At 38.7% G+C, this 241,457-nt stretch overlaps 1 protein-coding gene across 6 annotated transcripts; it reads left to right on the top strand.

The window, feature by feature from the left end:
* The first annotated feature begins 25,931 nt into the window (after window positions 1-25,931).
* On the top strand, window positions 25,932-215,513 carry TBC1D4 (TBC1 domain family member 4). 6 transcript variants are annotated; one of them, XM_030311991.1, is made up of 20 exons: window positions 26,103-26,744; window positions 148,335-148,913; window positions 150,373-150,462; window positions 154,536-154,640; window positions 160,169-160,301; window positions 165,493-165,584; window positions 165,876-165,986; window positions 169,949-170,068; window positions 176,732-176,806; window positions 178,370-178,596; window positions 180,125-180,289; window positions 190,703-190,860; window positions 192,836-193,048; window positions 195,773-195,931; window positions 198,663-198,821; window positions 201,520-201,764; window positions 206,103-206,262; window positions 209,018-209,187; window positions 211,598-211,774; window positions 214,311-215,513. In XM_030311991.1, exons 1-20 carry the CDS (start codon window positions 26,247-26,249, stop codon window positions 214,542-214,544), a joined length of 3,870 nt encoding a protein of 1,289 aa, XP_030167851.1. In that variant the 5' UTR covers window positions 26,103-26,246; the 3' UTR covers window positions 214,545-215,513. The 6 variants fall into 6 exon arrangements, with proteins under 6 accessions (XP_030167889.1, XP_030167862.1, XP_030167851.1 ...); XM_030312018.1 differs by lacking the exon at window positions 26,103-26,744 and adding an exon at window positions 143,017-143,032; XM_030312002.1 differs by lacking the exon at window positions 198,663-198,821 and having other exon boundaries at window positions 25,935-26,744.
* The last annotated feature ends 25,944 nt before the right edge of the window (window positions 215,514-241,457 follow it).

Here is a 241,457-nt window from a genome sequence, read left to right as displayed (position 1 = left end):
TGAGTTAACCTGGTAGCACAAATTACTGTGTTAGATGATTTCTGTTGAATTTAAATTTATAAAGCAGTTGTGAAAATATTTCATAAAGCCAAAGCAATCAGCACTATATGGCATTGCTTAGGAATAAACAACTACACCACTAGAATATACTAGGTGGCCTAGAAATCGATCAAGGCATTTGGGACATGGATGGTATTTCAGTTGGATGGGAAAATGTGATTTATTTAATAAATTATACTAGCTGTCACAATGTAGACAAAAGTAAATTCCAGATAGATTAAATGACTTTAAATTATAAAATTTAGAAGTTTTACAAAATATTTATGTTAACTAAGGTAAACAACTCCACAACTATAATGTACAACATAGATACATTTAAAATACAAGAAGTAAAAAATTATATGTGGAAAAAAGGTCATTAAAGACAAAAGACATGCTGGGTTGATGTAGAAGTTACTTCTTGGTCTGGAAAACAAATTACTTTAAATATTTCAAGTAGGAAGAGATTTTATATAAGAAATGATATGCTCCCTAAACCGTCAGACTAAGGAAACAAGTCAGTAGAAGTTCCTCCTGGCTTCTAGAAATCCAGTGGTGCAGGAATTTCAGGCCAAACCGTTGCCAATAAACTGCACAATGCAGAACATTACTTGGAAGCCGGTGCATGTGCCATTTCTGCTGTCCACGTGTGCAATGAAATAAAAGCTGCTTGCTTTCTTTGCCCTTCCTAATGTCACAGCAAGAATGCCTCTCATTGGTGGAAGGTAAACCAGGACCCTGTTGACGTAAGAATCTAGTCAATTCAGTTTCTAGTCTTTTAGCACTTCAAGAGGGGAGATTTAGAACAGCAAGAATGGTGCTGAGCATTTTTAATCCGCTGACAGAAATAGGAGTTATTATGGTCTTTTGCAAAGTGATCACGCACACGATGTAGCAATTTCATAGTCCAGAAATGTCAGTCCAGAAATAAACCGTTTGAAATAAAGTTACGAGTATGTAAAGGGGTATTTGGCAAAAGTGGTTGAATGCTCATCCATTTCCGCTGTTTGCCCTCACAGGCAGACTGCATTTTCCAGCCTCCCTTTGCAATTAGGTAAGGATTTCATGATTGGGTTGTAGCCAATGGAATCTGGGCAGAAGCATCCTAAGCCACAGCCAGTTTTCCTCATAAATCCTCATCTTCTGGCCAACAGACATATGAAAAATGCTCAAAATCAGTAATCATCAGGGAAATGCAAATCAAAATCACAACGAGATATCACACCTGTCAGAAAGACTAACATCAAAAAGACAATAACAAGTGATGAAGATGTGAAGAAGGAACTCCCACTCACCACTGGTAGGAATATAAACTGGGATGACCACTGTGGAAAACGGTATGGAAATTCCTCAAAAAATTTAAGATAGGAACACCATATGATGCAATAATTCTACTACTGGGTATTTACCCACAGAAAATGAAAACATTAATTTGAAAAGATATACGCACCCCTATGTTTATTGCAGCATGATTTACAATAGTTAAAATATGGAAGCAACCCAAGTGTCTGTCAGTAGACAAATGGATAAGGTGTGTGTGTGTGTGTGTGTGTGTGTGTGTGTGTGTGTGTGTGTGAATATTATGCAGCCATAAAATAGGAGATTGTGCCATTTGTGACAACATGGATGGTCCTAGAGGGTATTCTGCTAAGTGAAATAAGACTGAAAAAGACAAATATATGATTTCATTCAGATGTGGAACCTAAAAAGCATAACAGATGAATAAACAGCAGAATCAGACCTGTAAATACAGGGAACTCTCTGATGGCTGCTAGAGGAGAGGGAAGGTGGTGATGGGCAAAATGGGGGAAGGGGAGTGGAAGATACAGGCTTCTCGTTACAGAATGATTAAGTCACAGGAATAAAAGGCACAACATAAGGAATAGTCAATGAGATCGTATGGTGACAGATGGTAGCTACACTTGTGAAAATGGCGTAGCATACAGACTTGTCAAGTCACTGTGTTCGACGCCTGAAACTAATGTAACATTATGTCAATACACTGAAATAAAGAATTTTAGTTAAAAAAATCCTTCTCATCTTCCAAGTTCTCTCACATCCTTCCTGCTGGAAATGAAGGACTCTAAGATAGCAAAACCGTAAGATGGATCCCTGAATCACTACTGGAGGCAAATGCCTCGTAATAATAGCCCACCTTGAGTTAGGCAGTGGTGGGAACCAGAAGCCAACTTTTATTGTCATAAGCTGGTGAGATATTTGGGGTGAGTGAGCATAAACTTGAATAACAGAAAATACATGTATAAAGAGTTTTATTGTAGTATTTCCAGTGGCAAAAATGCAAAACAAAGGAAAAAAGTGAATACCTGTCAATAAATGAATGGTTAAATAAATTTGGCCTCTCTATGCTATATAGCATATCATATATCTACTAAGATTTGCTTTTGAGATATTATTAGTACATATTTTTATGTCATAAAAATGAATTATTCAAATTCCATATGTATTTGAATACTTAGTGGAAAATTACAAATGTACAGAAGGATGTCTACCAGCTTGTAAGCATTAGTGGAGAGGGTGTCTGGAGAGGGGGAAGAAGAGCAAGTTAAAAAATTTATTTTGTTTAAGTTTATGGTTCATGATAAATAAGTATGGTTTAAAAAAAAAATACTGGAGGGGCACCTGGGTGGTTCAGTCAGTTAAGTGTCCGACTTGGGCTCAGGTCATGATATCGCGGTTCGTGAGTTTGAGCCCCACGTGGGGCTCTGTGCTGACAGCTCAGGGCCTGGAGCCTGCTTCCAATTCTGTGTCTCCCTCTCTCTGCCCCTTCTCCACTCATGCTGTCTCTCTCAAAAATAAACATTAAAAAGTTTTTTTTAAATACTTGAAAACATAAGATTTTTAAAAAAATGTTTATTTTTGAGAGAGGTGGCGGGGCGGGGCGGGGCAGAGAGACAAAGAATCCCAAGCAGCCTCCATGCTGTCTGCACAGAGCCTAACGCAGGGCTTGAACTCATGAACTATGAGATTATGACCTGAGCCAAAATCAAGAGTCAGATGCTTAACCTACTGTGCCACCCAGGTGCCCCAAAAATACAGGAGTTTTAAAAATATTTGTTTTAAATATGCTTTTGAAAAATTCTTATAATTCTTTTTATGGTATAATATTTTCTTATTTTAATTTAACAAATGTGTAGTGTTTAGAATGAGGATTACTTGTGAAGTGCCTCCCCAAACCAGGATAGACAAACCTGAGATACATCAAACACAGGCCTAGCCATGTTTTAGAGACGGTGAGCCCAGTTGGGGCTAACGTCGGCTGGCGCCACGCAGGAAACACCTCTTAACTTTTGTCTCCTCTTCTGATCTTCCATGTTGGTTATTTATGTCTTCTTCACACCATCAGCATTTTCACAGGTCTCCTGTGTGAATCCACGCTGCTTCTCTGCTAGAGATGCCCAGATCCACAGCCTGCGGCTACCCACCTGGGTACTTAGGTCCCCCCTGCTTGAAGAGTTAGCCAACTGGTCATTCATGCTTACCAGCAGCCCAGAGATACACCCTGTGACCCCGGCTCTAGATAGTAGCACGTTAATGATTCTAGGATTTTGAGAAGCCAAAATCCCCTTTCCATCCCTTTTACTCTCCTATGGTGTACCAACATCATTGTACTCCCAGAAATCAGAGTAGAAACCACCCCCACCCCAGTCTGGGTAAATACAACGTACTTTCCTTCCCAGACTGTGCATAGGGTCTCTCCAAGTCCCACCCACCTGAGTTCAAAATCTTCCACTTCTCCCTCCCCATTTGCAATGTTTAAGGATATGCAGAGGCCCAAAGTGAGGCCCTGCTCACTGTGTAACATTGGTTATGCTATTTTCAATTTAAATTGCATGTGTAATTTTAACTTTTGAATTTAAAAGGCAAGGTTTTTTTCATAGTAGGGTTTTACACTATTTTTTAACGTTTATTTTTTAAGTGTTCATTTATTTTTTTATATATAATTTATTGTCAAATTGGTTTCCATACAACACCCAGTGCTCATCCCAACAGGTGCCCTCAATGCCCATCACCCACTTTCCCCTCTCCCCCATCCTCCATCAACCCTCAGTTTGTTCTCAGTATTTAAGAGTCCCTTATGGTTTGCCTCCTTCCCTCTCTGTAACTTCCCCCCCCCTTCACTCCCCCCCGGTCTTCTGTGAAGTTTCTCAGGATCCACATATAAGTGAAAAAATATGGTATCTTTCTCTGCCTGACTTATTTCACTTAACATTAATACTCTCCAGTTCCATCCACGTTGCTACAAATGGCCAGATTTCATTCTTTCTCATTGCCCAGTAGTATTCCATTGTATATATAAACCACATCTTTATCCGTTCATCAGTAGATGGACATTTAGGCTTTTTCCATAATTTGGCTATTGTTGAGAGTGCTGCTATCAACATTGGGGTACAATGCCCCTATGCATCAGCACTGCTGTAACCCTTGGGTAAATTCCTAGTGGTGCCATTGCTGGGTCATAGAGTAGATCTATTTTTAATTTTTTGAGGAACCTCCACACTGTTTTCCAGAGTGGCTGCACCAGTTTGCATTCCCACCAACAGTGCAAGATGGTTCCCATTTTTCCACATCCTCTCCAGCATCTATAGTCTCCTGATTTGTTCATTTTGGCCACTCTGACTGGGGTGAGGTGGTATCTCAGTGTGGTTTTGATTTGTATTTCCCTGATGAGGAGTGACGTTGAGCATCTTTTCATGTTTATACCATTTTCATTACAAATGTCTACATTTGTTCTTTATGAGTTTATTGAGTTTACTGGGATGCCTGGGAATTAACCACTGTTTGTAATAACATTTCTGTGGAAAAATGTGTTCCAAGTTTCAAACACTTGCTCTTAAATGTATGTAAACTTTTGAGAAAAAGAAAATGTATTCTTAAGTTGGAATATGTATTAATGAACTTTTAGTTTCCAAAAGGGAATTGCCTTGAGTTCAAGCATAAACCCAAGTGTCTTCATATATTCTGCTGTTGACAAGTTAACATAAGTATCAGATTTATGAGGAAAAAAGGTAAAATAGTCATATTTATTTAAAGGAAATGAAACTTCCAACATGCTGCCTTGATTTTAAAAGTGTTTAATCACTTAGAATTTTCAGTCTTTGGTTCCCATTTTCCAGTGTTAACTGCTTGCCTTTTTTTTCCCACTAATCTTTCTTTGGATGTTTTACAGATTCAGTACTTCTTTTCTCCCTTCCTGTACAGCTTATCTGAAAAGTTCCTTCCTGCATGCCTCATCTGAAAAGTTTTGAAATGTCTGGCAGTAATATAAACAGTAAAAGAGTTAGAAAAATACTGAGGAATTTAGGTCATGTTAAAAATACGAGTCAGAAAACAGGGGCGCCTGGGTGGCTCAGTTGGTTAAGCATCTGACTCTTGGTTTCGGCTCAGGTCATGATGTCATGATTTATGGGTTCGAGTCCCACGTCAGGCTCTGTGCAGGCAGTGTAGAGTCTGCTTGGGATTATCTCTACCTCTCTCTCTCTCTGCCCTTCCCCCACTTGCACTGTCTCTCTCTCTTTCTCAAAATAAATAAACTTAAAAAAAATATGAGTCAGAAAATAGTATAGCTGAGTTTAGTGCAGAGAAATATGTATAAGATACTATCTTGTACAGTGGTTTAGACTGGATTGTAATTTGACTATTAGTTTTCTAGTTAAAAAAAAAAAACAAAAAACCCTCAACCGCTCATTAGAGTCACTATATAATAAAAGCAAAACATACAGTTCAAGATAAGCATAATTTAGTCAAAAGAGATCAGAATTTTGCCCAGGGCTCCCACCTAATAGAGGGTACTCTAGAATGTCAGGATGTCGTCTTAGATAACATCCTGACAACAGCTGAAAGAGAATTTCTTACCAATGGTTCATAACATTGGTTACACCACTGTAACCAAACTCTTAAGTTACAATTAAAATCAATTGTGTAGATTTCTTGATTTGTAGTGCTTAGGGAATCCCTACATTTTCATTAGTAATGCCTGTAGAAGTCATTTCCTATATTGAGGTATACACAACTAATCATCAAATTGAATGATTCTTGTAAAAGTAGATTAGGGGATTGTGTTGGGAGTCCTCAAGACCATTCTGAGTTTTGGTAATTCCTTAGGAGAACTCCCAGGACTCAGCATGTAGTTATACTCATGGTTATGATTTATTATAGTGAAAGGATACAGAGCATAACCAGCAAAGAGAAAAGGGACATGGGGCTAAGTAAACCAGATGTAAACTTTGAAGATTCCTTTTCCAGTGGAGTCACACAGGATGAGCTTAATTCTTCAAACAACAAGGTGGGACAAATTGTGGGAAATGTTGCCAATCAGGGAAACTCATTAGAGATTGAACACCCAGGGTTTCTATTGGGGTCTGATCATATTACTCCCTGTCTTGCACATACCTAAATTTCAATCTCTTAGAAGAAAAGCAGAAGACGATCTTGTTTGTACAAACAGTTTAGACACTGAACCACTCATACCAGTTAGTGGTAGGAAGCTTCTTGAAATCCATGTGCCCAGATGCCAACTAAGGGCCAACACTATAAGGAGGATTTTTAATTTTTTAAATGTTTTTATTCTTTATTTTTGGGAGAGAGAAACAGAGCGTGAGTGGGGAAGGGGCAAAGAGAGAGGGAGACACAGAATCTGAAGCAGGCTCCAGGCTCTGTGCTCTCAGCAGAGAGCCTCATGCAGGGCTCAAACTCACAGACAGTGAGATCATGACCTGAGCCAAAGTCGGACACTTAACTGACTATGTGACCCAGGTGTCCCCAAGAAGGATTTTTAAAGTATAAGCAGTTAGGACTGCTATGTTAACTTTTTTTCCACACCCAGATAATTAAACTTATCTAAACACTCTGGAAATAACTTATTATATAGTTCCTTATATATTTGCCTAAAGAAATAATCTACCTGCTTTAGTGCTAGTTCATTAATTTTATTAGTTCTCAAGTAATGAATGATGCTAGTGTAAATTTAGCCAATATACTCTACTATACTGATTAAGAATTCACTGATCAAGAACTTCGGAACTTAAATATTACGTTTTCGAATTTGAATAAGAAACTTCTTACGTGTGAAATAGGTTAAATGGAATTTTATAATTTCATGTGTCATTCTCAAACAAGTACGCTGATTTTACTAGGGTCTTTATTTGATAAGGGGGTATTCCAGCTGTGGATTTAACCACTATTTCATAGCACAAAGAAATACTAAATATAATGGATTGCATAGCTTGATTAACTTGATTTTGATTTATGTTCTTTTGAATTACAAGTGCCCCTAGAAGAAAGTAGCTATTCATCTTTGGCTAGTTACTATTTCAGCACATGAGGAACACTGATGAAAGAAAAGCACTTACATGTCTTATTGTATTTCACATTCCTATGCCACGGGAAAGGGCAAAGGAATATTTAAGATGTGCCATTTTAAAAAACTGTTACTATCAAGAAAAGAACTGCAGAAGCTTACCATCTATGTTTTCTTCTAGGGGTGTTAGGTTTATGGTTATGGGTCTTAGGTTCAAATCTTTAATCCATTATGAGTTCATTTTTGTGTATGGTGTAAGATTCTGGTCCAGCTTTATTCTTTGTTCATGTGACTGTCCAGTTTTCCCAGTACCATGTATTGAAGAGGTTGTCCCTTTCCCATTTTATATTCTTGCCTCCTTTGTTAATTGACCATATAGAATGGGTTTATTTCTGGTGTCCCTATTCTGTTCCATTGATCTACATATCTGTTTTTATGCCAATACCATGCTGTTTTGATTACTATAGCTTTGTAGTAGTTTGAAATCAAGGGGCATGATGTGTTCTTTCTCAAGATTGTTTTGACTGTTCAGGGTCTTTTGTCGTTCCATATCAAATTTTAGGATTGTTTGTTGTATTTCTGTGAAAAATGCTGTTGGAATTTCAATAAAAATTGCACTGAATCTGTAGATTGCTTTGGTCAGTATTACATTTTAACAATATTAATTATTCTAATCCCTGAGCATGGAATATCTTCCCATTTATTTATGCTTTCTTCAACTTCTTTCATTAATGTCTTACAGTTTTCAATGTATAAGTTTATCACCTCCTTGGTTAGATTTATCCCTAGGTATTTGATTCTTTTTTGAAGAAACTGCAAATGAGATTGTTTTCTTAATTTCTTTTTCTGATAGTTCATTATTAGTGCATAAAAATGCAACAGAGTTTTGTATATTACTTTTGTATCCTGCAATGTTACTGAATTCTTTTATTAGTTAAAATAGTTTTTTGATGGAGTCTTTAGGATTTTCTATGTATAATATCATTTAATCTGCAAATAACAGTTTTACTTCTTTCCTTCTAATTTTTGATGGCTTTCATTTCGATTTCTTGCCTAATTGCTCTGGCAAGGGCTCTCATACTGCCATATTATCTTTATATTATATTAATAGATACATATTAAGCGCTCTATACAAATAATCTTTGTTTCCTCTCCCCTTCCATTCCCCCCCCCCCCCCAGCTTTTCTTTTACTGGTAAAATTTTTGGTTTTGCTTGGATGGCTGCTTGTATACTAATACCATTATGTTGTACCCTTAGTAATTTTCTATTATCTACTATGAGAAATAATCAAAATTGGCTGACCACCTTTTCTTCCTTCCTCCTCTTACTCTCTCCCAGCATCTGATGTGAAGTAATATCTTCTTATTTTCAGGTAATAACTATAAGGCAGTCAGCTTGCCTGTTCTACTTTTCTTATGTTCTCCCCATTTCAAACCCCCTCCTCCTATGTTTGATAATTGTACTCTCCACCTCATTAGAGCATGTGACCAATAACATATTATACCCTGTCCTTTGTATCCATTATTTTGTCTTAGTTCCATAAGTCAATATATATGTAATGGTTCCCACCAGTCCTGATGTTGATGTCTGTCTAGTCATTTTGGTTGTTGGAAGCTTATTTTCCAGTAGATATCTTAGGAAGGGGCATGGAAACAATATTTCTTTAGTTCACGAATGTTCATAACAATTTGTCTATGGTCTTTATACTTGAATATAAGTTTGCATGGTACAGAACCCTTAGGTCACATTTTCTTGCCTTGAGTGTGTTAAATATGTCACCCTACTATCTTTAACCCATAAAGGGTTGAGGTAGAAAGATCTGGCAATTGATATCATTTCTCTTATAAGTGATTGCATTTTTGTTTTTGGGTTTTTTTCCTTGATATAAGAAAATATTTAAAGTTATTCTTTAAAATTCATTAGTGGGGTGTGTAAGTCGTTCAGTCAGTTAAGCATCTGACTTGATTTTGGCTCAGGTAATGATCTCATGGTTCATGGGATTGAGCCCCGTGTCAGGCTCTTTGCTGACAGTACAGAGCCTGCTTGGGATTCTCTCTCTCTACCTCTCTGTCTCTGCTCCTCCCCTGCTGGCTCTCTCTCTCTCTCTCTCTCAAAATAAATAAATAAGCATTTAAAATTCATTCATCTTACTAGAATAATTCTTGATGTCGGCCATTTTGGGGTCAGTTTTTTCAGGCACATGATTTGCTTTTCAATAGATTTTCCAGGTTTCTTTTTGTTTTTTTTTTTGTGTGGTTTTGTGTGTGTGTGTGTGTGTGTGTGGTTTTTTTTGGTCAGGAAAAGTTTCTTAGATTATTTTCACATTTGTTCTGTTCTATTGCTCTGGTTCTCTTCTTTGGGTATTTCTGGATATACATATGTAGGAACTTTCTTTGTCTTCTTTATCTGTTACTTTCAAATCCTTTTCACCCTTTCCTTCATTTCTGTTTGATTTTTAGCATTTTTCTTCTCTTATAGTTCTATTTCTGTTAAGACACTATTTGTTGCTTTTATATGCTCTATGTTCCTTCTTGTTTATGCTTTGTTAAGAAATATTTAGTTATGTCCTGAGTTTTTTCATTTTTCTCCTCACATAAACCTGTTTCACATTTACTTATGAGGAAAACTACTAGGCCCAAGTAACAGTGAAGCTACTACTGCAATAATGAATGCTTGCCACATGCATTTTAAATCAAAAGAGCAGAGACTTAAAGGTACTTATGTCACCCACTCAGGACCTTGGGCTCTCCAAGCAACAGAAATTTACTAGAGGCCAAGCTGGAGTTTCCAGGCAAGGCTTTTATTGGGGCTTGGGCTCCCCTGCAAGGGACATAGCACAAACAAAAGGGTCCTTCATGCTGGCTCTCCAAACAAAGGCTGAGGCAAGGTTTTAAAGAAACTGACGTGGGAAAGGAGTGACATCTAAGCATGTAGGGGCGGGGAAATACAAGAAGTTCGGCATGCAGGTACAGCGGACAAAACATGCTTCATCATGTACCACATGTCTCATTAGCGCGTTAAATCCCCACCTCTGGGCGTGATTTTTAGTATTGTAATGAGGGAACAAATAGGTGAAAGGGCAGCACTGGAGTCCACCTTCGTGCAGACCGGTTTGCTTGGGTCTTTGCCAGTCTTCCTAGTAGAATCCCTTCTTTGGGAAGCATCCTGCTTCTGCATATCTGCAAACATGCTACGCAACAGGCATAGGGTTTCAGCTGTCCAAGAACACCGGATTTTGTGGTCAGGACTGAGGGGACTCAAGTCTAGTCCCTGGTCTGTCTCACGTAAAATTCTCTGAATTAGAAAAAGGGCAGAAAACTGGATGAAAGTCATACAACCATTGTCTGATCTCCTCTACCTCATGCTCAGAACCCCTGAAAGTTACATTACTTCTAGAATTGGTGGCATGTTCCTGTATTTCGAGGACATCTTTCTCCCCATGTTAATGATTAGAACAAAGGCAATAGCTATGGAAGAGGTATTCCACTAATGAATAGAGAACTATATCAGAACATCAAAAAGGAAGTGACCTAGAAAATCCTGTTTTTTTCAAATATCAGATGCTTTATTATTATAGTTACATGCAGTGGAGAAAGCTCCACCTCCCAAAGGCTTAATCCAAAACCTTTCTGTTGCTATTCATGCCAAACAAGGCTCACCGTATTTCTGGCATCATTCCTGAACCTAAGAGATCCAGCTGGCTTTTTAGGGTATTGTAAACCTTTATTTTGTGACCTCATCATGGATTTCAACACTGCCAGATATTTAGTCAGACAAGTAGGCCTCTGATCAATTTAGACCTCAGCATCTTTTTCGTGGGATTTTGTCTACAGGGATAAGTTTTTGCACTTCAGCCGCCTTTAATGGAAGGAGATCCTGATTCCTGCAGCAAACAGTCATTAGAAGCTATAGCAACTGGTATAAACCCTTGACGACCAGTGTTTCCAGCACTCAGTGCCTGGCTGTATCTTTTACCACCTTACTGAGCATCTATTTTGCTTTTCTTGGTCAGTAAGAAGGTCACTTCTGGCTCAGAGGACTTTTAAATTTTCTTGATTCAAGTTGGACATTTAAATTTCCTTCTGCTACACAATCTGCATTTTCCCTTTCATAATATTCTGTAACGTTCAGTCTTTTTGTTTGCACAAAATTGCACCTTTCTAATGTTTTACATTGCCTTTGCCTCTTTTCCTTTCTCATTGTCTTCATGTTCAATGAAGGCTATCATGTGCTTAATCTGCTATGACATATCTATATCGCTGAGGGCCATGGCAAAGGCCAAGCTAGCCCAGAGATGAATGGGTTCCAGTTGGTCTTTGAAGGGACAGATGAAAGAAGATTAGCAGAAATCTTGGTTTCCCGCTTTAGAACCCCAGGTTCTTGTTTTGCAGTTTTTGAGTTTTTCTGATGCTAATTTATGTGGGTCTTTTTTATTTTTTTTATTTTTTATTTTTAAAAAAAAAATTTTTTTTTTCAACGTTTATTTATTTTTGGGACAGAGAGAGACAGAGCATGAACGGGGGAGGGGCAGAGAGAGAGGGAGACACAGAATCGGAAACAGGCTCCAGGCTCTGAGCCATCAGCCCAGAGCCCGACGCGGGGCTCGAACTCACGGACCGCGGGATCGTGACCTGGCTGAAGTCGGACGCTTAACCGACTGCGCCACCCAGGCGCCCCTATGTGGGTCTTTTTTAAATGGCTGCTATATTTTCTTAAAAATTTTTAACTTATTTGGAAATATTAGATTTTACAGTTTCACAATGTGTTTGCATATCTTTCCGAAGAGTTTTCATCATTGTGTGTGTGGGTTTTAGTCTCCTTATTTCTTCTTTTCTCATAATATTTTTTTGCATGAAATTTGGCCACAATTCTTTTCTACTGCTTGTTTGGAAAATGAAATCAGTTTTCCCACACTTTTATAATGGGGAACTCCAAAAAGATAGATTTTCTAGCATCCCTTATTCCAGGAATCCTTCTGTTATTGCAAAGTAACAAGAAGAAGAAGGAAAAAGAGAAGAGGAAAAAGGAAGATCTCTTTTGGAGATCTGCCTCTCACTGCCTTTTTTTTTTTTTTTTTTTTTTTTTTTTTTTTTTGAGGAAAGCAATGGATCACTTAACAAAGGAGAATTACTTTATTTTATTTTAATCTTTATTTTTGAGAAAGAGAAAGAAACAGAGCGTGAGCAGGGGAGGGGCAGAGAGAGAGAGAGAGAGAGAGGGAGGGAGACACAGAATCTGAAGCAGGCTCCAGGCTCTGAGCTATAAGCACAGAGCCCAACGTGGGGCTCGAGCTCATGAACTGGGAGATGGTGACCTGAGCCAAAGTCAGAAGCTTAACTGACTGGACATCTCCAGATGTCCCAAGGAGAATTACTTTAAAATGGAATATCATAATGGGTAGCTGAGAAGGGAGTGGAATTTTAATAAAAGGTACGTACAGAGTTTAATGATCCAAAACAGATTAATAATTCTACTCTAGAGCTGTAGCCATAACCATAAAAAATATTGCCTCATCTACATAACCTATTCCACACATATTAGAGCAAATTGATGAGGAAAGTTAGTAACTAATCCAGAAGAAATCCCACTGCTTCCCTGGAGTGTTTTGTTTTTAACTCCTCAGCCATCAGTTTTTATTTCTTTCATCCTGTCCTTCAACCCATATGCTTAAAAATGAATTTTCTAGGCCACCTTTTTCAGTATTTTCTCTTCAGTAATCTCACTGCTAGTTAATCAGCTATTTTGGCCAAGTTTTCTATGAAGCTAAATTTTGAGAACTGATTTAAGATTCCCTAAAATTTGTAAGCAAATGCATTATACACATGTTGTTTATTGGTTAGATAAGGACTGCAAATTAACATATAGTTTACTGAATCTTCTGTTCCATTTTCATGCTGGGTTATAATATTTATCCTTCTATAGATTTGGCAGTTCCTCTGATTGTGTAACAAAACCACTCATCTTATGACTATGTTCTCTTTCAGGGGGCTGTTAGGTTTTCTGTGAATATCCTGATCGGGTTTCCTTTGACACCATGGGCTAAGGTCATAGTGCTGTAGCTTTTGAGCAGGATCTCTTCTTAGAGAAGTCCTTTCCACCATCAGCCACAGGAAACAGTAGAGGGTTTAAGCCCTTGGGAGGCTAGAGCAGGGGCTTATGGGGAGGTTTCTACGGCCCTTGTAACTCTGCCCAAAGACGACTCAAGTTCTGTGGGAAGGGACTATGTGGACAATGAAGTGGGTCTACCCTACTTCTTATACATTATGCTCAGTTTGCTCCTTTGAAGGCTGGTGGGTGCCCCGATGATTGGGTGGGTATCTGGGTAGGCAGGTCTCAGTACCATAATGAACTGTAAGAAATGCCCTCAAGGTGGAACGATGTAACACTTCCAGAACTGTGGAAGGCCATGGACTCCCAGGAGCCATCATGTTTCAAATCTGGTGGAGCACTATCAGGAAAATAAAGGAGAGAGCAAATATTGAAGTTTGTGGTCTAGAGTTTCAAGTGAGTGAGGAAAAGGTAAAGGTGCCAGATGACCGGATTCGATACCGAGGCCCAGTACCGGGAGTATATGCAGGGCAACCCTTTTCATGAGCCACTATATACTGCAGAGGCTGGCAGGCGCTTAAAGGGGCATTCCTCTGAAGCATCTCTCCAGAACATGAAAGTATTTCACAGACCTTTTTCATTATTCTCAGTGGTTCCAATTACTTTTATTTCCCTCGGATGATCCCATCTTTCATTTAATAGAGAAAATAGAAGTCATCTGAGGGAAATGTTTTTAGTTTATTTTCCAGAGAGAGAATGCACGAGTAGGGGAGAGGGGCCGAGGGAGAGAGAGAAAATCTTAAGCAGGTTCCACATTCAGTGTGGAGCCCAACACAGGGCTTGATGCCATGACCCTGGGATCATGATCTGAGCCGAAATCAAGAGACACTCAAGAAACTGATGGAAATTTCTCTAGTTCTTCATACCACATCTACCAAAGGACCTGCATCTCCACTTACTTCCTCTTGTTTGCTTTTCTGATAGAAGAGATATCTTACCTCTTGTCTACAGATAAGCCTTTCACCTGGTTTCTGGATTGAATGCCTCCCTGCTTCTCAAGGGATTTGCTCCTTTATTTAATAAACACTGAGCACCCACTCTGTAACAGACATGATGCTCCATCCATTGATCAGCTCCTCTCTCTGTTGTGGATTCAACTTCTCTCAATAGCATTTAACCATGCTCAACGCTCTCTCCCATCGAAAAACCAACTAAACCAAACCAACCGAAAAAGAAAAAAATCCCTCCTTTCACCATGCCCCCTTCTTCAGCGACTACCCTATCTTCTCTTCAAAGCCAAACATCCCTAAAACACCATCCATACTCAGTGTTTTCATGTCTGCATGTCACATTCATTCTGCAATCTACAGCATTTTAGCTTCTGCTGTTATGGCTCTAGTAAGAGGGCTTTTGCTGTGGTCATCAAAAACCAGCCTGTGGCTACACTGAATGGAACCACTTCAGTTCTCACTTGGTCTGATCTGGATGCCGCATTTAAAAATGTGGACCACTTCTTAAACAGGGTGTCCCTGATACCACATTCCCCCTATGTCTCTGGTGCATCCTTCCCAGGCTTTTTGCACACTACATTTTGGTCTGTATTTCCTTTAAGTGTTGACGTTCCTCAGGGTTTCCTTGGCAATCTTGCCTTCTCTTTGTCAGCACACTATGGTTGATGTCATCAGCTCCTGAGACTGTTATTATCATCCAAGTCAAGTAAGAAAGATACTTGACATTGTCTTGACATGAAGCTGCTGGAATCTCAAAGACTGTTTTGTTTAAATAATTCTATAAGGGGAAGGAAAAAATAAATCTGTTAACGAACCCTGATGAACAATCTATTTCATGCCAATTAAATACCAGTGGAGTGACAGAAGAAAGTTACTAGGTTTATAGTAGTATCTTAGTCATCACAATGCTGGGGATATTTTACAACGTAGCTGTGTGGAGTCAACTGTTACAACAATGAAGTTTCAGGCAACATTGATGCGGTGCATTAACACATTATCATAACAAAATGAAAAACAAACTTTGCAGTATTTATTGTCTTGAGTTAATGCTGCATTCCAAAGAAGATGATGATAATCCTTTTGTAATGAAAAAGTAGACTATCACACAAAAAAGGTTCTTTTTGTTGTTCTCAGCAAACTGTCCAGTGATTCATATTTAAATTTTTTTAATGTTCATCCATTTTTTAGAGAGAGAGAGAGAGAGAGAGAGAGAGAGAGAGAGAGAGAAACGGAGCACAAGCGGGGAAGGGGCAGAGAGAAAGGGAGACATAGAATCTGAAGTAGGCTCCAGGCTCCAACCTGTCCGCACCTGACGTGAGGCTTGAACTCATGGACCATGAGATCATGACCTGAGCCAAAGTCTGACACCCAACCGGCTGAGCCACCCAGGTGCCTTCAGTAATTCATATTTATAAGGGACAGAACCTGTATACATACATTGAACATAGCTGCCTTCCCTCCTGGCTAGTGCTACATATCCTTAGCGGGTTTGTGATATGTGATTTATAAGTATTATTAAATCTTCACCTTTACCCTAAATCCTGTGCTTATTATTCTGCATTTGTGTATTGGATACATTGCCCTTCTCTTCCTTGCCTTATGCCCTGGAATGTTGTCCTTTATATCACCTGTGCTCCTTGGGCTTGTCCCATGGGAGGTATATCAGCAGGAGATGCAAACCAGGAGGCCAGCAAGGTCAGAGTATTTCTCCTCTGCCCCTTCCCTGCTCAGTGTCATATCTCTAGCAGTAGCTGTGTGGCTCCCCAACTAAAGGCTCCTCTGGGCTGTGCCTCCTGTGAGGTTCCATTGACATTTTTTACTATTGACTTTTTGGTTCTAGGTGTAATAATGGTTTCCCATTGTTGCAAGTCTCTCCATGCCTTGATATTCTGTTTTTTTCCATCATATCTGCCCACACCTTTGTTACTCCTTTCATTCACGTCTTAATTTGAACTCACTTTGGGTGATTTTTTTTTCTTTCCAAACACCTGCCTGATAGGATAGTGTTGTATAACTAAACCAGTGCCATGCATTCTCACTTGTGTCAGCCATTTTCTGCTTCTATTAGGATTCTCATTGAATAATGTGATATGGGGTCCCAAGATTTCACCTATACTTCAACCAAGGCTGAAAGCTTGGATTTGTACTTTTGTATTTTTACTATGTGCTAATGACTCTCAAATTTATATATGTAGGCCAGATCTGTCTCTCAGGGTTCAGAACTGTATAATTTCTCTGCTCGAGTATCTTCTGATTTCTCTGCTCTAAAATCCCACAGTTACTTAAAATCCAAATGCCCAATTCCATTGCATCCCCCCAAATGCCCTTTGAACAACTTTCCTGCTGTTCCTGTCTGTGTAAAGTTAGGGGCCCAGAAACCTCTTCACAATCTGAATAGTCATGGTCTCTATGAGTGTAGGCTGGCAGTACTTTTGCTAATACAATTCCCTAAAGAACTTTGGGGGCTTTCTATATATCAGATCAAATCCCACTCCATGCTTTAGAAGCCAAAGCCACAATTGTTTTCAACACAGTTTTCTCCTTTTAGACTGATTTACTGCTACTTTGGGATCAGGCTTCTGTGGGACTACATCTTTAAGCTTTCAAGAAACCATTTTATTTAGCTGATAAAGTACCAATTTAAATTCCCTAGAAGCCTTGGGGCGCCTGGGTGGCTCAGTTGGTTAAGCGCCCCACTTCAGCCAGGTCATGATCTCACAGTTTGTGAGTTCAAGCCCCACATGAGGCTCTGTGCTGACAGCTCAGAGCCTGGAGCCTGCTTCAGATTCTGTGTCTCCCTCTCTCTCTGCCCCTCCCCACCTCAGGCTCACTCTCTCAAAAAATGAGTAAACATTAAAAAAATTTTTTTTTTAATTCCTTAGAAGCCTTTAAAAAGTGTCTTACATCCATACTTTTGATTTGACCTTTATCCTTGGGCCGTGTCTTAATTTGAGAATCTTACTTGCTTGAGAAGCTGTAAATAAGAGATAATTTATATTCCAGACTGGCAGGTTCTAGCCTCTCTGAATCTCTAGATTCTGCTTACAAATTGGCCAGTTCTTTTCTAAGTCCATTTTTTTCTTGAAGCTCCTTATACTTCAGCTAGTATAAACTGGCTGATACTCTCAGTTTTCTGCTTAGAAATCTCTGCTCAAACCCCAAAGTCCATCAAGACACTATCTTTCAAGTTACAGCAGGGAATGCCTGCTACATAACATGAGTCACTATTTTTTAAGCTTCTATAACGGTTTTCTCACCATTTCTCCAGTCTCCAGAAATAATTATTTTGGTATTTTTCCAACCTCCACTAACAGTTTCCTTCCTATGTGCCACCTGGTCCTGGAATCAAAGTCACATATTTTAGAGTTTTGTTATGGCATCTTCCCATGGCCCCATTTTGCTCATCTGCAACCTTCACTGGACAGACACCATGGAGCTGGCAAGTATGTTTCCAATGCCTGGACCACAGTAGGTATCCAATAAATATCACCTATAAGTAAAAAAGTAACTCTTAATAGCTAAAGAGGCTTTTAGGGCATCATTGTAAGTTTTATCAAATCTCTATTAGCATAGAAACTGTTACTCTAGTTCAGCTACTTTCTTCTTTTCTTTTTTTAATGTTTATTTATGTATTTATTTTTGAGAGAAAGAGAGAGAGACAGAGAGAGAAGGAGGGGCAGAGAGAGAGGGAGAGAGAGAGAATCCAAGCAGGCTCCGTGCTGTCAGTGCAGAGCCTGATGCAGGGCTCGAACTCACAACCCATGAGATCACGACCTGTCAGCTAGTTTCTTCTTAACTGTTGTCTTTATTATACTACCTATTTGATACAATCTGTACAAATATGTGCAGTGGCCCTTGTTTGAACCAAATCCTACGTACAAAGTGTGACCCTTAAAATGATTCTTAATGCCTGTATGACTATTTTCTCACCTATAAAATGAGAATAGTAGTACTACTTATCTGGGGCTTCTAGATAACATGGCAGAAGAGGAGGGTTTTAAGATCACCTCATTCCACAGATACACTTAGATAACATCCATATCAGTGTAAATAGCCCAGAAAATGACCCAAAGACTCGCAGAATAGACTCTCCACAGCCAATCATAGAGAAGAGGCCACATCAAAAATGGCATACATCTCCTTAGTAAAAAAGGAAAAAAAAAATAGTACTGCTTATCCCAGATGATTGTTGTGAAAATCCTTCATGCAGAGTAGGTAAGTATTCAACAAATAGGGGCCATTATTATTATCTTATTTTCAGATCCATGCATAGTAACCTGTAAAAATGGCTGCTTCCAGAAAGAAAATGGGTTGCTGGGCAAAGGAGTGGAAGGTAAGCTTGTATTTAGCTGTATTTATATTTCTTGTAACTTTTGAATTTTCTACCATCTACATATATTGCCTATTCCAAAGAATTATAGGTTTTAAAAATACTACTTATATATTTGTTCATTTTAATCTCTATTGTATTAGAAGCTTGAATGATCCATTTTAAAATCAGCAAGGAAATGGGGACACCTGGGTGGCTCAGTCAGTTAAGCATCTGAGTCTTGGTTTTGGCTCAGGTCATGATCTCACAGTTTGTGGGTTCGAGCCCCACATCAGGCTCTGTGCTTGGGGTTCTCTCTTTCCCTCTCTCTCTGCCCCTCCTCTGCTTATGCTGTCTCTATCTCTCTCAAAATAAATAAACATTAAAAAGTAAAATCTGCAAGGAAAATACGAACTAGTTCATTCATGACAGACTTAAAATAGATTTCTTTTTAATCTTGTTAGAGCCCATTAGAAATAGTAATTAAATAAGACGATTTTTACAGGTGGACAGTTTTTTTCAGTATTAATATGCTTTTGGTTGCAAAAAAAATTCACAAAGTCCAAGAGGAAATAGTCAATTAAATCAATGTAAATCTACATAATTCTGAAGAGCATAAATGTGAAATTTCATTCAGTAATAAAGGAGTGTCTAGTGGGGAAAATGTTTAATCTCACTATACTAATATCGTCACTCAAATATATAGTACTTCAAAACCTGTGGTTGATTTCATACCCTTGGTTGAGGTGTAGCTGACCTGAAAGCATGCACTAAATAAATGTTCTTTTTTAAAAATTTTTTAAATGTTTATTTATTTTTGAGAGAGAGAGAGAGAGAGAGAGAGAGACAGACTATGAGTAGGGGAGGGGTAGAGAGAGAGGGAGACACAGAATGTGAAGAAGGCTTCAGGCTGTGAGTTGTCAGCACAGAGCCCGACGAGGGGCTTCAACTCACAAACTGCAAGATCATGACCTGAACCAAAGTTGGACGCTCAACCGACTGAGCCACCCAGGTGCCCCAATAAATGTTCTTTTTAACTGTTTCCTTTTACCCCTCAAGCAGGTTTTATGACAACAGAATTTTTCAGACCACTTGAGGCACTTCTGAATTACACAGTATAAGACAAAAATAGCTATTGTAAAATTATCCCAGCCTTATGGTAGAAGAAAAATCTGTTTCCGTTGTAAAAATTTTTAACTTCTGGAACTAACTGATTCTGTTCTTTGGTATTTGAGAGAGCTGTAAATCCATTCATCCACTAGACATTTATTGATCACCTTCTGTGTGCAAAAGGACTGTGCATTTGATTAGCCATCAGTCGCCATGCGTTCCATTCGTCTTCTACCACGTTCCTCTCATTACCTACTTAGCTTGTGCTTCAGTTTCCTAACTTAAAAAAAATGGCACTTCTCTATTCTTACCACTCATTTATCTGTCAAGAGTGTTAATAAGTAATGCCTGTATTTGAGGTGTGGGCTGACGTAAATGAATAATTACCTACATTTTTGTCAAGACATCTTAATGTCAAAAGGTAAGGTGTGGTTAATGTCTTTGAATATTCCATGAATGTTTGAAACAAAAAATCTGTATTCTTTCTTTTTGTTATGTTCAAAAGAGATAAATGATAAACTGGGAAAAACATACGAAATATATTTTGGACAAAATGTTATTATCCTTAATGCCCACATACAGGATAATTTTGTAATTTGACCCAGACTTAACCAAAAGTGGTGGGCGGGGTGCCAGGGTGGCTCAGTTGGTTAAGTGTTCAACTTCAGGACATGATCTCATGGTTTGCGGGTTCTTTTGTGAGTTCGAGCCCCACATTGGGCTCTGTGCTGACAGTGTGGAGTCTGCTTTAGATTCTCTCTCTCCCTCTCAATAAATAAATAAATAAATAAATAAATAAATAAATAAAACATTAAGAAAAAAAAATGCAAAGATATGAGCACCAAATACTTCAAGGAGAAATACAGATGATTTATAGACATGAAGAGATTGTTATTTGCTATTAATTTCTATTATTTTCCTAGTATCTAAATTGATCTCTATTACTTTCTCCTTAATTATTTCTTTGGGCTTCCCCATGACAGTTTTTCTACTTTTTTAAGTTGAATTTTTAGTTAATTTACTTTCATTCATTCTTTTTTTTAAATTTTAGTTTTATTATTATTTTATTTATTATTATTTATTTTAGTTTTATTATTACTTATTATTATTTATTAATATTTATTATTTATTTATTATTATTATTTATTTTATTAATCAATACATTTACCTATATTTGACAAGTTTTGGCATAAAATCATTTTATCACTTAATTCCATATAATAGAATTTTCTTTCATAATTTTCTTTTTGATCAGGATTATCCAACATTATGTTTTTACTCTTCAGACATAATGATTTTTAAAACCTATGTTTTTGTTTTTGATTTGCCTTGAATAATAGTCAGAAAACATGATCTATATGATTGCAATTCTTTGGAATTTATGGGTTTCTTGTGTGACACGGTGCACTGCCAATTTTTGTTTCTTTCACAGGTACTCTATAAAAATTTTGCATTCTCTACTCATCAAACTTATAAATTTGATTGTTCTTAGTTTATTTAATTTTACTGTATCTGAGAATGATTTGTTAAAGTCATCAACTAAAAGTGTTGATGTATTTATGTTTCCTGTCAGTCTTTTATTTGTTTTATGTATTTGGAATCAATTTCCTTAGTGTTTCCTTTCTATGTGTTAAAAAATAGTATCTTCTTAGTACTTTCACTGGCAAAATTTTCTTTGTGACCCCCTTCATTAGTTTACTTTCTATTTAATTTGATATTGAAACCACTACCCTGGCTTTATTTTCACTTATCTATGCCTGATATACTTTCTTCCATTTGTTTATTGCACTGTTTCTATATGAGTGTTAATTATTTTTAATGTTTATTTATTATTTATTTTGAGAGAGAGAAAGAAAAGGGGAGAGAAAACCAAGCAGACTCCCAGCAGTCAGCACAGAGTCCCGTAGAGGGGCTTGATCCTTCAGATCACAACCTGAGCCATAATCAAGAATCCCATGCTTAACCAACTGAGTCCCCCAGGTGCCCCTCTGTATGATTGCATTTTAAGAGTGATTTTGTGGGAATGCAAGCTGGTGCGGCCACTCTGGAAAACAGTATGGAGGTTCCTCAAAAAACTAAAAATAGAACTACCCTATGACACAGCAATTGCACTACTAGGCATTTATCCAAGGGATACAGGTGTGGTGTTTCGAAGGGACACATGCACCCCCATGTTTATGGCAGCACTATCAACAACAGCCAAAGTATGGAAACAGCCCAAATGTCCATCAGTGGATGAATGGATAAAAAACATGTGGTATATATATATACAATTGAGTATTACTCAGCAATCAAAAAGAATGAAATCTTGCCATTTGCAACTACATGGATGGAACTGGAGGGTATTATGCTAAGTGAAATTAGTCAGAGAAAGACAAAAATCATATGACTTCACTCATATGAGGACTTTAAGAGACAAAACAGATGAACATAAGGGAAGGGAAACAAAAATAGTATAAAAACAGGGAGGGGGACAAAACAGAAGAGACTCATAAATATGGAGAACAAACTGAGGGTTATGGAGATGGTGGGAGGGGGGATGGGCTAAATGGGTAAGGGGACTAAGGAATCTACTCCTGAAATCACTGTTGCACTATATGCTACCTAATTTGGATGTAAATTAAAAAAAAAAAAAATTCAAAGAACGTTTATAAATAAATAAACAAATAAAATAAAAAATATCCTTTAAAACAGATAAAAGTGATTTTGTAGGGGTGCCTGGGTGGCTCAGTCAGTTAAGGCTCCAACTCTTGATTTCAGCTCAGGTCATGATCTCATGGTTCCTGAATTTGAGCCCAGGTAGGGCTCTAGGCTGACAGTGTGGAGCCTGCTTGGGATTCTCTCTCCCTTTCTCGCCTCTCCCCTCGCTCTCTCTCTCAAAATAAATAAATAAACAAAAATAAGTAAAACTGATTCTGTAAACAACAGATTCCTGGATAACTACATTGTTACCTTTTTGTGGGTTAGGTGAACTAATTTACATTATAGTTGCTATTTGGAGTTACTGCAGCCATACTGTTTTCAGTTTTCTACTTATCACACTTTATTTTTGTTTCATTGTTGTTTTTTTTTCTTTTTTTTCTCTTCCCTTTTCCACCAAATGGATAAATATTCTACTGGTTTGAAAGTCATACATTGTATTTTGGTTTCCTAGTAGTTACCTCTTATTTATTCCTTCTTCATCTCCATCTTCCAAGTTTGGGGAAACTTTTCTAAGTATCTAGAGCAAGAGAAACTGACTCTGAGCACATACTCTAAATCTTTTGCCTTTGCCAAGTCTTTAGTTTTTGAAACCTGAAGGCTAAGAATGGACGCTTTTGTTATCTGTATTCTGCTGTGTCATCCTTCCACTGGAGCAGAGGAGATGCAGTGCCCTGGCTGCCCGGGCTGAGGGAAGGTCACAGGGAACAAAGGAACAATAGAGGGAAAACCCTGTTATTATCTCAAAATTTTATTCAGTCACGAATGCTTGCGCTCTATTTGCCACTCCATTCGGAGCTCCATTACAACTGTTGGGAGGCATCCTATTGTTTTCTAGTACTTGATAATTAGCTGGTAGATACATTTAGTATGTTTATGAAATTAGCTAACTAAATCACTGGTACATCACCTCTATGATATTAAAACTCTCATTTGAATCTTCGGGTTCTTAAATTCTAATTTGCTATTCATTTGTTCATTCATTCAACATTTATTAAGAACCTATTACATATCGGCTACCTTGCTGGAGGAAAATATGGGCCAAAAAAATAATCCCTCTCAAGATGCCCTCTTTGTGGTGGGGGACACAGACAAATCACTTGAGAATTACAAAGAATGCGTTAAGAGCTATTATAGAGGAATGCATTAAAAAAGAGCAAAGAGAGGCCTGCTAACTCTGGATTGGTGAGAAACATCTTCACAGAAGAGTGACTTTTGAGTTGCGCCTTAATGAATGGACACTAAAGTAGCGAAGGATGAGGGAAGTTCAAGCTGTGGAGTGACAGGAAGAGCAATAGGGAGAGGAAGGCACCTGTGAAGCCCCATGGAGAGCGAGCCCGGTATGCGGTTGGGGATGGAGGTGACGTCTGGTGTCTGGATGTGTGAGTAGGGGAAAAAGTAGATGTTGGGTTGGATGGAAGGTGGATGTCATAGGTGGTGATGCCTATAAGACTATTCAGGAGATATTTCTTGCAGGACAGCTCTCCTCTTTGTGCTGGCTCAGCATTCTGGGCTGCATTGATTACAAGCAGCCTCCATATGCACATGTTTCCATGATGATCCCTGGAGCTGAAAGGGGGCTGGAGTGGAGACTACTGGCAATTAAATCCTTCTGCTTAAGATGCAGCCCAAGTCATCACTGCCAAAACAAGTCTTAAGACCGTGCCCAACTTTAAGGGGCAGAGAAGAGCTGCCTTCTCTTGTATCGGTATGCAGAGAGGATCAGATATTGGTAAGCAGTAATAATACTCAATGCATACTAAGACAAGCATGACAAAAAAGTTACAAAGAAAAGGCTAAAGGCTTTCAGAGCAGGAGGCAATGATAAAAGACAATTCTTCTGTTTTTCTATCAATGAGTGCAAGTTTATTGCTTCACTTTCTTTGACCAGTAGGAAATGGTCTGCTGGGACTTCAAACTCAATCCCAGCTCCCAAGCTGTTTGACTTGATGGAACGATGCTCTCCCCAGATCTTTGTTCTTTTTTCCCTCTCTTTTATGGATCCCACATATGTAGCCTAGGAAAATGGGATCTGAATAAGAGAGTTACTGGTAAGGTTCTAGAAGGTTTCAATCTACATTCCAAGAACTTTTCACTGCTTCTTGAGGACATGGGTCTATTTTGCACAAAGTGGTAGAATGGTTAAATCAAGTGACTAAACCTAAACAATTAATAAGGTCTCCATCTTGGAGCTCGGATGTTTATTTCCAATAAAATCACCAGGATGTACCCAGAAATTGAACACAGGAAAAGTGACAATTGACCATAGCCATCTTACATAAATAGGATAAAAAATAGTTCCAAGGCTTTACAGAAAGTGAGAATATCATTAAACTGAAAACACTGAGAAACCTTTGGGTTTCGGATTTTCATTCTTCCTGTAAGTACTTTGGAGAGAGGTGGGAACATTCAGAGTCTTTCCCTTTTATTTTGTTTACCTCTTATCGAATTCATTACAATTCAGTAAGAGTAAAAAGAACGAGAATCTAATTTGCTCAAATGAAAAAAATAATACTTTTCTTTCTGGTTTAAAGTTAGAATGATCAAATTATCCCTTAAATGTCTTTCGAGTTCCGTGGAACTACAGATTACTGCACATTAAAGAGTGAGAAATCTCTACACCTCTGAGCTGGGTATGTAGAATGAATAAAATAGGATTCTTTTGGATATTGTTTGGAATAAGATTCAGAACTTATTACGCAGGCTTGAGAAGGAATTGAAGCCACGCAAATAAATGCTGTTCAAAAAAACAGAAATCCCAACGCCCTCTTGAGAGGGGGCCCCCTCTCCAGGGGGCAGCAGAGACGCGCGGGAGGACCGAGACGTCGGGGACCAAGGAGAGGGCCAGTCGATCCCGGCAGTGGCCGGGCCTGCAGCGGGGTCGCTGCCCCAGGGGCGGATTGGAAGGGCGGGCTGGCACAGGGGCCGGAGGAAGAGGCGGAGAGGTGACTTCACCGAAAAGCTTTTAGGGGCCAGGCTCTCTCCGCCCGCTGGACGGGAGGCGGGGTAGCAGCTCGGTTAAAGTAGCAGCCTGGAAGGAAGGAAGGAGCGAGGGAGGGACGGGAGCAGCCGGGAGGAGGAGCAGCGAGCTGGGCCGCGGCGACGGCTGGGGGAGCGGCCCAGCGTGGCCACGTTTGGGTCTGGTTATTTTCCAGTGAACAGTTCTCGCACGCCCTTCCTGAGGCACGGCTGATCGCGCCGAAGCCCAGCGGCCCCGACCTTCCAGGTGACAGCCGGTCACCCTGGTAGGAGTCAGCTCCGCCCCAAGTCACCCCGCCCTCCCAGAGCCCATTCCCCGCCCAGCCAGCCTCCCTCCGCCTGCCCGAGGCGAGCGCGGCGGCCGCAGCGGCTCTGCAGCGCTGGAGCAGGCGGCGGCCGGCGGCGGCGCGGGGCCCTCGGCGGAGGAAGGGGGAAGTTCGGCCCCTCGGCGCTAGCCCGAGGAAGGAGGATGACGATTTAACCCGCCCTCTCCTGCCAGTCCGGCCGCGGGGCGCTCCCGCCGTGCCCGCCGCCCGAGTCTCCGAGCCTCGCCCGGGGAAGTGCCGCATGGGGCAGGGCCGCTGAAGCGCGGAGTTCGGTGTCTCGCCGTGCCAAAAGCGGGCGCGGGCGCCGGTGCGGCAGTTGGCACAGTTTCGGCGGCGCCTTCGGCGCGAGAGTTGGGGGCGCGGCGCGCCTACCCGGCCATCTCGGTGCCTTCGAGAGGCGCGAGTTATGGAGTCCCCCAGCTGCGTTCAGGATGAGCCGTTCCCGCACCCCCTGGAGCCTGAACCGGGCGCCCCTGCACAGCCGGGCCCCGGGAAGCCGGGCGACAAGCGGTTCCGTCTGTGGTACGTGGGGGGGTCGTGCCTGGACCACAGGACCACGCTGCCCATGCTGCCCTGGCTCATGGCCGAGATCCGGCGGCGCAGCCAGAAGCCCGACGCGGGCGGCTGCGGGGCGCCGGCCGCCCGCGAGGTGCTTCTGGTGCTCAGCGCGCCCTTTCTGCGCTGTGTCCCCGCACCCGCCGCCGGGGCCGCGGGGGGCGTCGGCCCCGCGGCCGCGCAGCCCAACCCGGCCGTGTTCATCTTCGAGCACAAGGCACAGCACGTCTCGCGCTTCATTCACAACAGCCACGATCTCACCTACTTTGCCTACCTGATCAAGGCGCAGCCAGACGACCCCGAGTCGCAGATGGCCTGCCACGTTTTCCGCGCTACAGACCCCAACCAGGCAAGACGGCGTCTGGAGGCGCGGGGGCGGGTCTGGCACACCCGGGGGGAGGAGCAGGGCTGGAGGCTTTGGGACCCCTCGGGAAGGACCTGTGGTCAGGGCTCCTGGCGCGCGCCTTCCACGTGGCACGCTCCAGCGTTCACTCCTCCTGCCCCAAGGACCAGGAGTCGGGAGCTTGGGTGCGGGGCTAGCGGGCCGGCTGGACGGCGGGAATGAAACCCTTGCAGGAGCAGGGGAGAGGGGAGGAGGCGGAGAGTGGTCCCGGGATGGTGGAGAGTGCGCGCCACAGGAGGACGCAGCGAGCTGCGCGCGTCTGGGGAGGACCGTGGTGTCTGGGGTGTGACTGGAGATGGCAAACCCGGCCGTGTGTGTGTGTGTGTGTGTGTGTGTGTGTGTAAAACAAGGAAGAGTGTCGGGTTCCCACAGGCCCTGTACTCGCTCTCGGTCTTGGTCGAGTTCTGCACCTTAACCCACTTGGACCATGGAGTCCTAGTTACTACAGCACCTGCTGGTCTGGGAGCTGGGAGGCTATTTCGGAGCGGAGAAGTTAGCGGACTCTGTCAGATTATCAGCGAGCAGAATAGGAATCTGCGCTTAGATTCGTTGAGTGGAAAGAAAACTTTTTCCTTTTGCAATTTTTTATGCACTCATTGGAGACAGAATCAGTATCAACTTGGGTGATTTAAACAGCAGTGTCGTAAAAGAGGTCAAAATCTGTTTTCTAAGATTTCCCCAAAGTCTACTAAATCGAGGTCCCTGTTACCAAACAGTGCATTTTTTACTTCCTTAAAAACAGGCGCGCTTTTCTATTGAATGGCGACAAGAATCTAAACAAAACCTTATGACAGTGATTATGTCTTTGAAAACTGGTTTTAAAGTAAGTGTAAAGCGTTTTTACTATATGATAAACCCCAAAGTGCTATTCTAAAAATAGTTGTTTGATGTTTGCAAAGTACTTTAGATTCTTTAGAAAAGTCATGTTATCTAGATCTAAATATAGTCTCAGTTGCAACACGTGGCAGTTCCTTTGGTAGCTGGGAAATTAACAACAAAGGAGAAAAACATCCTATAAATAAGGCTTTTTCCGCCCTTAATTCGTTATTTTTTTCCACGTTTATTTATTTGAGAGAGAGAAAGTGGGCAGGAGCATGGTAGGGGAGAGGCAGAGAGAGGAGAGAGAATCCCAAGCCAACTCTACACTGTCATGGTGGAGCCTGATGCAGGGCTCCATGCAGGGCTGGATCTCACAAACCCCGGAGGTCATGACCTGAATCGAAATCCAGAGTTGGACTCCCCTTAGTTCATTATTTTAGTGACTGCAATTGAAAGACCAGTAATTTTTCACCAAAGGCCTGTAGCCTTTGAATTGAAGAAAATGAAAGTTTATTGTCTTAGATTTAATCAGTTATTTTATAAACTAGGTTAATATCCCCATCCAGAGCTCCCATTATGAAGTGAGCAGTTTTAACATATATGACACTGTTAGATGTATGTTGAGATACCTTTTTACAGATAATCTAAACATCCCAACCATGATTAAAGTGAACATCACTTTGTGCTTATGTGTTCCAAGATTATTTTTAGCTTTCACCCCTGTCAAAATGGGAGTGCAGCAGTTCTTTGTGTCTGAAAGTTCTCACCATTTTTATTAAGATTTTTTTGGTTCTGTCAGTAAGGAGGAAGAAGTTGCATTTTCCAGGACTTTGAGGAATGTTTTATGATTTTTGGTACTTTATGTTGAAGTCATTTTGTTCAGATGTGATACATGATACATCATTGCTAATTTCACTGATAGTAGAGATTTATTTATGTTGGGGGGGTTGGGTCATGGCAATTTGAATTCTTCACTGTGGCTTTTGAGTCCCTCCCAGATTCATTGTTAGGGGATCAATTAAAAACATGCCCTTTAATTTACCTTAATTATGTATTTAGGTGTTTAAGGCTGAATGTGCTATTATTTTACAAATAATAACATGCTTAGCCTCATTTCTCCCTTTTGATCCTGTAGGAGCAGTGGAAACCATATGTCCTTTTGATAAAAGAAAAAAAAAAAACTTTTCCTGTTTATTGCCATTTCCCAGTTAAGTCTTTGATCTAAAGATATGGATTCCAGTTTACTCTGAACATAGAGAATCCTGGCAGAGGATCCTTAATTTGAAAGGCCAGATGTTGTTCCTTTAAGGATTATCTCCAGCAGTATGTAAGTGGTTGCGAACTCAAATGCCTGGGAATGGTTGAGTGAGGACTGTGGAGGCCTAGACAGTGGCCATCATTTCTTAAGGACTTACTTACACAGCACCAGTTGCAAACTGTATTAAAAAGATACAGGCCTGGTGTTGTCAGAGCTTCTGATTTCGTAAGAGTGGAAGTCTGGATTTTTATATATGACTTTATGTTTTAAAGGATTAGCGACTATTTTAAACGTTTAAGATTTCTATCTGGACCAAACAAAACACATCTGAGGTTTGGCCTCAGAGATTTAAGGGCTGCCACTTTCTATCTTTTTCATAAACATTTGTCAAATGGACAAGTGCAGTCATCAGACACTGTGCGCTTTTTGCCACATTTCCGTGTGAGCATCTGAATCCATTTGGTATGGCTCTCATAGTAGGGAGAGTTAGGGCCATTTGGGGGGAAGAATTTAGAAGTAAAATTCTCAGAAGTGATGATTCTACAGCTGAACTGGTTAAAGGGATGGATTCCTCACATTATTATCATCTAGTGGTATGCCTCACATAGAGTAGGCTTTGGATGGTTCTGGACACCTTTGAGATCAGAAGGAAAGAGACCTACTGTTTGTTTTGCATCTGAGTTCTACATTTGTAATAATTTTTTTATGTTTATTCATTTTTGAGAGATACAGAGAGACAGAGAATGAGTGGGGGAGGGGAAGAGAGCAAGGAAGACACAGAATCTGAAGCAGGCTCCAGGCTCTGAGCTGTTAGCACAGAGCCTAATGTGGGGCTCGAACTCACAGATCGGGAGATCATGACCTGAGCTGAAGTCGGATGCTTAACCGACTGAGCCACCCATGCACCCCCTCTGAGTTCTACATTTGTAGTGGAGAATTATTTAGTTGGGCTTTAAGATCATTGTTAAAAGGTGTCCAGTCACTGAACAAAGTATGGAAAGTAGCCTAGAGCGGTAGGCCTACAAACATCCATGAATAAACTTGCCTCTCATTTGTCTCTCATGCCTGTCCCTTTCCTGAAATAGGCCTGTCTGGAGGAGGCCATAAAATTCATTGTTTAATCTAGAGTGTTTTTTATTGAGAAAGGAGGAACCACTAATAATTACACAGACATAACAAGTATAAACCTGGACTGTGTAGGGAAGACCAGGATATATGGTGACCACAGCTAAATGGCGGTTTGTGTTCAAGCCCAGCCACTGAGATGGAAGATTGTGGTTTCCGTATATAAAATGATAAGGTTTTGCCGAGTATCTGCTCACATATCTTTTGGGGGATGGATCAACATGTGACTTCTGAGATGGGAGTCCTATGCTAGCAGCTTGGGTCTGTTGTGGGGAGTTGCCATAGTGATGTGCCCTCTGTCTCCACACCTTCTTGGTGGGTCAGAGTCAATTTAAGGACGTGGGGTCTGAAGGAGCACTCAGCCAGAATGGCCTAGTGAACTGTTTCTCCCAGGTGCAGAGAGAGGAGGAGGTCAGGAGCAAATGAACCAGTTCTAGATCAAATATATGCCTGTGCAGATTGGTTCCCATTTATTCAAGCCTGTGTGGTCTTGCACAGGAGGAATGTCAGCCTTATTTCGGCCAAATTTCGATATTTCAACTAGTAAAAGTACTTAACTATATGTTAGTTTAAAACTCCCATTGGAATAAATTGAGCTATAGACTTAAAACTGGTTGAAGAACTAAGAATATGTGATTCTCTAAGACCTAGGGTAGGTCCCTAATATTCTTCAAATTTTTATCTTAATCTACTTTCAGAAAGAGACTATATAGCATTATCTTAACTTTCCAATTAAAAAGCAGAAATTGTATCATGTTATACCTATTTTACCATATAAAAAGATCAACAGTTGTTAGTGTTTATATAAATATTGTCAGAGATTAAAGAGGTGAATTATCATTAGCATGAGACTCTGCATGAAAATTATATTCCCTAAGTATAGACTGAGCAACCATTTAAAAACAAAAACCTTATTACTTTAATTTTTGTTGATTTTTTAATGTACATATTTATTGAAGCTTGAAAGAATGTAATTTCAAAGAGGTTTTATAAATTGTGTTCTTAAAATTCTTAAAAATGAACTTGCCAGCAAGGTGCCTGGGTGGCTCAGTCGGTTAAGCCTCTGACTTGAGCTCAGGTCATGATCTCACAGTCTGTGAGTTTGAGCCCCACGTCAGGCTCTGTGCTGACAGCTCAGAGCCTGGAACCTGCTTCAGATTCTGTGTCTCCCTTTCCCTCTGCCTCTTCCCTGCTTGTGCTCTGTCTCTGTCTCTCTCTCTCAAGAATAAATAAACATTAAAAAAAAGAAAGAACTTGCCACCAGTTTTTTCCAGCTCTAAGTCCTTTAAATTTATACTTTTGTTGTTGTTGTTCTTAAACACTTAGCATTTTCTGAGCTTTATTCAGGTAACCGATTTTCAATTTACTTTTGTTGGTATTTTTCAAAAGGTCATTTCTCAGAAATTCTTACTCATAGTTGAGGGATGGGAATATACTAGTCAGGAAACTGGAGGAATAGAAATCTGGAAGTTTTCATATTTTTCTCCTTGCCTCCTGAGTAGACTGTGCCATTCTAGACAGGTAGCTCTCTCTCCTTTTGTGTTTGCTATAGTTTGTGTGTGTGTGTGTGTGTGTGTGTGTGTGTGTGTGTGTGTGCCTTCTCCTCCTCCTGATCTGAGTTGGAGGTTAATTTGCCCTGGCTCCATGGTAGAGTCTTGACTTTGATATCTGGGGGAAAGGTAAAAATGTGTGCCCAGAACCTCCCAGTTGTGAGGGAGTGTTAGTTATAATGAATATTGAGACTGTTCAGTATCAGAACTTGTTTATCATAAGCCGGAGCTCTGGTTCCCAAACGTGACTATGCATCAGAATTACCTGGAAGGCTTGTTAAAGCACTGCATTCACTTTCTTTCTTTTTTTTTCAATTTTAATTTTTTTTTTAATGTTTATTTATTTTTGAGGCAGAGAGAACAGAGCATGAACGGGGGAGGGTCAGAGAGGGAGACACAGAATCTGAAGCAGGCTCCAGGCTCTGAGCTGTCAGCACGGAGCCCGAACTTGAACTCACAGAGCGGGGCTCGAACTCATGGACTGTGAGATCATGACCTGAGGCGAAGTCACATGCTTAACCAACTGAGCCACCTAGGCACCCCTGCACTCACTTTCTGATGCTAACGAGTTCCCACGTGATGCTCAGTCTACTGGCCTGGGGACCACAGTTTGAGGATCCACTGCCCTCAAAGATTTTATCCATTTGTTGGGTTATATGACCACTTCTGTTTCCTTGGTTATTTTTGCAGTTGTACTCAGACTTGAAAGTTCAAGATGAGTGTGAGGAGGGATAAAATCTGACTAGAGCAGATTTTTAAGGAACTCTTCAATGTCTAGCTTAAAGCTTTGCATATCTGCCCAAGATAAACATTATTCTGCCAGGTATCCTCAGACTATCCATATGTTGAATGAAAACTTTACCTTTCAAGCCAAAGTTTTAAGTTCTGCAGATGGAATAAACAATTAAAAAAGTTTTTTTATATTTATTTAGTTTTTGAGAGAGAGAGGCAGAGCACAAGTGGGGGAGGGGCAGAGAGAGAATGAGACACAGAATCCGAAGCAGGCTCGCGACTCTGAGCTGTCAGCATAGAGCCTGACACGGGCTCCAATCCATGAATCACAAGATCAAGACCTGAGCTGAAGTCGGACACTTAACCAACTGAGCCACCCAGGTGCTCCTGGAATAGACAGTTTTTTAGGAGTACATCCCAATGTTATATTATGATAAGATTTTGCAAAAACTAAAGTTTTATTTGTTTGCATCCAGAGAAGTAACAGCATTCAGCATGTTTGATATATTGGCTGTTAAGAAAACCAGGCAAAAAGAAATAGAGTTGACTGTTTGGTGAATAAGATGATGGCTACGCTGAATAATTATTGCAAACATTGTTTACTCAGTTTTGGTTTTCAATCCCAGGGACTTTGTTAAAATCATCAGGGTGATTGTTTTAGAGTCCCATCTCATTTGGGCCATGTTGACATGTCTGAACCAAGTCAACATGCACTTACTTAGACGTAGCCCCTTGTAAGATGAGGGACAGATCGATTATAACTTAATTTAATAGTATATTAAGAATTATTGAGCAAGAAAAAGATTTTGCTGGAAATATGGTCTATATAACATTAACTCATTAGGGGGCATCAACTAAGGATGTCATTGGCTTGTTACTTTAAGGTTATAACGTGATACTACATATATCATTCCATGTCTATCTGAGTAGCTTTTCAATGCATTTCCTTAAAAGCTAACGTTTATTGAGCTCTTGCTCGGTGATGGTAGCTACCTTAGTGCTTTTCCCAGGTTATCATATTTTATCTTTTTTATTTTTTTAAGTTAATTTGTTTCAACAGAGAGAGAGAGTGAGCGAGAGCGAGAGAGAGAGAGAGAGAGAGAGAGAGAGAACACGTGTGGAAGAGCTTTAGCAGGGGAGGGGCAGAGAAAGAGGGTGAGAGAATCCCAAGCAGCCTGTACACGGTCAGCGTGGAGCCTAATGCAGGTCTGGAACCCATGAACTGTGAGATCATGACCTGAGCTGAAATGAAGAGTCAGGTGCTTAATGGACTGAGCCACCCAGGCACCCCTCACATTTTATCTTTACAGTAACTGTGCCAAGTAGGTACCAGTATTCCTCCTGTTTTACAGATGAGAAAACTGAGGTACAGAAAGGTTACATTGTTACCCCAAGGACACAAGGTTTGTCCAGGCAGATTCTAAAGCCTGTTTCCTTTTACTGTAGAATTCAGTTGTTGAAAAATGAGTTTTTAGTTGTTAGTATTATAAACTTTTACACTGTCACTTTTTAAAAATATAGTAGTTTTATTTTATTTTGTTCTTCAGCTTTATTGAGGTATAATTAACAAATAAAAATTGTGTATATTTAAAGGGACAATGTGATGTTTTTATATCAAATGAAATGGGTTACCATAATCAAGCTGATTAGTATATCTTTCACCTCACATGTTAATATAAATGTTACTGGCTTTATACGTGTGTTTATGGGGATTTTGAAAATTGATTTTGAACAACGCTTAAGTTTGGAAAACTCTAGGTTAAAGCTTTTGGATGTTATTTAATGTATTCCTGATAATCCATAATCACAAGATAGAAAGGGAAAAAATATGGGATTAAAATTTTGGTAGGTTTAATTTCAGATAATCTAACACAGGTTTTGGCAGCCCTGCCAAAAGGATATGGGGGTTACTATTTTTTAAGTTACTGATCTCTTCCAAGTTTAATTTCTTGTAAGAGGTTGGGTTGGAAAGAGGATCTCCAAGTAATGGGATTTTCCCGGCTAAATATAGAAGCCTAAATTTGCTGCTTCGGTTCTTTTATTTTAGTTAACTAGTTCAATAGTTTCCACTTTGAAACTGTTGTGAATTTTTACATGCATTTCTAAAGTTCTCAAAGTTAAAACCATGGAACTTTGTACTATCAATTTTATGTAACTTTTGAGTAGTTTATTATCAATTTTAGCTTCTAAGTCAAACTGTACTTCTGATTGAGCAAATGGGGCATTCTTTTGCCTCTCACAGTTGTATCTTCATAGACATTTTCAGTAATAGGTTATATAATTTGGAAAACTACATTTATGACCGAGACCTTTTATAAACCTATAAGCTAATTTGTTTTCAGGCCCTAAACGGCTCCCAGCTTTTTCAATTAACCTCTTGCCCTGGTTTCAGCCATTTAATTCTCAGTAGCTGGGCACCCCGAGAGATTTTCCTGAGTATACCTAAAATTAAACTGATGGCCTTCTTGCTTGGTTTCTAAATATTTCTTCCTCTCAGGTCTATAGTAGCATGCTCTGTGCCTGTTGGGGTACCTCGTTACTCTGTGCTGGACCTCCCCAGTCCTGCTGCTCGCTCTGAACACCAGCCAGTGCCTGTTGCCCAACTCTTTAAATATTGTGCACTGGCTGCTTGATTGAATTGTTTTTCAATTGTGGAATTTAGTTTTCCCTCTTCTGAGAGATGATCTGGTGTCTGGTCCTTGCCCTTCCCTGTTGGCTTCTTCCAAGGCAGTTAACCATTATGTACTAATTTTATTTTAGTTTTCACTTGGGAGTTTGAAAAGCCTGGTGACATGAACATAGCCTAGTGGTGGTAGTGGGCATGGCCCTTCTATGTTCACCAATACTTATATTTTTTTAAGTTTATTTATTATTTTTTTAAGTAATCTTTACCTGGCATGAAGCTCAAACTCATGACCCTAAGATCAAAAGTTGCATGCTCTACTGACTGAGCCAGATGGGCACCCCTCATCCATAATTCTTTTATCTAATTTGAGGCATGTTCAGTATGCCTCAATATAAGCATATCTCTGGTTATAATGGAAATATTAAAAGCGATAGGAAAATGGATGGTGTCATATTCTTCTTTCTTTCTTTCTTTCTTTCTTTCTTTCTTTCTTTCTTTCTTTCTTTCTTTCAGAGAGAGGGAGAGTGCTTGAACCGTAGAGAGGGGCAGGGAGAGTGAGAGTCTTTTTTTTTTTTTTTTTTTTAAATTTTTTTTTTTTTCAACGTTTATTTATTTTTTGGGACAGAGAGAGACAGAGCATGAACGGGGGAGGGGCAGAGAGAGAGGGAGACACAGAATCGGAAACATGCTCCAGGCTCTGAGCCATCAGCCCACAGCCCGACGCGGGGCTCGAACTCACGGACCGCGAGATCGTGACCTGGCTGAAGTCGGACGCTTAACCGACTGCGCCACCCAGGCACCCCAAGAGTGAGAGTCTTAAGCGGGCTCCACACTCAGCATGGAGCCTGACACTGGGCTGGATCCCACAACTCTGGGATCATGACCTGAGGCTAAATCATGACCTGAGCTGAAATCAAGAGTCAGATGCTCAACCGACTGAGCCACCCAGGCGCCCCGTATTCTATTTTTTGACACAGCCCTTTATATTTAACTTCCCCATTGATCCTAAACCTTTTTCAAAGGTCAGATTATTCTGTTAAAATAATAAATGGCATTTGATAAATTTTTTATTCTATGTTCATGTAAGTACAGTGTGTTAGTTATAGCAATAAAAACTAATAGCTAGTAATATGCCACTAAGGATCTTGGAGTTAATTAGCATTAAACCCTTTTTTTTCCTATTGGAAGTTAGGTTGGAGATATATATTTGCAATTGTATTACTTATTTTGATAAGTGGATTGTGAGCAAGACTAAATTATATGTGCCCTAATTAATATATGAGAAAATATAGGAGTTCTTTGGAATGAAGAATATATAAAAAGTCTTTGATTTCCCAAGTATTCTTACCTAAGCCAAACTTATATCTTTTAAAAATTTTTTTTTTTTTTAAATTTTTTTTTTTTTCAATGTTTATTTATTTTTGGGACAGAGAGAGACAGAGCATGAACGGGGGAGGGGCAGAGAGAGAGGGAGACACAGAACCGGAAACAGGCTCCAGGCTCTGAGCTATCAGCCCAGAGCCCCACGCGGGGCTCGAACTCACGGACCGCGAGATCGTGACCTGGCTGAAGTCGGACGCTTAACCGACTGCGCCACCCAGGCGCCCCTAAAAAATTTTTTTTAAAAATGTTTATTTATTTTTGAGAGACAGAGAGAGAGAGAGAGAGAGAGAGAGAACAGGAGAGGGGCAGAGAAAGAAAGAGACACAGAATCTGAAGTAGGCTCCAGGCTCTGGGCTGTCAGCACAGAGCCCAATGTGGGGCTTGAACCCGTGAACCACGAGATCGTGATGTGAGCTGAATGTGGATGCTTAACCAACTGAGCCACCCAGGTGTCCCAAGCCTACCTTATACCTTAACAGTTTGTTGTCTCTCTTTTGCTTGATCTACCACAATTATCCAGCATTTGGTTCTGTGTCAGGAATTATACTCTAAGCTTCTAGGAGCCAGGTTAATAATAATAATTGATATATATTATCAATAATAATAATAGTGCTAACCAATATATATTTATCTATTTCTTGACCATGGGGTCTCAAACCTTAGCATGTATCACCTGGAAGGTTTGTGAAAATGACAGGTTGCTGGATCCCCACCCCCAGAGTTCTGAGTTGTGAGCCTTGGGTGAGGTCCAGAATTTGTGTTTCTGACAAGTTCCCAGGTGATGTTGATATTGCTGGTACAGGATTACCTTTGACAACTGTTCTAGACCAAGGGTTGGTAAACTTTGGCCTTAGTTTTGTAAATACAGTTTTATTTTAACACATCTCCACTCATCTGTTTACATATGGTGTGTGGGTGCTTTTGTGCTACTGTGGCAGTATTGAGTATTTTGGACAGAGACTCTATGGCCACCAAACTTAAAATCTTTATTACTTAGCCCTTTGCAAATGAAGTTTGCTGACATCTGCTCTAGGCAATCCTTCTAAACTAGTTTTTTTTTTTTTTAAATCCCCACTTTATAGGTGAGAAAACTAAGTCTGTAATCTTCCTAAGGACACAAGCTAGCAAGTAGCAGGTCTAGGATTCCAAACTTCATGCATTTTCTAAAACCTACTTCATAAATTTTTATGGATGGCCCCCACATTTATCGATATAGCCCAGCTCTTGCTCTGAGCTCCAGCTTTTTTCAGTATCTAAATTATTACTTGACATCCACACTTGAATATGTAGATGCTGATGCTGGTAAACCAGGGAATCATATTTGAGTCCTTCTTTTTCACTCCCCAGTTACAGTACTGGAAGGACGTCATGTTGATTCTGCCTCTAAAACTTAGTTTTAGTATGTCACCTCTCTCCATCACTACTGCCACCACACAGGTGGCAGAGACCCCCGTGATCTCTGGGGTGTCCCCCTGGGACTTTTCTCCTCTCAGCTGTTCTCCCTGCTCTGCTCTTTTTCTCTGGTTAGAGGCTTCTTCCATGGAGCCGCAGGAATGGTGCATGTAAAATGCAAACCTGATCAGGTTCCCTTTGCACTCAGAATAATATGCAAATTCCTCCTTAGGTTCAGTTAGTCTTTCCAGCTCAGACTGCTGCTCTCCAGCTCCTGTTCCACACTTTAGCTGTCCTTAAACAAGCCTAACTCCTGGCTCACTTTAAAAGCCTTTGCATGTGTGGTCCCTATTCTTGCTAGATTAGCTTTTTCTCGGGTCTCAGTTCTTTGCCTAAATCACAAATGTCACTAAGTCAGATTGGCCTCTAATGACCCTCTCTCTATCTAAAGTAGATAGGCATCCCAGTTTATCACTTCTGTCGCAGCCCTTTATTTGTTTTCCTTTTGGCACTAACACATTACATGTTTTTTTAAATAAGCTTCACACCCAATGTGGGGCTTGAACTCATGACCCTGAGATCAAGAGTCACATGCTCTACCAACTGAGCTGGCCAGGCTCCCCTAAATTAATTTAAAAAAAAACACTTTCTGGAGGTATGTCTCCATCTCTAGAATGTAAGCTTCATAGGGAGATAGCTTTTGTCTGCTCATGGTTGCGTGCCCGGGACCTAGTTCTATAATAGAGACTCATTTCAACAGATTGAAATTAGGAAATCAGTACCTGCCCTCAAGGAATTCAGATCTGCCACGGAGAGTCTAAAGTCTGTTTGCAAGGATGTGCGTGCGTTCCCATATATGTTGCCTTTAGTTGTTAACTTTAACAAGTATTGATTGTATTGTTTGCACAGTTTTATTTTTTGTTATGATTGTTTATAATTTTAGAGACTTCATACTGCTTATAATATTAAATGGAATTATAAAGAAGGCATTTAAAAAAAATAAGAAAGTTGTGTAGTTTTTGAAAAAAAATTGGAGACTAGTTTCAGATGGACTTTTTTTCCCCGTATCAAAACAGGGGAAGTTTACTAAAGCTTCCATCATGAGAACAGGTGTATCCATGACCTTTTCTTTGAATGACATGAGACAAACTTTTGGGAAGCTGGAAGATGATTAGCATGAGTGGTATTGTGAATACATCCTTGCAATAATCGGATTATTCTTCAGTTTTGGTTCAGTTCAGTTATTTAGGCTTCTCAGTGGAAGTATGATCTCATTTGGAAAGCTATTTGGTTATACAATACTTTGGATGGCTTCTGTAAGTTTTTACTTCCAAATCTAAAATTAGCCAATTTTGAAGGCCCTGATTTTTAAGCCTTCTCCTAGAAAGGACCGCGAAGGCCTAAAAGGTGTTCAAAAAAAATTTTTTTTTTTTAATTCAGAAAGGGAAATGAGGAACTGGAGAGGGGATCCACCAGGGTGAAGCCAGGGATGAGAATGAAAAAACCATGGCCAATGTCCATAGTGAATTATTGACCGATAATAAGATGTAGGATTGTATTCTGGATTTCTTTGCTTAAACAGCATGCCCTTGTGACAGAGTAATTACTTACCTGTATTCATTTTATGTAATGTTTATAATAAGAGCAACTGATAGGTTGATTATAGTTTTCAGTGGCCACTGGGGCATGAAACAAGCCACCAGTAAGATAGTATTCATGTTCTGCAGTGTTCCCATGGGTTGGCCTTCTAGTTTAAACAACACAAGGAGGGGTGCCTGGGTGGCTTAGTCGGTTAAGCCTCCAACTTTGGCTCAGGTCATAATTTCGCAGTCTGTGAGGTCGAGCCCCGCATCAGGCTCTGTGCTGAAAGCTTGGAGCCTGGAGCCTGCTTCAGATTCTGTGCCTCCTTCTTTCTCTCTGCCCCTCCCCCCGCTTGTTCTCTCTCTCTCTCTCTCTCTCTCTCTCTCTCTCTCTCTCTTTCTCAAAAATAAATTAACATTAAAAAAATTAAAGAAAACAACAAAAGGAAAGATGGCTTTATTTTTCCAGGAAGAATTAAAAGTGCCAGTTATTTGCCTTTATAAGTATCGGCCCTCTGCCTCTTCCTCAAATCGGGTATTTTCTTCTCACTCTTTCATTACCTTTAGGCATAATCTGCCTTTCTTTGAACTTTATTTATCTCCAGATTTTTCTTAAACTTTTGGTCCCTTGCATGGGGTAAGAGATTCCATTTTGCTCCAGTGATGAGCCAGCCTGTGTTTTTTAAATGAGCATCTCTGTTTTATCGTTGTCTTTTATGAAAAATTATCTTTGAAAACCTGCTTTCCATCAGTATGTCCATTGAAGATGTGGATGTTGCTAAGTGCACATTATCTGAAACAGTAGTCATAGCTGCTTATTAGGCAAAAGGTAAACATGTTTGCCCACTTAGGAAGGTGGTTTTCTTTTCTTCTGGAATGGAGGATGAACTGGCAAGTCACTTCTGTAGAGGGGGAAGCTGAACTGTACGTGTTGAGTATGGGAACTGATATTTGTTAGTGCTGGATTTGAGTCACAATACATTACCCCATTTACCTAGGAACCAGTCAGTGTAACAGCTTTTGTATGCATCTGATTGTACCAATTAATAGTTTCTCTGGAAACCTTGTTTACTATGATTTTGCTATGATTTCTTTTCTGAGAGCAGAATTAATTCCGGACAGTGGGAACTGACATACATATGCCCTGTAATTTTTTCTTAGCTGCTTATATTTTCCAGATGATTTGTTTTCAAATGTCATGCTGCCATCATGAAAGAGAATCACAGCAACGCTTTACATATCTTTAGATCTCCATTTATCAAGTGATAAGTTATCAAACTGAGGAGTTTACTAAAAATTGTTGATTTGAAAAATATTTGTTACATTTCCTCAGTACCTGATGATGTACTGTAAAGGGCTTTGTGCATGTTTTCAGGTTTTGATTCTTATCCTCAGTGAACAAAATGTTTGTCTACTGCAGATAAGGTAAATGCAGGAAAATCCCATTGTTATATGATTCTCTGTTTTGAACATGTTCATGTGTAATCTGTCTCAAAAGAAGTGAGTGGTTCCTGCTTGAGTTTTCATTGCCAAGGAGAAAAGACCATTTATTATTGGCTGTGCAGGTGTGACCAGGTGGAAGAGAGATAAGAGGCATTCAGCTAGAGAAGCCACACTTGACACAGGAAATTGAAGGTCTGGACCCCACTCTTCTGTAATTAATCATACAATATGAACAAGCTGTTAGTCTGGGTCATGGTTTTTCTAGTTGTTCCTTTGTTCATTACCTCAGTCATTCATTCATTCACTCACTCATTCCTTCAACTGCCTATTTATTCATTTGTTCAGTTATTAGATGAATCGAATGTTCCCTGTGCACCTGGTATTGCACTGGACACCGATACGGAGTAGTGTGTAAAACAGATTCATTTCCTGCTTTAGGTATCTCACAGTTTTGTGGAGGAGTGAGACAAAACTAAGTAAAAAGAACTGCACGGCGTCATTTCTGAGTGCCTGGGTTCTAGAATCTCACTTCTGGGACCCAAAGCTGTACCACGGGTGGGCTCCACGGTCCAGGGCAAGTTCTTGTACCCCTCTGTACCTTGAACTCCTCATGTGTAATATGGGCCTGATAGCATTGTTGTGAGGATTAAGTGAATCCATTCAAATAAAGCATTTAGAACAGTGCCATAAAATAAGTACTCTGTAAATATTGCCTGGAATTGTAATAAGGGCTATGATGAAAAAGAATGTGGTCATATGAGAGAATAAGAGGAGAAAACTTAACTCTAGATTGGGTTGTGTAATAGATTCTCCAGCTCTCTTTACTTAATAAAATCTTGTATTTTCTTCAGTTATCTCTCCCTCTGCCAGTCAGCCCGTATGCCACAGGAAAGCTGGTCCCAGCCCCAAGGTGGGAAATGCTTCTGATTTGTCCAAGAATCCAGTCTCAAGCCAGTTGATAAGTTTGAACCTGGAGATCTAGTGGTCCCAGGGAACGTGTCAGTTTGTGACAGTGCAAGAGGAGAGAAAGTTGCCTGGGACTCCTAAGAAAGCTTTCTCCTTGGTTGTTGTGTGTAGAGTTAAAGCCTGAAACTGTTACAGTTATTTCACTACCAGAGTGATAAAGAAACTGAGGAGGGCAGTCTGGAGACGCCTGGAAAACTGCATCTGAACTCTGGTATGAACAACCTGATTAGCACCTGCCTGCACACTTTTTCAGTTTATGTGAGTTGAGTTGAGCTTTTTGCTTCTTACAGCCAAAAGTAAGAGATGAGTCAGAGAAGGCTTCTTGTGGACATGACTATTAAGGATGATTCCTAAGTTTGCTGATTTCCTTCCTTCCTTCCTTCTTTCCTTCCTTCCTTCCTTCCTTCCTTCCTTCCTTCCTTCCTTCCTTCCTTCCTTTCTTTTACAGATGGGTGGGTTTGATAACATTTGTAGATATGAGGAAGGCTGGTTGGAAGACTGGGGGAGAAGTAGGTTTCAGGGGTAAAAATCAGGAGTTCTCATTTGAGAATGCCGGATGTTAGCAGTGATTTACACACTTTTTCTGACTGAATATACTCAGAGAAATGACTTCCTTCCATCAGTAATTATGATTTCTAAACCATTGCCAACCAGTTTTACAAGCAACAGGGCCATTGAAACCACAGCTTCAGCAGGGGTGCAGACGGTGCTCTGTGGGTGTTTTCCAACCCAATTGCACATCAGAGCGTCGTGCAGAGTTTAAGAGAAGTGTACATGTTTATCAGATATGTTGACTCAGAGTCTCTAGGGTGAGATGGGGGGATCTGTTGAAGAACTGGGAACCAGCCTGGCATTTACATGCAGCTAATTTGGGAAATCACTGCAATCAGGGATGCAACGCCCCTTCCTGTACCTGACTTTTAATTAGCAACTCCAGGAACCAGTGTCCGTTAACTTAAGCTCAGGACACCGCGCAAACCATAGAAGTAGCCACAGCATGGTGTTGTTAAAATGCCCCAGCTGCCATGGGGATACCACGGCTTCTTATACTACCTCTGGTCACGTCGTTACATGTTTTCTTTCTACAGTGAGAGCCAAACGCTGCCTGTGACTGGAGGCATATTGGCAATATTGAGAGTGTCTTAACAGTTACACAATGTTTAGGTGTTTGGTGGTTATTAGAACATCTGTTACTTAAACAGCTGTTAAAATATCACTTTACATGTCAGGAGCTGGGTAAATTCCATGAGCAATCAAGTGGTAGATCAGCCTGGAATCATAGGTCATGTTCTCGAGTTACTGCATGGACATTACTACCCATGCTCTGTCAAAGCTAGGTAATAGCCGCAGATGACATCTGTTGTCAGATAGTGAGAAGAAATGGGCCAAGGACATACCGAAGCATAATTAGGAGCAGTGTTGTAAGCAGTGCGGAAGTGAGATGTCTGTGTTGGGGCGAGCCAAGGAGGGAGGGGACTGGCTCCAAGGCTGAGACAGGGCCCCCAAATAATGAGATGCTCAGCAGGAAGCAATTGCTCCAATTAATATAATTAAGGCTTTATTTATGGTCATTTGGGGTTGCATTGGCAGCCAGGCAATTTGCCCTAGGTGGTAATGATGCTCTCAGCTTTGGAAAATGATGCTTTAGGCATTTTGAGGGAAACTGAGTTCTGCTTTGCCTCATGTTCCCTCCCTTCCCCAGCCCTGGACCTTCATAGGTTTATGAATGAGGGAAGGAGAACATTAAGTTCTGGAAGGAGGCAACAAATTAACTCTTTTACCTGGGGAGAGATGGGTTTCTGAGTTGACTTCCCCAGAAAGAAAGGAAGGTGTAAATATAGCATTCTTCTCTTTGCATATTTATTTTGGAGGCATCATATTAAACTTTAGAACACTGGACACATTTGCGTTTGTTCCTTTGATTCAGTTTGCTGTCCACAATTGAAGTGGCTTTTCTATTGAAAAATTTGTTCATCTGAGAAAAAAAATAAAATGGTGTCAGAGAGGATTTTTAGAAGACGATTTTTGGTTGTGTGTTAGGCAGTGGAGGCCATGACTATCTTGCAGTTGTCAGTGTTTGAATTTCCTTCTCACCACCTTTGTTATCAGCTCCACCACGGCCATTAACAAATATTGTCTGAGGCCAACCAAGTGTAAAATTCTCAAGTTAGCAGCTGGGGAAAAAGAGGTTTAAGTGATTTCTACAAAAAGGGTTAAATAGTGGAGTAGCAGAAGTTTGCGTTAATTATGAGGGGAAGCTGTTGAGAGAATATACATTTCTGGGGCACTTCATATTACCTGACATGAGATCTGGACTTAGTCTCCAGGAATGTGGAAGCTTCAGGGCCTGGTTCTAGAGTTTAGAGGAAAATAATAGATAGTTAATGGTTTTTGTAGGTTTTTGTTCTTTAATGAAGTGTTGCTCAATCTGTTGACTTTTTAAAATCAATACACCTACTTGTATGTAGGAGATAAAGAACTTAGTGATTAGGAGATTTTAATGGTTTTTCTGTCACTCTTAAATTCCTGTAAAGGATATGGCATTTATGGATTTAGCCAAGTTAATTTAAAAAAAAATGGTTCCATGGTGATTTCCGAGTTGCTCAGAAACATAATGCCACTTTGAAGAAACATCTTCGTAGAGCTGGCAGGTTTACAACACCTAGTAATTTTGGAAGGTGTAGTATTAGAGACATTTACAGCTCCACTATATGTGGAAATGGGAGTTTGAGAACATATAGTAATTGAAATCCACAGATATTCCTTCAGTTGGAGTCCTTTCTGGGATATGGTGAAGAACAAATAAACATGGTCTTTAAACCTTTTATTCTTTTTAGCCATTATTTGCATTTCTTTATGCCATTGTGTATCATAGATTCTAACAGGTGTGGGGAAAAATAGTTTTAAAAAGTGGTAAAATGAGGGGTGCCTGGGTAGCTCAGTCAGTAGAGAGTCTGACTCTTGATCTCAGCTCAGGTCTTGATCTTGGGATTGTGAGTTCAAGCCCAGCATTGGGCTCCACTCTGGGCATGGAGCCTACTAAAAAAAAAAAAAAAAAAAAAAAAAAAAAAGTGGTAAACTGGATATGAGCTCCTGATCACTTTACTGCTTACTTCCTGTGGTACAGACACACACTTGCCCCCAAATATATAGTACGGTATTAGATGCACGCTTGTAAGCTGGTGGCTTAAGTAATCATGGTGGTATTGAAGATGATGATGAAAAATCATATTGGCTATTCATGGGAACATGAATCATTGCAACTTAATATTGCATAATGCTGGTGTCCAGTCTATAAGACGATAGTCACTGAAGGTGTGAATTTGGCTCTACCCCAAACTTTGTAACATGCAGTTCTATCCCTCCTTCCTCCATGCCAGCTCTGTCTTCCAGCCTTCTCTGAACTTCTCAGCATTTCTCATGCCCAGTTGGCCTTTCACATCTTTGTGTTCACACTGGTCTTTTTGTTGGGAATATCCTTTTATCCAGTATCCTGCCAGTGTGGTCTCCTAATCTTTACAAACACCCCTTAAAAGTCACTTCTTTTCCTATAAAATCTTCTCTGTCAGTCCCCATGCCCTATTTGAAAGTTGCTTCTGCTCTCCCATGTTCCTTATTTATAACTTTATTACAGTGGTTCTCTAGTATGCTTATTGTTTATTTGCAAGCCTCTCTCCACTCCTAGTTTGTAAGCTCATGGAAAGTAGAGATGTTGTCATTTTTATATCTTTAGCATCTATCACAATGACTAATATGTATGGGGCATTCATTATGGGCTTTGTTGAAATATTTTCAGCCAAATATATATTTATTTATTTGCTGTTGCTGTTGTTACTTTTGAGTATTTTCTTCCTGAGTGGGTCTGTGCTATGTGGCCAGACATATAAGAAGTGTGACATTTGACCTGGACCTTGAGAGGTTTATATTGCAGTTGTAAGAGAAAAGACACGCAGGGAAAATGTTAAATAATTAAAAACAGGGAATGGTTCTACCACTGTTTTAAGAAAAAGAACACAGAGAAAGGATATAGGTCGTCAATAGAGAATTGGATGAAATATGCTAGATTTATACAGAAGAGAAGAGATATAGGGAAGTGAGATAGAGTGTATGCATGTGTTTCAGAGGAGGAAAAGCAAGAAAAAAAAGAAGCAGGGCCAGACTGTAAAGACTAGATAGAATTGGAAGCATTTGCAAATAACTTACTCTAAGTTTCTCCCCCTCTTCTATAAAGTAGGAATAATGTTAGTACCTATCTCACAGGATTATGAAAAAAGAAGTGAGATAATTCAAAAAAAGCTGAATGCATGCAACAAAGGAAGCACAAGATAATAATTTGTTGCTCTTACTGTTATTATTATTAAGTTGTTATCACTCCATTGTGGTGGGCAGGCATAAACACACACCTTCATGAGGGAACTGGTAGAGAGTGAAACCAAACAATCAGAAATGCATTTGGAGAAGATAAAGGTAAGGAATCGGACATCAGATTAGTGAAAAGGAAACTGGGAATGAACTGGGATCAGATCAGTGTTGGGGGATGGGAAAGAAAGGCAGAAACATTTACAGTTGAGAACTGGACACAGAGAACTAGCGCAATGAAGATGGCCTTGAAGCTAAGGCAATGCTTACCCTAGGCCGGCGAAAAACTGAAGGCATGAATTTGGCTCTACCCCAAACTTTGTAACATGGCTGCAGTTCTATCCCTCCTTCCCTGCTTCCTGCTGGGCCTGGGGGGAATCACTGAGTGTGACAAACCCAGGGCCTGCTGGTGAGAGCAGGTGTGCTGAATGGGTAAGCTGGTAATTAGGGGGAGGTGTGGAAAGTGAGGAATTGCAGCAGGGGCAGATTGTGACAGGAGATAGGGTAGCGTGGAGGTCAGTAGGGAGATTGTTGAGGTAAAAGAATGGCAGAAAGTTCATGGGAAACAGGATCACAGTTTAAATTGACATAGTGCTTTCTCTTTGTACTTGTAGGTTTGAAAAGCAAGGTCATGCAATCCAGAGATGGTGTCAAACTCAGAGGCCTTTAGAGGAGTCCACAGCCACTGGCTTGGCCCTTCTTTCTCGAAATATTAGACAGTTCCTATGTCCAGTGTCTCCACTTCAGTAGATTTTTATCTTACTGTATTATTTTGTAAGCATGAGATAAAAAAAGAAAGCCTTATTTGTTATGCTTATGAAAACACTGAGGGTTTTTGTCATTAATATAGCCAAAAGATTCTTTTATTAAAAATTTTTTTTAATGTTTTTAATTTATTTTTGAGAGAGAGAGAGACAGAGCACGAGTGGGGTAGGGGCAGAGAGAGAGAGAGACAGACAGACAGACAGACAGAATCTGAAGCAGGCTCCAGGCTCTGAGCTGTTAGCACAGAGCCCGACATGGGGTTCAAGCCCACAAGCCATGAGATCATGACCTGATCCGAAGTCAGAGTCTTAACTGACTGAGCCACCCAGGTGTCCCAAAAGATTTTTTTTTTAAGTTTCTTTATTCTGAGAGAGAGAGAGAGAGGGCTCGAGGGAGCACAGGAGTGGGGGAGAGACAGAGGGAGAGAGGGAAAGAGAATCCCAAGCAGGCTCCACACCGTCACCACAGAGCCCAGTGTGGGGCTCAAACTGAGGAGACGTGAGATCATGATCTGAGACGAAGTCAGACCCAACCAACTGAGCCACCCAGGCACCCCTAGTCAAAAGATTTGCTACCTGTGTTGTAGACGTTAAATATAGTTGTCTTAGAGTGCTGTTCTCAGACTAACATGTTTATAAAAATTCCCTCAGGTGCTTGTTAGACAATAGATTTCTAGACCTCACCCACACTTACTGAATTTCTATGGAAGGCACCTGGCAATTCATGTTTATAAACATCCTAGGTACTTCTTATGATCAGGCAACTTGGTTAAATATTGCTTTTGTCAAATGAAAGACTTCTAAATCTTTCTATCCTTGTAGATCAAGGATTCTAGTATTTAATTTGTAAGTTATGGTCTGATTGTATTTTGATTCAGACTTTGAGATGTCATCAGCAATGTTTACAGTATTCTCCTAGTTAATCCAGGAGTTTAACCCTTGGTTCTCAAGTGGTGAGGGCCATGGATTTTTATCTCCAGGGGACATTTGGTGTTATTTGGAGAGCTTTTTGGCTGCCATAATGGCACTGTGGGTATTACAAGCATCTAGGGGATAGAGATGCCAGAATGCTTAATATTCTATAGTGCATAGGACAACTTCACACAAACAGAATTATTCTGGCCCCAATAATCAATAGTGTCAAGGTTTAGAAACCCTGATTAGCCCTTAAGGTATGTCTGTCTGTATTAATTGATAAATAGCTTATTAAGTCTAAATTGAGATATAATATCTATCCCATGTGACCACCTTCCATATTAAGATGTAGAACATTTTTTTAAGTTTATTTTTTGTAGTAATCTCTACACCCGATGTGGGGCTTGAACTCACAACCCCAAAATCAAGAATCACATTCTCTTCTGACTAAGCCAGCCAGGCACCCCAAGATGTAGAACATTTCTAACACTATACAGAATGGTATTTTGTACCCTCTTCCAATAGATACCCATTTCCCCTTTAGAAATCATTCTGATTTCTGTCTCCATTGAAGAGTTTTGTTTGTGGCTAAACTTTATATAAATAGAATCATACAGTATGTATTCCTGTGTCTGGCTTCTTTTGTTCAACGTTATTCCTGGGAGATAGGTTCTTGTTGCATAAAGCAGAAGTTTGTCCTTTTTTATGCTGTAGTATGTATGCCACAATTTAGTTATCCATTTTACTGCTGACAGCCACGTGTTGCTTCCAGTTTGGGGCTATTGTGATTAAAGCTTCTGTGGATATGCTTGTATATGTCTTTTGGTGGATATAGGCAATCATTTCTCTCGTGTATATTTCTAGGAATGAATTGTTGGATCTTCCATAGGGTTTGTTTGGCCTTAGTAGATGCTGCCAAACCGGTTTCCAGAGAGTCAGATTCCACCAGCAGTGGGTGTCCTTTCTAGTATTTCTGCTTCCTCCCTAGTGTCTGAGATTGTCATTTTTACATTTTAGCCATTTTTGTGGGAGTGTAGTATTATCTCATGGAGGTTTGAATTTGCATTTCCTTTTTATTTAAAAAAAAATTAATGTTTATTCAATTTTGAGAGACAGAGCCTGAGCAAGGGAGGGGCAGAGAGAGAGGGAGACACAGAATCTGAAGCAGCGTCCAGGCTCTGAGCTGTCAGCACTGAGCCTGACACAGAGCTCCAACTCACAAACCGTGAGATCATGACCTGAGCCAAAGTTGAACACTTAACTGACTGAGTTAAGGGCACCCGAGTGCCCTTGAATTTGCATTTCTAAGATGACTAATGATGTGCACCTTTTTGTGTAACTCAACTGGCTATTTGGATATTCTGTTTCTAAGTGCATGATATATAATCCAGTTGGTTTAAATTGGAAACTCTGTGGAAAGCCTATATGAGTAGCAGGCTAATAATATATATTACATTAATATCAATAAGTATAATAATATTAACAATATAATATTGATTAATACAATATTATGTAATATTAACACATACACACAGATATATATATATATATATTTTACTTGACTAGTTGGGATGGGTAGTTAGGGGGCTAAAATTTTGCTTAAAGCAGATTATCAAAGAGGACCCATTTTGTAAACATTTTAAGTCAACCATTTACCAGTCTTTTGAGGTAGGTTCATGTCAGATGGTATGTTAGAGAGAGTGGAGTCTCTCCACTAAAATCACACTTTAAACTTTTTAAAAATTTTATTAAAAAAGGTTTTTTTTACTGTTTATTTATTTTTGAGAGAGAGGGAGACAGAGCACCAGCAGGGGAGGGCCAGAGAGAGGGAGACACAGAATCCAAAGCAGGCTCCAGGCTCTGAGCTGTCAGCGCAGGGCCTGATGCGGGGCTCGAACTCACGAACTACGAGATAGTGACCTGAACTGAAGTTGGACGGTTAACAGATTGAGCCACCCAGGTGCCCCTAAAATCATACTCTTTAAAGGTTTCTTTAATGTGGAGTCGTATGAAAAGATACTTGCAAATTGGTCTGAGTACCAAGGCATTTTCACAGTTTTTTTTTTCTAACTTTCCAGTATGGCTGTTTCAAATGTACTTGATTTGACAAGCTTTTTGTTGTAGTGCCTCACCTTAGTCTTGTAAGACACATTTTGTTTTTCATTTGGAACTCATATTTTATTGGTTTACATTATATTCAGTTACATGAATATAATTACAATAGCTGTAAAGAGGACTGGGGACAAAACACAATAGACTAATAAGCATAAGATTCAAATAGGGAGACAGATAAGCCTTCCTGTATGGAGGGTGGGCCCCTAACTACTAGCAGCCAATGGGCTGTGGCATGTGGGACATGCATGTTTTACAGAAGCAGTGGAGAGCAAGGGTTCATTCATTAACTCAATTAGAGGAAGGTTGATTAAGAAAGCTTCTCTAGTTCTTACTGAGCCATGTAGTTTGAAAGACGGGATGGGAAGGAGGGAAAACTAGGTTATTTTGATCTTTTTACTTAGTTACATAGAAATGGTCTCTTTTTTCTTCAATTTCTCTAAATCACACAATTAAAACTTAAATTTGGATTTTTCACCAATTCATATATTCTGGAAATAATCAGAAGTAGATAAAAGACTAGCCATAAAGGGGCGCCTGGGTGGCGCAGTCGGTTAAGCGTCCGACTTCAGCCAGGTCACGATCTCGCGGTCCGTGAGTTCGAGCCCCGCGTCGGGCTCTGGGCTGATGGCTCAGAGCCTGGAGCCTGTTTCCGATTCTGTGTCTCCCTCTCTCTCTGCCCCTCCCCCGTTCATGCTCTGTCTCTCTCTGTCCCAAAAATAAAATAAACGTTGAAAAAAAAAAAAAAAGACTAGCCATATGTTGGGGCACCTGGGTGGCTCAGTTGGTTAAGGATCCAACTTCAGCTCAGGTCGTGATCTCACGGCTCATGAGTTCGAGCCCACGTCAGGCTCTTGCTGACAGCTCTGAGCCTGAAGCCTGCTTCAGATTCTGTGTCTCCCTCCCTCTCTGCCCTGCCCCTACTTGTGCTCTGTCTCTCCAAAATGAATAAATGTTAAAATAATAATAATATAAAAAGAATAGGCATATATTCAATTAAGGAGAACATTTATATGTTCATGTTTGCATTTTTCCTAGAGTACTTGACTTTCAAATTTGAAATAATAGTTCAGGATTAGAGAGAGGAAGCTGACAGCTATATATACCATTTTTCCAATGGGTATATACCTTTGATCAGATCATTATAAACGCTGAGAACAGAGACTGGGGCTTACAGGCTCTTGTCAGGTCTTGCTTGTCTGTATTGGGTGTTAGCCTTGTCCTAACATGCCAAATTCCACCCCAGAAATCCTTTTCTAAAGCAGTCTGCCAGTTTGAAGTTACCTAGTGCTTAATAAAGTATAGCGGCTCCTATATGTTTTCTGTAGAAGCTGAACATAGATTCTGTGTTTAATTTTGGAAATGATACTATCTTTTACTTAAAGTCTTTGAGTTAAATTGGAAGCAATTTTTGCATGCAGCTTTTAATGCCACATGAACAATAGTTTTATATACTTTAGGAGAAGTGAGAAAATAGAATATCTATGCTTACATTTGTATCAATCTTTTTTTTTTTTTTTAAGCCTGGAAAGACCCTATTAAATAATTAAAAGTAGATACAAGTAGATAGTTTCAGGTACATTGTGGAATGGTAGACTATACTTCTTAAAAAATCACAGTTGAGGGCGCCTGGGTGGCGCAGTCGGTTAAGCGTCCGACTTCAGCCAGGTCACGATCTCCCGGTCCGGGAGTTCGAGCCCCGCATCAGGCTCTGGGCTGATGGCTCAGAGCCTGGAGCCTGTTTCTGATTCTGTGTCTCCCTCTCTCTCTGCCCCTCCCCCATTCATGCTCTGTCTCTCTCTGTCCCAAAAATAAATAAACGTTGAAAAAAAAATTAAAAAAAAAAATCACAGTTGAGATTTATTATATGATACATTGTTAGAAATTATGGTATTTCATAAAATAGTACTTTATTAATTTTTTTACTGTTTATTTTTGAGAGAGAGAAACACATACCAAGAGTAAGGGGGGAGGGGCAGAGAGAGGGAGACACAGAACCTGAAGCAGGCTCCAGGCTCTGAGCTGTCAGCACAGAGCCTGATGCAGGGCTTGAACTCCTGAACCGCGAGAGCATGACCTGAGCTGAAGTTGGAAGTTGAACTGACTGAGCCACCCAGACACCCCAATAGTTCTTTATTTTTATATTTGCTTTATTTGTTGCTGACAGTTTTAGGTACCAGGATCCATGTGTGATTTTTCTTGTTCAACATTATTAAATAAGAATATTTTAAAATAGAAAATATTTTTTCTCCCTGGTGGGAGCGTATGCATTACTGTACTTATAATTTTGTTTTAAAATAATTGAATAACTTGCTTTAAATATGTCTGAATGGAACCCAATTATTTGGCAATACTTGGGGAGGAAAATATGAATTGGTGAAAAATCCAAATTTAATTTTGAATTGTATAATTTAATTCTTGCACTAAAAATAAAGGCTATTATATATGAAATGTAGTGCTTGTTAGAGATCCTTAGAGAATTTGTATTTGAATAGTTAAGAAGACCTTACAATCAGCTTAACTTTTACGTATGCTTCTGAATGCTTGAAGATACTTGTAAGCAAAAACGTTCTACCTAAAAATCTTATTTACACTATTTATAAAGCAGTATAATACTAGATTTACTTAATTCAGATGTTGTTTACTATGACTGATTTGTGCCAGCTACATCGGACATAAGAATAAAACTTGTGCAAGTTGGTAAGCATTTGGAAATAATGTTCTTGAAATTTTGCTTATTTTTTGGTAGAGAAGAGTGAAATTTACCATGCTAATACTTTCATAATTGTCATTTTATGGGCTTATTACACCTGTATTTATTGAGCCCCTACTTTACATCATTGTGGTCAGAGACGCCATTCATTTCTTTTGCATCGTTTTCTTTGTTTTTCTTCATTATTATGTACTGTCAGAATTTTCATCTTTCCTCTAGAGGTATACTTCATTTAATGTAATAGTTGGGGCGCCTGGGTGGCGCAGTCGGTTAAGCGTCCGACTTCAGCCAGGTCACGATCTCGCGGTCCGTGAGTTCGAGCCCCGCGTCGGGCTCTGGGCTGATGGCTCAGAGCCTGGAGCCTGTTTCCGATTCTGTGTCTCCCTCTCTCTCTGCCCCTCCCCCGTTCATGCTCTGTCTCTCTCTGTCCCAAAAATAAATAAACGTTGAAAAAAAAAAATTAAAAAAAAAATGTAATAGCAAAATTCCTGGAAATATATGTGCATCAAATTTTAGTATTGCCTATTTATTTACTTTCTAATTTCAGAAAGGAGTGCCAAGCCCTCTAAGGGTTAAGCCTTTGACAGCATCTTTGATACTTAAAATTTTTTAGCAGACACATATGTTACAAGGTCTCTCCACCCACCCTGCCCCCAAGAAATTACAAATGGGAAGGATGATAAATTTGTAATATTGGTTGGTAAAACTGAATTAAAACATCAACTAAAAAACAGGAGAAACAGAATTTGAAGTATGTACTAACTGTTGTAGTAAAAACTATAAAAATTAGCATGTGGTTTATAAAAAAATCATTTTTATTTCATAGTTTTCTAAGAACGTGTCAATTTTTTATGATGAAATATTAACCCGCATTTTATTGCATAGCTATTCCATAAAAGTTGTTACAAACAGCCACAAGTAATTTTCACCAGAGAAACTGGTGGAAGTTAAATTATATCTTAAAACACTTTAAATCCTCATATGTGAGTGTAATGGAGGAGGGAAGTAATTATCTGGATCACAGGAGATAAGATAACATTTTAATTGTGGTTGTCTAGTAATGGCATATAAAAAAGTCTTTTCTCTCTTTGTAAAGGGTCTGTTTCCAGGTTTCTAGGTGGCCCGTTGGTGTGCTGGGGAGATCTGAGGGGAATGGGAACCCCAGGGCAATAGTGTCTGCAGGTCTTAGATTTCTCACTCAAGGTCTGCAAGCAGAGCAGCTGGTTTTATCTGATTTATATACTGGGATTCTATGAAAGATGTCTTTTGAAAAAAATAATTCTTTTGAGTCCAAAAATCAGGCTTGTTTAGAAACTGCTGGCCTAAGAGAATATTTAGGATTTTTAACATGAAGCAAACGGTTGAAAATTTTACTAGAACATACAGAAGCAAGGAAGAAACAATACAGATGGTAGAGAACAGATTAGTTCTCTGTCCACACACCACATTGAAAATGGGGAAAATGTAATAGGATTATTTGACTGCTAAACATATGATACTTGCTGGGATTATACTGTACTTTTTTTATTGTTGAGGAAAAATTATAGAACATGAAATTAACTATTTTAAATAAAATGTACAGTTCAGTAGCATTTAGTGTATTCATAATGTTGTGCAACCATCACCTCTGTCCAGTTCAAAAATTTCATCACGTGTTGTACTTTAAAATTGTAGTTTCTAAATGTATTTATACTGACTTCTTTCTAAAAAGAGCTTGAAAATGTCTTCTAATAAAGGCTATTAATAAAATAGAAAGGGAAGATCAGAATCAGGGAAAGGAGAAGGAAACGAATATGTAATATACAAGTGTTAATGTCATTTTTAGTTAAGCTCAGGATTGACTCTGGCTTCCCAGCAACCAGAGCATGAAAAAGTGCATCTGATAAGTAATCTAAAAGCAGAGAAGAATACCAGCTCCTCAGAGGAAACGGTTTTTCTTAAGACTCAGTTCTAAATGAAATATCTCATTTGGGACTTGACATAACATTGAGTGACCACAGTTTTACACTGCAGGGTGTTGGAACATTTTTAATATGGCTGTTTCTGTAGTAACCTTGAATAAAAGCTCAAGGCACAATATTATTCTGTGAGGCAATGATAAGAATTTTAGATATAGCAAAACCACAAATATTTGACTCCTACTTGCTTGATCTCAAATTAGTCCAGATAATTTTTTTCTTTTAACTAGAAAGAGAAAGAGTGTGAGGTTGGCAGGAAGTCCTTAAGAAGACCTTTGTCAGCTGGTCCCAAGGGGATGGGAGCCAGTTGGTTAGGCCAGGAGTATATTTTGCAGTTAATAGTGAAATATAGTTTCAAGGCTAAAATCTTTCTATGTGTTTATGAAATGAGTTATAGGTGATACAAAGGATAAGCTTCACTATGCACAAAGATACACAACTATTGTACACGATTCCAGAAATTGCTTGGTTTAGTCAATGGATTTGGTGGGTGGCAAACTTAGAAATTGGAGGATATTCGTAGGCAAACCTTTTGTTACTTAGATTTGGTAAATTTATCATCAATGATGAAGGTATGGAAGGATTAAAGTAGACTTTATTGGTTCTATTACTTACTCTCAAGTTGATTTTCCTAAAGTTTTTGGTAATTTATAGTGAAACTAGCAGTTTAAGAGAGTTCCAGTTTCATTGCATATTTGTAAGCTCTGGATATAATCGTTTATGCTTGTTTTCCTAATACAATACAAAACAAAGGGATTCTTATTGTTACTTTATTTTTATAGAAGAGGGAACCAAAGGTCATGATGACATGGTGACATCAGACTATAAGCTAATGGGCGTGGTCCATATATTTTTTACCTCAAACTTTATTTCAGAGATTTTTTTCAAATAATTTTAAGACTATAAAAAGTGGAAAATAATACTATGGACGTGGTATTCCCTTCATGTAGATTCACTGGTTGTTAACATTTGGGGAATTTGTATTATCTCTTTTGTTAAAGCTGAAATATTTGAAAGTGAGTTGTAGATATGGTATTTCAGAACTGTGTCTTTTACAAATAAGGACATTTTCATTCATTCCACAACCACCCAGTCATTATTACAGGCGAGATATTTAACATTGATATAGTGAAGTTATCAGATAAAATCTACATTCAGGTTTTTCCTGTTGTCCCAGAGATGTCCTTTGTAACTGTTTTTCTTTTTTTCCCACTCTAGAATTCAGTCAGGGAACATGCCTTTTATCAGTCAAGGAACATTTGGTTGGCATGCCTTTTATCTTTCATAATACTGATAGCTCTAAAGAATACAGACCATTTTCTTATACAGTACCCCACAGTCTCGTTTTGTTTAATCATATTTCCAGTTAGATTCAAGTTAAACATCATGGCAAGGATGTTCTGTAGGTGAGATTGTGTTCTCCCATTTCATTGTAATGTACCAAGAGGCCTGTTTGTCATTTGTTCTGTTTTTGGTGACGTTGTAGGTTAAGGTGGTATTGCCAGATCTTTCCATCTGTAGATAACTTTTCACCTTTGTAATTAATAAAGAGCTTTGGGAAGATACTTTGAGAGTATGTGAATATCCTCTTCAGGGACTATTTTAATCGTTGTTTATTCCCATTACTGTTACAGGGCCTGGCATGCAGTAACTGCATAAGAAAAGTTGACTGAATAAGTGAATGAGTGATCTGGGACACAGGTTTCATTCTTTCAAGTCAGATACAATGTTAGATTTAATTTATGTGAAAATTTATTTCCTATCTTTTATTTTTTTCCAGCTTTATTGAGGTAAAATTGATAAATAAAATTGTATATATTTGAAGTACACAATGTGATGATTTAATAAATGTATGCATGCATTGTGGAATGAATACCTCAATCAAGTTAATTAATACACTAATCACCTTACACAATTAATCTGTGTGTGTGTGATGAGAATGCTTAAGATCTACTCTTGCCAAGTTCAAGTATTTAGTACAACATTATTAACTATAGTTACCATTCTATACATTAGATCCTCAGAACTTATTAATCAACATTTTCCCATTTCCCCCACCCCCTGGCAACCACCATTCTGTGCTCTTTTTCTATGAATTCAACCTTTTTTTTTAGATCTACATATAAGTGATACCATAAAGTATTTGTCTTTCTCTGCCTGGCTTATTTCACTTTGCATAATGCCCCCCAGATTCACCCATGTTGTGGCAAAGGACAGGATTTCTTTCTGTTTTGTGACTGGATAGCATTTCATTGTGTATGTATATGCCACATTTTCTTTATCTATCTATCTGTTGATGAACACTTAAGTTCTTCCATATCTTGGCTACTGTGAATAATGCCGCAGTGAACACGGGAGTGCAGCTATTTCTTTGAGACCCTGAATTCATTTCCTTTGGACATATACCAAGAAATGGGATTGCTGGATCATATGGTAGCTCAATTTTTAATTTTTGAGGAACCTCCATACTGTTTTCCATAATAGCTGTACCAAGTTATATTCCTACACCTAACAGTGGAAAAGCTTTCCGTTTTCTCCATATTTTTGTCAATATTTGTTATCGCTTGTCTTTTTGATAATAGCCATTCTAACACATATGAGGTGATCTCTCACTGTGGTTTTGATTTGCATTCCCTGATGATTAGTAATATTGAATACCTTACCTGTTGACCATTTTTATGTCTTCTTTGGAAAAATGTCTGTTCATGTTCTCTGCCCATTTTTAAATAAGATGTATTTCTTTTTTTTTTCTGTTAGGTTGTCTGAGTTCCTTATGTACTTTAAATATTAACCCCATGTCAAATATATAAATTTTCTCCCATCGTATAGGTTTCCTTTTTATTTTGCTGATGGTTTCCATTGCTGTGCAGAAGCTTTTTTGTTTGACATAGTCTCACTTGTTTATGTTTGCTTCTGTTGCCTATGCTTTTGGTGCTATATCCAAAAAATTGTCACGACCAATGTCAAGGAACTTTACCCCTATGTTTTATTGTAGGAATTTTATAGCTTCAGGTCTTACATTTAAGTCTTTAATCCATTTTGAATTAATTTTTGTGAGTGGTGTAAGATAGGACTCCAGTTTCATTCTTTTGCAGGTGGATATTCAGTTTTCCCAACACCATTTTTTTTAATATTTATATTTTGTTTATTTCATTTTTTTCTTATTTTCTTTTTTTTAAGTAGGCACCATGACCCCAAGATCAAGAGTCATGTAGTCTATTTTTTTATTTTATTTTTTTTTAATTTTTCATAATTTTTTTAAATTTTAATTTTACTTTTTAAATTTATATCTAAGTTAGTTAGCATACAGTGCAACAATGACTTCAAGAGTAGATTCCTTAATGCCTCTTACCCATTTAGCCCATCCTCCCTCCCACAACCCCTCCAGTAACCCTCTGTTTGTTAAGAGTCATATAGTCTATTGACTGAGCCAGCCAGGTGCCTTTTCCCAACATCATTTATTGAAGAAACTGTCCTTTTCCCATTGTGTATTTTTTACCCTCTTGTCAAAGATTACTTGACTGTATATGTGTGAATTTACTTCTGGGCTCACTCTTCTGTTCCATTGGTCTGTGTGTCTGTTTTTATACCAGTACTGTGCTATTTACTATAACTTTGTAAAATAGTTTTAAGTTGGAAAGTGTGATGCCTCCAGCTTTGTTTCCTCTTTCTCAGGATTGCTTTGGCTATTTGGGGCCTTCTGTCATTTCATACAAAGTTTCAGATTTTTTTTCTATTTCCATGAAAAATGCCACTGTAAGTTTGATAGGGTTTGCAATCTGTGGATTGCTTTGGGTGGCATGTACATTATAATAATATTAATTCTTCCAATCTATGATGTTGCTATATTTTCCCATTTGTTTATGTCTTCAATTTATGTCATCAGTGTCTTACAGTTTTCATTGTACAAGTTTTTTTCCTCCTTGGTTAAATTTATTTTGAAGTATTTTATTTTATATTTTTTATGTTACTGTAAGTAGGATTTCTTTTGTAGTTTCTTTTTCAGATAGTTCATTGCCAGTGTATAGAAATGTAACTGATTTTGTTTCCTGTGACTTTACTGAATTCATTTATTAGTCCTCTTTCTCATCTTAAAAAATACTTTAAGCTCTATATTGAACATAATTAAAATAAGTATTTTATTTATGGCTTTGGCTGAATAGACAAAGTGCTAAAATGTAAGCCATAAGGCATTTGAAATAAGTAGGATTTCTGAAGAAGAAACAAAACATTTTGGTAATGACAAAATAAGGTAATATACACAGGCATTTTTCTCTAGTGACTCTAAAACTCTTCTCCAGGTCATGTTTAGTAAATAATAAACCTTAGCAAACTATCCCTTTAAAAGCAAACTAAGACAGTCTTTGAATGTAACTGATTATGTGAACTTTTTTGTACGAGGTTCTTCAGTTATGATTTTTTTTAAGCTTATTTATTTATTTTGAGAGAGGGAGAGACAGAGTCCCAAGCAGGCTCTGTACTGTCAGCTTGATGTAGGGCTCGAAGTCATAAACTGAGATTGTGACCTGAGCCAAGATCAGGAGTTAGATGCTTAACTGATTGAGCCACCCATGCACCCCATGACTTCTGAAATGTGAAAATGACACTCACATAAGAGTTTGTGAAATTCCTATCTTTGATTAGGAATTATGTATATGCATTCACACACTTGAACTACATATATACTTAAAAATAATATCTGATTATTATATGTCAGTGACATTGATAATTATAATAGTAACACAATACAATATTAACACACATATTTATATCATAAGTAATTTGTAGTTTTAACCTTACACAGTCCTTGAAGACTAAATGGGCAGTCATATAGTGGTGTCCTGTCATTTTGATGGTTCCAAGTAAACCAACTCTGATATATTATGCATTGTTTTGTTTGCATACTTAAACAATGTAAATTGAAGATTGCATTCATTAGCTGTCAGTGCAAGGAGCAGATACCACTTTGGGTGTTTTTTTTTTCAATCAGAATAATAAATAAAGGAAATGTACTATAAAAAATTACAGAACTGTCGAAAGACCTAGAAGAGTAGAAATCGGGCCAGCACAGGATGTTTGTATTTGTTATCTCACCGCTGTGACTGTGATCAAGAGTTCTGGAGGGGTGCCTGGTGGCTCAGTCGGTTACATATCCAACGTTTGTGTTGGATGTTGATTTCAGCTCAGGTCATGATCTTGCAGTTTGTGAGATCAAGCCCCACGTCGGGTTCTGTGCTAACAGTGCAGAGTCTGCTTGGGATTCTTTCCCTCTCTCTTGCCCCTTCCTCTCTCCCTGATCATTCTCTCTCTCTCTCTGTCTCTCTATCTGTCTCTCAATAAACAAATAAATAAGCTTAAAAAAATATTTCTAAGAGTTCTGGAAAACTCTGGGTGGGCAAGGAAGGGGCATACGCACTTCTTTGTCCCAAGAGGTCAAGATCCCTGGTGGCAGAGCTGGTAGTATGAGAAGAAAAGGTGAGTGTTGGGGGGCCTGGGTGGCTCAGTCAGTTGGGTGTCTGACTTCAGCTCAGGTCATGATCTCCCACTCTGTGAGTTCCAGCCCCTCGTTGGGCTCTGTGCTGACAGCTCAGAGCCTGGAGCCTGCTTCAGATTCTGTGTCTTCCTCTCTCTCCGGCCCTCCCCCATTCATGCTCTGTCTCTCTCTGTCTCAAAAATAAATAAACGTTAAAAAAATAAATAAAAAAAAGGTGAGTGCCTCCCAGTCAGGGATGCAGCCCAGGATTATAGTAGGAGTGTGTGTGTGTGTGTGTGTGTGTGTGTGTGTGTGTGTGTGTTTGGAGGCATAAAGATTCCATGTGACAAACAATGTAGAACAATGACATAGAAACAGAATTTTAAATCTAGAAGGAATTTTTGAAATAATCCACCCCAATCCTTTCTCTTCACAAATGGAACAACAATCACTTAAGTGTGATGACTTCTCTCCAGGTTATATAATGAGGCCTGGGCCAAGAACAATTGGAGTATAGAAAAAATCTTCCAAAGCCCGACCAACTGGTTCTGATATTACAAAGGATTATTTATTTTGGTAACAATTACTATCAGTGCAATCAATGTAATGTAGTGTGTTTTTGCAAAAATAGTTACAGCAGCTTCATCTGACTATAAAAATAAAAACAAGATTTACTTCTGATTTTTTAAACTGTGGACTGTTCAGAGGTATATAGTTGCACAGGAATAGCCATAATGCTGCTAAATTTGGTGCCGTCTAGTGTTTGAGTTATCCTAAAATAAAGGCATAGGTTTTCAATTTATATTTCATTAATTCTAAATTACATATTTTTCCCTTTGTAATATCTCTGCAATCTGGATGTGTCTCACAATGTACAACATCTTAGATTTGATGATGACAATAACGATATGAAGGAGAGACTATAGAAGTGGTTCTCAAACCAACGGAGTCAATTAGTTGAAATAATATTTTAAAAACAGAAGTTTTTAAGCTTTGAATGAGGCCTATCCAACTAGATTATAAATATGGTAGTAAAACGGCTGCAGTCTTTTACAACTTTCTACGTGTTCACACTTTCTGGGAAGTAGTGGTAAATTCCATTTAGGCTTAAAATTTTTTGAATCATGAGTCAATGTGCTATTGTGTGGTGCGTGTTCATAAACTATAAGTGTATTAATTCACATTTTTTCTTTCTTTTGTACCAGTCATCGGTCACAAATGAGATGAAATGTATATTACCACTATGAAATGTTACTCTAGGTGCTGACTATGTGAGCAGCTGATTTCAGTATTCATGTTTCAAATTTTTATTTATTTATTTTGAGAGAGAGATAAAGAGCGGGGGGGGGGGGGGTCGGGGCAGAGGGAGTGAGGCAGAATCCCAAGCAGGCTCCGCAATGTCAGTGTAGAACCCCACGCAGGGTGTGAACCCACCAACTGTGAGATCATGACCAAAGTCTAAACCAAGAGTTGGTTGTTTCACTGACTGAGCCACCCAGGCACCCCTTTAGTATTTATGTTTACAGAGGATTTTATGAAAATTACAAAGCAGTCCCTTAAAATTTTTTTTGTAATGTTTATTTATTTATTTTTGAGAGTGCGAGTGGGGGAGGGATAGAGAGAGAGGAAGATAGAATTCCAAGCAGGCTAGGCACTGTCAGCAGGAAACCCTACGCGGGCTGTACCCACTAACTGTGAGATCATGGCTGGGCTGAAGCCAGACACTTAACCAACTGAGCCAACCAGGCACCCCTCTTTTTAATTTTTTTTTAAGATTTTAATTTTTTTTACATTTAAGTAGTCCCTACACCCAATGTGGGGCTTGAGCTTACAACCCTGAGATCAAGAGTCACAGGGAAAGCAGTTTCTAATATTTTAGTTGAGAAAGCATTTTGCATATTTGTTCTCATTGGATCCTCATAGCGGTTTCTGAGGAAAATGGAACAATAGACATTATTATGCCTTTTGGTACAAAAGAGGAAATAATATGCTCAGGGTCCGTGGCCAGTTCATATTCACGTCTTGACAAGAAGTCCCATGGGTCATATAGACAAAGAAGTGTTCTGTTCTACACATTTGCAGATATTAATTATTCAAGAACAAGTTGAGCATTTTCAAGAACAGTGCCGTGCCTTGTTCTGTATGCTGTATGAAATAGATGTACAATATCCACCTGTAGATTCTTTCAAATCCTGAAAAGATGTAAAATTGAGAAATGACAATTATCTTTGTGATTATATTCCTAGGTGTCGGTATAACATTGTTAGAAAATACTAGTTTCAGTATAGCATCAGGAAAAAGCATGGATTTTGAGGTTCACACAGTCCTGCTGCCAACACTCAGCTCTTGTGCTGGTTGAGTGTCTGTGACCTTGGGTTGTTTGGAGATAGAGATGATTGTATCTATTCAGAGAGATTTTATGAGGGTACAATGAGATCAAGCCTAGAAAATTGCCTGGCTCATAGTAAGTAATCACTAAATTGTAGTCAGTGATATAATATCCTTCCAATATTGAACATCTAGAGAAGTGAAAACCTGTAAATCATAATTAATTCACATTACAAATTAATGTATTGATACAACCCCCAAGACAAAAGTTGAAATTAGATTTGTAAACAAATATCCAGATTGCAGGGATAAATGATCAACCCTAGAGCCAGAGGTATTTTATTTTATTTATTCTTTCTCTTTTGAGTTGTTTTATAAGTCTTAAGGTGGCTTATAGAAAAGTTCAGGAATGCACCATACTTGATTTAAACCCACATTACAAGTTTCATCAAGGTGTTCAATAAAGAAAACACATAAAACATGAACAAAAATTGATTTCTTATTTACAGTGTGAAATTATTCAAGTGTTGACCCATTTTTTTTCTTTTCGCTTCCACATTATTATTCTCTTTTCTAAAGTGATGATCACGTTTTTGTTTTTGTTTGTTTGCTTTTTACTGAAGAGCATCATTTGATTTAAACAAATACATTCTTCCACCTTATTCCCAACAACTAAATACGTTTTCTTGAGCACTTGGGAATGTCTGCTATCAATGGTTACTCTGCTTTTGTTCTCAGATACTCCAGCAGACACTGCCTTTCTCAGGTCTTTGTGTTTTTCCCAGTTTATCTGCTTATAAAATGTTTGAAGCAAACTTAAAAAGTTACCTCGGTTGTCATGTCTCTGTGTTCTAATTTCCATTGCCTGGATTTCAGAGTTGTTGGTAGTCTGAAGTGCTTGGCGAGGCAGGTGAAGACATGTCATACCTCCATTCTTATTTTTCCTGGTCTCTGTAATTGCTGATGGCTGTGATTCCAGGTAGGGACAGGGCCCCCTGACAAATGCAAATGGTGCTGTTAGGTGTAGAATAGAGGAGGGAATATCTGGTTTTTGCAGGGTGGAGGAAAAAGTCTCCTTGGGGATTCTGATGGACATTCTTTCTTTCCCTTTATGGAGAATCACTGATGTAGAAAAAGGGAAGGTGGAATGAATCCTCCTGCTGCTTTGATTCATACATAATTTGTTTTTGTTTTATGTAATGCTATATTTAAAACTGTCCCATAATTATAATCAAGATATGGAAACACTTCATAGATTCATATGGAACGCTTAAACATTGTCTGGTTAGAAACCAGATATCTGGCAGATCTAGCTGCCTTTGTGTGGATAATTTTAATTTTTGTGTTCTTTTAGTAAACTTTAGAAACTCTATGACAAATCTTGCCTTTTAATTTCTTTGTGGTTAAATTAATTCAATAGGGAAAAAAGCAGTTACACAGTTATTTGTCAGTGACAGACCTTGGCTTCTTTGCATTCACTTTTCCATCTGCCCACAATCAACTAGGGGCCTCTAAACTCCAGTTACTAATTACCTACATAAGCCCGGAGGAGCTATGATAAACTTCGTAAAATAAACAGAGCAATGATACATGGAGCAGTTTATTGGCAATGATGCTTTTTATCAGGTTGAATGGTGATGCTATTTTTAGCATAGACCAGGACCCAGAGAAGGGCTCTTAGCCTGTGCAGAGTAGGGAACCTATACTGGTTTCTGGTTTTGGTTTTCTTGTTTTCTTACTTTTCAGTATCTTTTCATCATTTTTCCTCCAAATCAGTCACATTCAAATTTAAATGTTAGTTTTAGATTATATTCTAGAATCAAATGTAAGTGATTTTACACTTGTGTTTTATTTTGGAATATTCTAGCATTGCTGTATTTATCACCTCTGATCATTAGGATCTTAATAATAACTGTTGCAACAACTACAATGACTAACATTTGTTGAACACTGATTATGTGCTAGATTCTCTACTGAACGTTTCATTTCATGGAGCTCTAAGATGATTCTGTGGATGAGTTTTATTATCAGCCCTGTTTCACAGATGAAGAAACTGAGATTTTTAAGAGGTTAAATGTAAAATGGCATTTGCTAAAAACTAAATACCACTTCCTCCTTTCTGAGACCTGATATTTTTGTTTTGAGGTTACCCGTTATATAATTGAGGAATTAGGAAAAAGTACATAAATATGATACATTATGATGTTTATAAGTTATCCAGGTATTTTCTGAAATCATTTTTTGAATAGACTAAAACAGAATTTATGGTCAGTCATTATTAATCAAGTACATTTAGCTCAGTTCTCTTCAACACATTGATCGAGCTTAAATATTGAGTATAACTACACCATACCATTAAATACAAAGATATGTAGGAGAGGCTAGTTTTCTTATGGGTGAAACAGACATATGCAGTTAAATCCTACTATATCAGGTAGTGATGTCTGCCATAATTCGGTGGGGAAAGAGCACTGGGAGCAGAAGGAATTCATGATTGGTTTTTACTAGAGGGTTTGGGGAAGGCTACAGAGTTGTCATTCTGTTTCTGGATTTAACTGATCATGTTAAAACTTGCAATTTTAAATTAGTTCAAATTGTCATGACTATATACTTTTCTAAAAAAGTTGGTGTTGTATGCCTTCCTAGGCCATGGCAAATTAATTATATTTTTAATCTTCTTACAGATATTAAAAATATAATGCTTTTAAGGTACTTGTGGGAGGGGAGGCTGTTCAGTTTTTTTTTTGTAAGAACGTAATTTCCTCAATTTTTTTTGAGATCGATTAGATTGCATTTTTGAAAATTACACACGTAACAATTATTTCTTCATGTTAATTTGTGTTTTTTTGTGGTATGAATTTGATGCCTACTCTTGAAAATGTGGTTTCTTGGGCACCTGGGTGTCTCATAGTTGAGTGTCTGACTCTTGATTTTGGCCCAGGTCATGATCCCAAGGTTGTGGGATTGAGCCCCGTGTAGGGCTCTGCTCTGAGCATGGAGCCTCTCCTCCGCTCACTCTGTCTCTCCCTCTAAAATTAAAGTAAAAATTGGGGGCACCTGGGTGGCCCAGTCATTGAAGCGTTCGACTTTGGCTCAGGTCATGATCTCATGGTTTATGAGTTTGAGCCCCACCTCGGGCTCTGTGCTGAAGGCTTGGAGCCTGGAGCCTACTTCGGATTCTGTGTCTCCCTCTCTCTCTCTGCCTGTTGCCTGCTCATGCTTTGCCCCTCTCTCTCAAAAATAAATAACAATATTTAAAAAAAATTTTAAATACAAAAAAACTTTTTAAATGTGGTTTCTAGATGGGTACCTCAAAGTAGAGATAGCTACTTTCATTGTATACATTTTGTGTAGTGTTTATATATACAAAGCTCTAGTTTTCTATATCTCAAAGGCACTCATCGTGTCTTATTCTCTTTTTTATCACCTAGCATTTAGCACAGCACCTGTCTGATAGAAGGTAAATGATCACTGAATGTTTGTGAAGAAATACTGAAATATGGTGGCATATAAACATTGGTTTAGTCTTCAATATGTATTTCTTGCTTTCAGTCCAGTCTTCATGTCCTTCACATCACCACGGTGTTTTTTTCCTTCTAAGATTTAACTGTGTCAGTCACTCCACTACTTAAAACCTTCATCTGGTTTCTCATTACTTGAAAGATGAAGTCCAAGTTTGTGCATGGCTGACTGCCCACTTCATGATGTGACCTGGCTCAGCTTAGCCTCAGACTTCTTAAGGGACCTATTCCCCCTTGAAGATTTAGCCATTTCATTTGTCTATCTTCCACCCCCAATTGAAATGACCGTCTCTTTGTTCTCAAAGTGCTACCACCTTATTGTAAATGTTATTCATTTATATGACCCTTTGGAACTACTAGAAAATGAGTATTTCTGCCTTGATGTATTTATATTCATCTTTTAAATGCCAGTGTCTGACACATACTAAATAAAAAAAAATGCTTTTCTCATGATTGTGCACCATCTTGCATAATTATCATGCTCATTATATAAGAATCCTTTAGTAAAAGACACAGTTTAAAGTCATGTGAATTTTAATACTTAGTATACCATTTTTGAAGGAGTTTTGAATGTTGTGTATATACCAGTTTATTTTCATAATGGCACAACTTGTACTAATAATTAACATAAATGCCACTGTATTAGTTTCCTGCTGCTGCTGTAACAAATTACCACAAACTTAGTGGCTTTAAACAAGTCAGATTTACTACCTTACAGTTCTGGAAGTCAGAAGTCTGAAATAGGTCTTATGGGAATAAAGTTAGTGTATCGGCAAGCTGCTTTCCTCCCAGAGGCTCTGGGAGATCCGGGCCAGGCGTTCCTTGCCTTTTTCAGCTTCTGGAGGCCGCATGCATCCTTGGCTTGTGGCTCCTTTCCAGCAATTACATCACTCTGTCATCTGTTTTGGCCTTAGATCTCCTTCTCTGACTCCTCTGCCTTTCTCTTTTCCTTATAAGGACCCTTGTGATTACATTGGGATCCCACTGGGATAATCTAGGATAATCTCTGCTTCTCGAGATCCTTAATTGAATCACACTTCGCAAAGCAAAATCATTTTCGCCTTGTAAGGTGTTAGAGATTAGGACATGAACATCTTTGAGAGGGGGCATTACTCTGCCTACCACACTGATTAACTCTCTAAAAAACTTACATGTTTTCCTAAACTGTGAGCAAAGCAAATATAGTAATTGACAGGAAAAGGAATAGATTAACAGATGTGTTCTAAGTAACCACAAGTGAAGTACTTATATATTTGTACCAAGATTTCGACATAGTCAGTGGTTTATACTTTTTGTTAAATACTCTCCATACCAGACAACCTTATTATTTTGAATAGTTAATAAAATACTTATGAGCAAGCAGTAGGATTTAAATTGGAGAAAGAACACAAGGTTGAAAGATCAAGCATATTAGGCTTCCAGAATTATAAGTAACATATTCAGGCTGATGGCAAAGTATTACATATGAACTGTTGAAAGTAAAAATTATAAATTTTATCATACTACCTGGCCTTAAGTGAATAAAAATCATTGTAAGTACTGTAAGAGCTAAAATTTATAAAGTTTAGCATAAAGATGTTTAGATGTGGCAAATTTCACTTAAAATCTCCATCAAAAAAACTGAAATTACTTCTTGGATGAGGAACAAGGCAATTTTTCTGGAGATTTTCTCTATGGCAAACATATTTATAGAGCTCTTAGAGAAAAGCATTATTCGTCATGTTGCTTGAGCTTATCTTCAGCTGCAGCACCTAAGCTCTTTGCTCTCAAAATATGTGGTGCACATAATACTATAGAGTATTAAACATTTTGCAATAAAAAACTGTAACTCTCCACTTAAATTCCCTTAAACCATAAATACTTTTATCTCCTATCATACGACTTTTTAACTATACAGGTGCATAGCTGTAGGAAACTTTCTACATTAAAAAAAAAATATGAGTCTAAGGCAATTGGATCAGCCATTGTTTATGTTGTGGATGAGGTTGACATTAAATTGCTACAGAGAATAAGTGAAGAGACATGCCATGTTTCCGGATGAAAGCCTTAATATCATGAAAGTTTTCTATAATGTTTTACTGGTTGTAACTTAAATTTTTAGTTTTATATGGCCTTGACTGTTCTTGCCTTTACATCTACCATTGTTACAGAATTCAGCTGCAAGTTTGTTGGCTATGCTTCCTAAAATGACAGGTGCTTTGGAGGACATTGGATTTGCTCCTTTTGTACATCTAGGATAGAGGGCTTTCTTTTTTCCTTCTGTAGGCATTTACAGTTGACTGGGCTTTTTTTTACGGTGGGCATTTTAGGAAAGCCAATGTTCAAAGGCATAGTTAATGAAATGTTTCTAGAGAAAACTGAACATAAGCATTACTCAAATGAATTATTTGGATTTTTTTGGCATGGTCAAATTAAAAGAGGTGCTTATTTGCTTTATTCTTTGTCAGTTAAAAAGTTCCTAGTAGGTCCTAGGAAAATCTAATTAATCAAACAACTTCAAGAAGAAAGCTTCTTTGAAAATTCAAAGGATAAAGTTTGTCTTTTGAAAGAGCCATTTACCATCTTTTTAATTTTTGGAGAAAACAGAGGGACAAAAAAAAAAAGTTTATGACCTCGGAAAATTGGGGTGTGATGGAAGAATCTGCAAATTTTCTATTTACCATATTAGTTAATTTAGCTTTTTGAGTATCTTCTAGGCTGACAATATTCTCCCCAAATTGCAATAATTGCAGGTACATTTTCTCTAAAATATTTGAGAACTTTTAAGAACAGGTTTATTAATAATTTTGAGCACAGTCCTACTCTTTAGGCAGCCCCCTACCAAAAACAGAAAGAGTTAAGGCATCTTCAAATACTTCACAGTGAATAGCAGCAATTTCTCACTGAGAAGGTCAGTGCACTTAACAGCCTGCTCAGTTATATAGAGGAATTAGCTGCTGCTGGGAGTTAGCTATTCTCAGTCTGTTATCCACCAGACGGCTGCCAAACTTTTTAAGACATCAGCTACTTTTTAGTGTATCCAGTCTGAAAAGTTGTTTGGTGGTGTTTTGTGGAAGAGCTATAGCAAGGACTCCACATTTTTAATCATCTGTAATGAGAATATCACTTTAAGGAATTTACTCCAAGGGAATTATTTTCCTATTGGACTCAAGGAATGTGTATATTATAGTCAACTGAAGTAGACTTTTACACATTTGTTTTTACTTTGCTTATTTTGAAATCATTTCAGACTTCTAGCAACGGAAAAAATATTATAAAGAACTGTCATATTCCTGTTGCACGGATTTCCCATTTGTTAACAATTTCGCCAAATTTGCCTTATAATTCTCTTTTCATACACTTTTAACATACTTTTGAATTTTTTGAATTATTGGAGAGTAAGCTGCATGTGTGATGCCCCACTACCTCATTAATGCTTAATTGTGTTTTTCCTAAAAACACAATTTTATATATAATGACGGTGCTACCATCAAAACAGGAAATTGACATTGATCTGTTACTACCATTGAATCCACAGACCACATTCAGATGTCATCAGTGATCTCCATAATACCCTTCATAGATACAGGATCCATGTCTAGTGTCTCTAGTCTCCTTCAATTGGGAATAGTTACTTCGTCTTTATTTCTCTTCTATTTTCTTGACATTTTTGAAGAGCACCAGTTCCTTTTTGAAGAGGCCAATTACTCTGTAGGAGGTCTCACAATTGTTTGACTGATATTTCCTCATGATTAGGTTCTGGTTATGTTTTTTTCTGGGCGGGTGGTGGGGGAAGGAATAACACAGACATGTGTCCTTCTCTGTTCCTCATTTTAGGAGGCACTCATTACTGGTGATGCTAACTTTCATCACTTGGTTAAGATTGTGTCTGCCAGCTTTCTCCAGTGTGAACTTAATAAGAATTTTGTACTTGTCAATGAGTAAGTATTTTGTGAGGAGTTACTTTTCAGACTTCAATCCTTTAGCATTCATTGATGATTTCTTACTTGAATCTGTTATTACTGATGGTTGTGAAATGGTGATTTTTTTTTTATTCCACCTTTCTACCTTCATGGATTACCTGGCATTCTGTATAAAGCAGGGCTGTCCCTTTATCTATCTATCTATCGTTCTATCGTTCTATCGTTCTATCGTTCTATCTTTTTATAAGTGTGGATTCATGGATTCCTATTTTGGTCAATGGGCTATAATCTGTTACTTTCACTATTGTTTTGAAGGTTAGATTGTTCAGATTTGACCATTAAAAACTCCTTTACACTGACTTCTGTGTCTTTTTACATACTCCCATCATTCTCTGAGCACTTTCTTCTGACATAAAAACATTTCAGACTCATTTTTTACTTACCTTGCTCCAGCTTGGGAATCTGTCGTTTCTTTAAGGAGACCTAGGATTCTTGTAGTAGAGAATGGTATTTAGAGACCAAGATGTGGACACTTGGTGCGCTCATTGCTTCTGAGTGTCACAGCTTCTAGGATCTCTCAGTGGACAGACTTATGAAATATATGTATATATGTGTTGTCTTAGTTAATTTGGCTTGCTATAATACAATATCATAGACTATGTTTCTCATAGTTCTGGAGGCTTGCATTGGAATACTTTATTTAATCTCACCTTTAAACATTTTTTAAAATGTTAATTTATTTTTGAGAGAGAGAGAGAGAGACCGATTGTGAGCAGGGGAAGGGCAGAGAGAGAGAGAGAGAGAGAGAGAGAGAGAGAGAGAATCTGAAGCAGGCTTCAGGCTCTGAGCTGTCAGCACAGAGGCCAATGCTGGGCTCAAACTCATGAACTGTGAGATCATGACCTGAGCTGAAGTCAGACGCATAACCGACTGAGCCACCCAGGCACCCCTAATCTCACATTTTAAACCTTCAAAATGAGCAGTAGAAACAACACAATGATCTTACAAGAGAGATTATTGCTTGCCTTGGCATTTTACATCTCATATTTAAAGTTTGTAAATATTAGATTAAAAACTCCTATTACAGAGTTACTATTGGTAAAGTCTTCTTGGGGATTTATCATGAAGGAATCACATTATGTCTCTCTTTGAAGATGTTTTGATTATATCACTGATATTGGAGGTTTTTTTTCTTTTAGTTTTTGTAACCATGTATGCTTTAGTTGAAATTTTTTCTCCCTTCCTCTTTGTGTGTTAAATATATAGAAGTAATGAAAGTAATCATTTTTAGCTTTGTGAACTTATCTGAACTTTTTCATTCTAGAGTTTAAAAAATATACAACTTCTCATATTCTTTGTTAGGTTGAATTTGCACTATTGATATATTTAAAAGCATATATATGAAATATTTTTAGCTATCTGTTTGAAGCTTTCCAATTTGCCAATTTCCAATTTCCAATTGAGTCTCTTTTACCTTCTTGTATGAGTTAATGTAATATATAGTATATGAGTATTATATTAGCCATAATATATGAATCAACTATATTAGAAAAAATCTAGCTCTACTGCAGGTAATTTATTGAGTTGCTTAAAGATTTGTTGCCTTTATCTTATATACCTCAGTGTTTGTAAAACGGAAAAGAAATTTTGCATTTTCATTTTCTAACAAGGGAAACTAGATTGTTCTTATTTTATGACTTATACTGTCTGTATCTTCTTGCTTTGGATGAAATATTAGGACAGAGTGGGAACAGATTGTGCAAAGAATCTATAAGATTTTTTTGAAAATCCCACTTCCACACATACCTAAAAGTACTACCCAGTGGGCAGTATGATTCAGAGACTGTTTTGGATAAGTGGATGGGGTAACTTCCTGTGTTCTCTGCAGCATATGAGGGGATAGGCTGAGGAATGCCACTGGCACCTGAGGTAGATGCAGTGAATGGGTGGCAAAATGTGGGTCACTGTGTATGACAGGGAAAGCAATTCACGCATAGAAGGTGTTCAGTATTTATTGAATGGCACGGAGTTACAAGTGAGATTTGAGGCAATTAAGTGTAAGCATGTTGTATTTTTCCAATTATTTGTACTAATCTTTATGAGAAGCGGCATGCAAAGAATATATGCACTATGATAGACAGGCATGGTTTTTACTACTAACCCTACTTCTTGCTGTGTGTTCTCTACAGGCTGTTTAAGTCTTCAATCTGTTTACTCATCTGTAAAAACAAGAGGACAGTACCAACCCCAACCCTAGGGTATGGTTATAAGGCTATAGAAAGTATATCAGACTTAAATATTAGTTACATTTTTTGCTTTTTGACCTGTAAAGAGTTAATTCTGTTTAAGTAGTAAGTACACATTCTAAATTGCTTATTCCATACCATTTTAATTCCCATCAAAAAGGGACCGTAAATGTCCGCATCTCACAGCCAAACTTTAGCCTCCCATGTAGTGCTAGCAGAGCCTTGGTTATCATTCCTCATACTCTTCTCTGCCTCTCCCATGAAGTTTCATTTCTGAGGGTGATTGTTGACATTCATACAGTATCAGGGCATTACTGCTTTTTCTCTTTGGGCTGCAGTCAGCTGTAGGAAGCCAGTGAGTCAGATCGTGCAGTTTTAGTGAAACTTGTGAGCCTAGCCCCCCCGCCCCCAGCCCCTGGGGCTGGAGACCTTTCCAGACAGTTGGTATATTTACACCTTGGCCACAATGCTTGCTCTAGGGATGGGCCAGACCAGGCAGAGCTCTTCTCTGGGTATTCCATACTTGAGTCCACCGTCTTCTGTGACAGAGCTGAAAGAGTGTTCCTGGAAGAGGGAATGAAGCCACCTCACAGGGAAGCTAAGAGATGGAGAGTCCCTGGTTTCAACTGTTTGTAAAGCCTGTTTTGCACTGGCTCTTTCTGGTTACACACAAAAAAGGAGTTGTCTTTATTTACTTAAGCTAGTTTGAGTTGTGCTTCTGCTACTTTTCACCAGAGAATATGGGGTTTTCCTGGAATCCTCTCTCCCACTCCAGTTCACTAAATTTGATTTATCCTGTGGGCCAAGTTCAATCAAATTCTGTTTTTTCTAAAAAGGATATTCTTTTTTTAAAAGTTTATTGAGAGAGAGAGAGAGCAGAGGAGGGACAGAGAGAGAGGAGAGAGAGGATCCTGCACTGACAGCGTGGAGCCTGATACAGGGATTGTTCTCACCAACCATGAGATCCTGACCTGAGCCGAAATCAAGAGTTGGTTGCTTAATTGACTGAGCCACCCAGGCACCCCTAAAAAGTATATTCTTAACCCTTAGACTCCACTGAGTTGCCTTTTTGTTTTTCCTGGTTTCTCTCAATACAGCTTACTTGATACTTAACACATTATTTTGAAACTTTCATGTGCAGAAGTCTATGCCTGCTACTATATTTTGTTCCTGGAATAGAAATAGCACCCTTAGGACCAATACAGATTCAGGCACATTGTAGACACTCAATAATTGCTTGTTTAATTTGTGAATGACAAGGCAAGGATTTGTCTACTTCCAACTATATGCAAATAGTTCCTTAATAAAGATTTTCGGTAAATTCCTTTTATTTATTTTTATCATTATACTTGTTGCCTAACCCTGGTCTTCAGCGTAATGAAGATAATTTGAAAATTGAGAAAATGTACAAAAAACTTTGCTATAATCCTACCACCCATATGTTTGACAGACTCATGACATCTGTTTCCTCAGAGTTCTCGAGGCTGAAAATTGCATAGAAACAAAGCCAGCACTTAGTTGCTCATAATAATTGGTATATATTATTACTAGCTTCTACAAATCAACTAACAAATTCCATCACTTATAACTTGTAGATCATCTTCTATAATTGATTGTTTAGAATATTTAGAAAAGCTGTTGTAAAACCCATTATAACCTTGTTTCCACTTTGTTCCCTGTGGGACACCTCCAGAAATAGTTTCATCTGTGCTTGCTGTGGGTGTTCATTTGCTGGGGTTCCCTCAGGAGCTGAGTTTTCAGTTCAGCCCATTTTAAGCCACAAAGCTTTAGTTCAGTTTGTCTTTGAATGAGAATCAGCAAGGATTTTCTCAGTTACGGTGGCAGGACAGTGGGGAGTCTTGCGGGAAGGCAAGCGTGAGCAAACACAGCCAGGATGGGGCTGTGGTGGCTGTATTAAATGGGGGGGGGGTGAAGAGGGAGTGAGGTGCAACGCCAGAGGAGCCCTCATTGCGCGGGAGAAAAGCCTTAGGGGAGCAAGTGTTCACATCCACACAGACCAAATGGGAATTAAAAGAATGGAAGAATCCAAACAGAAACAGCCATCTGCACATATAATAAACATTTGGTAAGTTGTGGTTTCTCCATCTGTCTCCTGATGAGTGGGAGTACTAAGCTGGTGCAAAGCAACAACTCTTCACAAGAGAAGCCCTTGCAACGACCTCTTTCCCAGATATGCCAGTTTCTCAGTTGGCTTTCTAAATTCCAGTGGTGACCCTTTGATTATGTGTGGGAAGAAGATGGGGCTATAGGAAAGAAAAGAGATTTTGGAGTGTGTGCTTGGGGTGGAGTGAGGGAGCGGTGTAGACTTTTGAAAAGTGGCCTATGTGATTTCGAATTCCTAAAGTTCTACTTACTCCGTTTTGAAGCAATGAAATAATGCTAAACTACACTCCCAGTTTTCAGAGTAGAAAGTTATCATTCTTTAAAATCATATGTGTTTTATGGGACACCTGGGTGGCTTAGTCGGTTAAGCATCCAACTTCAGCTCAGGTCATGATCTTGTGGTTTGTGAGTTCAAGCCCCACATCGGGCTCTGTGCTGACATCTCAGAGCCTGGAGCCTGCTTTGGATTCTGTGTCTCCCTCTCTCTCTGCCCCTCCCCTGCTTGTGCGCACGTGTTCTCTCTCTCTCTCTCTCTCTCTCTCTCTCTCTCTCTCTCTCTGTCAAAAAACAAATAAACGTTAAAAAATTTTTAAATAAAAATAAAACCATGTGTGACAGTGAGAAGGGAACATCTTTGAATTTAAAGTGTGATTTTTGCCACCTCTTTATCCAGATTACAGAGTAAACTTTGTGATTTCCAATTACAGACTAATTCAATGGTGACATAGAGCTACTGATACTATATTTCACATAAAAACTTGGATTCTCCACTGTCATATGTGTTTGTCATAATTTTCCATTATGTTCACCAGGGTGCTTGCTGTAGTAAATGAATAAATTGTTCTGTCCAATCTTCATTTGGAGATTAAGAGAGAAATACTTTTATCCAGTCTTGCTCATTCTGTGTGGACTAACTCTAGTTTTCCTCCTTTTCCACATGGCTATATGTTGGAGCACTTTGTTATGTAGATTACAAAATTAATCTAAAAGTCTGTTCATTCAATTCAAGTTCTTTAGGACTGTGCTATGCTCTGAAGTCCTGTGGGTTCTCAGATTAAGGATTTTCTGAATTGCTTTTTGCATGCCAGTGTTGTCTTGAGCTGTTCCAGTTATAACAAAAACAGGATAGAGTGGTTGTATAAACAATAGAAAATGTTTCCTCACACTCTGGAGGCTGGGAAGTCCAAGATCAAGGCGGTGGTAGATTCATTGTCTGAAGGGAATCAGTTTTCTGGTTCATAGATAGCCTCACTTGGTGTGGACGGCAAGGGATCTCAAAAGTTTCTAAAGCCCTAATCCCATTCATGAGGGTTACACCCTTAGGACCTAATTACCTCCCAAAGGCCGCAACTTCTGATGCCAGCATATTGAGGGAATAAGCTTTCAATATATCAATTTTTGGGGTGGGGGGCACAAATACTTGGTCTATAGCAAGTATCTTTTTTTTTTTAATTTTCTTACTTGCTCCAGGTGTTTTCTTTTTTCTTAATTTCCTTTCCCTCTCTCTCTCTCTCTCTCTCTCTCTCTCTCTCTCTCCCTCTCCCTCTCCTTCTCCCTCTCTCTTTCTCTTTTAATATAATTTGTTGTCAAATTGGCTAACATACAGTGTGTAAAGCATACTCTTGATTTTTGGGGTAGATTCCTGTGTTTCATTGCTTACGTGCAATACCCAGTGCTCATCACAATAAGTGTCCTACTCAATGCCCACCACTCATTTTCTCGTCTCCCCCACCCTCTATCTCTTTTTTTTAAAAAAATATTTATTTATTTTTTGGGATAGTGTAGGTGGGGGATGGGCAGAGAGAGGGGAGCAGAGGATCTGAAACCTGCTTTGTGCTAACAGGCTGACAGTGGTGAGCCCGTTGTGGGGCTTGAACTTACGAACTGTGAGATCATGACCTGAGCTGAAGTCAGACGCTCAACCGACTGAGCCACCCAGGTGCCCATCTCTCTTTCTCTCTCTCTTTTTTTTAAGTTTATTTATTTTTGAGCGAGAGAATCGGGGGGAAGGGACAGGGAGAAAGGGAATCCCAAGCAGGTTCATTGTGGAGTGCAATGCGGGACTCCATCAAATTCATGAACCATGAGATCATGATCTGAGCTGAAACCAGGAGTCGGACGCTTAACTGACTGAACAACCCAGGCACCCGTCCATTTTCTTTTGAGTATCACTTTCTACATAAATAAATCTAAAAAGCATTTTGAGATCATCTAAATGAATACCTTTTATTTTATTTTACCGAGGATTTTTTGGAAGAAAAATTGTGCAGACTCTCTTACCTGAGAGAGTTATAGATGCCTGGGCATGGAGGTCCTGGAAAAGAATACCACATTTGTCAAGACCCTAAGCCTTAGATGCATGTGGTCAAACTAGAAGATCCTGAAAGCGCTGTGTCAGGCCTGGATCCCCCTGTTTTGTAATCATGTCCCAGAGGTTCTCGTTCATATGAGGACTTCAGTTTATTGATGGACCATGGAACTGGACTCTTCCTTGTGATTTGATGAAAATAAGATTTACTTTCAGTGGTGGAGGTTTGCTTCATCTTCTCCACGTCGATTTCCACATGGACTTAACTTTGGAGGGTTGGATAAGACATTTTAAATATTTCACATTGTTTGAGATGTTACCTGAAATAAAAGATCATTAAACATAAGGATATCATGGATACGAAATATTGATGATAAAGAACTTAAAACAGCCAGTGTAAAATGTTAAAAAATATTATTTTTCATGATGATACTTTACTACCTTTATGGATCCTTCAGGAATGTGGTGCTCCTGGATCTATTTTCTCTACTCTTACATGATTTTCTTCTTTTTAAAACATTTTTAATGTTTATATATTTATTTTTGAGAAAGAGAGAGCACGAGCAGGGAAGGGGCAGAGAAAGAGAGAGAGAGAGAGAGAGAAAGAGAGAGAGAGAGAGAGAGAGAGAGAGAGAGAGAGAGAGAGAGAGAAAATCCCAAGCGGCTCTGTGCTGTCCGCGCAGAGCCTGATGGGGGATCAAACTCACCAACTGTGAGATCGTGACCTGAGCTGAAATCAAGAGTTGGACACCTATGTGACTGAGCCACCCAGATGCTCCTATTACATGATTTTCTTTAAGGATGGGCGTGGGATGATAATTTAGTATTTACCCAGTCATTATTAAAATTGGAGTATTTCTGTTTGACAATCTGTCTTAATCTGCTTTGACTCCAGAAGGACAAGAAAGTAGTGACTGATACAGTTGGATATGATTTTTTTTTAATGATTATTTATTTATTTTGAGAGAGGGAGTGAGAGCAGAGCCAGCATGGGCAGGCCAGGGGCAGAGAGAGAGAGGGAGAGAGAGAGAATCCCAAGTAGGCTCCGCCCTGTCAGCGTGGAGCCCAACACGGGGCCTGATCTCACAAATCATGAAATCATGACCTGAGCTGAGATGAAGAGTTGGACGCTTAACCAACTGAGCCACACAGGTGCCCCTGGCTATGATTTTTAAAGCACTTTCACATAGATCATGTCATTGGAATCTCACAACTGTGCCTGGTAAGTAGTCATGACAAATGTCTTTATCTCAGTTTAACAGATAGGAAAATAAGCTCTTGCCAGAGAGTTAAATACTGTGTTGAGGATCATACAGTAGCTGTAGTGATGGAATTGGGATTAGAAAACAGGATTCTTGGTTGGATTGTTTTTCTGTCAGTCAGTGATGTTCCCTCTGTTGATGGAGATATTAATTTTATAGATGGATATTAAACTTCACAATAAATTACAACAGCCAACCGATTTCTATAAACATTGACAACTTGATTTATTGACGTTTGATTAAAAGGGTTGTATAATCAATTTTACATTGGAGTTTTGGAAGGCTGCGTTGATGGCATCGTCAGTTTTGGGGTTCATAGTGAAAATGTGTTCCCCTTTGCTATGTAGTGCCTGCAAACTTGATATGGCTTTTAAGATTGTTGCTTAACGAAAGCAGGGGCCAGGAGAGAATGGTCAAAAGCTGTTGATGCAGGATGCAGAGTTCTGGTGAGGCATCTGGCACTGCCGTGTAACTTTAGAATTGCATTGTCCCACTTTAAAAGAGCTCTCCCTGAAATTGTTCATTCATTTTTTGATCCCCTTAAAAAGCACTTCACTTTTTTCTGATAATACCTCCAATCTATTTAATATTTTCTTTTTAGCTTAGTTTTTTATTTTGATGTGATAATCTCTTGAGATCATCCTTCCCAGTTATCAAATAGTTGCCCTTTAAGAGATGAAAAAAACTAATATTTCAGGTTGTTCAAAACACTCTTAGATAACGATTACAGTTAATTAATATTTGCAACTGTGCAAATCATACTTATGGTTGGTGGGACGTCCTTGAAGAGTCAGATAATTCCTCAGTTTTGAGAGTTGCATTTTTTATGACCAAATAAATGATTTAAACAAAAGTAATACTGTATCAAAATTTAATTGTCGCAGACTTCTCAGTTTGCTTTGGTTTTGCATTTTTATAGTTTCTGATGTATTCTACATGCTATGCTTTTTACTAAAAGTAAAAATGGTGTTGAAAAGTGAGCATTGGCCATTAAACAAGATAATACATATTAGATTTTATGTTTTATGTACAGTTTTTGTAGAAACCAGCTTAAGTGCTCGGGCACAGTGAAGTGGAATTGATTCTTTATTGGTCATAAGCTGAAAAAAGCAAAACAGGAAATTTATAGCCAGTAGGAGGAGGGAGCCTTCCATTGGAGAACCTGGCATTTGAAGATGATGGGTCTTTTTTCAGCAATCTGGAATGCAGGTACCCCTAGTTATCTAAATGTACTTTATCCAGACCCAGAAACTGAATAGATTTGGATAGTCAAAGGCATTTGTCTTTCTTTTTTTCTCTTTTTATGAAGATTTTTTAATTTTTATTTTTAAGTAATGTCTACACCCAATGTGGGCCTTGAACTTACAACCCCAAGATCAGGAATTATGCACTCCATGAATTGAGCCAGCCAGGCACCCCTGTATTTGTCTTTCATTCTGTGTGATGGTATGTGATAAAGAATGTAAAGATGCATGCATATCTGCTTTTTTTTTTTTTTTTTTTTTCCAACGTTTATTTATTTTTTTGGGGACAGAGAGAGACAGAGCATGAACGGGGGAGGGGCAGAGAGAGAGGGAGACACAGAATCGGAAACAGGCTCCAGGCTCTGAGCCATCAGCCCAGAGCCCGACGCGGGGCTCGAACTCACGGACCGCGAGATCGTGACCTGGCTGAAGTCGGACGCTTAACCGACTGCGCCACCCAGGCGCCCCGTATCTGCTTTTTTTAAATCAGTCATCATTGGTAATGGACATGACTTCTACTATGAGTAAATGTCATATGCCTGGTTGCATTGTTTCCTTCTATGTTTATGAATGCATTTACACAAACATGCCTATAGCTAAGTACGCACCACACATGCAGAGGCATAAAATGTCAAGTTTGAGCAATTGCTATTGTGCTATTTCTTGATACTCATCAACTATGAATAGGGGCCTGGTGTCTGTTATAGGCTTCATTCTTTTTTCTAGCAAGTAACTTTATGATCTAAAAAACATAATGTGATGGTTTTAATTTCTCACTGTTGCTTAAAAATAAAAAAACAAAAACTTGTCACCCAAAGCTACAATCGTCACCACTTGTGACTCTGTGTCATGGTAATCTGGACATGTGGTGATGTGATAGTTGGGTCGTTTGGCAGTTTCCACAGTTAATTTATTCTTATCTCCAGGATACGTGGGCTTTTAGGCGTCGGGGCTTAGTCACTAAAGACGAAAGCTGTAATACTTGGAAGGTTGTGGAAGGTTGGGGGCCTTAGGAAATGTGTGATGAAGGGGGTCTCAGTGACAACTTGCATTCATCTATTTACCTATCCCCCAGCTCCCTGAAGATGTTTGTGGCAAACTTTATCCAAGAAGGCAAAGACTTTTGTGATGCTACCTCAGACGCAGTGTGATCCCGTTTCCTAATGGATAAATCAGCTAGTCCAGGGAATTATATCACCAAAATCCACTTTGGAGGAAAGCTCTTCTTCATTTGTCCATTTTATTTTCATTTCTGTTGTGTCTAGTCCCCTGATTTCACACATGGAGTGATGTAGCTTATAGGAGTATTGTTTTTATTCATAAGAGTGAAATGAGGGGCGCCTGGGTGGCGCAGTCGGTTAAGTGTCCGACTTCAGCCAGGTCACGATCTCGCGGTCCGTGAGTTCGAGCCCCGCGTCGGGCTCTGGGCTGATGGCTCAGAGCCTGGAGCCTGTTTCTGATTCTGTGTCTCCCTCTCTCTCTGCCCCTCCCCCGTTCATGCTCTGTCTCTCTCTGTCCCAAAAATAAATAAAAAACGTTGAAAAAAAAAATTTAAAAAAAAAAAAAAAAAGAGTGAAATGAAACCATTCCACATTAATTCCTTGTTTTCTAGGAAGGTCTAGTACAGATACCCATGAACAAACACTATGCCAATTTTCCAATACTTGGGATTATATATATGATGGAAAAAAAGTGAGGGTGGAACAGGGACGTGCTGGAGGGATATGCAAAACATGACAGTTTCCTAGGTGAATTTTCTATTTTTTGTTCCCTTTAAAGTCTGATTTGGAAGTTAACATCAGGCCTTAGTGTAGAATGGTACAAAGCAGAATAGGTTTGAGACCTGTCCCTTGCGATGAAGCGTGTTTACTGAACTCTGCCGGCTTTGCTTCCTTCATCACTTACCTTCTTCCCCAGAACCCCTCTCCCACAACCATAATAAACCAACCAACCCCACAGTACTGAAGCACTCCATTAGGAAAGTCCTAATGGAGTCCTAAGTCCCCTGTAAGGGGATTCCCTGGATGGAATACCAGGTATAAAAACTAAGTTTTATATTGTTATTTAATACCAAGCATTAAATACTTGCTTCCGGACTTTGTTTTTATGGCTCATACTCTTACAGTTTATTCTTTATTTCAGCCCTTCTTCCTGTTGATAAAATGTTAGAGGAGTGTTTCCCACAGCGCATCAGAAATTGATTAATAATTGTTCACAAAATTAATTATTGTGAGAAAAATAGTTCAACATTTTATTTTTGTTCTCTGTGCAACACAGAACAAAGGAGAACGGAAGTGTGTATTTTCTAAAAAATTCACTGAAAGAGTGAGTAAAGCATTGTTGTAAATGCTGTGGCAGGTGCAGTGGCAGGTGCAAAGACCAGGGAGACCAGTGGTCCCAGCCCTTACAGGATCTTATACATGTGGGGAGGGAGAGCGGTGTTTATGAATAACTAGAGAGTAAATGGAGGACTGAGGTCCCGATACAGGTGTAGCCAGCCTCCAGCTCCAAGGTGGGGCCATGGTCGTGTGATTAATGAGCTGCTCTGAAGTTCTATTTTAATAATGTTCGTATACATGGTACCTAAAATTCAGCGTTTTGTAGATATCCACTCTTTCTACTTTTGCTTAAGGATTTTTGATTGAGGGATGTTTTCCTTTCATGTAGCTGTTGGACATCAAAAGCCTTTTGTGGTTATCACCAGACACTGAGTTCCAAGACTTGTTTCCAAGACTGTAGGTATTTACCCCACCGGGTAAGAAGTTGAGCCAGTGTCTGAGTAGTTCCTACAATCTCATGCCAATGTTGCCAAGAAATGAATTTGAATTGGAGGTGAGCATGAAAAGAATTATTTGATTTATAAGCATTTATCCTAATATGTCTAGAATCACGGGGTTACACTGGCCAGTCCTAAAAAAAAGTTTAATCACCTCCAAATTATTAGCTGTATGCATGCTTCCTGTGAAATTACTTAGTAATAGGAATCACTCATAATATCAATTTTGAAAGCATGACTTGACATAAGTAGTATCTAAAATGCATTTTAAAAAGCAGTTAAAGATCCAATATAATTAAAAGTTTTAAAATTTATTTTGTTTATGCTGTCAGCACAGAGCCTGATGCAGGGCTTAAACCCATGAACCGTGAGATCGTGACCTGAGCTGAAATCAAGTGTCAGACTTTAACTGACTGAGCCACCCAAGTGCCCCTAAAATTTGTTAAATGATTGTTTTCTTGCAACATGTCTTCATCTATAACACTTGTGGTATAAGAATAGAGCAGAGAAGACACCCCCCGCCCCTGCCCTTGAAAGGAATTAAACTAGAATGGCCTTCGAACGGAGACTAAACAGAAATAGTAACTGTGTAGTTACTGACAGTGTGGAGCCTGCTTGGGATTCTCTCTCTGCCTCAACCCCCTTGCTCTCTCTCTCTCTCTCTCTCTCAAAAAGATGGATTTAAGTATGGTAAAAGATTTATTTTTTTAAAGAATATTCTCTGATGGTGAAAGATTTATAGTAGAAATTCTCAATATTTAAAATGAATTTCCAATTTTTTTCTGATAGCAAAATTAATTAATTTTCCATTTGAAGTGATAAATGGATCTTTGCTTGACAAAATGGTAATGCACTTATCGAAGGGTATTGTAAAGTGGAGGTAAGTGAAATCATATCTAGGGTGGTTTTGTTACAGTGTCTCACCCTGCTTATGAGAAGGAAAGGATATACTGGATACTCTGATGTCATCCCGTGGCTATCACAAAAGCCCTGGCCTTCTAAGAAGTTCAAGCCAAAATTGTTTTGATTTTTTTAAACACTATTTTTCAGACTGCATCCCAGGGAACTCCATGAGGTCAGGTGACACGTGTACTCATCTTTATTCGGTATTTCACAGTGTGGATTAGCAACATTAATGTCTGGGTATCGGGTCCGTGTATATTACAGCGGGTGACATTACAAACAGTATTTAGTTCACTGTGTGTGCATTTTAGTGCACAATCTTTGTACCTCATGTATCTATGGAGGGCAGAGAATACCTTTGGTAGATAGAACATGGGATGAAATGGAAGAACAAAGAACATAAACCATCGATTCATCCCAATGTCACTGATGAAGCTAAGTCACAATCATTAACTTTAATGTCTATTTATTTTTGAGAGAGAGACGGCATGAGTGGGGATGGGGCAGACAGAGAGGGAGACACAGAATCTGAGGCAGGCTCCAGGCTCTGAGCTGCCAGCACAGAACCTGATGCGGGGCTGGAACTCACAAACTGTGAGATCATGACTTGAGCTGAAGTTGAACACTTAACCGACTGAGCCATCCAGGCAACTCTCAATCATTCACTTTAGAAAACACAAATATCTTTTATAGAGTTAATTAGTTAATTAGTTATTTGATTTTTGTGGTAATTTGCACTCCCAACATGAGTCTCAAACTCATAACCCCGAGATCAAGAGTCCTATGCTCCTCCAGCTGAGCCAGCCAGGAGCCCCTAACAAATACCTTTCATAGAATTTAGAATATGGTTGTCTTTTGCTGAGAAAGTTGTCATTTTCAAAGTATTTCCCTACTTGTTTTTAATATTAAAGGAAATGAAGTGCTGTTTTTTTAAAGCCCCAAATTGTTTTATTGAAAACAAGATTTATTAGAAAAGTTCTCTTTGACTTGTCTATGATATGCTGATTTATATCATGTTTCTCTTGCAGGACTCTGCACAGAACCAATAGAGTTACCACTAGGGTTCCTTTGAAGTGTAATTGTTTTTAGCAAAAATAATTATTCTGGAGTTTCTTGTTACAGGACATTTTGTAACAGGAAAGCATGTATAAATATACTCCAAAGAAAAAATTAGCAACAGAGTTTCCAATTCAACAAGAAATCCCTGAGAACTGGATTCCAGGCCCTTGCATGTTGCAGAGATGAGTGTGACTCAACTTCTGTCCTCAAAGACTTTTGTGAACCCAGTTGGGGAATGAGATTACACAGTTAGAGAGATTGCAAATAGGGTAGGAGAGACCAAAACCAACTACAGCAATGCTCCTGGGGGTGGAGAGGGATGTGGCTGGCCAAAAGGGTCAGAAAAGGCTTTGTGAGAAAAGTGGTTCATTTTATTGTCTCTGTTGTGAGACCTCATTTGTGCCATCGTGAGATTTACAGAAGCAGCTCAAATACCTGTGGTGTGGGGGTATAATCCAGTGGTTCTCCCACTCTGTCATTTTTCTGAAGAAAACTTGGGAAAGCAAACGGCAAAGATTGTCAGGATTGTACTAGTGCTTTGTTTTGCATATGTGAGTATGGTTTCTGTTAAGTAAATATCTAGATTTTGAATGAAGAGAGAGGTTTTTATTTGTTGACTGTGGGAATGCATAAGGCTGGGCTTTTCATAACCAGGTGTAGGTCTGCTTAAATCATTTCTGATTTTAATAACAACTTTGCATGTTGTATTTACTCAAGGTCCATTTTCTAAAGGCTTTGTTCAACCCTTACGTATGCTGCACTTCTTCTCTGGAATTTGTTCTCTCCTTCTTCTGAAAGATTTCCTGCTTTTATGTTTTCTTGGACGGTTGGCTTCCTGTCCCCATGACGTCTGCATACTCCACTATATGTGATGTGATTTGTTAAATTATCGTTGGGTAGAATTCACATCGATTTCACAAGGTATAGTTGTATGGGATTATTTCAAAAATCTTTATTATTTATGATGAAATTCCAGGAAGCTTTAGTAGGAATCTGATTATGATTCCAGCTTAACTTCTTGAAAATAGAGGTATCTGCATTTTTAAGATTGCTTTCAGCCCTTGTAAATTTCTTGCTTAGGTGCCTCACCAATTCCCTACTTGAGACCTAGATAGTTTCAAACTACAGAAGGAAGGATGCACATGAGATCTTGTTGAGTTCTTACGAAAGTGATACTCTAAAAGAAATTCAGACCTTTTAAAATCTAAAACTTATGCTGACTCCATATTTATGTTTTACATACTATGAATCAACCCGTGTATGCGACCACTTCTTTCTGAACTTGCAAAGCCATGTCATTAGAAAGCTAGCTACACCTGGTAAGGAGTGGCACCCTCATTCATTGGAACTTCTCTGGTCTCAAGTGTCTCTCACATAAGAGAAGTTTCCTTTCCATTCTGCTTTCCACTGCTCTGCCCTCCCTTTCCTGAGGAATTTTCTGGATCCAAGCCCTTTGACCTTGCCTGGCCTTTTCTCTGCCCAAATGTGTTACTTGCCATCCTTCACATACATTCTTTCCTCTACTCTTTCTTTCTGTTTGTTAATGCAGTTTTCTTCCCATTTCTGCACGAGATCCTGCTCTTTCTTTAAAATCTAGTTTGAATGCCTCTGCCTCCACGAGGTCTTCCCATCCTTCCAGAAATCTCTACTAGTGGCATAATGTTCTTTTAGTGCTTATTGTATTTAGTATTCTGTGGTTATTTGTATGTATCTTATCACCCCTGAAGAACCAGTATATCATCTTATTTACTTTTATATTCTATAGCATGTAGCCTAGTATCATATCAATGGTAAGCACACAGTAAAGATTTTTGGATTTGATGAAATTTGTGAAACCCAAATGTATTGACACACATAAGGTGGACTTGGCTGGGAGACCAAGTTCATGTATGAATACCTCCTTCCGCCTCATCCTTTGGAAGACTGTCAAGTGTTATAAACCTTTTACTACTATGTGGTTCTCATTCATTTCCTGTTGTAATATGAGAAATACACTTATTAGAGTATTTGGAAGCATATTTTTCCTCAGTAGTCTTTTTAGTAGCTTTTCCCATGTAAATTGGAGGTATGCTTACTCTGAACCAAGATATTTGCCTTCTTTTGATCTGTAGCTGGCAATAGACTACTAATGCTAAAAAGGTGGTAAAACCTGTGATCTTAACTAGATGAATACATTTTTGGGAAGTATCCAAGGAATAGGGTATAAGAATGTTGCGTAAAACTTCCAACAGCTTTTTTTTTCTAGTCCTATCAGCACTGTAATGGGAAGAGCTGTAAAGAGGTCAGATGATTGCTTAAAAACACTTCTTAGATTGCAACAGAACTTGACTGGCAAAATAAGCTCCACTGAAACTGTCTTGAGCAATATTAGCTGAGGGAATTGTAAAATTCATTGCATAGGAAAGGGGCTCCTGAAGTAAAAGATTATATTCAAACAAAGTGCCTTGAGTTATTTACAGTTGTAATATCCCTTCATGCATAAGAGGGAGAGAGGCAGAGAGAGACACACTGAGAGAGAATGAGAAGCTATAAAAAACAGACCTTTAAGTCAGGGATCCCCAGCCCTTTTGGAGATCTGCCCACGTGAAGTGGCAGCTCTCACCCTGCCCCTGTCTTCTATCCACCCATGGCTCCACCAGAACTGTTGCTCTAATAGAAACAGGGTAAATGTGTGTTTTCGTGTGTGTGTGTGTGTGTGTGTGTGTGTGTGTGTGTGTGTGTAAGGAGCATAAAGAATGTAAGCATACATAAAGAAAATAACCTGAATACGGCACTTGGAGTTTTTAGAACATCTGTGAGTTCAAAAATGGAGGAAGGACGAGCTTTTGAAAAGAAGGGTTACCCGAAGCTGACCTTTCTGAGAGAAATTTTTAGCAATTTGTATGTAGGACTGTGTATTTGTGTTACTTATGTCTTTCACATCAACATTACTTGAAACAGTCAAGTAAATATCTATTTAGATACAAGTATTCTATTCTGTTTATTTCTTTGAGGTATAATTGACAGATAACATTATATTAGTTTCAGGTGTACAACACAATGGTTAGATATTTGTGCGTATTGCGAAATGATCACCACAATAAGTCTAGTTAACATCTGGCACCATATGTAGTTATGGGATATTTTTTTTTTGTGATTGGAGCTTTTAAGATTTGCTCTCTTGTCAACTTTCAAATATGCAATATGGTAATGTTAACTATGGTTGCCATGTTGTACATTGCATCTCATGGCTTATTTATTTTATAACTGGAAGTTTGTACTTTTTGCCTGCCTTCATCCATTTTGCCCACCTCCCAACCCCCGCCGCTGGCAACCATGCATGCGTTCTGTTTAAAAAATACAGATCTCTTTGAAACATTTAAGCGGTCACTTCTTGGATTAATTAACAAGAATTTCGGCCTAAATCCTAAATGTATGTCTTTGATTGCTTCTGAGTTTTCTTTTGCTAGAGACTCAGTTCTCCCCTTGTTCATCTGGTAGATTCCTACTTAGCCTTTAGGACCCAGCTCAGATGCCACTTGTTCCCCAGATCGGTCGCCTTTCTGTCCTGAGAAGGAATGGCCCCTCCAGCCAGATTCTCATTGAGACTGGTCTTTTCACAATTTTATTGCAATTTTTCTCAGATTTTGATTTCCCAATAGACTATAAGGATAAATATTATGGCATCTTCAACATTATATCCTGGGCTCAGTATTGACAGTGACAGAAAGCGAGCACTAAAACATTGATTGAACTTTAAATTTGGAAATTAGATTAATTAATTAAATTCAAATGAATGCTACTAGATGATTTTCAAGTTAGTCCTCACCAGAGCTAACAATTTGTCATTCTGGAAGGAATATGTAATTTTAGTATCTTTAACGGTAATGATGGTGATAATAACAATAACAAAAATACAGTAGTCAATATATCAAGGCAGTTTATCATATCCCATATACTGTGATTTATACATACGCCCATTTAATTTTGGCCACTGCCCTAATGGTGTCGTTAGTATTATTATTACATTGACAGATGTGGAAGAGATTATGTAACTTATTCAAGGTCACATAACTAGCAATTGGCAAGATTTGAACCTAGATCTGATTTCTGAGCTTATCTGTCAATCAGAGTTGGAACTAACAAGCAGCCTTGAACAAACCAAGCAGCCTTCTGGGGTATTTATTTGTAAGGACTAGTAACACATGAATCACTGGAATAAGAATAAGTACCACCAACTAAAATATGTTTCCAGGGGCGCCTGGGTGGCGCAGTCGGTTAAGCGTCCGACTTCAGCCAGGTCACGATCTCGCGGTCCGTGAGTTCGAGCCCCGCGTCGGGCTCTGGGCTGATGGCTCGGAGCCTGGAGCCTGTTTCCGATTCTGTGTCTCCCTCTCTCTCTGCCCCTCCCCTGTTCATGCTCTGTCTCTCTCTGTCCCCAAAATAAATAAAAAAACATTGAAAAAATTAAAAAAAAATATGTTTCCACATAATAATTCTTACCTTATGAAACACACACACACACACACACACACACACATACACACACACACACACACACACAAATGAGCACTGAAGGAGGCCATGGCCATATCTTTCATTGGATGTACCCTCTCCTCTGACTCATCTACACCTACTCCTGTTCTGCATGAGTTTAAGGTCTAGGCCTTTGATCAAGGCTAGGCCTTTGATCAAGCCTTTCTTAATTCCCTAAGCTAGAAGCAGCGTCCTATTCTGAAACCATACCATGTTTTTGTTTTTATGGCTCTTGCTTTCTCTCCTAGTGTCCTAGTTTCATCAGGATGATAAAAGGGGACTCAGTTTGAGCTGAGGTCCTATGTGCCCGTTACTCTCATGGTTCAAAACTGCACCTTTGAAGCAGGGCTTGCTGTGCAACACAGGTATGGGGATCCTACCTCAACACCCACCTTCAGCCTATAAATGAAGATTTGGAAGTTGGCTGGTAGAAGATTTGGAAATTAGAGGGGTGATGTGGCTAGTGTGTTCTGAGCTCCACCTCAGCAACAGGGTGAGGGTGGCAAGGAGAGCCTGATATGTGTGGCCTGGAGCTTGGGAAGCAGAGGGGACTGTGTGTCAATCATGCCAGAGAAATCTAAAGGGGAAGCAGCTGGAAGATGCAGCCAGTGGCAGAGCGTGGAGGACAGTGGGTGGGAAGTAACTCTTTCCCCACCATTGGTGGGCAGGGGAGTTTATAGGTGACCATTGGAAGAAGGTGCACTCATGCTTGTCAAGGATGGGGCAGGGGGTCTGCACATGGGTGGAGCAGGCCGCTTTGAGCATCTGCATAGCAAACCAATACAGATATCGCATGCCAACTATAAATTTACCTTCCCATGGGGGTCACAATCAACTGCTCCTCAGCCAAAGGGAGCTGGGAAGATCTGCTGGCTAAGTGAGAAGCATGAGACATGAGGCAGGGGAGGGTGATGCTCTACTTTTAAATGAAGTCCAGAGTTTGTTTTTGCATGAACTGAGTATTTACTTCCTGAACTGAGACTGTTTTAGGGTCTCAGTTATTTTAGCCCCACCTGGCACAGAACTGTGGGGCCCATCAGATTTAATCCAGGGCCCAAGGAAGATTTAGCCTGGTGAAATAGGTTTATAGGGATGCTGGAGAAGGGGAGAAAGTTGCTTTATGGTCTTTGTGTATTGCTCTTTCAGTGTCCTGGCTCTTATTTCTTCTTTCCTAGACTTTGAACTCGTGTATGTGGGAGCTTGGCAAGTTGGGAGAAGTCATGTCTTAGTCATCTCTGGAAATCAACCAGAGCTGGGCACCCATTCATTTAATACATATGTATTGAATAAATATTTTGTGATGAGATTAATCAAAATGTGATCTTTAATTAAAAAGTAAGAAAAAAGTACAGTGATTACTTTTTTTTTAAAGGAACTTTTAATTTTAGTTTTAGATTTACAGAAAAGTGACAGAGAAAGCACAGAGTTCCTACATGGCTTCATGCACAGCTACCCCTATTGTTAACATTTTACTTTAGCTGGTGGTGTATTTGTCACTGCCAATGTACCAGTGATTACTTTTTAATCCGTAGAAAGTCTACTTCCTGCAGTATGAGGTAATGAAGAAAACCATGCCACAGTATTTATTTCAAAGAATAGCCGTTTTGATTTGTGGATCAAGGTTTTGTAGTATTTGTGAAGCTTCTTCAAGAATTTGCTTTCTACAAGTGTTTTGCTTCTCAATTTCAGTTATAAATCAAAGCATATGGCAGAATTCCTAGTGAGCCATAGCACTAAGCCCTTTGACCTTTGAATGTCATAAAGTACTGATGCTTTTCTTTAACATGGTTTAGGAGGAACTTGATATTTATGTGAGCTGTCATCCTTTCTGTTCCATGATGGAATACTCCATGTTGTTGCCAGAAATAAGGGATTAAAAGTTAAGATTATTTTTGGTTCCAGTTGTTTTGTATAAAACCATACAGTGTTGCGAGTTGAGCAAGTAAAATTTTTTAATCTAAGAAATTTTCTTTCCTGGATAGCCCACCTTTTACATCCTTGATCCAAACAAAGTATGCGGTCTTCCTCACAGAATAATTGCAGAGGAAAAAATCAGTTAATATAAGAAAAATCCTTGAAAAGCCAGAAGCTCTAAATAAATTCAAGCAACAGAATAGATTTTGTGTTAATAATGTGATACACACTTTATCATGACTTGCCAGAACCACATTTGGTAATCTCTTATTTCATGTTGATGTATTTACAAGCAGTTTAAAGCATTCAAGTAAATAATGATGAGGTTTGAAGTACAGTTGGTCATTGCACAATGTGGGAGTTAAGAGCACTGACCCCCACGCAGTTAAAAATCCACATATGATTTTTGTAACTACGAATCCTCACCAATAACACAATTAACACATATTTTGTATATTATATGTACTATATACTGTATTCCTTCAATAAAGTAGGCTAGAGAGAAGAAAATGGTATTAAGAAAACCATAGGGGTGCCTGGGTGGCTCAGTCGGTTAAGGATCTGACTTCAGCTCAGGTTATGATCTCGCAGTTAGTGGGTTTGAGCCCCGTATTGGGCTCTGTGCTGACAGCTCAGAGCCTGGAGCCTGCTTTGGATTCTGTGTCTCCCTCTCTGCTCCTCCCCCGCTCGTGGTCTGTCTCTCTCAAAATAAAAGAACATTAAAAAAATAAAAAAGAAATGAAACCATAAGGAAGAGAAAATATGTTTGCAGAGAACTGCACTGTAAAGAATCTGTGTAAAGGTAAATCCACACAGTTCAAACCCATGTTGTTCAAGGGTCATCTGCTCTCAAATGGTACACCCATGCACAGATGGCTTGATGGCTGTTTTTGCAGATAACTTAATCACCTGTAATGGAAATGTCATCTATTGGATACTTTTTTAAGTGTCGTCCATTCTCAGCAGCACTGTAGTTATTGGGACTCTTTTCATCACACCTGCCTCCAGTGCTGGTGATTGGATGTCTTTTGTGACTCCAAACTCAGTATGTCTAAAACCAGTTCATCTTTTAAAGTCATGATGATTTCTCTGGACATCCCCCTTTCAATTTATGGTAATAATTCAGTGACCTCCCTCAAGTCTGATACTTTGCCTTTGATGTTTTTTCTTTCCACTCAGGTGTTCCTACAGTCTTCATGTTGTTGACCTTGCATGGCCTTTGTATGCATTTATTCCCTTCCACTTGTGAGTTCTTAGTTCAAAGCTGGATCCCTTCATATATGGATTAGTGACATAGCATCCTAACTGGTCTCATTTCTATTTTCTCTTCCCCAGCACACACACAAACACACACACAGCACACTTCCACACCCAACAGCCACACTCATACACCAATGCCCCCCTATATCCTCCTGCACATGTGCACACACACACACACACACACACACACACAAATATACACATATACAGTTTAGTTGATCCAGCTTGTGGCCACATTAATGTTCCTAAGGTACTTCCATCATTTCAACATACTAAAAAACTTTCAGTGGATAGCTCCTCGTGCTTCTAGATTGTGGTCTGGACCTCTCTGTTTGTAGGCAATTTGCCTTTTAGTTCACTTTGTTGAGAACTCTTCTTCTGCCATGCCCCTGGATTTCTGTATACAGAAGGAGATTTATGTGCCTTTTATTTGTTCTTTCTGCTACTCTTTGTTTAATAAAGTCACATGTTTTTGTGGCATTATCCAGAACTCAGTTGGGATTGTCCTATTAGCCTAGGCCTAGAATCCTCTGTCTCTCATATAAAAAACAGAATATCCCCAGGCAAGGTGATTGATTCATCTTGGGACTTCTCAAAATTTATAGGATTAAGTAAACTTATTATTGCCACTAGAAGCGATGCTTTTTCAGCCCCAAGGGTCTTAGAAGAAGCCATAAGCATCCTGTGGTCACTTCGCTCAATAAGTAGGGGCGGTTATTGCGGCTTTATACAATTTCACTATTGTTTTTTTGAAATGCTGGCCAAGTGGTCCCTGCCTCTGAAGCATTTTGGAAAACATCCTGTCCCCCAAATGTTTGTGGGTTTGAGGCCTCTCCATGGGGCAGAGGCCTTTTATGGTATATCATTTTATATGGATATATAATTGAATCAACTATAATATTGATAATTGGGTTTTACATAAGACTTCCTATTTCATACTAAGTAGTAATTAGTTACATTGTAAAGGTGGAAAGAATGGTGTTGTGTAATTCATTTCATTCTAATTATCTACATTAGAATTTGAATTGTTGTATTTGCCATATGCTTGCCTTTTAGGCTCAGTAAAGCAAAGAACAGTTGTGGAGTAGAGAAGTTAAATCATTTGTTGTAAACTATGTGGCACAGTGTTAGGGTGCTTTGGGCTTCTTTATCTCTATGGCTTGATACAGCTTTTGCTTGGATTCATGGTCTGGTGTGAAGTGTCTGGCATTTGAAACTGGTTAAAATATTTTCTATCTATGCTTAGAATGTAGGACTGTGAATTTTCTCCTTTCAGTATTTCTAAGGCAGTTATCTTCACTTTGAATTTCTGTGTGGCATTTCTGAAAAACAAACAAGCGTGTGTTTAATTTTTGGTAACTAAATATAGATCTGTGCATCATGTAGTGGCGTTTCTTTCTTTGTGCAGTGTGCCATTACCCATCTTCTTAGGCAAATACAGCGTGTGCGGAGTTTATTTATAGTTTTGCCCTCTAGTCTTCATTGGCTCTTACTTTATTTGGGGCATAATTCACTAGGGTTATGGGTTGCAATATTTAAGGATTAGCTGAGGAGAAGGAGACAAAAGACACATGGTCTTGTCTTCTGTATAATACTGAAGCGTGTCCACACCTGGATTACTATTACATCATGGTGTATGTGGTTTAGGTATGAAACGGAAAGATAGGCATAATATAGAAAGCTTTACCGTATGTTAAATATCACTAATTGAAGCTGCCATTTACTGGGTGATTGTCATGAACATGCACTGTGTTAGGAACTTTATGTATATTAGTGTACTTAAACCTCACCGCCGTACTCGGAGTGGGTTGTTGCTTCCTTTGTACAAAGTAGGCAACTGGGTTTGAGGTCTGTGGCAAGTCATGACAGAACAACAAGGATAAGCATGGATAAACATGGATAAGCTTGGATTTGGTGAAGAAATTGAAAAATCCCGAAGCTGAGTAAATTCTTTATAACTTCTGTGAGGTGGGTCAGAACATTTAAGTTTTCCATTAGATTCATTTCCTCCAAAGGTGATACAGCAGGACAAGTATAAATCAACACTAGTATTTAACATCCTAAGATTAGAAGGAACTTTTATAGCTCTCTAGAAAAGCGTTTGCAAAATTTATTAACTGAGATTACATAAATGTCTAAAGGGAAGCTGGGGAGTCAGAGAACATTCATGAACTCTTTGAAGGTCTTTGTAGGTCACAGAAATTTATTAAAGAGATTTGTGGTTTTGCTCCTTGAAATTATATGTAGGATTCTGTTTGTTTTACTGTGAAACTTCTCCACAGATGACTCTGAATCGAACCGCACACTTCAAACTGGAGTGAACTAAACTAGTGAAAATTCAAGAGGGGCCCAAATACTTTAAATGATCTATCAACCACAATATTTGAAGGAAAAAGAACACTTACTGAGTATTTTTGAATAAATCCACACTGGAAAAGAATCAAAATTTGCTAAGACTACTAACTTGGAATAACACCATAACTGTGAACCCAGACATCATGTCCTTAGTCTTAAAATGAGGCAGTTGATGAACTTCCTGGACAGAAATGAAAACACACTCTTTAAACATGAATAACAAATTTAGAGTTAGATAAAAACTGTACACGTTTATTACAGAAAACATTAAAAAAACAAATTGAGTGGGATGCCTGGGTGGCTCAGTTGGTTAAGGGTCCAACTCTTGATCTCAGCTCAGATCATGATCTCACAGTTCATGAGTTCCAGCCCCGCATCCGGCTCTGCACTGATTGCATGGCACCTGATTGGGATTCTGTCTCCCCTTCTCTCTGCCCCTCCCCTGCTTGTGTGTGCACTCTCAAAATAAATAAACTTAAAAGAAAACAAAACAAATTGAGCAAAGAGGAAAAAAATGCCCAAAACCAGTCATTGCTGCAATATGAACAATGGTAAGATTCTGCATATACATTCCTAGCCTTAAAACAACAACAACAACAACACATATGTGTATAATTCTATGCACACACACTTATGTATTCAAAGTATAACTTCTCAAAAAGTTTTCTTTTTAAAAAAAATTTTAACATTTATTTATTTATGAGAGTCATAGACAGACATGAGTGGAGGAGGGGCAGAGAGAGAAGGAGACATAATCCAAAGCAGGCTCCAGGCTCTGAGGTGTTAGCACAGATTCTGACGTGGGGATTGAACCCATGAACCATGAGATCATGACCTGAGCCAAAGTCAGATGCTTAACTGATGGAGCTACCCAGGCGCCCCCCGAAGAAAGTTTTCTTGAGGGTAAGACTGACAACTGATCTATAGATCTTTCTGAAAAAGTGACATTTTAATGTATTTGTGTGTGTGTGTGTGTGTGTGTGTGTGTGTGTGTGTGTGTGTTTATAGATTTTGCTCTGGGTGAAATGATTAAGACCTAAAATTTCCATCTGGCAATAAATAAGCCAAAAAGATGTTAAAGAAACAATTAGTATCAAGAAGAATAAAATACTTAGGCATAAATTTAGTGTAAGAAGTGTGAGATATGTGCATTGAAAACTACAAAATGCCACTGAAAAACAATAAAAAAGTTGTAACAAATGGCAAGCCATTCATGTTCATGGGCTAGAAGAATTAATGTTGTTGATCTACAGATCAAGTTGGTCTATAGATTCAGTGAAATACCTGTCAGAATCCTGGCTTCCTTTTTGCAGACATTGACGGGCTGATCCTAAAGTTCGTGTGGAAAGGCAACAGACAGAATACTCAAAAAAATCTTGAAAAATACAAAGTTGGAAGACTCACAGTTACCAGTTAAGATTTACTACAAAGCTGCAGTAATCAAGACAGTGTGGTACTCACATAAAGATAGACAAATAGATTCATGGAACAGAATTCTGAGTAAAGAAACAAACCGTTACATTTATGGTGAGTTGACTTTTTGACAAGGATGCCAGGACAATTCAGTGGGGAAGTAATTATCTTTCTAATAAATGGTGTTCAAAAATGAAGTTTGGAAAACTTCTGTATGCAGAAGGATGCATTTGCACTGTTTCACACTATCTCCCAGAATTAAAGTGAATCATGTATCTAAATGTAAGAGTTAAAACTATAAAATTCTTAGAAGAAAACGTAGGAGCAAATCTTAATGGCTTAGTCAATGGGTTTTAGATATGACCCCCAAAATACAAAGGTCAAAGGGGAAGGTTGATTAAGTTGGACTTCATCAGAATTAAAAGCCTTGTATACTTTTACCATCAGGAAAGTGAAAGGATAACCCACAGATGGAGAGAAAATATTTGTAAGTCATATGGAGAGAAAATATTTGTAAGTCATATATTTAAAGGGACTTGTAATTGGAGTATATAAAGAATTCTTATAACTCTTATAAGTTATAATTCTTATAACTTAATTGGATGATAAAGACAGATCTAATTAAAAATGCACAAAGTATTTGAGTGACATTTTTCCCCAAATGATGTGCAAATAGCCAAAAAGCACATTAAAAATGTTCAACATCATTTGCCATTAGAGAACTGCCAATCAAAACCACGAGATACTGTCTGAGACCTACCAGAGAAACAACTATAATAAAAAAGATAGACAATAGCAAGCATTAATAAATAATAAGAGGACTGATTGGAACCCTCATACACTGTTAGTAGGAATGTAGAATGGTGCAGCCACGATCGAAAACAGTGGGGAATTCCTCAAAAGATTAAACAGAGTTGCTATGTGGCTCAACATTTCCACCCTTAGGTATCTACTGAAGAGAAATGAAAACATGCTATATACAAAACTTGCACATGAATGGCATAGCAGCATTATTCATAATAGCCAAAGAAGTAGACAACAACATCCATTAAGTGATGAACAGTTAAAAAAGTGGTCTATCCATGCAGTGGAATCTATTTGGCAATAAAAAGGAATGAAATTTATGAATTACTAATGAGTGCTATGACATAGATGAATCTCAAAAAGTGCAAAGTGAAAGAAGCCTGTCACAAAAGATCACGAAAGAACACCATTTGTATAAACGTGTTCCAAATAGTCAAAAGTATGGAGAGACAATAGATTAAGTGGTTCCTAGAACTGGAGGAGCTGGAGGGAAGGTTGCCGGTGTGGGGGTATGACTGGTAACAGGTGCAAGGTTTCATTGTGGGGTTTTGGAAATGTTCTAAAATTGGGTAGTGGTGATGGTTGCACAACTTTTGAAATATACTAAAAACTAGTCAATGTACACCTTTAAAAAGGTGAATCTAGTAGGTTATATAGTCATAAAGCTGTTAAAATATGCAATAGCTTGTTTACTGAGATTTTCTGCAGCATTCCCTATTTCTCTTTTATCTGGACCTTCTCTCTTCTTTTCCTGTCCTGCTCAAGTTTGATTCCATGTACAGCAGTTCCTTATCAGTGTGGGTTCTTCTCTTGAATGTGGACGCCTGTCACACCTGTTTTTGGAGTAGACAGAAACCTCCCAGGATCCACTGCTATTCTCAGATTGGCCAGCCAGGCTTTACAGTGAGTAACTGTTGGCTACTCTTGTTCTCAGTCTCCTTAGTCACCCCATTGCTTCCCTTTTCTTTCCCCAGAGATACAGAGACCATGCAAATCTTGCAGCTCTGTGTGATTTGTACCACACCAGTTGTGTTTGGGATTCACAAGGATACTTTCTCACCTTCTTTTGTTATGGATGTTGTCTACAAGTTTTGGTTTTGTAATTAGTTGTTGATTTGGGAAGATTCAAAAACTATGCTTCCATTGCTGCTGCCATTTTTGTAGAATCCAGAAGTGTAGTCTTTCAGACAGATTTGGAAGGTATTAGTCTGGCAAAAACAGAGGCTCTCCTCCTGGAGATGTTGATACCTTTGAAGGAAGAGCCCGTGGCCTATTAATCGTACTAAATCCAGCACCCAGCACAGGCCCCGGCATCAGATAACACCCAGATGATCATTGGGTGAAGAAACAGAAGTGCAGAGAGATGAAGGAGAGGCAGCTGGAGTTTAGAGCTAGTCCCTACCTACCAATATTGACATCCAGGGGCCTGGATGGATAGTTTCCCCTCCGTGCATGTGTAGATCAGAAATACTTCTGAAGCTTTGGTCAGCTACTCAATCGTTTTACCTGCCTCAGTTTATCAAGAACTTGTACATGATTCATAACTATTATGTTCAGTTTCCTTAGGACATTGACGATCTGGGTTACTTGAATTCTGCATGTACCTGAGTATGTGTTAGAACCTTTACTGACCTGTGGGTGCTGGGCATATGTCCATGGCTTTAGATTCTTTTTTTCCAAGTCACCTGCCCTAAACCTTCCTTATAGGCAAGCATATCATATAGATGAGATAGTATCTTGTCATGCAGGACCTTCCAATCTGATATGGAGAAAACTGCCTAATCTTTCCTGAGCTTTCTTGTTTCTCCAATAAATCACTTTTGTTTATTCTACTCTTCTAGGAACCATAAACATGTTAGTAAATAGAACTATATATCTTACAAAAAAAGGAATTCCCTCAAGTCCCTGTATTCTGAAATCGCTTCTCAGTTGCCGTGGGCTAAGCCACTGGGATGTGCTAAATCCTTCCTGATCCTTTTATCCTCATCAACACTTAACCTCCAGTGTTTTATTTCCTTGCTACTCTCTTTTGCCACATTTAGTTTCATAAAACTGTGCTGAGGCAGAAATGAAACTGTGCTGAGGCAGAAGTGAAGGACAAAGTCACAAGACAGCATATTTATTTGTGTCTGAACAAAGGCCTGCAGTGCTTTAAGTCAAAGAAGTGGATAGAAATTTGAATATCTGTGCCATTTTTCAAACCAGGTGATGCCCAATCATCTTGGAAATAAGTAAGGTTTGTAAAGAATAAAATGATAAGGAAGGCTGTGTTCATCCTCTGAGTCTCTGTGGAAGTGATTCGTATTACCTTCCTGGGTTGCCCCCTTAGATGGGTTTCTTAACAGATTCTCTTGAAGATTCGTATATCAAACAGCTTGTTAAAAAGGAAAGGAACATGTGGGCACATTGCCCTCACGGTTGGATGCTTTTAGACACTGCAGCTGTTTGAAAGGCCTGAGTGAACTAATTCAGTTATGCCTGAGAAACCTATCTCCCTGATGTTAGCGCTTGTCATGAACACCCTTCTTAAAATGATAGGCAGAGAGAGATGTGCAAGAAACATAGACAGCTACATTTAATTTCAGTTTTACGAAAGGAAAAACACAAATGCGGCATTTACATTCTTTTTTTTAAGTGTTATTTTTTTATTTTTTAAAATTTACATCCAAATTAGTTAGCATATAGTGCAACAATGATTTCAGGAGTAGATTCCTTAGTGCCCCTTACCCATTTAGCCCATCCCCCCTCCCAGAGCCCCTCCTGTAACCCTCAGTTTGTTCTCCATATTTATGAGTCTCTTCTGTTTTGTCCCCCTCCCTGTTTTTATATTATTTTGCTTCCCTTCCCTTATGTTCATCTGTTTTGTCTCTTAAAGTCCTCATATGAGTGAAGTCATATGATTCTTGTCTTTCTCTGCCTAATTTCACTTAGCATAATAGCCTCCAGTTCCATCCACGTAGTTGCAAATGGCAAGATTTCTTTCTTTTTGATTGCCGAGTAATACTCCATTGTATATATATACCACATCTTCTTTATCCATTCATCCATTGATGGATGAATTTGGGCTCTTTCCATACTTTGGCTATTGATGATAGTGCTGCTATAAACATGGGGGTGCACGTGTCCCTTCAAAATGGCACACCTGTATCCCTTTGATAAATACCTTGTTAGGTATTTAGTGCAATTGCTGGGTCATAGGGTAGTTCTATTTTTAATTTTTTGAGGGACTTCCATACTGTTTTCCCAAGTGGTTGCCCCAGTTTGCATTCCCACCAGCAGTGCAAAAGAGATCCTCTTTCTCCTCATCCTTGCCAACATCTGTTGTTGCCTGAATTGTTAATGTTAGCCATTCTGACAGATGTAAGGTGGTATCTCATTGTGATTTTGATTTGTGTTTCCCTGATGATGAGTGATGTGGAGCATTTTTTAATGTATTGGTTGGCCATCTGGAAGTCTTCTTTGAAGAAATGTCTATTCATGTCTTTTGCCCATTTCTTCACTGGATTATTTGTTTTTTGGGTGTTGAGTTTGATAAGTTCTTTATAGATTTTGGATAGTAACCCTTTTTCTGATATGCCATTTGCAAATATCTTCTCCCATTCTGTTGGTTGCCTTTTAGTTTTGCTGATTGTTTCCTTCGCTGTGCAGAGGCTTTTTATTTTTAAATTTTTTTTTTCAACGTTTATTTATTTTTGGGACAGAGAGAGACAGAGCATGAACGGGGGAGGGGCAGAGAGAGAGGGAGACACAGAATCGGAAACAGGCTCCAGGCTCTGAGCCATCAGCCCAGAGCCCGATGCGGGGCTCGAACTCACGGACCGCGAGATCATGACCTGGCTGAAGTCGGACGCTTAACCGACTGCGCCACCCAGGCGCCCCATGCAGAGGCTTTTTATTTTGATGAGGTCCCAGTAGTTCATTTTTGCTTTTGTTTCCCTTGCCTCAGGAGACGTGTTGAGTAAGAAGTTGCTGCGGCCAAGATCAAAGAGGTTTTTGCCTGCTTTCTCCTCAAGGATTTTGATGGCTTCCTGTGTAACATTTAGGTCTTTCATCCATTTTAAGTTTATTTTTGTGTATAGTGTAAGAAAGTGGTCCAGGTTCATTCTTCTGCATGTCGCTGTCCAGTTTTCCAAACACCACTTGCTGAGGAGACTGTCTTTATTCCATTAGATATTCTTTCCTGCTCTGTCAAAGATTAGTTGGCCATATGTTTGTAGGTCCATTTCTGGGTTCTCTATTCTGTTCCATTGATCTGAGTGTCTGTTCTTGTGCCAGTACCATACTGTCTTGATGATTACAGCTTTGTAGTATAGCTTGAGGTCTGGGATTGTGATGCCTCCTGTTTTGGTTTTCTTTTTCAAGATTGGTTTGGCTATTCGGGGTCTTTTCTGGTTCCATACAAATTTTAGGATTATTTATTCTAGCTCTGTGAAGAATGCTGGTGTTATTTTGATAGGGATTGCATTGAAAATGTAGATTGCTTTGGGTAGTATCGACATTTTAACAATATTTGCTCTTCTTATCCAGGAGCATGGAATCTTTTTCCATTTTTTGGTGTCTTCTTCAATTTCTTTCATAAGCTTTCTATAGTTTTCAGCATATAGATTTTTAACCTATTTGGTTAGATTTATTCCTAGGTATTTTATGGTTTTTTTGTGCAACTGTAAATGGGATCGATTCCTCGATTTCTCTTTCTGTCGCTTCATTGTTGGTGTATAGGAATGCAACCGATTTCTGTGCATTGATTTTATATCCTGCAACTTTGCTGAATTCATGAATCAGTTCTAGCAGTCTTTTGGTGGAATCTTTTGGGTTTTCCATATAGAGTATCGTGTCATCTGTGAAGAGTGAAAGTTTGACCTCATCCTGGCTGATTTGGATGCCTTTTATTTCTTTGTGTTGTCTGATTGCAGAGGCTAAATTTCCAATACTATGTTGAATAACAGTGGTGGGAGTGGACATCCCTGTCTTGTTCCTGACCTTAAGGGGAAAGCTCTCAGTTTTTCTCCATTGAGGATGATATTAGCGTTGGGTTGTTCATATATGGCTTTTATGATCTCGAGGTATACTCCTTCTATCCCTACTTTCTTGAGGGTTTTTATCAAGAAAGGATGCTGTATTTTGTCAAATGCTTTATTTGCATCTATTGAGAGGATCTTATGGTTCTTGTCTTTTCTTCTATTGATGTGATGAATCACATTAATTGTTTTGTGGATATTGAGCCAGCCCTGCATCCCAGGTATAAATCCCACTTGGTGGTGGGTGAATAATTTTTTTAATGTATTGTTGGATCCAGTTGGCTAATATCTTGTTGAGGATTTTTGCATCCATGTTCATCAGGGAAATTGGTCTATAGTTCTCCTTTTTAGTGTGGTCTCTGTCTGATTTTGGAATCAAGGTAATGCTGGCTTCATAGAAAGAGTTTGGAAGTTTCCCTTCCTTTTCTATTTTTTGGAACAGCTTCAAGAGAATAGGTGTTAACTCTTCCTCAAATGTTTGGTAGAATTTCCCTGGATAGCCATCTGACCCTTGACTCTTGTTTTTTGGCAGATTTTTGATTACTAATTCGATTTCCTTACTGGTATGGGTCTGTTCAAATTTTCCATTTCTTCCTGTTTCAGTTTTGGTAGTGTATATGTTTCTAGGAATTTGTTCACTGCCTCCAGATTGCCCATTTTATTGGCATATAATTGCTCGTAATATTCTCTTTTTATTGTTTTTATTTCTGCTGTGTTGGTTGTGATCTCTCCTCTTTCATTCTTGATTTTATTTATTTGGGTCCTTTCCTTTTTCTTTTTGTTCAAAGTGGCTAGTGGTTTATCAATTTTGTTAATTCTTTCAACGAACCAGCTTCTGGTTTCATTGATCTGTTCTACTGTTTTTTTGGTTTTGATAGCATTAATTTCTGCTCTAATCTTTATTATTTCCTGTCTTCTGCTGGTTTGGGGTTTTATTTGCTGTTCTTTTTCCAGCTCTTTAAGGTGTAAGGTTAGGTTGTGTATCTGTGACCTTTCTTCCTTCTTTAGGAAGGCCTGGATTGCTATATACTTTCCTCTTATCACCACCTTTCCTGCGTCCCAGAGGTTTTGGGCTGTGGTGTTATCATTTTCATTGGCTTCCATTTACTTTTTAATTTTCTCTTTAACTTCTTGGTTAGCCCATTCATTCTTTAGTAGCATGGTCTTTAGTCTCCAAGTATTTGTTATCTTTCCAAATTTTTTCTTGTGGTTGATTTCGAGTTTCTTAGCGTTGTGGTCTGAAAATATGCATGGTATGATCTCGATATTTTTCTGCTTGTTGAGGGCTGATTTGTGTCCCAGTATGTGGTCTATTCTGGAGAATGTTCCATGTGCACTGGAGAAGAATGTATATTATGCTGCTTTAGGATGAAATGTTCTGAATATATCTGTTAAGTCCATCTGGTCCAGTATGTCATTCAAAGCCCTTGTTTCCTTGTTGATTTTTTTGATTAGATGATCTGTCCATTGCTGTGAGTGGGGTGTTTAAGTCTCCTACTATTATGGATTACTATCAATGAGTTTCTTTATGTTTGTGATTAATTGATTTATATATTTGGATGCTCTCACATTTGGTGCATAACTGTTTATAATTGTTAGATCTTCTTGGTGGATAGACCCCTTGATTATGATATAATGCCCTTCTGTGTCTCTTGATATAGTCTTTATTTTAAAGTCTAGATTGTCTGATGTAAGTATAGCTATTCCAGCTTCTTTTGTTGACCATTAGCATGATAGATGGTTCTCCATCCCCTTATTTTCAATCTGAAGGTGTCTTTAGGTCTAAAGTGGGTTTCTTGTAAACAGCATGTAGATGGATCTTGTTTTCTTATCCTTCTGTTACCCTATGTCTTTTGATTGGAGCATTGAGTCCATTGACATTTAGAGTGAGTACTGAAAGATATGAATTTATTGCCATTATGTTGCTTGTAGAGTTGGAGTTTCTGGTGGTATTCTCTGGTCCTTTCTAATCTTTGTTGCTTTTGGTATTTATCTATTTCCACATATATATATATATATATATATATATAAAATAAATATATTATAAATATATATTTGCATATATATACGATATATATTATATATAAATACCAAAATAAATATATATTATATATATGTGTATTTACATATATACGTATATATACATATATATGTATATACACATATATACATATATATGTATACATATACATATATACATATATACATATATATACATATATACATATACACACACACACACACACATATATATATATATATATATATATATATATATATATATATATATATGTTTTCATCTTTTCTCCCCTAAGAGAGTCCCCCTTAAAATTTCTTACAGGGCTGGTTTAGTGGTCACAAACTCTTGTAATTTTTGTTTGTCTGGGAAACTTTTCATCTCTCCTTCTATTTTGAATGACAGCCTTGCTGGATAAAGAATCTTGGCTGCATATTTTTCTGATTCAGCACACTGAATATATCCTGCCACTCCTTTCTGGCCTGCCAAGTTTCTGTGGATGGGTCTGCTGCCAACCTGATCTGTCTTCCCTTGTAGGTTAAGGACTTATTTTCCTTTGCTGCTTTCATGATTCTCTCCTTGCCTGAGTATTTTGTGAATTTGACTATGATATGCCTTGTTGATGGTCGGTTTTTGTTGAATCTAATGGGGGGTCCTCTGTGCTTCCTGGATTTTGAGGTCTGTGTCTTTCCCCAGGTTAGGAAAGTTTTCCACTATGATTCACTCACATAACCCTTCTACCCCTATTTCTGTCTCTTCCTCTTCTGGGACCTCTATGATTCTGATGTTGTTCCTTTTTAATGAGTCACTGATTTTTCTAATTTTTTTAAATTTTTAATATATTTTTTAATATATGAACATATACAACACCCAGTTCTCATCCCAAAAGATGCCCTCTTCAATATCCATCACCTACCCTCCTCTCCCTCCCACCCCCCATCAACCTTCAGTTTGTTCTCAGTTGATTTCTCTAATTCTTAAATCGTGCTCTTTTGCCTTACTCTCCCTCTTTTTTTCTGCTTCATTATTCTCTGTAAGTTTGACCTCTATATCGCTGATTCTCTGTTCAGCCTTGTCCATCCTTGCCACCGCTGCATCCATCCGTGATTGCAGCTCAGTTATAGTATTTTTAATTTCATTCTGAATATTTTTTACTTCTTTTATCTCTGCAGAAAGGGATTCTGATCTATTTTCGACTCCAGCTAGTATTCTTATTATCGTGATTCTAAATTCTGGTTCAGACATCTTGCTTGTATCTGTGTTGGTTAAATCCCTGGCTGTCGTTTTTTTGTGCTCTTTCTTTTGGGATGAATTCCTTCGTTTTGTCAGTTTGAAGGGAGAAAAGGAATTAATGAGGTAGAAAAATTAAAAGTAAAAAATATTAAAATTTAAAAAAATATTAAAATTAAAAAATGAAACACACGCACACACACAAATCGTATAAATGATGCTGGAGCCTAGGTGTGTTTTGGTCTGGGTGTTGAAAGTGGTTTGACAGATTAGAGAAAAAAAGGGGGGGGAGAAAAAAAGGAAATTGTTTGAGAATTTGGAAAAATGAATACACTGAAGTAGACTAAAATGAGATGATGGGAGTAAAATAGAATTTGAAAAAAAATATATACAAAAGTAAAGAATATAGTAGAAAAAATAAAAGAAAATATTTTAATAAAAATTAAAAATAAAAATGAATTTTTTCTTTTTCTGTATTTAAGAAAAAAACGAAAAAGAGGAAAAAGATTTAAAAAAAGAAAAAAAGGAAATTGTTTGAAAAAGTGAATACACTGAAGTAGACTAAAATAAACTGATGGAAGTAAGATAGAATTTGAAAAAATTTACACAAACGTTACAAATATAGTAATAAAAATTAAATTAAAATATTTTAATAAAAATTGAAAATAAAAATAAATGTTTTCTCTTTTTGTATTCAAGAAAAATAAAAGGAATGTAAAAAAAAAAAGAAAAAAAGAAATAAAATTGAATAGATGGACCTGCTAACAGATTGAAGTAGGACTGAAATTACTTCATTTTTCTCTAGAAGTCAGACTGTGAAGCGCTTTATAGTCCATAAACTAAGCAGGCGGTGAGACTTATGTTCTTGAAGAGGGAGGTTGACCCACTTGGGTGGGGCTTAGTGTAACGGCTCCCCTCTCCACTAGATGGCACTGCTAGCCTATTGGGGTGGATTGTTGCGACGCTCTTAGGTGCGTATGCGCATGCGCGGGAGCAGTGACCCTACGCTACCCAGCTACCCAAGTCTATTCTCCTGAATCAGCAATTGTGCACCAGTCCTCTATCTTCAGCTTTCGTCCACTCCCCACTTTTTCACTGTCTGACCAGGCAGGCCCCAGGCAGTACCTCTCTCCTGAGTTTTGTGTCATATGCGGCTATTTTCCCCGGCCCCTTATTTCTGAAGGACTGCGGCTTTGACCCGTACGGCCCCTCTGCGGGAGGGTCTCACCCAGCAATGGCCGAATGAGCAATGGCCGAATGTCAGCTGCACCAAGGAACGCTTGCTGGACCCTGCTGCTGCCAGTGCCCCGAGACTGAAGCAAGGTGCCAGCCCGCTCCAGAAAAAGTTCGCAAGACAGTGTAGCAGCAGTGTTTCAGGAATTAGGGAAAATCACAACACACATCTGGCACTAGACTTCGCCCTTAACGGCCTTGTTCCAGCACCAGCGAATGTGGCCGTTTTCTGGGGTCTGCTGGGACCAGGTGGCTTCAACAGTCTCTACCAAATGTCTTTCCAGCAGTGGAACCGCTTTTCCCCGTGTGGCCTGAGAACCTTTCGGACCCCACTGTGTTCCTGGGCATTCACCCTTCCCACCAGAGCACTGCCAGGTATCAAGCTGGGGAGTTGCAGCCTTTGCGCTCCCCTTGTTTATAGTCTTAATGGAATTTAAACCGTCTCCTTTCTCCTTTCTCCCTTTTTAGTTTTAGTCCCTGCGGCTGTTTCCAATTTTCCACTTTCTCTCCAGCTGCTTATGGGCAGGGGTGCTTTTCCTGTATGCTCCCCCCGTCCAGTCTGCGTCCTCTATCCGCTCACAAAAGCACCTCCCTTCCTGCACCTTCCCGCTCCCCAAGTTCACCTTTCTGCGCTGTGTACCTGCTGAATTCTGTGGTTCAGGTTGTGCATATTGTTGTGTTAATCCTCCAGTCAGTTTTCTAGTTGTGTAGGTTGGTTTAGTGTTGGTCTGGCTGTATTTCATGGACAGGAGACACACAAAAAATTTGCATGCTGTTCCCGCCATCTTGGCTCCGCGGCATTTACATTCTTAAAAGATAGATGAAGAGTTGTAGTCTTGGAATGTTATGCTTGAGATTTATTGAAACTTCCTTGTTGTGGTTTGCTCGTTGGACTGTGCCTTATTTTGTATATAGTGGCTAATTTAACTTTTTTTTTTTTAATTTTTTTTTTTTCAACGTTTATTTATTTTTGGGACAGAGAGAGACAGAGCATGAACGGGCGAGGGGCAGAGAGAGAGGGAGACACAGAATGGGAAACAGGCTCCAGGCTCTGAGCCATCAGCCCAGAGCCCGACGCGGGGCTCGAACTCACGGACCGCGAGATCGTGACCTGGCTGAAGTCGGACGCTTAACCGACTGCGCCACCCAGGCGCCCCCTAATTTAACTTTTTAAATAGATAAGTTTTTGGTTTAAAGCTTTTCTATATTTTAAAATTCTTTTTATAACAAAAGACGCTTATGGTAAAGTTTATATACTATGAAAGTATAAAAAGTAAAAAAAAAAATGAAAAGCAAACAACAGCTTCCATTTTAATTCTCCTTTCCCTCAGGATATTATAGACTGATACATACTTTCTAGACTTAAAAAATACATATGATTTATTGGAGATGTATATATTATATCTTTTCATCAAAATTGTATCATACTATTTATGCTATTCTGTAACTTCATTGCATCACCTAATAGTTTATGATCCTCCCTTCCTCTAGAGGAGAATTTAATGAGCTGAACTTTCCCTTTTGCATCCATAAAGATATTAGGTGTTGGCCTATATGTAAGAAAGATATAGGGGTGCCTGGGTGGGTCAGTCGGTTAAGCTTCCGACTTTGGCTCAAGTCATGATCTCATGGTTTGAGAGTTCTAGCCCCACATCTGGCTCTTGGCCGACAGCTCATAACCTGGAGCCTGCTTCAGATTCTGTGTCTCCCTCTTTCTCTGTCTGCCCCTCCCCCACTTGTGTGCATGCTCTCTCGCTCTCTCTCTGTCTCTCTCTCAAAAATAGATAAACATTAACAAAAAAAAAAAAAAGATTTAAAAAAAGAAAGATGTCAGGAAGAATGATACCTTCCCAAAGAGTCTCCCTTCTCTAGGTCTAGCCTACATAGATGTGCCAGTACCTAGAAGTCATTCAACAGCTGTCATGCCAATTGCATGGCTGCTTGTGACCAGGGGGAGAAACAGCAGCTGGTAGACAAGTGTAGCCACCCCGTTTCTGAGCATGGGAGGCAGGATAGCACATGGACATATTTCTGCTTTTGTTCCATTTTTAACTGCATGGTTTCTCTTTAGGTGTTTCCCTCTTACAGTCATGTAAATGGTTTTTGTGAAATATTTTAAAAGGTCATTTAGATCATTGCAGAGAAGAAAAAAATTATCCATAGGCTGTCATTACCCAAGTTACTTATTGTTAGCATTTTGTTTCTTTTTTCCATGCTTTCTATTAAATGAATTGTTAGAAATAGCACTTTACTTCTGTGGTCTTCCTCCCCCAAACCCATCATCCCATGTCATCATGAGAAAAACACTAGAAAAATCCCAATTCAGAAACAGTCTATAAAATGCCTGATGAGCATGCCTCAAAACTGTCAAGGTCATCAATAATAGTAAGTCTGAAAATTGTCATAGCCAAGGGGAGCTTAAGGACACAAGATGGCTAAATGTAATGTAGTATCCTGGGTGAGGTCCTGGAACAGAAAAGGACATTTGGGAAAAACTCAGGACATCTGAGTAAAGCATGCACTTTAGTGAATAATAATGTATCAATATGGGTTCATTAATTGTGACAAATGCATGCCAAAGAAACATGTTAACAGTAAGAGAAATTGGGTTTGGATTATATAGAAACTCTTTATACTGTCTTCACATCTTTTTGATAAACCTAAAACTATTCTAAATTAAAACAAAAAGTGTTGAAGTGTTATAATAATATGTATACAGTTTTGTATTCTGCTTTTTTTATTGTGTCATTAAAAAAAAAAGTGATTGTTCATTACTTCTCAGAATGAATATGCTATATAATTCATCTATGCCACCCAGATGCCCCTAAATAAATTTCCAGGAATTCTTTTTTTTTTTTTTTAATTTTTTTTTTCAACATTTATTTATTTTTGGGACAGAGAGAGGCAGAGCATGAACGGGGGAGGAGCAGAGAGAGAGGGAGACACAGAATCGGAAGGCCCTGAGCCATCAGCCCAGAGCCCGACGCGGGGCTCGAACTCACGGACCGCGAGATTGTGACCTGGCTGAAGTCGGACGCTTAACCGACTGCGCCACCCAGGCGCCCCTCCAGGAATTCTTTAAAAAAATTTTTTTTAATTATTTTTTTTAACGTTTATTTATTTTTGGGACAGAGAGAGACAGAGCATGAATGGGGGAGGGGCAGAGAGAGAGAGGGAGACACAGAATTGGAAGCAGGCTCCAGGCTCTGAGCCATCAGCCCAGAGCCCGACGCGGGGCTCGAACTCACAGACCGTGAGATCGTGACCTGAGCCGAAGTCGGATGCCCAACTGACTGAGCCACCCAGGCGCCCCTTAAAAAATTTTTTTAATCACTTTAAAATAGGGCTACAACTATGGGGCTCCTGGGTGCCTCAGTCGGTTAAGCTCAAACTTCAGCTCAGGTCATGATTTCGTGGTACGTGAGTTTGAGCCCCACATTGGGCTTGGCACCAATAGTGTTGAGCCTGCTTGGGATTCTCTCTCTCCCTCAATCTACCCCTCCCCTGTGCTCACTACTGCATGCACGCTCTCTCTTTCAAAATAAATTAAAATAAAATAAAATAAAATAAAATAAAATAAAATAAAATAAAATAAAAATTTATTTTTAAGAGTAATTTAATAATTTTTAGAAATATATTTATATATTTATTTTGTTGTGGCAGGGGGATAGGTTGGGGTGAGTTGTATGAAGGTATTAAACATTTTGCCCAGTTGTTTTACTGAAAGCCTATTCTGATTTACAATTACACCACCAGTGTCTATAGGTGTGTGGTTTCACTGAATCTTCTCTATCACTGTATATAACCTTTGCTTTATAATCTTTTCCAAAACTGTCATCTTCTTGATTTAATTTGTATTTCTTTAATTATTTTTGACTTTACATTTCAACCGTGTCTTTATGACTTCTCTTAAGAATTATCTGTTCACATCCTTTGTCCTACTGGAATCTGTTTTTGCTGTCAATTTGCTTGAGCTCTTCAAATAGTAAACACTAAAGTTTAGTAGTAAACTTAAGAAGAGATGAGATATTGGACTTCATAACAATGCTGTAGTGCAACTAAGAACAGGAAAAAGAATTTATGATGAAATCTAGTGTAACTAAAATTTGTATCATAAGAAATATAGAGATAATAGTAAGTAATCAGATCATTGTGTTGTAAACCTAAAACTAATACAACAAAATGTGTCAATTATACCTCAATAAAACTGGAAAAGAAACAAATAGTAGTAAGTAGTAAATCATCTTTTTGGTGTATTAAGTATTTTGGAGCAGCATGTGAGTTGTGGAAATGTTGGAGTGTTTAACAAAATTATTTACACTTCTTGCCTGTATTCGTGAAGTTGTCTACCAGGTGAAAATGGGTAAGTTTTATAACTCAATGACAACATGCAAAAAACCCCAAAACCATTTAGAATATAGTTTGAGCAATATAATAGAGCCTGTAGTAACATTTTGGTAATGAAAAACTAGTTGTTAGCAAATGATTTTTTATTATTCCTATGAAATTAGAACCAATAATTATTTTAATGCTTTCTTCCTGACAAAAGAACCCACAACCTTTTATCTGAAAAGTAAAATGAGTAAGGACTTAAAGCTGAGTATGTGGTGGAAGATGTGGAATTCAAAGTGCATTGACCTTGGATCTGTGATACCTGGCCATGTACCAGGAGTGGGTCATCACCCATGGGTGAAAGGCAGCCAGTCAGTTTGGTTTATTTTGGAACTGCATGCTTGGAACAGCCCTTGAAAGAGGGGCCCTGGAGCACGGGGGCTGTGTGTCCTTTCCCCATGACCACAAATTCCACACATACTGTGAAACTAGACTGTGGAGCTCCTTCCCCCGGGGCCTGATGGCTGGCATGCTTCACAGCTTCCTCTTATTTGGGCCAGTGACAGAAGTTCACATGCCTTGTGTGTGTGTAACTCTACTTTCTGTGAGTTCTGTTTTCCTCGTGTGTGTTTACATAGTATATGGGGATTAAAGGGTACAAACTTTATACCAGTTATAAAATAAATAAATCTTGGCGGTGGGGATGAGAAATACAGCATGGAGAATATAATCAATAACACAATATGGCATGGTGACAGGTGGTAACTACACGTAAGGCTTGGTGAGCATAGTGCAATATATAGAATTGTCGAATGAATCACTGTGTTATACACTTGAAACCGGTGGAACATTGAGTGTCAACTCTTATTTCAATAAAAAAGTCTCCTGTATCTCTCACTTTTACATTCTTTGTAAATTTTACCCTTTATTCTGTGCTCACCTGAATTAAAATGCACATACCAAATAATTTATTAGAAACCTTTTCATTGCAGGTTATGATACCTTGTGTGTGTGTGTGTGTGTGTGTGTGTGTGTGTGTGTGTGTCTAAACTAAGGGTGGAAGATCACATGGAAAATAGTTTTTAAAGTACAGGTTTTACATACTAAATAAAATATATGGAGTCAGGGAGGCAAATGACCTTTTAAATGGGTAATGTAATCTGGAAGTTCAACTCTAAATAATATATTTTTTTTCTTTAAAACTCTTGCCTGAGAATGGGAAGCATTTATTATACTACAGTCATTATATAAATGGTTGGTTCTTATGGGGAGAGAGTGGTGTGAAATATTCTATTCAGTTCTTGTGAATTTTTCAACAAAACTTATGGCAGAGAAAAATGAAGGTGCACATCTGGGGAGAATGGAGGTGAAAATTTTGCAGTCTGTCACAAACTCTAAATTGCTTTGAAGGCTTTGCTGTATATTAAGAATTATTGCAGATTTTAGTTTGTCCTGTAACACATCTTGTTTATTTTGATATAAACATATTTTAAATTGTTTATCAGTAAAAATTATTGAACTCCATCTCTCCAATCTGTAAGTAAGAATGGTTCTGCTAGAATGCATGCTGTGTATAAATAACCTTGACTTTGGGACACCCTTGGCTAACTGTTACACATCCTACAGAGAACACATAGTCTCTTTTAAATAGCTTTGCAATAGACAGAGGAGGAACAGCTCAAGATCTCCATGTTATAGGACATGCTAATCAGAATTTTTATTTGAAGTGTTCGTTTGAGCAGAAGTCCATAGGTTTTCATGATTTGAATAATGCCTCAGGGCTTAATGTTCACTTTTTATTAATTCGTCTATTAATTTGACAGATATTCTAGTCTCCAAGACTGAAAAAGTATCTGTCTTCATGGAGATTACAATGCAGTCTTTCTTATGACTTCTAGTTTGATAGACACATTCTAAAACTAGTTTGAACTTGTTTATTTTTCAGTAGCTAAAAAAATCTAAAAAACAAAAAAACCCTTAAAAGTCCAAACAAAAAAAAAAAAAAGAAAAATCTTAATTATCTAGAAAATAACATTGCTGTGTTCTGTGGGTGAAAAAATGTGTATTAATATGTAAATTCTGTTAATTATTGATAAGAAAATTTCTCATTGCAGAATATTGTAGTGAAAAAAAATTTTTTTTAATCTTTACTTTTGAGAGCGAGAGAAAGAGAGAGAGCGAGTGCAAGCAGGGAAGGGGCAGAGAGAGAGGGAGACACAGAATCCAAAGCAGGCTCCAGGCTCTGAGCCATCAGCATAGAGCCCAACCTGGGGCTCGAAGTCACGAACCACGAATGAGATCATGACCTGAGTCAAAGTCGGATGCCCGACTAACTGAGCCACCCAGGCTCCCCAGAATATTGTATTTCTGAAGAGTTGTTTTAACATTTATTTTAGAGAGAGAAAGAGAAAGAGAAAGAGAGCAGGGGAGGGGCAGAAAGAGGGAGACAGAGGATTTAAAGCAGGCTCTGCCCTGTGAGCACAGAGCCCAACGCGGGGCTCAAACTCACAAACCGTGAGATCATGACCTGAGCATAAATCAAGAGTCAGCTGCTTAACTGACTGAGACACCCAGGGCACCCCATAGTATTGTATTTTTAAATTTTCTACGTAATTATTGATGGAAAAGAATGGATTGTGCCTCTGAAGGTGAAGTACTGTGTTCTTTTTAATCCTACTGTACTTTCAGCTACTGAAAACAGCTGCCTAATGCAGAGGCCATTTAGGATTATATACTGACTGAAAATACTTAGAGGGGTAGTCCTTGCCCGTGAAATACCTGACTCGTCATAGCTCATGCATACAGACTGCCGAGGGTGTCCTCCCCCATGTTGCTCATCCCCACCATGGGAGCCATCGTGAGAAGGAAGGTGGGGTTTGTGAAGGTAATGACTCTTGTGAGGAAGTAAAGGGGAAATTGTGAATGGAAGAGGGGAGGTGGTCTGAAGATAAGCTTCCAAGCTGGCATGAGGGTGGGCTGGGGCCAAGGAGGAGAGCAGTGTGTATAACTCCCCCTTTGAAACATATTTTCCTTCTTTTCTAAGTTTTTTTTTTTTTTTAAAGATTATTTATTTTGAGAGAGACAGAGAGAGAGTGAGAGAGTGCACACAAGCTGGGGAGGGGCAGAGAAAGAGGGAGAGTGAGAATCCCAAGCAGGCTGCATGCAGATAGCGTAGAGCCTGATGCGGGGCTCGATCTCACAACCGAGAGATCATGACCTGAGCTGAAACCAAGAGTTGGTCCCCTGACTGAGCCACCCATGCACCCCCTGGCTAATTTTTAACAAGAATTTTGAGAATTACAGCCTATTAAAGATGAATGAGAGATCGAGACATTATCTAGTTCTTGTCTAACACAAATGTTATACGGAAAGGAAACCGAAGCCTGTTTAAAGTGACTTGCCCAAGCTCACATGGTTAATTTGTGGCAGCATACATGCACCTAGATTTCAGAACCCAGTCTTGGGTTTTTCATTCTAGACTTATTCTTTTTCTGGAGTCCCCGCTGCCCATGGAAGATGACGGGACATGAAGCTGAAAAGGTGGTCTGAAGCCAGATGGTGGAAGGCTTTGTATGCCATGCAAAGGGCTTATCCTGTGAGTGATGGGGAGCTAGTGATAGGCTAAGCATGAGCATGATGCTGGATTTGCATTTAGAAACGAGATTTTGTAGTTTGGGGAATGGGTTCTACCTGGAGAGGGGTGGGGAATGGGTGAAGGGTGAAAGGGTGAATGGGTATTAGGAAGCTCCTGAAATAGTCCATTCAAAAGAAAAACGATGAAACTGAGTACAAACAAGGGAGTGGGGAGTGGGGTGGGGCTCTGAGAGCACTATTAAGGAGGTAGAGACAGAACTGAATGATTATTTGCATATAGATGGTGGATGGGGGTGAAGGGAGAGTGAGCGGTTTGGTGTTTTGTTTTTCCAGGGTGCAAAACAAATCACCTCACCAACGGAATGGCTTAAACCAATGGCTGTCTGTTAGCTACTCACCATTCTGCACTCTGGGCAGGGTTTGGTGAGAACTCTCCGCTCTGTGCGGTTTCTGATGGAGCTAGGAGTCTCAGGATGGCTCCTTCACTGACTGCTGCCTCAGGGGAGATTGCCTTGTCATCTGAGGGGCCAGCCAGGAATTTCACCCCTTGTCATGTCTCCACTCAGCTAGCTTTAGCTTCCTCACAGCACTTCAGTCTCTGAGTCCTCTGACTTCTTTAGTGGTGACTGGTTTCGCCTCAGCATGCAAAAATAGAAGCTGAAGACCCTTCTTAAGCCATGGGTGCAGAAATCCCAGAACATTATTTCTGCTGCATTGGATTGGTCAGAGCAGTCTCAAGGCCAGACCAGGTTCAAGACCAGGTGAAAATGGTCCCCATCGAAGAATGTGTGGACACGTTTAGTCCAGCACAATCTGTCCTCTGCTCGCAGATTATTTACATTCTTTCACATGTGAAGTTCAGTCGGCCGATACCAATGACGGCAATCTTGTGCCATTACAGCATCAGGCTCATACTCAGATACCAGAATTTCATTTGTTAAATCCTGTACAGGTGCAGATGCATTATGTTGGGTGTGATGTCTCCAGTGTAGAGACCAGAGAACTAAAAGGACAAGTTATCTGGTTCCCCCCTCCAGTATAAAATGTGAAGGCAGGGACAAGGTAATTACAGTAGATGCTGTTCAAAATGGATGTGCGGGGGTGGTTTATGGAGCTACATAATAGGTACTGGTCTGCAGCAATTCTGACATCCATTCAGTTCCCCCTGTCCTGGGGGACAGGGAGTGTACCCTGTGTAGTGTCCCATTCTCACTGGGAGTGGTTTTTTGTAGTTCTCTGTTCCAGTTTCTGTGTCTTTCTTTCTTTCCAATGTCATGTGACTGTGTTTGCAGCCGAATAGCTTTTTCAGCCTGCTTCCCACCCAGAAAAGTTGGGGGGCCCAGAGGCTTCCTTTCATTGTGGAATGTCTCATTTCATTTTAGACCAAGCTGGTATAGCTTCCAAAGTTTTTAAGGGTTTCCTGTATATAAAATTATAGTCTACTCTGTTGCACAAAAGTCACAACCAGAAATATCTTTGAGATGGATTGCCCTTCTGTAATTCAGGCTGGCTGTCAGGTTAAAATCTTTGTCTAGCCAAGAGAATCTAGGAGGCAGGTCCTCAGATCTTTGAGTTTTTTTCTTTTTTACATTTTTATTTTTGAGAGAGAGAGAGACAGAGCACACGTGGGGGAGGGACAGAGAGAGAGGGAGACACAGAACCGGAAGCAGGCTCCAGGCTCTGAGCTGTCAGCACAGAGCCCGACGTGGGGCTCGAACTCTCAAACCGCAAGATCATGACCTGAGCTGAAGTCAGACGCTTAACTGATTGAGCCACCCAGGCGCCCCTTAACAGCTTTTTAAAAAATGTTTATTTGAGAGAGGGAGAGAGACAGAGACAGAGAGTAAGCACAAACGAGTGGGGGAGGGACAGAGAGAGAGGAAAGACAGAATCCCAAATAGTCTCTTTGTGGTCAGTGCAGACACCCACATGGAGATCAATCCCATGAACTGTGAGATCATGACCTGAGCTGAAACCAAGAGTCAAACACTTAACTGACTGAGCCACCCCCGCGCCCCAGATGTTTAAGGTTTTAAAAAAGAGTTCGTACTTTCTTGATTTTATTCTGAAGCCAGTTATACTGGAAGACCCCTATTTTGGTCTTTGCCCACAGATTATGAGGCTATTTTTTACTTTGGGAGTCTTTTGCTGCGGAAGGCTGCAGTTGAGAAGCTGTTCACTGTTGGACCCATAAAGTCCTGGACCCCTTAAATTTCCTCTAATTTCTGCTTGAAAATCAAGCAGTTTGTTCTTTGCTTATCTGGTTTCCCCCATATGTTATCACAGGCAGCTAAAAGAAGCCAGTTGCACTGTTAAGGTTCTTCCTGGAATCTCTTCGACCTGACCGACAAGCTGCTGTTTCTACTGTGCGCATTACCACCAACACGTTTCACCCGTCCTGTTGACACACGACTCCTGCCCTCTTTTCTCCACCCTTCAATGGCAGTTTCCTCACTGTCCTACCTCCCATGAGCATTTTGTTCAGTGGCCATAGCATGTCCGCTCCTCAAGCTAATGCCACATAATTTAGGTTTTGGTTTTGGCATCACCCCATTTCCAGATACTGATTTTGTATTGCTTAATGCAACACAAACTCACCCTCAGATTTAGTGGCTTCAAATAACAACATGTGTCTACTCAGTACCTTGGAGTTTGGGTTCTCCTTGGTGAGAGAATAGATGATCTCCCTTCCACATGGCATCTTTACATGGCTACCTTGGGCTTCCTCACAGCATGGTGTCCCATGGCAGTCCACCTTCTTATATAGCTGCTGCTGCTTCTGCAGCTTCTTTCTTCTTTCTTTTCAAAGAATGAAAGCAGAAGCAGCCAGCCTTCTTAGTGCCTGGGTTCAGACATCCCAGAGTGCTGTACCAGTTGCATTCTGTGTGTCAAAGGGCAAGCCCTGATTGAAGCAGAGGCGAATAACCCCACCTCCCAGTGAGAGAGCTAGAAAGAGTTTGAGGCAGTCTCAAGTCCACTGCACTAGGGCAGTTTGTAGTTTAGGTAACTGGTAGATTATGATACTATCTACTTGGACTAAGTTTTCTGGGAAAGTTTCATGGTCTACTTATGGGTATGTTTCAAAGAAAGCAAGTCCAGATTTCAAAGAGACCGTGTTCAAAACAAACAAGCAAACAAACGAACAAAAACAAAATAAAGAAAAAGGAGAAGAAACTGGTCCTGCCAAACACACTGACTTACTCTCCCATTCTTTGCCCCCTACACACACCATAGTCCTGTTACTATTTTCATGTCTTCGACCTGTTGCCACAATTTTCTATCAGCTATAGACAGCATCTCTGTACATTTTTATGTCTGCCCTGCCACTTTAGCTTTTATCTCCTCCATTTCTGCTTCGTCTACTTAAAAAAAAATTTTTTTTAAGGAGGGTACACACCTACATGGGGCTTGAACTCATGACCCTGAGATTAAGAGTTTCATGCTGCACTGACTGAGCCAGCCAGGTGCTCCTCTACCTTTTTTTTTTTTTTTTTTTAATTTTGTTAAAATCGATCATTACATGAAGTACCTGTAATTAGTTTCATGCTTGTAGATTGATTTTAAAATTTGAACATTTAAAATTATAAGTCTCTACCAATTCTTTTTTTTTCCTTCTGTGCTTTAATCCTATCCTTAAATTCTTCTTGTATCTCCAGCACACTAACTCATCTTGAAACCCTTTGTTTCCTAGAAACCCTTCAGCTCGAGTCTCTGTTAACCTGTTTCAGGGGGGACCCATGGTGCTGTTCTCTGTGGCATAGCTCTCCAGCGTGGATTCACTATTCCCTACATCTCATGACTTCCTGTTTCTTATTTTACTCTTGTTTTGCTCAAGTATATCTTTAAATAACTTCTCCAAAATCCTTATATGGGTAAATCTTCTGAATCTTTTCTTATCTGAAAATGTGTCTATTCTGTGACCACAATTTTTTAAAATATTGTAGGAAAAGAAACACTTAAGTACTCAGAACTTTGTCTCCTAATTATGCTATAAATAAATGTAAGGGGTGTGAATACTTATTTTTTGTCCCCCACCTAGACTCCCAAGTCTGTGTTATGAGCTCCCATTTGTCTGTTCTGTCATTGTTGTTTAAGTTTTTATTTTTGGTATTCATAATTTTCAGTTATAGAAATTGCAATCAGACATTATAGTTATTGGGTGTATTTATTGATAATTAACTACACTAGACAACAAACTAGTAAAATTTTCCCTAAATGGAAATCATTATTGTGAAACAGATAGTCTTTGAGGAAAATAAAAATCCTCAAAAATGTTTGGAGTATCCTCTCTTAGTTCTTATTTAAGATTCTCTTTGCTTTGTTACTGGAGAAACGTAGATTGCTAAAACTCTTTTTTCAGGAAGGTTTGTCTCTGCAGGTGAACCTGGGCTTTATCTTTTTAAAACATCGTCAACAAGAGCAGTGGTGCTCTTAGGTCAGTTCTGTCACTACTCCTTTGAAACCGCTGTTGAGATAATAAAAGGTCGAGCTATAAACTCCATTGACAGCAGTCATGCCTGGAAGAAAAATGTGCTTTATTATTTTAGTATAATGAATGAAATTGTCTGTGAGGCTTTACTGAGTTTTTTTCTATGCCTCGGAAGGTGTGAGATTTGACATCGGTGATTTTTAATGAAGGAAACTGGATTAAGCATTCACCTTTTACATAAATTATAAACATATGAAATGCCCTTGTGGAAAAGATTGCTTCGAAGCAGAAACTAAATTAATAGCCGGTCATGAGACCAATAAGGCACTCTGTCGGAAGTCCAGTAAGTGGGTTGCAAAAACAACCTGATCCTGTATATAAATGAGGAGGTTTACTTAAACCGACCAATTAAAATGGAAGGAACAAAAATTAACTAGTTCTGGAGCCTCAGTACATACCAAGATACCATTTTTCCCCCTCTAGGGGGTTGTGAACTTCATAAACTGTTTATGGGTTTGCTGTATCTGGTGATATCAAGTGATATAAGAAATCTTTATAAATGGCCTTTGCTAGTATACAGATATTTTACTTTAATGTTGGAAGGATGCTTATTGTGACCTGGAAACCTCGCTACTCATTTTTTAAAAAAGTATGTGAGGGGTGCTTGGATGGCTCAGTCAGTTAAGTGTCCGACTTTGGCTGAGGTCATGATCTTGCGGTCTGTGGGTTCGAGCCCTGCATTGGGTTCTGTACTGACAGCTCAGAGTCTGGAGCTGGCTGTGTTCTGTGTCTCCCTCTCTCTGACCCTCCCCCGCTCATGCTCTCTCTCTGTCTCTGTCTCAAAAATAAATAAACATTAAAAAAAATTGTTTTTAAGTATGTGTGAAGCGCCTAGATGGTTCAGTCGGTTGAGCGTCCAACTTTAGCTCGGGTCATGATCTCACGGTTTGTGAGTTCAAGCCCGACATAGGGCTTGCTCCCGCTTCAGATTGGATCCTCTGTCCCCTTCTCTCTCTGCCCCTCCCACACTGATGTGCATGTGTGTACTCTTTCTCTCTCAAAAATAAATAATAAAACAAAAGAAAAAAAAAGTATGTGAAAAGTTTTTTTTTTTTTTTAGTTTGAAGTCAGCTTTTTGCACATCACTGCTGTTGAGGTACTCCACAGTTAAGAGCCACAGTCTCTATGGGGAGGAGTCAGTGGGGAGAAGTAGCAGGAGATATATCCTTTTCAGCTCTAACTTACTGCCAAGTAGATAGAGACAAGTACGTGCACCTGCAGGGTTCCAATTTCTTTGACTTTTAGGGAACTTATACTTTTATCCTTAAGCTTCCCTCACAAAGCTGCTTTAATACTTAAAGAAATAGCGATATTCATTTCAGAAAATACATTGAAATTTGATGAACTTACTTTTTAATTCACACACTTCTACCCACCAACTTTCTGACCATAAACAATTGTTTGCATACTTGGAAACTTCTATACTGGACGTGATCTTTCTGAAGGCAGTGGTTTTTTATCCCCCTACTGCCAAATCCAGCAAGAGTTTTGCACATATAATTGTGCAATAAGTGTCTGTTGAATGAAATTAATTACATGTGGTCCCATTCCTGTTGTTGTTTTCCTTTAATTCAGTAAACTAACTCATCTTCTAGGCAAGTAAATATCTGAATTATTCAAGAAAGACTCTTACTTATACCATTTAAAGACTTTACCCAAGAATGTGTAACCTACAAATTTCTCTGTTGGTCTGTTGTCTCTTTGTATCAAAAGGTTCATTTTAATATTTGACCTAATGGTTCTGAACAATTTTCAGACTTAAAAATTAGCACATCTCCTTCCCCTGCAATTCCTCAAACCACTGCCAGCAATACAACTTGACAACATTTTCACACCATACATGTGGATAACTTTGGGAGTAAGGACTGGGACAGGACTGGGTAACCCCCATCTGCCATGCTGTCGCACTGGAAGTCTGCTGTTTGTAGACATGGCCTATGTATAGAAAGCCAAGTGGCCAGTAGTGGGAATTGTCTGGTAGATCCAGTAGAGCAAAGGATATCCATTGATTCATACTTGTAAAATAGTTGGAACAGGGGGGCATACAATAAGCCCTATATAATATTTATTATATAAATATTAAAGGTTGAGAAAATAGGTGGTTACGTGGAACATTCCAGAGACCAACACAGTAGAATGAAGGCCAAAAGCAAGAAGGCAAGTGTTTGAACAGTGTCTAAGAAGTGACTGCCTCATGTTCAGAACTTGGCAGCAAAGGGAAGTAACAACTGAGTAGTAACATCAAACAAAGGCTCTGTGTTGTGTGTGTGTGTGTGTGTGTGTGTGTGTATGTATGTGTGAGTGTGTATTTTAAATTTAAGTTTTCATATGTTTTATGATTACAAAAGAGATGAAGGCCACAGGGAAGAAATGATTGGAAGTCTTAAAGAAGAGGATATATTATACAATTTGGAGTTTGCAGTAAAGTAGAAATGCATTAGGGGCTCAGTAAAAACGAAGGACTAACTCTAGAGAAGGGAAGAGAAATGTCTTCAGTGGCTCGAGGAAAGTATGAGAAGATAAATGGAGGGATGGGGAGATGGTGTAGTAGAATTTAGAAGCACTTTTAAGAATTTATGCCAGGTGGTCTCGTAAGTGCCATTAAATTAAAAATGGATTGTCTGCTGCAGGGAGCCTTCTCTTCTGTCTTTGGATTAAGGTTACCAGAGAATAAATGAAAAACTATAGGAAATGATCATCTGAGGGTTGTGATAGAGAATGACTTGTGGTAATGAAGTAGAAATAAATTGTGAAGTGTGAAGGACGATATGATGATATTTATGGTACTATTTGGAACATACTATTTAAAATTTCAAATATGGCAATTTTTGTGGTCATTAGGTGTGTATTTTATTTGTTGATTTATTTATTTATTTATTTATTTACTATTTTTTATATTTATGTATTTTGAGAGAGAGAGAAAGGGCGAGCAGGAGAGAGGCAGAGAGAGAGGGAGAGAGAGAATCCCAAGCGGGCTCCGTGCTGTCAGCTTGGAGCCTAACATGGGGCTTGATCTCACAAATTGTGAGATCATGACCTGAGCTGAAATCAAGAGTCAAATGCTTAACTGACTGAGCCACCCTGGTGCCCCAGGTATGTATGCATTTTAAAATAAGGTGTTTTGATTATTATTCAACAAATATCTATTTTTTTGAAAATCTTTGGCTTCATTGGACTTGTATTTTAAATTTTTTTTTTTTTTCAACGTTTATTTTATTTTTGGGACAGAGAGAGACAGAGCATGAACGGGGGAGGGGCAGAGAGAGAGGGAGACACAGAATCGGAAACAGGCTCCAGGCTCCGAGCCATCAGCCCAGAGCCTGACGCGGGGCTCGAACTCACGCACCGCGAGATCGTGACCTGGCTGAAGTCGGACGCTTAACCGACTGCGCCACCCAGGCGCCCCTGGACTTGTATTTTAGTGTGGAAAGACAGATGTTGAAAAATTTAGGAGCAAAATATATCGTATGTTAAATAATGATAATTGTTAAGGAGAAAAATTATGTAGGATGGAGGCAGGGAGGAAGGAATGGAGAAAGGATGAGGTAGTATGAGAGAGAGTTAGTTTTAGGGAGGGTGGCCATTGAAGTTCTCACTGAGAAGATGACAGCTGAGGAATGATCTAAAGGAGGTGGGGGAGAGGGGCAGGAGTTTCACGAACCTAAGGAGGAAGCCTACTGGTCTGTTGAAGGTGTCATAATATGGAGGCCATTTGGCTGGAGCCAACCAAGTAGGGGAGAGTGTAGGAGATGAGCTCAGAGGAATCAGGTAGTGTACACTCTTGCAAGCTGCGAGATGAGATGAAATTACTAAGTGGGTTGGGTGTAGGCAGAAAAGAGGGCCGGTCATGAGCCCTCAGTAGCTCCAAGGTTGAGTTCTGGGAGATGATAAGGAACCAGCAAATGAAACTAGGAAAGGAAAGCCAGGGACGTGGAGGAAAACTTGGACAGTGTGCTGTCTGGAAGCCAAGGGAAGAAAGCATTCCAAAAGGGGAGACATGACCAGGGCTCTCGAAAGAGGACTGAGAATTAAGTGTTGGATTTAGTAATGTGGCAGCCACAGTGTCTGTTCTGATGGGATGCTGGGAGCAATTGTCTAACTGATGTGAGTTCAAGAAGGAAAGGGAGAAGTGAGGGGTGCCTGAGTGGCTCACTTGGTTAAACGTCTGACTTCAGCTCAGGTCATAATTTTGCAGTTCGTAGGTTTGAGCCCTGTGTCGGACTCTGTGCTGACAGCTCAGTGCCTGGAGCCTGCTTCAGATTCTTTGACTCCTTCTCTCTCTGCCCCTCCCCTGCTTGTGCCCTGTCTGTCTGTCTCTTTCAAAAATAAATAAACATTAAAAAGAAAGAAAGGGAGAAGAGAATATAGAGAGAGTGAGTGCTAGTAACTTTTCCAAGGAGTTCAACTATGACTGGAGGAGAAAGAATTAGCGCTGATAGTTAGAAAAGTGGGATTAAGAGAATTCTTTTAGGGGCGCCTGGGTGGCTCAGTCAGTTAAGCGGCCAACTTCGGCTCAGGTCATGATCTCGTGGTCTGTGGGTTTGAGCCCCGCGTCAGGCTCTGTGCTGACAGCTCAGAGCCTGGAGCCTGTTTCAGATTCTGTGTCTCCCTCTTTCTCTGACCCTCCCCTGTTCATGCTTTCTCTCTCTCTGTCTCAAAAATAAATAAATGTTAAGGGGCGCCTGGGTGGCACAGTCAGTTAAGCGTCCGACTTCAGCCAGGTCACGATCTCGCGGTCCGTGAGTTCGAGCCCCGCGTCAGGCTCTGGGCTGATGGCTCGGAGCCTGGAGCCTGTTTCCGATTCTGTGTCTCCCTCTCTCTCTGCCCCTCCCCCGTTCATGCTCTGTCTCTCTCTGTCCCAAAAATAAAAAAAAAAAAAAAAAAAAGTTGAAAAAAAAAATTAAAAAAAAAATAAATAAATGTTAAAAAAAAAAAGAATTCTTTTAGGATGAGAGAAAAAAATAGCATGTTTGTAAACCAATGGAGAAGATAAAGTAGAGAAGGAAAAATTGCTGCAGGAGAGAGGGGGTAGAATTGTTACAGCACTGTCCTTAAGTAAGAGGTGATGGCATCTTGAAGTTCAAGGTGTGTGTGTGGTCAGGGAGTGTGGCCTTAGCTAAGTCTCTCTGAAGTTCACATGCATCATTCCAAGCCTTGAGGGATTACTGTTGTAAGTCATAACGTTAGAGTTAGATTCTAGTTTACTTCATTGATTGCATTTTAACTCTGACATTGGTAAATGAGATGCAAATCCCAAAGGTGAATGAAGATTGCTGAAGGTGGCAGAAAGAGAGTCCCCTGGTGTCAGAAGTTAGTGGCATCTTAAAAACACTCTTGAGGGGCGCCTGGGTGGCGCAGTCGGTTAAGCGTCCGACTTCAGCCAGGTCACGATCTCGCGGTCTGTGAGTTCGAGCCCCGCGTCGGGCTCTGGGCTGATGGCTCAGAGCCTGGAGCCTGTTTCCGATTCTGTGTCTCCCTCTCTCTCTGCCCCTCCCCCATTCATGCTCTGTCTCTCTCTGTCCCAAAAATAAAATAAACGTTGAAAAAAAAAATTTAAAAAAAAAAAAAAATAAAAACACTCTTGATCTCTGGTGCTGGGTTAGTGAGAGAAAGCCCTGTCTCAGTTGATTCCACATCCTGATCTCTCTGGACATAGACTTGATCTCCTGGATATTGAACCGTCTGACCATTAAGACTTGACTTTCCATTTAATCTGTTTTGCCCTTTTCCATTTAAAATTTTTGGCTTAATCACCCATGTTCTGGATTTATTCCTTTTGTGACTTCCGGGACCCCAGACTTCTGATTTGCTGATAATTTTCCATAGTCTTCTGTTTTAACTTGTTAACTTTCAGGCCTTTATCTGCCCACACTTTCTGGTGTCCCTTGTCTCCACTGACTAACACAATTGTCTTGATGCCTAGAATTGATATTCAGTAGCCAACCAGACTATAACAAAATTGACTGGATTATTAAAATTGGACTTATAAATTATAATACTTGCTATTTCTGAATTGATTAAATGATTTCTTAAAATTATAAAATGATTTGATTAGTATATTTTTTTGTTCTATAGTATTTATTTAGTTTGCTTAACTGTGTCTTATAATCTGTAATATTAAAAAAAAAAATGAAACCTAACTCTGGAAATACAACAGTAAAATAAAAGTAAGCTTTTCTACAAACTAGTATGTTACACACAGTGCTTTTTCTGAACAAACAAAAAAGAAAAAACCTAACAGTCGCCTCTGAAATTAACAAAAGTACATAGGGAAGAGATGTGGTTGTGACTTAACTTAAATACGAAACATATATACTATGATTAATGCTTTTGTCTTTTTTTCTGAATCTCTTTCAAGGTTGTTTATGATTCATTTTGGCTGCAGGGTAGATAACTGACAGCAGCAGGTCCCAGCTGTGGTCGGAATATTCCTGGCAAAGTATGGTTCTAGTTGTCATAAAGATAGGATTTAAATAAGCATATTGCTGCCCAGTTTTAAGTATAAGAAGAAGGGTCTGGCATATGCAGTCTGTCAACTAAAAAAAATATTTGAACCCAGACTAGACGGTGAGTAACAATACTACCGTTTCGCGAGTGCTTATCGTGTGCCAAGCATATATACTCTCTAATCCTTACAACAATCATTTTAATAGGTGTCATTAAACCATTTTATACATGAAAAGCCCCTAAAGTTTTAAGAAGTTAATAATAAATTTGCATAAGGCTACACAGCCAGTAAATTGGAGAGCAGGTATTGGAGCCTGTTGGAACAATTTTGGAAGGTATTATATTTGGATTATGACTTCTCTGCCCATAAGTTTAGTAGATAATTGAATGCATCTGAGATTAGGTCAGTGTCAAATACTTTCTTACTGTGGGCTTGGTGGAATGCTGTATTACCACAGTTGTCAAATGTGATTGCAGAACTGTGGGGTTCCCTGAGATACTTTCGGTGGGTCACCAAACTCTTCCTAATGTGAAGATGTTATGTGTTCTTTTCACTGTGTTGACATTTGCATGGCTGGTACATAAACCATGGTAGATAAAACTGCTTGTGCTTTTCTGCGAATCAATGTAGTGGCACCAAACTCTACTAGTGGTCACTGTATTCTTCACCACCAAGAGTTCACAGTTCAAAAAAATTATACATCTACTAACTATATGTACATATGAGACTAAAATTTCAGTAGTGGTAGTCTCTGCATGAGTATTTTCTTATTTGTACTTATCTTTATGACTTTATTTTTTTAGTGAGGTTATATCATTAAAGAAAACAAAGGAACATAAAAACCACATTTGATTATTTTACAGTATGTGTTATTTTTATAAAAACATATGAAACTATAGTAAACATATAATGTGATCATAAAACAGTTGAATCCTGCCTGTTTAAGAAGGTATTACTGGGCGGGGCGTGGGAGTGGTTCTGGGTGGCTGGGTTGGTTAACCATCCAACTTGATCTCAAGTCATGATCTCACAGTTCGTGGGTTCAGGACCCTAGTCAGGCTCTGTGCTGACAGCTCAGAGACTGAAGCCTGCTTCGGATTCTGTGTGTGTGTGTATCTCTCTCTCACTTCCCCTCTCCAGCTTGTGCTCTCTCTCTGTCTCCCAAAAATGAATAAACATTAAGAAAAATTAAACAAACAAAAAAAAGGTGTTACTGGTAGCTTGACCAAGTAGATACTGGTATTTGACAATGCAGCCATATGTGAACAGCTTTACTAGTCCTTTTGTTTTCTGTCTAGTATTAATGAATAAGCCCTGGAAGATGGAATTATAATGATGTTTATAAAAATACTTTAAATTGTTTCAGATCATAGCAGGACATGGTGACTTTCTGGTGTACACAGTTAATCACAAGTCAGTACTGACACAGACGTGACAGTTTTGATGTCTAGTTTTTAGTATTAATCACACAGCCTTTGATCTCATCCTTTTCTCAATTTGAAAATTGTCATCTTCACTTTCTTGCTTCAGTTAAGATGATTTAGTGAGTGGGTTAAGTAAATCTGCAGAATCTAGGGCAGTGTCTTATCAGTAAAATGAAGATAATAATAGAATTATCTCAAAGGATGGTTCTGAGGATTAAAAGAGATAAAATATACAAAGCATCTAGAACAGTGCCTGGAACATAACAAGTACTTGATAAACATTAGCTATTTTTTACTAGAAAGTGCACAAAGTCCATAGAAAATATTATTTATAAAGGTCTAACTTTGCCGAATACTCACTTACAAATTGTTCATATGTTTAAATTATCAGTGGTCACACAAAGGCTCTCATAGCTTTTCTTTTTGAAGTGGGCATCTGCTTTTCAGGTGGCCTTCATAATTTGATTAGTACAGTTTTCCCAAGTGAAAACACTGTGGGTTTAGGCAAGAACCTGGTTAGTACTCTGATTTAGGAAGATGAGCAGAGCCACCATTTTCTCCTTGATAATGTGTTTGCTTATTCATTTGTTCACTCGTTTTGCAAACATATATTGAGTAGGAGCCATATGTGGTAAGCCTCGTGCTGGGGATAGAGTAAAAAGGCATGAGACACATCTGTGGTGGGGGGAGATACCTTTGGGGGGCTAAATATAGCACGCTAAGTGCTCTTGGGGGTGGTATGGGGTGGGGAAGCGCTGAGTGCGGTAGGTGATTTGGAGGGAAGTCTTGCTGTTTGCTGCTGGGCGCTAGGGTCAGGCAACAGTTGGAAAGGGCAAGGGAGGGAAGTTTCTCTGATGGGAAACAGTGGCAAAAGGGCTTTCACGCTGAAGAGCGGCATGGCCCTTTTCTTCTCACTTGTTTCTGGTTCTCTCAGGACATCTTATCATCTGCTGATATGCCCTAGAGGTAGTTTGCATGGAAGATTTATTAGTGATCTTTTAATGTTCTTCATATTCTAAAAACTTTTTTTTTTACATTATTTTTGAGAAACAGAGTGAGACAAAGCGTGAGCGGGGGAGGGGCAGAGAGAGACAGAGAGACAGAATCTGAAGCAGGCTCCAGGCTCTGAGCAAGCGGTCAGCACAGAGCCTGATGCGGGGCTGGAACCCACGGACTGTGAGATCATGACCTGAGCCAAAGTTCGCCACTCAACCGACTGAGCCACCCGGGCGCCCCAGTGTTCTTCATATTCTATTCACTAGGCTCAAAGAGACCTTATGTGTTTATCCAATATTTATAGTCACCAAAATTTTTAGGTATATTTAATAAAGGCAAGGGGGTTCCTGAAAGATTTTTCCGTAGGTTCTTTTAACCACACTGAAATTTGTTTGTTTTTAGATGTAAGGATTATTTTTATTCGTCTACTTCAGAAATGTTGAAGGAATACTCTTTAAGTTCTTTTTTTTCCTGAATCAACCCATAAACTTGTAGACAAATCATAAGAAAGCTGTTTAACTGGTATTTGTATGAAGAAGTCTTTTATTGTAATTGGATATTCAAATCTTTGGGCTCATTTTTGTGTCTTTTGCAATGAATGGGTTTTTGTTTTTACTGCTTTTTCCTTCATCTTTTCATTTTGCCAAGTTGAAGTTGAGTATTTGAGATACTGTCAAGTTGATTTGGTGTAATGCTGCAGGGCTGTCCAGGAAGGAGAATGTTAGTTCACTGGTGATAAGTTTAGAAATGGTTTAAATGCTGGAGAGCAGTAGATGAAAACGAATAGTTCAGGAAGCCGACAGACTGCAGGAAATACATAATGAGATGAGAGAGACTACTAGGAAAGGAATTTAGAATCTTCTAGGAGACACAAGGCAAGAAGATTAATTATATACAAGTGAGAATGTAATAAGTACCATGAGGATGAAAAGAATGTTTTAGAAGTTTATTCAGTGAATATTTATTTAGTGCTTACTGTATGCTGTTTGTGTGTGTGGGGAGAACATTTCTATTTAAAGAATTCAGGATAGCATTTGCATAGAGTTCATGTCACTTAACTTCACCCTTGAAGGATACATAGAGAACAGAATTCTAAAGCAATGCCATTCCGCTGAAATATAATGTGAGCTATATATGTAAATTTAAAACGTTCTAGTAACCATATTAAAAGAAGTAAAAAGAAATAGGTGAGATTAATGTACCTTATTTAAGCCATCATGTCCAAAATGTTATGATTTAGACATGTAATAAAAAAATTACTAATGAAATATATTACATTTTAGTACTAAGTCCTTGAAATCCAGTAGGTATGTTACATTTCCAGCACCTCTGAATTCAGAATCTAAATTTGCACTGGAAATGCTGGATCTATATTTAGAGTACATTAAACTTAAGAGTTGGAAAAGAAGATTGACATAGCAATTTGTTCCAATCATACTTTAAAGTTTCTAGTAACTGAATAGGGCATCTGTTTTAAAATTTGCATGTAAATTGATTAACATTATTAGAATTTTAAAATTCTTTCTGTGGTTGTACTAGACTCATCCCAGGTGCTCAGTAGCCACTTGTAGCTATGAGCTAACCTATTGGACTGGACAGTCCTAAATGATTGAAAAGAAAGCTTTTGTAGGTAGACTAGCACATGCATTGACCTCTTCTTCTGTAGTGTTGGAGAATAAAGCACGAAAGCACCTGGCTATAGCAGTCATCCTTGCAGGGTCCCAGCCCTCACAAATGCTGTATTTCCCAGAGACAATGTGGGGCATATTTGACATTTAGCTGCGTCACCCTGTTTGAAGTTGAAGGTTCTGTTTGAAGTTGAAGGCTCTCCACTCCACCCTGCAAGTAGTTTTTGATATTTGGTAGCTGGCTAGGAACAGGAGGATTCCACTGTGTTACACGGAAGGTATAATGTTAATACTTTAAACCAGCCACAAACGTTTCTGTTATACCTCCTATATACCACTTATGAAGTCAGGCATCTCTGTAATACAGACTCCAAAAGATTAAAATGAAAAGTTACAGACAACATAGTTAACTGTAAGCTGCTCAGTAAATTCTTGTAATGAGACAAATGCTGGTTTAAAAGGTGACTGTTCCCAGGGGCGCCTGGGTGGCGCAGTCGGTTAAGCGTCCGACTTCAGCCAGGTCACGATTTCGCGGTCCGTGAGTTCGAGCCCCGCGTCAGGCTCTGGGCTGATGGCTCAGAGCCTGGAGCCTGTTTCCGATTCTGTGTCTCCCTCTCTCTCTGCCCCTCCCCTGTTCATGCTCTGTCTCTCTCTGTCCCAAAAAAAAATAAATAAACGTTAAAAAAAAAAATTTAAAAGGTGACTGTTCCCTGTGTTTGTCATGCTGGAATGAATTGACTGTATTTCCCAAGATGAAACATAATTAACAATTTAATTTATCTTAACTGTACTTATTAGTTGGTCTTAGTGCTTTGTGATTACACCAGAATAATATGTGTAGGAGCCCACCACTGTTTGAAATAACTTTTAGGTGGTTATTTGTGGGTTGCTCCACAGACATGTATCTCTCTCTACAGACATGTAAAAGTTTACATAGAGACCACCAGACTAACATGGCTCTATTTGGAAAAAATACTTACAAATTTCAGCGATGACTGTAGACGCAGCTTACTGATAGTACTATAAAAAGTGCTTTATTATCATTGACTGAGAAGTTATAGTCCCATGACTATCTTTGAGGGTTGATCATAAGGTTTTTGACTTCTTCAATTGGGAAAGTTTTGGAACAATTAGATCAGTCTTATATTTAAGGGCATATTTCTTCAGCTTTGACTTGAGCCCTTTCTTTTTAGAATGATTATATGATTTAAATACATCTGACATATGTATCTCTAGTTTGTCTTAATTGGGGGGGCTCTGACTGATGCCTTTTCTCTGATAGTTCATTGGGAATCATGGCAGGAATGCACGTTGTTCTTGATTCAGTCTGTTCTTCCTTCTTTAGTGATAGAATTCTATTCTAGGTACATGGCCATTCAGAGTCAGGACTACATTTCTTAGCCTCTCTTCCTGCTAGGAATCCTTCTAGTTTTGACCAGTGGGATGCACACAGGATTTTTATGTGGCAGCTTTTTAAAGAAAGTGTTCATTATGTGCATGTGTGTGTGCCTGTGTGCGTGTGTGTGTGTGTGTGTGTGTGTGTGTGTTGTGAGGGGCATACCCTTGCTCTCTTTTTCTCATTATTCTTTCCTTCTTTGCGTCCTGCTTCCTGGATTCACTTGCCACTCTTTTGGACCATGAGTGGTCCCCAAATTCAGAACAAGAAGGTAGAAAGTGCCTGCATCTTTGATATTTAATGACATGATGAAGTACCAAAACAAGCTTGTATTGCACACTGGACTTTAATGTGAGAGGCAATTGAACTTGTGTTTTCTGTAACCAGTTGTTATTTTGGATTTCATCATGGCAGATGAACCCAATCCCAGCAATCCACATAGACTTGTATAGTAGTAGGACTCTTAGAGGCGAAGGTGAAAACCACCACCCATATGAAAGGATTCTGCGTGGCCCCTAGAATTGGAGGAGAGCCGGGGCTAATTAGCCACACTTCCAAGGATGTCTACAGCCAGGGACATGACCTCACAGGGCTCTTTCTCTTCATCTCTTGGTTTTAATTTTCTTTTCATTTCACGTTTCATTTCTGTGTTACCCTAGACTAGCTTTCTCCAGCAAAGGGATATGGCCACCTGTGGTACCAGACTAACTTCCTCAATAGCTTGAGGATGTATATTGAAAACAGCTAGTCTTGTTTTCTGTTTGAAAAATATTAGGGAGTGACTCAGATTGACCAGTCTTGTGTCACATACCCACCCCTGTGTCCGTCACTGGTCCAGCTTGGATTACATGCCCTTCATTGTGGCCTACTTTGTGGGAGATAGAGAGATTGGGCCAGTGTGAGGTTGTGTACAAGGGTTGGCAACATCTTCTTGAACTATTTGTTGTAAATTAAGATTGGTGCCATTTGGATAAAACAGTGCCTAATTCAGCTGATAAGTCGTTCATAATTTATGATAAGAATATTATTCTTCCTTGAAAATAGTCCATATATGAAAAAAATGAGGACTGCTAGTTTACTTTGAATTTACTTTCTGACTCTGAAGTTGTGAATTTGGCAAGATATAGCTCAGATCCCGTTTTTGGAATTTTTATGAAGATGAATTCTGGCCACGTTAACATAATAGTAAGCAAGTTATTAGTAGCCATTGAACAGATTTCCTGAATTTATCTTCAGTTATGTTGATTGTAATTGACCCATTGGTGTAATCATGAATTCATTTAATAGATAGGAGGAGGTGTTTTTTCAATGTTTATTTTAATTTAATTTTTTTTTTTTTTTGAGAGAGAGAGAGGCAGAGAGAGAGGGAAACAGCGGATCCAAAGTGATCTCTGCACTGACAGCAGAGAACCTGATGCGGGGTTTGAACTCATTAACTCACCAACTGTGAGATAATGATCTGAGCTGAAGTCGGACGCTTAACCAACTGAGTCACCCAGGTGCCCCTGAAGCATTTTGAGTATTAGAAAATTAAGGCTATTATATAATGAAAAACATTTCAGTGTCACATATTCTCTTTAAAATTCTAAAGTGAGAGTTATCCTCAAGGAATTAAAATTTGGCAGTTCAATGTTTGACATACGTGAAATTTGTTAAGTAAAAATACTTTTCTTTTGTGGGAGGTAGGGGAGCTTTCATATGCTGAGTTACCAAAGTTTACTTGAAATCTTAACAGAATCATGGAAGATCAATTAATTGAAAGGTAATGGTGTCATGTGATTGAGTTGTGTCAAAGGGGATAGGAGATAGATCTACAGGACATATTCTTGGGTGAATAGGGCCTGGTTTGTAATGGGCAAAGGCTACTTATGACAGTGCCCTCTTTCCAGGTGGCTTTCAAGCAACATGGTGACATTTTAGAGACTTCAAAAATAGAGGTTTATTTCTTTGGAAGTATTATATTTATTAATCTGGTTTCAGTCAAATGTCTATGAGATGCCTAGAAAGGATGTTTTCTTCAGGACTGTTAAAGGCTCAAACTTCCTACTGTTTTCTGCAGTCAATAAGAAACGGAGTTGAGTCACTGAAATCATTATATGCTCTCTTTTGGTATTTAGTCAGACCACACAAGGCACGGGGTGGGGGAGGTGAGAATGGGGGAAGAGATCTTTGATATTTAATGAACAAAGAGGAATATCTTTGAAAAGCTAGTATGGGCTCTAAAAAAAAGTATTTTCTGATCAGAATCTTTTCTAGGTGATGTTCACCATAGTCACAAACAAGAAGAAAGAATGAAGACCAGAAATGAAAGTCTTGCTGTAAGATTTGATTATACATACTAATTTTTCATTGTACTAGGAACAGCCGTATCAGGCATACTCCATTATGACTTATGTTGTTTGCAGGAGTTTAATTCTACTGTGGGATTGGAGATAGCGTAGTATAGAGCCCCAGCATGCATAGTCACTGTGTGGACACTGTATTTTTTCCTTCACCCACGGAAAATGCCAGCCGAGGTCAGAGATTAGGCATCTGCTTGCTTACTAGTGTCCTTCTTTCCAGCCTAATACTGGAAATAAGTGAACGCACGTTTTCCTTTTTATCCTGGAGTAGCCAGCAGTTAGGACTTTTCTTCTTTGAAGAAGGGAGACCTATGCACATTTAGCAGTTAATGTGTGCACATTAACCCACGTCTCTGAAACAACGTTCAAGAATTTCATATTATTTTCATTTGCAAGGTGAGAATTCCGTTGTAGTGGTATGAATATCTGAAGTAGTAAGGAAGGCCAGGACAAAAATAGGTTTCTGAGAAAGGCATGGTGTTTTTTGCTTCCTGATACTATTCCAGCTTTATCTACTGATCTCAGCCAGAGCCAGTCAAGTCCAGGACCCTCTGGGCTTAGCCTTCGCTCCCTTCCCTTTTTTGCCCCAGGCCCAGTCTATTTCCCAATAAGCCTTGCTTAAAAAAATCCTCCTCTCATCAGTTCAGACATTTCATAAATTAGAACTACTTACTAAAGTGTCCACTTTTGTCATTTTGTTTAGACGGCTTTGTACTTTCATGGATCATGATAAAGGAGCAAGGCCTAGCTTTCTTACTATGTTTATTATGTCCTATTTGAAACTATCTGACATATTCAAGGTTATCAAGTGCTGATTTTGGTATATTCTAATTTTTTCATTCTAACTTTATTTGAAGACTTATTAATTTTATTGCCAAACTGTCTAGTCCATTAAAATGTCAGTTAATTTACTTGCTAGTGGTTAATTTTATAAGTCAAAATGGGAGCAGTAGTAATAATGTTTCATAAACAGTGACAGTTTTTCAGCATTACAAAAGGCTTTTTTTTTTTTTTTTTTTTTTGCTTGGGTACCCTAGTTCATGTATGAAAGCTCCCTCTAGTGTTTCTTGGAGCAAATACAAATGGCATTGAACTATTTTCTTTTTTTAGAAGACTTAATTTTTTTAGAGCAATTGAGGGTTCACAATAAAATGAGAGGAATGTACAGAGATTTTTCAGATACCCCTGCTCCCTCACATATATAGCTACCCTCATTATATGACTCACAAGAATTGTGCATTTGTTACCAAGGATAAACCTACATTGACACATCATGATCACTCAAAGTAAACAGTTTACTTTAGGGTTCGTTCTTGGTATGGTATGTTCTTTGCATTTGGAAAAACTTATAATGACATATATCCATCATTAGAATACTACACAGAGTATTTTCACTTCCTTAAAATTCTCTGTGCTCTGTCCTGTCATTCCCCCCGCCCCTCTTCTCTTCCACCCTTTTTTATTGTCTCCAAAGTTTTGCTTTTTCCAGAATGTCATACAGTTGGAGTCACACAGCATGTAACCTTTTCACACTGGGTTTCTTTCACATATTAATATGCATTTAAGGTTCCTCCATGTCTTTTCATGGCTTGATAGCTCATTTCTTTTTGGCGGTGAATAATGTCCCATTGTCTGGATGGACCACAGTTTACCAATTCACATACTGAGGCACATCTTGGTTGCTTCCAAGTTCAATTATGAATAAAGCTTCTATAAATATCTGTGTGCAGGTTTTTGTGTGAATAGATGTTTTCAACTCCTTTGAAAAAATACCAAGGAGAGTGATTGCTATATCGTAGGATAGGAGTATGTTTCGTTTTGTAAGAAATCAGTATTTTTAGTTTTGTAAAGAATCACCAAACTGTCTTCCAAAGTGGCTAAACCATTTTGCATTCTTACAATCAACATATGAGAGTTTCTTTTGGTCTGCATCCTCATCAGCATTTGGTGTTGGCAGTCTTCCAGATTTGGGCCATACTAATAGCTATGTAGTGGTATTTGCTGTTGTCTTAATTTGCATTTCCCGGTGACATATGTGGAACATCTTTCTGCATGCTTAGTAGCTGTCTGTTTATCTTTTTTGGTGGTGTGTCTGTTAAGATCTTTGGCCAATTCTTAAATTAGGTTGTTTGTTTCTTATTGTTAAGTTTCTAGTTCTTTGTAAGTTTTGGATTATAGTCCCTTAGCAGAAGTGTCTTTGGCAAATATTTTCTCCCAGTCTATTGGTCTCCTGATAATGTCTTTTGTAGAACAGAAGTTTTTAATTTTAATGACATCCAGCTTACCAATTATTTCATTCATGGATCATGTCTTGGATCATGTGTCTAAAAAGGTATCACTATACCCAAGGTCATCTAAATTTTTTCCTATGCTATGTTCTTGGAGTTTCATATATTTTTAAAAATATTTATTTTTGAGAGAGTGCACAAGCAGGGGAGGGGCAGAGAGAGAGAGAGAGAGAGAGAGACAGACAGAATCTGAAGCAGGCTCCAGGCTGTCAGTGCAGAACTGGATGGAGGGCTCGAACCCACGAACCATGAGATCATTACCTGAGCCAAAGTCACATGCTTAACTGACTGAGCCACCCAGGCACCCTTGGAGTTTCATATTTTTTGCAATTTGCATATAGGTATGTAATCCATTTTGAGTTAATAATTGAGTTTGTGAAGGGTGTACTCTGTGTCTAGAGTAATTTTCTTTTCTTTTGGCATGGGGATGTCCAGTTGTCCAGCACCATTTGTTAAAGAGACTATCTTTGCTCTATTGTATTGTCTTCACTACTTTGTCAGAGATAAGCTGACATATATTTATGTGGGTTTATTTCTAGGCTGTCTATTCTGTTCCATTGATCTGTTCTTTCACTAACACCACACTGTCTTTATTACTATAGCTATATAGTAAGTCTTGAAGTTGTGTAGTGTCGGTCTCCAACTTTGCTCTTTTCCTTCAGTATTGTCTTAGCCATTCTGAGTTGTTTGCTTCTCCATATAAACCTTAGAATCAGTTTATCAATATCCATAAAAGAAATTTTGGGGATTTTGATTGGGATTGCATTGAATCTATAGATCAAGTTGGGAAAACCTCTGACCTCTGGACAACATTGAGTCTTCCTAATCACGAATATGGATTATTTCTCCATTTATCTAATTTTTCTTTCATTAGGTTCATCAGAGTTCTGTAGTCTTTCTCATATAAACCTTGTACATATTTTGTTTGATTTATGCCTAAGTGTTTAATTTTGGGGGGTACTAATGTAGATAGTGTTTTGCTTTTATTTTCAAATTCCCCTTGTTTGTTGCTGACCTTTAGGAAAGCAAATGACTTTTGTATGTTAACCTTGTATCCTGCTACCTTGCTATAATCACTTATTCTGGGAGGTGTTTTTTGTTTGTTTGTTTGTTTGTTTTTCAAATTCTTTCAAGTTTTCTACATTGACAATTATGTCATCTGAGGATAAAGAGAGTTTTATTTCTTCCTACCCAATATTTAAACCTTTTGTTTCCTTTTCTTGCTTTATTGAATTAGCAAGAACTTCTAGTATGATATTAAAGAAGAGTGGTGAGAGTGGACATCCTTGCCTTGTACCTGATCTTGGTGGGAATGTTTTGAGCTGCTCATCATTAAGTACGTTGTTAGCTTTAATTTTTTGTGGAAAGGCTTTTTCAAGTTGAGAAGGTTCCCCTCTGTTGCTAGTTTTCTGAGGGTTTTTATAATGAATAGATGTTGGATTTTGTCAAATGCTTTTTCTGCATCTATTGATATGATCATGTGATTTTTCCTTTTTTATTATTTATTTTTTTAATGTTTATTTTTGAGAGAGAGAGAGAGAAAGAGAGAGAGAGAATGACAGAGCACCAGTGGGGGAAGGGCAGAGAGGGAGAGGGAGACACAGAATCTGAAACAGGCTTCAGGCTCTGAGCTGTCAGCACAGAGCCTGATGCGGGGCTTGAAGCCTGGAACTGTGAGAGTGTGACCTGAGCGGAAGTCGGACGCTTAACTGACTGAGCCACCCAGGCACCCCTGATTTTTCCTTTTTTAATCTGTTGATATGATGGATTACATTAATTGATTTTCAAAACTACTTTTGCATACTTTAGATAAATCCCACTTGGTCTTGGTGTGTAATTCTTTTTATGATTTACTGGATTTGATTTGCTAATATTTTGTTAAGAATTTTTACATCTACGTTCATGAGGGATATTGGTCTGTAGTTTTTCTTTTCTTGTAATATCTTTGTCTGGTTTTGGTATTAGGTTAAAACTGGCTTCATAAAATGACTTAGGAACTATTTTCTGTTTCTTTCCTCTGAAAGAGATTGTAGAGAATTGGTATAAATTTTTTTCTTAAATGTTTTATAGAATTCACCAGCGAACCTATTTCAGCTTGATGTTCTCTGGTTTGGAAAATTATTAATCATTAATACAATTTCTTTCATAGAAATAGACCTATTTAGACCATCTGTTTCTTGTTGTATGAGTTTTATCATTCAGGGATTTGGTCTATTACATTTAAGATATCAAATTTCTGAGAATGAAGTGATTCATAGTATTCTTTTATTATCCTTTTAATTTCCATGGGATCTATAGTGATGTCCCTTCTTTTATTTCTAGTAGTAATTTGTCTTCTCTTTTTCTTAGGCTGGCTAGAGTGTAATCAATTTTGAACTGTTTACTTTTAAAAATGTGAGTATGAAACAAATAATAGCACAAATAAGATGACAGGAAATCATCTAGTTGAGTAAGAAAGTAATAGGTTGATCTCACATTGAAAATGATCTGTGGTTGGGTGAAGGGCTATGCTGCATTTGAAACTGTGGTCTCATGGTGCCAGCTTAAAAAAAAATAACCTCTTTTCAGGGGTGCTTCCTAGATGCCCCTATTCTATGTCATTACAGTTAGAAAATAGAAGATTAGCTTTCTAGATTAAATATGTGTAAGAAATTTGACTTTCTCTGTTATGACTTTGCTTATTTTACCTTTTTGGTCATACTTATATAAATATTCATATGTAATAAAGAAATATGGAATTATTTTTTACAAGTGATACAAATACTTTATAATCTGTGTTACTCTTATTTAGTAAGGCAAAGAATTATATTTCTTTTTTTTTTTTAAAGTTTATTTATTTTTGAGAGAGAGACAGAGCATGAACAAGAATTCTTACAAGAATTATATTTCTTGGGGCACCTGGGTGGCTCAGTCACTTGAGTGTCTGACTTCGGCCCAGGTCACGATCTCGCGGTCCGTGGGTTCAAGCCCTGCGTCGGGCTCTGGGCTGACAGCTCGGAGCCTGGAGCCTGCTTCGGATTCTGTGTCTCCCTCTCTCTCTCTGCTCCTCCCCCGTTCATGCTCTGTCTCTCTCTGTCTCAAAAATAAATAAATGTAAAAAAAAAATTAAAAAAGAATTATATTTCTTTTTTGCCTAACTATATGCAAACTTTTTCCAAAATGTGTTCCTTATGTAAATATTATTTATATAGCATAGCTCCCAGTCTCATCCTCGGCAGAAAAAGCAGTTTACCTACATGGTTTCGCTTTGAGGTACAAAATCTCTCTTAATTGCTGGCTGAATCCTGAATTTCACCTGATATGTGAGTTCTCAAGTTCAACTTTAGATTAAAATGCACATTTTCCCATGAAAGGGTTGTAGGGGTCACATTGAACATCATTAGAGCATAGAAAGTATAGCCTGAGTGATCTAAAGATAACTTTGCCTCACAGTTTTGCCTCTAGTCAGCCTTGAATTACATTGTTCAGTTTTCCATACTCTGATCTTCCCCATCATCACCTCAGCTGATGGTCATGCTTTCTGTTTTACTGAGGAAATTCAAGGAGTCACAGGAGACCCACCCCATTTTCCTGCATCTGTGCCTTTATACTTTGCCTTTCCCTTTGAGGTGAACTGTGCATGTGCCTGGATCACTTCCAACTTGCCCAGTGTGCCCTAGATGCTATCTCTTCTTGCCTACTTAAGGACATTTTCCACAATTCTACCTTCTTCCTCCAGATCATCAGTTTCCTCTTCACGATTGGATATTGGAGCTGTCATTTCCTTCATTTAGGAGAGAATCCTCTTTTGACTCATTTGTACCTACAGCTGCTGCCCTAATAAGTTTCATGTACCTATTGTTTGGATTTTGTTCCTGGAATTTTCTTTGGAACATACTCCAGTAAGAACTTTGTCCTAAACCCCACCAAAACTTTTATTGTCAAAGTCACCTCTCCTCTCCTGTTGCTTACTCCCTCCTTGGAAACCTTTCTTACTTGGCTTCAGGATACCATTCTTGCCTGGTTTTGTCCCTGGGTCTTGCTGTATTTTCCTTTGGTCACATCTCTGCATCTGCCAGACTATAAGCACTGTGTGCCTCAGGGCTTGGTCCCTGCTGATAATCTCTCTGCCTAGCTGTCTGTGTGTCAGGCTCTCTGTTATTTATACTCTCTTGATGAACTCATCTCCTGGCTTTAAATACCATCCATATACTAATACCTTCCAAGTTTTCTTTCTCAGCTTTGTCTTCTCCCCTGAGCTCTAGACATGTGTATTCATGTATATATCTCCGTTTGGATGCCTATAAGCGTCTTAAAATGAACGAGTCTAAAACTAAGCTCCTGCTCATTTTATGTATGTATGTATGTGTTTATTTATGTATTTATAAAAGTTTATTTTATTTTATTTATTTATTTTTTTTTTTAATTTATTTTTGGGACAGAGAGAGACAGAGCATGAACGGGGGAGGGGCAGAGAGAGAGGGAGACACAGAATCGGAAACAGGCTCCAGGCTCCGAGCCATCAGCCCAGAGCCTGACGCGGGGCTCGAACTCACGGACCGCGAGATCGTGACCTGGCTGAAGTCGGACGCTTAACCGACTGCGCCACCCAGGCGCCCCTATAAAAGTTTATTTTGAGAGAAAGAGAGAGAGAGAGGAGGAGGGGCAGAGAGAGAGAGAGGGAGAGAGAGAGAGAGAGAGAGAGAGAGGAGGAGGGGCAGAGAGAGAGAGGGAGAGAGAGAATCCCAAGCAGGCTTCATGCTCAGTGTGCAGAGCCAGATAGGGGGCTCAGTCCCACAACCATGAGATCATGACCTGAGCCAAAACCAAGTATGGGATGCTTTAACTGACTAAGCCACCCAGGTGCCCCTATGCTCCTCCTCCCTTAAGCCTCCCCACCCCCAACCTGTTTCACCGCAGCTTTATATTTCTAGTTCCTCTGGCCCAAACCCATAAAATTCATGCGTGCCTCCTTTCCTTCTCTTCCATGGCACAATACATCCATCAACAGATCCCCTTGTCCGTGCCTTTAAAATTATATCCAGAAACCTTCAGGTTCTCGCCATTTCCCTGGCTGTGGCTCCTCAGTGAACCACTGTTAGCTCACCCTGGATGGGTGCCATGGCTCCTGTTCCTCACCCTTACCATCTCTCCTCCATACAGTAGGCAGTGGGAGCCCTTCAGCATCTAACTCAGCACTCTACAGTAGCTTTCGCTCTCACCAAGAGTAAAAGCCAAAGTCCTTTCAAGGCCCTGCATGACTGAGATGCCTCCTGTTTTCCGCAGTGGCCTCTTTGATAGTCTTTGATATCTCTTTAGTCTCCCATTGTGAGTGATAGTCTCCTCCTGCTCACTCACTCATATCCAGCCACACTGGCTCCTCTTTGTTCCCTGAACACACCAGGCAAATTTCTGCTTCAGGGCCCTGGTACTTGGTGTTCCATCTGCCTGGAATGTTCCTCTCCTAGATATCTATATGGCTCACCACCTTGCTGACTTCTGGTTTTTACTCAAATATTTTTTTTTTTTATTTTTTTTATTTTTTTTTTTTTATTTTTGGGACAGAGAGAGACAGAGCTTGAACAGGGGAGGGGCAGAGAGAGAGGGAGACACAGAATCGGAAACAGGCTCCAGGCTCCGAGCCATCAGCCCAGAGCCTGACGCGGGGCTCGAACTCACGGACCGCGAGATCGTGACCTGGCTGAAGTCGGACGCTTAACCGACTGCGCCACCCAGGCGCCCCTTTACTCAAATATTTTACAGAGAGTCCTTTCTCTAAAATCGTGGCTATTCTGCCATTCCCTCCACATTTTTTGTCCCCCTTCCCTGCACTTATTTTCTCTTTGGCAATTTTCACTACCTAGAATCCTTTATATTTTACTTATGTATTATATTCCCCCCACTGCAATTTAAATTTCAGAAAGGCAATACATTTTTTTACAAATTTATCAGCAGCTTCTCACTTCCTCTTTACAGTATAAATCCTACTTACACTGTAGATTTAATTAAACATTATTAAAAAAACTTTTTTAATGTTTATTTTTGAAAGAGCACAAGTGGGGGGAGGGTCAGAGAGAGGAAGAGGAAGACAGAAGGTCTGAAGTAGGTTCTGTGCTGACAGGCAGATAGCAGCAAGCCTGATGTGGGGCTCGAACCCACTAACCGCAAGATCATGACCTGAGCTGAAGTCAGATGCTCAACCGACTGAACTACCCAGGTGCCCCATAATTAAACATTATTAAATACTTTCGCTGTCCCAGCACTGTGTCAGGCACATTTGCACATTTAATTTAATTTTCCCACTTTATTATCTCTGAAATAAACATGGCAATTTCCATGTTACAGATGAATGAAAAACCAGAGGCTGAGAAGGATGTATAGTGTCTTTACCACAGATAATAATAGATATTGGAATGGGGCTTTAAACTCAAGACTTCTAACCTCATGTTATGTGTGTTTCTAATATACCATGCTAGGGATGAATCCACTTTTACAATCGTGATTTTCCTCTTGAAAGGGAATTTGAGAAGGACTGCCTTTGCCAATCCTTCACCATTTTATTCCTTACCCCATCTTCCATCTTGTTATGCTATTTTTCTCTAGCACCAAACTCAGCTGCTACCGAGGGCACTTTTGTAAATTTGCAACAGTCATAAAAGCACAAGTCCAGCAACAGGATTCAATGACAGCAGCAGTGAGACAGAATGGAAGGGGAGAATTTAGCAGAAAGGTTTTAAGAATTTCCCTCTCTGAAGCTTGGGCTAACTCAGAGGCCAGCAAGAAACATCGGTTAGAGAAGAGCTGAGCAAAAAATGAGTTTGGAGCAAAGTGGCTGAGAATATCTAAGAAGTGAAGCCTGGTCTGAGAGGAAAACTGTTTTGACTCAAGTCTGTGTGGATCAAAACCATCGCAACTTGGTTGATTGTGGTTTTAGTTACGGAGATACTCAGCTTTCTTTGGCTCTAAAGAGTCTCTTTTCTGCAATGTCATCCTCCCCAACCCCTCCCCCCCCCCCCCCCCCCCCGCCCTTTATTGGTTTAACTTTGATGTAAATAGCTTGCTTCCACATCTATAAAACAAGGTAGTGGGGATCAGTGATTCCATAAGGGAACCTTTAGTTTTATAATTATGTGAGTTTAAAAACCCTGCATTACTCTAGTAATTTTGAATCTAGACCTAGTGATAGTGAGACCTCTTTTTACCATGCAAAATTTACCTTAAATAATAATATGTATTTTTAATGTTTTTATTTATTTCTGAGAGATAGAGCACGAGCTGGGGAGGAGCAGAAAGAGAGGGAGACATAGAATCCAAAGCAGGCTCCAGGCTCTGAGCTGTCAGCGCAGAGTCTGACGTGAATTTGTGAACCACGAGATCATGACCTGAGCTGAAGTCAGATGCTCAACCGACTGAGCCATCCAGGTGCCCCTATAATTTATATTTTTAACCAAATACAAAGAATTGCTTAAGTACTTTCAGGTAAAAGTTAAGATGGTTTAAAAAAATCAATTTTATTTCTTATTGAGATTGTCAGACAGCCTCACCTTAAAAATGACAACACAGACTATGCTTGCAAAGTCACTGGGGCTGGAAAAACTTCTGCACTTTCAGGTAATGGGTAGTGTTTCCTTAGCATAGGTGAACTATTTCATGGCACATATATGCTGTCTTATCACTTTCCATTGGTTGAAGATAAGCTTTTGAAAGCCAAACAGAAATTATAACATCAAGTGATCAAATCAGTCTTTTCTCCAAATGCTAAACTGATCTTTTTTTTTTTTTTTTTTTTTAGTTTTTATTTATTTAAGTAATCTCTATACCCATTGTGGGGCTTGAACTCATGACCCTGAGATCAAGAGCTGCAGGTTCTTCTGACTGAGCCAGCCAGGTGCCACTTAAAAGTTTGAGTAAAACATACTTAGGAGGGAAATCTGCCCTCTCCCTAAAGGCATGTATTACTTCCAAAGCAAATATATTTCTTTTCCATACTGTCTCTCTTTGAGACTAGTTTAAATTTTCTTATCATTAGGCAGCTTTATCAGTTTACTTGAAATGTTTCCTAGTGTATTTCCTCAACTTTTAAGAATCCTTTCCCCCATCTTTTTTGTACTTATCTAAATTTTTCTGTGCCTACTATAAGTATTATAAAATGATCAATAATGAGTCAAGCGGTTAAGCTCATATTGATTGTAAAAGAATTTGCCTAGTTATTTTTTGCTTTAACTATGGTTTAAGTTTATTCTCATACTCATATTTATATCCATTTTCAGTGCTTACTGAGGTTCATCTGGTCACCATTTTTTTTGTGTACAAAGGACATTGTACTATAATCTTCTCTTGTCTTCATAATTAATAAGCCTTAAACACTTATGATTATTTAAGCAGCTTAAGAAAGACAATAGTTGTCAAATTTAAAACGTTTCTTTTTAAAGAAAGCTAAAGCTTCTGCTCTTTAGTCCTGAACAATCAGTGTGTTTCCTGATTGCAGAGTCAGGAAATACTTTACTTTTGAAGCAATCACAGTTATTCCTGGGGACTTTTATAATTGGCTGCATAGTGATAACGTGGACTTTAACAAATATAACGGAATTACCACCGGCTTATTTAAAAAGAGAGAGAACTTTTGAAGTGTGACAAAAGGCTAATTCTGAGGACTACATCACTTTGGCATATCTAGAGCTCTTGGAGAATGACTTTCAACTGGCTTCGTGACCAAAGGTACCTTTCCCTAGTGCTTTTTACTATCCAGATTTTTCTCCAGTGTTTGCCTAGGCCTTTAAATATCAGTTGTGGTTCTTGTAAAATTTGTTTTCTTTTGAAGTCAGGTGGAGTATAATTTTTATAATACCCCTGGATTTCTTGGAGTGTGATAACTAATCATGATAATGAGAAACCACAGCATGGCATCTAGGGATCTAGGGACATTTTTTTGTTTTTCTCTCTAGAGTGAGGAATTGCTATTGTCTGCCTTTTAATACTTGAATCTAAATTCTTTTAGTGAGATCACTGAAGGTGTAACAACAACATACTGGCTAAAGGTGGCACTGTGCTTTTTCTTGATATTATGAGGCATTTGGAAAAAAGCCCTGCTCATTTATTGTTTGCTGAATTGACTCTTGTGTGTTAATGAAAACGAATCATTTCGATGACTTATACTATTTCTGGTTTAATAGTAGAGTTGATTTTCCATCTCCTTGTTCCTGTATTGACATTGGTGCAAAAATAAACTCACAGAAATTTGGGTCTGGATGAGGTCTTTTTGACCATCTATCTCGCCCCCCCCCCCCCCTTTCCCTGGTAGGGAAACTCTCGGATGCAGAATATCACAAATTCCTGGCAGAGCTGGGGGTAGACTGCAAATCTCTCGATCCCTAGTTTGGCTGGTCTTTTTCATTATCATTGTTTTGTGTTAAAGATTATGTGCTGCTACAGGATAAAACCTTTGCCTTTAGTTGGCATGAAATCATCAGGCTCCATACGACATGGTCTGGTTCCGCACATTGGCATGATTCACTGCTAGGGTATGAATAACTAGATTTTGCACCTAGACTGTATAGTTTGAGGTGCTCTATGGCATCTGGAGACATTCCTGACCCGTATATTCACTTCCTAGTTGGGTGAGCACTGAGCAGAGTGAAAAGCTATGGCTTTCCTCTTTTGGGGTACCAGATTTCAAGTTAGCAACAGGAATTTACTAAGCCTGTAGCACTCCTAGAGAACTTTTATCAGGATTCTAGGTAGTTGTTTGCTACTATTTATTACCTCTGTTTGCTGACGATAGTCACTCAGTTTCTTCTGAGCACAGAATACTTTCCCAGTGGTCACATGGAAGAATTCTAGTAAGAACAAAATCACCATCACTCAGTCCTCCACTTAGGAGTTTACAGTATAATAATAGTGGGGGGGGGGGCGGGAAATGATGTTGAAACATTCAGTACCTACAAAGAGTCAAATTCATTAAAAATGTAGAAATGTACATAAAAAATATCAACACTGTCCTAGAAGAGAATGCCATTTTCCCAAAATATCATGTGTATGTGCAAGTACTAGACTGCGTTTTCTTTCTTTTGTGCTGCTTCTGATTGACCTCTCCAATTAAATGTCTTATAGGTTTTCATATTTCTCTAATAACTCATTTCCTCACTATTGATACTTTACTGACCTTGCTTTATCAGTGTCTCCCTCCCCATGTGGGCTCTGAGCGTGTTGGCAGGGGCTGTATAATGTTTTATGTGCGTTTTCCATGTAACAATAAGCAAAAACAGAGTCGGGTATTGCTAGGTCAGTTCAGCAGGTGGGGCCTCTCTGCATCCCAGGTCATGGAAAGCTGTTGATAGTCATGACCTGAGAGAGAATATTAAAGGTAACTAGAATCTGTATTTCATGGTGCAGTTAACAAGTCAGATTATTTCTTCTGTACTCTACAGAGACACTTTGGAAATTTAGGAACACTTGGATTGCAAAATTAGATGAAAAGTATTTCATGAAATATGGTTAGTGAGGAAGAAGGCATCCATCTGTCTCAGGGTTTGGCCTAATAGCCGCTAGAAACATTTTGCATTTCGTAGGGTTGAATGTCTAGCTCACTCTCCTTAGCTTTGGCCCTTGTCAGATACTAAGGCAAAAAGAAAAGGACAGGGGCCTAAGGTTGCTGGTCATGTGTTAGTACAAAACACCTGACTTCTTTCCCAAGATAGGTCAGGTGTTCAGGGTAGTCACTGAAACTATAGCATTTGGACTTTATTCTTTCAAAGGAAGTACTTGACCAGCAAGCTGAAATTCTTATGATTTAAAAAAAAAATTTTTTTACATTTATTTGTTTTTGAGAGACAGAGAGAGACAGAGCACAAGTGGGGGAGGGGCAGAGAGAGTAAGAGACACAGAATCTGAAGCAGGCTCCAGGCTCTGAGCTGTCAGCACAGAGCCCAACGTGGGGCTCGAACTCACAAACCACGAGATCATGACCTGAGCCAAAGTCGGTTGCCTGACTGAGCCACCCAGGAGCCCCAAAATTCTTATGATTTTAACCTGTGAGTGTTCTGGCAGTATATGTCAAATAATTATGTGAAGAGAAGTTCCGGTTTTAGAATTGGTGCTAGAAGATTTAAAGATCTATCACGTATGTCTAAATGTGAAGCAGCCCTGAATATAAAATTATCTTCTTTCCCAAAGGTAAAAATTATCCAGAAAGTTCTTGTTTTTTTTTTGTTTTCCGTTGGCCAACATAAGTATGTACTTTGTACCAGGAATCATTCTAGGTTCTGGGATACAAGGAAAAAATGAAAGAAAAAAAACACACACAAAAGACAAAAATCACTGCCCTCGTAGGGTCTACATTTCTGGCATAGAAATTATACAGGATGTTAAAAGAGATAAGTGCTATATAGAGAGAGTAATGAAGTGGGGAAAAATCCAGGGAATGGTGGCTATGTCAGTGTGCGTGCAAGCGCGTGCGTGTGCTTGTGCGTGTGTTTTGGTGTGGGGGTGGGTGCTGCCTCACAAGGTGGTATTAGCGTGGATTTAATGAGGTGAGAGAGTGAGCCATGCAGTTAACTAGGGGAGGAGCGTGGAGCTCAGAGCCCTTGAGGGAGGAATGTGGCGGGCATGTCCCAGGAATGGCTCTGAGGAGGCCAGTATGGCTGCTGCAGAGTGTGAGGGAGTTTAGGAGTAAGGTCCTAGGAAATGGGGTTAGGATGACAAGATGAAAATCTAGGTTGACTAAAGGTCATATGGAGGAGATGTGGCCATAGGGCATATTTAATCTATACATTTATCACATGCAAATGGCGAGGGGGCCTTAGGGCATTGTTAGGATCTTGTCTTTTAGTGAAATGGGCAGCTTGGAGGATTTGCAGGTGAGTAATGTGAAGTAAGTTTAAAAAGGATTCTACTTCAGTTTAAAAAGGATCTTTTGGCTTTTGAGAGTAGGTTGAAGGGGGCAAGGGACACCAGTTAAAAGATGTGTGCAGTAAACCAAGTGAGAGATGAAGATTTGTATTCTGTTGTATGAATGTACCACATTTTAGCTGCTTGCTTTTTTTTTTCTTCAGTTTTATTGAGACATAATTGACATACAAGGTTGTATTAGCTCAAGGTGTATAAGGATTTGATACATGTATATATTGGAAAATGATTGCCAAAATCATTTTAACATCATTCACCACATAGTTACAGGTTTTTTCTTGTGATGAGAGCTTTTAAGATCTACTTCTGTAGCGACTTTCAAATATATAATGTAGTATTATTAACTATGGTCACTATGCTATATGTGTCATCCCAGAACTTATTTATAACTATAAGTTTGTACCTTTTAACCACCTTCACCCATTCCTAGCAAACCTCCACCCCTTACCTCCTTTGCCTCTGACAGCCACCAATCTGTTTTCTTTGTGAGTTCAGTTTTTAAAAATTCCACATATAATTAAGATCATGTGGTATTTGTCTTTCTCTCTCTGACTTATTTCAATTAGCATAATGCTCTTGAGGTCCATTCAGGTTGCTACAAATGGCAGATTTCCTTTTTTATGGCTTGATAATATTCCACCATGCATTTATATTTAAACTGTATATTTTTTAAACCTATTAATTATGGACAGACACTGAGGTTGTTTCCATGTCTTGGCTATTGTTAATAATGGGGGTGCAGGTATCTTTTTTGATATAGTGATTTTTGTTTCCTTTAGATATATACCCAAAAGTGAAATTGGTAGATCATATAAAAGTTCCATGGTTAGTACCTTGAGGAAACTCTATACTGTTTTCCATACTACCTGCACCAGTTTACGTTCCCACTGACACAACATGGGGATTCCCTTTTCTCCACATTCTTGCCGGTACTTCTCTCTTGCGTTTTTCAATGATAACCATTTGGTGAGATGATATATCTCCTTGTGGTTTTGATTTGCATTTCCCTGATGGTTAGTGAGTGTTCACTTGTTGATGAACATTTGGGTTGGTTATTTTGGGTATTGTGAGTAAGGCTTCTGTGAATATTTGTGGACTAGCTTTTGTTGTGGACATACGTTTTCAGGACTCTTAGCTCAATTTCTAGGAGTGGAATTACTGGGTCATGAGACAGATCCACACTTAACTCCGGAGAAACTCCCCAAAGATTTTCTAATGTGGTTTTGCCATTTTACATTTCTGCATACAATGTATGAGAGCTCCACACCCCAGCGGGTCCTTCATCTTTTTGTTGTTAGCCATTCTAATGGGTATGTAATGGTATCTTACTATGCTTTTAATATGCAGATGAGAAGTGTCTGGATCTTAATGTCCTTATCCAGAAAGTTTATTTTATCCTCATTGTTGAAGCATTGGTTCCTTTTAGCTGAGACTTATAATTAACTTTTATTTATTTATTTAATTAATTAATTTATTTATTACATTTATTTTTTCAGTCCTGGTTGATATCTGTTAGTGTATACTTTTGTTTAAATCTCAATTTTTTCAAACTGACCCATCATTGTAACTTTTCAGACTACTCAAAGGATATATTATGATTTATTAAAGGCTGGCGGTGGCCTATTTAATCTCAGTTTTGTTTTTGGGAAACAAATGCATTTAAAATGGGAAAGTATAGGGGCGCCTGGGTGGCGCAGTCGGTTAAGCGTCCGACTTCAGCCAGGTCACGATCTCGCGGTCCGTGAGTTCGAGCCCCGCGTCAGGCTCTGGGCTGATGGCTCAGAGCCTGGAGCCTGTTTCCGATTCTGTGTCTCCCTCTCTCTCTGCCCCTCCCCCGTTCATGCTCTGTCTCTCTCTGTCCCCAAAATAAATAAACGTTGAAAAAAAAATTTAAATGGGAAAGTATAATACTGATATTAAATTTCTATCCTACTTTTAAGTCATTTATGTCTGACAGTGTAATTTAAGTTTTACCTTGGGTGTGGTCTGACTTCCTTTCTATATGTTATCATTTAGAATGAGAATGCATTCTGTGTGAAAAGAACAAGTCTGGGTAAATGCAAATGATCTCTAACTAAATACTCAACTGAGATGTGGATTTTAAATTCTTTTCCAGGTTCCTGACGTTATAAGCAGCATAAGGCAGTTATCGAAAGCTGCCATGAAAGAGGATGCCAAAGCCAGCAAAGACAACGAGGATGCCTTTTACAACTCTCAGAAGTTCGAGGTCTTGTACTGCGGAAAGGTGACCGTGACCCACAAGAAGGCCCCGTCGAGCCTCATCGACGACTGCATCGAGAAGTTCAGCCTGCACGAGCAGCAGCGCCTGAAGAGCCAGGGCGAGCAGCGCGGCGGCGCGGAGGCGGGCGATGACTCGGTGGTCTTCGAGGCCGCAGCCTCAGAAGTCCTGGCAGAGGAAGGGGATGGCCTCCCCAGCATCCAGCCTGCCTTCGCAGCCGCGGCCGGCCAGCCTGGGCTGCCCAGCTCTCGAGTTGGCTTCCCGGAGCGGATTTTGGAAGATTGTGGCTTTGACGAACAGCAGGAGTTCCGGTCTCGGTGCAGCAGTGTCACTGGCGTCTTACAAAGGAAGGTTCAGGAGAACAGCCAAAAACCACAGCCGCGGAGGAGACACGCCAGCGCGCCGAGTCACGTACAGCCCTCGGATTCGGAGAAGAATAGGACGATGCTGTTCCAGGTGCCGCCCCGGCGGGGTTGGGGGGGAGGGGAGGATGCGGGCGGGGCTCCCTCGCGCGGCGCCGACCGGGCCGGCCCCGCCCTGTTCCGCGCTCTGCGCTCGCTCCTCCAGTCTCCGCTCTTCCCTGCCCAAGAGAAGGCTGGTGGAGAAAAGAGCAAAGGCGAGCAGAACAGGGCTGCGAGGAAGACCTGGAATGCGGATTTTAAGCAATGAGGGAACGGGACACGGAGAGACGGAGAAAAAAGCAATGAAGTAGATTCTCCTTCGGGCCCCCAGCGTTTGCCTTAGATTGATCTTAAATGGAAGTTGTTGGCTGTCTCTTATACAGCTGCAGAAAGCCAGTCTTACAGCGGATTTAAAGATGTGAATCTAGAAAAGTGAGATAGGCATGGGGTTAGAGGAAGTTTTCTGTAGAGAAGGAAAAGTCTAGAGACTCACAGGTGTATTTTCAGATGAGAACACACCAGTTCCTTCTGTTATACCCAAGAAGAAGGTTAAAGAAACATCATGGGCCTGACTACTTACTGGATCCGTTACTAAAATAATGTGGTACAGACTGTATTATAGATGTAAAAGATACATCTTCATTCTAAAAAGTAGTTTTCGAATTTGTACAGGAGATAGAAAATGCCAAGTTGCACCTAAAAGAAATTCAGTGAAAACAAAGCCCTGGAAAGGTTCTTTAGTCCTCAGCTTGTAAGATCTGACTTTTCCTGAAAAAAAAAAAAAAAAAAAAAAAAAAAAAAAAAAAAAAAAAAAAAAAAAAAAAAAAATGAGTGACTGTCCTTTTATCCTGTGGTAACGAACCCTAGGCAAGGAAATTCCACAGTGTACCTTGGTAAACAATCCCTGTGTGTAATCCTGACGTATCAGAGGTTCATGGGTTCTTTTGTTTTGTCCTCTTTTGTTTTTGATAACTCTAGGCATGTAATGAAAGTGTCCATGGTCTTTTCTTGAGTGATAACTCTCACTGAGCTTCCTCTCTTTTGGGGCTGTCGGATTTATTCGTTTTTTTAACTAGCAACAGGAATTGACGTTAATTTCTCTGGTTGTTGGTTTTCAAAAATTTTAACTAATCTGTCCAATTGCAAACACTATCTTTTGACCATTTGGGAGGAAGTATGATTATCAATTATAATAAAATAATTGGTGCTTTAGAAATCGTGAAGTGAGGAAAGGTTGCATGTTTTTAAAAAGACAATCACTTTTAATATGGAAAAAAAAAGGTTTCTTGTATCTCGTAACTTAAGACCTGTTTAATTTTTATGATCTTTGGACAAAAGGAGGAAATGTGGTGAGGCAGCCGATATTTGGAGTTGAAATACTGGTTGGATTGGGTGTTGAAGCACATGTGAATATGTGAGCAATTGAATCTGTATTACTATTTGGATATTTAATTGTAAAGTAAGATGTTGGGTCCTTGCAAGTTGAAATTAACTGGAATGTTTTTATTTTTAAGGTTGGGCGGTTTGAGATTAACCTTATCAGTCCAGACACTAAATCAGTTGTGCTTGAAAAGAATTTTAAAGATATCTCTTCTTGTTCTCAGGTATGTATTAAGGTACATGTTATGTTTGATGAAGCCAACTTAATCTTGTTTTTATTTAAAAAAAAAATTTTTTTTTAATGTTTATTTTTTGAGAGAGAGAGATAGAGCACAAGCAGGGGAGGGGCAGAGAGAGAGGGAGACACAGAATCTGAAGCAGGCTCCAGGCTCTGAGCTGTCAGCACAGAGCCTGATGTGGGGTTTGAACCCACAAACCGTGAGATCATGACCTGAGCCGAAGTCTGGCACTTAACCAACTGAGCCACCCAGGTGCCCCACTTAATCTTGTTTTTATTTTTTTTTTAATTTTTTTTTTCAACGTTTATTTATTTTTGGGACAGAGAGAGACAGAGCATGAACGGGAGAGGGGCAGAGAGAGAGGGAGACACAGAATCGGAAACAGGCTCCAGGCTCTGAGCCATCAGCCCAGAGCCTGACGCGGGGCTCGAACTCCCGGACCGCGAGATCGTGACCTGGCTGAAGTCGGACGCTTAACCGACTGCGCCACCCAGGCGCCCCTAATCTTGTTTTTAAATTAACCATCCAATAACTAGATTTAGGCTCCTTCAAATTTTACTATTTTTTTGGAATTTTAATTTTTTAAGTGGATTTGTCTTAAATAAGAGCTTTTGTGTTTGTGTCTCTGCTGATAACAAAATCCTGTCCAGGTCCCTCAGTATATTAATAGTTGGTCCTCATTTTTGTCTTCTCCTTGTAATGTCACTTCATCAGATACCTTCCTCTGGTGGAATTTTTGTGGCGGAGAGTTCTTTTGGACATACCTTCACAGTTAGTGTTCCTCAGAGTCTCGGGTAGTGGGACTTGTGGGTATTACTGAGTCATGTTTGCTCTTTATATCCTAGTAGGTAGTAAAAGGAGAACTAGTACTTTCAACTTCTTTTAATGTAAATGCTAAAGTAGGAAAAACAACGTTTTGGTATATTTTTGTTCTTTGTTTATTTTTAGGTCACAAACTGTGTATTTGAATGTTTTGAAATTATTGACACAGCTAAATGTGTGCAATGTCATAGTAGGCCTACACCAGTGTCCACAGTAATAATTTACAATGTCTGTCTGAAAGTTAGAGCTTCCTAAATATATTGTAAACACAGAAAGAGTTTTTGAAGATGTTGGAGTGGAGAGAGTATCTAAACCTAAATATGGGAAGGTTAATAATGCAAGGATGCCTCAGTGGAGGCCTCTGGAATAGAAAAGGATTAACTTCTCTCCTAGTGGGGTGACTTAGTGCACCTTTAGGGACCTAGATCTTGCCAAGGTCCTTTTCTGTATTTTAATGTTGAAAAATCAAGACTACCAAAAAAACAAAACAAAACAAAAAAACCCCAAACACACAAGACTACCCATTTATTTTTATTTTATTTTAATTTTTATTTTAGAGAGTGTGTGAGCAGGGGCGAGGGGCAGAGGAAGAGAGACTCTCTGAGACACTCAGTGCAGAGCCCTATGTGGGGCTCCATCCCACAACCCAACCCTAGGACCGTGATCTGAGCTGAAATCAAGAGTCAGAGGCTCAAACCGACTGAGCTATGAAGGCACCCTGGGACTTCCTATTTATTTTTAAATTTCAGAGTTAGCATTGCCATAGGTATGATAGTTAGACATTCTTCCTTTCAAAAATGACAAGCTTTTGTACATCTTGTTAATTATTCACCCTGGCCTCAGCTAATGCAGTTTTGCTTCTAATATTCTAATATTTGTTATATTACATGGTGACATAAAATAATGTCATGAAGGTAAAAACTTTCTACTTTAATAACAGAGAGAGAGAGAGGCAGCATCTTTATAGGAATGATAAATGGTAATTTTCTAAATTCTACTTAAAGGACCAAAAATGTGGTAGAAAGATTATATTCACTTTGAAAAAAACAAAAACAAAAAGTTTATTTATTTATTTAGAGCAAGAGCATGAGCAGGGGAGGGGCAGAAAGAGAGGTAGAGAGAGAATCCCACGTGGGCTCTGCACCGTCAGCACAGGGCCTGATCCAGGGCTTGAACCCATAATCCACAAGATCATGACCTGGGCCAGAATCAAGAGTCAGATGCTCAACTGGCCGAGCCACCCAGGCACCCCTGAAAAAAATAGTTATTAAGTCTTGTAATTACCTGCCTACTGGAGAGTCCCTGCAAGATCATAAACTTTGTGAGGGCAGGTGTCTTATTTTGTGGTGTCTCATTCTATAAGGCATCAGAATAAAATGTTAAGATATAGCTTAATAGTTAAGTGTTCAATAAATGTTGAATGAGCATTTCTACATGTGGGACCTTGTGGCGAGTATAGAGGAAGAAGTGATGTACAAACCAGTGTACTTTCTGCCCCCACAGAACACCAACAGTCATTCTAAAAAGCTATGCCTCTCACCTGTCCAGTCCTCAGACCTCCCAGTAAGAAAACTAGCAATGATCATTGAACATCCAAAGGGGGGGGGGTGGTGGGTGGGTGTAAAAACAAAAGAAAAAAACCCCAACCAAACCAAATATATAAAACTAGCAGTCCAAACATGATTTTTGCTTTTCCCCCTCTTTTTCTAGAGCAAGCTTTGTTTTCTAACCTTCTGGTGCAGAAAAAGAATTAAACATTTGTGGAAAGGCCTTTGATGAGAATAATTGTCAACTTAACCTCTGCTCCTCACTGAGTGCCCTGCTCTTATTACTTCTCTCCACACTAAACTGAACTGATACAATGTGGCCACATACAGCAACAGACCTGCTTTTTAACACATGCACACCTACAAACAGTTTCTTTGTGCAAATCTATAGGACTGTGTCCCTGGCAAGCATAGGGAAGAAGGGAGTGGCTTTTCTTTTCTGGAGACATTGCCACTGCTTGAAGTCTCCCTAAGTTAATGAGGTGCTATGAATTTTTCCCATTTAGTACTAAGCTAGTAAAAGATATTTTTTAATCTCTAAGGAGTTGTGCCAGATGGAGCTTACTTTTACCTCATAAATTGTAACCTCATTCCTCCTTATTGACTTTTTTCTTTGGTCAGAATTGATTTCCCTTATTCATATCCATTGGATAGACTGAGCATATTACAAGATACGTAATAGAGGTTACCGTTTATCAAAGTTATGTGCTGGTGACTATTATAGATAATTCTTAGTTGTAAATTTTGAAAATTGCTGGCATAGGTACCATTACTACTACTATTTTATAATGAGAAATGGAGCCTTAGAGATCATTATTAGAAACCCAGCACAATGTCTCATATCTTGTAGATGGGTTGAAGTAAGAATGAAGCACAAATCTGTCTGACTCCAAAGCCTATTTTCTTTTCACTGGGATTTAGGTGATTGCACGACAACTTTAAATTTTTTGTCTACCTGGCTTTTTAGAGTACTGTGCTTGCTATTAAAATAACAAGGTGCTGTCTCCTAATTGGTTATGTATGGATTCAGCCTGGCTGAAATTGACAGATGATTCACAATTTTTTTTTTATTAAGCATAACTGAGGTTATTTAGCCTGCATTCAGAAAGTACAGTGACTTTTAATTTGGATAACTGATACCTGCAGTAATTTCATTAATATATTATTTTTTTAACTGTTGTGGCTCCTTGAATATCTATGCATATAGACAGGTATTCTAGTATTTTCAGTGCACACTTTGGGGAATTGCATGCCATTTAATTAGGGCATTGTTAGCTGTAGTGTTTCTGATTCTTAGCTTCATATAGACAAGAACAGGGCTTCTGATAAACTATCAGACTGTTCGTTCCAAGAAGACCAATAAATTGAAAACTCCATTACTTGCAAACACCGAGTAGCAGTTTTATTACAAGAGACAATGAATCACGCCATCATAGTTTTCTTCCTGTGGCCAGAGTCACAGCGTACAGGAGTGTTTGTCTGAAACAAAGCAATCTGAATTGGTCTCTCCCTTTATTTTATGTGTCAAAAGACCACCACACAAATTTGCTATGTCATTATGTCCCCTATCCCAGGGTTGAGAAGGAGTAATTCATGGAAGCGTGAAAGCATAGAATTGATGATAATTTCCATAGTGTTGATTAAATGGACATATTCCAATGAACACTGTACTTTTTTCCCCAACTGTAGGGTATAAAGCATGTTGATCACTTTGGCTTTATCTGTCGGGAGTCACCGGAGCCTGGGCTGAGCCAGTATATCTGTTATGTGTTCCAGTGTGCCAGTGAATCCCTGGTAAGTGGTTGATCGTTGTCTGCTAGCTCCTGCCCACTCCGGCTACCAGGGTGCACCCAAGCCTCACGCAGCTGCCACCAGTGGAAAAGAAGAGGGCATCTAGAGACAGGTCTCTGCTGTTTAAGGCAGCACAATAGTAGAAAGACAAAAACATAGTGTCACGGTAATTTTTAAGCCTAGATGCCTTCTGGAGTTGAACAAATCCAGTCATGTGACCAGGAGTATTTGTACAAGGTAGGAAAACACTAATAACAGGAAAAGAGCTGTTCTTTTTCCCATTGCTCAGATAAGATGAAAAGGAAGACCACGGATCTCTTATTCTCTGAATTATTATAACATCTCAGAGGAGGTAATGCTTACATCAGCAGAGAAGGATTTGGCTTTCTTTCTTAATTAGCGACTGTTCTCATTTTTTAAAAACTTTATTTCTTATGGTCTTATTTTAGCCTTTATTTTCTTTCTTTGGAATTTAAAAGTTGATTCTTCTTTCCAACACCCTCCCCTCACTCCCTCTACCTTCCCCTTCATGGGGGCAGCTGGAGCTGAAGAAATATTTAAGGCAAACTTAGAAATGCATGTGAGCAACTAAAAATATTTTGATATTTTTCCCCTAACATTTTTTGCTTTTTCTTCCACTTTTATGATCTCTCCTAACCATCTTAACACAAACCTTTAGCTCTGTCACCATACTTTGAAGAAAAATATGTCTGTAGGTATATAGTCTGCCTGCAAGCATTTCTCCTGGGGAAACACACACCTCTTAGATGTACACAACAAGACAGACAGCATTCTCCTCATTTCTTTGGTGCACATTGCCAGCATTTCTGCTCAACTCTGGCCTCCCATACTCCCCATATAGACACTGAGAGTAGGAAAAATGAAGAAATGGGAGTGAATTGGTACAAAGGCACTTTCTTTCTTTTTTTTTTTTTTTTGAGTTTTGTTTATTTATTTTGAGAGAGAGAGAGCGCGAGCAGAAGAGGAGCAGAGAGAGAGGGAGAGAGAATTCCGAGCAGGTTCTGCTCAGTGCTGGCTGCACGTGGGGCTCGATCCCACGACCGTGAGATCACAACCATGAGATCACGACCTGAGTCCATATGGTATCAAGAATCTGGGGATCAACTGTGTCAGCCACCCGGGTGCTCCAACAAAGGCACTTTCTGCCTGGGACCCTCTGGGATCTCAACCTGTTTCCCTAGGGAATAGAGTACTCCCATCACTAACAATTTCTTCCTCAAGAGAGTTCCATTTACATTTTGTTCTCATGCTAGATAATTAACCATGCCCAGAAAAACTCCCCATGTTGAGATCCAGGTGACCACTGTGTAATGGGTCCAGTTCAGGATTGGAGATAGAAATTTGAGAGTTGCCATCATATAAATGATAGTTGAAGGCATGGGAGCAGATGAGGACGGGGAAGGAGAAAGAGAAAGCCAAAGAGAACAGTGACACAGAACTGGAAAGTGCCAGCCAGGTAAGCATTAGGTAGAAAATAAGAGCAGGAGAATATGCCGTCCTGCTCCCTGCTCACCCCTCCCTCCCTCCTTCCATGGTTCCTCTTCCTTGCTGAGGCTGAGTCTTCCACCATGTCGGGGATCCCTTACTCTTCTGCCTTTCCAAAACCTGTCCTGTGTTCCGTGTTTTATTTTAGCAGCTCCATTTACCCAGCTTCTGAATTTAGACATCATAAGGCTTTCTCCTTCACCTTCCGTATCCCCTTGTTCACCAAATCCTGTTAAGGTAAAGGTAGAAAAGTCCCTTATCCATTTCTCCTCCTTTCCCTCTCTGCCTGCTACCTGAGTCTGGGCATTCCTCTTCCTTGCTTAGGCCATCATCACTCTAGGGTCCTAACAAGTCTCCCTGCCGCTCACTGGCTTAATATGTCATCTGTCCACTTTGTGCATCATGCTCTAGGTTTTTTTTCCTCACAAAACTTCCAGGAACCAGATTATGCCTCCTTGTTAAAAGACAAGCTCAAGATTGTCTGGCATGGCAAAAGGGCCTTCCTCTTTCTCTGGTCCCCACTGGCTTGCCTCTCCCTTTCGTGACCGTATTCTCACATGGCCCGAGCTGGTCTCTGGGCCAGACAGCAGAGGCTGGTGTGATGATTGGTGTGAGGTTGCTTTCATGTGGTTTGGGACACATGGGATCAAGATGTTCAGTGAGTGGCTGGGGCCCACACAAGTACAGCTGACGTTCTGAGGTCACTGTTGGCTGCGCAGAGTGAGGAGTCTGCTGTGTGAGAAGAAGCCACAGCCAGGGCTCACACTTTTATATTGTCAGGAGGGAGGGTGACCTGGTGGGTCTCCAGGGTCTGTGCTGCTTCTGAACAGGGAGACTGTGCCATTCTTTCATCCCCTGTTTTCACATTCTCTTTACTTCTTCATTGGATGTGACCCCAGCCTGGCCTTGCTTTACTGTCACTTACATCCCCTTCTTCTTTTCAGCTTTGTATTTGTGTACATCCTAGTGAAGCTTTTTTTTTTTTTTTAAAGGAATTGACTTCTTTTAGTTGCTTTATTGCCAGTGCTCTTGCGATACATTGTTTATAGGTCCCTAACAGTTCCTATCAATGCCCACTCTTACTTGTTCACATAACTTTCTAGTCCACTAGATTGTGACTCATACAAGGCCACGACCACCCTCATTCTTGTTGTATCCTCCCACGTTTCTAGACTGGAGTATCAGGTGGTCTTTCAGTGTATTCTGAGTGAGTGTGTGACTCTTATTTCAGACATTTTCTAGGTGCCAGTTAATCTGATTACTAGTTAACCTGCACTGAAAGGAAAACTACATGAAACCTTATTCTCAATCTCTTGTACAGGTTTGGTTTTGTTTATAGATTTTAGTATTTTTGTTTTGTCCTCATACATGTGTTTGAAACAGGGAGTTAAGAGTAGAAAGTCTGAGAATGTGCTGAATTTTCCACCTGAGGAAGCTCTGTGACTAAGGCCACAGCCCAGACAGGCTGAGAATGTCTTCCTCTTATACTGAAGCTGTGTCCAAATCTCCATTTGGGCATTGCTATTCCTTAGAACAGGGCTTTGCCGGAATCTTTTAAAACTTGTTGATTCTAATTTTATCAGTGGCATCTTAACTGAAATGTGGGGCATCAGAACTCCAAGCTAGAAGAAAAACTAAATGAGATTTCCTGTATTAAATGAGGATAGTTCAAGCAGCTGGTATATAGAACAAAACAGTTAATTAAATATTATAGTCTAAGCAGTGTTACGATTGATGTGGCTTGGCAGTTGTGTAAGACAAAGTATTGCAAAACCACACATACTGAGTTATCTTCTCTGAGTACAAAGAATACACAGCTCACATTTTCTTTTCTTTTTTTGTAGCAGTTGCTGTGAATTGATAAACAATGTAGTAGTTCTCATGGCTCCTGGGGGTTTTCACCCCAAGTTTAGATGCTCAGTATGCCTTCCGTCCCTTGTAAACTAGCAGTAGGCAGGTGGCTTCATCTTGTTTGACTAAAACCATGAGATTGATAGAAAGCACCACTTTTGCAGTCTCCAAAATTAGTCTAATAGGCCTGGAAAAAAATGGAAGTTGCTACCTATAGACCAAGGAAAAGTAAAACCCCACAGATGCAGACAACAGTATCCAGGAAAAGTATGGGGGAAAAAAAAAGGCTCATGCTCCCAAGACCCAGAATTTGTATGGAGTTTAATAGTTTACATTTTCCAGAGAATTGAACTAGGTAATCCTGTGAAGTCCTTACACATTCTGTGATTCTTACATTTACATTCTTAAATGCTATGAAATACCTAAGTTTGGTGCATAAATGTTTATGGGCATTATCTTCATTATGGATTTATCCTTGTTAAGTCCTTTACTTTTAACCTCTTAACATGACCTATGATATTTTTGTTGTTATATCTAGACTAAAACAATTAAGTTATTCATACTGCACTTGTTTGAACTTTTAGTAGCTCTGATCCCATGATAGAATTTATAGGCCATCTAAAAAAATGATGGATCTAAAGAAGCAAAACATTTAAAATTTTAGAAGTCCGATAAAGTTTTTAGTAATATTTGTAGCTGGAAGAAATTGGTAGCCACATATTAGATACCATTGAAATGGGCTTTTGTTTCATCTAGAAATAAAGAAGAAAACGTGAAAGTTCAGTATTTCCATTGGAGGCCCTTTACAAAGCAGTATTAATAATTACACACAATAATTCCACATGAAAGCTAAGCAGAGGATTCATCCTTTCGGTGCCTTTAATAAATGAGAAACAAGAAAATAAAAACAAACATGTTCTCAAGTCATTGAAATTGCTTTTGAATACACAACAAGGCAAATGAAATAAAACTGCAAAGGCATTAAACATGTGGTGCTTTTGTTTTCAAGAGTGAGAAATTTTTATTTTTTAGTTATGGTGTAAGAGAGCAGACGTTATGAATAATTCATTATTTATGGAACAATGTGAAATTATTCACAAGCTTTTAAAAAATTGGTCACATAGTCAACTTAATAACGACTGGTTGCTCAGTGTTTGGATCTCTCCTTTTAGTAATATTAGAGGAATAAAGTTATTTCGTTGCTGATTCTTCATACACTCGAATGCAGAAGTAGATGAAATCCTTTCTATAATAGCTTCTTCTTAAACCAGGCTGAAGGGGGAGGGGGAAAAAGAGACTTGGGTTTTCAATAGCCAAGCTGCCTCTGGTGAGGACCTTGGTGTCTCGCAGCTTCATATGGAGGTTTTAGACTTTGATCAGTGTACAGTATATGGGGAAACCACAACTCACATTGATGATTACATCAACAGGGGAGACGGAGCCTGAGGTCAGTGTAGCAGTGGTCGAGGATGACCCCAAAGAAACAACCAGTAGGCTAGAATGCTAGATTTACACTTCTTGACTGAGTCATTGGAAAGGCTGGGGGGAAACCGGCTCGAGGTTTTGAAACTGCTGACCTGGTGGTGAGACCCAGCTGTTCGCTAACATGATGTCAGAACTTCTTAGTGTCATAAATCAGAAGTGAAATGATAATAAATTAGCAGACACAGAGCAAGCTTCACAGACTTCTCTTGACCTGATTTAAATTGAACTTGTTTTCCCCCAGAACTTTGCTTAAACCCATGTTTTATTTGTTTTTACACTAAAAATGATCCAGAAGGATGAAATAAATAGGATACCTATTACCAGAAGTGAACATTTAACCTCTTTTGTTGCTCCCTATGGATTGCAGACAAAACTTCCCAAGGAGTCTGTTATACTACTTAATTAAAGAAAGATCTGATTGACTGTCAGTGACGGTGGAACCCTCAGTGGAATTCAAAAATAGCATTCAAGTCATTAGTGTGCTACACCTTCACATCCAGCTTCAATGATAGGATAATTGAAGGGCTAAGGTTACACTTGATATTTTCTCTCTACTAGCTCTGTAGTCATCAAATTCCCTCATTTATTATTTAGTCAAGCATCCACAACGTCTCACGTTGCCGTTGGACTTTCAATGTGTGACCGTGAAAGCAAACTTTTAGAGACCTGAGTTCTGTTTCTTCCTGTAGGTGGATGAGGTAATGCTGACTCTGAAGCAGGCTTTCAGCACAGCAGCTGCCCTGCAGAGTGCCAAGACCCAGATCAAGCTGTGCGAGGCCTGCCCCATGCACTCTCTGCATAAGCTCTGTGAGAGGGTGGAAGGTACAGTATAACTTGGCCCCGGGGCAAAAGCAGATTTTCTCTGGCATTTGGGAAAGTGAGAAAGTCACTCCTGTCATTGAATCGTTCTTTGTTTCCAAGTGAAATCAGAGCCCAAAGAGTCCTTTCTTATGTCCAGTCAGATTTGTGTGAGCAGTCTCTCTCCTAGGCGCCTGGCATTTCCCCCCACCCCCTCTTTCGTTCTCTTTTTAATTTTTTATTTTTTTTCTGAAGGCAGACTCGAGGAAGGGAGTTGGATTTCTCACAATTCTTAAGACTGCTGTGGACTTAGTGGGAACTGCCCAAATATTTGTCGAATGAGGGAAGAGAGGCAAAGGCATCCCAGAATGTCGACTGTTTATAGAAGTCTCTTTTTATTCCCCTCTCACTTGATGATATATTCTTTTCCCTAAAAGTATAGAACTGGAATGAACCTTGCATGGTTTTTGAGGGACATTTGAAGATGACATGGATAATGTGATATCATAAAGCAGGTTTTTAAAAAAAAGTGTACTCAGGAAGGGGGAGGGGAAATGAGGGAGAGGTGACTCTGTGACTCACATCCCCTTTCTCCCCAGTATCTCTTACTAACAAAAAAAAAAAACGGTTGAAAACAGCTTCACAAGAGAAGAAATGCAAGTCAGTAAACCCTTGTTAAGCATCTGCTATGTGCCAGGCAATGTGCTAGGCACCGGGGATACAGAAATGACTGAGATGTGGCCTGTGCCTTCAGGAGCTTACAATCTAGAGTGGAAGATAGGCATGTGAGTCAGTGAATGCAGTTTGGCATGAGAAGTATTACGATAGATGGGGAGAACGCAAGCTCCAGAGCCGGGCAGAGAATGGTCTAGTCATTGTAAATGCAAATTGTGATTTCTGCTCAGTAGACAGCAAGATTATAGGCACATGGCAAAATTGATGATGAACATCAGTGTTGATTGAATATCCATTCAGCTGTGTGATCAAGGACTATTTAAATGTAATATTCAGATTTTAAAATGTATAGTATACCAAATGTACATTATTTTCACATTTGTACCATTACAAAAATGGAGTATTCTTTGGTGTAAAGAGAACATTATAAATTTCTGTAGGAAAGGCTGAATTGCTCAGGAAGAAGTGTTGGATCATTTTGCTATCCAAAGAGAGAAATATTCCTTCCACTTATCCTACTCAAAATACATTCTAGATGGATCAAACTCCTCAATGTAAACAAAATATTAAAATCATTAAAATAAAATAAGAATATTCTTGTGTCCTTAAACAAGAAAGCCTGTATTAAGATACAAAAATGCAGTAAATGTTAAAAGAAAACATTGATAGATTTGACCTCATAAGGATTTACATTTTTACATATCAACTACTTATTTGAAAGCTAAATAATAAATAAGAGGGGGCTCCTGGGTGGCTCAGTCCATTGAAAGTCCGACTTCGGCTCAGGTCACGATCTCACAGCTTGTGAGTTCAAGCCCCGTGTCGGGCTGTATGCTGACAGCTCGGAGCCTGGAGCCTGCTTTGGTTTCTGTGTCTCCCTCTCTCTCTGCCCCTAATCCACTCGCATTCTGTCTCTGTCTCTCCCAAAAATAAATAAACATTAAAAAAAAAAAGAATAATAAACAAGAGGTAAGGAGATAGCAGATTGGTAATCAGAATTTATAAGAACACTTACTGTGTGAAAGAGAAAGATAAAACCACCAGTAGGCAATGACACAATTCATATTAAAAAACACTTGTGTAAAAAGGAAATTAAAAGGTCCAATAATAAAAATGAGAAGATTCTCAGCCTTATTAGATGTCAGACACATGAAAATGGAAAAAACAGTAAGATACTCATCAGATTAACTGTTGGTGAAATTGTGGGGATATTGATAACATTTATGTGATGCTGAATGTCGTATAAATTGGTGTAGCCATTTTGGGGGACAGTTGATAGAAATGTATTAACCTAAAGTTGCCCACCAGTTCCTTGTCTTGATAAGAGAAACTCTTACATGGGTTCAGAAGGTGACATTTTCAAGGTTGTATTGTTTTTAAATAAGGGGAAATTGTAAACAACCCAAATGTGTATCAATAGCATAACTGAAATATGTTCATACAATGAATTAATAGGAATGAATTTCAACTATATATCAACTTGGATACATTTTAAAATTATATAATTGAGTGAAAATATAATTTGTTGAATAACACATACACTTTGCTTTATCTGGAAAAATACATAATATCCTATATTTCTTTTTTTTAATTTATTTTTTAAATTTATATTCAAGTTAGTTAGTATATAGTGCAACAATGATTTCAGGAGTAGATTCCTTGGTGCCCCTTACCCATTTAGCCCATCCCTCCTCCCACAACCCCTCCAGTAACTCTGTATTTGTTCTCCATGTTTAAGAGTCTCTTATATTTTGTCCCCCTCCCTGTTTTTATGTTATTTTTGCTTCCCTTCCCTTATGTTCATCTGTTTTGTCTCTTAAAGTCCTCATATGAGTGAAGTCATATGATATTTGTCTTTCTCTGACTAATTTCGCTTAGCATAATACCCTCTAGTTCCATCCACATAGTTGCAAATGGCAAGATTTCATTCTTTTTGATTGTCAAATAATACTCCATTGTGTTTGTGTGTGTGTGTGTATATATATATATATATATATATATGTATATATGTATATATATATATATGTATGTATACAGACCACATCTTCTTTATCCATTCATCCATTCATCCATTGATGGACATTTGGGCTCTTGCCATACATTGGCTATTGTTGACAGTGCTGCTATAAACATTGGGATGCATGTGCCCCTTCGAAACAGCATACCTGTATCCCTTGGATAAATACCTAGTAATGCAATTGCTGGATCGTAGGGTAGTTCTATTTTTAATTTTTTGAGGAACGTCCATACTGTTTTCCAGAATGGCTACACCAGTTTGCATTCCCACCAGCAGTGCAAAAGAGATCCTCTTTGCATCCTCGCCAACATCTGTTGTTGCCTGAGTTGTTAATGTTAGCCATTCTGACAGGTGTAAGGTGGTATCTCATTGTGGTTTTGATTTGTATTTCCCTGATGAGTGATGCTGAGCATGTTTTCATGTGTTGGTTGGCCATCTGGATGTCTTCTTTGAGGAAGTGTCTATTCATGTCTTTTGCCCATTTCTTCACTGGATTATTTGTTTTTTTGGGTTTTGAGTTTGATAAGTTCTCTATAGATTTTGGATATTAGCTCTTTATCTGGTATGTCATTTGCAAATATCTTTCTCCCATTCCATCGGTTGGTTGCCTTTTAGTTTTGCTGATTGTTTCTTTCGCTGTGCAGAAGCTTTTTATTTTGATGAGGTCTCAATAGTTCATTTTTCCTATATTTCTTTTTTAAAGAACTTTTAATTTGGTGTACTTTTAGATTAATAGGACAGTTGCAGAGAGTTTCCAAATGTTCACCCCTATCCTTTCCAATTGTTAACATCTTCTATAGCCCAGTGCAATGTTTAGCATAGGAAATTAACATTGGTACAATATTATTATCCAAACTAAACATTTAATTTGATCCTTCACCAGTGTTTTCATTCATGTCCTTTTCATTCCAGGATCCCAGTCAGGATTCTACCTTATATGTAGTGGTGACTTCACCCTCCTCCTCAGTCTCCTTGTCTTCTGTGACCTTGACATTCCCAAAAGCATCACTCCGTTACTTTGCTGGTTGTCCCTTGGTTCAGCCTGTTTGATATCTTCTCAATTTTGTAATGAGGGCACTCCTCCCTAGCAAGAGCACTGTAGAAATGGTGCAGCCTCCTTTTCAGTGCATCCTGTCATGAGACTCATGATGTTGAGGAGTTTATTACTGGTCATGCTGGCCTTATCACCTGCTCAAGGTACTCTCAGCAATTTTCCACCATAAAAGTACTATTCTTCACCCTGGAGCCAACAAATATTTTAGGGAAGATACTTTGAATCTGTACAAATCTCTTATGCCTTTGCTCACTGATTCTAGTATCTATCAAAGGCAAATTTATCACTATCTATAATGTTCTAGTATTTTAAAAATGTGGAATTTATACTACTTGGGTAATAAAATATAAAGCAAATACAAACAGTGTTATCTCACTCAGAGGAAAATAACTCTTTTCTCTTTAAAAAAAATTTATAAAACCAAAAATGTTTTCATGGAAAAATGTTTTGTCCAAGGACTTGATATAAATTATGTGTAAGAGTATGGTAGATATAAAAATAACATGATATACAGAGGTAAACAATTCCTTGGTAAAATAATAACACTAAAAATGTCACTAAATACTATTGCTATTCTTGAAATTTTGTTCTGTGAAACAAGACCTGCATGATGAGGAGAGATTCTGTTTGTGCTGGAGCTCTGCCTTTTAATATTATTAATATTAAATTAATATTATGTTACGTTGGGTTACTTGGGTGGCTCAGTGGGTTAAGCGTCCTGCTCTTGATTTCGGCTCAGGTCGTGATTTCACCTTCATGAGATCAAGCCCTGTGCCAGGCTCTGCTCTGGGCATGGAGCCTTCTTAAGATTCTCTCTCTCCCCATCCTTCTGACCCTCTGTTCTCTCTCTCTCTCTCAAAAACAATTTTTTTTTTGGTCATGTTTAAGCTTAGAGATTTTGGCCAAGGCTAGTGTTCACCCACGAGTTTCTGTGGCGTCAAAGTTTGTTAGTATACTAAACGGTACCTGGTTATGCTGTTGATTTGGTATCATTTAGAAACTTCTTGTTAATAATTCTGACTCCAGAGGGTGCCTGGGTGGCTCAGCTGGTTAAACGTCTGACTTTGGCTCAGGTCATGATCTCATGATTTGTCCGTTTGAGCCCCGCATCAGGCTCTGTGCTGGCAGCTGGAAGCTTCAGATTCTGTGTCTCCCTCTCTCTCTGCCCCTCCCTCACTTGTGTCTGTCTGTCTCTCTCAAAAATAATCAATAAACATTAAAAAAGTTAAAAAAAATAATTCTGACTTCAGGATACCGACAGGGGTCTGTTGATTTAGGTAAGGTTCCATCTAGCTTTAATCATTTCATGGTAGGTTTCCAAGGTTTATTATGGGTGGGAACACATCTCCTTGAGAACATTTAGCTTCAGAGCCTGCTAAAGGGACAGTCTGTAATGCATTATATATACATTTTGATGTATATATACATCAGCTACTGTGTTTAATACTTATCTCCATCATTTTCCATAGGTCTCTACCCTCCACGAGCCAAGCTGGTAATACAGAGGCATCTCTCTTCACTGACAGATAATGAGCAGGCAGACATCTTTGAGCGCGTCCAGGTAACATAATTTATAGTTCTCACAAATAAGATTTAAGAAATGAGAATTGGAGCCTGTTTTTATAAGTGTTTTTTTTTTTTTTTCACTTCTCTCTCTGAAGTTAAAGATATATATTCTCTTGAACTGTATATGATAGTAATGAGAATGCCCCTGTTACTTTTGCTTCTAAGGGCAGTGAAACACTTAGCGTTATTTATGTCTGTCTGCCAGACACATAAAGCCAAGAGGGAATACAATAAGATGAGAGAAGCTGTGTTGCCATCATGTGCTCTTGGTTTGTCTGTTGGACAGAAAATGAAGCCAGTCAGCGACCAGGAAGAGAATGAACTTGTGATTTTACATTTGAGGCAGCTGTGTGAGGCCAAGCAGAGGACACACATTCACATTGGAGAAGGCCCATCGGTGAGATGTTTTCTTTTCCTGGACCTACTTTTGTTTTGTTTATGTATTTACTCAAAATATCACAGAAGATGTGAAAGGAGTTTCTTTTCTTTGTGTTCTCATCGTTAGGGCTAAAGTCCTATCAGATTCATTTTTCAGCTATTTATGGGAGGTTTTAACATTGAGATAAAATAATGATGAGTTTTAAAATGTGAAAAAAAGGATTATTGTTATAAAAACAGTAATAGTAAGTGTTCATGATTTAGAATGAACATGCAGTTTTAGTTATATTAACCCATTTTATTTCAAATTCATATGAACATTTTATTTCGTTAAAAGTTTACACAGGCTTGAGGGGTACATAGCAAATACCCAAAGAAGCAGTAGTATTTTGGAAACATCCCTTTTAGCTGCAAAGGAAGATATGGTATTTTTGTGCATGTGGTGGAGAATGTGTTTCCAGCTGCATGTAAATAAAGCAAGACACCAACAACAGCATGTAGGGAGACGATGACATATTTACTTAGTAACACTAATTCCGATTAGTCTGTATTTCACTCTATTCAGAACAAATCACATATCACTTTATTAGTGATTCCTGAATTGTATGCATTGAATAGTCTCTTCGAGAGAACCTTCTATGAGCTAAGCTGTGTGATAATGGTGAACAAAAAAGAGATGAATGAATCTTCCAGGAAAGAGCTCAAATATTGGAAAGGGGAATGCAGACAGATAAATGGACACATAGAATAGAGGTAACAAAGTGGCTTTTTAAAAGAAGTGCAGTGAGCTCAAAAATAGCTATGTTTTTGCTTTAGAGCCAGAATGGAGAGTAAGGAAAGAGGGAAGAATTAAATAATTCAAGAAGAAGAAATTTGGGGGAGGCTGAAGTTTTAGGGGAGATGGTTTGTTCATTGAAAAATTCGAGGGAGTGTTTTTAAAGGAAGGGACATTGAGGACAAAGTTTTGCGGTAGCTGTGAGCACGACATACTTCATGCAGGCCTTCAACATACTTAATGGATTTTTAGGATGTACCTGGGGATTGATGGGGAAATAATGGCTAGAAGGATAGGCAGCAGTGAGATGATGAAGAGCCTTAAGTGCTCAGCCTGACTTTGTCATTGAAAGGTTTCAAGTAAGAGTGTGAGTTCAGGTTTGTAATTTAAAGAGATAATTCTGCTGTTATAGTGATGGTTGATTTGTGGGACAGGTTGATGGGTGAGGAGGTTGACAGTGTTAGGACTGAAGTCACATTCTCAAATCCGGAGAATTTGATAATAGAATATGCGAGAAGTAACTCATTTAGTTATTGCACAAACTGTTATCAAGTTGCGTACTAGGTACTAGGCAATGGGGTTGAATAATGACAGCTCTTTTCTGCCATCTAACTGTTGAGGAGGAGAAACTGACATGTAATCAAATAAAGCAAAATATGGAGATATATGGCAGGATTGGGACAATGATATAAGTATGTACCAGAGAGGGATAACACCTATACAAAAATAGATTGAGTGATTCTGTCTTTAAGAATTTATTTTGGGGGTGCCTGCGTGGCACAGTCAATTAAGTGTCCAACTCTTGATCTCAGCTTGGGTCATGAGCTCGTAGTTTGTGAGTTCGAGCCCTGCATCAGGCTCTTCGTGGATGATGCGGAGCCTGCTTGGGAGTCTGTCTCTCCTTCTCTCTCTGCCCCTCCCCCACTTTTGCACATGGTCTCTCTCTCTCTCTCTCTCGCTCTCTCTCTCTCTCTTTCAAAATAAATAAGTGAACTTAAAAAGAAAAGAATTTATTTTGTCTTGGAGAGAAGCTGAGCTACAGCACTACTGGAGATATGGGAAAGGGAATGAGGCAAGAACCATTTAGGAGGCGTGATCATTAGGACTTGGTGACTGGGAACATGTGTCAAGGAAGGGAAAGGGGATTGCTAGTAGAGGCCACACAGTTGCAGATTTGGGGGAACTGTATGAAACTAGTCTAGGACATGTAGAAAGAAAACAAGAGTGGGGAAAGGGATGGAAATAAGAAATAAGAGTTCAATTTTAGAAATGTGTTTGACATTTATTTATTTATTTATTTATTTATTTATTTATTTATTTTCAACGTTTATTTATTTTTGGGACAGAGAGAGACAGAGCATGAACGGGGGAGGGGCAGAGAGAGAGGGAGACACAGAATCGGAAACAGGCTCCAGGCTCTGAGCCATCAGCCCAGAGCCCGACGCGGGGCTCGAACTCCCGGACCGCGAGATCGTGACCTGGCTGAAGTCGGACGCTTAACTGACTGCGCCACCCAGGCGCCCCATGTGTTTGACATTTAATTAGAAAAATGGATTTGGTGCCCACAGAGGAATTTGAGTTCATGGTGTAAATATGGAAGACATTGGGCTCTGGCATAGACTTGAAATCGAAGGGGGAGGTACCGAGGGACGCCTGCATGTCAGGCAATGAGGGAATTAAAATGGTGCCAGTGAAAAAGACAGAAAGAGAATGAATGAAATTTGCCATGGTGGGTGACCAAGGTAGGAGAAAAGTTCAAGTTAGAAGATCAGCCATGTCCAGTGATATAGGAAGGTCAAGAAACATAAAGTCTTGGGATTTTAGTAAGTTCTCCCTCACTTTCTCTCTTCCCCCCACCCTTCCTTTCTTCTTTCCATTTATTTACCTGGTATTTACTGAGCATCTACGGTGTCAAGCATCGTGCTAAGCACCATTACAATTTCTCTATTTTAGTCATGTTCTTTGCCTGAAAGCCTGACAAGAATACCCTCCTAATCCTTTATATACACCCCAGCCCAGTCCAGCTCACATCCATAGCCATGGCTTTCCTTCCTTTCTTAAGGGGGATCATATATATATTTTTTTAATCAGTAACTTCTTAACCCCATGGAGCCAATTCTAATGACTGTGCTGAATTTTCCTGCCTGGTCTTTCATTCTCTGATTTTCCTGTCCTTCCCATGATTTTTCAATATTGCTTTCCAATAAATCTTTCCCCCAGACATTACTTTGTGATGCCCCTCTGCTTATAAAATCTGATCCATGATTCCTCCCATTCAAGGTTTCATATCCAGCCTCACTTTTCCAAGTTAACCTTCCACTACTTTCTTTTGTTTTAACCAAACACCTGCACTGTCTCACTGCCCCATGGGCATTGGTCTTTAGTATTTTGCTGTCATCCCCAGTGCCAGGACCATCTTCATCCCCTTTTTTTCTGCCTGTCTGAATCTTGCCTATCTTTTTATTCCCGACCACTGAGACCCACAACCAATCTTTTGATTACTGAGACCCACAACCAGTCTTCACACTTCCAGATTTGATACATGTTGTTTTGTGTTGCTGTTTAATGTGAATATATTTCTTTCTCAAACAAATAATAAAGTTTCTTTCTTGGAAATTTTCTACTACTAGGAACCATAGTAGCTTTTCAGTGCACTAGGATAAAATAGAGAATCTAATATAGTGGACATATTGTAGATTCTCATACAGTTTGTAGTATCTATGAGTATTTGTTGATCTGAAAGAAATGACCCACTCACAAATGAAAATGGGATTTTAACAGAGGCATCAGCAGAATTCAGTTTCACTAGATGCTTTGTTCTTTGAAACTTTTTTTCTATGTTTTCCTTCATAATTTGGGTATAAAATATGTGGCTTGAAGAGGGATGGTTATAGTTGTTAGTCAAAATGGCAGTAAAAATTGACGTGTCAAGTTTAAATTTTTGTTAAATGCAGCAGGAATATATTAGCAGAAAGGAAAGGCATAAAGGAGAGATCTTCTGTGTTTTTTTATTACTTGCAATATTAAAAAGTAACCCCCTGTCCTTACAATCTGTATGCTCACAGTGTGGGACCTAAATTATTACTCCTTAATAGAACTACAGAAGAATTCTTACGGTTTTTAATGGCTTAGTCAAGCCTGTATTTAAAGGCTCATTTAACCCTGAATGTTTCCAAACTAAAATTTATCTGTTTTTCTTTCTATAGACAATTTCAAATAGTACCATCCCGGAAAATGCAACAAGCAGTGGAAGGTTCAAACTTGACATTCTGAAAAATAAAGCTAAGAGATCTTTAACTAGCTCCCTGGAAAATATCTTCTCAAGGGTAAGATTAAACAGAGACTCTTAATTAGATATTGATGTCTGTGTTTACTAACTGCTTTACTTCATTCTCAACTGTCTCACAGAATATTTCCTTTCAAAAAAATAAACCACAAAGATCGCTTTAACATAGTTAAATTCTTTAAAGTAATCTCATGATTTATTCTGGTGCTTCTAAATTTTTTTTTTTTTCAACGTTTATTTATTTTTGGGACAGAGAGAGACAGAGCATGAACGGGGGAGGGGCAGAGAGAGAGGGAGACACAGAATCGGAAACAGGCTCCAGGCTCCGAGCCATCAGCCCAGAGCCCGACGCGGGGCTCGAACTCACAGACCGTGAGATCGTGACCTGGCTGAAGTCGGACGCTTAACCGACTGCGCCACCCAGGCGCCCCTATTCTGGTGCTTCTAATATCTAAGTTTGAGCAAGAGATTTAGTAGTAGAAATATATATATATATGCATATATATACATATATATACATGTATATATATGCATATATATACATATATATATGTATATATATGTATATATATACATGTATATATATGTATATATATGTATATATATACATATATATATATATATATATAGGAATATACTTCATTTTGCTATTATTAGGAACTGACAGGAAATGCTGAAAACAGTGTAAATTAATAGAAATCTACATATTCCATTTAATAAATTTGTATATTTTATTTTAAAATCAAAGTGATTTCTCTTCCCTTCCATTATTCTCTTCCTGAATGGTTCAGTCCAAAACTGTCAGATGAGATCAGGCAAGGTAGAGGTGTTAGGGCTGGAGGGTGGGAGAGTTACAGTGGCTCAGAGCAGAGAGATAGAGCCTGTGGGGTGCTGTGTGTGGGGTGGCCCAATGCAACCTGTGAAAACCAGAGTGTGGTGAGGAGTGTGTCAACTTAAGAGGGTAACCTGGTTCAGGAAGTCTGAGCCTCAGCCGATGAGGAGGCCAGTCCTGCATAGGGATGGCCCAGTGCAGGATGTCAGAGTGAGAGTGAGTGGAGGGGAGAAGGCATTCAAGGTGCTGCTATGAGGAGTTAGAGTCTGAGCAGGGTGGGGATGGCCTCTGTGGGTGGGTGTGGCAGCCCTGATATGGGGTGTTGGAACCTGAGTAGGATGAGGAGAGTGTCTGTGAGGTGTCAGTTGTGGAGATTTTAACACACAGGGGACTGGTCAAATATGTAAACGTATTAAGGATTTAGTAAAAGGAAATTACAAATATGAAAAGGGAAGAAATTAGAATAAATCCCATGTTGTTGGATTCAACTCAGAGGTAACAGTATGGAATCCTGGTTATCTATCTATATATTTTTGAATACTAGAGTTTTATGTATAATATGTAATGCATGTATATGTATTAACATGTAACATGTGTGTGTGTGTGTGTGTGTGTGTGTGTGTGTGTAAATCTGTATGTGGTCCCTGGCTCTGTCCACTGATAGGAGCTGGGAACAGCTTTTCTTCAAATGACAGAATAAATTAAGCCTGCTTGGGTGACACCAAGCACCCAAGGTTTGGTTTCTGCATATCATTCTACAAGAGGGAACTGGGATCCTGGGAGAAATGGCTGATTCCAGGACTTCAAAAGGAAGTAGATGATAAACAGAGCATGTTGGTATTTTAGATAATAAGGGAATGCTCAAAGAAAGATGGTGGTATGTCATAAAAACCTTGAGGGGCATCTGAATGGCTCAGTCGGTTAAGCGTCCGACCTGATTTCAGCTCAGTTTATGATCTCATGGTACGTGGGTTTGAGCCCCACATCATGCTCTGCGCCGACAGTGTGGATCCTGCTTGGGATTCTCTCTCTCCCCTTCTCTGCCCCTCCCCTGTTAGCTCTCTCTCAAAAATAAATAAACACATTTTTAAAAAAGTTTTAAAAAGGCCTTGAAGGGCTCCCGCACTTGACATCTGAGGCAATATAAACGTCAAAATAAATGATAGCCAAGGATTGTAACCTGTTGCATGAAGTAGGAAACGACGAGCCCACTCTGATAGGAAACATAAATGAATACCTTGGAAGTTGATCATGATCAGGATATTTACTGGATTTAATTAATACTTTTTAATAACAAAGAGGAAAGTAGTAACTTCACAGTGGAGAAGACTGGCAGACACCACCTCAGTCAAGTGACCCAAGGGAACGTCATCAGCAATGAGACAAATTGAAATCTTGTGCGACTTGATACAGAGAGTACAGAACTTCTGTGGTATTCCTGCCAAAGGAGCAGTACCTGAATCTAATCATGAGGTAGAGTCAACAAACCCAAATTGAGGGATGGTCTACAAAATCACTAGCCTGTTGTCATCACAAGTATTAGGGTCAGGAAAGTGAAGTGCAGGGGAGCATTAGGACATAGTACCTTCTGATGTAGGGTGTTCTTGTTCTTTCTTCTTTGCCTGAACTCAAAATACTTTATAGATATTTCTCTTAATTAAAGTGATCAGCTACCAACCCTATTATCAGCAGAAGACACAATGTAGGAAAAGAGTATTCTACAAGATTAATCAGAAGTGTGTTAAGGCACCATTTCATAAAATTGTCCTATCTTTTCTTCCCCAGTATTTATAAGTTACTTGTGTTCCTTCTTTCTCTCTCCTTCCTTTTCTCACTCCCTCCTGCCCTCTTCCCCTCCTCCCCGCCCTCCTTCTCCTATCTCCCATTGTATTTAGTGAGAATTTTAGTAGAAAGGCCATTTAAGTAGGTGGTCTGGGGGCCTGAATTCAAGACCTGGCCCTAGTAGGTTTTATACGTATGATCCCGGACAAATTATTTTCTTCTAAGCCAGTTTCCCCATTTGTGAAATGGGCATCCTGATACTGTGCCTATCTCACATCAGTACGAGGACGAAATGTCATTATGTTAGGAAAGTATCGCAGTGTAGATAGGAGATGGTCCAGACAGTGGGAAGCTCTGAAACCCTTGTCATTTTTGGAATGACCCGAGGGTGCTTAGAGTATTACTCTCCTCATCCCCATTTAGTACTTTGGCGTTCTGCACAGCACTTGCACGGCTGACTTTGAAGTGCCACATACATAGCCTTGAGTGGCTGCAACAACTCTGTCGGCAAGGGCACACACAGCCCATCTATTTTGGTCGAGGTGGATGGTGTAGCTTTTGTGCCCCACAGTGCTGCCAAGTGCCATAAATTATGTGACTCAACAAGATCTTGCTTACACCATGTGCAGCAGAATGGACTTAAGGGGAAGGTTGGCAGCTATCCATGGTGTGTTAAAGGTTACTCAGAAGAGGGCTTTTGTGTACCTCTAAAACTGATCAGTGTATCATTTTCATTCTGAGTTATATGGTAGAAAATTGGCACTCCAGCCACAGATTTTGGCTCATAATTGCTGCCATTTTTAAATGTGAAGACAGTTGATTTAACTAACTATAGCTGTTTATGAAATAGGATATATTTTTAAAATGCTCAGAAGCTCAGCTCATTAACAATTAAAAAGTGGGTCCAGGGGAAGAGGCGTGCCACATGTATTACCAAATCATCAGACAGTTAAACTGGAAAAGCTGTCTGCTCAGAGGTGAAAAGACAGAGTCCTGTATTCTGGGTATTTGTTGCTTTTTCATTAGTTGAAGTTTTATAGAAGGGAAATATTCACTAATGTGTTTATGTATAGATAAATATTTCCAAAAGAGGAACATTTATCAATATAAAGTATGCATCATTGGAAAAGAGTTCTCATTTTATGCTTCCCTCAGAGTACTATCCATTGTCCTTCCTTGTTGAAATGTGTGAATTAATGACCACGATAGAGCATAATTTTATTTATCTATTTATTTATTTATTTATTTATTTTAAAATTATTTATTTTTGAGATAGAGAGAAAGAGAGTGATAGGGGGCAAGTGTGTGTGTACAAACAGAGGAGGGGCAGAGAGGGGGAGAGAGAGACAGAGAATCCCAGGTGAGATCTGCACTGTCAGCACAGAGCCTGACACAGGGCTCAAACTCATGAACCGTGAGATCATGACCTGAGCCGAAATCACGAGCTTGATACTTAACCAGCGGAGCCACCCACGTGCCCCTAGAATATAATTTTAAAGTAAATTTGTTTTTCTTTGTGTCCGCACACACACACACACACAAAACACATGGATAAAACACTGCTATGACTAAAATGTGTGATTTAAGTGCTTTTCTAATAATGGAAATGACTTGATACCTGTCTGACCAGTCTCCTTATTGTGACCAAATAACCTGTTTAAGATAAGCAGGGAGGTTGGCCTGGAAGTAGCAGCTAAAAAATAAGGGGAAAAACAACCTGGTCCTCACAATAGTTTCCTCTTGGCCACGCACATGAACCAAACCATTGATCCGCCACAAATATAGTTTATTACTGGAAGTGTCTGTTGTTAGGCATACAACTGAAGAACTGAAAGAACCTTGATCAGGTTCTTTGCAGGACATTTGAAAAATTACCAGTGTAGACTGCTTAGTTTTATTAGCAATTCCACTTTTCACCAAGTTCTGTTTACAGGAGATAACAGTGAATATGAGCTCAAGAGTTCCACTGCTAAGTTGAAATTCTTGGGTTCAAATTGCTGCCCAGTCCTTGAACTGGCAGTGTAAACTTTGGCAACATAATCAGAACTTCAGTCTCCTTAACTGTAAAGTTGAGCTAAGTAACTATATCCACCTTGGAGACTCTGTGAGGATTAAATGAGATAATGCACTATAAAATGCTCAACATAGTATATAGAAGGTGATAGGTACTCACTGATATTTTATGTGGCCATCAATTTTACTGTTGATATGATTGTTATTTAGGTGCCAACAGAAATAGAAAACTATAATTGATATACGTAGATAAGAATAAGTATTGTTTCTATGAAACCAGGTGTAGGATACCATACATATAAACGAGTCAGTTGAGAGAGAACAAGAGTCACCTGAGTGAACAATTGAATCAGCAGCCAGTTGGGTGAACAAGAAAGAACTGTTAAAACTTTCTGGTAGTAGACATCCAAAGAAAAATTCAACAGAAGTCTGGGAAGCTAGAGTTGGAAAACTTTTCCAAGAAACTCTGTTTCTTGGAAATGGAGAATAGGAGGACAAGGTGAAAAAAGGATCAGTCTGAAGATCCAAACGCTGAGTGGTAGGAGTTACAGAACGAGAAAATACCCCAGTCTCCCTTTCTCAGAAGGCACCTGGAGTATGCACTCCACCAAAATGAGGAAGTAAAAAAGAGGAAGACATAAGATCACAGACACATTTCAACATAGGGTAGTATTAAAAGAAATGTCTAGGTTGATAGTAAAGGAAAATACTGGCAAGTCTAAATTGCAACCTGTCCAGAGTAAGGTAAAAAGGCAGAGGTTTCTATAATGGGTAGCTCAAAGAGAAAGAAAAAAAAATGGCAGTTGATGGATTATGTGATGTTTGGCCATACTGAGTTCTGTTGTTGACTTTCATAATAAACTAGTAACTGCTGAGGCACTTGTTGACTACATGAAAAACAGATTGTACAAGATAGTAGTTGTAATCACAGTAGAATATGTAATAGATGAGATGATCTCTTCAGTTCCTCTTTCTTAGATCATCTATGAAATCCATACCAAACAACTACAAAAAAAACAAAACAAAAACAAAAAACAAAGAAACCCCACAAAAACCAGTTCACCTGTCTTGAAGCAGACTGACGGATAGTCTAGCATTTCTAGAGAGAAATGTTTTATTGACGTAGTTTTCATATGGAAGAATGAATGAAGCTGAATCTATACATTTTACGATGCAGTTGTTTGTAATTTGCATTCCTTAGCTCATTTTTTTAAGAGAGAGAGGGAGAGAGAATCCCAAGTAGGCCCCATACAGTTAGTGCAGAGTCCGATGCGGGGTTTGAACCCATGAACCGTGAGATCATGACCCGAGCTGAAATCAAGAGTTGGACAGTTAGCCAACTGAGCCACCAGGCAGCCCTCCAAAGGAGTTTTTAAAAACTTGTTTATTATAATCCTATAATGTGAACTATGTTGTTTGTAATCTAGGTGTTGTGGAGGTTGGATGTTTTGAAACTTTTTTTTTAATGTTTATTTTTGAAAGAGAGAGCTAGGGAGGGGGGAGGGGCAGAAAGAGAGGGAGACAGAGGATGTGAAGCAGGCTCCATGCTGACAGCAGAGAGCCTGATGTGGGGCTTGAACTCACAAACCATGGGATCATGACCTGAGTAGAAGTCAGATGTTTAACCGATTGAGCCACCTAGGTGCAACACCAACCCCCCACCCCCCCCCCCTTTTTTTTTTTTTTTACCTTTCTTTATAACTGTTGTGGTTTGTTGTGTTCTGCCTTCCACGGTTATGTTTATCTGTATGAGACATAAAGTGAATGGGGCTGTCTCTGATTTTATGGGGTTTTCCTGATCTTATGGATGAAGAATGTTTAACCTTGTAACCAGAGTAACTTTAAAAACCTTGATCAGAGTATCTAGTTATCCAATGACTGATTTAGAAGCAGTGCAAATAGGTTGTGTATAAGTTCTGTTTACTGTGCAGGCAAGGCTGTTAATACTGCCAATGAATCTGAGCGAAACACAAAAGGATCAGTTTAATGCTAGTATAAAGAAGCAACCGCCTTTTATGGTTTTTAAAGTAAAAATTCAAACTGCATGAACAACTGAATTTTATTCTCTTCACTCAGGGAGCTAACAGAATGAGAGGCCGGCTTGGAAGTATGGATAGCTTTGAACGGTCCAACAGTCTTGCTTCAGAGAAGGTATCTCGTCTGAGCTCCTGTTTTTACTGCTGATTGCAACTTGGCAAAAACCAGCGCTGATATGGCAGTATCGCTTAGTTGTTTTGTGATGAGTCGTTTGTGACTTTAACAAATGTTATTGTTACAATTAAATTTAAAATATTAGATTAATGTTAAAATAAATGAAAAAATACTGTTATTTAAAGTAAGAAGGTTATGGATATTATTACGTTGCTCTCTTCCACTGCAGCTTTCTCATGTTAGCGCAGAACACCTATTCCAGGCTAATGGTGCTCTGTCAGGCTCTTTGCTGTTTTGGAGATGGTACGCTTGTGAACACAGTATTTGAGCAACTTTTGATCCAAAGGCACAGAAAAATAAGTCATCTAATTATTGCACTTGTATGGTGATCTTTTTATCTTTTGTTCTGTCATGTTACTGCTCCCCCATTTTTTTTTTTTAACTGTAACATTAGGTTCCTTGTTATCTCCTAGATAGTTCTCAGTAGGTATCAGGCAATATGTCACCCGAGGTATATGCAACCTATTTTAAATGGAAAATATTAAAATATTTTTACTGAACTTTGTGTTGATAGAAGTGGGGATTTGGTTTCACTATGAGCGTCTTAACCCTAACCCATGTTTATCAAGCTAAACATTTCTTTTTTTTTTTTTTTTTTTTTTTTCAACGTTTATTTATTTTTGGGACAGAGAGAGACAGAGCATGAACGGGGGAGGGGCAGAGAGAGAGGGAGACACAGAATCGGAAACAGGCTCCAGGCTCTGAGCCATCAGCCCAGAGCCTGACGCGGGGCTCGAACTCACGGACCGCGAGATCGTGACCTGGCTGAAGTCGGACGCTTAACCGACTGCGCCACCCAGGCGCCCCTAGCTAAACATTTCTACAGTGGTGCCTGTTTTGGAAAGTATAAACAGCATACCTGTCTAAATTGAAAGATTTATGATGTCCACCCATGCAATAGGAGAGGCATTCCGGCATAGCTCGCTTTTCATTCATTTCCTGTTTTTCATGTTTTTTAAAAAAATTTTACCTCAGGGAACTTGTCATTGGATAGAAATATCCACAGTGAATGAAGATACTGAACAGGCTTTATTTTATTTTCCTGAAGGCTTTGCTATGAAACTTGGATACTCAGGCATCACGATATTGTTTTGACAGTACAGGAAGCATGCAGGCGATATGTCACGGAAATCAGTAGATATGTAAATCCAGACTCCGCCCTTTTTTGGTCATGATCCCTTTTCATCTTTCTGGCAACAATGAGAAAAGTACAGCAGCTATAGCATTTTACCACAAAGTGTTAGGAGAAAGAATACTTTTTCTTATCATTCCTTTCTCTTTCTGCCTATCTTGACGGATGCTGTGTTACAGCTGCTTATCTGAAGAAATGGGTTGTGGTGATACTGATTAGCCTTCAGCATGGATTGAGTGAAAGAAAAAAAAAAAGTTTTGTCATGACTCAGGAGGAAGAAGAGGCTCCCTGTCACTTTTGAGCTGTGTGTTGAAGCAGGTCTGCCATGATCCATGTAGGAAAGAAAGACCTCACTTCTGCTTGCTTTGCAGGACTATTCACCGGGAGACTCTCCACCAGGGACACCACCAGCCTCCCCACTGTCCTCAGCTTGGCAGACATTCCCTGAAGAGGATTCTGACTCCCCACAGTTTCGAAGACGGGCACACACGTTCAGCCACCCACCTTCAAGCACAAAGAGAAAGCTGAATTTACAGGACGGGAGAGCTCACGGTGTTCGCTCCCCTCTTCTGAGGCAGAGCTCCAGCGAACAGTGCAGGTGAGTCCAACACTCTTTCTGGAAAGTGAAATGAAATTCTCCTGTCACCTGTTACGGTCACTGTGCAGTTAAGATTTGTTGTGACTTCATGCTGCCAACAGTTCGCTTTTAGAAAGACCAGAAAAATAAATTGAATTGTAAAAAACTTCAGTTACTAAAAGAAACAAGGCAGGATTTAAGGTACACTCCAAGAGAAGAGTTAAAGCATTTTGGACAGAAACAGTTTTTTTGTTTTTTGTTTTTTCCCAGAAAAATGGAGAATACAAGATATTACACACTTATTTTGTCTGAAAAACTTGGTGACAACACATTTTACTCAGTGTTTTCTTGAGGACCACTCTACTGAAACATAATCAGCAAATTTGAAAATAATGTACATAGAAGTAGAACTTCCTGTTAGCCTATAAAAAAATACAAGGGTTAAAAAAATCACCTAAGCTATCTTCCTACATGACATAAAATTTGGCTACACTTTATAATAAATTAAAGCCAAAAATGAAAGTTATTAAAAATTTTATCTAGAATAAAGTGATATCTGTAAAGAAGAATACATATATAATAATTGATAGGAGTGTCCATTAGAAATTATCTTATATGGTATTTAAAAAATAATTCAACAAAATTGTTTGGCATTTGGTAATATATAATAAAGGAGGTAAACTCAGAATTGTAGAGTGCTTTCACATCTTCCTGTGTAGCACATGTCAGAATTTAAATCCTAGAATTAATTTTGTTTCTCTAGTTTGCCTGTGAGTCTGATATAGGAAACAGAGTCTGATAGTGATCCCAGTTGGGGAAAAACAAAACAACAACCCAGAACTCTAAGTAAAAGGAATTTTTATATTAGTTGTTATCAGAGTTATCAGCATTAAGTTTAAGGATACTGTTTTATCTTCAGTGTTGTTTTTTGACTGATTTGATACTTAAAAATAAGGTAGATACTTAGGATATATGAAAATAAAGTAGAGTAATAGAGTTAATTTTTCTCAGATTTTCTTTTCTAAAAAAGATTTACAATTCATGTGTATATCAAGATTTTTTAAAAAATGACTGCTTCATTTATATTTACACAAGGCACGAAGTCTCTTTTTTCCGGGAAAAATTATCAAGAATTTAAAAGATTATTTTAGACTTAAAATAGTTAAGTCTTTGAACTACTGATAATCATTTACAGGAACTTGTTTCCTGTAATTATTTCTGCTTTCCTACTTTTTTTTCCCTTGAAGTATCTTTTGCACATAAAAATAAACTCTGTTTGTCCTAAAACTGTTAAGAATGTTTTAGAGACAAACACGTATGGTTGGACATGCTGCACAGGTGAGGAATTCAGTTTCTGAGGAGTGAGCAAGGTCATGGTCATCTCAACAGACAACTGCATGTTTCCTTTTTTCCATAGAAGATCCAGCCCTGAGCTTTGAAAGGCAAGATTGAATTAATAGCAAGAACCTGTTTATATGCTTTTTCATAGTGAATGAAGATTTTGCCAAAATATAAATTAAGACAAATTTGCTGTGTTTTCTGTACTCAGCATTCTTCCATCAGTTCGGCGCATGCCCAAGGAGAGTAATTCTTCCTCCAGTCTTCCAAGTCTTCACACTTCCTTCTCTGCCCCTTCCTTCACTGCCCCCTCTTTCCTGAAAAGCTTTTACCAGAATTCAGGTAGACTGTCCCCACAGTATGAAAATGAAATCAGGTGAGATCAGTGTCCTCTGTTTGCAAAGCAAAATTTTCTGCAGTGATATGCTGATATGTTACTAAAAAGTGGCTCATTAATTTTGGAGTGACATTTATGCATCCATATGTTGTGCTTGTTCTAATCCATTTCTAATATAGTGGCTTCAATTCCAATGAATTTTATCAAGAAAACTTTTAAAACCAGTGTTTCAAAGCCTTTAATAACACGATCATCTAACTTTTTGAATTGTATCTTTTTGTACTGTGTATTTCTTTGCTGTACGCTCCAGAGTCTAAGCTTTGTACTGTTTGCAACAAGACCTGGTGCTAATACATACTAAGCAAATCTCCTCCGATTGTGCTTTTTCTTCTTAGCCTCTTTGGACATATGATACGGAATCCATAAGCCAACTGTACTAATGTGATAGATAAATATATCTTTAGTTTTTAAGTATGTAGAATATTTCCTAGGCATTTCTTTGATTTTTCTATGACATAGATTTACTTCTCTAAAACTCAGTGTAAAATACATAATGGGTACAGGATCATGTTGATGTCAACTCTTTTAGATAGCATGAAGGATTTCTTGAGTCTTGTAGTTATTGGATTTTGTTTTGTTCTCAGTATTGAAAATGTATAGCTTTTAAAATATTTGTGCTTTTAAGTACACAAAATTAGATGTAGTGATTTTTGGAGAATTGCCTTTTTAAAAAATTTAAAATTATGACATCTTACTGATTATTCAAATTATTAGTGGGATAACGGTAGCCTTCGAAAAGTGTTGAGTTAGCTTGGGAATTCTTCTAAAGGGATTGTTGCTGGCTTAGAAGTTTGTGATATTCATTCCAGTCTTCGGTGTAGCTTGCTTGACTCATTCTTTTTTTTCCTGCTGTATAGTATTCCATTTAATACACTACAGTTTATCCACTGTCTTGCTGATAGACTTGGGTTGTTCCTAGTCATTTGATATTTGACAATTCTTGCAGTCAAGGAGAGGAATACCTGTTGTAACCAGCCTGTGTGTCACTAAGATTTTCTTTTTGACCCCATTTCTTTTAGACTAAGGAAATCCCAAAAGTTAGCATTTAACTAGGTAACCTTCAGCAACTGGTTAAATTAGACTAATTTTTGAATGATCTCTGAGTATCTTTTGTCTATGTGTGCCGATTATCTTCACTCTAAGAAAGATAATTAATACTGGATTTAAAAAATTTTGAATCTGAACTTCCTCTGAATTAGTACAAAGTCATGTTCATACATTGAGTTTCTAGTGAAGAAAATGAATGAAGAACTGATTTTAAAGGGCTTTTCGAGGGGGCACTTGGCTGACTCACTTGATAGAGCATTCAACTCTTAAATCTTGGGGTTGGGAGTTTGAGTCCCACTTTGGGGGTAGAGATTACTTAAAAAATAAATATAAAAAAGTAAATAAGGGATTTTTCAGGGACAACCTTATAGGAGAAGATTGAAAAGAAATTAGCTACAAAAAACAGTGTAGTATATATGGAATATGCCATGAATTGAGAGAACCAAGAATGTACACATGTAAAAATATCAGTTTGCCTTATGTCTATAGTACTACCTATTAATAAGAGTACAGCACTTTGAATGAAACATACTGGCAGTTCCTTATTGTTATGTTAGTTAAAGTGAGCATCTGGGCAATCCTAGTTTTCTTCTGGAAACAGAACCCTGCCCAAAAGTGACAATTAGGAAAAATCATTGAGAAGGTCAAAGGTTAGCTGTGAACAGAATGCAGAACGCCAAAACAGTGGCTTTTTTTTTTTTTTAGATTATTTATATTGTAGTGTGTTACATATCTGTCTTCAGTAGTTTTGCTTAAGTGTGTGCATTATTCTTGCTCAAAGCTTCCTAGTCCTCTGTATCTCATTCTAAAGAAGGATATTAAAGTCAGAGGGTAAGTGTATTTAGTTTTGCATTGAAAATTTTCACTTTTTGTAGCTATCTTACTTGAAGTGATATATTTAAACATATGGAGAACTTTTAAATTTGTAGGATCATTAAAAATAATCCCGTTTTCTGTACTTTGTAATATTTTCTTGGCTCTAAGAATAGCGAAAAAAATCAGAGAGCACTTTCTTGTACATTTTTCTGTACTTTCTGTACAGTTTTTTTTTGTTTGTTTGTTTGTTTTTTGGTAATTTGACCAGCATAGACCCAGCAGGCCAAAAAGAAACTTAAAATTTTTATTTTTATAGAAAAGTATAACAATCAGGGCTGCCTGGGTGGCCCAGTCAGTTAAGTGTCTGACTCCTGATTTCAGCTCAGGTCATGATCTCACAATTAGTGAGTTTGAGCCCCGAGTCAGGCTTTGTTCTGTGTCAGCTCAGAGCCTGCTTGGCATTCTCTCTCTCCACCCCTCCCCAACTCGTGTGTGCACTCTCTCTTTCTCTCTCTTTCTCTTTCGCTCTCTCAAAATAAATAAACTTAAAAAAAAAAAAAAGGCAAGTACCCCAGCCCTGAGCATACAGCGCAGTGGATTGTCACGGAGTGAATGCTCCCATGTCACCACCTCTCAATAAATGGAATGCTATCAGTACTCTCACGGTTCTTCTCCTCTTCCCACCCAATCACTTTCCTTCCCCCTGATCACTCATACCATTGTTCATATTTGCCTGGTTTTGAACTCTATATAAATGGAATGGTACAGCATACATTCTTTTACTCTGGCTTCTTTCATTGCACATTACTTTATGAGATTCATCCCCATTTTATGTGTAGTTCAGGTCATTTATTTTTTATTGCTGTATAGTATTCCACTTAATATGTGGGTTGTTTCTAGTTTTGGGTCATTAAAAGAGTGCTATCCTGGATATTATTAGTTGTCCTGGATATTAGCATATCTGTCCATTATTGAGGACTATGTACACAGTAGTAAAATTGTTGGACAAAATTCACTATTAATAGGTTTATTTCAACTAGTAAGTCACTTAGACATAAATTACTAGTTACAATCTGGGACAGGGTTTTTTTTCAATTTGTATTTTGAAATAATTTCAGAGTTAAAGAAAATTTGGAAAAATAATATGGAGAACTCCTGAAAACCTTTTATCCAGATTCATCATTTTTTTAAAATTTCCACATTTTCTTTATCATTCCTTCTGTTTATTCACATATTATATGTATATGTGTACACACACACATGCATATATGTATACTTTAATATGTATTTCCTAAGAATGAGGATATTCAAGAGCATGGTTTTAATTCAGTGATTTCTGAATCTACATTTCTCATCACGCCTTTCAGAGAGAACATGAAGCACACACAATTACTGTAATATCTGCAACTATTCAGAATATTGAGAGGAATGAGGTTCAGAATACTATGAATTACAATTTTCTTTTCACTTGAGTACCTCGCATCTTATTAGTTGTATAGAGTGAATCTCTAAATATGCACAGTCAAATAAGGTACAGAGTATGTTAGCATATAGGCTAATATATACTACTTCTTAAAAAGCCTATTAAATTGAAAATTTGAAACTCAGATTAGACATCCTTCTCTAGGACCTCTATTCTGAATTATTAAAAACATGTCAGGTTACTGTTTTTAAGTAGGCTGAGAAAAAGGAATCAAGATATTTTTAATATGGTTTATTGATTAGTAGGTTTATCTGCACAGCCTTGAAATGATAAAGGAAAGGGAATAAGCATATGTTTTGTTTTGCCTTGAATTAGTTTTTTAAAAATTTAATGTCATTTCATTGTTTAGTAGCTGAACCATAAATGTGATGATATAGTACATTTATATAATATTTATCAAATATGATACATCCTTTCTATCAATAGGCATCTTTGTCACTCCTTATAATTTTTTCTCAGCATTTAAGCCTTTAACCAAGAAAACATTTATATTGAAGTTAATTGGTCAAAAGTAAAATGATAGTCATTACTTCTATTCACTTATAAGACTTTTCAGTGAGAAAATAAGATTTTTGCTGAAGTACTTTGTAGTACAATTTTGGTTCCACATAGTTCTCTTGTGTTCACTGATAAAAATAGTATTATCATTCACAATTCACTATTGAAATAACTTCATGCTTTATTGATGACTAATGGAAATGCCTTTTATTCTAAAATCCTGATTTTGGTCATATATCTCTCTCTGTATGCTAATGTCATTCCTTCTTTTCCTGTTGGACTAGACAGGACACTGCTTCAGAATCAAGGTGATTAGAGGTCTAAATATGTTCTTATAAAAATTCATAAATTCTTCCACCTGAATATCACTGTCAGTTAAAAAACAGTTTTGGCTGTCTCCTGAATGCATGCCAATATTCTGGTGCTATGGGGTTCTGTCGTAGGGAAAATGTGATGCCTGGTGTAATCAAAGATCACAAATAATCATATAAAATGTTGATTGCAAACAGAAATCCTGTTTCTACTCTATTCCGTGCTGACAATTCCTTAGTACTGTGCCGTGGCCTTCAAGCAAAGCCTGATTTTAATTTTGAATTAATAGACATGAATTTGCTCATTCGGAGGTATGTATGTACATATAAGGAGTTTATTTCAAGAAGATGCAGAAATGAGCATCCTAAAAGAAACAAGGTCATAAAATTTAATCTAGTTTTCACCCAAAGAGGATTGTTAATCTGTTTCTATTCACCTTAATTCTTGATAAGTTGGTTACTTTGAGACACTGCTGAGGCCTGTCAAACCTCCCACTGGTCTGGACACAGGAAAACACCTACTTCCTTATTATGGAAGTCTGACCACATCTGTAGTGATATCTCTTCCTCTCAACTCGCATGCTTTTTGTGGTAAACATCCAAAATTATTGCTGTACAACTTAACTGGAAATAATTATTCTTGGCTTTGTTTTAGGTTCTATACTTAGTTTGTATCAGGAATCCCGTGAAAAACAGACATGCCCATCTTTCTGTTTGGAGCCACTAACATTTGGATTTCTTTCTAGCTACAGTGAAGACACAGTGTTAAAGATTGGACTAGAATGAAAAAAAAGGAGAAAAGAGAGGAGAAAAAAGGAAACCATTTTGGACACATTGATAAGATAAAAAATGACTTTTTGTTTGAGACTTGTAATTGATTGACACTTTTTAATGGTTGGGTGTAAGACTCTTACCTACTTTTAAAAGCCTAATGGAAGTGTTAGTTTTACTGTGTGTCCTTCTAGGTTCTACAGTCATAAAAACAGGTCTGTTTATTACCTTAGAGATTATTTGGCCTGGACTTTCCTTATTTTACATATGGTTAGATTGAGCCCTAGGGATGTTTTATATCTTGTTTAGTATTATTTCCTTAATCTTAGGTTTTAGGGATGTGAGTAAGCAAATGAGCTAGCCACCCAGAGATACTTTAAATTCCAGTGTAAAGGACTTAATCTTTTAAAAATGTATATTCAAAGTAGAGCTTAGGAAATAAAACTCCTTGTTTTTCTCATTCTTTCTTTTTGTTTTACACATTGTTCCACTGATTAATCTATCTCCGACTCATAGCTCACATGCTATATATTGCTTTCCACTAGAATAGTTCAATATCAGTTTTATTTAATTAGTATAGATTTTCCAAAGAATGATAGGATTGTACCTAGTTGAAAGTCAGGACTTACATAAACTATTAGTGTACCTGATGCAGTTATGTGTAAATTATACTTTGGATCCTGTGGGAAAAGCTTAAGTTTCATCACTATGTTGTTCCACGAGTCTTTCCTGAGGCATTTACAAAGAGAACACTTTTTCAGATTTCTGTGAAATAGGTGCTATATCACATTAATCAAGTCTTGTTTCTATCTTGAATTGTAAAACATTGTGATTTAGATATAGCTTTAATCAGTATTAGTCATTTATTTGGCCTTTATGATGCTACTCGTTTTAGATGGGTGCCCAGGGGCTGGAGGATGAGGGGCAGTTTGCTGCTAAGCAGAAAAACACCTTTTGGGTTTTTTTTTTGTTTTTGTTTTTTAGTTTTATTTTGTTAACATACACTGCAATATTGGTTTCAGGAGTATAATTCAGTGATTCAGCATTTATATACAACACCCAGTGCTCATTACAAGTGCCCTTCTTAATACTCATCACCCAACTACCTCCCTCCATCAACCCTCAATTTGTTCTCTATAGCGAAGAGTCTCCTGTGGTTTGTTTCCCTCTCTCCTCACCCCCCCCCCCCCGCCCTGCCCCTTACCCTGTATTCACTTTTGTTGTTTCTTAAATTCCACATATTAGCTTTGTGAACAATGTATCTATGCTGCCTGGTGGTGGGGGTGGGGGGAGGTGGAATAAAACATGACTGCAACCTTAACATTGAGTCCCTATGAGTGATCACTAAAACACCTCCATTTTTTACAACATCCAGCAAAATAATTGTTACTAAAGCAGACAAGTATCCATTAAAAATTCTGTGTTAACACAAGAAATATAATGTTAATTTAAAAAGTCAGGGTGGTAAAGTTTCAAACTGCTTGGCCAAAGATGTATTAAAAAGTTATCTTGGAGCTTTGTGGGAGCATTCATATCATACCCATAGCTTTGGATTTGATGCTGTGTCCAGAAGGACTTGGAAGTGCCTCCCAGCCTACAGAATATGATAGAATATTTTCTCTTCTTATAAAGCTCTCATTTGTGCCTTTTGGATTGTGGTTCTTAATTAACTGGTGACTGGTAATAGGAAATATATATAGAATACACCAATATAAAAATAATTGGGAATTCACCACATTGTATTTCCTTCCTAGTTATTTGTTTTTTAATTTCATAAATTTTCAGTAGAGGTAATTCTGGCACAAAATACTTTTCCTGAATATGTCACTTTGGAAGCAATTTTATAATATACATATCGACATTCCAAAATGCAAAAGAAGGAGGGAAAAGACCATGGAAAAATAAGGAAATGGTTCTGATTTGTTTTATCATTTAAAAAAATGTAAAGATAATACAATATATGTATAGTCCACCATATTAATGTGTTTTGTTTTTGATCCTTCCATTTAAAGAAATAGTTGCATTTTGGAATGGAGTTCTTTCAAAAGCAAAGAAGAAGTGAGACATGTACATAAGTGAACACTTAGTACTTTGAAGTTATTTCTCTGCTGAAATAAATGACTTTGTGCCATTAAAAAGTGGAAAGAGGAATACTGACCATAAGACTTAAAGCCAGTTAGAGACTGATTTTTTTTTTTTCTGATTTTTTTTTTTTTTTTTACACATGGCACTGGGGATACTGACAGGTTTAGTTTTATGGTCCAGTAGTGCTTTGTCTGAACTAAGGAGGAGAGGATTTACATTGGCATGATGAAGTGTAGTGCCTTTGTTGGGATCCTGGACCACTTGGATTTGAATTCTGACTTCTCCATTTATTATCTGTGGAACTGTGGGCAAGTTGCTTAGACTTTTTCAACCCAGAGAAAGTTTTCTCACTAAAAGTGGAAATAGAAATAACACCTACCCCATAAGGTTGCTGTGAGGATAAAATGAGTTCCTACTTGTAAAATGCTAAATATTAGGACAATGCAGTTACCACCGTAGGAATATCAGATTGCTGACCAATGGTAGGTAAATCAAAGGGCAAGCTGTGGGAAGTTGCATATATGCACTGACTGCTGGAGCCCTTATCTGGACTCAGACTTCTGGGTACATGGCTTCTGGAATGAAATGAAGCAGGGCAGCCTTTTCCTTATCTCAGCCACCAACCAGCTTTTTTAGGATGTCCTTTTTTAGTACCAAGATAAAGGGGTCAGTGGTCTGTTATGTAAGTGCTTTTCAGTATATTATTATCTTATATTCTGACTGCTAATTTTTGGCTTATCAATTCTGACCATTCAATTCCAGACATAGGAAGAAAATGTGTCACTTGGCAATTTATTTAGATTATAGGATATAAAATTTTAGATGTTATGAAACTTTCAAATTTGTAGCAGGCTAATGTGAGGGTACTTTATAGACCTGTTTTATAATCTAATCCCCCAAAAGCACATATTTTAGAGACAATAATGAAATTGTTAGGAGTACTTTAAGTTTTATTTTTAGTACTATCTAGACATTCAACATGTCATTGACGGCGAATTGAAACTTGATTTAAAAAAATTTTTTTAATGTTTATTTATTTTTGAGAGAGAGGGACAGAGACAGAGCATGAGCAGGGGAGGGGCAGAGAGAGAGTGAGACACAGAATCCGAAGCAGGCTCTGTACTGTCAGCCCACCGCAGGGCTTGAACCCACGGACTGTGAGTTCATGACCTGAGTTAAAGTTGGATGCCTAACTGACTGAGCCACCTGTGTGCCCCAAGTCTGATTTTTAAAAGATAGTTTAATTCCACCATCAAAATATAAAAGTTTCAGAATCCTTCGGGTTAGTTTATTGTAGTTTTGTTTGTCAGAGCTGCTAAATAGTCAAGAGGAATTATTGAACACTTAACCCCATGAAGCATTGAAATAGATACTTTACAGAAGTCTTTCACTTAGTTTTCTAGGCTTAAATTATAAATTTTGATGCCTTTATGCAGGACAGGAATAGCACTTACTCGGAAAAACAATGCCTTACGCTGTTTACTAACACTGCTGCTGTTGTCAGTACCTACCAGTGCCATCAACAGCTCGGTCTGTACTTTCGGGAAACAGAGCTGTTAGAGCTTTTTGCCAAAAAGGACGTAAAAGTCATGCTACCAACATAGGTTTTAAAAAGGTGTTCTTTTAGTTATTCTTGGCATGTTAGCCTAGCCCATATGATTTTTTTGTCCATTTCATTTAACCTTCTGAGTTAATGTTTGCTATTATTTGCCAGTTATTATACCAGAAGCTAGAAATACGTCCATTAACTGGGCATTTAGCAAATAACTGCTCGTGAGATAGTGTTACCAAAGTGAAGATACAGAGTACTTCAAGAGTGTTTATTAGGATATAACTATTATTTGCAGAACATTTGAATCATAGTTTCTAAAAGGGAAATACTTGAGTTAATACTTTCCAAAGCAGAAGTAAAGGTGAACATATTTATTCAGTCTTACAGGGAGTTTTGAACCATGGACACATATTAGGGTTGTAATTTTATCTAACGAAGGGGGTTTGACTGTATTGAGATATATGTGTTGTTGCTTTCTGAAGTATGCTAATCTATCACACTGCCAACTGTGCAACAGCTGAAGGCATGTCTTTTTCTTAACCTTAGTTTAGCTAATCTAGAAGTAATCATTCCAGGAAGATAGGTCAAGATTAGAGATAACGGAATTACCTGATGACCATGGGTACATAAATAAAAATATGATAAGCAGGTGCTGAATTGCTCTCTTCTTGGTGGCCTCAGTACCACTGAGGCAGGTGGTGAATTTTCTAGCTACATTTCCTTTCTGACTTAAGCATTGACTCTTTTGGACTCCATTAAAAGTCCTGGATCTTCACTTGTTGGTATCACTAGCCATAAATACTGTTACCTTCATCATTTTTTCTGGAAAGCCCAGAGACTTTGAAATGTACTGTTGCCACCACTAACAGTAGCAATTATTGCATGGCATTCCAGCTGCTAAAGTGATTCGTCTCAGAAGTGAGTTTGAGTCAGGATGACCTTTTATTGCAGATAGGCCTAGCATGACTTAGAATGTTCTTTCCTAGGAAATGAAAGTTTTAGAGCAGACCCACATTTCCACATGTTCGTTTCACAAAGCACTAATGTATAAAGCTGTCACATGCTCAAAGCCCCCTCCCTGCCTCCAAAATTGGGGAAGGTGATTATGGGGTCAAATGATTGAAATAGATTAGGGCATATCTATATATTACTTCACTCTTCGGAAAGTCATAGTGCATACCAGTATATTACAGTCTCTGTGAAATCCTCCTGTAGAGAGATGTTGAATATTTTTTATCTTAACCTAGCCAGTCTTATTGATCACAGTTCTTTTCTTAATATATTACCTAATAATAATCCCAAGGTTAAGCATTCCTCCTTTTTTCGGGTTACTTTCTGCCATGATCCACATATTGGTGGCTAGCAACTTGTAGACCGATCTCGACAGTCACAGGCAATAAGAAGCTATCTTTATCAGTCTATTCTGTAAGAGTATAAGGAAAGCTCTTTTTGAACCTCTTACAGAACATTTACATTGTTTAGAATGCACTTTTTAATTTTTTAGTAAAGCACGAGTTCATTACTTAAGCAGCCTCTGTGCCTCTGTATACGTTCATCTTTTCCTCGGGTTAGGACTTGAAATGGTTGGCTACTATGGAATGAGTAGAAACAGGTGAACTCCTCATGCCTGGGCTGTGGCTTGGATTGCATTTTCCCCAGGCTGCTGTGGCCTGGATGACCAGTGTGCCTAGTGATGCATCGCTCTTTGTTGCCTGAGGCTTGTGCTTGCCCATGGCAGGACTTGTGAATGGCTTGTGCTACCGTGTGGTTGTGAAGAACCGTGCTGTGCATTTCTCCTTACAAGTTACATATTTATTTGCTTTCCACAGTGATGGAGAGGGGAGAAAAAGGACCTCGTCTACTTGCAGCAATGAGTCCCTAAACGCTGGAGGAACTCCCGTCACCCCTCGTCGAATCTCCTGGAGGCAGCGCATTTTCCTCAGGGTTGCTTCTCCCATGAACAAATCTCCCTCAGCAATGCAGCAGGGTCTGTGTGGTACACACTAAAGAATTACTCCTTACCGGTATCATAAACTAGGGAATGGAATGCAGTGCTTTGGGTACAAAGAGATTTGAGTGATTTCAGTGGAGAAATAACTTCTGTTTCCATATATGACATGGTGGTGAACTTCTCAGCTATCGTTAGAACGTAGTAGACATTCAGTAAATGCTTGATGAGTGAATGAGTGAACTCCCCAAACTGGGCACTAAGATACTGCTAGAAAAGCATAGATTTTTTTTTTTATTATTAGAAAAGTAACCTACTCCTTTACAAGGGTCACTCATAAAGTGACATCAAAATGTTGAATGATTAAGAAATGGATACAGAGACAGTAGACAAATATCAACCAAAAGATATGAGACCTGTTAGAAATTAAAGCAAAGACATCCAAAGGGGCAAAGTAAATTATAACAATAAACAGAGATACAAAAATGATGATCAATTATGCCAACATGCGTAATTATATAGCCTTGAAAGTTAGAAAATAGAAGTTCACAGAATGTTGGGAAGAAATACATCAGTAGCTCTCATGGGAGATTTTAACATATTTTTCTCTAAAAATTAAATACAAGGAGGGTATATATAGTTAATATTTGAGAAATATAATTTAACAAGCTTGATCTAATATTTATACAGAACATTGCTCCCCCATAGGCAAAGTTCATTCATTTTTTAGTGTACATGGAACATTCCAAAAAATTGTGTACTTGGCCACAAAGGCATTATTTTAATGAAACAATCACATAATCTCTGATTACAGTGCAAAAAAAAAAAAAAAGGAATCAAGAATTAGAAGACAACTAAAATGTTTCATGTGTTTGGAAACTGAAAACTACTAGAAACTAGAAGGAAGAAAATATGTTCAGAGCCCTACACATCAACATTGAGTTGTATTTAAAGGGCATTTTTAAAATCAGGAAAGACAAAACTCAAATATACCTAAGTATTTAATTCAAGAAGTTAGAAAAGGAGCTCTTGAGTAAAATTTTTAAAAATTATTTATTAAGGAAATAAATAATAAGGGTAAGGGCAGAGGTCAGTTAGTAAAGAAAAAGAAATAAGAAACTGACATTACTAGAGAAAAATTAACTCTGCCTAGGGTGGCCAGAGAAAGCTTCACAGGAATGTTGGATATTTACATTTAAACTCATTGCTGGGAGAAGCATGTTTCAGGAAGTGAAACTAGCAAAACTCTGACATCATCGGAGAGAACTTTGCAGGTTAGGGAATCGTGAGAAATTCAGCATGACAGGAGCAGAGGATGGGAGATGGAAACACAGGTTGGGAAGTTTACACGAGGCAGGAGTCTGAAGCTGTCCATATGCTGTTTGCAGTAGTTTGGACTTTGTGCTTTGGGGCATAAGCAACTGTTGAAATATTTTAAGAGACATAGTCATGTTTGTTAATAGGAAACTAATTGGCAAAGGTGCAAAGAATGGCCTGGAACAGAGGGAGAGAGCGAGCTCCAGGAATTGGGTAAGAGAATGTTGCAGGAGCGAGCAGAGGTGCTGAGCCAAGACAGGCCCCACGTTGTTCAGCTGCTCTTCTCTTGACTGTGTCTGATGGTAGATGGAGACCTTAGGAGATCACTATTACCTACTCACGTAACCTTTTTGTTTTGCACAATCAGAGAATGTACAAAGATAAATTGCAGAAGTGTTGGGCTCTGGGGATTGCCAGTTCATCTTAGAGCACCTATCTTATAGGTCATTGTGTGCAGAAAGAAGAAGTAGAGAAATTACATGTGCTTTCATTTCAACTCGAGAGGGAAATCTGGCAGGGGAATTTAGTTTAGTGAATTTACTTAAGCTGTTAGTTCCAGAAATGCAGTTACTGGGAAAGTGGCCTTGTGAAAAGCTTTAAAGGTGGAAGATAGGATGAGAGAACATCAATTCTAGAGAAAGCTTCCGTAGTCTGGGTTACTGCTTAGGAATGCCTCTCACTGTTTTCTTCTCTGCAGATGGACTGGACAGGAACGAGCTGCTGCCACTGTCCCCTCTTGCTCCAACCATGGAGGAGGAACCCCTGGTTATATTCATGTCTGGTGAAGATGATGACCCGGAGAAGGCTGAAGAAAGAAAGAAGTCAGAAGAACTGAGGAGTTTGTGGAGAAAAGCAATACATCAACAAATCTTGTTGCTTCGAATGGAGAAAGAAAACCAGAAACTTGAAGGTTAGCCATTCAATCAGGGCTAAATGATATGATGCTATCATTGAAAGCTTTAGGTTAAAACCACCCCCGTCTTCCCCACACTCAGTCAAGGAGTATAAGTGCACTTTGACTAGGATTTTACTGATTATAATTGTTTCATTTTATTTTGTGAGGTTGCAATGACATGGGAATGTGCAGCTTAAAATATTTGCATTTTTGTTTAATAGCTAAAACATCAGACACCTTTAGAGTGTATTTGGGTAACAGAAAATGTACATAGTGTGGCATCCATATATTTGATGTGACTGAAAGTCTAATATTATTGTGCATTACTTAAAAAAAAACCCTTAAACATGAAAAATATTTCAAAAATTCTTTTTGAAATTGATTTTCACCTTTTAGGCTAATTGCATTTATAATAAGGGAAATGTGCCTATTTCAAATAAATTCTATTTGTATTGTACCCAGTTCAACTATCTAATTACCTGTTATCAAATCAAAGTTCCTAATTTTTGTTATTGCTTTATATACTTTCTACTTAAAAAATCATATTCAAATCATTAAATTTATAATTGGATAATTTACAATAGCTTCTGTGGTATTACTGGTGCTTTATTGCTTAGTTTATGAACAAGTGTTTTAGAATGTGTTTTCCAGACTTCGAAAGAATGATGTTATTTACCTCCTTATGAACCACACATAAGGAGATGTGCAGACGGGACCAAAACTCAAAAAATGTATTAATGTTACTATGTTTGGCAGTGCACTTAACCTAAAAGGGCCTTGTTTTTCACATGTGTAAAATGAACGATTTAGCTTAAGTGGGTCCTTTGATTTACAAGATTATAGGAAAATGTACAATTTAGGTTTTTCTGTGGCTTGCTTTTATTGTGTTGTCTTCCAAAATGCTTTTTTAAGAACAGGTATTCACATTTCTATGCTCATCACCTATCTTAAGATTCCTCTTACTACACCTAATACTCAATTCTGTTTTTAAATTGAACAATATTTAGTTTGCAAGGGAGTAATTTTCTTTATTGCTGTTTTCTTGGCAGACTGGAAGTACGTAAAGTTTTAAATATCCTAGGAAGTAAATCTTTTTTTTTCTTTAAAATTAAAAACCCAATTGATTGTTATTGGTACAGCTTTTAAAAGGTACAAACTTTTAAAAGTTTGATGTGATAAATGGTATGCCCACCCGGGCTTTTATAGATTTTGATGGAAATTCAATTCATATTCAGGATAAGAGAGGAGGTGACATTTAGCAGATATGGTCAGAAACCTTTATGAGTTCTTTTTTTTCTGCATTTAAGTAACAGAGACAAAAAATAGTTGAGCTTATTAAAATTCTAGTCAATGGATAATTATTTATTGATGGTTCTTTATTTTTTGCCTAGTTAACCAGGTGAGGGCAGATGTTGACTGTTCTTAATCAGCATTTTATCCTCAGGCCCTGAAGCTGGCACATAGCTCTTGATTATTCTCTTAAATGAATAAAGATCTAGAGAACGTTGCAGGGGGGAGAAAAGGAAATATGCTTTTGTTCATTATAAAAAAATAATTAGTAAAGTAACATATAGGGTTATATTAATTATTAGCTTTAATGAACCCACTTCTTCAAAAAAATTTGATTACCATAGAGAAATATAAAGCAAGTATTGAGAAGCAAAGCTCCTCTCTGTGAGTTTAGTGGTATCCAAGAGGTAGGCCATCTAGTGGTATCCAGGAGTATTTTCATAGTGAAAGTTTGGTTATATCTGGACTTTCAGTAGAAACTTTTACTCTTTATTTGAATAACCATATTATAAGATATTTAAATTCTTTGGAATGGTTTTAAACACACTAAGTAAAGCGTAATACTCATTCTGCTGTTGTTTTTGTGCTGTCGAGGACTTTGGATGCATGACAAAGATTTGTGTTGCAGAAGGTAAGGGGTTGAGCACTGTGAGCTTGAATGAGTACACATTAATCTGTGAGACTCCTGTTCAATGTGATCCTAATGAAAGAGAAAAAAAAATAGCTAAATGTTTTTTCTTCCTTTACTCTTTTGGAATCAAGTATTCAAGATAAAGAACACATCAAGTTAGTAGTTGCTTTTATAGGCCTTTCTTTAATGAGCTCTGGGCTTATATTTTAGACCATCAAACAAGAGAGAATTCTGTACTATTTTTAAAAACAGAAGTAGTGTTAATTTCAATAAAATGAATTTTTTTCTTTAAGAAAAAAATGAACACAGAGGCACATGACTTAACATTTTTAAAAGAAGTATTGGTAACTCTGGGAATAATTATAAAAATGTATTGGGTTACCATGGTCAGTATTTCTCTAATCAAGGTTAGCACGAGGTATTGTTTTCTCATATAGGTCATATATAAAATATCATTGGTGTTGAAAATGATGCAAGTTGTCACATCTGAGGCTATCACATTTGTCAAAAAAAATTGAAACTTACAGCGTAGGGAACATGCTTAGTTTTTTATGCTTAGTAGAGCTCCCATCTGTAAGATACAGAGTAAAACCTCCTTAGAAAGTTATTCCTGATACTTTTTTATGTGATATGACTCCGTTTGGGAACCTTTCATGTATATATTCATTCCTCACTTTTTTTAAGTTTACTTTGTGACTACCTGTTAGTGGTTGATTCCTAAAAATCATTTGGTATGATTTTACAAATACAACAAAATGTTTAAAATTCTGTGTTCTAGGAACATATCAGTTTTACATAAATTCTTTTGTTTTTCTTAGCAAGCAGAGATGAACTCCAGTCCAGAAAAGTTAAACTGGACTATGAAGAAGTTGGTGTATGTCAGAAGGAGGTCTTACTAACCTGGGATAAGAAGTTGTTGAACTGCAGAGCTAAAATCAGAAGCGATATGGAAGACATTCATATTTGTCTTAAAGAAGGTATTCTGGATTGCCTTTTTCATTTGAGTAATATTGACACACAATGTTACATTAGTTTCAGGTGGATCATCGTTAATCATCTTTTTTAGAGAAAATCTTTAGAGATTTTTTGATTGTGTAGCTCAGGCATAATTTTGTCCTTGTGCTTTGCCTATAAAAAAAGGGAAGTAATTTGCTTTTGACTGCAGTCAGTGACTTTGTTGGGAAGAAAACAGTGCTAATGGAGAGATGGTCCCTGAGGAGTTAGCAGACACCTTTTCTATAGGTTTTCTTGTCTTCTTCAACCAGCTGTTCTCAGCTGTCTTTGTTGTTTATCAAGAAAGGAGTGAATGCATGGGTAGAGACCTTGGATCATATCCATAAAAATAATTTAGACTTACAAACTAGACTCATTTCCATCATTTAGTCAGAAATGTTTATATGTATATGTATATTCACCTACATGTATGTGTGCATGTAAACAGATTTATGTTTTTATTCATCAATCAGTTTTCCTTCCATGTATATATTCCTTTATTTTGGAAAAATTGCTTTTATTTGGCCATTATACTGCATTGCTACTCTGTCATATAAAATGGCTGATAGTTAAACATCTTAAATTTAAAATTAAAACTGCTTAGCATGTGAATATTTGAGGTGCATTTCTGTGACCCAGCTATTAAAATGAGGATCTCATGACCTATATATAAGCTGAGTGCAAAATAAAAATCCAAGAATATCCAAAGATATCTGTTAATGAATCTTGTTTTAAAAGCTTATGATTAATGTGTGAAACTGTTGCATAGTTAAGTTTAAATGAAGTTGAGATTAATTTTGTAAGATGCTACATTTATTGTTTTTTTTTTTCCTTGAAGATATGGAAGTCCTAAACATTTTCATTGATTGCATTATTTGTGAGACAGAATAGTGGGTAATAGAATGTGTGTGGTTGTCGATCACACTATTCTTTGGTATGAGTTTTAAAGATTTTTAGGGGTGCTCAGCTTCCCATTTCTTATAGGATACAGTTTGAACCTCTGAGCACTCTGCCCAGGGCCCACCATAATCTCTGCCTCCTTCATCTCTGATCTCATGTTCTGCTTCCTCCCTCCCTGTATCATGTGTTCCAGAGAGATTGAACTACACTGGGTCCCAGTATATGTCCCAGGCTGTTTCTTGCATGGAATGTTCCAGTTTTCCCTAACCTCTCATCCTTACCTCTCCACCTGCTGCCTATTTCCCATCATCCTTTTCTTTTCACCCCTCCTCCTCCTCTTCCTTTCTCACCCCATTCCTTGCCTTTCTGAGGGCGTTCAAACGTTTCCCTTCCTGAAGGGATTGCTGCCCACACTCCCAGCTTGGAAAATCCTATTATCTTTTTGATCTCAGTTCAAATACCACTTCCTCAGAAATCCCTCTCTTCCACCAAAATCAATTCATTTTGCTTCATTATTTTTTCTCACGATTCTTTTCCTTAATGGTGCTTATCATAATTATAATTTTGTATTTAGGCATATATTTGTTTAATGTTTTTCTCACCCCGCCACTGCATACCTAGCACCTAAAAAGGATCTTGCACAAGTTATTCACTGAATGAATACATGGATGAATGAATGAATGAGACTAATTCCCGAGAATGGATTTATTCATCTCCCAGGGAGGAAGTATCCTCAGTGCCATTCTCTATACTTTGCTATGTGTTAGATGTTCAACAGATGACTTGTTTAGCTGATGTGAATTGCCTTCTTGCAAAATTGTTGTTGGATGGATAATAAAACAGCCCACTCATGTTATCAGAGATTCATTTAGTGGGCTAATGAAAGTTACCCCCAAATGACATTTTACATGTGATCATTCATTCATTCATCCTACAGATGTGTAAGTAGCAACGTATATTCTTGGTTTGCCTTATACAGAGACTTATTAATGTCAAATGCTTAGAAGTTATAAGTACTGGCATTTATTACTAGCTTTAAACCAAATAAAAGGTGGGAATAGGCAGGGATACATTTCATGGTTTCAGAATTTGGCCTCTGAAGCCAGACTTGGAGAGTTCTAATCCTAAACTTCCACTTACAAGCTGTGTGAACTTGGGCAAGTTCTTTGCTTCTTTCTTCCTCAGCTTTACCATCTGGAAAGTGGGGATAATAGTAATCACCTGCCTCATTTGGTTGTTTTCTGAGCACAGGTACAATGCTGAGTGGCAATGCACCATTGATGGAATGTTGTATTAGGTGCCCAATCAGTGTTGGCTGATGTTAACATTGCCTTCATTATTATTTTTTTTAACATTTATTTATTTTTGAGAGACAAACAAGGACAGAGCTCGAGCTTGGGAGGGGCAGAGAGAGAGGGACACAGAATCTGAAGCAGGCTCTGGGCTTTGAGCTGTCAGCACAGATCCCGACGTAGAGCTCAAACCCAGGAACCGTGAGATCATGACCTGAGCTGCTTAACCGCTTAACCGACTGAGCCACCCAGGCGCCCCAGCATTGCCTTTATTATTGATACTTGAGGGTTTTCTTTTGCAAGATATCAGCAGCTTCAGGATTAAACTTCAGGATATCTTTTGCAAGATATCAGCAGCTTCAGGATCAAAATATGCTCTCTCACCTCATCATACTGTGTGATGGGAGGGAGGATGGCACACAGGACCTTACAGCTGCCTGTTTTCAGGCATTACATAGTTCATCAGCTGTGGTTTAGCAACTTCATTCCAGAGATCCAGAGACCTTGCCTTTTATCTTCGTAGGTGTTCCCAAAAGTCGACGAGGAGAAATTTGGCAGTTCCTAGCTTTACAATACCGTCTCAGGCACAGATTGCCCAATAAACAACAGCCTCCTGACGTTTCCTATAAGGAACTTTTAAAGCAGCTCACTGCTCAGCAGCATGCCATTCTTGTGGATTTGGGTATGTTTGTCATATTGATTATTGTACAAAAGCAAACGATACGTCCCTTTCCTGAGTATTTTGGGGGGTTTTGCTTGGGGTTTTGTGGTAGTTTGTGTTTTGTTTTGGTTTTGGTGTTGCTAAAGAGGACCTATTGAATTATACAGAGCTGCCGACTTTCCCCTTTCTTGAGGGCAAGTTGACTTCATGTCTGGTTGAAAATACCATAAATGCCTGAATACAAAATGAAGTTTTCATCCCCAGACTTTGCCCCCGAAAAAGGGTGTTATCTTATATTTGAATCATTATAAAGGTCATATTATCAGGGACTTTCAATTCCTGTATTTTGAAAAACTGACTTTTGTTTGGGTTAGGCATTTATTTTCTCAATCAACACTGGTTTTAAAATAGGATAGAATAGGTTAAAATTTAAACAGGCCTTTGAATATCACTTTAAAAAGCAGCACAATAAGTGGTTATGCTGTGGAATCATGAATACATCCCTATAGGATGAAAGAAAAATGAGCTGTCCTAATATTATATGAATGGCTACTTGTGACTGGGAGAATTTCCAGTGATAGCGTCATAAAGCTATCTTTTTAAAGTCTGTATTTCAAATCACTAATGGAAAGTAAAAAAAGGTATGATTTTTAAAATTACATTGTCTCTAGTTTTTCTCTAATTTATCATTTTATACTATATATTTTATTATTTAAAGATGTCTGATTAATTGGATTAAATATTGTGCATTGGCATTTGACTTTTTTATCTGTATCCCTGAAAGATGGTATATTTAAAGTGGCCAGATATGTTACTTGAGCCCATTTGGGAAAATAAGGGGTTACCTTATATTTGGGGTCCCCTTATATTAGGGCATATAAAAATCACTGGCCAAAACCTAGTTTTGATCTCTGTTCCTTTTGGATGATAAACAGCTTTTGTTGGGAAAGGACCCAACTCAGTTAGTATTTTTTGATTTAATATTTTTTTGTAAAGGGGAATTTTACAGAGAAGCTAAAGACTTCAGTTCTTGTCTGATTCTACCACTAAACTGTGGTTTTAGGCAAATTATTTTGCTTCTGAGACTCAGTCCTTTCATTTAAATGAGGACCTTGAACTAGGCAATCCCTGTGGATCCCCACAGATCTGTGGTTCTGTGACGAGAAATTGATGACCAGACTAGAAATGGGGATGGTTCATTTAGGGCTAATGAAGATATCCTAATAAAGAGAAGGAGATGATGCAATTAGATTATAAGGCAAGGCTGGTCAGAAAAAAAATGAAGCTAGAATTAATGTCTTGGGTAGAGAGTACATTTATAGTTTTCGTCAGCAAAAAATTTAAGTAATAAAGTAAAACGATGATTAAAAAACTGTTTATTTAACTCTACTTGTAGCCATCTGTGTTTCCTCAGTGTGTTCTTGTTATTTTCTCATATGTTCCCCTTGCTCTGCAGAAATTAATCTTATCAGTTCCTGGGGGGAGGAGGGAAACAAGATCACTTTTAAGCATATGTGGTGGAAAACATTTAAAAATCTGGCATTATAAGTTCTCACTGACATGAGTAGTCACTTTGCAAGGAAACTGATCTCCCCTTCATTTTTGGGCATAAGAAAAGTCCCATGCCAGTGTCTACAGCCTTGGTGATGAAGATAGGTGGGTTTCAGTGTTTAGTACCAGCTTTTCAGTGATCCAGAACTGATTTTGTTTGCTTGTTGGGTATCTCTATGGTAATTTTATCCTCAGAGGTGAATTTTAGAGGGGAATTTATTTGAAATCAGCTTGGCCCTTTGCTTTACTTGCTTTTTGGCTATTTTGAAAAAAGAAAAGAGGTCTGTATGGCTCATGGAGGTGGTTTAAGAAACAGGGAGCATCGCTTCTCGGCCTTTTGGCTAAGATTAAGTGAAGAAACAGGGAGCAAAGGATATTTGAAAAAAAGAAGTATTTCCTGAACAATAGGTTGAATATAAAACAAAATGTCCTCAAAAATCTCCTCCAGTGTCATATTACATACAGGAAAAGCAGGACTAATTCTGTTTAGGTGCTACTAAGATTTCCTTTTATTTTTTTTTATTTTTTTTTTCAACGTTTATTTATTTTTGGGACAGAGAGAGACAGAGCATGAACGGGGGAGGGGCAGAGAGAGAGGGAGACACAGAATCGGAAACAGGCTCCAGGCTCTGAGCCATCAGCCCAAAGCCTGACGCGGGGCTCGAACTCACGGACTGTGAGATCGTGACCTGGCTGAAGTCGGACGCTTAACCGACTGCGCCACCCAGGCGCCCCCTAAGATTTCCTTTTAAATAATGTGATAACTTTGATAGAATTCTGATTTTACTCGGAGGGTAGTCTTTATGTGAACTTGGAATTTGCCTTCATTTATAGCCAGAATAGATTTTGTATTCTGTTTTCCTGGGATCTCTCCTGGACATGTCCATGATTTGTTTGTGAATTTTGTTATTGTTGTTTTCTAAAAAGAAGTGCTATTTTAGCATCAAATGTTTTCTTCACTTTTGTATGTGTAGAGATGGGGTGGTGGTCTGGCAGGTAGGACCTAGGACTTGCTGGAGAGAGAGTTTTAGTTAGATGGGTATTCCACACAGCTCTCACTGGTTCAGAAAAGAATGTTTATTTCCTGGAAATCACTGCATTGCAATTTCACTTTTATCTCCAAAGCTCAGGATATCTCAAAAATATTTTCTTTTCTCTTCCTCTGCAGGAAGGACATTTCCTACTCACCCTTATTTTTCAGCACAGCTTGGGGCAGGGCAGCTCTCACTCTTTAACCTCTTGAAAGCCTACTCATTGCTGGACAAAGAAGTGGGTTACTGTCAGGGGATCAGCTTTGTGGCTGGAGTCCTGCTTCTGCACATGAGCGAAGAGCAAGCCTTTGAGATGCTGAAATTCCTTATGTATGACCAGGGCTTCCGCAAACAGTACAGACCTGACATGATGTCGCTGCAGGTGAGGCACATGGGAAGCTGTTACCAGAAATCGTAGCATTAGCCCTCTTCTACATTACAGTTAAGATTTAAAGAAATTTGGGAATGCCTGGGTGGCTCAGTTAAGCGTCTGACTTTGGCTCAGGCCATGATCTTGTGATTCATGGGTTTGAACCCCAGGTCGGGCTCTGTGCTGACATCTTGGAGCCTGGAGCCTGCTTCAGATTCTGTGTGTGTCTCTCTCCTTACCCCTCCCCCACTCGCACTCTCCCTCTCTCTCTTTCTCTCAAAAATAAATAAACAGTAAAACAAATTTTAGAAAAGACTGAAAGAAATTTGGACCCATTGTCTTGGAATTAGTATAAACGTAGAGGCTTCTTTTGACGTTTTAGTATGTGGGATTTGTACTTTTGCTAAACCTGTAAGAGTAGGACATCTATATGCAGAAAAACTCTTCCATAAAGTTCCTGAAGTGAATAAATGAGCAATTCTAGAAAGGTAGTGGGTACTCAAGTCTCTCTCCCCTAAGTCTGCAAGTGGAAATAGAGAAAGAATCAAGTCTTCTTTATTCACTTTTCCTCAACCTGTCAATTGAATAGAATCAAATCTTTTTTTTTTTTTTAAATCTAAAAATATGTCCTTATTCTTTTACTGTGAGTGCATCAGCGGCACATATCTGTGTCATGGTTCTTCTTGAACTTACCATGTCTCTCCTCCTTTATCTTTATGTCAGATAGGTCCTTCTAGAGGAAAAGGTGCCCAAAGTCAGTGGTAGTTTTCGGTCCGCTTTTCTTAGCATGCACTGAAGAAGCACCATTAAGATGTTTTAGTCCTTTTAAGCGGGGTACTCACTCCCACTGCAGTCTTCAACCTATTTCGGACTCCCTGTCTACACATTTCTCCTTTCTAGTTAAAATTCCCCTTTCCTTAGTGTATTGGTTTCTAACAAGCAGTTTAAATTTTATCTATAGATATGATATCACCAACCGCCACTACCTTTCAATTTAAAGCTTTTAGTAGTAAAAATATAAAAGAAGACTTTCAAGAGAGGAATGTCAGAGTTCTCCTCCTTTGAAATGAGGTAGGCAAGATCTGTTAGTCATAATATCATGTTGTAGATAAGAAGTGAAATATTTTTAAAATGCTTTTAAAATATATTCTTTTCCTGGTTCCTAAGGATCAGTTTTTACATTTAATATTTTAGTTACCATTCTACAGGCAAGAAAGGACTCGGTTTTCACCTTGTGAATGTTACAGTAAATGGTATTTTCTTGAGAGGATCAATGGAGAGGAAGCAATTCATTTTCTTTAAAAAATTTTTTTTTTATCATTTATTCATTTTTGAGTGAGAGAGAGACAGAGTATGAACAGGGGAGGGGCAGAGAGAGAGGGAGACACAGAATCTGAAGCAGGCTCCAGGCTCTGAGCTGTCAGCACAGAGCCCGACATGGGGCTCAAATCCACAAGCTGTGAAATCATGACCTGAGCCGAAGTCGGAGGCTTAACCGACTGAGCCACCCAGGTGCCAAGCACCCCTTCTTTACTTTTTTAAGATGAAATTTTTGCTAGGGAGCTAGGGTTTCCCTCTTAACATTGGGTTTTCAGATGTGAGTTCATATAAAGGGTCTTTATCAGGATCCATAAATATAGTGACTTGATTCCTAGTTGATGACTATTCACAGGTGTGTTAACATGCCACAAGTCAAATAACGACAATGGAATGTTTTATTTTTTACTTTATTTCTAAAGTATCTAATACTGGATAGTAAGCCTTGGTGCCCTTGTAACGAATTAAGTAGCTCTGATTTCCAGAAATAGGTTTGGATAGCTAATATTAAAAATATTAAAGAATGGAAAGTACCTGTGAGTAGTGTTTGATTTAGGTCCCTAAGTGGAAAGAGAGATGCAGGGGGTGCCTCGGTGGCTCAGTCAGTTGAACTTCTGCCACCTGATTTCCACTCAGGTCATGATTCCAAGGTCATGGGAACAAGCCCAGCATCAGGCTCTGTGCTGAGTGTAGAGCCTGCTTAGGATTCTCTCTCTCCCTCTCTCTCTCTGTCCCTCTCTCTCTCTCTCTCCCTCTTCTTTCTCTCTCCCTCTCTCTGACCTTCTTCCCCGCTTGGGCTCTTTCTAATAAATAAATAAGTAAGTAAATAAATAAATGTAGTTCTCAATTTAGAAATGCAGTTGTTTTCAATTTAAAAAAATCATCAGTTTGGTATCATAAGAATTCACGTAAATTGGATTAACACATTTATATGACTTGCAATTGCCAGTAAATATTTTATGTCCATAATTATGACAATGAAGATGTTTTAATCTTTGGTAGCATTTGTAGAACCTGCAAGATTGGGGACCGTATTCCAGGAGAATAGATCTTTTTGCTCTGTAAGTGAGGTACAACACTTTTCCACCTTCAGGAGCAGAAAGTGTTTTTTTATCCAATCAATGTAACTTTCAGAAGTGGAAACGGCAGTGGCCATGGATCACTTGGTAGGATTTCTGGTTACCTGCACAGTGTGAGCGTGGACACTCCAGGTTCTTGGCCTGGGTTCCCTTATCCGTAAAATGAGGGAGTTGAGGTCTCTTTTAACTTTGTCTCCTTATGTTCTGTGGCTGCAGTTTTCTGTGTTGAGTGTAAAAGCATTGTGTCTTTTATCTGACGTCTTTGCTCTCCCCTCTCCCCATCTTCTCTACCTTTCTCATCTCTCTCCACATCTCCCTCCTCGGACTCTAAATCTTCCATTGGAAGAGTTTCCATGTTATCTGTATGGTAGAACTGAAGAATTACTTATTCTTAGCAGATGGCATTTTATTATTAAAGTTTCCTTCAAAGGAAGATTGAATTATGTTTTTATTTGCTTTTATCAGAAGAAATTTAATGTAAATATACCTTGATGGAAGAAATGTTCCGATCTCCTGGTTTAGAATGCAGAAAAGAAAAAGGTTCTTAAAAAAAAGAACGTTGAAGTATTGCTTCTGTGTCACAATCCTAACAGAACAAGAACAGAATGCTTTTGCCAATATGCTTTCTCTTTATCCTGCTAATTAGACTTCTTTGATTTTTGTGCTGCCAAAATACTAATTCTTCTATTGATGGAACATAGGATGTCTAGTTTCTAAATTATAAATGGCCTCAGGGAAATCTATGATTTTTTTCAATATGACTGAGATAATAATCGCATTCTTGTAAACCTTTATGTTTGACTGCAGCTAAGCTCTGTGTTTCATAGCTATGACTTCCTGTGGCTCTTTCTGTCCTTTTAGTTTGTGTGGGACCTTAGTTTCCACAGATATGTGTTATTGATAAAGATCAAACAAATAATTTTCCGTATTTATATATAGTACTTTGATTTTTAGTTTTGTGCTCTGGAAACAACTGTTGAATTCACAATATAATCGGTTACTTTGATGCGTTTTTATAAAGCTAACTACCTGAGGGTAACATTTTGATGATATTGTCTAGTGAAAGAAGTTGTGCTAGACTTAATAAAATAGCATACACATTTCACACTAAAATGTCAAACGGATATAACTGATCAAGGAACCACTACTCAGGATGTTACTGTGTGGATAAAAATGTAAACACTTCACAAATTTGTTGATTATTTGCTACTGCCTTACCTTTAGCGACCACAGACATATGAGTTTAAAGGCTATAATTCTGCCTTTATAATGTTTTTAAAAATACCAATAATAAAACAGTAACCGAATGAAATAATTTCTTCTTTTAATACTAGAGCACTTTTGGCTTTAATCCCCCTTTTCATAAAAAATATGCTGCTGGAATACCTTGGATATTAGAAATCCTATCCCAGACTTCTGCCTCCATAACATTCTAAGCCAGGCAGCATCCTGGCAGCACTCGTTGCCTGGTGGGGTCGAAGCCAGAGCTCCATCGTAACTCAGCTGCTGGGCCAGCAAACAGAGACAAACTTTGCTTCTGAACTAAATGTAGAGTCTTTAGAATGGAGGCTTTTCTGGAATTGGTCTGAAATTGAAATAGACCTTCCATGAGAGTCCTAAGCCAGGACAATTCTGATTAAATTCCAAAAGCAGTGCCTTCCTACATGAGGAAAAACAACCATTTCCATGTATGTATGTGACACCAAAAAACATATGATAAAGAAACCTGTGTAGTCATCTCAGATGGACTCTCAGTGACTTGCTTTATGACCTCAGCTAAGTGAACTTGGACTTTAATACCAACTTTAACATAATAAAAATAAAATACTACTTTCATGTATTGAATATGTGTGACTTTGTTATTAAATATTGGGGTAAATAAAATTAAAGTTAGTGTATTTTATGCACAGATAAATGCATAATATTGTATTTTTCTTCTCCAAATTAACTTTAGATTCAAATGTACCAGTTGTCCAGGCTCCTTCATGACTATCACAGAGATCTCTACAATCATCTTGAAGAAAATGAAATCAGCCCCAGTCTTTATGCTGCCCCCTGGTTCCTCACATTGTTTGCCTCTCAGTTTCCACTAGGATTTGTAGCCAGAGTTTTTGGTAAGAGATGCCTATGATCAAATGGTACAATGTTATTAATCCAAGGAATATCCCTCTCCCCAGTGTGGTGCCTGATTGTTTTATCGTGTGTTATACAGAAAAGCAAATTGCTAATGCAATTTAATAAATTTGCCTGGCTCTTTTCTGAGAGTAGTTTGAAATCATATTGGTCTTAAATGAAATTGAAATTAAAGGGAAAGAAGAATTGGATCCTGTATTTGAGTAAACTGTGAAGAAGTTTTTTTTTTAATCCAAACTAAGGACTTACTACGTATCATTTTCCATATTTTTTTATACACATGCTTCCTAGCTCAGTTTTTATTTTTGTTTTTACTTCCCCATTATCTCCTTCAACACTAATTCAAAACAGAGAGAAACATGTTTTCTGGTTGAGTCAATGGACGTAACTTATATCAGTGTGATTTCTTTTTTTTTTTTTTTTTGAAGTTTTTATTTATTTTTGAGAGACAGAGAGAGACAGCGCAAGTGGGGGAAGGGCAGAGAGAGAGAGGGAGACACCGAATCTGAAGCAGGCTCCAGGCTCTGAGCTGACAGCACAGAGCCCGACGTGGGGCTTGAACTCACAAGCCGCGAGATCATGACCTGAGCTGAAGTCAGATGCTTAACCGACTGAGCCACCCAGGCGCCCCATATCAGTGTGATTTCTAATGACAGTCTGATTTTGTTAATAGGGTAACTAAAATTCCTGTTTTGTTGCTTAAGTGACTCTCCTTCCATGCCAGTGCAGTGCTGGCAATAGTCTCTAAGACTGGGTGGCTCAGGGTAACAGCACTAAACATGGCCGGTAAGGCATGGGGCTAGTTACTGAGTTCCTTCTGCTTCATCACATTGTTAGGCACCAAGAATAAAAGAGTATGACATGGTTCACGCATCTTTTGGGGGCCCTTAAATCTATTCAAAAGTCTTTAGTTATGTTTATCTAATCTATTATTTAAAAAGCAAACAAATAAAAAATAAATAAAAACAACTCTTTATTAGAGGTTTGTTCTTAAAGATGTTTAGGACCTCTGTGACCCCAGAAAGAGCTCCTACAGTTTTTACATTCTGCTTATCTTGTATCCATGGTGATATTTGTAACTTTGCCTTTGCTAAATTGGAGCTCTTTGTCAAATTGTATTTGGCCCAATTGTAGATTATTACCAGTATTAGAAAAAAAAAATGAGTGAAAATGGAATACAACGAAAATATCAGAGTATATCAAATGGTAAGGAAAATGTTTGGATAAGCTTCAGTTTTGAAGATATATGTGTAATATGTACACATGCACCAGATTACAGTATATAGTTTCTTTCTTATTGGGGGCTATGGTTTAAAAAGTTAAACAGTGCATTAGTGTAATATGGTCTTTGGACAAAGTGCAGCAAAAGAGAAAAATGAAGATGTGCAGAATCAAATGTTCACCAAATTTCTCTTCTTTATTGAAATACTTGATTGCTTCTCTCCACTTTAGTTTTTGGGTAGGGGTTGGGTTCCTATTTTTGGGTCTTTTAAAATCCTCTCATTCATTATATATATATATTCTTCTTAGGATCTATATATTTTTTCTTCTCAGAATAATTTACCAAATCAAAATGATAAAACAATGTTTGAAAGCATCTCTCTTTGACTTACCTTGGGAATGTGATATCAGAGCTCAAGAAACAAACCTCCCCAGGTCTTTTTTTTTTTTTGCAATGAAAATATGACTGATGCTGTCAGCTCTGCAGTAGCTGCTCAGTCCTTTTCTTTGAATTTAGTAGAGAATAGAGGTAGTCAGGAAAGGGAAAGATGCATGAGCCAAAGTCACAGTTCCCTGTTTTCTAAGGACTCCCTTGCTTATTACATATTACTGATTCCAGAGTGGCAAAGATTGAACTTTCATATAGAAATATCTGGTACTTTCAAAACTATTGCCTGTTTGTATTTGTTAGGAAGCAGAGTTCAGAGTTAGGGTAGGTTTTCTTTTTTTTTCTTTTTCACTTCTGATTTAGGTTATATATTACTTTTGATTTTTCTTTTAAAGTTTTTTTTTTTTTTAATTTCCTGCTCTAATATAGGTTTAATTGTATGTGGATGGTGCATTTACTTTTTTATTATGGTAATAAGAATTTAAATAGTACTAATTGGTTATGCTGATTTGTTTTTGTATTAGTCTTGGGAAGCAAAATTGAAGTATCAGTTGAATAAACATCTTTAGGTTTACCTAGTCTCCACTAAATTTGCCACTAAAAATTATAAATACATAGGGGCACCTGGGTGGCTCAGTTGGTTAAGCATCCAACTTCAGCTTAGGTCATGATCTCACAGTCCGTGGGTTTGAGCCCCGCATTGGGCTCTGTGCTGACATCTTGGAGCCTGCTTCAGATTCTGTGTCTCCCTCTCTCTCCGCCCCTCCCCGCTCATGTTCTGTCTGTCTCTCAAAAATAAACAAACATTTAAAAATAAATAAATAAATAATAAAAATTATAAATATATAGACAAAGAGATATATAATTAACCTTTTTCTCTGGCCTTATCTGACATTCCTAAAGAAGTAAGAAGAAAAGTTAAACATCTGTTTGTTGGTTTCAGTCATATATATATTTTTAATCTAGGTGATTTTGACCATATTCTTTTGTAGAATATTTTGTGATTCCACTGCATTAAAAACAACACCACCACAAGAAACACAAAAATCCATGAACACAAAGAGTGTACTTTTTACAATAGTGGATGCATAATTTTGATCATGAAAATCGTATCTCTTTTTTTTTAGATATTATTTTTCTTCAGGGAACTGAAGTTATATTTAAGGTTGCGCTCAGTCTGCTAAGCAGCCAGGAGACACTTATAATGGAATGTGAGAACTTTGAAAGTATTGTCGAGTTTCTTAAAACCACGCTACCTGATATGAATACATCTGAAATGGAAAAAATTATTACCCAGGTATGATTAAAATGATAAAGGCAAGATATAAGATCACTCAGCAGTTTCTCTACTAAATATATATTAAAAATGCTTTAGTATAAAGACTTAGATTTGCTTGATAGATTTTTTTTTTTTAAATTTCATCAGATTTATTTTATTTGGAAGTGAGATTATTGTGAAGTTTCTACATTGTGAAACTGCCTCTGTGGCTATGCACAGGAAAAGTGGTTCAGTGCTACATAAGAAGTGTTTGGTGAATTTCAATTTAGACCAATGGTAAGACTGAAGACAGAGCTGACAGAGTTAGGAAGACTGACTAAATAAATAAGTAAATAAATAAATAAATAAAATAAAAATGAGACTTACTTAAATATATAAGGAGTACATGGGGGTGCCTGGGTGGCTCAGTCGGTTGAGCATCCTACTCTTGATTTTGGCTCAGGTCATGATCTTGCAGTCGTGAGATCGAGCCCCATGTAGGGCTTTGCACTGGGCTTAGGGCCTGCTTGGGATTCTTTCTCTCCCTCTTCCTCAGCCCCTCACCCCCTTTCTTTCTCGAAAAAAAAAAATGTAAGACATATAAGGAGTACATGTGGCAAGAGCCTAGGCTTTGGAATTAGTATTGGATTTACGTCAGCCTCTAGCTTTTTTATTAGTTGGTGGGCTTGTACACATCTCCCTAATCTTCTGAACCCTAGTATTCTTACTTCTCAAATAGGTCAATACTGATCTGAGAGGTTTTACGAAGCTTAAATGAGACTTCATGTATTGATTAGGGTCCCTTGCAGGAAACGGTCTTTAATGATTCAAACAAAGCTACCAACTTACAGAGGTTTAGGCAGGGTTAAGAGAACCAAGTGTGGCTGTCCAGGTGCTCAGGAGCTAATGACAGAGGGAAGCTGTTGATATTCTGGTGTTGAGGGGGCAGAGGAAGGATCTAATAGTGTTTTTAGGCCCAGTGAGTGCTGGAACTATGCAGGAGGAGTTTCTGGAGCTTTTGTACTTTTGGTGAGCCAGGCAAGGAAGGAGCAAGGAAGAAATACAACCTCTCCTCCTCTTTCTGATTTCCTGCAGCTGCTCTCCTGGGCCATACCCAACCAGAAGCCAGCAGAAAAGGAGGTATGAAAGGGAGATGCAGGTCCCAAGGGTCTTTCTCCCAGGTCCAGCAGAATAGATGAGGGCAGAGAATTGGATCTGGGAAGCAAATGGAGAGTAATCAGCACACCATGTATCTAGTCCTGGCTCTTCACAGGGACTAGGTTAAGTGGTAGTTGTATATTGATGTTACTCAGATGGCATGACCAAGCTTCCGATTTGTAGATAAAGCAGTAATGCTTTATGAGTATTGATAAAGTTTACCACTTTCCTAGAGGCACTTGGGATGGCCAATAAAAGGGTTTAGAGCAAGAGAAAGGGAGTTTGACATCTTGTTCTTGTGCCTTGCCACCTACTAGCTCTGTCACGTTGGGCAAATTACAACCTGTCTTTTTCCATACCAGTGAATATAGATCCATGCTATCATTTTTAATGGTTGTGCAACAGTCCCTTGTGTCCATGATTTCCCACTAGGTAGGGAAAAACTGATACTTGTTTGAGAGGGATGACCAGGTTGTCTAGACAACCCATTTAAATTCTAATATTTGAGTATCTCTAATCATGGTAGGATAAATAAATCAGGTTTGTTGTGGTTTCTTTTCTCCCCACAGTGTTAGTGTAGACACCATTGCTTAAATGGCAGCTGCTGCCTCCCTTCCCTTGCAAGTTTAGACTAAGGAGCCATTACCCATCCACTGACTTCTAAGCAAACTGTCTTGCTGCGGGGTGGCGATATGGGAGAGCAGAGGCAGCCCCGATTAAACCTTACAGCTCTGTGCAGTGCTCAGGGAATGCAATTATGAAGATTCTCTGTGTGGTAGAATATGAGATGCATAGAGGCCTACAAGGATTAGCAAATGGATGAAGACATTTAGTGTAAGACCTGTCTACCCCATTCACAAGTAACTAGAAGTATTTTTGGTTTCTTTATTATAGAAATACCCTATGCAATTTTGCATAGATTATCTCTAACAGAGGTAAGAATCAGCAAAGATTATCTCTCACATAAGTTCGAATTACCCAGTAACTAATGTTGTATCTGGTATGCTACATTTTTGGAGAGTAACTGGATTATGTATATTTTAGTTGCAAAATACCCTTAAACATTAACTTATTCTATCGTCTTGGCCTCATTATGAGAATGTTTCAATTGTGTAGAAATAATCCATTTGTCATTATATAGACAGTCATATCTGTTTTTCTTCCTTTTGATATGCCATATTATTCTTCATTAGTAAGCACTTGGAAATCTATGTGAAGTACCCCAGATACACAGACTGTATTTTGGTATCCATACTAAAAGCCAGATGAACCCATTGTGTTTTCATGGCAGGTTTTTGAGATGGATATTTCTAAACAGTTACATGCATATGAGGTGGAATACCACGTGCTGCAGGATGAGCTTCAGGAATCCTCATACACCTGTGAGGATAGTGAACCTTTGGAAAAGCTGGAGAGGGCCAATAACCAACTGAAAAGGCAAAACATGGACCTCCTAGAAAAGTTGCAGGTAAGGATATAAAGATTTGATCAAAAAAGCACTTGACTGCCTCCTCCATGCATGGAACAATATACCAGGAATGGCAGAGATGTGACATAGAGTGAACCATTGCTGACAGAGGGTCTGTGTGGCAGATTGCGTCCAAGTGTTCTGGGGGCTACAGATGCCCATATAAACTTCAAAATCACTTGGGAGAGAAATTTTACACTCACAAAATATTAAATGACAATTCTAGGCAGAATCTGGTTAAATACCTATAGGGTGTTGCACATATTTGGCTACATTCAGGGGAGGAGGGGTTGAATATGGGGAATTGGGAGAGCTCTGGAGGCCTTGGGGCTTGAGCTGGACCTGAGGGATTGGTGGGAGAAATGAATGGGGGGGTTGGTATGAATGAGGAAGACGGGGCAGAGCAGCAGAGTAATCTTGGGGTCTAAGGTTTATGTTCAGGAGAGATGGGATGAATGTGATGGAGGCAGAACTGTAGATAACTTTCAGTGTCAAACAGAAGAGCATGGTTTTAATCCTGCTGAGAAGGAAATCTCTCAGGGTTTTTGAACTGTACTTTCAAAAGATCAGTGTGGAAACCTTGATGAGGACACATTTGAATGGGGAGAGAAGGTGTGGAGATCAGCTAGAAATCATTTGCAGAAATGATTTGCAGTGGAAATTGTCTAGAGTAAAACTCAGTGAAATGGAAAGAAAAGGAAGCATTTTAGAGAGAATTGAATGAAAACATGTAACACATGGTCCCTGCCATCAAGTTTACAATTATTTGGGAATATAAAATACTATATATGTATTTATAAATGTATATTTACAAATGCAATAAGCAAGTTAGTATAAACTAATATTCTGCACCTGTAACTTGTATGATAAGTGCTGTATAGCCAAGCCCTGAGGGGCAGGGTTTGAGAGTGATTGGTGGAGGGGAGGTTAGAAGGAGAACCTTCTGAGAGGTGGGGGAAAATGTGTTCAGAGTTGGAGCTTAAGCGTCTCATGGCTCCTTGGTTTCTGTTTACCCCGCATTTTCCAGAATGACACCTGTCCCCAAACTAGAGACCACTAAAACTCTGTTTCTATATGGTGAGTTCCCTGACAAGAATGACTAGGAGAGAAAGCCTTAGAAATGAGGGATCTCTTGGCTGTCTGGGTGGCGCAGTCAGTTAAGCATCCAACTTCAGCTCAGGTCATGATCTCGCAGTTCATGCGTTCGAGCCCCACGTTGGACTCTGTGCTGACAGCTCAGAGCCTGGAGCCTGCTTCAGATTCTGTATCCTCCTCTCTCTTTCTGCCCTTCCTCTGCTTGCTCTGTGTGTCTCTCTTTATCTCAAAATTAACATTAAAATTTTTTTAAAAATGAGGAGTCTCTAGAGTAATTGCTCCAAGAATAGGAACACTGACTTCGTTCACTTCATCTTCCATTAGCCTCTGCCTACAGAAAATTATATGCCTGTTCAAAGAAAGAGACAACATTGTCTACTTTAAAAAAGAAAATATTATTACTCGATGCTTCAATGGTGATTAATTGAGCACTTCCTTATTAGGGAAAGTGGGTTTGGACCCATTTTATAATGACTTTTAAAAAAAAAGTTTATTTATTTATTTTGAGAGAGTGCACATGTGCGAGTGGGGGAAGGGCAGAGGGAGAAAGAGAATCCCAAGCAGGCTCTGTGCTGTCAGTATGGAGCCTGATGCAGGGCTCCATCTCGTACAGTGAGATCATGATTTGAGCCAAAAGCCAGAGTCAGATGCTTAAATGGCTGAGCCACCCAGACATCCCTATAATGACTTTTATTAATGGTTACAGACTTTTTCTTTTTTTTTTTTTTTTGATGTTTATTTATTTCTGAGAGGGGGAGAGAGAGAGAGAGAGAGAGAGAGCATGAGCAGGGGAGGGGCAGAGAGAGAGTGAGTCACAGAATCTGAAGCAGGCTCCAGGCTCTGAGCTGTCAGCACAGAACCCTACATGGGGCTTGAACTCACAATCCACGAGATCATTACCTAAGCTGAAATTGGATGCTCAACCGAGTCACCCAGGTGGTGCTCCACAGACTTTCTCATTGACAGTTAAATATCATTATCACGTCTTGGTTCCCAAGTTATGTGGGAACCCCTGACACCAATTGAAACTGATAGGATCCAAAGTATGTGTTTAGAAAAACCTACATTTCTAGTCAGAGGGTGAAAAGCCTCTTTTAGCACCTCCAGGGAGCATCAGGAATCTCCTTTTTCTCCTTCATCCAGATCCCACTCACTCCAGTGGCCCCGCCCCTGTAGGATGCTGATTTAATACTGCATTTTGGTGTATTCAGTGAAATGAGATGTATTTTGTTGGTACTACAGTTTTATTTTAGAGCAATTGAAAAATATCCATTTCATGAAGGGTTTCAAAGTATTTGTTTCACATACTATTTTATTCATTAAGTAATATGATATGATTGGTTAATACATGTAAGGTCGGGATGCTGGTCTGATGAGGAACCACAGTCTTCAGATTTTTGATTTGGGAGAATTTGCATTGTTTTTCCTTTCCCCCAAACAGTTAGCCCATGCTAAAATCCAGACCTTGGAATCCAATCTGGAAAACCTTTTGACCAGAGAGACCAAAATGAAGTCTTTAATCCGGACTCTGGAACAAGAGAAAATGGCTTATCAAAAGACAGTGGAGCACATCCGGAAGCTGCTGCCCACCGATGCACTCGCCAATTGTGAATTTCTGCTGAGGGACCTCAACTGCAACCCTAACAACAAAGCCAAGACAGGAAACAAGCCATAACTGAAGAAGTGCCCTCTCAGCAGAACATGCTCTTAGAACGGAGAGGAAGGGAAGAGTCTGTATGCTGCTGGCCCAGCGCTGGACACCAGAGCTGACAGAACCACTTCAGTCTGGTGCTGCGCCCGTGTCCTAGCTGGTGGACCTCGGTCTTACTAGAGTACGCCAATCCTAAGCCATTGTACATATGTAGACTGGTTTTTTCTGTTGTTGGTATTGACTATGTACATATATATAAAATGGACACAAACAGTTCATGCTTTCATATCAAAAGAGTAGATGTATATTTAGTGAATTTTTTTAAATCAGAACTTCATGAAACCCCCACCAAAGGGAAGTTAAAATGAAATTCCCCTTGGACATATGTGAAATCATTTTGTCTTTGTAGTGGAACAAAGCTGAGAGCATCTTTGTATATTGAAATATACTTGAAAAAAATGAATGTATTTTTTTCTCCAAAGAGCAGCATGTTTCACTCAGTGGTGGAGAGGTAGAAACATTTGTGTAACTTTATGTATATCTGTCTTAAAATCTACTGACATTATGTATATCTGATTGCCAATCATGCTCCTATGGATTTTTCAGGAAGGTGGGGGCCTTCCTCCCCTGCCAGCTTTGTGCCAACTAGCATGTTGTGTCTACATGCATTTTGAGTCAGGCGAGGCATTACTTTGGATGTGTGTTAAGGAGAAAGCAAGACATCATAGTGGAGTCTACCCACCCAGCTCAAGGTGAAAAAGAATGTTGCTAGTTTTCTAGCAAATTAGACCAGCATTATTACTCAAACTAAAAATATCAGCCTTCCAAAATTTAATTTAGGACCTAAATTGTCTAGATCAACTTTCTACTTTTTTAATTTAAATTACTGCTTATAGTTGTGAATGGACTCCCTTTTACTTGGTGCCACAATTGGTGACAAGGATTTGGCATTTTCCCACAATTGGGAACTCCTAATTTAGTTCTCTCTACCTGCAATGAAAGATAGGGAAATGTGATTATAATTGGTTTTCTAAAGATAATATGCTGTATTGACACATTTTTTTTTTAGCGTTTATTTATTTTTGAGACAGAGACAGAGCATGAACGGGGGAGGGTCAGAGAGAGGGAGACACAGAATCCGAAACAGGCTCCAGGCTCTGAGCTGTCAGCACAGAGCCCGACGCGGGGCTCGAACTCACGGACCGCGAGATCGTGACCTGAGCCAAAGTCGGCCGCTTAACCGACTGAGCCACCCAGGTGCCCCTATATTGACACATTTTTTTATTGTTGTTGCCAACGGACAGAATCTAATCTCTTGATCATCTTTCCCTTGTATGTGAAAGTTTGGGGGAATTGTGAAATGTTTGAGAATAAACTGTTGAAATCCACTGGAGAGAATTGACAAGTGGCACCAGGCCCTTTCTAAGATCTACAATTCTGCATTTGAACTCCCAGCTTCCTCAGGCTACAGCTTAATAGAGGACATTCATGCATGTTGGGTATATGGAAGGAAAGTAATTTTCAGAGCACACCTGCAGTTCTCCATTTGAGATGAGTCTATGATAGTGCCTCTGAAAGTTGATGCAGCATTTTTGCCTCTCCAAACAATATTTATCATCACTGCTTTTTGCAGTACTTATCACAGATGGATTATCTAGGATAATTTTCTTCAGAGGGTTTTTTTTTTATACACAAGCTACAGTATATTATAGAGAAAGAGCAAAGCTCTCAAGGTTTGGGAAAACCTTGAAGAGCAGATGATAAACATCTGAACCCCCTGCCTTTACACCATTACTTAGTATAAATGTAATGATTCCTGTTACAGATCAGCATGCCCTCTAATCCAGGCAGTTTTTCTAAAAAAGAAAATAAAGTCTTATTAGGAAAGTTAACGCAGTTTCTAGTTTTAGGAAATGTTGATTCTAGGTACCCTATTAAGTTGGGGTTTTCAGCTGATTTGTTTCTTGGATTCCCCCAAATTTCTCTATTTGTAGGTGAAGTTTTTCCTGTGAGGAATATGACAGATATCATCTAGTTACTGTCTGGTGATGGAAATTACCTTATGTGTGTTATATACAGGTGGTAGCCAAAGAATCTTTAAATTGGGAAAAGAAACTTTCCTTTCAGTTCAAAGTTAATTTTACTCTGTATACTCAGAGTGTCATGAGTTGTATTATGTATGGTGTTCAGAGATTTAGGTGTCTTGGATACAGTATTTTTTCTGAAAATGAACTTTCTTTTTCTTTTGTGATTTTTTAAATGTTGCACCAGTTATGCTTTATGTCTTGTTACAGCTTCATCCGATTAATGTAATGTCTAGTTCATTTCCAATAAATACATTGCTACAGTTTCCTTGGCTTCTTGGTTTTACCTTTGTTTGTAGTAGGAAAGATGATACTCTTGGTTAGATTTCTTTACAAAATCTGTATAGGCTGGATTATTGCTACTTAAAATTGGTCCCATGATAATTCTTTTCAGACAACAGGGCGCCTGGGTGGCTCAGTTGGTTAAGCATCTGACTTTGGCTCAGGTCATGATCTCATGGTTCGGGAGTTCGAGTCCAGCACCGGGTGAGCTCCAGCCCTGCATCGGATGAGCTCAAGGCCCAATTCAGGTGAGCATGAGCCCTGCTTTGGGTGAGCACGAGCCTTGCATGAAGTGACGAGCCCCACTTCAGGTGAGCCCCGCTTCTCTCTCTCTCTGCCCCTCATAGAATTCCCTCTCTCTCTCCGCACCCCCCACACTTGCTCACTTTCTCCCCCTCTCTCTCGATTAAAAAAAAAGAATCAGATAACAAAGGTAATTGATAGAAATATTTCTGAAAGTCCATTGTTGGTTACCAATTTTCAACCTCTTTCCCAAAGAAGCCTTTTCTTGAAGAATATAAAAAGACAACCACATTGACAGATTTGCATTCTACCCCTTTTGTTTTCTATGCCCTCTCATAGATAGCAAGGGACAGAATGAGGATAAGAAAATACAATTTTTTAAAAATTGGATTAGCTTCCAAATAATTAAGAATACTTATTGATGGATATGATTTGAATGTGGTCACATACAATATATGTCTTCAGAATATTCTCAAGTATGTTTGTAATCCAGTACAAAGGACACTGGATCTTCTTGTTAACTTTAGGACTAAAATTTTTAGATGTCTTGGCTTATTGTAGCCAACTCTTTGAGTGTCCTGTAGGCTTACATAGTACGGTCTCTTATTGTCCGTGTTCACCTACCCATTTTATAATCATTTCATCAATTTGTTTTCACTGTGCTAGATTAGGAAATCTGTCATCTGAAGGATTTAGTTCTCTGCCACAATATGTCACCCATATTAGCTGTGATATATTGAAAAAGCACTAGATTTAAGGTGAGAAGTTTTAGATCTGCATCTTGGTTCTGACACTTTTATTTATTCATTTAATAAATAGTTTCTGTAAGCCAAGCTAGATGCTGAGTATTCAGAGGGTGGAGAAGATACAGCCCTTGCCCTTGATGTGCTTGCAGTCTAGTGGCAAGGGGACTAATTAAGAAGCAGGAGGGTTTATACAATTACAGATATGCAAAGTAATCAAGATGAGAATCATTTCAATCAGCCTGGACAGGAGTGACCAGCAGCATCGGGAGCATTGGGTAAGTGTTGCTTGACCTGAGTCTAGAAGAGCCAGGCATAGGTGACTAGTTTGTGTTACACAAGAGATGAATGAGAAAGGATGGTGTATTTCTCAAATCACAACACATTCCTCTTTTTTTAAAGTTTATTTTGAGAGAGAGGGAGAAAAAGAGCATGGGGGTGGGGGAGAGAGAGAATCCCAAGTAGGCTCTGTGTTGCCACAGCCTTTTCCCCAATCCATGTTTTGTCTCAGATATCCTGGTAATCTCCATCAACACTGCATAGCACAATTGGTGGCATGAAAGAACAGAGTCAGTGTTGACCCTCCTTGATAAAAACAATATAAAGCAGTAAAAAAAAAGTTTGGTTTGAACTAAACATTTTATTTACTATCCTATGGGTAAGGTCTATAAATGTCAATACCTGGGCATTCCAATGAGGTATCTCCTAAAACCTCATAAAAAGGGAAACATGAGATTCTTTAAACAGAAATCAAAATCTTCACTCTGTGATCTAATCAAATATATTTGCATAGCTAAAGTTAGCTTAATCAGAAGAGAATTAATTAGTCTTGGAAAGATAGGAGAAAAACAACGAGGCAATTTTGGTAGGTTCAGTGGAGGGAACCCTACCCAAGACCCTGGCAAGCCTGTCCTCATTGTTAAAATGAATACAGGGCATCCTAGCCTCCAGAATCCAAGTGTTCTGGCCCCTTTGACAAGTCTGTCCCTGTTGTGAGATTGATGTGATATCTGGGTTGGAGAGAGGTCTCAAACATCCAATTCATTATGTTCCGTGTGTGTGTGTGTGTGTGTGTGTGTGTGTGTTTTAATACATGCCTTCAAAGCAGGCTTCCATGTATGATTTAGTTTGTTTCTCTGTCATAGAGGCTAGGTGGGTTGTAAAAGTGCAAATATTAAAGTCCCTGTGACAATCGTGTTTTTCTATATAAATTAAAAACGGATTCTGAATTTTAAAAATTGTAAAATACACATAACATAAAATTTACCATTTTAATCATTTTAGATGTACAGTTCAGTGGCATTTAAGTATATTCACCTTATGTAACCATCATGAACATCCATCCATGAAATATTTTCATCTTGCAAAACTGAACCTCTGTACCTATTATAACTCCCCAATCCCCCCCCCCCCCCAGCCACTGATAACTACCATTCTGCATTTGGTCTGTATGAATTCAACTACTCTAGTACCTTACATATGTGGAATCATACAGTACTGGCCTTTTTGTGACTGGCTTATTTTGCTTAGCATAATGTCATCAAGGATCATCCACGTTGTAGCATGTATCAGAATTTCCTTTTTAAGGCTGAATAATATTGTACTGTATGTATATTCCAGATTTTGTTTATTCACTCATCTGTCAGTGGACACTTGGGTTGTTTCCACCTTTGGCTTAGGTGAATAATGTAATATGTGTACAAGTATCTCTTTGAGATTCTGATTTTAAACATCAGTCTCAGGAGCTTGGTTTTTGTGAATCCACCCATGAGAAATGAATCTGTGTGGTTTGTGTACTCAAGAAATCAAACTGTTGTTTTCAACGATGGAGCTAGAGCAAACTCACTAAACTAAATGCTATCTTTTGGATTTTTTTTTTTTTTATTATATGGAAAGAACCCTAGAATGTACAAATGTGATGTTGGGCAAACTGGTTTTCTTAATAATAATGCTGCTGATGCAAACAGAAGAATACTTTTTTTCCTAAGAGGTACTAAAATGTTGCTAATATTCAAATTTTCTTTTGTAAAGTAAAAGTGTCATGTCTGATATTGTTTCCCTTCTCGAATTGAGTTGAATTGCAAATTCACAAATGCTACTTTCAATAGAACATGATATTGCTTAGGAATAATAATTTTGTTGAACATACAGCTAATGCTTTATGTTGAGGTGTCCCATGGGGCTTTACAAAATGAAATGAGGGCATTTCCTTTGTTGACTTTCACTAACTTGGGCATATTAAATTTTCCTTATACATCTATGTTCTATTTTGTCTGGTCAACAGTTACTCTGAGTACTCCCCATTTCCTAATTTAGCTATTCTGTGGCAAATTTGGTACTTATAGGGAGAGATCACCGTTTACTGTTTAATAAGTCTATTAAGGTTTATGTGATTAGATCATTCATTGGTAATTTTTTTTTTTAAATTTTTTTTTCAACGTTTATTTATTTTTTGGGACAGAGAGAGACAGAGCATGAACGGGGGAGGGGCAGAGAGAGAGAGACACACACAGAATCGGAAACAGGCTCCAGGCTCTGAGCCATCAGCCCAGAGCCTGACGCGGGGCTCGAACTCACAGACCGCGAGATAGTGACCTGGCTGAAGTCGGACGCTTAACTGACTGCGCCACCCAGGTGCCCCCATTCATTGGTAATTTAATAGTACTTATATTTAAAGTCACAGGGCAAGGCAGGAAGGGATATACCAGTGACACAAGTGAGTTAATATGCTTGATATTCTTCCCTTTTCTCCTGAAGCTAAGCTTTTTATCAGCCATGTGTGCCCTTGGATAAACTGTCTTAGATATTCAAAGTATCAAAAGAATACATTTTACATGCTGTTTCTCTGAAAGGATTGTGAGGCATAATACTAGTGCAAATTTGGAAAATATACTTGCTTGCAATTGTATCTTTCCATTCCTCTGCTCTTCCTGAGCCCAGAGGAAGCAGGCAAAAGAGTTATTAAGAGCACAATCCCTTGCTTTCAAGATAGTCCCTGTTGCAAACAAACCCCACTTCCTGAGAGAGTGTACCAATCTTCTGCTTGAAGGACTGTTTGAAGGGATGACAGCTGTGCACTTTTTTTAACCATGCAGGTTAACTTCTCCTGTGACAGGCACAGTCAGAGACAGCATGAGCAAACTCTCATGCTTTTGTAAGCATTTTATTGAGCTGGGCTGTTACCAACCCAAGCTTATTTGTGTACGTGGCAAGTTACATTGGAAGAACTGGGTTCATCCACTGCATTTTTAAACTGATAACCACATGAAGTGTTTGTAGTATCTGTGAGATCCAGATTTTATGGCTCTGCTGTGTAGCAGAGATACTCGGACTACCTCAGAATTCCCTAAAATTTGTTCCTGGAGAATGTTAGAGCTTCCTAAAGGTAAACGGATTCTACAGGCAAATGAGTTTGAGAGACAATAAAGTAAGCAACATTACACACAACAATTTAACCTGCCATGGCTCCTCAGGGGGAGCACTGAGTGGGCAAGGAGACCATGTCCCCCAGTGTTTGGAGCACAGGTTTGTCAACATGTGAACCAGCCTGACTCAGTGAGGGCTCCTCTGCTTATTGCTTGTTGACCTGAGGCCAGTGACCAAAGTCATTAAAGCTGAATTTTCTTATCTTTCAAATGATGAGCTTAAACTAGACCTCTAAGGCTCCATTTAGCTGTATAAGATTTCTGGGGTAATTGATTTTTCTACAGCCCCAGATAAATTAAGTGAGGCACATGGAAAGAGAATTCTAGTTCTGCTTTTCAGTTTAACTACTGTGATCCATCTTCATCTCATAGTTGGCTTTTGTTTTTTAAAAAATACCATACAGCCAATGAGCCAGGTAATATTTTTTACCAACCATTTTCTTCTTTTTCCTTTCCTTCTTTCTTTCTCTTTATTTTCTTGCTTGCTTGCTTGCTTTCTTCTTTCTTCCTTTTCTTTCTTCCTTTTTCTTTCTTTCTTTCTTTCTTTCTTTCTTTCTTTCTTTCTTTCTTTCTCTTTCTTTCTTTCTTTCTGCTACATAGTATAAGTCAAGTTGAAACTGTGTGGTTAGCCTTGTTTTAAAAAAATAGATGAATAAGCCATTTCCCCTCTCTTCATTATGGGTGTTGGCTGTTCTGTCTTCCTGTCAGTGAGAGGAAGCATGTTTTTCTTCATATAGACGATTATAAACAGCATACACACTCAATAGTTAAGTTGCAAGATTCTTTTTTTTAATTCACTCAAAAGACATTTGCAAGATTCTTTTTTTTATTCACTCAAAAGACATTTATTAAAAACCACTGTATTCCAGCCAATGTGCTAAGTGCTGAGAACACAGTCTAATGGAAAATACAGAGAAGCAATATAACATTCTGGGATATGTATCATGCTAGATGTGGTAAGACAGTATTATTGAAGTAAATAGGGAGACCATCTAACCTAGCCTTCTGAATCTAAGTTTTTATTATCAACCAAGTGAGAGTTTTGGATCTGTGTTGAGGAAGACCACCTAAAACAATGGTATGTTTCCCAAAAGGCCTTGTCTGAGAGAGATCACCTAGAAGGGACTAGTAAGTAGGACAAGCTATAAGGCCTGTCAGTCATTTTAGCTTTCTGATAATTATGCATCAGCGATCACCCTTTATCTCAGAAACAGAAATTTGTACTTGGCTTCAAATCTGGGAAATCCAAGACATGCATTGGGAGTGTGGCTGTAAGAATTTAATTAAAACGTTCCAATTCTGTTGGGCTTAGTCTTTACACTGTGACTATCAAAGTACTTATACTCTGCCAGTTCCCTCTGGAGGGCTTAGTCATCAGTTGGGCTGATGTTGGGCTTGTTTTTCCCGTAAGTGTATGTGGCTGAAGCATGAATGGAAAAATATAATCTTGAAACAGGTTTGCATCTAGGTTTTATAATTAGTTTCAATACTTGAAGTATATAGGGATTTATTCAGTCATAGATTCGTATACTGAGTGTTATTACAGAGCTTTCCACTAGATGACACTGTTGTTTCAATTTATTTGCATTGATCTTTTCTTTCTTGGGACTTCATAGGACAGCAAGCTACTTGAATTATGTAGTTCGCCATTCTGCTTCCAGGTAAAATATCTCCAGTATAGGAAAATCTAGCTTATTTAGAAATGCCTTCAGGGAAACGACTTAAATCTCCCTTTGTAAGGTCCCTAAAACTTAATTCTCTTTATTGTCAAGAAATTGTTTTATATAAAACCTGTATTTTTAATACTACTGTTTAAACACATTTCTTCTTCCTCTGTTCTCAATGGAGATGAGGAAAAACAGATCATCCTATATATAAAAGCCTTTCAAATATAGAAGGCCAATATAAAATTGCTTTTCATCTTTTTTTCCTTAAGGCAAAAATAATATAATTTCTTTTAAGTTTCATCATATCTTTTCACCATTCATTTTATCTAATTTTTGATGAGATCTGGAATCCAAATTAAATTCAAAGCACTCCAAGGACTTTGGGTTTCTGTTCATGGCTGATTCACTTGTTACTGTCCCAAAGTTTCAGCAAGATGAGCTAACAATTGTTTCTTAGGTTCTGAGACAAACACAGAATAGAGTGGATATTGTGGTGCAAGTCACCACACTTCATGCTAATGTTGATAATAGATACTAGAGGACAGGTATTCATCAACTCTGACTTGTCCTGGCCAAAACATCTTTGTGCCACGCTCTTTTTAACTCCCAGACTTTCGTATTCCTTCTACCTGGGATGACTGTAACATCCCACCCTAGGCTCCATTCTCGTGCCCAGTGTATATACACCTTCTGTCACAGGTTGAATATCATTTCCGCAGGAGTCATTCCCTGAGCCCAGCAGTATCTGTTGCTCCTGCAGACCATGCCATGTCTCCTAGGAACTTTTCCTTTATCTTGCATTTCTTGTTTGCAGAATTTTGCACACATGTAGCACTTTAATTATTTGTAAACATCTGTTTAATGTCTGTCCTTTTCCCCTATTAGACTCTATGAAGTTAGGGGTAAAGTTTGTTTGTTTCTTTTTTAACCCACAGAGCCCCAGCATTTTATTGAAGATACAGTGGGCACATGGTAGGAACTCAGCAGGCTTTTGACTAATGTACTAGTTTCTGACTTACTTTGCATCCTTTTCTTTCTTAGAGGTATAATGATTCTTAGTAGAGCAATTATCAGAAATCAGGAGGTAAACAAGAGCATGGCTTATTTAAAAATCACGGGGCGCCTGGGTGGTGCAGTCGGTTAAGCGTCCGACTTCAGCCAGGTCACGATCTCGCGGTCCGTGAGTTCGAGCCCCGCGTCGGGCTCTGGGCTGATGGCTCAGAGCCTGGAGCCTGTTTCCGATTCTGTGTCTCCCTCTCTGTCTGCCCCTCCCCCGTTCATGCTCTGTCTCTCTCTGTCCCCAAAAATAAATAAACGTTGAAAAAAAAATTTTTTAAATAAAAAAATAAAAATCTGAAAAAAGTCAGGGACATTGATGGGGAGGGAGAGAGCTATACACACACCAGGTTGGTGAGGAAGGATAGGCCAGAGTTTAGACTTTGTACTTTTTTTTTTTTTTTAAATGTGACTTTGAGACACTTACATTTTTTTTTTTAATTTTTTTTTCAACGTTTATTTATTTTTGGGACAGAGAGAGACAGAGCATGAACGGGGGAGGGGCAGAGAGAGAGGGAGACACAGAATCGGAAACAGGCTCCAGGCTCTGAGCCATCAGCCCAGAGCCCGACGCGGGGCTCGAACTCCCGGACCCGCGAGATCGTGACCTGGCTGAAGTCGGACGCTTAACCGACTGCGCCACCCAGGCGCCCCTAGACTTTGTACTTTTTTAATGTTTATTTACTTATTTTGAGAGAGGGAGAGAGAGAGAGAGCAGGGAAGGGGCAGAGAGAGAGGGAGAGAGAGAATCCTAAGCAGGCTCCACACTGTCAGCACAGAGCCTGATGTGGGGCTAGATCTCAGGAACTTTGATATCATGACCTGAGCTGAGATCAAGAGTCGGACACTTAACCGACTGAGCCACCCAGGTGCCCTGATGAGTTTTTAAAGAGGAAAGTGATAATGTCAGATGATCACAATTCACCAGGAATGTTGAATGGTTCCTGAGGACAAAGGGCATTTGTGCCGATAACTGTAATAATATTGACATTGAGCCTGCTCTTCCCAGCTGGTTGTAATTTCATTTACAGCAGTTATTTGGAGGCTATTTTACCATGCTTCTGAAGACTTTGACACAAATGTGGATGACAACAATGATGTAAATAGTAACAACAGATCTAAACACTTGTTGAGCACTTCTTGTGCACTAGGCACTGTGTTAGCCACTTTACAAGCATTGTATCAGTGGTCAAACTTTAGCATGCATAACAATCACCTGGGGGACTTCTTGTTATATATACTGCTAGGCCCCACTCTCAGAGTGATTTAATAGGTGTGAGTGGGACTGATAATTTTTGTGTTTTGACAATATCCTTGTGCTGCTGGTGCTGCTGGTCCAGGGACCACACTTTACCAACCACTGCATTGTATCATTTAACCACCAGGACAACTGTAAAATATGAGTGCTACTATTACTCTCCTTTATACATGAGGAAGTGAAGCTTGAGGAGTTTACTAACTCGTCTAGGTAAATGCATATCTGTCAAATGCAGGTCCTTCTAATTCAACACTTGAGCTCCTTAACTCTTAAAACCATGGTTCTCAAACTTTGCATGCATCAGAATCACTGGAGAAGCGTTTTTGAAAACGTCAGATACAGATTTTCATTGGCTTATGATGGGGTTATGGCCTGCTAAACCCCACATAAGTTGAAAATACTGTAAGTTGAAAATGCACTTAATACACTTAACCAACCAAACATCATTACTTAGCCTAGCCTACCTTAACTATGCACAGAAAACACTTACATTAGCCTATAGTTGGGCAATATCACCTAACACAAAGCCTATTGTTAAATAAGTGTTGAATATCTCCTGTAATTTATTGAACACGGTATCAAAAGTGAAAAACAAAATGGCTATATGGGGACAAAATGATCTTAAGCATATTGGTTGTTGACCTTCGTGATCACGTGACTGACTGGGAGTTGCCACTACTGGCCCTGCCCAGCATCTCAAGAGAGAACTGTACCACCTATCTCTAGCCTAAGGAATATCTAAATTCAAAATTCAAAGTATGTTTTCTAATGAATGTATATTGCTTTCACATCATTGTAAAGTGGAAAACTCATAAGTTGAACCATCATAAGTCAGGGACTGTAGGCACCTGAGTTCTACCTTTGTTCAATGAATCACCTCTTCCATGGTAGGACGGGCTACCCGTTGTTTGACCAGCTTCTCCAGAGATTCTGAAGCCCAGAGATTTTGGAAACAGTGCATTTGGTTGCACATTCTAATCTCTTGAGAATTAAAAAAAATATTGACATCTGGTCCCACCCCAGATATTCTGATGTATTTGGGCTGGGGGTGGCCTAGGAATCAGGATTTTTAAAAGATCCCCAGGGGTAATTCTAAACGTGCACTTAGAAGCATGAGAAACGCTGCATTAAGATACTGCCTCTTGAACTTGACTGTTCATGTTTTTGAAAACTTGAAAATGAATTCATTATGCAAAAGAGGTTAAAGCAAGAAAATACTCCACAGCAGGCTTTCTCAAGAGGAGCTCTGGAGGTAGAAGCTCTGGGTTCAGATTGTTCTGTCATTACTATCTCTGCTGTAACCTTGGGTGAGTCACCAAAAAGTCCCTAAGACTTGGTTTCCTCCTATGGTAAAATGAGTATAATGATGAGCCCACCCCCTCTTCCAATGCACAGCATTATTGTGAAAATTAAGTAAAATTGTATCTCTTGAAGGCTTTAGGAACTCCTGAACAGTAAACAAATGTGAGAGATTACTTTTGTCCTGATTTGAAGAGAGACTTCTCACCGAGGAGATATAGCCAGCAATAAATGAGGCTCATTTATTTTTCCTACCTGCAGCAGTCATAATGCCCAGCTCATATTCAGGTGTTATGTCAGAAACATTTCCTTGGATTTTTTTTTTTTTCTGGCAGGCGGTAAACACTGACAAAATCTTTTTATATCATCTGTATGCTTTCCTGAAAGCACCAAATTATAGGCAGGACTAATGGGTTGAGAATGCTTAAGGCCAGTTTATTGTGGTTTGCTTATGACATATCACCATCTGAAAAGCCATCACAGAGGAAAAAAATAATTCACAGTCTAATTTAAATAATGGCCGCATCCTTGCAATGATGACAGACTGTGACAGTTTATAGGTTTTTTAGATGGCGACTCCTTCACTTTGTAAAAACATATCAGCTGCCAGCGGACCTACAATTATTGCCACATGCATTTGTGAGTTTTTAAAGGGAAATTGAGTGGGGCAGCTGCCATTGCACCAGGTAGATTTAGGTGAGTGAACGTATCCATCAAGTGACATTTAAAATACGTCATCTGCTTGTAAAGCTCTAAGTTCCTGAAGCCCAACTCCCATTTGTAAGTTTCCATATGCCTCCTTGGAAAAGAGGTTGAAAATGATGAAGAGGAGCAGAAGGAATTCCTCTGGGTAAGCATGGAATTGGGAGAATTGCAAATTGTTTTCTCTGCTCATCCTCAGACACAAGTATATATTGAATCTGGGAAGCCAGAGAGGACAGCCTAGATGGTCTGGCTGACAGAAAGAGTTGGGAGTTATAGAATGAATTAAAGAAAAAAAATACTTTGTCTTTTCCAAAGATGAGCTTCCTAATCTACTTACCTCCACGGATAGAGCCTTCTTCACGTTGTGACATACATAAACCAGGGAGGAAGGGGCCAAGGCTGCCCAGGAGGGGTCAAGTGGTATCCTCTGAGTGGGGCATGGCCATTCCTACCTTTGTCCTGAGTAATGAAAGAGGTTTCCAAAAGCAGAGGGTAGGTTATTCTCTGCTCTGAATCCAGACAGAAGGTGACAATGATCCAGAATTGGAATAACAATAGCTACCGTTGCATAATACTCTAAAAGATTAGTAAATTTCTTTATCAAATTCTATCAAAAGGCACCTTCATTTTGAGTCCTAACTCACTGAATTCAAAGATTGCAAGTATTTAAAAAAAATTTTATTTTAATAATTCACCTCAGACCTTCTAATGATGTGATCATCTCATCTGACCTGACCATCCTACTGGGCTTTCTTTCCTTCTGTGGCTTCCCTGTCCACAGCAAGCAAAAAAAGAAGGGAGATTAGATAGTGGTCAGAGAAATAGGAAAATAAAACCACTTCTGTATGATATTCATTGCTTCCATGATGCTTTGTTCATTTCTCAATGACAGTATCTTACCAAGTTGTGTTGTAATTTGTGGTTCTTGCCTATTAAACTGTGCAATCCTCAAGGGCTAGGCAATGTATTCCCAAAAAGTAATGAACAGTGCCTGGTACATCTTAGGTGTTTGTAAAGCTTATGAAAGAATGGATGACTAATTGAATCAACATATAATAAAACTAAGAAAAAAATAGCAATTTATATAGAACGTTTATTTCATATGATGAAAAGATTATCATCATATGAAATAAAGTACGTATCTATTTTTACATGTTACTGGTATGATCATATCACCAGAACGAGTTACAAATTCAGTCACATCCCTTTCACCTCAAAGATCTTTGGGGATTCCATAGTTTTTTTTAGGAGAAAGTCCCATGGCCTACTTGAGGATTATTCTACCCCAAATTATTCAAGAACTTCAGGAGCTTATTCAGTCTAAAAGGGTCTGGGCACAATCTGATTGTTTCAGTGGTGGGCCTTGTCTTCAGCAGTCATTGCTTTGATTGATTGGGTCCATATACTTTCTTGCCTGCCTTGCTCCCCTGATCCTTTGAGTTCCTTGAGTTCCTCCTCTGGGTCACACTATTCTAGCAGTAATATGTATCTGTTTCCTGCTGCAGTGGGCAGCAATCTGTTGGCTGCTTCTGATATCCACATAGGCCATGTGGGCTCCATGCTCAGAATCCTAACATTACCTCTTTTGTATTTAATTGTCCTCACATAATAGGTGAGGAGAGCCTCAAGGCTCTTCTAGGGTCAGCCACACACTGCTGGGACAAGCTCTTCCCTAGACCTCAGGCCTGGATTACCCCAGAATTCCTTTACCCTGTTGGAGACCTCCATTTGGAGCTCTGGGGTCCTTTTCTACCATCAGGTTGTTGTCATGACCATCTGAAAATTTCTACTAACATTGAACTTCAAAAGGGAAAACATCACTCTTACCTTTCTTTCTTCCTGGGAGGCTCCTAGATCCTTATGCAAATTTGCCCATCTTTTCCACACATGCTGACTCTGCCTATCAAGGGATACAGAGAAGGCAAGACTTTGTTAGGCTCCAGAAATTTCTGCTATATCTTTCCTCTAGGCAATAGGTGCCTGCTACCCTTACTTTTGTGTAAGCAGGGTCAGTCAAGTGACGCTTTTCTGAAAAGGAAAATTTGATCCAAGACGCCTTGTTACATTCATATAAAGATGGGAGATTTTTTTGAATAAATGCAATTTTAACATTTCTTCTCACTGTACACATACATGTGCACACACATACATGTAAATAATACACATATATATTCTTGAAGTCCACAGAGAGTGTTAACTCTGGACAATAGAACTCCTTTTTTTTTATTTTCCTCAAGAAATACATAATTTTGAACAATAAAATTCTAAAATTTAGTATAATAAAGAAATAGAAAGCAAAAAATTCCATAACTTTAGAATAAAAGATATTAAGCACATATGCCAGAGCTGGAATATCTTTGATGATAAAACATGACACTGTTGATAGGTTTTATCCTCTGTTTCATTCAAACTCAATTAGGTGAGTTTATAAAATATGTAGTCACCTGCACTACTTGCTTACTTTCTGAAATGCAGGTGCTGGCGACAAGCCATGCATACAATTTAGTAACATTTCCTCATATTTTTTGAATGGTACTCTGAATATAAGTTTTAACTATATTTCGTCCTCCAATTGGAATTTATTACTTTTCATAAAGCATATAAATGGAGAAATGTTTTCAAAACTTCTATTGCAGAAAGAGAACAAAAGCGTTCCCTCCACTTACGTTTACATATCATTTTACCATCAATCTAAAATTTTCTAAGATAGATAGCTCATGCACCGGCATCTTTTCGGGAAGGCTGGCAAAATCTTTCAGGCAATCTCCTAGACATATTATTATTTAGAAATGCAATTTCTAGCAGTTGATTTAATCTCAAAATATATCCTCAAAACCAAATAATCCTAGAGCAATACTTAACTCTTTAAATGCAAAGTAGAATAACAGAACACTTTAAACCACTTATTGGTTGAATTGTCATTCATCAGTTACCCTGTCAGATAGGCTAACTGTTGTCCCAACATTTGAGACAGACAACGTATGCAGAATGTTCTTTGGTTGACTAAAATTCAAAAACCCCTATATCTGCTCCATAAGGTGAGAGAGCAGCTCATTTGCCCCTCTGACTTCTGTGAACTGGATGTTCTAACAGTGAGGACTGCACAGCTGGGAGGCTAAGAAAAATGATTTCATTTGGAAGAAGATTCCAAATTGGAAGCAAGCTGCTTTTACAAATTTCATAATAAAAACTGATTTTTGTACTTTCCATGTGCTTATCCTGCAAATGTTTAGTGCATTTCTGTCTGCTAGGTTTAATTTTCTAATTTGGCTCTCGCTTGCATGTGAAACTGATTTGAATAAATTAAAGGAAGGGTGTTAAGATTTTTTTTTTTTTGTTATTGTTGTTGTTTGGAAGAGGGCATGTGGGAGTGCTCAGTCATAGGAACTTCATTATCGTGGAGAGGCCACTTGCAGTCAGATGTCACAGAATTCAGTGAGTGAGACATGTCTTGTATTATGCTGTATCTATTAGATTACTTCATGATTCAATGAGTCATAGAATCAGGGATTGTTTGAGTGGGCTGGGGACAGTGGTGGGGAATGGGGTGCACAAGTCAAGCAGTGTATGGTACTCAGCCTGGAGTTTTTTCAAAAGCTATATGACAGACCCTTCTTCCTGACCACCCCCAATCTTCCCTCAGTCATGGCAGGGAAGATTCCCCCAGAGATAGGAATGCATATTTAGAAAAACATCTTAGGGGTTTCTGATAGGATCCTCTCGCTGAGAAGCAAAATTTTATATTCACATTAAAAAAAAAAAAAAAAGGGGGAAAAGCAAAGAAAAATTCCAGAGAGGTAAAGCAACACCCATCTGCAATTGCATCAATGCTGGTACTTAATATAGGCCGTTTCTCTTTAAAATCTCTTGAGGATATTAGCCACAGCAATCCTCTTTTATCCATGGGGAATACGGGGGATACTTTCCAAGACCCCAGCAGATGGTTGCAACCATAGATAGTTCCAAACACTATGTATACTATGTTTTTTTGGTAAGCATACGTACTTAAGACGCAGCTTAATTTATAAATTAGGTCCGGTAAGATATTAACACTAATAAGTAATAACAGAACAATTATAACAACATTCTGTAATAAAAGTTATGTAATGTGGCCTCTCAAAATATTTTACCCTACCGCATTCCCTCTTGTGTTGAGGTGAGATGATGCAGTGCCTACGTGCTGAGATGACGTAAAGCGAGTGACGGGAGGCACTGGGACCTGGCGTTAGGCTACTATTGACCTTCTGATGATTCGTCAGGAGGAGGATTAGCTCCTTCTGAGTGGTGGTTGATGTGGGTAACGAAAGTGCGGAAAGCAAAACTGCAGATGAGTGGACCTACCGTCTGTGGATATATATTGGTTCGCAGCCTCAGGCTTTTCTCAGGTGAGATTTGAAACTGGCCCGTGAGCGGGGAGGGCGAGGAGAGACTGGAGAAAGGCACGGCAAGCGGCAGGTTTAACAAGCAAGGGAACTTATGAAGGAGGCTTGTCTTGAGTGCCATGAAGACGGAGAACTTCACCCCTGACTGTCAGGATATTAGGAATTTATATAGAGGCCCTAACGGGTGGGTCCAAATGGTCGCAACAACACACTGCCTCTCAGAGCTGCATCCGTGAAGTGGCTCCTCGTGCAGGGGCAGACTGTATCCTCCAAGACCAGGGGAGGCAAGGAGTCTCTGATTTCCTCGGTCCGGCACGCTGGTCCACCAGTGGTCACATTCCCTCCATGATGTCTTCTAACAATGCATCTTCCAGGTAATCTCTTTTATGTATTCTTCACAATCAGTATATACAATCCAAGTGTTGACATAATGATGTTGGTTCTTTCCTGATTTGTGAGGGTATTAGGGCAAGCCGTGCACATCCAGATGGAAACATGCCTCAAGCTGAATTCTTTAGCAGGGACTGTTCATTTGCTTTTTTCTTGTTGTGATGCCAGCATCTAATCTTGACGGAGAGAGTCCACTCAGCCCCTGTATCTTTCTATATCTTTCTATATAGTCCCTAGATGGGTTGTTTAAAGTAGATTTTTGTGAAAATGGTGAAAAAAAATTAAGTTGTGAATTCAAGATTGCAAATTATTGGGGCCTCCCGGTGATGCAGTAGGTTGAGCGTCTGGTTCTTGACCAGCTCAGGTCCTGATCTCACAGTTGGTGAGATCCAGCGTGCATTAGGCTCTGAGCTTGCAGCAGTGAGCTTGCTTGGAATTCTCGCTCTCTTTCTCTCTCTCTGCCACTCCCCCGCTTGAGCTCTCTCTCAGAATAAAGAAACATTTAAAAAAAAAGAACTCAAATTATTGATTGAGACTTCTTTCAATTTAGTTTTTACCTTATAGATTATAAATGCATAAAATATTCACCAACCATAAATAGTTTATAGTTAGCTTTAACATTAGCTTCCAATTCTTTCTTGCTAAATCAGTGCTTGTAATAGTCAGTGTACCAATAGAAAGAATATCTGGTCTGGCCAGCCTCTCTTTCTTTCTGGCTTTGTAGATGCTTTCTGCAGATTCATCACTGTCTGTGCTGAGCTGGCTGCTTCAAGACTTGCAAAAGTTGATCTTTGCTCATGCACTTGTTGCGGTATAATATCTACACACTAGATCTACTTCAAGTACATTGATTTCTTTATGAAATGCTTTGTAAAGGCTGGTTGCCTGTTTTACTGGAAAGTATTGGAATATGCTGTTTGACTCTTTAATCTAAATACTCAGTAATCTATGTTCTTTGTCATCTCCAAAGTCTCTGCCAAATTTCTCGAGTTTCGTGTCAGCAGATGAGTTTGATCTTTTTGAATGGGAAGAACCTTTTTCTGCTTAAGGTCTTAAACAGAAAATCAATGTCTTGTTGGATTTAAAAAAAGGCACTTCCTATGTAACACCTGTAAAATATACTTAAGATTGGAGGTGTTCCTATTTAGACATTTGCATCCAGTAAGTATTGGCTACATAGCAACATTCTCTCTGAGCTGCACCCTCAAATACAGAAGTACATTCACTGCTGCCCTTATCCCAGACTAGTAACTGCCCGTAGAAATAAATGTAGAGCCCAAATGTCCATCGATGGATGAATGGATACAGAAGATGTGGTGGTGTGTGTGTGTATATATATATATACACCACACACACATATATCACACATATATAAAATATCATTGTGGTATATATATACACCCAGACTAGTAACTGCCCATAGAAATAAATGTAAATCCCAAATGTCCATCAATGGATGAATGGATACAGAAGATGTGGTATACACACACATCATTGTGTGTATATATGTATATGTATATATACATATGTATGTATACATTGTATACACACAAAGGAGTATTACTCAGCAATCAAAAAGAATGAAGTCTTGCCATTTGCAACTACGTGGATGAAACTAGAGGGTATTATGCTAAGTGAAATTAGTCAGAGAAAGACAAATATCAGATGATTTCACTGATATTAGGACTTTAAGATACAAAACAGATGAACATAAGGGAAGGGAAGAAAAAATAATATAAAAATGGCGGGGGGGGGAAAAAACATAAGAGACTCTTAAATATGGATAACAAACAGGGGGTTACTGGAGGGGTTGTGGGAGGGGGGATGGGCTAAATGGGTAAGGGGCATTAAGGAATCTACTCCTGAAATCATTGTTGCACTATATGCTAACTAACTTGGATGTAAATTAAAGAAATAAATTAAATAAAAAAATTTAAAAGAAGAAAGAAATGTAGGCCATATAGTTATTTCAAATTTTCTGGTAACCATATTAAAAAAAGAAAAAGATAAAATTAATTTTAATAATATATTTATTTAACCCAGTATAGCCAAAATATTATCATTTCAACATGTATTCCATATAGACGGTATTAGTAAAATATTTTACATTCTGTTTTTCTTACCAAGTCTTTTGACATCTGTTTTGTATTTTACATTTAGAGCACATCTCAATTTGGATGTTAACTACAGAATTTTCATTGGGAATACTTGATATGCATTCAGATTTGATAAAATTTATAGTTGAAACATAGATTCACATATCCAAGCTTTTCTAAATACTTTAAAAAATTCCCAGTAATTAAACTGAGACTGGAAAAGTAATTGTTCTCTTATATTCACATTCACATTGACAAAATGGGTTTATCTTTTTTAAAAGCATTAATATGACTTTGAAGCCACATACGAGTTTTGAAACTACATATATCCAACTTAAGTAACCTCACTAACTCTTGTGCCAATTCAGTATTGTTAACATTGAATTCAGAGGGGTATGGCATAATTTGGAAAGCAATTCTAAATTTACTAATCTCGGAGCACCTGGGTCGTTCATTCAGTTAAGCACCCAACTTTGGTTCAGGCCATAATCTCATGGTTCGTGGGTTTGAGCCCGTCATCCAGCTCTGTGCTGACAGTTCAGAACCTAGAGCCTGCTTTGGATTCTGTGTCTTCCTCTGTCTCTGCCCCTAACCCACTTGCACTCTGTCTCTCAAAAAATAAATGAACATAAAAAAAATTAAATAAGTTTACCAGTATCAACAAAGTGTTCTTCACATTTTTCTTATAGTTTTCACAGCCAATTTACATAACACATGAATTACAGTTAACATGTTCTGCACATTGATTCTTGTTAGAAAAATAGGTACATTACTTACATGTATTATGAAAAATTTCAATTTCAATATAAATTTTTATACTTGTCTAGCTAAGTCACAAATAATGTTTCTTTTTCCTTGGTACTTCAAATTTAGCTCATTCGTATGCAGTGTGATATCTATAAAAAATCACATTGTCCCTTTTGCCTTGGTTTATTGAATATTTGGCAAGTATTCCCTTTGTTTCAAGAAAATCGTGAATAGTTCACAGTACAATAAATTTTTGTAAAATGCCTCCATGACTTGAATAAACAGCCTTGGCCCAGAACACACATTTTTTTAATCTTGCCTACTATTTATTATTATATTATTTACTTATCTACTATTTAATAATTCTATTAACTGACAATGATTAATCAGTTGCACATAGTTACTGATGATTTTAACAACTGTATCTGTGACCCTTTTTGTAAAGTCTGCTTCAGAAAACTGAGCATATATCTTTTCAATGTGTACTATACAATGGAACAAAGCAATAATAAAGAAAATGTCAGTCTCTTGTTTTAAAACTTTAATACATATTGGTTTTTGACCTAAAATAGATGGAGTACCATCTATCATGATAGAATTTTTCATATCCAGCTGAGATCCTTCTTTGACAGATGTGACAGATTAAAAAATATCTATTCTATGAGTTTGGATTTTAGGCTGTACATTGGCAACAGTTTTTCATCCATTTGGAAGTCCTTCAAAATAAAAGTACTCTTGGGGAACTCATAAAGAAAATATCATAAGCTGATGACTTCCACAAACACAATATGTTCAGCCCTAAACTCTTGAATTCTAGACTTGAATATCCAATGTCTACTTAACATTTCCAACTTATTGATTCTCCTGCCAGTTTATTCCCTAGTCTTCAACAAATGATAACTCTAACTCAAAAAAATTGGGAGTTTATTTTTAACTCTTTCCTTTATATCCATATATTCAATCTACCAGCAAATTCCGTTTGACTCTACCTTCTAATGTAATCCTAAATATGACAGTTTCTTGGGAACTCATCGTCACCACACTAATTCCACCGCATTTCTTGCAAAACCTTCTAGGTATTCTCCTTGTTTCCATTTTATAACGTTTATAGTCCGTATTCAACACAGCAGTACTTCAGATTATTTCATGCTTCTCCTTAACATCTCTCCAATGCATTCTTATGTCAACAAAGTACCGGCCCAAAGTCCTTGACCTACGTAACCTTGCTTCGACCATCCTTTCTGTCCTTACCTCCTATCATCTTCTGCTTGCTTTTGCTCATTTGTTCCTTCCTCAGTGGCTTCCTTGGTCATCGTCAAACAGTCCAGGCACACCCACACCTCTGGGTTTGCAAACCTATTATCTCTCTGTCTAGAACACTCTTTTTCTGATAGCCAATAATTTGTTTCTTCACTTTAGTCATGACTCTGTTAAAAAGTCACTTTATGTGGGAAGCCTTCCCTGAATACTCACCTAACATATGTTACTCACTGTATCCCTTTACCTTGTTCTATTTTATTTATAGTACCTACCACATAATATATTTATTTTGTTTCTGGAGGGTTATGTCTGTCTCTCTCCCTAAAGCATAAACATCAGGAGAGCAGGGAGTTAATTCATTTGTCACTGCCCTGTCTCCAGTGACTGGATCAGCTTTGAGCACATAATATGCTCAATGACCAGTTGTTGAATTTATAAATGATTTGCTCTTCTCATTGAAAATCAATAAATATATTGGAGTCTTAGAATATCTGTTTTCTGTAACTCATTTGTTTGTGATATGGTGGCTAAAATGCATAAGAAAATCTGTGCTATGAAAACAATCAGCTGTTACATAGATTTTATGCTGTAGACATTTTATAGTAAGTTCACATCCATGTAATGAGCATAGGCCAGTGCCCCCTACAGTTTTGGAGGCCTATGGAGTTCCTAGTTCCTGGAGAATTTTCTCCATTGGTTATTGTTCATTCTTTTTAGCTCAGTCTTACTTTTTCCACAGCAAGCTCCATGTCTATCTGTAGGAAAATCGAAAATCTCAGGCTCGTAGACAGTCCAGGGACTTTCCTATCCTAGGAGGGGTACATTTTATAGTCACCAACTTGAGTGTGCACAAATATAACTTTATTCTCTATAAAACTTTATTTTGGGGCCTTGAACTCCCAATCTGAGCATAGTATAAAATTCAGTTTAGTAACCTTCTGGGAACTTGTGTCAGATTCAGTGATTTCTCAGTCACCTCAGACTTAGTCCAGTCACAGTTAGGACGTGTTAGGTTTTGTTCACATATCCCCGTGGACTTGAGGCTACACTGTATGGTGGGAATACAGAGCACAGTGGTGGAGGGATAAGGGTTGCCTCTTCCCTGTGTGGACTCTGTCCTGTGCCAGCTTATGACCTGCTCCTCTGGGCCTTCAGCACCACAGTGTGGGGTGCTTCATTGAATGTATCCTGAGATGGGACGGGTCCTGACTGGGCTCTCCTCAGCTCCCTTCAGCCAACAGCCTTCTGATGTGAACTTGTTCTAGCTGGTCCCCAGGAGGACTCTTCATACCGCATCCTTCTGCAGGAGCCTCCTCTTGTTTTAGCTTTGGTCAAGCCCTGCTGGCTCTATCTCTTTCATTAAACACTAGAATCCACTTAGGTTTTGAGTTGCTAGGTCTTATAAAATTCAAAGCATTGTCTCTAACTCCCATGCCTAGGTAAGCCTTCTGCTCTTCTCCTCTTCACTATATAGGTGGGGAACTTCTCTGTGGCTTGCTATTTTCCTCAACACTTACCTGAGAACCATAGCTCAGCTTCTCTCTCCTCTTGACTCCTCTTATTTCAAAGAGGTTCCACTGTACTTCTCCCAACCCTGTTGCCCTGGAACTTCACTCGAAAGAGCAGAGGTCCAGATTTTTTCTGGCTTTCTCTAAAACTCTACTTCTACCCAGTTCAGAGGGTACAGAAGATGTAGTGGTGGTGGTGGTGGTGGTGGGGAATATTGGTTCTGACTTGAGAGCAGACATTGTCTAAGATGTGAAAGTGGGCAAGGGGTACCAGTAAATGTCTTTTCTGTGGCATATGGGGCATTGTCTAGAAGAGTGGTTCTCATTTGGCAATGTCTGGAGACATTTTCCACCATTCTATTAAGATATAGTTGACATCAGCACTGTATATATAAGTTTAAAGGGTACAAAATAATGACTTGACTTTTATATATTGTGAAATGATGACCACAAGAAGTTTAGATCATCTCACATACATACACACACAAAAGAGAAAGAAAAACATTTTTTCCCTTGAGATTAGAACTCTTAGGATCTACCTGGAGACATTTTTGATTGTCAGAAATGTGTGAGGCATGTGCTACTGTACCTACTGGGTAGAGGTTTAGGATCCTCTTAAACATTCTACAATGCACAGAACAGGCTGTCACAACAAATAATTACCTAGCTCCAATATCAATGGTGCCAATGTTGAGAAATGATGGTCTAGAGGATCCTAGGAGGATTATATGATTTATAGTGTGTGCTTCTTTGATTGCCTTTCTATTGACTAGACTATTTTACATCACTGTGGGGGAAGAAGTTAACTTGTTAAAACACTATTAGTAATGCTGATAATTCTTGTCCATAGTAATGAAAATGAATTTTGAGGACTAGAGATACTGTGTTGGTTTTCACTTATAAAAAACAGGACCCCAGATATTATATTTTCTTGTCCTACAAGAGAATAAGCAATTTTGCCTCTATTAGCAAATTTATTTCAGCATTCCTGATTGCCTATAAATATAAAATAAACACACACACACACACACACACACACACACACCTATTCTTCAAATTCCCTATTAGTCATTAATAAATAAGTTGAATACAATTTTTGACACATGTTAACTTTATTTAGCTTGAAAGTCAAGTCTTTAATATTTTGAAAATTATCATTTGAAACAACATGTGTTGGTGAGAATGTGGAGAAAAAGGAACATTCTTGCACTATTGGTGGGAATGCAAATTGGTGCAGCCATAATGGAAAATAGTATGGAGTTTCCTCAAAAAATTAAAAATAAGACTACTCTACAGTCTGGGAGTTGCACTACTGGGTATTTGCCCAAAAAATATAAAAACATAAATTCATAAGGTTACATGTACTGCTATGTTTAGCATTACTTACATTAGCCAAACTATAGAAGCAGTCCAAGTGTCCATTGACGTCTGTGTGTGTGTGTGTGTGTGTGTGTGTGTGTGTATGTATATAATTCAGCCATAAAGGAGAAGAATATCTTGCAATTTGCAACAACATGGATAGAGCTTTTGAGTATAATGCTAAGTGAAAGAAGTTGGTCAGAGAAAGACAAATACCACGTGATCTCACTCATATGTGGAATTTTTTTTTTTTTAATTTTTTTTTCAACGTTTTTATTTTTTGGGACAGAGAGAGACAGAGCATGAACGGGGGAGGGGCAGAGAGGGAGACACAGAATCGGAAACAGGCTCCAGGCTCTGAGCCATCAGCCCAGAGCCTGACGCGGGGCTCGAACTCACGGACCGCGAGATCGTGACCTGGCTGAAGTCGGACGCTTAACCGACTGCGCCACCCAGGCGCCCCAATATGTGGAATTTAAGAAACAAAACAAATGAGCAAAGGAGAAAAAAGAGAGAAAGAAAACCAAGAATTAGACTCTTAACTATAGAGAACAAACTCATTATTACTAGAGGGGAGGTGGGTAGAGGGGATGAAGGAAACAATGGATGGGAATTAAAGAGTACACTTATCATGATAAAAAATAAAATGAAAAAGAAAGATAACTGCCCTTATACTGGTTGTCTGCTGAGTCTTCATTGTTCTGATAGTTAAAGGTAATTTTTTAAAATCTAAGAACTGGTTGGGGCGACTGGGTGGCTCAGTTGGGTTAAGTGTCTTGACTTTGGCTCAGGTTTCTTGAGTTGGAGCCCTGCATCGTGCTCTGTGCTGATAGCTCAGAGCCTGAGCCTGCTTCTGATTCTATGTCTCCCTCTTTCTCCACTCCTCCCCTGCTCATGCTCTCTCTCTCTCTCAAAAATAAACATTAAAAAAAATCTAATGAGCTTACACACAAACGCAATTCATCAGTTTATTGGGATCAAAATAATTCATAAATAATTCATTACAAGAAAGAGTTTCATTTTTAAACTAGTCTTTTTGCCATATTCATAAATCATGATTTAAAGAATCCTCTAAGAGGATTGTGAAATAGAGACCTTTCTATGTAATAGGCACTGTCATTGGGCTTAAAGGCCTTGAGCACAAATAAAGAGTCCTCAAAACAGAAAAAAAATAAAAAGAAAATTATCCTTTGGCTACCTGTTTATATCCCTTTTCAAATATTTGTCTTAAACTGAGATGGTGACATTTGTTCTTTGGGGTTAAGAACTTGTTGCTTTCTTCTTGGGTTCTACACTGATCTCTCTGAATTGTGGGGTCTCACTTTTGGGATTGGGGTGAATTTAGGGGTGTCAGATGAGGCTCAGAGATATTTTATTCAAATGTGACCATAACCCCAATACTCAGCTTTGAAAATGAACAATTACCGATTATCAACAAATACACAGTTTTCAGATTCCTGAAATTTCTTATTTATTTATTTATTTATTTATTTATTTATTTATTTATTTATGACAGAGCACATGTACACACAAGTGTGGGGAGGGGCAGAGAGAGAGGGAGAGAGAAAATCCCAAGCAGGCTCCACACTATCAGGGCAAAACCCACTTGAGTCTGGATCTCATGAAGCATGAGATCATGACCTGAGCCAAAATCAAGAGTTAGATGCTTAATCAACTAAGACACCCAGATGCCCCTCACATATTTCTAAATAGTTTGTTTGAGTTAGGATCCAAATAAGGCACATAGTTGGCAATTGGTTGAAATGTCTTTCAAGTCTCTTTTAATCTAAAGCTCCTCCCCAACATCTCTTTTGATTTTCCTCCTAATTACATTGTTGACAAAATTGATCATTCATTCTGTGAAGTTGCCCATAGCCTGGATTTTGTTGATTACATCCTTGTGCTGTTGTTGCCCAGGCTTCCTGTAAATAGGCGTTAGATCCAGAGGCTTGACCAGATGCAGGTTTGATTTTTTTTTTTTTTCTTTTTACTTGGGCAAGAATACTTCATAGGCTGTGCTGTGTATTTCCAACACAGTCTTAAATGTCTGCTTCTTTCTGTTTTCATGAGTTCAGCAGCCATACATTATCATCTTTTCAGGTTGATTTTTTATTTTTTAAATAATGGATAAGCCCTGCATTTTAAATAGGTATCAGCCTCATTTTCTCCTAGACTCCTCTTCACCTGTCCTTTGGTATATTTCATGGCTGTGGGTGGTGGACTAGTAAAGAAGTTTTCCCCAAGGAGGTTAACATCCACATCTCTAAAGGAAGAGGTGGAGTTGGGAGGAGGCGTGGGGAATTCCAAGCGGAGGGAATTCAGAAGGTGCACAGGCAAGACAACATGAACAAGCATGAATCCATTGTGAGTTGTCCATGTGCTTGGGGGAGTAGAGTCTGAAGGAAAAGATAGGAAATAATCTTGGAAAGAATG

The sequence above is a fragment of the Lynx canadensis genome, chromosome A1 (assembly GCF_007474595.2).
Source record: "Lynx canadensis isolate LIC74 chromosome A1, mLynCan4.pri.v2, whole genome shotgun sequence".
Classification (NCBI taxonomy): domain Eukaryota; kingdom Metazoa; phylum Chordata; class Mammalia; order Carnivora; family Felidae; genus Lynx; species Lynx canadensis.
The sequence above is the reverse complement of the archived record's forward strand: the minus strand, read 5'-3'. Positions and strand labels throughout refer to the sequence as shown.

Bases quoted from the DNA above. Each gene is read 5' to 3' on its own strand.
- TBC1D4 (XM_030311991.1), top strand. From the start codon at position 26,247: ATGGAGTCCCCCAGCTGCGTTCAGGATGAGCCGTTCCCGCACCCCCTG. The intron at 209,188-211,597 runs GTATGATTAAAA...TTTTCATGGCAG, and splicing joins TGGAAAAAATTATTACCCAG to GTTTTTGAGATGGATATTTC. The intron at 211,775-214,310 runs GTAAGGATATAA...TCCCCCAAACAG, and splicing joins ACCTCCTAGAAAAGTTGCAG to TTAGCCCATGCTAAAATCCA.